We start from the raw sequence: 286,438 nt of genomic DNA on the forward strand, positions 1-286,438 counted from the left end.
CTATGTTCTATTAAAACTTGTTGGTTGAAATCAATGATTTTAGATTTATTGGTAGTATTATGTATCTTTTCTGTTATTAATATATATATTTGCTTTATGATTGCATATAATGATTTTTCTCCATGAAAACAGTTTGTAGTGAATGTGATAACTAGTACTTGAAATATTTAACAGATGATGTGGGCTCTAGAATATGATCCGGACTTGTTCAATATATATGAAGATTCTGAGGGTGAAAAATCTGAGGAATCTAAAGGAAGATTAAAATCAATACGTCATTACGGGATGTTCGAGAGAGAAAACATGAAAAATGGAGCAAAGAATGGTGAAGAAGCTCCTCTTCCCATATTTGTTTTCCTTGTTGCTAGTGTGTTGAAAGAAAAAAGTGCAATACTGCTTCAGCAAGCGCGAGGCCTAGATGACGTTGTCAAGGTTAGTCATGTGACCTTTCAAGTTTAAGTAACTTATTGCTTGCTTTCATATTTCTTTTCATTTTCCCCTTCTCTTTCATATGTAGTTTTATATTTTGTTTATAAATGTAATTTGTAAATGATGCAGGCCAAGAAACCCTAGCACCAAGTATAGCCCATGATCTATTTTTTATCCCTGGAACAAGAAATGTGTTACTTCCTGCATGGTGGTCCTATGTTTGGACACAGTACTGGAGTTCAACATAAAATTTGAATTAGATGTTACAAAAATTGAAAATGGCTCTAAGTTCATACAATCTCTAAGGCTAGTTTCTTCTGTTAAAAGAAAAATGGATTGGCTATAATATGTCACTACATACTTGATATATAAAAAAATCATGGCAATTACATCCAATAGGATTTAAATGAACTAGCGAGTATTGCCATTGCAACTTATCTTTTGCATCACGTAGAAATATAACTTGCTCTGTTAACATGAGTGGTGTGAAGAGAAAATAGGGAATATTGATGAATATTGAAATACAATGGAAATATGAAAGAAAACAATATGAGCACGAAGGCTTACTCGAGTCTTGATTATCATCTCCCGATTCATCAAGTCTTCGCATGAGCTCTACAAAATCTGGTTGTTTCATATACTTATATGCAGAAATTCATGTGAGTTATTCATGAAGTCAAGCTCAAAATCATATGTAAACGTGATACAACATAGATTATTAGATTATTTTTACTAATCTATTATGATACAGACTTGTTCAATTGCATTAGATTATGAATTATCAGAACTTTGCTCACTCTCGTCACTGTCTCAATAATGTCATTTTTGTCCTAAATTCATTAACAAATAATCAATTATGTTGGTTGGTAATGTTTTTTTGTTTGGTTTAATCCTAATTTATATATATTTTTTTTTGTTTTTGTCTTCATCATCTTGCTATAATAAATAGCAAGTTTTTAGAGGCTAAAAAATAAATAATATTTATAGAGATACTAAAATTTATTTCTTTCATAACTTCATGTATTAAATTATTTTATTTGGGTTCTGAAGAAACTTTATGATGGGGTTCCTTATATGTTGTATGACTTTATGAAAATTTATAATTTAATCCATGTATATATTTTTCTTATTTTACTAATCTATCTTTTTCACACGAAAAAGGTATAACTGTATTATACGATCCTCTTTACTCTATGTTGCATAAACATCCACATATAATCTTGTGACATTTCTTTCTTCAAACTGTTTAGGCTCGTCAAAGCAGTGGTGAAATCAAAGCGTATGTTTCCTCCTATGTTGTTGTACACTTATTATGGATGAGTTTGATGTTATATATAATACTTTCTACTTGATTGAAGATTTGGGGAAGGGTAGGATTCTGTTTGATATTAAGTTATTAACACACAATTTGAAGGGAAGCTTCAAGTTGGCATGTTTTTCTCTAATGTTCCTTTGAAGGTACTTCACTTTTATTTTGTTTTAAAATTCAATTTATTTTATATATAAGGTTTCATCAGATATTAATATTTTTATTTATTTATGGAAATGTCTAATAGTTTCTGAGGCATGAAACTCTGAGAAAAGGGTCAGAGATGTTTAATTTTATGGTTGATGATTCACATTTTATTACCTCATTATTCACAAACAACAAAACACTATCATTTAAAACATTTTCATTTCATATATCCTCTCCATTTTATTCATCTAAATTTAAACCCACGTGTTAAATATATTGTTCCTGTTATTTCTTGTAGTGAACAAAATCATCTTTATCATGGTATGTAAAACTTAAATGACTTAATTTTACATTTTTTGACATACTTAATTGCAAGTAAAATGTATCTTAATAAAATGTAGAACATCAAAGTAAAATAACAAACTTGATTTGAAATACAAAAATATAATATTTAAAATTAAGATTGTTTTAACGCTTCTACATCACCAAGCTAAAGGGAGCTACAACTTTAATTTAATTATATATATAAATGTAATATCATATCACTTTTATTGTTTTGATAGGATTTGGTATTGGATTAACAAAAAAATAAAATAACAATAGAGTAAATTATACTGACACCCCATGATTTTTAGTGAAATTACACAAACCACCCATCACTTTTCTACATATACACAAACTCTTTAATTTTATACTTTTATTACACTGACCATCTGCATGAGAAATAAGTGTAATTTTGTGAGCAAAAAATGTGATAAATGCAATCAAGTTAAACAAAACATATGATATATTGTGAGACAAATCCAAATAATATAAAAATATAATATTTTATATTTTTCCCTGTGCCATATTTTGTTTAATTTAATTGCATTTATCACATTTTTTGTTTAAAATATTACACTTATTTCTCATGCAGTGATCAGTATAATGAAAGTAAAGTATAAAAACTAGAATAGGTTTGGGTAGGTATAGAAAAGTGAGAGATAATTTATATAGTTTCACTAAAACTCAGGGTATCAGTGTAATCAACTCTTAACAGGTAAAAACTGGAATGATTCTTCCTTCTTTTGTGTATTTTTCTTGTTGTTGTTTTGCTATGGTTGAAAATCTAGATAGTGAGAAAGAAGAAAGAAATTGATTTCTTTACGTCTTTTCCGACTCTTTATCACTCACATATCTTTCTTCCTTATCTGGATTTCCAATCTTTGTATCTCTTTATGAAACAATGGTTGAACATAAATTTGACTGATCCTTTATCATTCTTGATTTTCAATCTTGGAATCTCTTTTATCAATGGAATATCTCTATCGAGAAACTATTGCTTCAGCTTTGGACAGTAGCCACCAATCTACCACCATTATCCAACCAAACTCCATAGTTCCCAAACACACAATCTCAGTTCCCAAAGTTACAAGGAAAGTGCAACAAACCAGACACTCAATTTGATGGATTCACAGCAGGAGAATGAGGAGATATTATGAGGTTTATTGGGAAAACATGAACTAGTTGAAAGCAAAATTGAACAAAACCATATATGGAATTATTGGGGAAAATGATTAAAAAATCCGACCTACCGGATTCGAACCAGTGACCTAAGGATATCTGTTTTATTCCAAACTACAGTCCTCCGCTCTACCAACTGAGCTAAGGTCGGTTGTTTTTATTTTTGGCATTCAAAATTTCAAGTCATAAAGTCCATAACATATTCTTTAACAGTAATTAATGGAGAATGAAAGAAAATGTTCGTTATGTTCCGATGCAATACAAGTTGAAAGTTGATACTCACAGTTCGATTCGTTCCAAGTTCCAACCAACCAAAGTAAGAAATATCTTATTCTATACTATTCACAATAGTATCTAACTTTATATCCTAGAATCGGTGATTCATTCCTTTTCATTTTGTATTCACTTTCTTATTGTTAATTAATCTTTGAACCAGTGTTTGATTCTGTTTATTTTTTGCATGTTATCACTTGTATTACTAGATAATAACTGACCCAATGGTGTGACAGCTACTGACCCAATGTTGAAATGATGAAACTTTAAGTTAGTACTTGCATCGTGCTATTTTGTGTTGTCTACATGTGCTTATAATTATTTCTTGCAGGTTTCTATGATAGAATTCTATTTACGGGCTAATAATAAGATGCTTGTAGACTATAGTGAGGTATATGTAGGCCTTGTCTTGGGATAGTGATATCAGAAATGTCTGAACAAAACTGGTTAGACTAAGATTTTGCTTTTGTGTAGCTCCAAGTGGAGTGAATGTACTCATCATATTTGGAGCTATATCTTGAGAATGTAGATCTTGTATCTCTGGCCCAATGAGGTAGTAATAGTCATAATGTTTTCCATTTATGGAAGGGAGGGATCTATCTTAGTCATTTATTTTATAAAAATCTAATATTCACATTTATTCACTAATTCGAATCATTAGATTTTTCTAGAATAAATAACTAAACATGTAGATTATTTGTTTCTAACTTACTTTAGGAGTAAGGAGATCTCCTCCATTTTTTTAATATGTATCTAGGGATATAGGCTTAATATTTTATAAGAAGTGACATTTTTAATATTTTTGAGAGTTCTCACAAAATATTTTTTAAAATCTTAAATATATGCTGATAAACACATGTTAAAAATATTCTTGTTTGTATCAATCATTTGTTAAAGACATGCTAGAATTTTAGAAACCAACCAAACTCCCAAAAGGATGGGCAAAGGTCGGAGAGTGCATCCAGTTATTCTTGTCATTGACACTTCAACCTAGTTATGAATAAGGATCATGTGTCCTAAAATGAATATATCTCCATATCCCTAACCAATTAGCTTTATTCAAGAAAACAATCCCAAAACTTGTACTATAAGGAATCTTAAATTTAGTCTATATCTTGACCTATGTTTTGTGTTGTATCTTTAACTGAAAAATCTTCTGTACTAGAAGAGCATAGCACCCCGTGTATCACTGCTTATGATTGGTTAGAAAAATAAATAATTATTAAATATTCAACTTAAATACATTTTTTAATTTTTCATAAACAATAATATATAAAGTGATATGTTGTATGGGACAACATATATGCTCCCTAATATAACATACCTCTCACCTATGAAGCACGGATACTGATATGTGTGTCGGATACGATATGTTAACACGTATTTTTTCCAAAATACATGATACAATACATTCAAGGATATGCATATAAAATAATAAAAAAACATAAAATATGATAAAATTATAAGTGTAAATCAAAATATTCAAAGTAAAAAATATAGAAATTTAAAATCACTGTCCTCCATAACAAATCTATCTTATTTTATTTTAATAAAAACGAATCTATCATAAAATCATTGTCCTCTATAACAAATATATTTTATCCTATTTTAATGAAAACGAATCTATGTTATCATGTTTTATTAGAAACGAATCTATATATCCTATACTTTGCTGAAAACGAATCCATTTATCCTATATTTTATTAAAAACGAATCGAATACGTGTCTTAATATTTATTTATTTTATTTTATTTTTTTAATTTTTGGATACTTTATGGATACGTATCTTTCGCGAATCCGAGCGTATCCGTGTTGGATACGTGTCGGACGCCGACACGTAGGGGTGTTTGACGAATCCGTACTTCATAGTCTCTCACTATTTCTTTACGAGTATAAAATCTATATACTAGTAATATATTGATTTATATACAATCGACATATAATATACTATACACTTGGATTTTGTTGTTGTTGAGGAACACTAATAATAAAACATAAATGTATAAAACCCATATATTGTCTATCCAAATTTCCCATAAAAATGTATCCATTCTTAGATCTATGCATGTATCTAGTTCCTCATAACTATTACTATTTTGCTGTCTATAATTGCCATTTTCACTAATTTTCCATTTGAAATGGAGATACAAATTCCTTTAAATACTCCTTCCCTATTTTATCCTTCATCACTAGAAATATTTTATTCATTTGAACACTAGCCTTAAGATTACACTTAATTATTTTATTTTCTTATAAAAATAAAAACAATTGTAATAATCAACCCAAAATCACTTACAAACTTCTAAACCCCAGTTAAACAAATTTTTTAACATTTATAAAATAGAAAATATGAGGTTGATAAGATGATGCAAGATTAATTTTAAAGAGAAGTTTAAAAAGCTAGATGAGTCAAAGTACAAACCAAATGTGTTGGACGATCTATTTTAACATTATTATATACTTTTTATTATTTTTAGTTTTTTGAGTAAACGCCTAGTAACATAAATTGGCATCTAATATAATATCCAATATTGACATAAAATCTAATAATTCACTTGTAATTGTCATAAAAACTTAAGTTTAATATTGTGGTATCTTGAATGAGTTAATTATAATATTACATGTAATTAATTAATTAAGGATATTGATCTGACATATAAGTTGAAAACTCACATAAACTAATAATAGAATAAAAAATTAGAAATTAAATATAGTCATAATTTATATTTTAAAATAAATAATATAATCATAAATATGTTATCATGGTATGTAAAAATTAAATGACTTAAATTTATATATTTTTGACATACTTAATGGTAAGTAAAATGTACTTGAACAAAATGTAGCTCATTACAACAAAATAACAAACTTGAGTTGAAATTAGAAAAAGGCATAATATTTAAAATTAAGATTAGTTAAACCCTTTGACATCACCTAGGTAATGGGAGCTACAACTTTAATTTCAATATCTATACTATTAATAAAAGGAAAACACAAAATAACCATCCATCATGGTGTAATTTGTGTTTTCCTATTTTGCCATCAATATCTTTTTATCTATACTTCTATACTATTAATAAATGGAAAACACAAAATAACCACCCATCATGGTGTAATTTGTGTTTTCCTATTTTGCCCTCAATATCTTTTTACTTCTACCAAAAAACCATATAATATTATTTTCNATTTTATTCTTATTATCTTCTTATTTTAAAAGTGTATTTAAAAAATTGAATATTAGACCAATTGAATAAATTCAACCGTAAATTTAGCGCAAAAAATTATATTTGAATTTATAAAATACAAACTATACATTTCAAACGATAGGGAAGCGGGTTGATAGGCACGACAATTAAAACCCATGGCATAATTATCACAATTCATTTTTGTATTTTTATCAAAAAATTATAATATCATGTACGAAAAAAGTTATATAATTCTCTAAAATGAAATATATACAAATTAAATATTCAATACTAAAAAGTAAAAATGCGGGTCGGCAGACACGGAGTGACTGCCGACACGCTAGTATATATAATATTATTTCTAAGAGTAAATTATACTGACATCCACTGAATTTTAGTACAATTACATAAAACACTCGTTACTTTTGTACACCTACACAAATCTCTTATTTTTTATACTTTTATTACGTTACTCAAATGCATAAGAAATAAGTGTAATATTTTAAACAAAAAATATAATAAATATAATTAAGTTATACAAAACATCTTATATTGTGGAGACAAATCCAAACAATATACAAATAAATGTATATTTATTATTTTTTATTACAAAATGCATCAACAATTTTAAAGAGATATTGTTCAAATCGCTCTTATACTATATCGTAATGAGCAAAAAATAATAGTAAACTATTGACTCATATATTATTTAGATTTGTCTCCACAATATATCATGTTTTGTTTAACTAAAGTGTATTTACTATATTTTTTTATTTGAAATATTAGACTTATTTCATGTGCAAGGTTGTCAGTGTAATGAAAATAAAAAAATTAGGGGAGTACATCCGCTATCTCACATTTTGTGCCAATTCATGTTTCATAAGCTTGTGATTGTTCAGAAAAATACTTACTAATTAAATTTATCTTAAATATATTTTTTCTCACGAATCACAAGTTCATGCCACACAGAGTGACACAAACTGTGGGACATCAGATATTATGGGTTTATACATGTGTAAAAAAGTGAAGGATGATTTCTGTAATTCCACTAAAACTCAAGAAGTATCAATGTAATTACTCTATTTTTTATTATTTGATAGGATTAAGCATTGGATTAGATAATAAGGATTAACAATTAATAATATGAGTAAGAATTAAAACTTAATAACATGAATTTAAAACAAGAAGTGAAAAGTAAATGGCCTAATAAACCCTTACCTGAGGCCCATTTAATAGAGGACCAATTTAATAGAGGTCCATTTAACATAGGCCCATTTAGTAGAGGCCCATTTAATATAGGCCCATTTAGTATAGGCCCAATGTTATGTTGCGTGACCTTTACGTCTGAACGTTGCCCTTTTCCCTCTATAAATACAACACTCCGGTTTTCTGTAAACAAACATCGTCATTACACTTTGCAATGATTCGTAGATTTCGATCTTTCTTAAGGTGGTTCCAAAACTGTTGTATTTTCTTGAGACAAATTCTTTCATTTGTGGTGGTAATGACATTTTGATCAAACTACGATGATATTGGAAAGTTGTTTCTTTTGTGTTTCTTTTCCTCTTGTTATTTTGGCGATAGTGAGAAAGAAGAAACAAATTGATTTTTTTATGCCTTTTCCGACCCTTCAACACTCACACATCTCTCTTCCTTCTCTCGATTTCCAATCTTTGTATTTTTTAGAATGATTATTCTGCAATGCCTGAAACAATGGTTGAACATAAATTTGAACTCTTTCTTCCCTTATTGACTGACCCTTTATCAATCTTGGTATAATTTTTGCAAGGTCTGAATCGCTGGTTGAATACAGAGATAGAACTTGATTTCGTTGTGCCCTTTCCGACCTTTTATCAATGACATGTCTCTATTGAGAAACTCTTGCTTCAGCTTTGGACGGTACCCACCAATCCACCACAACCACCCAACTAAACTCCCTAGTTCCTGAACCCACAATCTCAGTTCCAAAGTTACAAGGAAAGTGCAACAAACCAGACACTCAAATCAAATTAAAAGATAGTAACTCAACACACAAACTCACACCACATAAACCAGACATAAACACACTCTGTTCTGTTTGCAGCCACTCCCACAATGGATTGTTGGTGCTTTTCTTTTATTAAAATGAGTCCTCCATGGTAACTATTCTAAAACATTATTTTCGATCTTCGAATCACTGTATATTTGATTTAAGGAAAATGTGTATTTCTTGATCTTACAAACGCTGTTCCAAAACCCTAAAAGTATTCAAGAATCCAAGAGTGTTTTCAATCTGAATCTTGATTATTCAAGAATCCAAGAGTGTTTTCAATCTGAATCTTGATTATTCAAGAATCCAAGAGTGTTTTCAATCTGAATCTTGATTATTCAAGAATGTTTGATTTTGATGAACCAAAATTTTAATTGGCTTTACAAACCCAAGAGTTTGGTTTGGGCTATGAAAACTGCATAATGCTTGCAAGATGAAGTATAGTTGGCTATATTTTGAAAATCTGAATGAGACCTTAATTTGTTGGATGGCTATATATGAAATTGCAATATGAATTATGAAATATTTTTTCATATTGTAATATCATGATGCTGGAAAGATAAAATTGCGCCTTTGGGTTCTTAAATTCAATTGTGATTTGAATTTTTTATTCATATTGTAAATTGGGATGGTATGCTTCAGCCATGATATCCCTAAATAGGTCATGATGATATTCAAAGTGTGAAAGCAGATAATTTGGATTTTTCGTGGATGTCCCTAATGCTTCGTTATTCGTTTATAATACGTAAGCATGTATAGTTGAAAAAGGTTTCTTTCTTTCTGTTTCCCACATTTGGCTGTATTATCAACTTCAGGGTTTTTAGCGAAAGTGATGAAACATTGGTATGACAATAAGTAGTCACACAATAAGTATTACCGGTGTCTGGTGTTACAGATTTACACAATTAAATCAATTGTAAGATTAGTTTGTGCGACTTGCTCATCTTCAAATATGATCTAATCTTGATTTACATATTTGGTATTTATGTTTTGATTCAAGTGTTGGTAAGAACAGTTGCTAAAAATTGAATTTCAATACATTTATTTTTAGTGATAAACACATCAAGTTTTCCTCTCCGAAGCTATTTACTTGTACTGTGAGGTGGAATTCCTGTATCTAATAGAGTCGTATAGTTGAGCCACTGTCTCCCAAGGCATGTCTGAAGTTCTATTTTTAACTAATTTTGTTGCTAATTTTTTCCTACTTATTTATTATCACCATGGTTGTTCAATCTACAATAATTTTGATATGGACTTATTGATATTGCAGTGACCAACTATATCAGTGCAACTGCACGGAGCATTTACACATGTAACGATCAAGGAGGAAGAGCACTCATTTCTATCATCAATGGTGTTGATTTCCGAGCTATTGGCTAACATAATACTCTTGGTAACAAGGCTTTTCTCTCTACTTAAACTGGCATACTTGATTGGGATCAGAACTGCATTAATTGTCACTTATACTTGGACTGAGTTGATCAGGGCTACAATTATCTTCCATTTAAACATAATATTGGGAACTATATCATGGACATTTGGGCTTATCTCCCTACCTGCAAAAGTTGTGAATACCTTTCAAAGGGATTGGTAGGCTGGTTTCCATTCTATAGCTCTACTTGTTTTAATTTGTGGCATATGCCCTTTCCATAATACAATTCATATTCCCTAAATTATAAGATTGATTTGCATTACAGGTTTTTTTCTGCATAATACAGTTCATTTCCCCCTAAGTTGTATATGGCGATAATTGTAAGGGTTGATTTGCGCCATAGCTAGAAAATGGATCATAACAGGTAGAACTTTGGTGCTATGGAAGCCAGCTTAACCATATTTTGCTGCATTTATTTGCAGATTATGTTACAGGCATCAATGCATTTTACATTATGTCTTATTTTTCCGATGAATTCTGTTAACTCAACCCTAAGGATAAGGAACCATGAATTTGTATTGGAAATGATGTATTTAATATATTGAGAAGTAGTGGACTTAGTTTCCCTCTAAATGCTTTTCCCTTTTAACTCATCTCATCCTCAGCGATTTAACAAATCCGTTTTAGATTTATAATATTGCAGGTCTATCACACAGAAACAATAACATGATTAGATGAACTAGGATCTGCCTTTGTGTGCTAGTTGACCCTTATTACTTTGGTAAATAAAGTAACCTTTGCCCATCATGGGATCCATTTCATGTTGACTGCCATGGTTTTAGTAGTTAAGCATACAATCCCTCTGGTTTAATTGACAAGTTGAAGTACATGTTTGACGGTGGCTATCACATACTCTGTACCATTAAACATTGCATCCAAAATATCGATGACAAGTTTATGCTGCAAATCCAGTAGGTATTGTCACTCAGTTTCTTGTCTGATTTGTCACTGTTTTTCAGCCGTCTGTTGACATCAAGACTGTGCTGTCTTAGTTAATGCAAAGGCTTTCGAATTATGCTCTGCTTCAAGTGCAGAGGTGCTGCCAGAGTTTTTGCAAGTGGAAGCATTTTCCAAATTATGCAAGGCCATTGGCTAGGTAAACTTTGGACTTTTTTCCCACCATTCAGTAAATCCTTGGTATTTAGTCATGTAGTGCAAAATATGTAGTTCTATAATGCAGGCAAGAAGGTTGTCATGGTTTACCTAATTTTGCAACAGACACATTTAACCAAAGACTGACTAGGACTAATTGATTGACTCTTCCTAGAAACTAAGCTTGTTTATATCCCTCTGGAAGAATTTTTTAGGATGAATTATGAAGTTTTTATTGTGGTGTCACTGAAAGGCAAAATAATCTTTGAAGAAAATAATACAATAATATCACATGTTCACCGTATTGAGATCTATGCCTATGTGCCATCTCTCTCTATGCACTTGTGGGTTGTTTTCCATTTTATAGTAAGTGAAATACTCTTGTTAATCTTGATGCTTCCTCTTTCTTTTTAAAATATGTGTATCTTCAAATACGTGTTTTCTAAGTAGTTTGCTTCATTGGATTATAAACCATGATTTTTGTCATTCTCGTTTTGAAATCGGATGGTATGCCTGACTCTAGTTGCCTATAAATTCAAATGGGAATAAGATCCTAGTTTTCCTGGCTGGCCCATAATCCCATATATTTGCAATTGAATTCCCTGTGTAAAATCAGGATGATATGCTTGAGGTTGTATAAGCATAAATGCGGAGTGGATGGTATGTATGTATGTAAGTGGTGTCCCTTAATCTCTTAACTGTGTTTGAAACTTCGCATAACTGTGGATGGTATGTATGTATGTAAGTTACCATCTGCTAAGGAGTTCAAAAGTTGTTTTACTTGTTTAGGTTCATGAGAATGAGTTATGAAAATAAGTTACTATGTAAGAGAAGATTATGTAAGTAAAATTCTTTTAGCTTATATTAAAATAGTATATTGAATAAGCATGGTTTACTTACATTTACATATATATTAAAATATTTATATGTGGTTCATCGCTTGTTATATTATTATTGTAAAAGTTTTTTAATAAGGAATCCTATATGTTGTGGTATGTCGAATTTAGTATGTAGTACACGAGTGAAATATTTAACTAGGTTTACTCAAAAACATAGAATAGAAAGTTTGTTATGATACCTTAGACTGGCGTAGATCAACCAATGCTTTATAACGACCTACTGAAGCCGTGCTCCCAAGATGCTTGTATACAAAAGGGTCTCCAAATGGGATGTCGTCCGCAGAAAAAGCCTTGGCTCCATTCTGTTTCCCAATTGTGTTGAACAACTCCACAAGATATTTTCCCTCCTTTCAGCAACCTGTAAGTCATCAATGCATAGATATGGAGAAGTATTCTAATCCTCAGTGCATGGGACATAGGCAACTATTTATGCTTCTTTTTTCGATAGCAGAATATAAACTTACTACTTTTTATATATTTAGAATGTATAGTTACAATCAACTGTTATTTTGATCAACACAATGCCATTACTCATTACTAATTCGTTGAATTTTCTTGTTACTAGGAATGACTAAGCATAGATCAACCGCAAAACAATCTCCTGCTTCAGCATAATGTGAAAAAATGACAGTTTACATGAACAATAAAAAAGGGTGGCCCAGTGCGTGCATGATGCTCCCACTGTCCCACATGATGGGCTTTGGGGACGATACATGTACTGAGATTTACTCTGGTCAGTAGAAAGACGGTTTCTTTGATTTGAATCTACATTCTCCAATGTGCTAAGGCTCACCCTTAGACATTAGTATTCTATTTCTAAACCTGTTACACCATGCTCAGAAGCAAGCACAGATAGAGGTCATTGCAATTATCAAGTATATGAATTTTCTCCATCTAGTGGATGGCCTGTATGTATGTAAGTAGTGTCCCTTAATCCCCTAACTGTGATGGTATGTTTGAAGCTTGAAAAGCCAAATTGCAATGACAATATGACTATTCATATTTCGTAATGTTTATGTTGGATGGTGTGCTTATGTTTGATAATAAACTAATTGCAATGAAAATATGAAGTTTTTATTCATAAACTGAATTTTGTATGGCATGTTTCATCCTTGATGCCTTTATCACGTCATACTATTTGGATGTGTCTCTTCATATTTCTTAAGGTCGGCCAAGTGGCTTTTCAATGCCCTGCCTTGACAAATGGGTCAATAGTTTGCCACATGAGGGTCGAGGCATAGTGTGCCACAAGTTCGTCCTGTGTCATGTGAGTAAATGAAGAGACAATTCCAATGACATTCTCTGAGGTTAAACCTGTTTCTTTTTGTATCCTGACACCTACTGCCATTTTTGGGTTTCATTTAGAAATACAAATTTGTAAATTGAGCTTGTAGTTTTATTAAGTTATTTATAAATGTAAGCTTCATGAACATGATTTTGAAGACACTATATTTGTAGGAGATGACTTTAACAAATGATCATACATGTGACAGAGTAATAGTAGTTATTATTGTATATATGCCTTCACATATTTTTGGAGTTGTGTAACCAGCTTCTATCTAACTCTGTCTAGCCACTAGGTCAATTAAGTTCAGCTTATGAATTAGGATTTGTGTAGTCTAGTTTGATTATGTGGAGAGTGAAATGGAATATCCCTATGAAACTCAAGGAAGAGAAGTTAGATATTGTTGTTGATGTTACTTCTCTTCATATATGCGGACTATGCTAATAATAATATGTTTGGTTGGAGTTTCAGGCATATAATCTCATTGTTCTATGTAATAATAGAGTATTTTTGGCTTTGAGAGTGCACATCTTAATAATTTTATGAAGGATAACTGAAATTTGTGTAACTATTGAGGTTGTTTACTTGTAAAGTTGGAAGATTATATTCCCCACTATTTCTCTTTATAATTCTGCATGGCATATCGCCCTTTTAAAAATAGAATATTGAAACTCATGGAAGATGTTGATGATTCTGAAACTTCATCCTTGAGAATATGAAGGGGGAGTATAATTCCTGTCGAGTATGTTGAGCTTGGTGTTGAGACCTCTTTGCCTGGTTTGGTTGCCACTAAACTTGGTGCCTGTGTCACTCTTACTGATGACTCCAAAACGTAAGAGGTATTAGATACCGACCATCTTATTTTTATTTGATTATAAAGGCTTTTAATCAACCAATTTCTATGAAACCTAATGCTTTTTGGGTTTATTGATATGTATATTGGTTTTCATTAGAATTATCATAACTTTGATTGGATATGTAAATAGTAATGGATAGGTCCGGAAAGCTATAGTTTTGATGAATGGTGGGTTATTGTTTTGGACCTGACAATGCTTCACAACATGAGATGAGTGTGTTGTATGAATAAACTTGACTGCGATGTAAGTTTATATCACTACAAAAACTGATTCAACTATTTCTAGATTTCACCAAGCATGTGGAAAAAATGAGCCTTCTCATTTTACAATTGACTGTGTTCATGAAATTATAGTATTGTCATGGATTTTGTTGAAGGTAATGATTAAGCACAAATGCATAACAACCTCTGCTTATATGCATATGTGACCTTGAGATTCTATGTGGCTTCTATTTTCCGGTGCTAGGTTTGACATGGGAGTTGGGGTTCATCCATATTCACTTTACAGCCAACAATTATTCCAGGGGCTGATGTATTGTGTGACTCCAATATGCATTGAACTTCCTCGGATCTTGAGATTCTATGTTGTTAGTTATTTGTCACCTTTGACCTTCCTCTATGGATTGAACTAATTAATTGGTTCTTTTTATATTAGTTCTTTGATGATAACCTCTTTTCCACTGGCATTCTTCTCCGAAATTCTCCTGGGTTGGTTTTTATAACTTCATACCATAATCGGAGGTACTTTTTGTTCTTTGTCTTAGCTATACAACCTGCATCTAATAAATTTTGCCCTTAATTTTCTGTAGTCAATTTAGCAATCTGATCATTTGAAGTGAGCATCACCTTGTTGAGTTTTTGATGCCATAGAAGTTGAAACTCACAGTTCGAGTCGTTCCAAGTTCCAAACAAACAAAGTAAGCCAACATCCTTGACAATTTTATGCTTCAAATCAAGAGAGTGCTGTCTCAGTTAATGCAAAGGCTTTCAAATTATGCTGCTTCAAGTGCAGAGGTGCTGCCAGAATTTTTGCAAGTGGAAGCATTTTCCAAATTAAGCAACCCCATTGGCAAGGTAAAATTTGGACTTTTTTCCCACCATTCACTAAATCCTTGGTATTTAGTCATTTAGTGCAAAATATGTAGCTCTATAATGCAGGCAAGAAGGTTGTCATGGTTTACCTAATTTTGCAACAGACACATTTAACCAAAGACTGACTAGGACTAATTGATTGACTCTTCCTAGAAACTAAGCTTGTTTATATCCCTCTGGAAGAATTTCTTAGGATGAATTATGAAGTTTTTATTGTGGTGTCACTGAAAGGAAAAATAATCTTTGAAGAAAATGATACAATAATATCACATGTCACTGTATTGAGATCTATGCCTATGTGCCATCTCTCTCTATGCATGTTTGTGTTATTTTCCATTTTATGGTAAGTGAAATACTCTTGTTAATCTTGATGCTTCCTCTTTCTTTTTAAAATATGTGTATCTTCAAATATGTGTATATTCAAATACGTGTTTCTTAAGTAGTTTGCTTCATTGGATTATAAACCATGATTTTTGTGATCCTCGTTATGCATTTGAACATCTAGGGTTGTCTTCTCTTTCATACATCTGATTTGGGCATTCTAGGATAGTTGTTTTGTGTTTGTGCTGAATTTCAATTCAATGATGTCATTGAATTTGACCTACAATCAATGAAACCTCAATTGCAGACAAGAATTCACTGCATAGAAATTGCCAATGCTGCATATCAGCTGGTTATTAATTGAATTGATTGATTGCTTTGGTGGATAGGTTTATGACTTATTAGAGAAGTAAATCTAAATGAAGAAATAGATAAATTGCACATGGTGGTTTATTGCAGATCATGACAAATATCTAACTCTTAATTTTCCTAGTTGGATATTTATGTCAAGAAATAGTGAAAACTAAATCACATATATTAGTTAACTAGATAGTTTGTGCCATAAATATGACAATCATACGCTTTTGGATGATAACTTTAAAAGTTATTTTGATTCTCAATCTTGTAATACTAATATAATGTTCTTTAAATTCAATATGAACTTCAGGCGGGTAAGACACTAAGTGCAAGAAAGTGGCATGCTGCTTTTTCTCCAGAAGGGTATCTGGATATAGGCAAGACTCTAAGCCGAATTCACCGAGGGGTAATCACATTTTTATAATAAAAATGCTTCTTCAATATGTTTGAGGATATTAAATTTTACTTTCATACTTCATTTACATAGTAATCAGGTGCATTTGGAAATTGTATCTTGTCATGAACCATCTCTCTGAAAAGCATAAGCTATAAGGTGAATGACACAAGAACGATTTTTGTATGTCTAAAAGTGGGAAATAGAGTATACCGAATAATGATATCAGTAGCCATAAGGACACTACTACAGAACCTTCCTTTTTGTTGTTAGAATGAGAGGGGGGAAAGAAAAAAGTTAATGTGTAGCAAGGAATCCCAAGAACAATTTGTTTCACTGTCTTCATTGATTTTTTTTAAAACCAGGGAATCCATCCATCATTTAGAGGAGAAGTTTGGGAATTCCTACTTGGTTGCTTTGCTCCCAAGAGTATGTTTGAGGAAAGATAAGAGATAAGGCAACAATGAAGGTAATCCATCTTCGATGTCATGATAGTTTTACAATAAGACTTCTTGTTCTGAATTCTAAATCTGATAGATCTCTTTTGTTTTATCACTTATATGTTTATATTGGTAGGTTGAAATATGCTGCATTGAAGGAAGAATGCTGTCATTCGTTTCCTCTTGTGGGAAGTGGTAAATTTATCACAGCACCTGTAATTACTGAAGATGGTATACCAATTCAATATCCGTTGGTTCTGTTAGAAACAGATGCAGACAATGGAGTGGTTGCACCAGCTCAAGATAATAATGCAGGTAGTACCATGGGGCCTTCAAGCACTGGTGCTAACGTTGAAAGGGTGACATACAAAAAAATAATCCAGTGGATGTTAACTCTTCATCTAATAGGTTTGTAAATATCTAGGTTCTCAGTGCACTGTAATATATTTCTCCTATTAAATGTTGTTTAGTAATTTTACGCCATGCATAATCTCAAAAATTTAGGTAGAACATTTGTATGGCGAGACTAAGTCGTTTTTTATTTTGATTTCTCAACCTGCAATAGGAAAATTCTGACTGTGTTCTCTTTGAAATTTAGCTCATGTATTAAGGTATAATCCCACCACCATTATATAATTTACATGGTGAATGACTCTTTTTTGGCAAACACAGTTCAGGTCTTGACGTGAATCGCACTGATGGGGACACTGGTTTTCTATGAGAAGAAAGAGAACTTGTCAAAACTCTGGGATATTCTTGCTGTATATGCTCGGAAAGATACAGATGTTGGTTACGGTCAAGGTGGGTCCTTAACTGAGTAATTCATTTGAATCTTAAGTATTTTTCTCTTTGGACATTGACCTGGCCAGTACTATGTTAGATGATCCTTGTGATTTTAGTCATGAGATCTTACTCTAGTGCATGGGATAATTGCTTGTAACAAGTTTCTATTGGTTATGATAATGAACTGGCCTCCAAAAGAGGAGAGGCAATATTCGTAGATCATTTTATTAGTAGATTATGTGTGGTACTGGTATCTTGTTTTGGTCAAGTACATCGAGTTTTTGAAGTTACATAACTGTTCCTACATTTCTATCAGTTATTTGGTCACTTCTTTTAAGAGGCCAGTCAATGCTTGATTATTAAACCATGTAAATTATTTTCCATTGAAAGTATTAGAGATATAAGACCATTACTGAGCATGCAACTAATGGCTTAAGCTTTTAGGAGTTGGTCTTGTGATAGTACCAAGGTCTTCATGATCAAGAAAACAAAAGTTTGATCCTTGCCATTCATATTCTTCATTATTAAATTAAGTTTCAGCTCAAGTTAAAGTGAGTATGTGCATTGTCTATAATTCAATCCCAAAGGATTCTTGCTTGAGGGGGCATTTTAGAGATATAAAATTATTCATTGGCCTGCACCGGATCAAGTTTTTGGTATAGTTGGTCTTTGACTGGAGCAAAAAATACATAAATAAAATAAGCTGACAAATCTGGGCCAAAAGAGGAAAAGAGAACCAACTACGTGATGGGTTTGTTTATGGAGAAAAGAGATTATATAGGGCATACTCATTTACATATTGTTTCACTTCTGCTTTACGTGCAATATTCTAAGAAATTAAATGTAATTATCATTTGCAACTAATGTAAGCTTCTGGTTTAAACATGATACTATTTTCAGGAATGAGTGACCTATACTCCCCTATGATAATACTTCTTAATGATGAAGCTGATGCATTTTGGTGTTTTGAGCGTCTAATGCGTAGGCTGGTAAATTTTGATCTTATGATTTACTTTTTTATCAAATTATTTTTAATCATGTGTGGTATGAAATTGCTTAACAAAAACACAAAGGGCTCTTTTGTTCTGTTATTGGAATTTCCCTCTTGCATGTGATTGGTTTCAAGGGATTTTGTACTGTAATTTGGACTTTAGGGGTTCCAAGATAAAGTTCTATCCCTAGATGCCTTAGGAATCATTGTTCACTCATTAAATATTCTAAGCATGTTTAAGTTGCATAGTGTACATCCCTGTCAAAATCAGGCCTAAGTTGTGATGACACTAATTTTTTATTTCTACTGTTTTAGAGAATCCCTTCATTTGACCAGAGATGTATTCTCCTTTCTAGTGTCCAAGTTTGATCTTATGCTTGTGTTTTTTCTGCTGTTTCCTTTTTTTAAGAACACCTAGTTAGATAATCCTATTACAAAACTAAATCAATCAGCCCAAATTTCTTTGAAATGTATCCAAATAAAGAAATTGTAGAAATTCTATAATGTATTTGAGTATATAATAATGAAGGGGCTTATAAGTGTAATGTATTTAAAGAGTGGCTGCACTAGCATTCCATATAATCAGTTAAATATTCTTCTTTATAGCTACAAATTGTACTACATTTTGCTTTATCTCAACTATAACTAATTTGGCATTGATTACTCAAGTAATTGATCCAAAACTTTATGAACATTTAGGTACTTCCTTGCATCCGTCCTTCTGTATTTTTATTTATGGTCATTGGTAAAGTGAGGCATAGAATTTTTTTCCACTGTATGTAGTTCTTGGTGATTATTTTAAGAAATAATAATGAAAGAAATCATTAGGAGGGGAGTTTTCTTAGTCCTGTACTTAGGCCTTGGCTATTCACTTATACTTAAACCAGTTCATAGTTTATCACTTCAGTTCATCTAGTTTACAGTCCTATATATGATGGCCAAAGTTTTGTAATGGTCACTGTTATATTGTCATTTGACAAGTCCTAATACTTTCCTTCTATTTATTATGTTTTTGTTGCCACTATTCTTACTTGATTTGTGAGAATTGGAAAGTAACAAGTAACTGTCTTAATCTTGGGGTGCAGAGCATATTGGTGGAGGTGACTATGTGTTCACTTTTCGGATGCTAATGTTTCTTTTTCGTCGAGAATTCTCCTTTTGATGTCCAATACTTATGTCATAACTCATGTTATTCTTTCAACTTTACACTATGTTCTATTAAAACTTGTTGGTTGAAATCATTGATGATAGATTTATTGGTTGTATTCTGTATCTTTTCTGTTATTAATATATATATATATATATATATATATATATATATATATATATGCTTTATGATTGCATATAATGATTTTTCTCTATGGAAACAGTTTGTAGTGAATGTGATAACTAGTACTTGAAATATTTAACATATGATGTGGGCTCTAGAATATGATCCGGACTTGTTCAATATATATGAAGATTCTGAGGAAGAAAAATCCGAGGAATCTAAAGGAAGATTAAAATCAATACGTCATTCCGGGATGTTCGAGAGAGAAAACATGGAAAATGGAGCAAAGAATGGTGAAGAAGCTCCTCTTCCCATATCTGTTTTCCTTGTTGCTAGTGTGTTGAAAGAAAAAAGTGCAATACTGCTTCAGCAAGCGCGAGGCCTAGATGATGTTTGTCAAGGTTAGTCATGTGACCTTTCAAGTTTAAGTCTGCACTAAATTGTAAGGAGCAATCACTCTGATTCTAAGGGTTAATTCATTTTATTTCATGATAAAAGTTGTCCTTATACTTGTTACATTTTTTTTTTTGATAAGGAAAATTGCATTAAAATGAGCACAAGGGGTGCACACCCAATACAAGAGAAAGATCAAAGAGAGATCTTTTTACTAGCTAAACTGGTTACATTGCATAAAATTTTGGCTTTCTTTTTTCATATTCATTAACTTCCTTCTTTGCTCCTCTCTTTTAATTCTTAGATATTGAATGATGTAAATGGAAATCTAGATGCCAAAAAAGCTTGCATTGCGGCACTGAAACTTCACAAGAAATATTTGAAAAAGGTACTAGAACTTCTTTTTTATTTATTATTATTTCCATATGTTCATGTTTGTATATAATGAGAAGGTAACCAAAACTGCATCTTAGGAAGCAGTTGATCATAGTGATTGATCCCACAAATAGTATACAAGTTTCCATGTTTAGTGCATGGGTCCTCCTCTGGACTTCAATTAGTTTCCAAGACATCACCTTAATCTCCAAAACTTTAAATGGGCAGAAAAATGTACACTATAGTGGTCAGACACATTATGCATCAATCTTTTTATATGGCATGATATTGTCTTTTGATATGTTCTTCACAAAATATAAAATAAGTAATAAAAGCCTACTAGTATTGAAAGAAATCTAGCTAACTCTTAGATCATAAATAATTATTTTTTGTGACATCTTCCAGCATTATTTATGGCTAAGCAATGCTTGTGTCTGCCTTTTCATGTAACTTCTTGCTTGCTTTCATATTTCTTTTCATTTTCCCCTTCTCTTTCATATATAGTTTTATATTTTGTTTATACAAGTAATTTGTAAATGATGCAGGCCAAGAAACCCTAGCACCAAGTATAGCCCATGATCTATTTTTTATCCCTGGAACAAGAAATGTGTTACTTCCTGCATGGTGGTCCTATGTTTGGACACAGTACTGGAGTTCAACATAAAATTTGAATTAGATGTTACAAAAATTGAAAATGGCTCTAAGTTCATACAATCTCTAAGGCTAGTTTCTTCTGTTAAAAGAAAAATGGATTGGCTATAATATGTCACTACATGCGTGATATATAAAAAAATCATGCCAAGTACATCCTATAGTATTTAAAAGTCATTTTTTATGCTTGACATATGCCTTGTAAAATATAGCAAAAATTTCTTCCACCTCGAACACGCAGGAATAATAATACATGATAGTTTTACAACTTAAGACTTCTTGTTCTGAATTCTAAATCTGATAGATCTCATTAGTTGTATCACTTATATGTTTATATTGGTAGGTTGAAATATGCTGCATTAAAGGAAGAATGCTGCCATTTGTTTCCTCTTGTGGGAAGTGGTAAATTTATCACAGCACCTGCAATTACTGAAGATGGTATACCAAGGTAATAATGCAGTGGATAACAATGGAGTGGTTGCACCAACTCAAGATAATTATGCAGGTAGTACCATGGGGCCTTCAAGCACTGGTGCTAATGTAGAAAGGGTGACAGACAAGAAAATAATCCAGTGGATGTTAACTCTTCATCAAATAGGTTTGTGAATATCTAGGTTCTCAGTGCACTGTGATATATTTCTCTTATTAAATGTTGTTTAGTAATTTGAGGCCATGCATAATATCAAAAATTTAGGTAGAACATTTGTATGGCAAGACTAAGTTGTTTTTTATTTGGATTTCTCAAACTGCAATAGGAAAATTCTGACTGTGTTCTCTTTGAAATTTAGCTCATGTATTAAGGTATAATCCCACCACCATTATATAATTTACATGGTGAATGACTCTTTTTTGGCAAACACATTTCAGGTCTTGACATGGATTGCACTGATAGGACACTGGTTTTCTATGAGAAGAAAGAGAACTTGTCAAAACTCTGGGATATTCTTGCTGTATATGCTCGGATAGATACAGATGTTGGTTACGGTCAAGGTGGGTCCTTAATATCATTGAATCTTAAGTATTTTTCTCTTTGGACATTGACCTGGCCAGTACTATGTTAGATGCTCCTTGTGATTTTAGTCATGAGATCTTACTCTAGTGCATGGGATAATTGCTTGTAACAAGTTTCTATTGGTTATGATAATGAACTGGCCTCCAAAAGAGGAGAGGCAATATCCGTAGATCATTTTATTAGTAGATTATGTGTGGTACTCGTATCTTGTTTTGGTCAAGCACATGAGTTTTTGAAATAACATTTATGTTCCTACATTTCTGTCAAATGCCAAATGCAGAAATAGATGTTGTGTTGTGATGACCCCCTAACTACAAATGCCAAATGCATTGTTAATTCTTTTATTCAGAATGGTATACTTGAGCTTTGATACTCTAAATGCAATGACAGTTTGAACTCTACATTCCCGATTTAGATTTTGGATTGCTCATGTTTGAGCTTTGATGATATTATTATGATCCTAATTGTACTGTCATTATAAATTCTTTGTTTATAATGTAAGTTTCGAATGGTATATTTGAGCTTTTGATGCACCTAATTGCAATGACAGTACATTCATAATCTAAATTCTGAACGGTATGAAAGCCTTTATCAGGTAGTACATTTAGGATATGTTTCTCCAATGTTATATCATTTCGGTTAAGTAGTTTTTCAATGCCATGCCTTAGCAAAATTGTGACTATTTCCAAGTCATTAAAGATGTTCATAAGGACTGACAAAAGGCTTGCACAAAGCAAATTGAGATTCCTTTCAAGCCTGTTTGTGTTCTCTCTTGTAGGTACCTCGCTATATTTGGGCACATCTCTATCTTTTCTCTTAATTGTATTTCTTTATAATTGATTTAAGTAAAGTGACATCTTTCATGAGCCCAATTTCGGTCCCAAAACCCTGAAAGTATGTTGAGGCAATTTCTTTATTTGTGGGAATAATGAGATTTTCCTTAAACTACGATGTTGGTGTAAAGTTCTTTTTTTTCATGTAGTTGATGTTGGTTTAGTTAACAAATGTTGCTTCACTTGATTTTTGCAATGGTTCTGTTGAGTTTGTCTTTTGCATTAGGATTTCTTGTGTAGTCTAGTTTGATTATATGGAGAGTGAGATGAAATGTCCTTTATGAAGTTAGGGAAGAGAAGGTAGTTATTTTTGTTGATGTTACTTCTCTTTATCTTTGCAGACTATGCTAATAATAATATGTTATACATGTATGGTTGGATATACAGGCATAATATCTTTTGTTCTTTGTAATATGAGAGAAGAACTATCTAGTGCAGTAGTTTGAGTTATCTAATTGCATTGCCTTTGTGTAAATTTGTAATATCTAGTGCTAAATTTTATGTTGGGAAGTCTCCCCAAGCCCGTGGTCGTGATTTTGGGAGATCCTATTACTGTCTTCCCCAAGGGACTACGCAATCCTTCAGAATATGCACCCTTCTTTGAGCTAGTTCAATTGTTTATACAAACCCGATTCCAAAACCCTGTAAGTTTACTGACTCAATGTCTTTATTTATTGCAGTAATGACATTTTCCGTAAACTATGATGTTGTTGGAAAGTTCTGTTGTGTTTTATTCTGGTAAACAATGTTGTTGGTTTAGTTAACAACATTTGCGTCATTTGATTTTTGCAATGGTTCAAAATCTAGTAAAATGATAGAGAAAGGGAGACAGTGCACACTGACATGTATGAGACCGTGGAGGTTTCTAACTGTAATTGTAGTAGTGTAAAATCAGGATGGTAAATGCGAAATAGATAATGTGTTGTGATCACCCCTTAGTAACAAATGCCAAATGCATTCTCAATTCTATTATTCATAATGTAAATTCAGAATGGTATGTTTGCCTTGATAACCCTAGAAATGCGATGACAGTTTGAACTCTATATTCAGGTTCTAGATTTTGGATTGCATATGTTTGAGCTTTGATGATAAATCCTAATTGTAATGGCATTATGAATACTTTATATTTTGAGCTTTTGATGCCCCTAATTGCATTGGTAGTACAGATTAATTCCAAATATAGACCCTGATGGAAAATCTGCTCTACTTATTGATTTTGTCTTCACTATTACAAAGAGTTGGGCTATAAGGTGTACACAAATAATAATAATAATAAGCCTCATGGTGGTTGAGGATAATGAAAACGTTTATGTAATTGGTTAGTCTTTTGTGGTATGAGGCTACATATTGCTTTTGGTTTTATTTACAGCTAAAAAATGCAAGTTAGTTATCTTCGTTGTAAAGTTGAAGGCTATATATGGCAGAAGAAGAAAAATAGTCAAAAGAGGTTGAGTTTCCTTTGAAACCGGCTCAAGATGTGAGATATCTATAACCACTTTTATTAATGTTATTTTTGAAATGCATGGAACACTGGTTGGATAGAGAGATAGAATTTGATTTCATTGTACGGTTTCCGACCCTTTATCAATGACACAACTCTTGATTTTCAATCTTTGAATTTCTTTATAATTGATGCAAGGAAAATTGTGTACTTCTTGAGATTTTATTTGTGGCGGTACTGATATTTTTCTGATCTTGATTATTCAAGAGGATTTGATCTTGTTGAATGAACTTTTAATTGGCTTTACAAACCCAAGAGTTTGAATTTGTCAGCAAATATTGTACGGTGCTTGGAATATGAATTCAAGATGCCCCTAGATATGTCACAATGGTATTCACAGTGTGAAAGCAGGTGGTACAGATTTGGCATGTCCTTAAATGCTTCATTATTCATCTAAAATATATATCGTATATTTGAGACTGTGATTGCTAAATGCAATTAAAATAATTTGTCCAACACTAGTTACTTATAAATTCAAATGCAAATAAGCCCATTGTTTGCTTGGCTGTCCCATATACTTGCAATTGTAGTATTAGTTATGAATTCTATATGTAAAATCTGGATGATATGTAAAGTGGATGGTATGTATGTGTTGTCCCTTAATCCCCTAACTGTAATGGTATATTTGAGACTTTATGAGCCTAATTGCAATGACAATATGACTTCTATATTTGTATTTCATAATCTTTATATTGGATAATGTGTTTGATGAAACTAATTGCAATGGCAGTATGGTGTTTTTATTCATAAACAGAAATTTGTATTATATGTTTGAGCCTGGGTGCTTTTATCACGTCATACTATTTGGATGTGTCTCATCAGTATGCTAGGTAAAGAACAATAGGAAATATCAGAAACTTCTATTTAGCTTCTGTTATGGTTAAGGCAAAGATGAAAGTTGAAGGAAGGGAAAAAGGTATCATGCCATTTGTGTTAACAAATTTCCGGTTGTTATGACAGTTGCATCAGCCAAAGCATCTTGCATAACCAGTTTATGAGATCGAGTCCTGTCGTTACGAGTATATAATAAGGTATAGTGATTTATGCCAATAAAATCAAATGACCCCACCAAGTGTTTTCATTGAGATGGGATACTTTCCATAGAAAAGCGGGTCACTTGCAATTGAATTTCTTTGTAATCAATTTTAGGATTGTGCCTTCTTTCCTAAGCTGCTCATTTGTGCCTTCTTTCTCGATTGGCGGTAATTGTATTTTCCTCAAACTATGATTTTGTTCCAAGGTTTTTCTTCTGTTTTTTTGGGGTTGTTGGTTTAATTATTGACGTTGTTTCACTTGATTTATGCAAAGGTTCAAATTCTAGAGAGACAGAAAGAAATTGAGACCCTTTGTTAGTGGCATCTCTCTTTTCTTTGTCTGAGTTTTTCACTCTCTGATCTTCTGTACAAGTGGTGTCTTCATGGAACTAACAAACTGTCCCAAAGCCCTAAACATCACTAGGTTGCTTTTGTTAACTATGTTGCTTCACTTAGTTTTCACAATGGTTGAAATTACGCCGTGACTATTTATCATTTTGATCTAAGCCTATAGATGAATTGGTATTATAGTTAATTGAGCTTGAAGCAGCAGCCATGGTTGAGGTATTCAATCTCCGTTTTCTGTTAGTCATCATTTCCAATTGTTCTATATTGTGTTATCTTCAAACTAGTTTGAGCTTGATAATTGATATAATTTTTTATTGTGTGTCATGTTTGTTGAAATTTACCATATCGCTTTGCAATTGATAACTTAATTCTATGCTATGGTCCTGATTTGTTATACTTCATGAGAATGAAGTTGTTATGTTATTCTCATTTCATGTCGTTAAAAATCTCCTTCATAGAGTTTGTACATGTTTCATTTTATGTGAATTAAATTATTATTGTTTGTTATTGTTGTTGGTTGTATTCATAATTTCATTTTTTTTAAATTTATAAGGTGATGGTGTTGAACATGTCTGAATATTCATTATAGAATAAGTCATTTCTACTTCAAAAGTTTGAGAAGCATCACTTGCATTTGAGAAATCTGTGTTTTTCTTAGGTGTGTTGAGAAATTTATGAAACGTAGTATTTATGATTGTGATAAGTTGAAATTGTTGAGTTTAATTTATCATAAACCAAACAGTGTCCTTGAGAGTTAGATTGTTGTAGTTTCAATAATTGTAATTCGTAATAAGTGGTATTTGATATTTTCATGTCAGGTCTGAACTTTGCCGATACAGTGGTGCCAAGATCTACCCAGGGAGAGGCATTCAATTTATTCGTGATTCAATAGCTCTTCCTGTTTGTGAACTCAAAATGCAAGAGGTACTTCCACAACAACCATTTGAAGTAAATTTGATTTCTATATGCCTTTTCCGACCTTTTATCACAGACACATTTCATTTCCTTTTCTTGATCTTCAATCTTTCAATTTTTTATAATAGATTATTTTCCCGATGCATGGAACACTGGTTGGATAGAGAGATAGAATTTGATTTCATTGTGCCATTTCCGACCCTTTATCAATGGCACAACTCTCTTGATTTTCAATCTTTGAATTTCTTTATATATAATTGATGCAAGGAAAATGGTGTATTTCTTGAGATTTCAAATGTGGCAGTACTAAGAATTTTCTAATCTTCATCTTGATTATTCAAGAGTATTTGATCTTTCGATGAACTGAACTTTTAATTGGCTTTACAAATCCAAGAGTTTTATTTGGTCTTATGAAACTGTATAATGCTTGGAAGATGAATTCAAGTTGCATATAGTTTATAAATTTGAATGGGATCTTAATTTGTTGGATGGCTCTATATGAAATTTCAATCTGAATTATGAAATCTTTATTCATAAGTAATATGAGGATGCTAGAAAAATAAAATTGAGCCTCTGGTTTCCTAAGTTCAATTGCAGTATGAATTTTTTATCCATTTGTAATTTGGGATGGTATGCTTGGTGCCACAATGCCCCTAAATAGGTCATGGGATATTCCCATGTGAAAGCTGATGGTATGGATTTGGCCTATATGTCCATAAATGCATCAGTATTCATTTAGACTGTGATTGCTAAATGAGATTAATAAAATTTTAAATTGGATGATATGTCGAACACTCGTTGCCTATAAATTCAAAGGTGAACAAGACCCTTTTTTGATTGGATGGCCCATATACTTGCAATTGCATCGCTATGTAAAATCTGGATGATTTGCAAAGTGGATGGTATGTGTGTGTTGTCCCTTAATCCCCTAACTGTAATGGTATATTTGAGACTTGATAAGCCTAATTGCAATGACAATATGACTTTTATATCCATATTTCGTAATCTTTATATTGGATGATGTGTGTGTTTGATGAACCTAATTGTAATGGTGGTATAAACTTCTTCTACATAAACAGAAGTTTGTATAGTATGTTTGAGCCTTGCCTTTACCACGTCATACTATTTGGATATGTCTCTTCATAGTTTTTCAGATCGCCTAAGTGGCTTTCAAATGCTTTTCCGTGGCAAATGGGTTGATAAATTTGCCATACGAGGGATAGTGTGTCATCCGTTCTTCCCATGTCATGTTAGTAAAAGAAGTTAGCATTATATTAGCATTCTCTTGGAGTTAAACTTCTTTCTTTTTTGTATCTTGAAATTTGCTGCCCTTCTTGGGTTTCATTTAGAAATAGAGCTTGTTGTTTGATTCAATTATTCTTAAATAAAAGCTTCATCAACATGTCTGAAGATTATTTATAGGAGATGACTTTAACAAATGGTGATACATATGACCAAGTAACAGGAATCGTCTTAATAAGTTTGTGAAGGATAATTGAAATCTGTCAATTATCGAGGTTGTTTATTTCTAGTGAGGAATCCCCGCCATGTGTACTATTTTACCCTTCCCTTCACATTGACAATTTCAGAATGTTTATGTGGTTCTATAATCCATTGCTCTTCTCTGTTCAATTCTAATTAATGTTTCAGTTTTGCGACCTGTGGGCAAAACCTCAACTACAGATAGAGAATAAGTAGTATCTTATGTGTAGAAGTTTTCACCTTCCTATTCTTTTCTTACATTTGATTAGCTTTTGAAAAAATGAGCATCCATTGAGTGTTGGCACTTCTGAATCAGTGTTTTTTTGTTGTTCCTGGAAGTATCCGTTTCTAGTTGTTTGTTTAAGGAGGAGGCCTATTTGTGCCTATTTATCTAAGTCTCTAATACTTTTTATGAACTAAGGAGGCCCATTTCTTTTATGAACTTATTTTTTTAAATATAAAAACATCTATGCTCTTAACTATACTAAAACATATAATTACATAGAAGAAAAATAATATTGAAACTAGTGAAACTTTTCAAAATCTTAATATCTAGTAGTATATATATATATATGTATGAATTTTTGTACATGTATATTAATAAGTAGGATCTTACGAGTCGTGTTACGATCCCACGTTTACGATCTTTGACTCCCCTCCCGATAGTAAAATCTCGATTTTAACTACCTTGGTAGTAATGAGATTTTCCTTAACCTGTGATGTTGGTGGAAAGTTCTTCTTTTGTTTTTTTCCTTCCTGTGGATGATGTTGGTTTAGTTAACAAATGTTGCTTCACTTGATTTTTGAAATGGTTCAATTGAGTTTGTCTTATGCATTAGGATTTCTTGTGTAGTCTAGTTTGATTATATGGAGAGTGAGATGAAATATCCTTGATGAAGTTAAGGAAGAGAAGGTAGTTGTTGTTGTGTATGTTACTTCTCTTCATCTATGTAGACTATTCTAATAACAATGATATATGTGGCATATTATCTTACCGTTCTTTGTAATATTAGAGATGAACTATTTTTGGCTTTGAGGGTGCACATCTTAATGTTTATGAATGATAATTGAAACTTATGTCAATTATAGGGGCTGTTTACTTGGAAGAATATCTTCCCCCATTATTTCTTGTTTTTACTCTTCCAACTTATTATATATATGTTTAGTGAGGAATCATCACCATGGATACTATTTTACCTTTCCCTTCACTCCAACAATTTCAAATGGTTTATTCGGTTCTGTAATCCATTGCTTTTCTATTTGGTTGAGCTAAGATTTGTTCATTTCCACTATGATTTCCCATTTCCTCTGTTCAATTCTAGTTTCAGTTTTGCAAAATTTTATGTTGGGAAGTCTCGTCAAGCCTAGTGGTGGTGATTTTGGGAGATCCTACTACTGTCCTCCCCAAGGGATCACTCCATCCTTTTTTCAGAATAATGCTATCTTCTTTGAGCTAGTTCAATTGATGATACAAACTCGGCCCCAAAACCTTGAAAGTTTGTTGACTCAATTTCTTTATTTATGATAGTAATGAGATTTTCCTTAAATTACGATGTTGTTTGAAAGTTCTTTTGTGTTTTCTTCCTGTAAATGATATTGATTTAGTTAACAATATTACTTCACCTGATTTTTGCAATGGTTCAAACTCTAGTGGAATTATAGAGAAAGGGAGACTCTGCATACTGACATGTATAAGACTTTGGAGGTTGCTAACTGCAATTGTAGGAATGTCAAATTAGGATGCTAAATGTGAAATAGATAGATGTCTTGTTGTGATGGCCCCCTAATTACAAATGCCAAATGTATTGTTAATTCTTTTATTCATAATGGAAATTCAGAATGGTAGGTTTGCCTTGATAACCCTCTAAATGCAAAATGACAGTTTGAGCTCTATATTTTGTTTTGCATATGTTTGAGCTTTGATGGAAATCTTAATTGTAATGGGATTATGAATTCTTTATTTATAATCTAAGTTCCGAATGGTATGTTTGAGCTTATGATGGCCCTAATTGCAATGACAGTACATTCATAATCTAAATTCGGAATTGTGTGTAAGCAGACTTTATCAAGTAGTAGTAGTACTCTTTGGATGTTTCTCCAAATATTCATGAACATGGTTTTGAAGATTGTGTAAGAAACTAGTTATTGTTGGTATATGCCTGTTTATTATTAATAATTCATCCTTTTAATATATATATGAGCAAAATATTAATATGAATGGTGCTAATCTTAACAAGTTTATGCATGACTTTTATGTGAAAGATGGAGTTTGTTTACTTTGAAGGATATCTACCCCATTATTCTCCCTTTTAACACTTGCAGCAAATTTTATCTCTGTTTCTAATGAGGATCGGTACTCAGTGAGGTTGACAATGTAAAAAGGTATTCATTTTTTATTGCGAAAAAATATTTGCCTAGAGACTTAGTACACATCTTGCAACATGTGATTTATTTCCTATCTCATGAAAGGACCAAAGTTGAGCTTCTCCATGTGGATTATTTTCATCGAAGTAGGACACAGAAAGTCAAACTCCAGCACTGTTATGTTACACTGTTATTTTATAATGTGTAAAGGTAAGAACCCAGATTAATGGATCATTTAGTTACCACTCACTTATTGTCTGCTGTAACTAGTTGGAATAAAAAATATCAGTGTTAGTCAGTTTGTAAAAAATTAGATACCATGAGTACTAATATGTTACTTCATAATCATTGGGCAAGAGTGTACTTGACATAAAAACTAAACTTGCACTAAGTCTTCCCATGACCTCCACAAAATTTGTTTTTCATATACTTAGTCGAAACTTTCATTTTAATAGTTAAGGGTTGGAAGGGTCGCACAAATTTTTTGCAGTTTAGCATATGTGATATTTCTTCAATTAATGACTTGAATATGTGGAAGAAGACAATTCACTATGGACAATCACCAACATCCTCCACCAAGTTCCTCACCTTAATGTTGGCACAAGTGGGGCTCTAAATAAAAGATTCATGTCAATTGAGTTATGAACATATTATGTAAAGGTATGAGTCTGTTTACTTCTAACATAATATATAATATAGCATGGTATTAAAGTGTTTATTAAATAATGAGTTCATTATAATGTCATTGACATAATTGGTGGTGAAGGAAGCCTCTTGTTATGTGTGTTGGGTTCTAATATTTCATGTGGTCCTCTCTCTACTCGTAGGTGATTCTAAATTAATATCACAGGTTGATATAACATGTAAGATCAAAAGTTACACATAACTAATAGAAAAAAGTAATTTCTATCAGTGTTGTTAAAACTGTACCGGTTATTAGAGTACTGGTATAGTGGTACAGTGGTTCAACCAGTGGTTTAGTAATTAAACCGCATGCCGGTTAAACCGGATATAATATTTATATATAGATAAACCTATAACAAAAAAATTACAAATAGGTAGATACTCAAATTTATGATCCATATTTATAATCTACTCAAAATTCACATAAATAAACAACTTTAAGTCTTTAACAAATTCAAAGTCTAAATTAAAAAACATATATCAATCCAAAAGTATCACTTAACAACCACAAAATATAAATAGATAACATAACTCACAACTCACTCTATAAAACAAATAAATTTAGAGTTTTAACACTTAATATCAAGGAGTCAAAGTTATCTTATATGAATATTATATTTTTCTACCAAATCCTATCTTCAAACAGTACTCCAAGATTACACAAATGTCACTGACATTACACACGAATGTTATGAACCAAAATATGTAATCTAAATATGCTTTGGAAGCATGTGCCTTGAAGTGTTAAGAAGAGTTGGAAATATGGGTCTCCTTGTAATAGATTTTTAAGTTTTTAAGTTTTTTTAAAAAAATATATATATATATATGTGTATAAGCCAACCGGTTTAGTAAAATACCAGCCAGTTCACCAATTTTGACCGGTTTTAACCGGTTTTAATACTTGGCCGGTTCAACACCTGTACCGTACCGGTTAGGGGGCCGGTTCACCGGTTTTCCGGTTGAACCGGCCGGTACGGTACGGTTTTTATAACTATGATTTCTATGCAATGATATTGTAAATATTTATATGAAGTTATTATATCATCTATCATTCATTTGAATTACTTTTTCAAAGAGTCTATCATGATTAGTTAAAAATGTGGAAACTAAAATTTAAATATATCTTAAGTCTATTTTAAAATTAATAATATCATTATAAATAATTCAAATGGTATGTAAAACTTTAAGCTAATACTTTCTCTCATACATAATTATAAGGAAAAAAAATATGTTAAAATAATGTGGAACATTAAAATGTATTGAGGTAACATAACATATAATTATACTTGATTAGAAATCCCAAAAGATTTGATTTTTAAAAAAATTGAGATCACTTGGATTAGATATTTAGATGTATGTTGAGTAAACTACACGTCATCAATTTAAATCGAGGTATACCTTTTATTTCATTGTGTTGTATATAGTATAATATTAGATCATTTTTATTGTTTGATAGGATGTAGAATTATATTAGATAATAGACAACAAATAATAATTAGAAATTCATAATGTTGATAGGTGTTAATTGTAAACAGGGCCATATGACATTTTAACTTAGGCCCATTTGTATAGAGGTATGAGTTGCGTAACATTGACGTTAGGATGTTGGTCATTTAGCATCAAAACCTCAACACAGACGCATTAATAATTTATTTTGTTTTGCGAACCTCATCAAGATGGTGATGCGAGAAGAAACACCTCTAGCATTTTATTGAAAAATGTGATAGATTCCTTAACAAGATTGGGATCCTGAATATAAAATCGGAGCGCATTAATTTTCGCAATCTTTGTAGGATTATATTCATGAAAGATTGTCGGATTCTTGATTATTTCATCCATATTTTCTAAACGCTATATTATTTCCCATATTACAAATACAGGTATCAGCTACAATGATGCATAAATAATTAAGATAATTGAAATTTTTTATTATACTACGGTGGGGTGATTTTGTGTTTATTGGTTCATCTTTTCTTACCTCATAGGAACTTGGTCTCTCTAATACATCAATATGGTATATAGATCAGGTAGAAGATCAGCCGCTAATTTGCTACTCTCGGTTCGATTGACTTCAAAGCTTTTTCACTTTTTTCGCTTAGAGCTTCCACCGATGTCTGAATGCTACTTTCGTCTACGTATGGGTTATCTATATATATATATATATATATATATATATTAATATATAATAGATAGACCTGATTCTAAGATAAAATAAAATATCTTCCTTGAAGATAGGAACGAGGCTATTCGACTACCAAGATTTTGGGTTGAACCAATAGCAGGAGTTGACCCCTAAGCTATGGGAGTTTCAAGAGCCTTTGGTTAACTAGCAAACTTATTGTACTTGCCAAGCGGAGCACGCTCGTTATCCTTACTTTTATCTATGTCGAACCCCCCCTCCCATTGCTCTGGCCATAAGCTATGCCAGCTCCAGCTCGAAACCACATGATCCATTTTCTTATTGAGCGAAAGGTAGGAAATAAATCAGATTGATTTTTCGATCAAAAGTACTATGTGAAATCTTCAGTTTTTTCCTTGGGAGGTAAGGTATTGGAAAGGAATTGGAATGTAACAATATCGATTCATAAATATACAGAAGAAATGGTTCTCTATTGATTCAAACGCTATACCTACGAGATAGGGATAGAGAAATAGGAAAACACCGAATTGGATCACAAATTGACGAGTTAGTGTGAGCTTATCCATGCGGTTATGTACCCTTCGAATAGGAATTCATTTTCTAAAAGATCTCGGTTTTCGTGCTTCGGTGGGTCTTCGAGATCCTTTCGATGGCGCCCCCTATTATAGTAAGGCATGCTCACGAAACAAGATTCAATTGACACGTTCTTGTCTCCGACGATTAACCTATTCCAGAGCAGTCTGGTGGTTAGCCTATCTCGCACTACTCGAAGCCTTCGTAAACTAATTGTCGGTTCTATCGTAGTGAAGGTTGTTGTGAGGATATCCTTGTACTAGTATGTATTATTCACTAAAAATACTATAGTAATGTTAGTGAAATCGCCGGTACAAAGTCAAAAAATGGAATTACATTATGATTCTCTATCTGACCTATCCCTATGCAATGTAATTCAAGAATCAATCACTAGACGGACACTACTACAATAGTAGTGGAGTAAAAGAACTATCATTTACGGAATAAACTATTTAAATTCTCTTGTTGATCAGGCTACACCCAGATTTGAACAATTCATCCTTCGGAACTAGATCACATCCAGGATATGATGAAATAGGATGAATTGAGACGGTATTTTGTAAATACATAATTATCTTGAATACATTAACTATTTCTTTATTTTTCAATCGCGTGGAAAGAACAAAAGAACATCTTGTTCTTTCTTCAACAATTTCTAATCTCTAGTGGACATCTCAATAGGATTCGAACTCATATGAAGTTCTGACCATCTGTCAGAGAAAAAAGAACGATTTACTCTTGTAGGATTCCCAAGAAATTCTTCGATTTCTTCCATAAGCAGATGATTATTCATCCACTTCTCATGTTCCATGAATAGTCGGCACATTGAGGAAAATCCATAAATGAATTTAGGGAATTGCTCTGATTCGATCTTTGTTCGTTCTGTTTGAAGAAGGGAAGAATCCCAACAAAGAATGAATATTGAAGTATCAAATTAAAACTAGTAACTAACCCTAACATTGAAGTATTAAAAAGACTCAGATAAGCAAAAAATCTCAAATATCCTTAATCATGAGACATATAATTATCACTATAAATAAGAACCAGAATACCAACAATAGTAATTAATATTGACATAATAGAGGTAGGTGAATCAATCAAGTAGCCAAATTCTAAAGAAAAATCATTATTTATAGTCCAAGACCATACATATTGATAAATAAAACTTTTATTGATTTAATGAATAGACATATCAACCAAAAAAATCATAACTATACTTGGAAAAAAATACCAGAAAAAACCCACATACAACAAAGATTTTTTTGCTGGGAAAAAGTAGGAGCCTCACTCTTATTAATATAGGAACGGAAGAGGAATGAAAGGTATGATCCATGAGTATGGATGTATATATTCCATAAAAAAAATAGAATAAAAAATATGTTTATTCTTAATAAGTTTTGTTTCTTATTCCTGGTTCGGTTAATAAACAAGGAACATATAAATAAAATTATCTATTATTAATTTTTCTAAATCTTTGCGCAATTATTACTCCTTTAACGAATCTAAATCCTTGAATGGATGTAATTTTTGTAAAGCTTGAATTATATGCCTATTTTATTTGAAACATCGTATAGGCTAAATTTGGCCTTGAAATTAATAATGGTATTCACAGAATAAAGGTTATAATAATGATCTAAATATCCTATTTTCAACGGAAACATGAGTATATACATATAAATAGAACTGGTTATTTACTTTATAATATCATTATTACAATATCAGAGGATAGAATTTGTTGTAACGGTTTTCGTCAATTTCATCATTACACTAACACTAATACATTACATTACATGGACTAATATTTGAAGCATGCAGAGGTTTAGTGCAGAGCTAGAGCCGAATTATGGTATGGTCTCAAAATGGGCCTATATGAAAATAGCTAGCGTATAGAAAAAGGGAGCTTGATAAAATGCAACATTCATGGACTAAAGATAGATATTTTAACTCTTATAATAAATAAATGAATATTGGGCCCAATATTTTCAAATGTTTCAAAGAAAGACTCATGTCCCATGAGCCCACGACGAGAAAAAGGTTTTACTTTTTGATGGGTTTTAAAACTTGCCTGATGAGAGACTAATTTATTTTTGGTGAATGATTCATAATTTTGATTGAAAAAATACCCTTTCAAATAAAAAAATTACAGATACTCTTTATTTATTTTTGGGTAAAGCACTCTTTATCAAACTAGTTTTAAAAAACTTATTTGACGTATCCATTTAATTTGGAGACATTTTTTATTTATTAATTGTTAAAGTTGTTAGTTGATTTCAGTTTATTAATTGTAATATTGTTTTCGTTAATCGATTAAGAGTTTAATTAGTTAGTTATTAGTTATACATTGTAGTATATAAAAGGTAATTCCCTTATTCTTTGTAACTCAATTCTATATAGAAAGTTTTCATTTTCTCATTAATGATTTTCTCTCATACTTCTTGATTCATCAAGAAGCTTTATTTTCATGAATTTTCTCAATTTTTATCAAGATTCATGCATGACTTTATCATTTTAACATTAATAATAAAATAATATTTTTATCATTAAAAATAAAATGGGAAACAAATACTCCTCTTCAACACTGAAAGAATCCTTCTTCTAGGTGTATGGTGCTCTATGTGACACATGCAAAAAGAAAGAGGTATGAGACTGAAAATAATAGTGACTCGTGAGTTGTGAATCAAAGGAAAAGGCCTAGGCACGGAAAAAGAATGAAGACGATACAAATGAGCCCCCACATTGAAAGACGTAGACATGGCCCAATTCCACGGGGCTAGTAGAATGGTCGTTTCCATTTATAATAACATCCACAACCGACAAATTTTCGTGTATGTTGTTATTTGTTTGGACTGGGATCACCTGTTTCAAACAGTGTTATATTATATATTCCAAACTAATCAAAATATAATTATTTCTTTATTTTTAAAAATTTTCTATTATTTATATGACAAAATATAATAGGTTTAAGATATAAAATGAGACATAATCAGGGACAAATAATTTTTTCCCGTTTGTTCTTGCACGACCTTAGAAAATCAGAATGTGTTGGCATATATATACAATGGTTGTTGAGTTTTTTTCTTGCCAATGTTTTAAAATTTTAAATTATAATATATGCTCCTTATTTATTGGTCTAGTGGATAGTGTTTTAATTAAAATTTAGTCTTAAATGATAGTAAAAACATAAATATATTTATTTTCAAATATATTGAATGCACTTTCACAAAAGTTTTTCTTTTTGAACCATTAAAATAACCACGTATGCCCAAAAATAACAATTGAAACTAGAGATTCTCCCTCTTTAAGAGAGGCGAAATATTTCTTATTAATGTCGGGTGCTACTGTTAATAATTGTCTTTTTCGTAATTCAAAATATAGAGGTTGCATTCAAATCTTATTAGTATTTGTACCAAATAAAATCTTATTAGTCTATTATTTTGGTTAGTGTAGATCTTTATCACTACGGTAGATTTTTTGAAATATATAATTTTTGTTCATTTGTAAATTATGAGTTTTTTCAATCTCAGCTGAAGATAAGAGTAAAAAAATATAAATGGAAAATTAAACATATAAAGTAATAAACATTCCATTCTTTTAATAATGCTTTTAGTTTAAGAAAACCCTTAAATTATTTATATATATATATGTAGAGAATGCATGAGGAGTTCCAAGCAATTACTTGGCAGAATAAAAGATAAAGGGCAAAGTGGCAGTGATTCCAAAATAGAATTTGTGCCTTACCCTCCCATGATGAAGGGCATGAACGTACTCAACCTTTTAATATCACCACTATCTAACCATCACATTCCTTATTTATTTTTCTATTAATACAATGAAGCATCCACCTTCATTGCACACTGTCATGTTTTCTTCTCATTTTCACACCTTGAATTAAGATTAACAAATAAGACTATTGCATTTGACTAACAATGACACCACAAAAGATATAAAAAAGAATTAAAATTTTCACAATTTATATAACAAATTAAAATATTTATTATCCAACTTATTTTTTTCATTTTAGATATCTACAAACACTTCCAGAAATCACCTGAAGATAAAAAAATAATTAAAAACTACCATCTATATAATTTATCAAAATAACATTTTTGATATTTATATACGCAAGTTACAAAACTAATTAATGACTGTATAATCAGTGACTAACAGAAGACTCTTCCAAATATTTTTTATCTACAAATAAAAAACCTGATTATAGAAAGGACTCAAGTCCCTATATGTCGTAAGCAACAATAGATAATTAATCTCATAATAGTTTTGAGACACTAATGATGAGCGCTCACGCTAGTAATGGAGTATTATACTACTTAATACAGATACACAAACGTTGTTAATGTTATTGAACAAAAGAAAATAAAAGTGGGGCTAGTTTGTGGTGACAGAATCCAGATCTTACAGTCTAAACAAGTTTTCTTTCTGTCTTTTCTTCTTTCTTTCTTTCTTTCTTTCTTTCTTTGCAGCTCAGCAATTTGCTTTGCAACCCAGAGAGACATGAATTGGTTGAAAGAGAAAAGAATAAGCAAAACCCACAATTCTTCACTATGAAAGCCTTCACCTTCTTTATTATCATCCTTATCACTATTACCACATCGTCTCTATCATTCGCAAAAGGAGTCAACACTATTCAATTCCAATTCCACTCCTTAAATTCAAATAACTCAAGCAATGAATCTCACTCTAGAAGAATTCTCCACCAACCATTGTTCCCTGAGAGTTCTGTTCCACCACCATCAACCACCGAGTCACCGCCGACGGAAACAGAGACTCCTCCTTCTCCTGACGGTAACATTCCATTCTTCTACGAGAATCCACCGGGACCACCGCCACCTCAATTAGAACCAATAACTTCTAACGCTACACTCTCGAATTCGAACCCAACGCAACCTAACAAGGGAACGAAGAAAGTTGCGATTGCGATCTCGGTTGGAATTGTGACTCTTGGAATGTTAACTGCACTGGCGTTCTTCTTGTACAAGCACAAAGCTAAACACCAAGGGGAAACTCAGAAGCTCGTGGCTCGGGACCCGAACCCGAACCTGGAGGATACGAGGGCCCCACCATCGTCTAGTATTCTCTACATTGGAACAGTTGAGCCAACGAGAACGGAGTCGAATAGGTCGCCGTATCAGAAGCTCAATTCTGTTAAGCGATCGGAACGGTACCGTCCAAGTCCTGAATTGCATCCACTGCCGCCGTTGAGAAAGCCTCATTCCGATGGGAATTACCCGCCTGCGGCGTCTCCGTCATCTTCTGATGAGGAAAGTCACGCCACGACGGCGTTTCATTCGCCGCAAAACTCGTCGGTGAGTTACGATGAAGGGTATTACACGCCGGTTTCACGTCAGAGTTCTCTCGTTAAAAGTAGCCCCACCGCTGCCGCTGCCGCACCACCACCACCTCCTCCGGTTCCGTTCTCGAAGAGAACTTCCCCGAAGTCTCGAGTTTCGGTTTCCTCGCCGGATATTAGGCATATCATAATTCCATCTATAAAGCAGGCTCCGCTGCCGCCGTCTCCGGCACCAGCACCACCTGATAAACAAGTGAATTCAGGAAGTTCTAGAAGACCAAAGTTTTCAGCACCTCCCCCAGCTCCGAATTTAACGCATCTTCGATCACCAATCAACAAAGCCACGAAGGTTTCTAGGACTGTACTCAATGCTCCTCCTCCTCCTCCACCTCCTCCACCTCCTCCGCCTCCTCCGCCTCCTCCGCCACCGAGAAAAAAAGAGTCTCCAATAGTTAGTGTTTCATCGACACGTGAATCAAGAAATGAGAAATCTTTCAGTCCAAGTGAAGGAGGTGATAGCAGTGTAAAAAAAGGCCCACCTTCAGAGAATGTTGATAATAAAAGTGTGAATGGTGGTGTAAGGTTTTCTGAGGAGAGGGTAGAAGAGAATGAGAAACCAAAGTTGAAAGCTTTACATTGGGACAAAGTTCGAGCAACCTCTGACCGTGATACTGTGTGGGACCACCTCAAATCTAGCACATTTCCGTAAGTTAACTAAAATTCTAACTTCCTTCTATTTTGGGCTTTTACTATCTTTCAATTTATATTCATTTCTAAGGTATGGTACATTTTTTTGGGGTAGATTAAATGAGGGCATGATGGAGTCCTTATTTGGCTGCAATGCCACAACTTCTGTACCTAAAGAACCTCCAAGAAAGTCAGTTATCCCTTCCATTGATAAGGAGAAGAGGGTTTTAGACCCCAAGAAGTCTCAAAACATAGCTATACTAATAAGGGCACTCAATGTCACAAGAGATGAGGTGTCAGAAGCTCTTTTAGATGGTATGTCGTTTTATTCATTGTTTCTCATTTCTGGATAGTAATAAGACTTTAAAATTGCATTTGTCAACTTTCTAGTACCCAGATCTGAAGTGCTTGATTCACGGTTTCATGTGCACACTCATTAAGACATGCATATTCCTTTGGTTAGATTATTTATTATCACCTTCACCTGCAAAAATATTACTTCTTAAATATGTTGACAATGTCTGTATATATCATGGAAGGAATTGGAGTTCGGGGCATATAGTTACCCATAACTGTTTATGGCAACACTGTGTAGAGTAGGAATCATATAGTAACAGAGTGCATAGCTCAAGAACTTAAAGAAAAAGTCATCATGATTGCATCTTCAATCAAGTATGAAAAATGTCTAAAAATCATCATGTCATGTGAGTTATTATGTTTTTTCAATGGAGATGGAAAATTAAGTAGTCTGGAATAGTGAATTTGAAAATGCGGTAAAGACCAATTCCAGCTCATAAATTAAGAGAGTTCTGGTGACTAAAACTTCCATAACAAGTGTAAAACAATGATCAAACTTCCACCATGGTGTGTTCACACTGGTTTTTCCACTACTGCCAGCTGAGAAAGATCTTGATTTTACTCTTTTTTATTTTCATTTCCTTTTCCTGAGCAATTATTATTGTTATCAAACTTTAGATTGTCATTGCCGCTATAATCAACCAGCCTATCACTGTAACAATTCCTTAACTAAATAGATTGGCCTTGTCTGTGTGTAACTGTCAAGCTTTCTCTAAAAGCAATAGCACCCTTGTTTCTTAGAACAGTGAATTTCTGTGTGGTTATTCTATCCTCTATGTCACTCCGTCTTTATCTTTACTTCTTTTCCTAATAGACATTATAATCTCTATTTCCTTCATGCTTGATATCGACTAAGGATAAACCAATAACTCTTGGTTATTGCTTTCCTACAGTCCACTGATAGTCAGCCATTATTCCTATAAACACTTGAACTTGTGTCAAATTCTAAATGAAATGCATGTCAAACACTTCTATTGTGCCTCAAACCTCAGATCACACAGGTAAGTGTGAGGCTGTAAGATATGAAAGAGTTTAGTCCATTCTAAATTTTTTCCTCCATGAAGCAATTTTAATTTAGTTAACGATACTGTTTGAAATTAGTACACACTAGTTGTTTCCAGCTTAGGTCGTTTCCCTGACACAGCTATCGTTTGTTTTTACTTTGCAAACATCATGGTTGATTTTGTTTTTGGGTGAAACAGGGAATCCGGAAGGTTTGGGTGCTGAACTATTGGAAACCCTAGTAAAGATGGCTCCTACAAAAGAGGAAGAGATAAAACTTAAAAACTATGATGGTGACCTATCAAAACTTGGATCTGCAGAAAGATTTCTTAAAGCAGTGCTTGATATCCCTTTTGCATTTAAAAGAGTTGAAGCTATGCTGTATAGGGCCAACTTTGATGCAGAAGTTAACTACCTTAGAAAGTCTTTTCAAACCTTAGAGGTCTGGATAGCTTATATTCACCCCCTTGTTATCTTTGATCCCATGCTGTCTTCTTAGAAACTAATCAAACAGTTTGTTAAATATTTGTCAGGCAGCAAGTGAGGAATTAAGGAACAGCCGATTATTCTTCAAACTCCTTGAAGCTGTTCTAATGACAGGAAACAGAATGAACATTGGCACCAATCGAGGTGATGCTAAAGCATTCAAACTGGACACACTCTTAAAACTCGTAGATATAAAAGGAGCAGATGGAAAGACTACATTGCTCCACTTTGTGGTCCAAGAGATTATTAGATCTGAAGGTGCAGGTGGTGAATCTGAAAATGGGAATGTCAAGGGCCAAATGAGTTCCAATTTTAACGAGGATGAGTTTAAGAAGCAAGGATTGCAGGTTGTGGCTGGACTCGGTAGAGACCTTAGTAATGTAAAAAAAGCAGCAGCAATGGACTCAGATGTCTTGAGCAGTTACCTTTCAAAGCTTGAAACGGGGCTCGATAAAGTACGATTGGTTCTGCAATACGAGAAGCCAGATGTGCAAGGGAATTTCTTCAAATCCACAAAGCTATTCCTGAGAGATGCCGAAGATGAAATTGTTAGGATTAAGGCTGATGAGAGAAATACCTTATTTCTTGTGAAAGAAGTTACACAATACTTTCACGGTGATACAACAAAGGAAGAAGCTCACCCTTTCAGAATTTTTATGATTGTAAGAGACTTTCTAAATATTCTGGATCAGGTGTGCAAAGAAGTGGGAAAGATGCAGATGCATGATAGAATTGTTGGTGGTTCTTCCCGATCCTTCCGCATAGCTGCAAGTGCATCATTGCCTGTTCTCAACAGGTACAATCCAAGACAGGATAGAAGCTCTGATGAGGAAAGCTCATCTCCTTAGTACTGTGAATATGGAAGAAATTACAAGTTTCTCAGAATAAAAGTGAAAGTTAATGAATGATTTTTTGCAGAACTTCCCTGATTAAGTTCATTGGGTTTAAACTTGAAAAAGGATTTCAACAACGCACAATCCACTAGAGGGAGGTGCAGGGGATGGCATCATTTTCTTTCATCAACTTCAACACACGCTACAATCAAAATAGAAGTTACTAGAATAGATCAGTTCCACACATTTTCATATAAGAATGTATTGAATTACCTAAGAGGCTCCTACATGTATTTTTTGAATCAATTACTAATAATAAATAGCAGTTTTGCACCAATTCCTTTATGCATGCAGCATGCTTATCATTTAACAATCAAACCACACACTAGGGACGAGGCATTATGAGGACTAACAAATTCAAAAGTTTTAGAACTTCACGTGATAACAATGGTTGAACAAATTATGAGGTGACTAGTTTAACATTTCAACCATGCATATGTTTCAGCAAATAGCATGATGTTAGGGGTTTAAATCCTACAATGTGTATGGGGAAAAAATACGGTAAAGGCAAAACTCACTAATCTCTATGCCTTGAAATGAACTAATTTGTAACTGTTGATTGAAGAACACCCTTAATCTTATTAGTAACAAAAATAATTTTGTCCCAAGAAAGAATAAACAGGTCGTTGAAGATTTGAGCCAACTAAGCATGACAACCTTCGAAGCAACATTTACAAGTCCTATCAGACCTAGAATGAGGCCCAATGAACAAACTCTTGGTAGCTTTGGGCCGACCAAGTTTAGGCCCTCCTTCTAACTAAATTTGTTTCGAAAAAACTTTTTATATATATAAGTGTTGTCTGCATAGTTCGCAACAATTCAGAATAGCACGATATAATCTTTAACAAATTCCAACAATAAGTATAAAACATTATATTTGAAGATAAATGTATTTATCTTTTTTACATTGTGGCTAATGAGGAGAGCTTTAATATGTAAAAACATGATAAACAATATAAGAGGGTACCATCTAAAAAATAAATCATCATTTCATCAATTGTCAATATAAGCCGATAAAGGCTGACACCCTTTCATTATCCTGATTGATTTTTTTTAGCAACATGCCTGAGACTAGCGAAGAGAGATTAAATTGAAATCAATCATGGAGTAGAAACTCCAATTAAATCAATAAGCAGAGCAGTTTAAAGATTAGACTGTGGTCCCTCAAAAATCACATAAGCAGAATAAGAGTGGTTAAAGGATAAAACTTAACTTTGGTTAGAGTATGTATTTCCCCTATTACATAGCATAGGGTGCATCATATTTGTTTTATTTATATAGACAAATATTAATCTTTATCAAAACATTTTCTTTCTATTTTCAAGGGGTTAAAAAAGAGCGAATTATTTTAGATTTTGAACGTGGTATCTTACACTTCGTACTCCATGGCTCACATTTTTATCAACTGGGTTGATTCTTAGGAACACTCCATTATTAACGATTATGCCACCATCATAGATCAATCAAGATAGTAATTTGCATATTTATATATAGGCTAATAAATGTGCATACATTCTTGTCAATATTGCTTGTGATCTTGATGTGTTCCCCTATGTATTACTAGTTACTAGTAAGATTAAAATATCAACTAGTTATTTGTAAATTGTAATAGAGATGGAAGTGTTTGTTTTTATTTTTGCTTTTAAGTTAAAATGTCATCTTATTATACTTAAATGTTAAAAATGTCATGTTGTTTTAGCTTTTACTTTTGGAAGGATTCCTCTCTATGTCGGACAGTACCCTCATGTTCTTGCAACTATATTTTTGATTCTACGAATTTGTGTCTCAAATTAATGGGGTCACAGTAACTATCCATCATCCAACGCCATGAAATCTGATAAAGCAGCAATAGCAATATATAAAAAAGGAAAAAGAATAACTGTGGTAGTTGCGAAATGATGAAATTCAGCACTGAATAGCTTGACAAATGAGGGAATTGATGAATGGTGGCCAAACAACATTCAATTTGCTACTATGCTAGCAATATTATACATATGACATAGTATCAGTAATTCTGAAGCTCAGCAATTCCAACCACATTTTTTATTTATTTTCCATATAAGTCCATTCAGGAACTGTACATGTTTCATATAATGCTATCTCTCTTTGTGAAAAATCTCACACACTCATGATATGAGACATAGTAGTGATTGAGTTAAAGCCGTATTCTTGGAACCATGATTGTTTTTCCCAACCCCATTCTGCATCTGTAAGCAAGACTCATAAACGGTCAAACTTGTTGACCATCTTGGGCTTCATGATGTTTTACAGTCAAAGGTACTAGGAAGTTTGTCTTCCCATCACCATTACCTAAGCCCAATGTATCATGAATCATCTACTACTACTAGTATTTTCTAATATTTTTATTTGAACTTAATAATAATTAATATACAAATAAGTAAATAATATTATTCACTATATAAAAAACTTTTATATATTATCAATATGATTCACTTTTTTCGTTTATATCATTTATAGATACTCTTAAAATTTACTATGTAGATACTGCTGAAATTAGTATGATGATTTGATACTTCAACAATGTCTTTTCCCACATAAGCATAAGATCATTCAAAATTATCTCTATATGCATGTTAATTTTCTAAAACCTTTGATGTTATACATCCAATCCCACTTTGTAACATGATAATAAATCATATTGGGATTATAAGAGAGTGTTATAATATAGAGTGTAATATCTATATACAATGAACTGATATTGTATAAAATTATTACATTATTATTACATACATTTTCTATATAATATATATTATGAGTGGGTTACAACTTCGGATAAAATAGGAGCGTCTTCTTCCTCACTCTGCCTTCTCTTTTATAAAATCTTTGATGCTACTCCAAACTGAATGTGGTTCAGCCTTTCACACGTGACGACCCTCATTTATTCACGTGTGCTATCATACTTCCATCAATTCTTTTCTCTCCTTCTAATTCTGGCCCCTCTAAAATCCCCAATTCCCTTTCCATTCCAAAGGAATTATATTAAATCTGAAACACTTGTATATATTGGATGTTAAATTTCTAGGTACAACTTTATCTATCATCAACATAAAATTCTCTAATAACCAATTTGCAAAATCTTTGTTCAACGTAAACCAGCTTTAATGTTTTAGCTTTTCCCCCTTGTTAAAGGGAAACAATTCCTTTTGCAGATCGATCAACCTTTTCAATTAACTGGAATATTAAGAAGGAGTTCATACTTAAGTTGTTTAATGGATTTGACTATTTATTATGGGTGACTCCACTTTAGAGTATCATATCCAAAAGTAACTTTTTTGAAGGGAAAAAAAAGAGATGATTAGATTATGATAATAACTGCAAATTTGATTGATACTCAACAATCACATGAACAACTACAACAACCAAATATTTATTTCACTAGTAAATCTAGAAAAGCATTAGAGGTGTTAGTATGGAAAAGTATAAGACAATACTACATGAAGTTCTCTTCCTTAGGAGCACATCTGTTGTCTTATATTTTGTACCACTCCATATACCATAAGCTGGTGATTGGTTAAAAAACTATTTAATAATTAAATTTTAATTTAAATATATTTTTTCTGACCAATGATATGCCTATATAATATGGAGTGAGATAAAGTGTGAGACAGCATATAATTGTATCCTCTTCTATGATGTGAACTATCTAAGCACTATGTTTTCTCGGGTGTAACTATTCTTCCCATGATCAGCATACATTTTCTTCATTCTATTTTCCGTTGAATAAATATTTGAACGTATATTACATTCGGGCTTACGTTTAGATGCAATCCAATGATATCAGGCTCAATAACATCACAAAATGTGCTAAATTTAAATGGTTTGAGACTTCTCAACCCAACCAATAATGACAGACATATAGTCAAACTTTCTCAACTTAATTATTTTGACTCACTTCATGTCTTCGCTTAAGACATATTATCAATTATTATTTTGCTCATCTGAAACCATAGTAGTATACCCTCACATGCAATAATATTGTTCGAATAACATTTTGTTGATTACATGTTTATGGATTTCAAATTTATAAATAAATCATTATGATAATGATAATGATAATTCACTATTTATTTCGGTGAATGAGTATCTGGCAGTCAATGACTACTGTAATTTAAAAGTCGGTATTCCACAAAATATAGTGGCATCTCAGGTTTTGGATCTTGTGTCCTTTAATTTAATTTAATTCTAACATTATCAAGTTAGTTATTCAAACTGAAATGTGGATTAAGAAATATATTAGGCCATGACCTCAAGTCTTTGTTTGGTAAAAATATTCACTCTGCTCAGATCCTTCTTTTATTAGTGTATACAAATTTTTCAAACAGTCACGGTTTTCCGATTATCAGATTAAGAAAATGCTTTCATTGACTGTAGCTTATAAACAAAAGCGTGAAGACTCATGGTAGGTCTAGTCCACATTGTTTAATTCTTTACCAATAGGTTATTACGGAGTGCCATAAAGTGTAAATTTAAATTATCTTTTATGCAAAGAATAACTTGACCAATAGTTAAAATTCAATGGTTGATTTGTGAGTTAGGTTTTGGATGAGAATAAATGAAAAAATAAGGTTTTTAGACTCATTCTACACAAGTGTATTTCATGATTCTAAAACCTTCCATTTCATTCATCTCCAAAACATAAAACAGATTCTAAAACATGCAAAATGGGCAAGAGCTTTTCTCACTTTTCTCTAAATTTTAATGTACAACTTTTGCATAAAAAAGGTTTTGGTTGTTGTTACATTATTTATTTATAGATAATTGATAGGGCATAGGATTTAGTTCGTTTAAACTTATTTTATCTTGTTATACATCTTTGAAACTTTGAATCGATCACTATCTTTTCTATGTTAACAACTTTATTTTGGTAAGCAATTTTCTGATCTATTTACACTTAATTTCAACGATTTTTTCATTCAAAATGTATTCAACATGACAACAACAAACTCAAAACTAGGATTAACAAGGATGGAAAAATATCATCATAAAAGGGAGCAAGCGGAAACAAGGTGGAGTTTATAATGAACACTATGACCAAATGAAACCTTTGCCATAGATGCACAAAAGTGACCATCCAACAGCTCTTAAAGTAAGAAACACTCATGACAATAGTTAAGTAATATATGTTTGATTCCTCTTAAGTTTGAGTATTATGAATGGAAAAAATACTTATTTGAAGCTTCACATATATGTGAATGTTTTCAGCTATGATTAGTGTGATGATACATGTGGGAAAACAAAAAATACAGAGAAACGCACAAGTGAAATATCACTTACCATATATATATATAATGAATACCCCTTGGCCAATCCACCACATTCAAATCTCTCTCTTTACTAGTGTATGTGTAGAGTATAGACATCTATGATATAACCTCCTCAAAACCCTGTAACTCATAATTAACCTCCTTTCCTTCTTTTTTTTGGCACCCTTCCAACTCATTACTCCACTCTTCCCCTCTCTCCATTCAACCTCAAAATCCACCTACCCATGTCTAATATCTCTCCCGTGATTGAGTAATTAGATTCTACCTACGAATTAAGTGTTGAAGTTTGAGAGATTTTTTTGATCATAACATTACGTAATTGAAACAAAAGAAATAATATGGGGAGCTCTGGCATCTCCATTTCTTTGTCCAGTCTTATGTGTGAAGAAGGTGGAGCTAGCTTCCTTGTTGAATATGATGAAAATACTAGCATTGATTCACTTTATAACCCATGTTTCATTTTGGATGATGAAGAGAAATACATTGAATATTTGTTCACACAAGAAATGGGGTTCTTATCCCCTAGTTGTCCTGGTTTGTCATCAAATCATGATTGCTCAAACAGATTCTGGTTGAGAAGTGCTCGTCTTGATGCTATTGATTGGATTTTCATTGTTAGATTTCATCACCCAAGCTTAAGAATTTTTGCTTGTGTTTTGTTATTAATATTTCTCTTGCTGATTTGTGAAGCTTTTATTGTTTTATTCAGACACAGGCAAAATTTGGATTCAAAGTTCACACAGCTTATTTATCAATCACATACTTGGACCAATTCCTTTCAAAGCGATCCATCGATGTAAGCCTTTAATTTAATCATAGTTTCAACATAGTATCAATTTTTTGCTGATTATAACTTTTCCATTATGATATAGGAATCCAAACCTTGGGCTATTAAGTTATTATCAGTGGCATGTTTATCCCTAGCAGCAAAGATGGAAGAGCAAAATGTGCCCTCTCTATCTGAGTATCCATCAGAAGAGTATAGGTTTCAGAACAGAGTGATTAAGAACATGGAGATAATGATTTTGAGTACATTGGAATGGAAAATGGGATCAGTAACGCCTTTTCCTTATCTGCATTACTTTGTCACCAAGTTCTGCCCTGGATCCAGACCAGAAACTATAATCACAAAAGCCATTGATTATATTGTGGCACTGGTCAAAGGTGATTTAAAGTAAAGCAATTTTCTAATTAAATAGTAATAGTACTATAATGATTATATAATTATTTGAAAGTTTATTTTTTTATGTGCAGATATTAATCTGATGGATCAACGGCCATCTATTATTGCTTCAGCTGCTGTATTGGCCGCTTTTGATGCTACATTAACAAGAAATGCTATAGACCTTATGATAAGTGCAATCTCATCATGGGGAAATATAGAAAGTGTAAGATTATTTTTTTAGTAGAGCATTCACATTCTTGAAATTTTCTTGATTGGATAAAGAAAATTAAAGAGATGAATAAATAAAAGAACACAATTTGATGATGTTTCTTAATTATATGCAACAGGGGCATGTATTTTCATGTTACAATCTGATACAGGAGAAGAAGAGAAACAAAGTTAAGACCCCTTCCTCGAATCTATTTTCCACCCATTCAACATCCACGTGTGTTGTTGAGAACCCATTTGACACTTCTTCAGGAACCAAGAGAAAACATCCTTTTGAGAACAGTAAAAGTTGTCCTGGACAAAAGCTACATCGGCCATAGTTTGCACCTGATAGAGTTTATTATGTTCCAAAGGAAAATATGGTTGGTATTTATTGATTGGATTAGGATCTTTTTTCAACTGAAAATTGATTATTGTCAGTTTTATAGGTTTAGTTGGAGTCATCCACTATTTCGTGGAATGATTTAGCATTGACGATTGGGGTTTTTATTTTTCAATACCCAACAAAAAGTGTTAGGGAGTAACAACCAAGAAAACATAGAAAAAGGAACGAGTAAATAAATAAATAAAAGTTGTTAGCTATAGCCTACAGCGAGAAGAATGAAGATGACTCAAAGTGCACAAGTCATTCATTAAGGAGGTGAAATGAAATGTCAGAAAGCTAGATATTGAAGCCTATTTCTTGATAGTGATTTCTGGCAGTGTTTGCTTTCTTGAAATGCCCCTACTACATTTTTTTACTTTTTCAGTTGCATTTCTTTCTTTCCCTTATTTTTGTTAGAATGATATTTTTATGTTTGTAACTTTGGACACAATAATTATAGTTATAGCAACCCTACTACCCTATGATGGGGAGCTTGGGATGCTTTCTATGTCTTTCAAAAGGCTGAAAGCCATAGAGAATGGAGAATTGATTTTGGTTGATTTAATGTATCTATGTTGCATTTTTTTTGGCCTTTGATAATGCTTGGAAAGTTGAACGTGATTATATGTTTGCTTGGGACAAGGCTCCTTTTTCAGGAGGACTAGGAAACTTTATGTAACTCTTAGTTGTACTGTAAATTAGTGATGTTATTAGAGCCCTATGAATGGTATAGCATTTGGGGTGTAGGTTTAGTACGGTTCTTAGCATGGCCTGTGCTAATAAGTTACTAAAATATTAATCAAACGGATGAAAGGTTAAAAATCTGAGTGGTTACACTGCGTGGGCTTTAATTTGGTTGCTACCCAATTGAGAAAAAAGGTGAGGGCATTATGGCCTAGCACAGAACATTGTAGATCATGAGAGTCCTCTACTGGGTCATGAAAACTCATAAACTTAAGCACATTTTCTCATGAAAAACAGAATTTCAGATGCCAAATTAAATAAATACATGCAACATGCATCCCTGTATTACTATTAAGTGCTTTAAATATGATGAGTTGCAAGGTAAAAGCACAACATGTATTTGTATTCATTCCCACATCCACGTACCGTTGCAAATCACGTATCAGTAAAAAGTTTTCCTTGTTCTCGAACCTACTAATACCTGAAACTAATTACCAACAATGCGTTGATCTACTGATATAAGACCCTATTATTGTGATGCGTTTAGCTAGTAAGATAGGGCTAGGGGAGAGGTAGGAGATAAGGAAGATGAGATTCAAGGGAAATTGGTGTCAGAATCTTTATCATCCACAAGTTCTTGATGGTTGCATACATATTGAGACTGGCACCAATCTTGTATTTTGCCCAAACAGATTACCGTGAGTACCCTATTGTTGTTCCTTGCTTCACATGGAGACTAAACCAAGTGAAGGAGATTCTTTTAGACCCTGTGTAGCACATTCTTGGTAAAAATCTAACAGTTAATATTGCATGTATGGTTGGATTGACCTTGAATGCTGATACACATTATGAGTGAAAAGGTTCACCCACTGATAAATCTTCCCATGTTGAAAATATATATTTGACAAACGAGTACATTTACTCTTGTTGAAGTGTTCACATTTTTTCAATAGATTAATTACTACGGAATCGTTTATTAGAATTGGGCAGTAACTTTTTCTAGTGAGCTAGTTTCTGAAGTGAAATGATATGCAAATGTTTACCATGATATTAATCATTAGAACTTATGGTGGCGTTTGAACCGTATACTCACGTATTTTTAAACCGTATACTCACTTATGGTTTAACGTTGTAATTGTTGTGAGTTTAACATTCTGAATAATAAATCCTATCGACCACATTTGATGTCATACGGTTTGAATGCCCAAATGTTTGTCCATATACATAATTGTCAAGGAATGGGTTGCAGAGATATGTTCCTAATGTTCGTTGTAGTTGGACCACAAACATTTACGTCATCATAGGGTTAAAACACTTATGCTCTTATGTATGTCATAAGAAAAACGTTATTGTCTTATTTTCGTTTCTTATTTTGGATTGGACATTAATTACTTGTCTCATTTGCGTGACATATGAATTGTGGACAAAACTAGCTTTAGGGAAGGGACATTAATTACTTGTCTCAATTTGCATCCTTGTTCAGTTGCTGCTCGATAATTTAATCATGTTTGAATCGGATTCAGTTTTTCTTCTTCGATTGACTCTGTGTGAAGAATGTGGAAGTTGAATTTGTAGAATCTGCCTTTTCTGCTATCAAGATTGCTGACGCACCAAAGAAGAATGTAGTTTTGGTTTGGATTTCTTTATATCATTGATTGGTATTAATCAATCATCTATAAGATCATTAACAACATCAATTACATAAAATTATGTAATTATAATATCACTTCGCCATTCAGTAGATATTGTATTATGCATTTTTTCATAGGTAGACGAGGCATTCACTCAGTTTGGTTTCGAAGACGAGAGCATCAAAGATTTGAAGCTCTTGATGCATAGCAGAATTCGGTAACCATTTTTCTGCTAAATTGAAATAAGGTAGAATGTTTGGCAGCACTGATGTACAACCATTTTCAATCCAATGACACTAAAAGAGTCAACATTGTCTACAGCAACCAAATCAGGTTTCTACTTCATCCATCATTCTACAGGCCTTGAAAATAAACTAATAAATAAATTGGTTAAATAGTGATTTGCCAGTTGCTTGTTGATAACTGCTTCGAGACTCCAAATGATCAGTTAGCTGCGCCATTTCTGGTTATAACCCAAAAAAGCCTCGAGCAATACCAGAATTAGTGAAACTATAGAAATAAAGGACCTCAAAGCACCGTAACAGCTAAGTTAACAAACCCTAACAAATCAATTGTTTTTCGAGAGAAAAGATGCGCATTAAAGTGCTTCAAACTGGGATCTTCTTTAGTTGTGCAGCAATAGGCATGCCTAGAAATCCAACCAATAAGCTAAAGAACCACTGTGCCAGAGTGAGAGGTGTTGTGTTTGCGAAGGTTCCCAAATACTCAACTATTATGATTTGAAATAAAACAGTGACACTGAGGACAGCAGCGAAAACATAATTATCGAATATGCCTTTGAAAACGTCTATTTTCTCCATCTCACGTGAGTTTATCTCATTGAAAACCTGCATAACCAAATCAACCAACATTTAGTCAGGCACATTTATCCAACAGGTAAATCTGAATTATCATTTACTTAGAATTAATCTTCCCTCATTTGTCAATTCAAGTTTTGGAGTCATAAATTTTCCTAAGCAAATTGGTTATGTTAACCTTGGGCTGTCAAACATGCCTGCTTCTACAATCTAACAAACATTGTTTAGTTTTTCAGAAAATTTACCTGACAGAAGACAAATGTGTTGAAAATAAGTGTGTTTAAGACCACATCCGAATCAGTGCCATTAAGGGAAAATATGGATTTTCCTTTTGCCTGCAGAAACCATATCACCATAAACTGATACAATGATTGTCCCAAGATATTCCTCCACATGACATTGCTGATGAAATTCCCCTTCCTTCCAACAGGCAAGCGCTTCATTAAATCATCATTTGGAGGTTCGGTTGCAAGTGCAAGTGCTCCGAGTGTGTCCATTATCATGTTCACCCACAAAAGTTGAACAGCTGTTAGTGGTGCAGTTCCTGTACAAAAGAATGCATTGCATTTAATGTCACAAGAAAAATCTGAGTACAAAAAGCTTTTATAAGCTATCATACAGGTTGATGTGAATTTCACAATCAAATGAGGCTAATTATCTCACTAACCAGTCACACAGGCTGATACGAAGTTCACTATTAATGCTACCACGTTAACAGTCAGCTGGAACTGTACGAATTTTTGAATATTTATGTAAACTGATCGTCCCCATTTGGCCACAGTCACTATTGTGGAGAAGTTGTCATCAAGAATTATGACATCTGCGCTTTCTTTTGCGACCTGTACAAATACAAGATTAAGAGTTAAATGACTAAAATACTGCATAATATCTCCCTTTCTTTGTTTCATATATCTGACCATGCTTTAAAATTACATGACCCTCTTTAACATAGGGAAGCATTGCATTTGCATTGCACTTACCTCAGTTCCAGCAATGCCCATTGCAAGCCCAATGTCAGCTTCATGAAGGGCTGGGGCATCATTTGTTCCATCGCCAGTTACAGCTACAACTTCCCCAAAAGTAGTACGCAGGTGTTTCACTAATGTATGTTTGTCCAAAGGTGAAGATCGAGCCATAACCTACAAGAAATTCATTAAACATCATGTTACTGAAAGGATCAACGATAATTCATTGGCACGATTGAGTAGAGTATTAAAGGAATCAAGATGTTGCATATAGAAAGTAAAAAGCACCTGAATTTTGGGAATGAGTTCCAACAATTCCTCTAGACTTTTCTCTCTAAATTCTGGACCTTCAATGGCTATGCCATCATCTGTCAAAATCCCACATTCTCTGGCTATAGCCTTAGCAGTGTTAATATTGTCTCCTGTAACCATCCTTACTGTTATTCCAGCAGAACGGCATTGGGCTACAGATTCCTTAACACCAGGACGAACAGGATCTTTGATGCCAACAACTCCTATACAAGTATAACCAGAAACAGGAATAGGATCTTCAGCAGAGAACCCGTTTTCCAATTCCATATAAGCAAGGCACAGAGTTCTTAGTGCCTCATTAGCAAACTGGTTTATTGTAGTCTTAAGACGATTACACAATTCTTCATCAAGAGGGACAACCTCGCCATTTGAGTTAAGAACCTTGTCACAAGCAGCCAGAATTATTTCAGAAGCACCTTTACAGTGTGCTCGTAATCCTCCCCCTGGGAGCTCCACCACTACACTCATTCTTTTCTTAGTAGAGTTGAATGGCTCAACTTTAACAAGTTTACATGCTTGTCGCTCTGCTTGAAAGTCGGAACCTAGTGACAATCCAAACTCCAATATTGCAGTCTCGGTCGGAGTCCCTAAAATCTCATGTTTTCCTTCTTTATTAATCACCACTTCTCCTCCTGTGTTATTGAATATTGACTGTTGCAGCAGTTTCACAACAGAAGGTGGGAGTTCAGAGTTCAAGCTAGAAGCCTTGTTGCTCACCTCTTTGTCATTCATACAAATGCATGTTTTCACAACAGTCATGTGGTTGGTTGTTAGTGTCCCAGTCTTGTCACTGCATATAGTTGTGGCTGATCCCATAGTCTCACACGCTGCCAAATGTCGGACAAGGGCTTTGTCATTCATCATTTTCTTCATAGCAAATGCAAGGCTCAATGTCACAGCTAATGGAAGCCCCTCCGGAACAGCAACAACAACTATTGTAACTGCAATGGCAAAGAATTCCAACATCTCCAATGCATCATCCCCATCCCAGCTCCATAACTTTCCTTGTTGGAGTTTATGGCTCACTAGTCCTTGCACTAGAACTGCAAAAGTAATCACTGCAAAGAATAGACCTATCTTCCCAATGATGGTTGCCACTCCATTCAATTTCACTTGCAACGGAGTTTCATCTTCTCCACCTTCACTGAGAGTAGCCATCAGCTTACCCCATTGAGTCCTCATCCCAACAGTGGTAATCAACATCTTGCATGATCCATCTTGGACCTTGGTTCCAGAAAGGAGAAACGGATTTTCAGAACTCACCATCACTGGCTCACTCTCTCCTGTTAAACTTGACTCATCAATCAACACAGAAAATCCCGAAACAAATAGTCCATCAGCAGGGACTTGGTCACCAATGCCAAGATGTACAACATCACCAGGGAGTAATTCATATATTGACATTTTCTGCCGATAACTATCTCTTGTGACCTGAATGGATATCTTCTTCTTCTCCTTGTCTAAATCCTTGAATTGCAATGATTGGCGATAATCACTTGTTGCTGTTACAAAGACAACCAGTAAGATACTTGCAACAATTCCAAGACCATCATGGGCCCCCTTGGGCCATCCTTCAGTTGCAATACCAACTATCAGAGACACAAAAGCACACACTGCAAGTATCATGAGAGTCATGTCTTGAAGGGCTTCCCAAACAAAAACCCAGAAACTCTTAGCTGCACTTTCAGTAAATTTGTTGATTCCATATATTTGTTGTCTCTTGTTCAGTAAATCAGGTTCACTTCTAATCCCCTCAGTGGTGGATGTAGAAAGTTTTTCCGCAATACCACTAGCCCCACCATGAACTTTGAGTTTTTTCACATCATGGCCTTCAACAATGGACCCCAATTCATCACCACAGATTTGGAAACCAGCAGCTTCCACTTCATCAGGCACAATGTAATTGCTTGGTTGCACGCCTGTGGGTATGATAACAATTCACAACTAAACATATTGATTCTTTACTTAGTATTAGAATAATGCTGAAGAAACTTACCTTGCAAAAATTGAAATGCAGCTTGAGAAACCAAAACTGCTACCCTTAGCTTCTCCTGCAGTAAGGAGAGAATGAGTCTTCCAGAATTAAAACATGAAAATGCACATTCTATGCGTTGTTACTTTGAGCAAATAAAAGATGAATCATGTTTATTTCTCAGTACCTTACTAAGAAAAACAGTCCATTTATAGAATAAGAAAAGAAAATGATCATATAACATCTGAGTATGGGTGAAAGGAGAATTATAAGCAACCACTCAAAAAAAACTACAGACAACACCAAGAACATAAAAAGAAATTGTAGAATGCAACAATAAAGGGAAATAATAAGTAACCTTAAAGAGGTCAAGAAAAATTATGAACTTTTTGAAATTACATAGATAAGCTGTGATGTAATCAAATGTTGTTCATAACCAACTTGCTCCTGATGCTTTGATAATTATTTTGAGATGTCCAAGTGTTGTTATCTATTTGTATTATAGTGCATATATATGTTAAATCTATATTGCCAAGATCTCATTAGCAATATCGAATATAAAACTCCAGAGTTGTTAATCAATGCACTTCTATTCATTTTGTCCTTCTATAAGGAATGTAGCAACATTCAAGTTGTTTATCTGCCACTCTGATTAAGATAAGCTCAAGACTAATAACATGTAAAAAACTTAAGTGTAAAGTACATAATTGTGTCTTTATGAATTCTGGGTCAGAATTAGTAAGAATGAGATATAAGCAGCAATTTGGGACTTAGCTTTGAAATTCATGTCCTAATCTTGAATTGGAAGGAACAAGGGTCAAAGGAGATGATGCCTTTACTCCTTCCTCTATTCAATTTTTAGAATTTTAAACGTACAAGGTATATCAATATGAACATAAAAACAGGTTACATTATTATTGTACAGAGGGGGGAACCAGAGGATAATTAAAGGCACAAAATGTCTCCAAAACATTGTGAAACAAATATAAATAGAAATATTTCATGTCACATTCATCATCCATTTACTTATTTGGTTTTTGTGTTAAAAACAAAATTAAGGGCGGTATAGAAAAACAAGAATTCAGCATCAAGAAAATTTAAGGATTCCTTAACCAAGATACCCTTATTGCAAGAACCGTTCTTTAATTACTGTTTAGAGACATGAGATACAAACAACATGGTTAATCTGTTAAATCTGTGTCTCTCGTTAGTCTCATAGTGTTTCTAACATATGAGTATGAAGAAAAGCTCTTACCTTTTTTGTGTGTCAAGTGTACCCATTATCTAAAATTTCATTGAAGCATACAAGAATGTTGAAATTAAAGGGAAAAAGCTTAGAACAGGTACCTGATTGGTTCGACGCATAGCAGCAGCTTCTTCCCTCTTGGAAAGATTGGCAGTGAAACGAAAGCGTCTTTTGGGATTCTTGACAAGTCCACATAGTTTCCTCCATCTTTGAAGAGCCTCTTCAGATGAGTTCTTAGCCTTAACTCCTCCAAAATTCTCATTTAGATAACTCTCCATAACCACCCCCAACAATACAATACCACTATCCTTTGCTTTGTTTTGTTTTCAAGTATATACTTTGATGTTTGCTTTTGATTCTTTCCCTTTTCTTTCTGAGTTATGTTATGAAATATCAATTGGAAATAATCTTAGTCAGACACTTGTGGATATAAAAAGGCATAATATTATGACTAAAAAGCAAGTAGAAAGTAATAGTTAGCAGCCTTATTATAAGTTAGGTATATGTATATATATATATACACACTTTGAATGTCATTTCGTGGAGAGAGAGAGAGAGAGAGAGAGAGAGAGAGAGAGAGAGAGAGAAATGAGGGAGAGGAACTAACCTTGTAAAAAAGACAAAGTGGTTGTTTCTTAGAACCTCATATCATGTTTTGTGTGTGTTGGGAAAAAACTTGTAGATGAGTTGAAGAAGCAGAGAAATGGGAAAAGGGGATCCTAAGAGAAGTAATAATAATAATAATAATAATGGTCTCTAAAAGTGTGTGTTGTTTTGGATGGATCGATAATTTGGGTTAGTTAACCACTACGCGTAAGTATTAAATTGGTTATTAATTATACTTGTAACTCTACTAGTCTTGCATGGGTTACAACTTTGGGAAAATTATGACAATGCCATTTTAAAATAAACAACCACACCTAATTTTAATTCTGGTAGTAGTAGTCTCCTGCATTCTCTTCTTGGTCTTCCTTATTTAGCCAACAGAATTCTCAACGTCCATTTATTTTTTTGATTTATTTTTGCCGCTTTGTATTTTTAAATTAAAAAATTATTTATGATTATTTAGTGGTTGGTTTTTTTTTATACATTGTGGTTTTCGGGTTTTGTTAGTGATTTAGGGCTTTCCGGTTATATTATATTAAACAGTTGAGTTTATTTTAGGAGGGTTTCGTTTACAAATTGTATGTCATAAATATATCAAATATTGGGGCAAAAAAATCATAAATTTGGTACCTTACATTAAAAAAATTCCATTTTTTTCGTTATTATTTTATTAATTTTAGTCATTTAACTTTTTTCCTATATCACGTTAGTGTGTAAGCTGAAACTTTTAGTAAAGCTGCTAGTTTTACATACAAAAGTAAATAGTTTTATCATTACCCCACTCAACCCTTTTCTTACCATCATTGAAACAATATCTTTTTTTGTGGGTGAAACTCATAAGTTACAAAATCGAACCAGAATGATAAAAGTGACTAGAAGTATAACTTTACCATATAAACGAGCACCACTTACAATTACAAAAAAAACTGTATTCTGAAGCATACGCGCTGGTTTTCTTAGTAAATCTCTTACTAATTTTTATACCCACAAAAATATATGGCGCAAAATAACATATTATTAATTAACGATTGATTTATAAGTAACATATACCACATTGATATAGATTATATATATCACTATCCGTGCAACAAACATCCATTCCATGTCCCCTTCGTACATTTTCTATTATTCCGGATGTGTCATTAATAATTCATGGCATTCAACGCGTAACAATGAAGTAAAAAGTACGTTGATATAAAAACAAAACAAAAAAGCCAAACGCGTGAAGAACGATGGGGAAGGCCAAGTAGTGCTGTAGGACCTTTTGCCCCAAAATGACGGGAAAAATATTACTCGGACTGTCTCACCAACCACGTCAACGAATCAGGCCTTTTCTTTATTTCTTTATTAGATTAATTAAACAAACACGAGCTATGCTTCGACCATAATCTATAGTAAAATGTCCAAATGTCTGTTTGGTTAATCTTTTATTTGTTTGTTAATTATGAGGTTGTTTTGACAATTCTCTAAAATTTTAGTTATTATTGGCATAAGATGTCCAAACGCTAGTTATACTAGCACTACATATACAGAAGGGCTTCTTTTAGTTGATATTAAATTGGCCAAATTGAAAAGGTGATTTTTTTGCCTTTCTAAACGTGGAATACTATACTTTGCATTGTAAACAAGTATTTTATTTTTATTCTTATTTTCGATAAAAAAACCCTCCCACCCACTCCACAACCCCACTATGAATCATGAGTGCCCTTCACGAGACACGTGAGTAACTCTCTTTTTTAACAGATGGGCCAAAAGCCCATGAAAAACAAGAAGCTCCCACTTCCAATCTTTGTTTCTGAGAGTCCAATGAGTAGTTTTTCCAAACTCAATGAGAATCAATTCTGCCAGTGGGGCTTGGATTGCTTTTTGATGCATCGTCTGGGTTAAGCTTTAGCCAGTCAAAAGTAGAGGAATCCATTTAATCCACATCTTAGTCATTTATTTAAAAAAAATTAATAGTTCAAATCTACTCATTTATTTAAATCATTAGATTTTTTTAGAATAAACGACTAAGATATAAAATAAATTATTTTATTTTACTATTGAAATAAGTGGATTGTCTACCTTATTCAAAATTATGAAATTCTAAATCCAACCTCTTCATATAGTCTTAACTTTGGAGTCATAAGACTCTCTTATCTTTTTTCAAATGCAATGGAAAGTCTAAACTTTGAGTCTTAGTTAAAAACTTCAGATAAAAACTGTGGAACTCGGTTCGAAATTTACACTGTTTTTTTAAATTACAGAATACAAGTAATATTATCAAAATGGATTTGAGTGGAGAATGATAATGGTCATGTTTATAAGTTTGATGAGTTACAAAAGTTTACCAACTTTAGGGTAAAAATTCATTCACCTTTTTTAATTTATATTGTATTTATTCATTTATATTACTTATATTTATTCATTTATATTATTTATATTTATTTCTTTGACTATTCCAGGATATATATATATTAGGGTATTAGTAGCAGAATGACAATAAAATGTGGATATTAGAATTCATAGAGGAGAGAATGGAGGGAGAGGGCTTCAAAGTCATCTAAATGTAATTCATATCTTTGAAACCTGTCACTTGTATACAATCTGTCCTCCCAATTAAGCAATAAGAATGCTCCATACTACACCCGTTATTGCATCAGAATGCACACCAAGGGAAGAGTAACACTAAAACAACGATTTTTTCACACATCTCATCCAAAGGAGATTCAATATTGTTAATGATTAACAGATTCTTCAATACATTAAACTGCAAATAATGCATCGTGACATAAAAATCATTAACCTTTCATCACCGCCTTCTCAATTCTTAACACCACCCTCATGTCCCTTCGCCTACCCACACACCACTTCCACGGCCCCAGCTACTATCACCCGGACACACCTCCACCAAACCTACCCAACCATCACCACTCTCACCAAACCATCTATAACCCAGCACTTCCATTAGAAGTGTGCAAAACATTCAGTAAACCACATCCTAAACCACACTACTAAAATCCAACCTATTCAAACTATTTCTTTTAGTCAGTACATTGTTGAACTATTTGTAAAATATAATTTAGTAACAAGGATTATCTGAACCAAACCATTTAAATTAGAAAGATAAACTTGAAGTTCTACTGAAATATATGTAAAATTAAAATAGAAGAACCTAGAACCTGTGATATTGGAATCAGCAATGAAAACGTGAGGCAGTGGACATTCAAAGCCTGTCACCACCATTTCTTATGTGTTCTGTTGGTTCAGTTCTTCCCCTTTTGTAAAACCTGACCACGCAGTGGTAGAATTCCCCCAAGAATGGCTATATCCATCCTTGTCAAACTCCACAAGTGTATCCATGGCAACACTTATTTAGGACAGTTGTTATTTGTTAATCCAGCAGTACAAGGTTTGGCTACTTAAGAGTATATGGATTTGGCTATGTTAGACAATCCAAATCCGTAATTCGCCAAACTCTACAGCAGACCAGAAACTCCACTACTCCAGTAACAAATCAGAACTACTAAATTAAAACAAGTATAAGAACACTGGAGTCCCTATTGCTTAGTAGCCAGTTAGTCACTACAACGACTAATTATTGTTTTGCTAAAACTACAAATGACAAAAATTAGCAGTGCGAATATCAAAACAAAAACTAAACGCACAATAAAATATTATCAGTGATAATGTCAAACATTTCATTAATTAAACAAAACATAGAGGCCTCAAGATAAATAGTCCTGAGTGCAGAACCAAACCACGAGACCCAAACAAGTAATAACCAATTCAAAGTTCTCAAGCGTCAACAAAAGTAGTAATAAATAAATAAAACACGAGAAAGCAGAGAATTTCAAATTAAAGATACTAATCGACAGTTTGCATAACATCCTCTGGAGCAAACTTAGTACCCTTTTCCTTATCAGCAGCGGCACGACCCTTCGCCTTACGATCCAACAACGATTTTCGGTCCTTATCCAAACGGAGCTTTGTGATCACAACTTTCGAAGGGTGAACCCCAACGTTAACGGTTGAACCGTTAACCTTCTCTCGGGTTATACGTTCAATGTGGATAACCCATTTACGGCGATAAACTTGTACAACCTTTCCTTCTCTACCCTTGTAGGTTCCCCTTACGACTTGTACCTCATCTTCCTTACGCACTGGAACAGAGCGCACATTGTACTTGGATCTAAGGTCGCCGGAGAGAGGAGCGCTCAGAAGAACACGGCGCACGCTAGACGGCGCGGTGAAATGAGCCTTACGGCTCTTGCGGCGGCTGCTTGAAACCCTTGGGTTAAACTTCATTTTCGGTTGCTCTGTTCTCTAACCCTGACGGCAATGAGAGTGGGTATACGAAATTAGGGTTATCGGTGTGATTTTATATTTATTGAAATCTTAATTTTTCGATATATTTTGTGATCTTGGATTGGGTCTTAGCCCAATTGAACCCACTTTCTCCCAACAGGCCTTCGTTTACGTCTTGTAATTCGCTGAGACATGGAAACTCCTCTTTTGTGATTAAAATTTAAATTTTTGTATTATATAGGTTGGTTCATATTTTTATTTTAAAACTTGTTATTGTGACTTTTTTTATGCATTCTATGTTGTCATGTTATTGTGTTACTGCGTTAAGCAATTCTTGATTCTGCATTTATCAAATTCCTTCAACTACTATCTCAATCCTTCAGAGTAAAGTTCCTCATCTTCATACTTTATCTTGAAAAGATTAATGGTTAATAGATAAAAGGGTTGAATTTATCTTGAAAATATATCCATGGTAATTAAGGAAATTAATTTCTGCATTGTTTTTTTTCTTCTACCCCTACGTACCTATTTATAATTTGCATATTAGAAGGAAAAAATGTAATATAAGTTATTTTTAATATATAAATATATATGTATGTGACACTTAATATTATGTACAAGATATACGTATTCACAATTACACTATGTTTATCATTTAAAAAAATTAATTCCCCATAAAGAGAGCGCTTATTTTGAAATTATATCATTTAATAATTGTGATAGTTGTAATTAATTTTAACTACTTTTTTAATATGAGTGAATTAGTTATAGGTAATTAGATACATATATAATAACATATGCATCTATTTATAGGCACATGTTCATATAACTAGTATTAATGAATTTTTATGCTTATTACTTATATATTTATATATATTTTTATAGAGAATGAATTCACTTATTCTAAGAACATGTTTAAAAACTTACTCTACATCTTATTTATCAATTCTAGGGAAATCCAAAGATTTGAATTAGTAAGTTGATTTAAACAATTGAATTTTTTTAGAATTGATAGCTAGGATGTCAAATAAGTGAATTCGCTCTTTTTTATAAGATAATCAGTACATGTATAAATAATTATTATAAGAATAATAAAATATGTATACCATAATTTTGTCAATGTAATTTAATTACTAAAATTTATTATAAAATAAATAATAAAATATATTATATATAATGTCATGGTAATAACAAATTATAACATACATAAAAAAAATAAGTTTATAAATATGTGAGTATGCATTGAGCAAATATTATAATATATGTTCTCATTGTTAAGTTATTAATGTTATTGTCTAAAAGATTGGGTGTAAATGATCTCATCTAAATCTTAATCATCAATGATATATCAATGACTTAAAATCAAATGATATTATGTCATCTTTATTGGTAATATGTGACATGAGATATGACTATTAACCATAAAGCATTGTAAGAATTAAGGATTTCTCATGATTCATTGATCGTAATACACACCTAGTGTGTAGCATAACGCAAATTTTAGAATCATTGTTGTGAACAAGAAAACAACAAAAGAAGAAGAGGGTTAGTGGGAGAAGTGTACTTTCTAGTATGAATATTCATCAACCAAGGACATTTTGATTTAAGATTCAACCTAGGTTTTTTTTGTTTCTAGTCTTAACTCTATCATTCGTAATTATCATTGACTCTTTAAAAAATTAATACAAATAAATGATGAATATTGTATTAAATGTGTATAATTACACCGTCATATAAAAATATTGAATAAATAGGAAGGTTGAAAAGTAGGTTGGATTGGTCTTGAAATTAAGTTTAAAGAAATAGCCTAGAGCATTGGTGCTAGGCTAGTAGAGTGCAGATAAACTGATAAAGCAAGAAGGCATGCCCTAGAAGTTGGAGAAGAAGTGCATTTTGGTATTAAAACACAACATTATTATATGACATAGTGATGAGTGGGTTTATGTAAATAGCATTTTGGCAGGGTTTGGAGAGGGATTAGGAGGCAAGGAACTTGAGTGGGTTATGGTGTGAGAGAGTGAGTGATGATTATTCATATTGGCAGCTTTACTCTCTTTCTCTCTTTCTCTCTCATCCCAATTGGCACTTTGGCACGCCTGCTCCCACCACTTGTAAAAAATATTACTTCTCTCTCTAAGAGACTTGAAAAAATGAAAAGGATCTCTTCTTCTTCACTTTTTCTTATGAGGAAGATTTGTATCGAGACATTATTTATGTGAAGAAAATAATAAAATCTTGTTAATACATTCAAAATAAAATTTAGTCATAAATGATAGTATCAAATAACTTAAAATACATTTGTCTCTAAATGTGATATGTTATATGAGTTTTCATGAATGTTTTTCTCTTTTCTTATATTTCATCTTTTTTTTCCACACATGATTCTATTCTAAGCATCAGCTATGTCATGAGCCCCTCTCCCTATCATGTTGTTAAGTTATATTCACTCGGAAGATATATATATAATATTCTCATTCAACTCAATCCCCTCTTGCTCCACATAGATTTTAAACTCGTACAAATTTATAGAAATATTTTTGTATAAAAAAACATATAAGTTACTAATATAAGTTAACAGATTTTTTTTATTTATAAAACATAAATATTTGAAAAAAATATAATAGCATTGCAACAATTGAAATTTAAAAATAAAAAAAACATAAACACAACATTTTATGATTATTCTCTATATTTTTTCTTATTTTAAATATTGATAATCTTCCATCATTTTCAATACTATAAAAAAATAGAATGTATTACACTGACACTCCTAAGTTTTAGTGAAATTATACAAATCACCCACTCTGACTTTTTTAAAACATACACAAACCTCCCCTATGTTTTTAAAACATACACAAACATAAAAATGTCTAGGTGATTTATGCAATTTCATTAAAATGTACATGATGTCATTGTAATTCACTCTAAAAAAAATATTATCCATATATAACTAATAACCAAATAGTAATTCAATCGTTCATTCCTCACACAATTTAACATTCATCTCTTTGAGTAATTTTTGCTAAGATTATGATGTATGAGAATTACTCCGATGCAAACAGAGTATATGACACACAAAAAATATACTACCTTTACTCTCACAATACTTCTACATAACCTACCCAACAGTTATAAATTAAGCACAAACTGCAGGTCCTAATACACTCACAGCAACTAACAAAGGCAACAAGACCCATTTTTTACTAAAGAGCTATTTAGCGTGCATATAATTTATTTTTTAGTTTTACTTTATAAATTGCTGGATTAAAACTTGTGTATGTTTAAGTATTTTAACTAAAATTTGAGTATAAGCTAATCTATTTCGATCGATTAAGGTATAATTTTTTTTCACAAACTAAATTACAAAAAATGATGTGAGATTATTTATTTATATTATGTTTATTTTAATTATTTTTTTATCATATATATATATTTAAAAATTTATTACTTCATGACAAAAGACTAAAAAATTAAAATGAAAGACAATATAAAATCCATATTAATATTTAGACACATTTAAATTTTAATTTGAAGCGCAGTAGAAGAATAAATGAGAAGAAGGACCCAGGTAGATCTTCTGTCCTGGTTCCTATATGTAAATCATGTTCGGATATCTACTTTAACCTAATAATTTAGAAATGTAATATTTTGTTTTATAAATATTCTTTTTTGTTTTTGTATTATTTTTTAATTGGTAGGGATAGAAAATTGGTACAAGTGATTTCCAAGAAAAACTGACGAGGATCACCTGTCCTATTTTGTGTTCCATTTAGTGTCTCCGTCTAATTAGAAAATCTTATTTCATAAAAAGTAAAAATTATAATAATATAAATTAATATTTCTACCATATTTTATGAAATTTGTTTGACTTGATATATGGGGACATGATTTTCTTAGGAGAAAAGATGTTTCTCCAAAAAAACACCCCACTAGAGCCTTCCTAGGGGATGAAGATCACATGTCCCCAACCATGCCCATTTTATGTACCAAACCAATTACACATTGACATGTGAATAAAAAAATATTTTTAAAAATAAAAAATGACAAAAATAATACTTCAATTGACTTGCTGCATGAAATGAGACTGGAATATGTGATCCATATCCCTTCATGTTTTTTTTAAAAAGCAACCCCAATAAAGAATAATCCTAGAAAAGAAACCCTACCTTACCTCACTTCTATTCCCCCTCACATCGATTGCACAAAAAGGAAACTAAAGCACAAACAAACTCAACCATTTCACCTTCTATCTATGCATCTATCTTTTTCTCACTTAAAGAAAACTAACCTTATATTAATTCTAGTAAGGTAACACTAGAATCCAAATTGACGAAGTTCCACTAATCAATCTCCACCACCCTTATTAAAAACACGTTACGCCCATTTCCTTGTGCTGGGACGCAACCAACAACAAAAACACTCCTCAAAGTTTAGTTTTATTGATGTGGGGTTAAATGGATACCTTGTTTAGGCTTGTCAGTTTTCAATATCAACATCAACAACAAACCGATAATCAATCTCTGAACTCCACCACAAGCAGAACCACAACATCTAGTAGTTCTAGATCCTCTAGACAACAACAACACCACCAAAACTATCACTTCCAACAAGATCAAGACGAAGAATGCTTCAACTTTTTCATGGATGATGAAGACCTTTCCTCGTCTTCTTCTAAGCACTACTATCCTTACCAACCCCACCACCACCCTCCTTCTACCACCACCACACTCACCCCAACCCCTGATAACTTCTCCTTCTCACCCTCCCGCACTGACTTCAATTTCGAATTCTCGGGAAAGTGGGCCAACGACATTCTCCTTGAAACGGCACGTGCCATTGCTGAGAATAACAGCGCACGTGTCCAACAACTCATGTGGATGCTCAATGAACTAAGCTCCCCTTATGGTGATACAGATCAGAAACTTGCTTCCTATTTCCTACAAGCTTTGTTCAGTCGCATGACCGAAGCGGGAGACAGAACCTACCGCACTTTAACATCTGCATCGGAGAGAACATGTTCATTTGAATCAACAAGAAAAACCGTTTTGAAGTTCCAAGAAGTTAGTCCTTGGACAACCTTTGGACACGTTGCGTGCAATGGCGCAATCTTAGAAGCCTTAGAAGGAGAGCCAAAGTTGCACATAATTGATATTAGTAACACCTATTGCACCCAATGGCCTACTCTCTTTGAAGCATTGGCCACTCGAAATGATGATACTCCGTACCTTCGTTTAACAACGGTTGTTACTACCAGGCTCGGTGGCTCCATCGCGGCTGTGCAAAGGGTCATGAAGGAAATAGGCACTAGGATGGAGAAATTCGCGAGACTCATGGGTGTTCCTTTTAAATTCAACGTGATTCATCATGCTGGTGATCTTTCTACTTTGGATTTGAGTGATTTGAATATTAAGGATGATGAAGCGTTGGCGATTAACTGCGTTAACGCTTTGCATTCGATCACAGGCGTTGGTGACGCACGTGACGTGTTGATATCTTCGTTGAGGAGGTTACAACCGAGGATAATCACGGTAGTGGAAGAGGAAGCTGATTTGGACGTTGGATTCGATGGATTTGAATTTGTGAAGGGTTTTCAAGAATGCCTGAGATGGTTTAGGGTTTACTTTGAAGCTTTAGATGAGAGCTTTCCGAGGACGAGCAACGAGCGTTTGATGCTCGAACGTGAGGCAGGGAGAGCGGTGTTTGACTTGGTGGCTTGTTCTCCGTCGGAGTCGGTGGAACGTCGTGAGACGGCGGCGCGGTGGTCGCAGCGTCTGCATGGGGGCGCATTAAATACGGTGCCGTTTAGTGATGAGGTTTGCGATGACGTGAGAGCGTTGTTGAGGAGGTATAAGGAAGGATGGTCAATGACACAGTGCTCCGACGCCGGAATATTCTTGTCTTGGAAGGAGCAGGTGGTGGTGTGGGCCAGTACATGGAGGCCTTGACCGAAAGGGCGAGTGGTGATGACTCTTTTAGCACGTGCGTGTGGGTAGATTGGGGTTTTTCTTGAATAATTAATTGATGGGTTAAAATTTTCATTTTTGAAATTTCTTTAAGACAATAGGATATCCTTATTGGAGGTTATGAGGGTGGTGATGATTGTATTGAAAAGGAATGAAGTGAATTGTTTTTCATTGATAACTTTTTTGGGCACAAATGTTCATTATCAACATTGGTAACATTCTGGGACTCAATTATGGCTTTGGATACATATGTGTATGATGAATTAATTAAAAGGAATTTGACTTCAATCTTTTAATTGTTATGAAAATTCAGCATTCATAGTCTAGGAAGTAGGAGCACCAAACTTATCTACTTTCTTTTATCTTGTAGTCTAAAGACCCCTTAATGTCGGATGAAAATCTTCTGTATTTTTATTGGTGCCTCCAGTGATGTTTTTGACCAATCAAACTATGTTATTTTATTTAAAAAAGTATTATGAAAATATAAATGAATATTTTTATATTATTTAGTAATACTCTATTAGACAAGGACATAGAAACAATATCATTTTAAGACAGAGAATCTTGTTTCTTGATGTAGAGATGCTAAGGGATTAGGTGAGACCATTTAGAGACTGAAGCCACAAGAGGGAGGCCATTATCATCCCAGCTAGTCTCCTCTAGGGCAAGGAAAAGGACAATGAGATAAAAATAAAGATAAATACATTTTTATTCATTTAACTTAAAATAAATTATATTTTTATCCTTAAATATACATTAAACCATTGTTATTTTCTCTTGTCTATAACTTTTAGGATTGAGATATGTCTATGATATTTTGATGAATAATTAGTTATTTTCCATTTTTATTGAGTTTAAATGTCATTGATCCAGAGAGAGAGAATGACATCGATTTTTAGGAAGTTCACATCAAATAACTTCAAATTTATTTAAAGGTGTTTTGAATTAGTATTCATTTATCTTATTATGATATCCTCAATCACAATGACATTCTTAATCTCATCTAATCATACCCTATCTCATATTATCATGTTTTATTTATCAAAAGTTTATATAATTTGTACATGTAATTAATTGCTACTCATCAACATAGTCCATATAAACTGGATACTGTGTTTGTTAATTGACTATTAAATCGTACGCTTATGAATTTGTATGTGAGAAATAATATAAAGATAAAAAATAAAAAAATAAGACGAAAAATGATTTGTTATAAAAGAAATTATTAAATTTAGATTGTTGAATTTACAATCCAATCATGATCACGTTTTAATTTATTTTATTCCCCTCTTTAAATATTTGGTCCATTTAAAACAAAAAAATAATAATGAATTGCCAATGATTGTAGGAATATTCATTCAAGTAAATAATAATTATTTTATACTTATAAATAAATTAGCTTAATTTCTTTGGATAAAATATTTAATTGTCGCAATCCAAATTCTTAAGTTGAAGCATGGTATTGACTAATAATATTAAGTTCAAGTAGGTAGTTATCCATCTTAGATGTGTGTGTATATATAGTACCTTATATATTATTATTATCTAAGCTTGGTTCTTGTACAAGTTTGACTAAAGATGAGATGCACAATTGTTTATGTCCTTAACTAACCATCAGTGCAAAACATAATTGAGATGGACCGTGCCATATAATCTTATATTTTACTAATTTAGGATCATTAATAGTAGTTAGCCTTGTCCTACCAAAACATTTTAATTTCACAAATAGGGCAAGATTGACTCTTTAAGGATATTAATAAAAACTACTTTTTTTCTTGTTTTTGGTATTATATATCTTCATTTCATAGATAAAAGAATGATACAATCAAAACTACATATTTAACAAACTTGAACCCTTTTTCACTCAGGTCAACACAAATTGTTAGGATGTAAGCAGTTTAACTTAATAATGATCTTGAGATTTAGTGAGCTAAGTAAAATTGCTATATACATAAACCTGCATCAAATTTTGGGCAATAAAATCTTAGGACGGCCACCAAGTTGGGTTAATGCTTTGAGGAATCTCATTAAAAGGTGTACATGTCATTAGTGGGTTAAGGGTTTTAATGGACAGCACGCTATCTTTGAAATAGTCTTGCTCTTTATTTTAATTTCTCTATTGTCCTTGTATGACACTTATTTTTGCTTTATCATCTCCATGACCCCACAAAACTAGCTAGCCTCAAATCAGATTTTTATATTTTATTATGTTTTGTTTTTAAAAAGTTTCTTTTATTCACGTATCAATATGTGATTGACTTTAAGACATGAAATTAAATATCATTTGAGATATATGATTCTCATCCCACGAAACTCTGAAGCCTTTCATGGGTGTAAGATAAGGAAGGGCTTATAACTCATTAGAGGTTACTTTTTCCCATTAAAACCAAAGAATTGTAAGTACATAAACAATGAAAAAGGAAATAATATGAATAGTGGGTTCATCTTTTAAGGGAAGATGAGGCTTGCCCCCTACACGTTAATATACATACCAATTCACCACACTTTTGCATCTTTTCCTATCCTGAATTAAAAACATATTTAGTTGCTTTCTTTTGGTGTTTTTTAAAAGGGAGTTTGATACTGACCCATGCCTTCTTCTGCAAGTTTAAAACTTTAGTATCCTTCTTTATAGCATTGACAACGACCACCTTATGTCTTTATGTTTTTAGGGGACCAGGTTCATGTACAAAGCTAACTCCAATGCATAATTTCCAACTCCTAGTACTTCAGGATCTTTGTCTCTCTGTCTGTTTTAATCTGTTTCGAAAAGAAATATAATTCCTTTTATAATTAAATAATAGAAAAAGCAAAGCTAACCAATAATGATTAAGAAAGAAAATGAGGTCCAAACTTGCATGAAGAATATTTAAATGGATTTGTGATATCTTCAGTTTCATTAAAAATAGCAGGATATGTACTGAGATGAAGATCATATGTCCTCATTCATGTCTCACTTGTTATACCAAGCCAATAAGAAGGCTTCATTCATTTAAAAATAAAAATTATAAAAAAAGAAATTAATATTTTAATATTATTTTGTGAACATTGGGTTTACCCATCCTTAATTACAATAGGTTCATACAAATTGCACACTCCTTGTAGGTGTGTAGCTATATTTTAGACTTCACTTTTTTTTTTTGGTTTCCCACAGGTATCCTCGCACTGGAGGCAATCCTGTCCGAGCCGGGCACATCCACAAATAAGTGGGGCTAACTCTCCCAACGGGCATTTTTTCCATCCACAAGACTCGAACCCGGATTCTTGCTTAAGAGGAATCAAGCATGTACCACTTGAACCAACGTCCGTTGGTTTTTAGACTTCACTTTGAATGTAGCTTTTGTCAAACTAAAAGCATATTTAAAGATTATAAAAAATAAAAACATATTTGGAGTGAATCTTTTTCTTTTTTAAGTGGAGAGAACATATTTAATCATGATACTCGAGTGATTTTCCACTTCAATCATGCAATAAACAAGTCTCACATGGTAGCCACTTTTAACACATCTAGAAGTTGCATAGTTAAGAAGCTGTTGCATAAACCCCATCTAACATTTTGACTCAATCAAACAATTCATGCATCCATGTACAGTTGCACAATATTCCATTCTATGCAACCTTATGCAACTCTCATTGAAGATGTTATCATACACAAACTGTTTAGGCTCCATAGTTACCCAAAAACCTATCCTTTCTATGCCAGAAAAATAGCTGAGCCAGGACCCATAATGCCATTAAATGACCAATATATAACTGCTGCCTATATGCATCTGAAGCAATTCCAATGGTGAAGCTTAAAAGTGGTAACCAAGGAAAGAAAAAAAGAGTCTAAGGTATTAAAGAACAAAAGAGTCTAAGTATTAGATCAGTCTGAAGGGTTATGTAACGGTACAAGGTTGGTGGTTACTAAGATGGCTAATCATGTACATGAGGCAAAGATAATGTGTGGGAAAAACATTGGAAATATCACTTACATTCCTAGGTTATCAATGTCACAATCCCAATCTCCATGGCCTTTCATACTTATTAGAAGACAGTTCCCTATAATTGTGTCATACACTATGACAATTAACAAATCACAAGGTTAGTCACTAGAGAGTGTGGGGTTGTATTTACCTAGACCAGTATTCAGTCATGGTCAGTTGTATGTAGCTGTTTCAAGAGTACAGAGCAAAAATGGATTGAAGATATTGATACATGACAAGGATGGTAAACCATTGAAGAAAACGACAAATGTCGTTTACAAAGAAGTTTTCCAAAATCTTTAACAGGTATTCTACAACTTATTTTACATTATGTTTGAAATATTATTTCTAACTATTACATTTCTTTAAAATAACATATTCAATATCATACTGTACAACAACTTTACATCAACAATCAGATATATACAAAGCAAGGTTTATGAGTTAATCTTTACTTATATTCTCCTTTTTAAAAAAAATCATCTAAATTCATTCAACTTTTTCTAACATGTTTATTTTCTTTAACATTACAGGTCCAATACATTGTACCACAATCTTTACATTAGTATTGCTTTACTATAAAACATGTTTTACTAAGTATTTCTCAATGACAGTTCATTTAGCAAGTTATGTAATCACTATTTAATTAAATTCAAGTAATACATATTATTAACCGTGCAAACGCACGGGTCTCCTACTAGTTAAAGAACAAAAGTGAAAGAATCACTTACATTATCACACATCATATCATAAGTCATAACACAACAGATCATCAATGCTGGATTATTATAAAAAATCAAATCAAGTTCATAATCTTTCCGGATATACACACACTCCCTCAAATTAATCTCAGCTTACACTAATATTAAGAGGTATGAGTCCACTGCGTGTTCTTGAGACTGAAGTTTCGATATCCATGTCCTCAAGCAGTAAGTGAACCTTCCAACAATTGCTTGACATGCAACTTGGTAAGATGTATACTTAGTCTTAATATATATGTATGACCATAGATGTACAAAGGGAACCTGTATTATTTGAATCTGCTCCACCCTTGAGGCAGTCTCCATTTTCTATGCCAATAGATAGACACTCTTGACCACAATGGGAATTCAAAACTGTACTCCAGAGGCTGATCAACAGGTCCTGCCACTACCAAAGGCAACCATACATATCTTGAGTCCCTTAAGTCGGCTGGATTCCACCGATCGGCCATGAACATAAACCAACCTGGGAGCCCAGGTAGAGGAAGCACAAAAGTGCTCTGAGAAAAGAAGGTTGTAACTCGAAACATTTTGTTTCCTCCAATACATGGATTCCCTATTGTTTCCCAGGGGCCCAAGATTGACTCTGCTGCATGAGCCAATGCCTCATTTGGAGCCCATCCTGTGCAGCCCGATGTGATCATGTAATATATGCCCTGATGCTTGAAAAGAGCTGGTGCTTCTCTGCGTTGTCCTACAAGAATCCTTCTCATCACAGACGTCACATTAAGATAATCTTCGGTCAGGGGTCCAATGTGCAGTTCACTATTGTCTTCAGAAGAGTAGATAAGATATGCCACACCATCATCATCTTTGAAAACTGTCATATCCCTGCTTTCATATCCATGGGGCCTTTGGCTACCGAGGTAATCAAAAGGACCATCCGGTGTATCACTGACTGCTATGCCAACAGCTGCTTTGGTATAGTTGACATCATCAATATGCATCCACATCACATACTTTCCACTCTTGTCATTGTAAATAACTTTTGGCCTTTCGAGCACATTATACTTGTGCAGATCATGGGTTTCATTTCTTTCATCTGCTGCCAATACTATTCCCTCATGTTTCCATGTCCAAAAATCCTTTGACGAATAGCAACCAACTCCAATAATGTCCACCTGATAAAGAAAGAGATAAAGACGAGCTCTGTAAAAATGTTATGCACCTGAGTAGTAAATATGCAAAGTTGGTTGAAAGGTATACATGAATAAATAAAAGTATATGGTCATACATGGTACACAAGCACTACAACAAGCACAAAAGTATTGAAATCAGTTGCCTTGAAACATAACAATAATTGGGAGAGCATAACCGTTTAAGCAGACCTCGCATTCATAAAGTAGAGGGAGATAAAGGAAAAGCACATTAAAATATACAAATTAAAAATAAACAAATTAAAAACTTCTACTGGGCTAAGGATATCATTGCTATTGACATGTACTTGGGGATGGAATCAAATACATTCTACACACAAATTAGTTTTACTCTCATTACTCAAGCTAATAGAAAGATATCAAACAAGGAAATGTTGTCCAAGTTATTTGGATACAAACAGAAGTGTTCCAAGCCCACTGTACTTGTGAAATTACTATTCGTCAATTGGCTGGGCGAATTTTGAGTATCATAAAAGAAACTTCACTGACTTACGCCACCATTTAAACTCTTAGGAATCAGGTGAGGGAAGGGAACACAACATAGAAGGTAAAAAGATATGTAAATTCTTCAACTCATGTAATAACTTCAAGGAATCAGATAATTTCGGAGAAGCATTTTTCTAGGATTGTTAACGTTGCAGAGAAACTAAGATCTCCTGGAAGTTAATACTTCATGTTCAGTAATAAGAATATGTGGTGCATTTCTGAGCCTTAGATGGGAGATAAAGGCTTTCAATAAATAACCAATTGAATTCTGAGCCTTAGACCAGTGAAAAAGCTGTACGTAGAAACTATGCAATTTCAATTGCCAAAGCAGATCTATCTCATCTTCTTGGAAAGGTACCGCCAGCAATTCTATCCTCGCACTTTATCTTGTAAAATGCACCTTGCACTTTAAGGGATCAATTCCATAAGGTTTATATCTCTTAGGATGGCTCATTTTTATTCTCTCGATAAAAGCTTTATGTTGTTAGTTTGGTCCAAATTGAAAAGACTCTTACATTTGCTAATACCTCCATGACTCCACTACTCAAATCGAAAGGTCATCACATATCCCTTTTTCTTCGACTAGCAAGAATATGGAAATCTTGTGCCAACAACAACAAAATCTAGAACCAAATAAGACTTTGAAACAAATACTATTACTCAGCCAAAGACTTCAATTATTATGGATGGTACTAAGTGTTTAGAAGTTGAGATATGGGAGTTACTTAAATGGGTTTGAAGACCACCTTTAAATGAGAATCCAACAAGAGTTAACTGTGTGTCGAAGTAAGCAACTTAGGGAAAACATGCACCAATACAGATTTGAGCATCAAAGAAGTATCTCTAAATAACCAAAATATGCAACCACGTAATGACAAAATATTGATTTTACATAAAAAGATAATAGCCACTTCAAGAACCATCAAATCTTTTTAATAAAAAAAAAGTAAGGTACCTAAATTCTGATAGCCATGAGGGTGGTTACTAACTTTCAATCAAAACAAGAGTACTCACAAATAAAATAAATTACCCGAGCAGCTCCTTTCTTGTGAGCATGGTAAGTTGGCCCATCTTTGTATTCACCGTACCAATAGTACGTCCTTGAACTTTTATCATATAGAATGCCTCCTCCATGAGCTTGAATAGGATTTCCATCAGTATCTAACCAAATTCTCCCCGGGTAGTAGTAATAACTATCATTTCCAGCAGCCTGAATTGGATCTATAGCTCTTTTATGACCAGGAAAAAACACATGCCTCATTTGAGAATTTTCGTCCAAGAATTCATCTATTAGTGTGGTTGGCCGTTTAGGTTTAGGTCTGCGTTTTTCTGCTCGAGGGGACCTCTTTCCCTTTGGAGGGGGGACTTGAAGGTGCTCCTCTTCCACTTCTTGAAGTTCACGAAATTGGGGATGATGACTCACAGGCAATAGAGACTCTCCACTCTCTCTATCTTTGTGATGAATATAGGAATATAAATGAAGGAAAAGAAGGAATCCTAGCAAGCTCCAAACTATAACAGATGTAGAACACCTAATCCCTGCATTGCAAGGTAAAGTTGCTGATTTTTTGTATCTGTTCTTCATCCTCATTTTCTCTTCCTTTTTATCTTCAAGATGATGCTGCAGTTAACAAAATGCAACCTATGGAAACCTGATAACGAGACAAATATTAAAAAACTGCAAATGAGAAACTGAAGTATTGTGTAATTGGAGTACTCTCCTTTTCAATTTCATGAACTTTACATATAATTTTAATCGCAAAATTAAAGAGCAAGTCCCAAGGGACAAAATCTTGGGCCTCAGTTTTTGTGTCACTGCGTGTGACACTCCTCTGATTGGGCAAGACAACAACAACAACCAAACATTTATCCCATTAGGTAGGATCGCCTACATGGGTCGAACGACACCACAATGTTCTATCATAAATCAGGTTCATTGACAAAACATTGATATCTAAGTCTTACTTAATCATTTCGCTTATGGTTTTTCTTGGTTTCCCTCTTCCTATAGGAATTGGACTAGCCTCCATTGATCTACTCTCCTTACAGGGGCTTCTACCAGTCTCCCCCCACATGTCCAAACCACCTAAGGTGTCATTCTACCATCTTTTCTACAATGGGAGTTACTCTAATTTTCTCCTTAATTCATTCATTCCTAGTCCTGTCTAGTGTGTCCACTCATTTCTAAGTTATTAGATATTGAAATCACTAAAGTATTTCCGAATAAAGGAAGTGGCATAAGGGTGGGACAAGAGATGTTATTACCATAGTTATTCAGTGGATTGGTATAAGTCACCCTCTCTTCCTCTCTGGTCAGAAGTATTTCAAAGCACTATCTACCTACTGGATTACCTTATACTTCATACCTAAATATCAATAACCATCATTCTTCTATCATTTTAAACTTCGGTGCTACAAAATCACGATTACTGCAGTAACATGTCAAAAGTCACAGACCCCAGGAAAAAGGAAAACAAAAAACCGATTTTTTCAATTAAATCAAAGGATTTAGATTTCAGAATTCAAGCCCATATATCAGATCCAAAGTCACAGACAATAGAGGAATTTCTTTGCAGACTATAACCATAAAAAAAAAGATGCATGATAAGAGGAAAGTGATGAAGAAAAAGTGAAAGAGACTCACCTGTTAGCACCAGAAGTATGGAATGGGAAAAACTCCCCGACATGCGGCTTTGTTGATTGTTTTTCAATGTCACAGATAACACAGTGAAAAGAGACCAAGTACAATATCAGAGATAAAATGAAGAAGAAGATGATGATGATGTTGGGTAGGTATAATTAACTTGGTTTGGATCTGAGTCTTAGTTTCATGACATTGATTTGCAACCAAAGCTGTTTTTTTTTCTTCCTTCTTTTTTAACTACTAAAATTGCCACTGCCTTTTGGACTCTATACCCCAAACATAATTCTAGAACTTTTTGCCATTAATAAATAACAATGCCCATTCAGCTCTTCTTAATTATTACTAATGATTCTTGAGATACTGTATTATCGGTAGTTGAGATCTTCCTTCACTGCTGCATCAACTGAATGGAAATGTTAACCCATGACATAAATACTAATCTTTTTAAAAAGAATTTACATTAATTTGAATAAAACAATTTTAGAAAATATGAAACTTTGTATACAATTTCAACTCATTTTAGGGTTAGAATGAGATGAGATATAATATGATGGTAGTTGATTAATTTTGGTCTTCGATGCTCAGTGACCAGTAAGGTTAAGACAGTTAACGACATCTCAGCATTTATTATACATAAATAGTTCAGACGGGGATCACGATTGTTCATCTAAACATTACTGTTATTTTAATTTCTCTCTCTGTCATGTGAACGGGACAAAGCAATTTTTGATTTTTTTTCTTTCCCTCTCTTGGTTTGGCAAATATTAATACAATTATGTACCCATAAATGAATATTTCAAACAAAGAAGAATTGATCAGACACTAGGTTGAAATAACATTTTGAAAATAGTTCAAACAAAAGAAAAATACAAAATTTTTAAGTGGTTGTTACAACTTGCATTAAAGAAACTGATCATTTTTTTTAAAAATTATAAATAATATTGCTTTTTGACTACGCTTAATCTTCGTGGTATCAAACTTTGCTTAGAATAAAGTTTAAGTTTTTACCTTATAGAATAAGTTCTTTTTTTCTTCAAAGGTGAAAGCACGAATATTTGATTTATCTTTTTTGGAGTGATTATTCTCTTTTTTAACGGTTAATGGGATAATGTGTTAATGTTGCTCCGTTCAAAATCTCGTTTGTGCATTATGGTTATTCAGTAACTCTTGAATAATACTTCTTTAATGTAGTCTCATTCGATTAAGAGTATACGACATAAGACAATTTATAGAAAGTTTAAAGCTAAACTGTTTATATCTATCTTTAAAAAACTTGAAAAGGGAGCAAAACAAGGTGACAAAGGTTGTTGATAAAGGACCCCAGCAACAACCACGTGAACAAACATCCAAAAGAGAAACAAAGCGTGAGAAATTAACGCAAATAATGAAAGAGATAAATGAGAAAAAAGAATTATTATTTGATAAAATAAAAATTCAATCTATAAAAGTCTCCATACCAAATATTCAACATAGTTATATGGTCATGAACTCGAAATCAATACTAATTCCCATGAATAGGGGTGTCAAAACGGGCTATGCCCGCGGGCCAGCCCGCATTGCCCGCAAAAAAATGCGGGCAGGGCATGATATTTTTGCCTGTTAGCCCATATTGCCCGGCCCGTTTGCCCGCTTTATTAGTGGGCATTTTAAACGGGCTTCGCGGGCGGCCCGCGGGCATTACATTCTACACTTTTAAAATTTTAATCCAAGACTTTATTATTGTTTGGTTATTTTATAATTATTATTGCATACTTGTTAGAGAAAATTATTATCTAATATGGTTAGAGAGACATGTTTTGAATTATTATTATAGAAACTTTGAATTATTATGTAATGTGGTTATGTAAAATGTATTGATTTACTGTATAATGTACTTGATAACTTAGTATTCACAATTGTTGCTTTTTTAATGTAAACAGGAAAATGCCCGCACAAACATAATTCTAGAACTTTTTGCCATTAATAAATAACAATGCCCATTCAGCTCTTCTTAATTATTACTAATGATTCTTGAGATACTGTATTATCGGTAGTTGAGATCTTCCTTCACTGCTGCATCAACTGAATGGAAATGTTAACCCATGACATAAATACTAATCTTTTTAAAAAGAATTTACATTAATTTGAATAAAACAATTTTAGAAAATATGAAACTTTGTATACAATTTCAACTCATTTTAGGGTTAGAATGAGATGAGATATAATATGATGGTAGTTGATTAATTTTGGTCTTCGATGCTCAGTGACCAGTAAGGTTAAGACAGTTAACGACATCTCAGCATTTATTATACATAAATAGTTCAGACGGGGATCACGATTGTTCATCTAAACATTACTGTTATTTTAATTTCTCTCTCTGTCATGTGAACGGGACAAAGCAATTTTTGATTTTTTTTCTTTCCCTCTCTTGGTTTGGCAAATATTAATACAATTATGTACCCATAAATGAATATTTCAAACAAAGAAGAATTGATCAGACACTAGGTTGAAATAACATTTTGAAAATAGTTCAAACAAAAGAAAAATACAAAATTTTTAAGTGGTTGTTACAACTTGCATTAAAGAAACTGATCATTTTTTTTAAAAATTATAAATAATATTGCTTTTTGACTACGCTTAATCTTCGTGGTATCAAACTTTGCTTAGAATAAAGTTTAAGTTTTTACCTTATAGAATAAGTTCTTTTTTTCTTCAAAGGTGAAAGCACGAATATTTGATTTATCTTTTTTGGAGTGATTATTCTCTTTTTTAACGGTTAATGGGATAATGTGTTAATGTTGCTCCGTTCAAAATCTCGTTTGTGCATTATGGTTATTCAGTAACTCTTGAATAATACTTCTTTAATGTAGTCTCATTCGATTAAGAGTATACGACATAAGACAATTTATAGAAAGTTTAAAGCTAAACTGTTTATATCTATCTTTAAAAAACTTGAAAAGGGAGCAAAACAAGGTGACAAAGGTTGTTGATAAAGGACCCCAGCAACAACCACGTGAACAAACATCCAAAAGAGAAACAAAGCGTGAGAAATTAACGCAAATAATGAAAGAGATAAATGAGAAAAAAGAATTATTATTTGATAAAATAAAAATTCAATCTATAAAAGTCTCCATACCAAATATTCAACATAGTTATATGGTCATGAACTCGAAATCAATACTAATTCCCATGAATAGGGGTGTCAAAACGGGCTATGCCCGCGGGCCAGCCCGCATTGCCCGCAAAAAAATGCGGGCAGGGCATGATATTTTTGCCTGTTAGCCCATATTGCCCGGCCCGTTTGCCCGCTTTATTAGTGGGCATTTTAAACGGGCTTCGCGGGCGGCCCGCGGGCATTACATTCTACACTTTTAAAATTTTAATCCAAGACTTTATTATTGTTTGGTTATTTTATAATTATTATTGCATACTTGTTAGAGAAAATTATTATCTAATATGGTTAGAGAGACATGTTTTGAATTATTATTATAGAAACTTTGAATTATTATGTAATGTGGTTATGTAAAATGTATTGATTTACTGTATAATGTACTTGATAACTTAGTATTCACAATTGTTGCTTTTTTAATGTAAACAGGAAAATGCCCGCAGGCCGCCCGTTAGCCCGTTAGCCCGTTTTAAAACGGGCAGGGCATGACTTTTTGTCCGTTAACCAATTGCGAGCATGCCCGGCCCGCTTAAATTATTGCGGGCATTTGCGGGCACGGGCTAAACGGGCCAGGCGGCCCGTTTTGACACCCCTACCCATGAATACTATTACTCTTCTTATTTGTGAAAGTTTCACATGTGAATGCTAATTCCCATGAATATCTTGTCAAATACATGGTGATCAAGATGTTCTAAAACATTCTCACCTTAAAATATAAAGGTATTACATGTAACCTTCAATACATACTTGAACTCTCGTTATACCTATAGTTCTCATGAATATTTAACACTTTCTTAGTTTTGTTCTACATGGTTTCAAGACCTTCCTTTCAATGCTTAATAAAATGTTTTTGTAAAGTTTTTAAACATATTATTTATTTATTTTTTGTTTCTCAAATGCTTTACAACGTTACATATATTGTATGTTGCAAGAAGTTTAAAACCGGACACTAATTCTTATATATTGTAGTTTAATCAATTGAGTTAATTGTGCAAGACTGTTTTAAAATATATTTTCTGGAATCGGGATTCTTCATCCATGTTTCAAAATTTTAAAGCAATAAACCATTGTGCGAAAGTTAATTTCCACGGAGAATTCAAGAATCATCGTTTTTTATCTTTATGGAATGGTAAAATCATAATTAAATATTGATCAAAGATCCTATCCATTACCTTTTAACTGCAATTACTAATGTTTTATTTGCTTACTTCTTCAATTCCTAAAGGGTAAGTTTCATGTTAAGTTGTTAACCTCACGTATGAGTTCTATGGGTGAACTATTTTTATTTTATGATAAAGTTTTATTAAAAAAGAAGAAAGGGAGGGTGAAGTATAAGTACTGCTTGATACATCTTAGTGGTTATATGTTCCAAATAATCAATCAAACTTTATAAAATAATATTAAAAAATAGTTTCAGTTTTTTTTTATTTTTCTTTTAATCGAATGAAACTTTTTAATTGGCTTAAGACACAAAGTAAGACATGAATGATGACATATGATCCTCATACCATTTTCACACTTACCTATGTGTGAACTATCAATTACCAAATTCAAAATACATAGCTCTTTTTATTTGAGATACTATTGTACACATGATGATTTCAAAAGCTTTCAGTGCGATATATTGCATGTGTTTGGCAAGACTCAGTAGGGAGTTATAAGTTAACCTTATTTGATCAAAATTAAGGATGTGGGTACATTTGGTTAGATGAGATTTTTAGGAAATGGCCACAACTTGTCTTTGTCTCTGATTTTTTCAGTAACACGCATCGACTTAAAATTATAATCCATGATCTGATAATAAGTCTCATAAAAGTTACTTATGTATGATACTCTTTTGACTTGCTCTCCTCACTATATACCAAATCTAATTTTTTACCATAAAAAATTGAAAGTAAATAAAATTTCCTAAAATTGGGAGTTCGGAATCAGAAAGACATAGATATTTTTGCCAAGAAAAGCCCATGCGGCCCAGGTCAATACCAAGAATAGCGTGACACTAGCGAGAAAAAATCATAGATTGCCACAACAAATGTAGTTGAAAACACAGACAATTCTACGTTAAAATGATATATTTACTATGATAATTTGGAACTAGGAATCAAGAACTAGCGTTCAAAGTCGTCTAGCAGAAGAGCCTAGTGACGTTGTCATTGTATATATGTCATGTAGTTATATATTAGTACATAATATTAATATGAGTCTATTCTATAGTTACATATTATTTACTACCAGTACCTGTGCATGTACACAGAGGATGATGGATCGTACTATACGTATGTAATTTGTTTTCTAAGTCCAATTTAAATTTACAATCAAATAATTAAAGAGAAGAAGAAAAAAAGATTCAGCTACATACTGCTTGTTTCGAACACATGGAAACCTCCATTGCAGTCTTTGAAATGATGCAAAGGATCATGTCTCTCGAAACTCCTTTCAAGAACAGGGAACCTAACACTAAACCATTGTTGAAACAAAGGAGCAGGAATCAATGTTATAAAAAATAACAGACGAGTTTTCTGGGATTTTTTGTTGAGCAAAAACAGATTTGCTGTCTCAAAATAGTGGGAACTTTTTGAGTGACTTGTTCAATGGGGACCAGCTATCCCACTTTTTTGTATCTCATTGTGTCCCAATCTAATGAAAAATTGACACATATTTGAAAACAAAAATAAAAAAAACAAAAATAACATTCTTATATGATTTGGTGAAATATGATTGACTTGGGACACAAAAACATTAAGTTTTGGGATGATGTGGCAAACATTTTCTCAAACCATGTATACTAGTAATGAAAACATATTTTTGTTAATTAAAATATTAAATATTAAATATCTATTATTATTATTTTAATATCATTTGTCTAACTGACACATAATTTGAGACTCTGGACTCCAGTAACTTAATTAATAATATCTTGTTGCAGGGTTTTGAGAAAAAACATTGGGTTATGTTGAAGGGAGTGCAAATGGTAATGTTAGAGATATGGATAACGAATCAGGACCCGAAATTGTTGGTTACAAGAGTGAAGGAAATGATCACTTTTTATTTGTTTTCGTCATGCTCTATGTATTACACACTACGTGTCTTTCTCCCTAAGCTTTGCTTCATATTGATTCTAAGACTAAGATTCCTTGTTTTAAATGGTGTTTAATTACATGTCTTAAACTAATTAAAATGTGACTTTTATTTTTAAAACTTTTATTTTATTCATGTTTCAAAATATAATAGACTTAGGACTGAGAATAAAACACGATTGGAGAAAAGTAATCTTGTCTGTTAATTCTCCCCCTTTTGTTTTATATCGTCTGCTTATGTTCTCATTGCCTTTCCAAGTTCCAACATGTACACAAGATTAATAAAGAAAACTGGTTTTGTTTCATATGCATCTACCACCATCCGTGACTCATGTTAGAAGTTAAAGAAATTATAAAATAAGTAACAAACGATGTATTGAGAACATTGGACTAGGGCCCCAATAATTTCTCTCAAAGATGTAACAAACGTTTTACCACACAATAAATTGTGTGTAGCTTATGTGATGCAATATTTATATTGTTAGTGTATAGATTTATGTATAGTTATTATGTCATTTATTATTTATCTGAATTACTTTTTTGAATAATCAATACTTATTAAATATGAATGATAGATAATATAGTAACAATGTATAAAAATCATATATTGTTAGTGAATACGTTTTTTTAATTGTCTATATTATTACATACTTTTTTAATTATCTATTAATACTACTCCATTGGGTGCCAATTTAGAAATTCAAAAATATTAATAGGTACTTTTTTAATTATCTTATTAGCACTAATGTATAATTTGATGAGAGATTGTTAGTAGAGTGATATTAATGAAAAAATAAATTTTAAATTTCAAAAATAGAAATATCTATCAAATTAGCTATAGTGGTACAAGCATGGTTCAATTTACAATTAACTGATTGCAATTCTTATATTGCTAGTAATTTTTATATAAAATAAATTAATCAAATCAATTATTAGATTGTACATTCATATCCTATGGATCTCCAATATTAAATTTCATAGAAATCTAACATTATTTACTAATATACATACAATAAGGTTTATAATATATATATATATATATGTTTAAGTGTTTTGTTAACCGGACCAGACCAGATGGTCTGATCAATTTAACCACTGATCAGACTTGAAAATGACTTTGGTTTGTAGCCTTAACCGAGTGAGGGGTTGGACAGCTTTGAACCGGAGAAATTTCAGTCAAACCATGTTAAACCTGATTGAACTACAATAACCTGGGAAGTGAACCAGACCATTTACTTAAATTTTAAAAAAATGGAACATTACTATAATATTTTTGTTTTACTTCTATAGGGAAAAATATTATTTAAATATAATTATATAAAATTTTGTATCTATATATAACTACATATTTATAGATAAAATGATAAATTATATATGAAATCATCCAGTCTTACTAGACAGTTTAACCTTTTTAACTAGATAAACCTAATATGAGATATCTTTCGGTTTGATTTCTGACTAGGTGTCACAACATTTTTAAATATATAAAAATTATGATATTTGATTATATATATTAATTAATTAAATCTAATATATTATTCATTATTATTTATTAGCAATGATAAGTGAATTGAGCCATTATCCAGCTCACATATGGCATCCTGACAAGATGGCTTTGATTGGTTATCATCACTTTAGATATTCAATCTTATTTCATTGTCATACACGCTCCATAATAGAGTACCCTTCTATTCCCAAACATTGGTGCCAAGCGTAACTGGGACCCGCCGTAATTAACGAATATGATTGAATATATTATCCAGGACCGTTCGATCTGAATATTATAATAATTAATAAATAAATAAAAACCTGTGGGTAAGATATGAGATGAGAATGAAAGGTTAAAGTTTATGTGAGAAGGTAGAAGAAGGAAATTGAGGTAATTGGATTTTCGAAACAACTAGATCCTCTCTCTCTCTCTATCTCTTTGAAAGAGGGGATTCCTGGATCTGATTTCTATTTCTTTTCTTTTTTGTAATAATTTGGTGATCAAGATTCATAACAAGGTTAAACAATGGGGCTCTGGGAAGCTTTTCTTAATTGGCTACGCAGGTTACTTTTCTTTCTTTCATCATCTTGCCACACGAAATTTTTACTTTTTGTTTCTTTTAACGAACAAGTTCTTGTTATTGTATGCTATTTTAATTATTTTAATTCTTGCATGGTTTGTTTGATATGTCTATTATGTTTTATAATTTGTAATGTGTTGCGGAAAACGATTAATTTGTGTTTTAATGTTTTCTTGCTTTCGTTTCTGATACCCTTTTTATGATGTTCAGTGCAAAGTTTGTATCTGTATTAGTTTGACAATTCTGTTTATGCACACGTTATTTTCTGAGTAAGATTATTTTTGATAGGCTTTTGATTCGACTCTATCTGCTTCTTTTTTCATATCAAGATTTGAAATCATAGGTTGCAGCCCTGAAATGAGATAATTTTATATATGTTTTATTGTTTTATGTGGATGCGTGTATCTGAGTTCAGAATGGTTAATATTATGTTGTGAATTTGTATTGCAGCCTTTTCTTTAAGCAGGAAATGGAGTTATCTCTGATAGGACTTCAGAATGCTGGAAAGACTTCACTTGTAAATGTTGTTGCTGTAAGTATCATAATCTTGTTCACTTTCTCTAACCAACTTGTTTTCATAGTTTATACTATAGGGTTGATTAACTGATAGTTTGATATATATTTTCTTGACATTGTTCCTGCTTTCTAGACTGGTGGGTATAGCGAGGACATGATTCCCACTGTAAGTTTTGTTCACTTTATACTTTAAATTATTGCTTTCTCATCTACATATTAGTATTTATGAAGTTATGTATATATTATGAAAGTACTATTCTGATTCCAGGTGGGATTCAATATGAGGAAAGTAACTAAAGGCAATGTTACAATAAAATTATGGGATCTTGGAGGCCAGCCTAGGTTTCGCAGCATGTGGGAACGCTACTGTCGTGCCGTTTCTGCCATTGTGTAGGGAACAAACTTCTTACGCCCTTCTGACTTTGAAATTATTATTATTCTATAACTGATAAACGTTACACTTCTCTTGGGAATCAACTATTGTGTCTACAATGTAGAAATGTTTGATATGATACCTTTTCTTGTGATATAGTTGTGGTCAATCAAGTCAAAGCCCTGGTTTTGTTATTGTTCCTCAAAAGTGCATTGTTGTTTTTTCAGTTTTCTTGGTAGTTCCATTACCACCAGTTTATATCCTGTCTAATTGTTACTATTGGACTAATGGTCGAGTTATCTTTTCTTCCTTGAACCTAAACAAAGTTCCTTCTGATCAGTGGCAATTATGCAAAACCACTTCTCATTTAGATGCCCTATTAAGATGTGCTTCCCTTGTGTACTTATATATTATTTAAATTGACAAACATACTTTCCTGTCCCATAAAAAGCATATTGAAATTTGCCTGTGCAAGTTTATTTAATTTATGCCTTCTAAAAGCGATATGTCTCTGGCAGTGAGTCCTATTTTATATTGGTTGTCTTTATCATGATTAAAACAGTTTGTGCAGCAAGGAAGTGAGTATATTTTAGCTTCTTGAAACTTTGCACAGACTTGATTATCCTTCAATCAGTTGTGGTTCCACATGTTAAAAAGTTAAAACTTTCACTTTGCATGCTTTGCTGCTGCGTATTCTAAAAAGACTTGGTTATATATAGATGCATCTTTCACGTTTTCTGTTTAATCTGTGATTGAGTTGCGTATTTCCTACATTTATTTAACTGCATCATATTGTTCAAGTTTTCCTAATTGTTCTCTCCTTTTGCATTTACACCTTGAGCTGGTAATCTTTGTGATACTTAACAACCTCATGCTATCTGATTTTTTTTTTGCTGCAGCTATGTTGTTGATGCTGCTGATCCAGACAACCTTAGCATATCAAGAAGTGAACTTCATGATTTGCTGAGTAAACCATCATTGAATGGTATCCCTTTGTTGGTGTTGGGGAACAAGATTGACAAACCCGGGGCTCTGTCTAAACAAGCTTTGACAGACCAAATGTAAGATACCTGTCACTTTGATTTTTGTAGTCTTGGAAAAATAATGGATTAACTAATCTTAGAACGTTACAGAAATAAATTACTTGAATACTACATTTTCCTTCTAACTTTAAAATCTTTTACTTATTATTTTAGTGCTCAAAATTACTCTTTGTTGTGCAGGGATCTGAAGTCAATTACTGACAGAGAAGTTTGCTGTTTCATGATCTCCTGCAAAAACTCAACCAACATCGACTCTGTTATCGATTGGCTTGTAAAGCATTCCAAATCAAAGAGCTAAAACCTACTTTCTGCTTTGAACTCTAATGTAATTTCTCGGTGAGACGTTTCGGGATTTAGTGGAGGCATCTGCATGTCTAATTTGGTTGTTGATTAATTTTGCTTCCCTTTTTCCGATGCTTTATAATGTGACGCCATTATTGTAATATAGGGAATTTATCGGGATGGCATACATGTTTACTTCAAGAGTAAAACATATGGGCATTGTTTGTGTAGCTATTTCTTTACAAATTCATAGCACTGCATTTGCTGAGGGAATTGATGCCTTTGTTTTTGTAAATTGGATTAGACTTGTTCCATTGGTCAGCAATGTGTGATTTCTTGTTAAGTCCATTGGTCTGTCAAAATATGCATATAAAAGGCTTCTTTCTATCTGCTGTGTTTGGATATAATAACATGAGCCAAATGGAATTGTTCCTGATGGAATGTGATGAAAATAACGTTGGGTTGTGTGTGGATATTTTGGGATGGAATAGAATAAAGTTTATGTTACATTGTTTGGAAAATGATTGTAATGGTAAACCTGATAATTTTAATTTTAAGGGGAAAATAATAATAAACAATAAGTTCTTTCTCTCCTGACAAAATGTTTCATTGTTCATTCCCCACATGTTCCAGATTTAAAAGCCTAAATAATGTACATATTGAATGCACGGAGGAAGCATAGCAGCAGAACTATGACCTCAAGCCAATATACTGTTTCACCTCAGCATGCAGAAGCTGACACCATCTGCACAAATTTGTCAAAATAAAAGAAGGTAAGCTAAAATACTATGGAGGCACCAAAGTAAGGTGGCACTAATTAAAGCTTACTTAAAACACCCACAACATTCACAATGTACTGAACTGTGTTGGGGTCTCAAAAGTAAGAAAGGTGGCACTAGTGTTAACTTTCACCAGAAATTTTGTTCTAAGATGATATTTAGCTGAGATCTTGAGACACATTATTCAGGAATAATTGATTAGGCAGCAGGAAATGATGGAATACAACAGCAGAGTGTTTGTTGTCGGAAAAATAAAAGATAAGCTTGGTAAAAATTGCACAAAGATATTGGGAAAACTAACTACTTGCCGAAAGCATTCATAACAGAGAAAGAAAGGAACTATGAATATCACAGTTATAGGCATTGATTAAAATTACTAGTTAAGGAAGCTTACCAAGGAAAACTTTTTTTTGCATTTAAAGGCCTTTAATGCCTTTGCAAAAACTTGTGCAGCCTCTGCTTCAGCTTCTGCCTCCCTAGCTGCTGCAGCCTCAGCCATAGCAATGGCAGCTTCTGCCACTGAAACTGCTATTGCAGCCGCGGCTGCCACTTCTTGAGCTGTAATGCCCTTAATTTTTTATGGCTCTACGTCAATTTGGGATTTTGAAAGGTCATTGACACCAGTCTTCTCTGCTTTTGGAGAATCTTTAGACCTCTCTTCAAGGAGTAAGGTGGAAGAGCGTCTTCTTTTCTCAGAGCTTGATGGATTTGATGAAATCATGTACTTACGCTTTACCTGTCATTAGATAATATCTATCATTGTCACAAATGATCCAAAAATTATCTCTGATTCATTTTCCTTCATACACAGGTTTTTGCAGGTGGGGATGCTGCTTCTTTGGTAAATTAAGTTTTTTATAAGCCAAACTCAATATGAGCTTCTATAGTATTAACTAACAATAAACTTACCTTCATTAATTTTCCACTTGCCACCATATGCTTCAGTTTTGTTGATAGTAACTTTTCGAGGTTCGGTGGAGAGCAATATTGATCCTAATGACGTGAAAAGCTTCAGAATTACTTTGGATGCAATGGTGCAGGTAATCACATAAAGAAAAATTATATTTCTAGTATTGTGTCTGTATTCACCAATGTGGTAAGTTAATCAGATTATCTGACAAGACAAACAATATATAGCATATTATGATTGGTTGAATTATGGTAACCTTTACTGAAGCATAGGATGGCAAAAAATTAACAGCTACTTACCTGTCAGGCGAGAAGACCTGTTAGGTTGACAAGATGAAATATTCAAATAAAAATAACGTGAAATTTTGGCACTCAATAGAAAAGAATTATGTCGGTTTATGTAATAGTTAGTGGAAATCACTGGTGATTGATAAACAATATAACTCTATGGAACTAAGAGAGGAATACTTCCAAACAATGTATAAGCTTTAAATGTCATAAACTTGGAAATGATAAAGAAAAACTTATAGTTGAATGCTTTGTCAATGAACATGATTTATGATAGAGCATTATGACGTCATTTGATTTATGTAGCCAACCCCACCTAGTGAGATAAAGGATTGGTTGTTGTTGTAAATGTCATAAACTTGATCACAAAGCAGACTGGCAAGTTGGCACATATATTTTGTCAAGATAGGTAATATATCAATCAATATAAGATATATATATCTAAAAGGAAACCGTCTGATAATGGAGTAAATGAATATACTTATAGTCTAATTTTAGATGTAAAACAATTCATGAAAAAGAAGAGGCTTGCAATAGCAGAAATTAAGTAATATATGTAGCATTGGTTTTACATGCACCAACATTTTGATAGTCCTTTGTTTCTTAAGATGTTCAGGTTCTTGAACCATAGGGGGAGAAATTGAAAGGCTCATACCTCTATATAAGCAGCAATGCCAACCCTGTCAGAACCCTTTGGCTCCTTCAACTTGATAATAGACTCTAATATTAGAGTGTCCAACCTGCCATTATTAAAAATCGTGTTCCAGCCATCAATGAAAAACATGCCAAAAAATTTATAGAGTTGATGGAATGTGGTCATCAGAAGCAACACAAAAGAAGATAACTAGTTAAGAACTGTTTTTAAATACAATCGGAGCCAATATATAGTAAACTGAATTATACTTTTAGTGTATTTTTACCATGCTTGGAGAAGAGACGTCATGAAGATCAATAAATAATGAAGAATCAAGATACCATGTACTCCAAAGTTCACCAAAAAATAGCAAAAATGGCTAGAAATTTAATTTAATTATTTATTCATTTAAGATATTTAAGAGATTGGTAACCAGCACCTTGATTTATGCAATGTTAACTAGTTACTTGCAAGGAAAGTAATATATATAATATACAATGTTTGTCCATGTGCTACTCATCAACAAGACTAAACCAACCAAACACCACAGACCATTTATTTTCTCTAAAGAGTAAATGAAAGATATGCTTAAGTGGAAATTCTGTAACCTTGATATTTGTTCTTTTGAATTAGATGTTCCACCAGAAACTGACCGAGGCTTAGTAATAGCAACTTCTCTATCACAGTGAGCTACAGTACTCGAGGCCATAAGGTTACATTCCGTGTGGTGATTCACGAGTAAAGCACGGTACTGTGACTCCGTGACGGTAGCATGTTTTTGGCGATACATTCCATGAGCTTGTGACTCCATCAACTATCAGATTTTATGCACCAATTCTTATCATTTCAAACACAACTTGTATCATTTCAAACACAACTTGTATCATTTCATACTATTCAAATTGTAAATCGAAGCATATATACGAATACACTTTGTACACCGTATACCATAAATTTCACAATTTTCTCAAAGCAAATAACAGCATATATGCTATTATTGATCTACAAACACCATCAGAATGCTAAAAATAAAGCAACTTGTAAAACACATTTGATCATTCAAAGATTATAGTCAAATAATAAAAAGAAAGCTTAAATTCCCAATCATCAATCATTGACCTTTAATTCCCAAAATGAACTTTAATTTCATATATTAAACATCCAAAAATGTCAAATTCCCACTACTAGTACCTACTTTAGTTACAGTTACACGTAAATGGAATCTTGGTGTGAGAGAATCAAATAGAAATCATAACGACAATATGTAATCATCTTAGAATTATTAAATCATCTCAAATTGAAAACCTAGATGGTGTTATAGGCACAAATCGTTTTGACCCAGAACATTTTTCGATTAACTGGGGAAGAACATGAGTACGATAAAAAAACGTATTTTATTTTATTTTCTGTGTTTGTAAACTCTTGAAAAAAAACGTAATTTTCTCAAATCACTGGTTTCTCACCTTGAAATTCACCCTTATTTTCTCAAATCACTGGTTTCTCACAATTGCTAAGTGATCCCTCATCACGATATCCCAAAAAGTTCGATTCAAGATGACAACACTATTTGAGGAGAGACAACTATGTACATTAGTCATTAATTCTTTACCCTGAAAGAATACTCTTGATAGGAAATAGAGTAAGGTATGCTGTCAATTCGCAAAACCTACTTCATATAAAGTATTTCAATTTTAATAACTTTATTTAACATAAAAATATATGTGACTATCATTTCATTTATCTTTAGAAAGATATATACACTGTCACTGCATCATTTGACATTTATTTCTAATAGTTGACTTTTAAATAAATAAATAAATTACAAATGAAAAATGAATATAAATGAATGGTAGATGATATATTAACTGTATATAAATATTTATACTTAACAAGAATATTTTAAGGTGTTCGTCGCGGTCACATTCCTTACCAGAATCAAATATTTAGCCCCCAAAGAACCAATTTATCTTTAAGATTTCATGTTTCGATAAAATATAAAAAATTCTAATTTATAATTTTTTATTAAAAAAAATCCGAAATTTTTATAAGATTGAATAAATTCGATTAATCATTTTATTTTGATATTGATAGAATTGCTATGCTTAGTGTGCGACTCGTTGATTTTTTTTTAGGGTGGTTAGAATTCAAGAAAAAAAGAAACACCGACTCGTAGTATGAATTAATTAATAACGAAATAACAACTAACTCATCGCTTTGTATTATCTGGATCTAACGAACTAGTCAAAATAAATATAAAAAAAAAGATAGAATATATTGGAAATAGAATTTATAACAATTGAAATATTGCATTGCATAAAAAAAGGAAAAAAAGCGAATCTGATTATGAGTTTTAAAGCAATAAGAATATACAGATAAATGAAGGGTTGAAAGAAAGAGAGAAAAATAATATCAATGATATAGAATTCTAATATGTCAAGGTCGACGGGTCATCTCATAACTCTCATAAAAAGTAGTGTAATAGCGCATGAACATTAATTAATCCATATATCCATATTATAGATGAATATATTGCTAGAACAAACAAATCAATCAAGAGCCAAGAATCAATAAAAACTGAGAAGGTTGATTCAAGAAAAAAGAGAATCTCATTTTAAATCTTATTACCTCTTAGGGAGGCTCCGTTGTAGAATTCAGACCTAACCATTAAGGTAGAAGCGATGGGAACGACGAAACCTATGAATACCTAAGATTTTATTAAAAACAAATCTTAATGATTCATTTGGTGGGATGGCGAAACGAACCAAGAACCAATCCGTTTTTTTTTGAAGAGTGATGACTGATAACCCTATATTTCATCTTAAATTGATAATGAAAGAGTCAATTTTCGCCCGCGAAAATTTTTACTTTTTTATTATCCTATTTATAATAATATTTATAAATTAAATAAAAAAAGATTCGTTATAATCTTATAACATAACAACATTATTTGGATCTAGTTATATATATAGATAGCAGCAATTGTCTAATTGTCTATAAAAATACATGTTTAGTTATATATCAAAACAAGATATACAAATTGTCAATAGACCAATGGGTTCTATAAAATCTCAAAAAATTCCGCGATTCTATCATATTCTTCATTAAAGATATGTATGTATTTTCTATTATTTTATCAGTTAAATCTAAATCTATTTATTTTTGAACCATTTTATTCGTGAGGAGCCGTATGAGGTGAAAATCTCATGTACGGTTCTGTAATAGCGATGGAATTGAAAAACAACCAACCATCAACTATAACCCCCAAAGAACCAGATTCCGTAAACAACATAGAGGAAGGATGAAAGGAATATCCTATCGAGGTAATCATATTTGCTTTGGACGATATGCTCTTCAGGCACTTGAGCCCGCGTGGATCACATCTAGACAAATAGAAGCGGGTCGTCGAGCAATGTCACGAAATGTCCACCGGGATGGACAAATATGGGCATTTTCATCCTATTCTAAAATCTTACATGGTCTTCTACAAGACAACAACTTGTTGATATTCTACTATTCAAAAATGAAACACACTCATATACTTAAGAGTTATTTAATTTCTTACTTTATTTTATTTTATGGTGTAAAAATAAAAATAAAAAACTTAATAACTGAATGGCATATTGGCATTCTCATTCCGGTGATTCCACTAATATTAAAACTTCGAAGGGGTGAATTCATAAATTAGCAGGAATAGTAAAATAAATAAAAATGCAAGAGCATATCTGATTAATTGATTTCGTGGTTTCATTTGGCACTTGGCAGTGAGCATCGACGATGGCGAACATTATGCAACGAGCGGCGAGCCATGGTGTTGCGATACGCGCCGCCGTGTTGCGAGGAGGAAGGTCATTCTCTTCCGATGCGTTGGTGGAGGCTAAACCAGGCGAGATCGGAATGGTTTCTGGAATTCCCGAGGAACATCTTCGTAGAAGGGTATATATTCTACTATCTATTTCAAATCCTAATTTTCTTTCAATTCTTTCAAAGAATCAATCATGTACATGGTGTTATCATAGTATAATTTTTTCGCTGTGATTTGATTTGTGGCTGTTTTGCACGTGGCTGCTCAATGTGAACATGCATGTATTATTTCATTCGGCTATGTATTAAATTGAAGATGGTGCGTTCTGGCATATCATATTATGTCCCTTTGTTTAGACTTCAAAAAAAAGTGATTTAGGCAAAGCTTTCTTTGGGAACCAAAAATTTACAGCTTCTCATAGAGGCTGAATTTCAGGATTTTTGGTACTTCAGCTTACATATAAAAGTCCAACCAAACAAATGTACAAAAGTGGCATTAGTGATTTTTTTTATTATTTATCAAAGTAGTTGCTTGTTTATTTGTGTGAAAAAAGCTTAAACAAACGAACCCTGGTATAGTATTTGTGTATTGGTGAGGGTCATCTTGTTTCTTGAAGGGAGAGTGGATTTTATCTTGTATATATCTGGATATTTTAATTGAACAAAATTAACATACTAGTATTAGCTCTGGTTAACTTGATTACATCCATATCAACGGGGTGATTATCAATTTACTGACTTTTAAGTTTACAAATACTTACTCATCACTATGTCCCCCTCTCCCAATTACCCATTTATCTTATACTTGCAATGTGGTGCAGGTTGTGATTTACTCTCCTGCTAGAACGGCGACTCAGCAAGGAACTGGGAAGCTTGGAAGGTGGAAGATCAACTTTGTCTCAACCCAAAAGTATATTCTTTTTTTCTCATGTCTCTCACTATTTAGTTGAAAACATCATCACTGAAGTTATAGAATTTGTGGCTTCTATGTTTTCTTCTGAAATTTCCTGTCAAGATATAGTCTTTAATGAGTTTGATAGCAGGCTTGGACTCTGATTCTAAATTATCCTTACGAATTTCGGGTTGAAATTTATGCTCTCATTGACATTTCATAACATGTGGCAATTTGCAAAGGTGTTGATATGAAACTTATTACACGTCACTGATGGTTCTGACATCCATCCCTGAATGCTTATAGTTATTGATTAGTTTGAATGTTGAAGAGTTACTACCAATTTCAGTAAACTAGTTTGCTGATCTTACCGACAAATGTGCTTACAGGTGGGAAAATCCACTTATGGGATGGACATCCACCGGGGATCCATATGCTCATGTTGGTGATTCTGCCTTGAATTTTGATAGTGAAGAAGCAGCAAGAGCATTTGCTGAGAGACATGGCTGGGATTATGTGGTATTTCTTATTATTCAAATATTGAGACATGGGTGATTTTGTCTTCTAATTTTAAGTTTGGATTCAAGATGTTGCTTGTTATGCTTTATACGGTTTGTCTATTATTGCTAACATTTATATGGTGAGTGGACACACTATATAGATAGGATTAAGAATGAATGCATCATGAGAGAAAGTTAGGGTAACTTCTATTATAGAAAAGATGGTAGAATTATGTCTTAGGTGGTTTGGACATGTGTGAAGGAGACAGTTAGAAGCTTCAATAAGGAGAGTAGATCCAACAGAGGTTAGCCCAATTTCTAGAGACAGAGGGAGGCCAAGAAAAACCACATGCAAAACGATAAGGGTAGATTTAGAGAGCAATACTTTATCAATGAATATGATTTTTGATAGAAAATTATGGCGTTCAATCCATGTAGCCAACCCACATAGTGGAACCAAGGGTTGCTTGTTGCTGTCATATAACCTTGCTAATCGAATCTAAATTAGAAGAACTAGTGCCTCTTGTTTTTCAGATGAATGTAAATCAGCTGTATTAGAATAGAGGATTGCTTGTTATTGGGGGTCATTCAAGCATCAGGTCTCTAATCAGACAAATCCAAGCCTATTTTGATATTATTTGATTTCATGTGTTGTTGCTATTTTTTAATTAAAACATTAATAAGAAAAGCTCTGAACTTGTTGCAGGTCAAGACACGGCAAACACCATTGTTGAAGGTTTGAGTTTCTTTAACCATTTGTATTTATTATGGAATTATGTTTTTTTCTCTTCAATTTTCATGGATGACACTTTATCCCTGTTTGTAGTAACATTTCATCCTAGTTCCTTCCATTTTTTAACATTAGCAAGCTAATATCTTAGCTTCCTTTGCAAAATCCTTTAAGATTGCACTTTCAAATCATCAATAGATTATTGATGTTTTTATACTACAAAGGAAATCATTTTTGGTTGAGGAATAGGAAGGATAAAATGTCTCCCAAGGGAATTGAGTTAATCGTGCTTATAAAGGAATCTGTTACAACAAAATTGCAAAAAAAAAGTGCTGCTCTTCTAATACTCTCCATAAAGCCAATTTTGTTAAGGTCTGTTTGCGAGTTTAGTTTTGGAGGGGAAGAAAGAAAAAGGAAGGCTTGAGAGCCATCTCACAAGTGTATTTTCATGGCTCTCAAGCCTTCCTCTTCCCTCTCTTGCCCTCCAAAAACCAACTGCAAACAAACCCTTAGAAAATGCATATGCATTACTGTCTATAGCAGCTCTGTTAATGGTCACTGTTGGTTTCAGGTTAAATCATATGCAGACAACTTTAAGTGGAAGGGCCCAGCCAAATTGGGCGAGGCATGAGAAGTTGCTAAGTGAAGCAGTTTTCTCTTTTGAATATTTTCTTGCGAGAGATATTTTAAACATGAAATCTTTATAAAAACAAAATGAGATTGATCTCACATTGTATGTAACAGTTAACTAGCATCTTTCTTTGACGTGAGAGTTGCATCACACTGTAGTGAATAACTGCCCACGGGCACTGGCATGAATAACTTGGTTCATGTTTTGATTATCGTATTTTTTTACTTGTAAATAAAACCTCAAAACGGTCTGAAACTAATGGTGGCCACTGGAGCTAGTGCACACCTTTGTTTTATAAGATATCAGCTACGATTTAATAGTGAAATATGTGATACCACTAGCTCCATTGCTAGGATGCACTCTCAATAATTTTCACTGGACAAGTACTTTTTTCTGAACTATGTGGAGGACATATATCCATCGAAGGAAATCAATTTTTTAAACAAAATGTTAATTTTGGACACTAAGTTTGACAACATTTTTGGAGGAAATAAAACGGAGAAAACAATTGTAGGGCTCTCACTGTAACCAAAAAAAGTGTGGGGCTCTCATAACACCCATAGTTAATTGTACACATGATTTATCACCCATGTTTCTTCGTTGATCTGTTGCCACAATCTTTTTATTGGTCTACGGTCAAATATAAGCTGTATAGGTCGTATCTTTGTAGATTTATTGCAGCATTTTATTGATCTAGTGGCCAAACATCTGTTCCTGTGTATGTTGATGTCTTTGTCTGGAAAATGGTAGAACAAACAATGATCATAACTCAACCATCTTCCAAACTGGCATATACTGATATACAATCATAGAAGATATGTTGTTCAAACTATGTAGCCGAACATATCTAATTGAATTGAGGCTTGATTAATGTTGAAAAAATTGTGATTGATTGATGTAGGATAGAGAAATTAGAGTGCCAATATCCTCGTCCTAACTGTACTGTGGGGAAGGGGGGAATATTCAAATATTCAATAGGATATTTAATGTACGTGCGAAGTAACTGTGAGGTACTGATTCCATCTCCCACATCATTGATGTAATAAACCTCTAGTATACAGAAAGGCATGATATGCTGCAACCTCCTATGATCATGCAGAAGTGCATCCAGTGATGAGGGGAAACAGAAAACAAAAATGGCTAATTTGAAATAATTTTTCTACCAACAGTAATTCCACTTCTATTTGGTAGAAGCCTCTTCATATAATATTTAGAATTGCGGGACAGATTGATCATTCTCCTCCTCTTTTCAGGAATACAGTCAATTGAGCATTCTGAAAATCCACGCCTCACAAACCTGTCAAAGAGAAAGATTGACCCTTGAAGATGGTATTATTGGTATATAGGGTACACTCAAATCTAGTCCTTAATTTTTAGAAATCACAAGTAATTCTTGTAGGAAACTCATAGTACATGAAAGCATCAAATTCGTAAATCGTAATCCACTGCACCCAAATCTACATTCCCCCGATATAAACTGATTTTTTACACTTTAGAGAAAAATATTCCTGAATTTTTAGTGAAAAATGGCATTGATTGCAGACGAGGCTTAAATGACATGCAATAGGAGGGTAGTAAGCAGTTACATACCAATCTGCTGTGCGAGTAGTAAGCAGGAAAAGCATATTTAATCCAAGAGATGATGCTTTATTCTCTATATAATCTGCATATATTTCATCATATAATTGAATGAATATTGTGAAAACATGTAGAATGCAGGATTATAAAGAAACAGTTGGTCAATATCATCCAAAGCTGAAGCTATACCATATCTTGAACACTACTTTTTAGTTGAAAATTTGATTTTTTTTATTTTATTGACTTAATTACATATAAGTGTTATCATTGAAGATCATAATAATGAAATAACCATGAATTCCAATACATTCCAGTATTCCACAATAATCATCAACCACATAAAAAAAAAGCATACCAAGCAACTTGTCTCCCTGTCCTTGACCACGACAATCAGGAGATACTGCAATAGCAGCAACCTCTCCGCACTTCTCCTCAAAAAAAGGAAAAAGAGCAGCACAAGCAATTACTTGGCCTTCTCTTTCCACAACAAGGAAGTTATCCAATGATTTTAGTAGCTGTAAACAGAAAACGGCAAAATGAGAGACATCCAAAAAAATAACCAGTAATGGTCATGTACAGTATGTTCTCTACCCTCTACATCTAGAGAAGATATAGGTAAGCATACCTCTTCATCAGTCCGCTTAACCAATATGCCATATGCCTCCAAAGGCTGCATAAGTTGTTTTATTCCAGAAATATCTTTTACCTGTGCTGTCCGAGTGCCTTCATAAAGGTCACTGCAATGTTTAAATAAAAGATAAGGAAAGCAACAAAGGCTTTGAGTGATAAGAATTGCTAACAAGCAGGGATGTTAATCATGAATAACACCAAGACCAATTTTGGTATCGACTGAATTGGATTTTGAAAAAAATCAAAGGAAAAATATCTTCTGGGGTGTAACATGTTTGTACTGGTATGGTGCGTCTACTTAAAAAATATAAGAAGCATGATCATTTAAAATTACGATGGTCATTTATTTCAAATTTTCTGCTAAAGCTTCAATCTGTGACGGATAGTTTAATAAATGGAAAAAAGGGTGAATGCCCACAAATGGATTTCAGAGGGTGCCAACTACACTATGGTTAAAAAAGTTGACCAGAGGTTTAATTTCTTTCAAATCACCTCAGCTTGCCACCTATATCTCTTATCAAATATCCACAGGCAGCAAAGAGTGCTTACCTAGCCACCATTGTTCCCATTCCATCTCTTTTAAACAATTCCAACAACAAAACTCCACTAATAGTGCCGTCCAACAAGTGAACTCTTTGAACACCACCCTGAAAATGTTAAACGGTATTATTGAAAACATACTTTGCATCAACTCAAATTTCAAGCATAATCTTTACTTCAACCAGCAATTTCTCAAAGATAAATGTTAATCCAAACCAACCACTAGAGTAGCAATATTAGAAGTCAGACATAGAATCCTTAACTACTTATAGTGTAACAGAAACAGGTGTAGAACATCTTTATATTCTTGGTCTGGTCATGATCTCGAAAATGCTTTTGCTCAAACAAATGGTCATAATTAGCAATCATCAAATCAAATCTCTCATAAAGATGATATCAATATTTCCAGTATTTTTTATAAAAATCATGGTACGACATGAAGCATACCATTAAAGATACCATTTGTCGAGCATGTCAGCTATCTCATATCCTAATTTCGCAATACAATCAAATTACAATTAAAACAACCATCTAACCTTGAGATGCAACAGAGGGTTAAGTTGTGAAAAAATGATAGGGAAAAGTTTAGGAAGTTCACCAGTCTACCGACCTTAGGCAGTAGTCTCATGGTCAATATGCAGACATCACATACTTGATTTTCAGACATGAGCCATTTTTCAAAATATTCATGTCGACCGGGGCCTTTATATTTATAAAAAGTAGCCATGTGTTAATATATATGGGCTATAGGGGTTTTTTAGAAAAAAGAGAGATGAGCATGTCTATCATATTAAATGAAAATTTTCAGGCCCCTTTTAGTGACTCGGGCTGCAAAGGCAACATAGAGTTAAATAAGCACAACTTGTTTCCTTGACATGAGGAAAAAAAGGTGAATCATAAACTTACTCTACAAACAAAGGCTGCAGCTGCCAATTCTGACAGATAACCATTCATTCTACTTAGCCTCTCTTGACCTCCAATAGCGAATCCTTGCTCACCAGACCCTAGGCCATTTCCATTGTCAAAACCAATGCCATTATGAAAGGTTACATTATTCCATTCTGAAGAAGGTTTTCCATTGGATGGAGATTGGACTGTCCCATTAAAATGGTTATGCTCATGAGAGTTGAGAACTTCTTCATCAACGGCTTTCACATAGTTAGCAGCTATTTCACTTTGTGCAGCTCGTTTACGGATTAACGTGTCTGCTTCTTGAAGAGGCAAGAAACGAATTAGGCGTCCACTCTCATCAAGTATTGGGCCATCTATAATACATATTAACTTGTCGGCTCCTATAGCCAAGGCACAAGCTGTTGCAACTTCATATGTGCTGGAGAAAAAAATTCATCAGTATCAAGAATTGAAGGATTTGTCAGACTCATCAATTGGGTGAAAAGGGGCGCCAAATTTAAGTCCAGAAATTCCTAACAGTATGAATTCATATAATCAAGACAAGCAGGTAATGTGACTAATACATTGTTTCTATGCCCATTTCTTCTCTTTATTTTTTAATTGTCTTTTCTGTTGGATTTGGATCATATACAAGTAGTATATAGTAGCATCCATCAGAAATAGAAACTAAACACATTGGCACAGATGGAATTCTGATCCACGTAGCTGAGAATGAGTAAATGACATCACTGGAAAATATATACCACTAATTTCATAATTGCTCTTTCACATTTTATAAGAAAAAAGTCCTAGCTAAATATTTTGCCAACTGATGCCCAACATGATAAAACCTTATAGTAATCTCTAGATGTTTCTTTCCCTGGGAAGCCAACTTATTTTTGTCCATTTAATTCAATCATACTCCCATATGGTTGTTCGTTCAGCCCGCTATTACTGATACCTACGTCTACTTTAAAACAACTGATAAAATTTTAGACATTCTCCAAGATAGTGATTTAAGATACAAGCTTAAAGATATTAAGTGCAGAAATTACAGAAATGAGTCATGAATATATCATGAATTAGTGCAACAAAAACAAATACTGTAGCATGAAGTTTATACTTAATATCAGGTATGAGTCATATGAATTGTCAGAAGTTATAGAAATGTATTAACAGCAGTGTATCTCTTCGCCAGCAATCAGTTATAACTTATAAGTAATCATCAGAAGCTGTAAAGCATACTTGCAATTTAATACTTCTCCAGAGCTGGAGTAGCCCAAGTTGCTTAAAATAACTACACAACCACCATCAAGCCTCTCACGCATTCGAGATGCATCTACTTTTTTAACCTCCCCGGTTGAACCAAAATCAATTCCATTGACAACCCCTCTTCTCTGCCAAAAAAATTAAAAATGAATATGATTGAACACCATGATTGAAAAAACAGCAAGAGAGGTACAATTTCAGAAGATCTTTATTAACGTTATAGTGAATGAATTACAAAGTTCAAACCTTGGCAGCAAGAAAGTTACCACTGGCAACACTGACACCGACTTCGTGCCAACGGCTATTGTCACCATGTCGACGCATATTGCATGTGGAGGGTCCAGGAGAAAGCTTTGCTTCAATCATCAATCTTATCCCCCCAGCAGCTTCCATTGCAGCAGCTAGAGATTCATCATCGGTTATTCTATATCTACCAACATACTTAGGCTGGCTCCCTACAAATCCAATAGCGAAGGTCAAAATTGCCATGGAACCATAATGTAGCTAACAAATTTCCATATAAGGCGCATTTTGCAAGTAACAATGTCAACAACAAAGCAAAAACACTCATTTTCAGCAGAGGAAGAAAATTAGGCCGTGAGGATCAATTCTTCATTTATTTGTCCCATTTAAATAGAAAACAAACGGAAAAATTAGCAAGAAAATCATGAAAAATAAACAAGCAATTAATTTATTTTTACTAACCTCTCTCATTCACAAGCTTGTCTATTTGCACATGGGTCCCCGGAACAAGAACAAACCGGATTCCCAGGTGATGAAGGAAAGCTATATCCTGCAAAAGCAAGATATATGTTTAAGGGCACATTTCGATAAAAAAAAAACAGAACCAAGTTCTTACTCAATAAACTTCTTTGCTACAAACCAAAAAAAAAACTTTATTTTCACAAGTTTCTCCTGTAAACTAATTTAAATAAGCTAAAAAGAGCAGACCATGAACTATTCTAAAAAGTGATTCTCATAAGCTATCTACAAACTCTTCTAAATGCCTAACTAATGGGGATGCAAAGAAACTAAGAATAATTACAAAAAAAGTTAAACTTTTTTAGGACATGCCTTGAGAATGGGATCTAATGAAGGACTAGCAACAACTTCACCGGAAATAATGACAACAAAAGTGCCACCACGATATGCCCATAAGTAAGGCCACGCTTCACGAAACCAACGCACAAATTGCTTATCCTCCACCGAATTATAGCTCTCCTCATCCACGCTCCCTTCGCTGAATACATTGCACTTAGTTGAAAATCCCTTCTTTCGATCAATTGCCAGAGACAATGGATTTGGGGAAAGGGATTTTAGTTTGAGAGTGGATTGTGATTGTGAGTGGAAATAGAAACGGTGACAAGAATGGCAACGTAGGTTATTGGGAGGGTTTGGAAGGGATATGAGAGAATTCGATAATGAAGCCGCCATTGGAACAGACATGTGATGATGAAGAACTTGTGTTTTACTAATACTCACTCCTTAAAACTTTCTTAATAGTGAATACACGATTTTCTTAACATTAATATACAAAATCCTTTTCTCCTACCCAATAACAAAAGGCTAACATGTGTTTTATTTATTAATGTTTGTTTACAACTGATATTATGTTAACACTATCTTTACTGCAACCATAATCATTGAGAATAAAAATAATTCTGTGGAAACAAATAACTTTATTACTTTAAATAAAGAGAGTAAGAGTTATTCCAAGTCTTAACCATTCATTTTATAAAATTTTAAAGCCAAAAGCCAAAAATCACTTGTAGTTTCGGTTGAGCTTGAGAGTGAAATGCAAGCTATGATGATATCTTGAAGTGAATTTTTTAACTGTTCATTTATTTAAGAATTTTTAAAATAAATTAAATGAAGTGATTTCTTGTAATTAATTATTTATTTTTATAAACATTATATATCTCCTTTAATTTAAAAATAAAAAATTTGTTTTTCGCTACAAACTACATGGAAAACGCAGCCTTCAAAATATATTATTTATTTAAGATGTGTTGATTATGAAAAGGAAAGAAAAAAATACGTTGTGGAGGACCATTTGCAAGGAAATGTAAGAGATCAAACACGTTTCAGATCTAACAACTGAACCAATTTTTTTTAAAATCAATAAAATATAGTTTCTGAAATTAAAAAGTCTTCTATAAATACTTAACAAAACAAACAAAACGAACAAAAAAGGAAACACGTTTTACACGATCTCTCATTTTAACGTATTAAATTAATACTGAAAGAAACATAGTCCAATCGATTGTCTCTAATTTCCTATTTTACTCCTAATATTTTTTATTTTTTATAAAATAATCATGTAATCCAATAATATTTGAAAGCAGATTTATAGGTGTTGAGAGGAAGTTAGACAAAGTTAACTCCATTCAATACTATTGAATGAGTGGTTCATTCTTTTAATGACGATTTTTTATATTATAATATTTCATTTTTATATTTTGTATCACAAAATTATAATATTAGGTATACCCAATATAGAATATTTGATTACTGAAAAATTAATTAAAAGTTAAACTTTTCAATATTTAAATATATTTTATCTTCATGCTGATGTCACAAAGATGTGATCCTACGTAGATGTCACCACTCCTCATTTTTTCTGCATTAAAATTGTATACTTCCATTTTTTGGGAAACGTTATTGTTGTTATATTTGCCACATAAACATTCACGTGTTTGGTGAATGGAAGAACGGATGACGCAACTTTCGATTAAAATAACTTGTTGAAATTAAGAGAAAAAATTCAATCTCACGAAAAAATTACTGTCACACAAGCTGACTTGAACCTTTTGATTTTATCATATAGATACAAAAAATTCTCTATCTCGCAAAAAAAGTTATCTTCAGCCACTTTGATAATTAAATCATATCTATACACAATCTGAAAGTTGTAATATTTTGTCAAACTAATTATTTGACTAATAGATAAAGATGAATCAAGTTCTAAACATATATTTTAAATTTTCAAGTTTAAAATCTACCAGAATTTGTCTGTGTTTTCTCACACTCTCCAACTCAGAGGGCAAAGACAGTATCTGCACCAGGCCTACGATTAATAGAGAATACTTTTGGTTTCAACTTTTTCAATAGAGAATAATAATTGAACAGTAAGAGAAAATCTATATAGCCAATGTTTTTTAGATGAGCGGTGATATTTGTAGCATGGGAATCAAACAAGAAATATCAATGATGTTGGGAACTTCGGAATGTCTATTCAACTTTCTTAAAGTTAACGGGGAAATGATAGCAATCCCAAAGGCCTCAAACTCAAACCAATGGCACAGATACGTATGGGCTAAGTAACGCTTTTAACGTCACCATTCAGAAATTAAATGTGCCAAATTGATGCAAATGGTTTATGCACGTAGGTTGAATAGCAAAAATGCATGCAAGCAAAGAAAGCAAACATTACACCCAAAAAAAAGTTGAACTCAAATAACCAAAAGGCCAAGAAGCAAGATAATAAGCTATATAGCCAATGTTTTAGCAAAAGCCTACATACACCTCTTCATCGATTTCCAAACTAAGACATCAATAATCAATCCTAATTAACAAGAAACGCAACAACATGGGCTCCTTAAGCCACCGTCGAGATAGCTACAATAGTATAATGAAAGGATTACACAGCCATGCAATGGATGGTCAATTACAAATTAAAACATTTCCCTGAACCTTCCTAGTGATAATACACCCCAGAAAACACTATTTGTCACACAAATTTTACACGATTTAAGTTTCTCTAATCTACAATGTTATGTGGGAAAATGCTTGGTTATTGTTCATCTACAACATTACCCTTCCAAAGTTACCTCACCTACTTCAGTCAAGCTGTAATGATTTTGTGAAGATCAATGTGAAGGTAGTCACAGTCACCACCATAACAGCCACCACCTGCGCTGCCCATCAGTTCTGGAGTTGGGTGTTACACTTACCCTATCAGCATTTGAGGACAGCCATCTACCGAAATCAGGGGATGCAGCAAGTTCCACCAAGGCTTTCTCGGTAGATTCCTTGGTGAACGCATCCCATTCTGCTGCTGAATATTTTCTTCTCTCTGGTGTGGTGTGTATGATGGATGGGTATAAATCCTCTGACAGCTTTTTAGGTGGCGTCCTACCGAAACCTAATCATGTAAAGATTTAGCATATTAAGCCCAACTTATCTCTCAATGCTATCCTTTCTCCCCGAATCAATCAGGAGAAAGTGATAAAGATGACATTTCCATCAGTAAAAGTAAGGATATGAGAAATGGAGCAAACCTCGTTCAGAAGATTTACAAGGCAATGGGGTGAAGCTTTTCGATTGTGGCCGAAGATACGAAGAATCATTTTTAATCTGCATCTTGTACATATGTTTATCAAGTGAATCATCAAAAGATGGTGAATCTGGAACCTGGGATCTCCTGTTTTTCGTCGGTGATTTGAACAAATTCCTGCAGAAAATTCAACAATAAATACATGCCATAAGTCAAAGCAAAGGATATATTGGATCAGTAGTTATAGGATAAATCGTTGAGATCACAAAGTGACATATAGTTTGACAGCTTATGTGTCAATAGTAGGTGAATGTAAATGTCAGCAACCACATATTGAGTTTACATTACCAGAATTTACAGCACTCAACCACGAACTAAAAAACAACACAAAATTGAATTTAAAATATAAAGAACCCCAGTAAAATAAGAAGGGGAAGGCAAAACCTTCATCCTTCTATTTGATTAAGAAAACGAAAAGCAGATTTTCAGTATTGAAAATTACAAAGTTCCAGAATTCAACAAAGTAGACTAACCTTCGCAGGCGACGAAGGAACCTCAATCTATGCAGCCTCTTCAACAAGGATACAAGCGATCCACATAATAATGCCAAAGTCCCCAACAGAGGATCCACAGAACTCTGGAAGCAACATATTCTTATAAAATTTGAAAGCATGTGCATATATGAAGCATGAAGCCAACATAGCATAAATGGGAAGTTTGAGAGAGAAAAAACCTGAAGAATCATAATGGCAGCAACAATCCGGATGGCCCATGCGACAAATTGAGCAGTGCTTATGTCCACTGATCCCTCTTCTGTCAAGATAAGCTTGTGGACCACCCAGAATCCCATCCAGGCTCCGGCTATTGCAACAAAAGCGAGCAGAAATATTGCCAACTGCGGTTGACATTTCACGAGTTATGCATTCAAAAACCTTCTTGAAGATTGTACATGGACAAAAATGCACAATAGAAAAGAAAAGGCGCAAATAAAAAGCAATGCATACTGTGATTACTATCGAAATCAGGAAATTAATGTGATTGCAAGGAAAAGAAAACAACACACTGTGTACGATTGGAAAAGCTCTAAAATTGAAGAGTTTGATAGCTAAATATCCCAAATCTAGTCCATTTTAACCATTTGATGATCAAAAGTTGAAATTGATTCAAGTCAGTCCGAAACTAATCTTGCAGACAAATATATATACCCTCCTATGATCATTGTATCCAACATCCATAGCCTTCCCAAAATCCCAACATTGATCTTAAAATTCGTAGGTTCCTCACCTGCATTCAATTTTCATGCAACTTTACCTATATCAGGCCTCTAACTAGACAAACAAGCCTCTAACTAATCTCTAACTAGACTAGGCATAATTTCTCTTCCTAGGGACATCCAACACACAAAACCTAGTTTGATTTGCACTACAGCAACCTGACACAACAATTCCAAGGAAAAACCTAGTATTAGAATAAACTGTTTCCCTGATACAGTGACAAGGTCTTACAGCTGGCGTTCAACCAAATGCTGACCCTCATCCTTAACACGAGCTCAGGACCAGCTATAAAATTTAAGGCTGCCATTCAAAAGCTTTTCTTGCATTGATAAACTGACAAAAAATCAGAAACTTAGAAACCCCAAACAAGTCATTTTTAAGGAGCTTTTTCCCTTCTGCGCCAGACTTTCTTCGATAGCCAATATTCAGATTTATAGAAGACTGTGATTCAGAATACGAGTAAACTGAGAGAAAATTTGTAATATGTAACACAGATAAGATATAACTTACATACAGGATTATACATGTCTTCACCAATTCCTAGCTCTGTGAGTACTGAACGAAGTAAGTCAGGCACATATTGGAGGAGAAAAGTACCGAAACCAACCTGATTAAAATAATATTGAAATTCTATGATCCCCAATTCATCATAAAATAGGAAATGAGATGGAAGTGAATTGCATTGAGGTTACACTTACAGCAGATGCGTATAAAAATATAGCAAGGGAACTTTTCCGACCAGTTGGAAGAAGCTTCATTCCCTGACAATTAGAAGAGACAAATTCCGTGTTAAGGTCAACAGAACATTTTCCTTAGTGATCAAATATAGGACTCGGATTAAAAAATCGGAAGAATCTTATAAAAAATTGAAAGTTAGTTATCAAAGAATGAATTAGAGAAAGAAATGGAGTTTTAGCCTCGACATCAAGCAACGAAGCAATCACATTTTAATTTTGAATTTAGATAGTCATATACTTAACAGTTGTTCTAGTCCTATATCTTACTTGATGTTTAACAAAAATATTCATCTCAAACTACCTGGATCATTAAAAATTATAAAATAAAATCTAATGAATAAGGTAACACGACTTCAGCAACAAACTATGTCTATTGCCTTAAGAACTAACATCATCCAAGATAAACCTAAATCTGTACCAGAAAAGATAATTGGTAAACAAGGCATAAAAGTAATTTTCTTCAAGAGAGGAAGAATTAAAGTGAGAGATCAGGTTAACTTATCAACAAAAAGATTCATCCTATACAGCATATAAGATTATATATAAATTACATTCCACATTTCAAAAATAGAGGAGCAAAAATAATACCTGATAAAGAATCATTAGAATCACGAGAATTATCCCAATTGCCATTGCAGTGCTATAATAAAATGCTAATGATTTGCTTACAAAGGATGCTAAGCTCATCAGAGTAAGACCCAGTATTAAGAATATGATACGATACGCAAAAAATTCTGCAAAGGATGAAAAAATCATTAGCTTTACACATGTTGTTATTAGAGATGTGATGCATTAATAGAACATCATGAAATTGTAGGTCATCAATGGTAAATACAAAATAAACCGTTAGCATTTACCTTCATCAACTGACACCTCAAAATTTTCAAGTGTTGAGCCAGCAGTTCTTATGTCTAAAAGCTTGTTGTCAAATGGAGACAATGATCGAGCCCAAGAACCCTTGGAAACTTTCTCCCACTGGCCTTGTGGGCACATCCCTACTGCTAGAGATGCATTCCTGAATAGGAAACACAAAAAATATCTGAACAATTTATATTGATCATTTTTAAAATGCTAACCGATACAAGACAAGTAGCTAGAAAGAGAGAACTGATAGCCCCTTCATAACCAATTTGAGACTTTAGGTATAAAATAATGATCTTGCCTAGAATGAATGGTTGTTCATAAGGTTCAATCATTTATACAATAAGTATAAGTACAATCAATCTCATCAGTAAAATAAATACACAATAAGATGCATAGATGGCAGGTAGACCGTAGACCAGACACATCTATGATAGACGAAGCATGTGCAGGTTCAAATACCCACCTGTGAAAACAGATCTCTATATTTGGCACACGAACATTTGAATTTGCAGGCAACACCTTAACTTTCATGGAGTGTGCAAATTTCCTCAAGTTTCTAAACCTTGACAGTCCACATATACGAACTCGTTGGACAAGCAAAGTAGTACCAGACTTAGATCCAGGAGAGTTTCCCACAGGCAAGCCATGGGGTAGCTGTAATGTCGTATTTTGATCAAGGGCTGAAGAAACATAAGTGAAGTTCAACATGCATGACAACGGATTTAGTATAAAACAATAGACCAACATCCCAAGCAATATATAAACCATACTTTCATACTATCAACCACCTTAAAAACCCTTACTTGATAAAGCAATCTATATACAATATTAAAAGAAATGGTAACAAAACATGATCCCAAGGACTAAGTATATGATAATATTGCGATGGATCATAAACTGTTGCAGTATAAGTAAGCTTCATCAATTATGGAGAAAACAATATAGAATATTGGGACATGTTCTATTGAAGTTGCTTGTGGATGTTCCAACAGGGTGAAATTCTCAATAACTTAGAAGAAAAACGGGCTACTCTGCAATTATGCTCGGCAACCAGCGAATACAAATAAGGATATGATAGAAAACCCTATATTTGAAATTTAGTGGGTAAAAACAATTATAGAAATACAGAAAAAAGGGAGAAGAAGACATACATAAGGAAGGTTCATTGGCGCATACGAGAAGTGCAAAGGTACAAAGAAACGTGAGGCGAAGAATATAGACAGAAGGAGAATATTGCTGAGAATGAGAGCCCGCCATCGCTATGGCTAAGCTTCGAACTGAAACACGAAGCAAGAGGAGAGGCGCGCGTTCAAAATCCGATAGAAGTTGAGGGCCATTTTGCAATTTAATTGGGCCTTCACTGTTAAACAATAAAACACAAGCCCAGACCCAAGAATCAAGATTGATTGGTACAGATATTCAAAAACACTACTATTATAAACCTACTATTAATTATTAAATCATTGACAACATTATTATTATTTTTTTATGATAAAAAATATATTAGTAAAAAATTTATAGACATTTTCAATCCATTATTTATAATTTTTAATTATTATTAATTATTCAAAAAAATAATAAAAATTAATGTTAAATAAATAATGCACTCTTTTATAATTATCTTTCATAACGTATCGATTGTATGTAAATCTTTACGGTAACTATTTATAAATATTTCACTCTTTTTTATCGGTTATTCAATAGATATTACAAGTCCGACCCCTATTCTTGCAATATCAGATCCTTTAATAAACTGGTTACGTATATATTGTCGTACATTTTGTGTCACTCTATATCTCATAGATATATATATGATTGATTTCATGGAGTGTGCAAATTTCCTCAAGTTTCTAAACCTTGACAGTCCACATATACGAACTCGTTGGACAAGCAAAGTAGTACCAGACTTAGATCCAGGAGAGTTTCCCACAGGCAAGCCATGGGGTAGCTGTAATGTCGTATTTTGATCAAGGGCTGAAGAAACATAAGTGAAGTTCAACATGCATGACAACGGATTTAGTATAAAACAATAGACCAACATCCCAAGCAATATATAAACCATACTTTCATACTATCAACCACCTTAAAAACCCTTACTTGATAAAGCAATCTATATACAATATTAAAAGAAATGGTAACAAAACATGATCCCAAGGACTAAGTATATGATAATATTGCGATGGATCATAAACTGTTGCAGTATAAGTAAGCTTCATCAATTATGGAGAAAACAATATAGAATATTGGGACATGTTCTATTGAAGTTGCTTGTGGATGTTCCAACAGGGTGAAATTCTCAATAACTTAGAAGAAAAACGGGCTACTCTGCAATTATGCTCGGCAACCAGCGAATACAAATAAGGATATGATAGAAAACCCTATATTTGAAATTTAGTGGGTAAAAACAATTATAGAAATACAGAAAAAAGGGAGAAGAAGACATACATAAGGAAGGTTCATTGGCGCATACGAGAAGTGCAAAGGTACAAAGAAACGTGAGGCGAAGAATATAGACAGAAGGAGAATATTGCTGAGAATGAGAGCCCGCCATCGCTATGGCTAAGCTTCGAACTGAAACACGAAGCAAGAGGAGAGGCGCGCGTTCAAAATCCGATAGAAGTTGAGGGCCATTTTGCAATTTAATTGGGCCTTCACTGTTAAACAATAAAACACAAGCCCAGACCCAAGAATCAAGATTGATTGGTACAGATATTCAAAAACACTACTATTATAAACCTACTATTAATTATTAAATCATTGACAACATTATTATTATTTTTTTATGATAAAAAATATATTAGTAAAAAATTTATAGACATTTTCAATCCATTATTTATAATTTTTAATTATTATTAATTATTCAAAAAAATAATAAAAATTAATGTTAAATAAATAATGCACTCTTTTATAATTATCTTTCATAACGTATCGATTGTATGTAAATCTTTACGGTAACTATTTATAAATATTTCACTCTTTTTTATCGGTTATTCAATAGATATTACAAGTCCGACCCCTATTCTTGCAATATCAGATCCTTTAATAAACTGGTTACGTATATATTGTCGTACATTTTGTGTCACTCTATATCTCATAGATATATATATGATTGATCAAAAAAATATATTTAAATTAAAATTTAATTATTAAATATTTTTTTGACCAATCACAAATTTATGATATATGGAGTAACAAAAAATATGAGACAACATATGTACTCCCTAATCAATTTAAGCAGAGAGAACAAGGTGGTTTTGTTTTTTTGGCTTCGTAGGAGTGTAAGGGTGGTGGTGGTGAACGACGGAAAGTTGTACTAGTTAAGGAACTAAAGCTATGAACTTTGGATCTCCAAACTGGAGAAATACACAATCCCATGATATTGGTAAAAATAAAATAGCAAGGTTGAAGTTGCGGCAGCGACCCTCTCTGAACAGCTATGTGAATAACTGAAGATGAAGAAGGCGAATGAGAAAATAAAAAACCGTGATAATTATTTTATTTAGAGAAAAGTCACCTACCGGCTATCCTTAAACTTTATATTTTTATTTTGTAAGTAAAAAAGAATTATATTTTTTAATTACTCCTTAAATTTTAACTATAATAAAATTAGTCCATACATACATATAATTTTAAATTATTGTTACTACAAAATTATAATTTATGTTTTTTTAATATAGAACATTATCATTATTATTAAATTTTAGTTTTTTATATATAAATATTATTTACAATACCTTTTTAATTCTAAAATTACTTATTTTTCTTTTTCATCAATTTTATTTTGATGATGATTTTTGGTTTTTGCACTCATGAATTGTGAATAACATGTGTGCGTTGTAGTTGTGGATTCTTGGAACTATTGTGAGTCTCATGGTAATGGTTTCACTGATTGTCAATTAGTAATTTAACATTATTTTTTATGAAGAAACCAATTTTACAAACAAATAAAATTTAAAGTACAATTAGGAAAAATAATTCATAATATCAACTTGCAATATACATAAATTCATGGAGGATTCATACACTTTCCCCTTTATTTATGTAGGGCCAATTTATATATGACTGAAATAATAGCTGAAATATTTACAAGTGCTGACATGATTTAAGAGCAGGTGGGCAGTTGCCCCTAACTTTTCTTCAAATAATTTATTTATTAAAAATATGTTTTTTTTTATTTTACCCACTTAAAATATATTTGGTGTTATTCCATATGCTAGTTGATGTGATTGACAAAAAAAAACCTATTTGTTAAACTTTTTAATTATAAAATATATTTTTTTCAACCAATCATAACAACAAGTGACATATAGAATAACAAACTTTTTAGAACAATACATGTACACCTGTACCTACATCCAACCAACATCTTTAGATACTCATTGGAGCTCACATACTCTTTAATTTGTAGCGTGATAAATAAATATAGTGCAATTTATCTAGATTTTCTAAAAATTATAAATAATAGATTCAAATCTCTTACATGTATAAATGTTGACATTGCTTATAATTAGGGATAGCAACGGGCGCGAGTAGTGCTTTTCTGTGCCCAAACTCGCAATATTTGCGGGTACCAAACGACATTTTAATTTTAATTATATATTTATATAATTTGTAATAATCATTATGTAAAAATAATTGCTACATGAATAATATGATAAATTTATGATCATAGTCAAATATGTATAATTTATTATGAATTAGTAATAAAACATGTGATATATAATCTTAAAATAATAATAAATATATATAAAAGTTTAACTAAAAACTAAATATATAAATTTGCGGGTAACTGTGTGACGAATATCACAAAATTCACTCTCGCCCATAAACTATTATCGTGGTTAGCTATTGTGGATATTTATAGGATATCCACCAGTCGGGTTTTTTGTCATCCCTACTTATAATAATGACTTTATTTGAGTTCTTAATTTTTTATAATTGATAGAAAATTATACATACATTGATAATATATCCAAAGAATACTTATAAGTCATTTAATATTGATTATACATATTTGTATAAGAATTACATGTTATGATTTTAATGAGTATGAGAAAATTAGTTTGAGATGTTAATTTGACATTTTACTATTGATATTGTTAGTCATTTAAGTTTAAAAAATTCTTAAACCATATGTTGTTAGTCATGTATTGTTTTATCAAGTTATTCATGTTATGTTAACTATCGTGCTTCACCTAACATAAATATCATTTTCAACAATAAAAATAACCAAACAAAATTACGAAGGAAAATAGAAGATGAATTTATTGCCAACAGTGAAATGATTAATAATATTGAAAAAAGAAATATATGAAATTTTGCCTATAATCCAATAATTCATGATTCATTATATTTTTTATTTCTAAATTAATCTTAATTATAAATTATAAATTGTTACCTCTTCTAAAGTTTATATTAAGATCCGTGTTATCCATCACTCAATCACTATTAAGTAAAAAACCTCATGGTTATTTTAGCCGTATAAAGCCTCTTTAGATTTATAAAAAACTAAAAATCAAAATTTTAATTTGGAGAATGTTAGAATTGGTCGCCAAACACCTTAAAAATATTATTTTTTTTACTCATGATTTGGAGTATTATACCAAAAAGGTGAATAATGTGCTCATATTACTAATTGCATCAATGTATATTTAATATTTAATTGAAAAAATAATTTATATCAAGAGTTTTTATCATTAATGTTAAAAATGGAAATTACATTTAATACAGAATCTAAATTTTAGACCTGCCAGATAAACAAGAATAAAAAATTCCTCAAAATGGAAAAGTAATAAAAAACATCGACATGTATGTAGGGCTCACTCTCGCAGCTGATATTTTTCTATTCACAAGACTCGAATCTGATATCATCTTAAGAGAAATCAAACATGGATCACTTGAACCAACACCCGTGTTAAATGGAAAAGTAATTAGATACTAAGAAAAAGAGATAATAGACTTAAATAAAAATATGTGAAGATGGATGAAACGCAAGTTATCTAAGAAAACATTACAATAATATATTGAAATTTATTTAAATTATTATCAAATACAGTATTAAACAATTAATATTTTTATGCTAAATTATTTAATGACCCTTGACTTATTTTATATGTTTATTATTTTTTAAAGGAACAAAATCAACAAATGAAAAAGATAAGCATGTTCTGTTACACTGAGGCTAAATAAACGAGGGGAAAGATAATATAGTAAAGGAGATTTAGTTCATAGTTGGCATCTCCGAATCTAGGTGAAAGAATCTTGTTGAAGGGTTAACGTCGACATTTCTTGTGGTTCATTTTAACCTCAAATCCTACAGCTGCTGATTTGTCACCATTCCCTTTCACACGGTTAGATTTCCTCGCTCTTTCTTCCTCTTCTCCCCTTCTGTCCTAACCATATATACACACACATTCATTTCACTCCACGTTTTCCTTCTCACCTCTTCAATCTTTCATTTCAGGTACTTTTTCCCTCTTTCATTATATCACCTTCTTTCATTTCCTTTCTATAACTCAGTTTTTTAAATTGACCGCAATTGTGATTGTCTAATAATTTTTTGTTATTGATTCGGTAATTCTTTTTTTTTTCTTGTGGTCGAGATAGGATGGGTAGTGAGTATTCAAATCGCAAGGATCTGATTGAGAAGGAGAACCAAAGGGAATATTCTGGAAGGGAAGGAAAAGGGAAAAGACTTTGGAAGAAGGTGAAGTATCAGTTGGTTGAGTACCACGCTTTGCCTGGTTACTTGAGAGACAATGAGTACATTTTAGGTCACTATCGATCTGAATGGCCAATGAAACAAGTTTTGCTCAGTATCTTCAGAATTCATAATGAAACTCTCAATGTTTGGACGTAAGCCTTCTTATAAATTTCATCACATTGTTACATATTATTGTTTTTGAACTTTTGCCTTGTTTCATGTGCAAATTTTCATTTTTCTAGCTCAAACCAAAGTTTTTTTTGTAACTCTTATAAGAACTACTTCTAAGCATTCATCTGCTTTATAGGGATCAGTGTTACTAGATTGGAAATGGATCCTCTCCAGTACTGGAGAGGCCAGTGTGGAATAGGATGATGACACGTAGCAATTTTTTTTTTAACGACTACGATTACATGTTATTTTCTATTAAAATTAAATAAAAACTCTTTAAAAAATTCTCAACTTCATATTTCAGTCCTGATTTCTCCAGTACTGGAGAGGAGTTGAACTCTACTAGATTATACTATTGCATCTTATAACAATTTATATAACCAATGTGTTTTTTGTCCCAAACCCGATCCCCAACCAATTACAATGAAACAAAATTGATAAAGTTATAAATATTTAAGTTTTTACTAACATGTTATAATATGATTGGTTTGGGACAACAGATCTTTGTCCAATATGTTATGTTGGGGCTCAGTATCCCTAAAGAAAACTGTCTCCTTTTCATTAGTGGTGGATACCTAAGATTATAATATAGGGCAAAAATAATATTTTAATGATCTAGATTTTTGATTTTTTTAAATGAGATGTTTTAAAAAAAATAACTTCTCTCACACAAGATTGAGGTGTATGTCACAGAAGCAACAATATATTTAGGTTGTAGTTAGCGTACACGTGTTACCCACCCTTATAGGAGTGGTCAATGTATAAAGGAAGTATTAGTGTACGAGCATGTAACTTGTAACTTGTGCAACTTTGGTTGTTTTGCAAAACGATGGCCCAACACAATGAACAGATTAAGCTTCCATTATTTGGTAGCTCATGGAAAATAAATTTGTATGCACTTTAGGCACAACTGTAAGATTTTGCTTTAGCTCATCAGTTCAAATTCTGAAAACTATATCGGCTAAGATTTCTGACCAGGCTGCCTTTTTTTCATTCTGGCGTGTAGGAAAATAGAGTCTACAATTAGAACCCACGGCCACCAGTTTACAAATTATCAACCTCAATTTTGTCTGTTTTATAATTAAATAATAATTCAATTTTCTTTAATGCAAGGAGTGTATATCTTGTAAAAGGTCAGTTAAACATTCACAAATATTCTGTCCAAAAAGGTTGTGCTCTGACAAGTAAAAACAATATTGTCTATTAATGAACTCTGCCTTTTTTCTTTCTATTTTTTATAGCCAAATATTTTTTGATGGGGCGGGAGAGAGAGCAAGCTTCCAAGGGTTTAAGCTGAGCACTCACACTTCATGTCGTGTAGCTCTACCAACTACTTTTGCATGCTCTCTCATTTGGCGGGTTATATAATATGTCTATTTCCTTGTAGATATTACCTTTATAATTTTGATTTTCAGTCTTTTTTCTATTTTGAAAGAATACATGCCACAATTTTAAACTGGGTTTTTAATGCATTCTGTTCTCATGTGAGACTGTTCCTAATTTTCTCATTCTCAATCACAAAATGTTATTTCTTTCAGTCATTTGATCGGGTTCTTCCTCTTTCTCGCTTTGACCATATACACTGCCATGCAAGTTCCAAAGGTTGTAGATCTTCACTCGCTACAGCATTTATCGGGCATGCTCAAAAGCGCAGATCTGCACAAACTACAATCAGAACTTTTAACGTGCCTCCCTTCATTGCCTGATTTTCACAGACTCAAGGAGGAATTAAGGACTACATTTCCATCAATCTCAAGTTGGCATGTAAAAGAACTTCTGTATAATTGTTTGCCAGAAAGATTTTTCAATTGCAATCACACTGATGTATGTGTTCTGGTAAGCCTAGGGGAGATGCAGTAAATGTTAAACTATCTCTCATTGATATTTCCTATTTTCACTTTTTGTTAAATTACATATAAATTATTTTTTCAAAGTATCCACCATATTAACAAATAATCATTTTGGAAAATTATATAAACCACCCTGACGGAAAACAATTATATTCAGCACCCTTTTGTTTTAAAAGTTACATTGACCTCTGGGGCTCAGTGTAATTATATTCACCTTTCCTCTAGGAGAGGATGGTAATGATAATTGAATCTGAACAGTGTCGAGTGTAGCTTTTTAAAGAAACATGGGTGCCAAATGTGATTAAGTCAAACCTCAAGGGAAATTAGAGTGAGTTTCCTAATCAATTAATGAGTTCAAATTATCTGAGATGTATATCACATCTAGTATAAAGTTAATGACCAATTTATTTTTTCAGTGAAAAAATAAATCTCAGAATTAGAGTTGGTGGAGGAAAATTTTGAATCATGAATTGAAGATGATAGTTTGTCAATGACTTCCTGCCTGGAGTGTGGAGCCTTCTTTCAGCATTAATTATTTTATATAATTTCAACACAAGTTTTGCAATTTGCTGCTCTCTTTGGTTTTAAAATCTAGTCATATTGATGATTTACTAAGTTTTGGAACACATAGAACTCATACTTATTTCCTTGTTGATTATGTACAGCATACCGTAAAAGAGGACCTCGTGAACATAATAGCACCATTGATGATTAGACCAATTACAAGGTGGCCGTTTTTTGTATTTTTGGGGGGTGCGATGTTTTGCTTGCTAGCTAGCAGTGCTTGCCATCTCCTTTATTGCCACTCTGAGCGCCTATCATACATTATGTTGAGGCTTGACTATGCTGGAATTGCGGCCCTCATTTCTACCTCTTTCTATCCTCCAGTGTATTATTCTTTTATGTGTCATCCATTCTTCTGCAACCTTTACTTGGGATTCATTACTCTGCTGGGTATTGCTACCATCATTGTTTCTCTCCTTCCAGTCTTTCAGAATCCAGAATACCGCACCATGCGTGCGTCCCTTTTCTTTGGGATGGGTTTTTCTGGTGCAGCACCTATTCTGCACAAACTATTTTTATTCTGGGGCGAACCTGAGGTATTTCACACAACTGGGTATGAGATTCTGATGGGTGCTTTCTATGGCATTGGAGCACTGGTTTATGCTACTAGGATTCCGGAAAGATGGATGCCTGGGAAATTTGACATTGCTGGACACAGTCACCAACTGTTTCATGTACTGGTTGTGGCTGGGGCATACACTCATTACCAGGCGGGATTAGTTTATCTCAAGTGGCGTGACCTTCGAGGTTGTTGATTTAGTGAAGCTATATGGGCAAATCCGGTTGATTTGCTGTGTTGTATAAATGGTAAGTATGTTTCAATTTGTATCTCTTATTGATGTGAAATTGTGATTATGGTCAGGGATGTTCATGAACCTTAGACATTATGTGTACACTTAAATCCTCAAGCGCGGATAAGCAATAAAAACTTTATTTGGTCAATTGGGACTTGATAGAACCAATCTTCTCACTATTTTTGTGGGAGAATGCAGCCTTACATTCAAGTTGTTTGTGTGGTGCTCGCTTGGGAAGTTGGAATAAATATTTTTCCGCATCAAAAGCATCATGGCTTGTCTTCCCATTCTTGCAATAAAGGGAAAGATAATACTACTTAGTACCTGACAAAATAAGAATAACAACAATTATTACCAAAAACAATAGTGGACAGAAAACTGGTAATGGCATGTAGTCAAACTACGAGAGTAACTTAAGAGGATCTATTTGATTTCAGATGGATCCAAAAGTAGTTGCGCTATCAAGGAGATACCAAAACCTAAGTTCCTTTCAATTGGAATCAATTTCCTTTTTATATGGAGAGAATACCCAGTTCTAATTTTAAGACAAAAAATTATACTTGAGCTAATAGTTTCTCTTTGCAGGCTTGAAGAAGATATGTTATGTGAGAACAAGGATTCTCTCCCTTAATAGAGAGGTAAATACATGTTTTGAACTTGTTTTTAGTGGCAAAAGTGTAATTATATTATAATCAAAAGGATAAAAGTGTAATTGAAAATTGTATTTTCCTTTGTTTTTTTAACTACTTGTCTCTCCATCTCTCTATTACTAGAGGATCTTAACTCGTTATCTGAAAGGTATAAAAAGAATGAGATTTATCAAAATAGTTGGGGGAAGATTGTTCAAGATTTGACGGCCCATTGATGAAGGAATAAAAATTGGCAATTGAATACATCATATTTATTTTTGGACAAAGTTTATTTGCAAAAATATCCACTGTCAAATTATTTAGAAGGTTCTCACATATTAAAAGTTGATAATAGCTTTCCCTTGGTTTGGTTGGGAGAAGAAAATAAGAAGAAAAAAATATGTGAGAAAGAGAGTGAAAAGAGAGAAATAGATGAGAAAGATATGAGAAATAGAATGGATTTTAGTGTTGTTTGGTTGTATAAAAAAAGAAGAGAAAGAATTGATTTTTCTCCCCCACTCTTCACTGGATAAAGATTTATTGTCCCGAATTATGTTTCAAATCATGCCGAACATCAATAAAAATATTTCATGTCAATTAAAAAAAATAAATGTTCATTATTTTTTATTTTTTGTTTCAATATTATTGGTGCATGACATGGTTTGAGACACAGTTTGGGACAATAGATCGGGGTCTCTTTTCTCCTCTCATTTTCTCTTCACTTGGGAGAAGAAAAAGATTTTGTGGGGCCCTCTTCTTTTTTCTCTCCTCCCTCAAACTCTCTCCTAAACCAAATGAGAGAAATAATATATTTCTCCTCAACTTCTCTCATCTCACTCTCTTTCTCTTCTATTTCTACCCTTTCAAATGAAGGCTTAATTCTCCGACGGGGATACATAAATTTTGCACAGTGCACTTTATTCTCCCAGAGTAAACAGAGAGATGGAGTGATAATCAATACTACAAAGAAAAATGAGTTAAACTCCTCTCCATTGAAGTACTGTATAAATAAAACAAAAAACTAAATAAAAAGACAATTAACTGTAAAATGTATATAAGTAAATTCTAAACCTCCATCGAGGAAACTTGGTATACAAAAAATATAAAAACAACTTGGTGAAAATTTTCTTTGTATGCAAAAAAAATGACATGGAAGGGAAAATTGCACAAATGCTAGAATTTGAAACCAGGTATTCATGTTTCATGTCCTTTACCTATACTAACTGGGTTAGAAGAACTTTTCTTTATGTTTTGGTATACTGATTTTTACTTGTAAGGCGTAAAAAAGGTACTCCATGAATAAGTCTAATGAGAGAAACTCTTGGAAGAAAGCTTGTTACACATCAAGCTTTAACGTGTGTTGAGTTGTGCGATTAAAATAGAAAACTTCAAATTAAGAATTCTTCTCCGTGACGTTTATATTCAACCGCTAATCCTACTCTAAACTCAAACACATTTTCGTATTGTGCATGTATTGGACAATGTATTTCTTTTTAATATTTTTTGGCGTGTTAAGCTTTTGTATTATACTAAAATTTGGTGCTACATTCTACTTTCATTCTTGTATGCTTTTTGCTAAAGAAGGAATCTGATGAACAATAAGCATCAATTAGTTAATTTGTCCTTTACCCGTTTACATTATCTTTTCGTTTTATTTTAGGGTTCTTGAGAGGGCCTTTAATTAATGCATGATTAAAGGTTAGACTTGCACACAAGAGTCATTTGGTTAATTGGTTGGCTTAAAGAGCGTTACACGTCAAAAATGTTGGGTCATGGAGACCAACAAAGCTTCTTTTTCGCTTTGAAATGAATGAGAAAGAAAAGGAAAAGAAAAAAGGAGATTGAAATGTAAGAAACAATGTCCCTCAAGTTCAGGGCAACCACATCACTGTGGCATCTAGTGGTTTTGGACCATACTGAAAGAACGTAAGAGGAATTCATGCACTTTACGCTTAGTGCGGTGGATTTAATATTTCGTCGTTTCTTTTCATAATTCACATTACAACTTCACATATTTTTAATTTTCTAAAAAAAGAAGTACTACAAAGGAATCTTCAATCATCGAAATCTGAATGGCACTGGGGACACATACAATTATGATGGATTAACTTTATGGAAAGCAAGAACATAGTCCAAAATAGTTAAAATTTTATATTTTTGTACAGTAAAATGTAAAGTTTTGTATAATAATAATACATCATTTGATATTTATGTGTTTTTTTACAAAATTAATGATGATTAGTGTATAAATAATAAATAATATGTTGATTGTATAATAATTCATACACAATAAATACATACAATACATTATCAGAGTTAATACTTCTTTATTGATTTCTTTTTTTTTTAATAATGCTTTCTTACTTCACAAATTATGTAAATGATGTGAAGGCACAATATGCTATGGAAAAAATTGTGAAGCACTTATCTAGCAACTATATTATATGTAAATGGGATATATTTGTAGCTTGTAGGTAGTAATCTAGTTGAGTACGAATTGGGTTGAAAAGGTAAAGGAAGAAAGTGAAAGATGAAAGCTTGAAACGGACTTGATGGAGTTTGGTGGGGCCAACTGTCGGTCGTACAACACGTGTCCATAATAGAATGAATGGTATGTGGGAATTCCAAAACTTAAAAGGAAGTAAATGAGGGAACCAACCAAAATTACGTTCAATTTTATATGATGTACGGGACAAAAGAGAGATATGATAAGCTTATCTTCTTCTTCTACTGTAATTCAAAGTTTTATATGATGTTGTTAAGCTTATTTTTTAACTAGTGTATTTTCAGTAAATTAAAAATGAGCAATATATAAAAATACCATCATTATTTATCTGTTCTCTCAACGAATATTGTGGAACGTTATTATATTTTCATTTAATTTATTAACTTTTAACTAAACAATAATGGAGTCAACTATTCAGAATGGACTTGTTTCCAAACATTACACGTGTTCGTAAATGATAAGAACAGTTACAAACTGATTTTCCCAAAACTTGTCTGCTAATCAAAATCAATGCTTGGCTTAGTGAATAGGAAAAAAAAAACAGTAAAAAATATAATCCATTATTTAATTTGATAGCATGAGAATGAGAAAAAGGTACAAGTAACCCTATTGCACAGTTGGGCCTCTTTCTTCCCATCCCATGCCGTAGATGGCGCCTCTATTCCATATAAACGACAATAAGCATTGGGATAGCATCTCTGTCTATTAAGCTCCAAACCAAAACCAAAACCCAAACATTCCACACACACATTTACTTAATCACTTCTCTTCTCCCGAGTCCTAACCAAAATTCCAGTCTTCAAGAACTAGCAGTCATTTAACATCTCATACTAAAATCTCACCCATTTTGATCTTGAAGGTGTTAATGTTACTCTTTCTCCGCTAATTATAAAACCTAGCGTGTAACACTTTCACAATATGACGAGAATATCAAGCATATTATAGAATCCAACAACAACCACCGCTTAAGCCACCACACTCTTTCTTTTAATACTAAATGGTAACATCTGAACACTCTCACTTTCATCATACTCATAACTCTCCCATGGCTAAATCCTCTTACAGAAACAACAAACCTTCTCTATTCCTCTCCGATTGCTGTCTCTTCTTCGGAGGAGTAGTCTCAGCTCTTCTCCTCGTTTGGGGTTTCTACTCTATCCCTCCCAATTTTGACACCATACTCACCCAAAACGACGCTGTTTCGCTCAGTTGCAAAACCGAAACGCATCCCGTCCCTGATTTCCGCTCCGACCCTCCCGAAACAACCTTCTACGACGATCCTGAAATAGGTTACACAATGGACAACACGGTTCGCGACTGGGACCAGAAGCGTAAAGAATGGCTTCTCCGTCATCCTTCCTTTGCCATCGGAGCTAACGAAAGGATCGTTATGGTTACCGGATCTCAACCGTCACCTTGCCGGAACCCTATCGGAGATCACTTCTTGCTGAGATTCTTCAAGAACAAGGTGGATTATTGTCGGTTGCACGGTTATGATATTTTCTATAACGACGCTTTACTTGACCCGAAAATGTTTGGGTATTGGGCTAAATACCCGGTTGTTCGGGCCACGATGATAGCCCACCCTGAAGCCGAGTGGATCTGGTGGGTTGACTCGGACGCGTTGTTCACCGACATGGAGTTCAAGCTCCCTTTACATCGTTATAAGGACCACAATCTCATAGTTCATGGATGGGCCCACCTAATTCATGAGAAACGGAGCTGGACGGGACTCAACGCAGGAGTGTTCTTGATTAGAAACTGTCAGTGGTCGTTGGATTTCATGGATGCGTGGGCCAGCATGGGCCCACAGACTCCCAATTACGAAAAGTGGGGCCAAACGCTGCGTTCCACGTTTAAAGACAAGTACTTTCCTGAATCAGACGATCAAACGGGCCTCGCTTATTTAATTGCATTTGAGAAGGACAAATGGGCGGATAAGATTTATTTAGAAGGTGAGTATTACTTCGAAGGGTATTGGGAAGAGATAGTGGGCACTTTTGAAAACATTACTAACAAGTATAATGAGATTGAAAACAGAGTACATGGGTTGAGGAAGCGTCACGCAGAGAAAGTGAGTGAAAGTTATGGTTTAATGAGAGAAGAGTATTTGGTTGATGCTGGAAATGGAAGAGGAAGTTGGAGAAGACCGTTTGTGACGCACTTTACGGGATGCCAACCGTGTAGTGGAAAACATAATGCTATGTATTCCGGTGATGCGTGTTGGAATGGGATGCATAGGGCACTTAATTTCGCTGATAATCAGGTGTTGCGTAAATATGGTTACATGCACCCGCAGTTACTGGATAATAATGTTTCTCAGATACCTTTTGATTATCCTGTCTCTTCGCAATCATGAATGCTCAGGTATATTACTTAAATCCCTATTTAATTATTGTTCACTCATACCAACTCCAAATCTATATTTTGTATCTTGCTATTGCTTTGTCTGATTAGTTAATCCACTTAAAATAGTATTTTTACCTTTTAAGGTATCTTTTGTGTCACCTTGTTATTACTTAAGGGTTTTGTATAAAGGGAATCTGTCAGCTTCGGTAGGAGCATTTAATATTATAAGTTGCATAATTGGAGGAGATATTATATTTTATTGAATCCCTATAAGCATAATGTTGTTGGGGATTTGTCGCACTTATTCTTTGCTAATTTGTCCTTTTCACTTGATTCTGATAAAATAATACTTTTTTAATCCTAGAGTGTTGATAACGACTCGATGCCCGCGACACATTTTTTAATCCTTATAATAAGTCACTACCATCTCATATTCTCATACCTCTACTGCATAATAACAACCCTTTAACCTCCAATAAGAACATTGTGACACGTTTAATTTTGACTTATTCAAGTCTTGACAATATCTTGTACCATTAACAATAGAGGAAAAAAAAAAAAAAGGATGAAATGACAATGTGACTTTTATATATTGTCATTGCGTCATTCACCATTAATATTTAATTATTGATGATTTTTCAAAAAAAAAAACTATATGCATTTATATAGATTTTATACTCTTAATAATATACTTAACATCTCATCTTTAATTAGTACTTCAAGGTTTATGTATGAATACTTTATACCTTCATATATAAGCAATCTAGTGATACTTAGCTAAAGCACAGATTTAAGGCTTATTAAGTCATGTAAGGTCAAGTTAATAGTTGGCGCGTTGTTCATCTCCAGCTGTATTTTATCCCTTAACTTCCCTATATGACACTCCTATTTTAAAATGTTTACATACATATATGTAGTATGTATTTTTTAAAGGTTAAAGTATCTTAGTTGTATTTTTTAAAGGTTAAAGTATCGTAGTTGTATTTTTTAAAGGTTAAAGTATCTTAGTTGTATTTTTTAAAGGTTAAAGTATCTTAGTTGTATTTTTTCACGTCTGTTTATATATTAATATCTACTGTATATTTGATTAGTTTATATAAAACTAAATTATGTTAATTACTATCAAGTTTATTTAATATAATATATGTACTGATTAAATTTTGGTTCCTTATAAATCCTGAGGTCTTTTGTCTTTTGAACCCTTGTACTTATATTTTGGTTGCTAACCGGATTCTCGTACAAGTTTGATTTATGGGACAATACTAATTAGAATGGGCAATCATACACAATAAAAAGTCATGCACCATAACATATTCTTTTCAAGAATACATATAGTTGATGATAAATCTAACAACACTAACGATTTCAATTATATTCCTTAATTTATGTGAAATTAGATATATTAATATTATGGATAACACCCTAGGAAATATTTTAAATGTCAGTAAAAAAAAGACAATAATGAACACCTTGATACAGAATTATAGAGCAGTAGCAGTCGGTGAGGAAGAGGAATGAAAGAGACGTGGTTTGTGTTCACCCACAAGTCACAAGACTTCCTATGCTTTGTAGCGATTGGATTACGTCTCATTCATTACCATTGCACAAGAGAACAAAGATCTTCCTCGTTAATGAAAAGACAAATAATTTTTTTCTTCCATATTTTCAACAATAAAAATATAATTTTATAGTAAATACAAGAAGAAAAATTGCATTATATATTAGTTTTTGTGTGGTATAATGTGACACTTGCTGATCCTCCATCTACGTAGGGAGGAGTATAATTTCAAATCCATTGTCCCTCAACCACTATGTTCTTCAAATCATTGGATTCCACCACTCTATCTCCTAACCATGCGTATTTATTTAATTTATATCATTTCCTGCACTATGTGAACTAACTGTAGGTTAACCAATCGAAAACGATTTGTAGCAAGTAATTTTGGTTTTGCTGAAATTGCATGATACATAGCTGGCTACCTTTTATAAACGTCAAATCTGTCTCTCAGCATTCAAGTTCGGTAAAAAAAATGTCTACCAACTAAATCTTTTTTTATAGATTAATTTGACGAGTATGTAATTTTTAATGGACATATTTGACAAACAAGCATTTAAAATTAGAGAGCATTTTAAAATTGTCCAAGCCACTGAAGAAGTTAAAAAAAAAAGTACATACACCCTAGGATCCCTAACCATGCCTGCTTTGTTGTTTATTTGGGAAGCATTTTCTTGTGGATCTCATAAATGTCTTATTTGGATCTGCAGATGAAGGACCCACCTAGTTTCAAGAAAGTTTATTGCGGCCCACCAATTAAGATGAGAATGATACCAAAATATTTTAATGGACCTATATTATAGTCGACGTTGTGAGTCATATCATTTGTGAATAGTAGAGACCAGTGTGGCTTACCTCACTCAGATAGGCCTTTTCAATTCCTCTGCCCTCTGTTTGTTATTTCCCTTTCATACCCAGGCTGGAAATGTTGTGTGTACAAGTCTTAAAGCTGATATTGTTGTGTCAAAGCTGAAGATGGCTAATAAACTTGTGGAAGTGACGTGTAGTCCTATACAAGTATTACTTATGAGTGTGATTTGTAAAATCACAAAAAGCTCTTATGATAGCCCACTAGTTTATTTAATCTAAATGAGCTAGCTAGTAATGTTTGGTAAGAGGTTTATAAGCTGATAGTTAACATAGGTTTATACACCAATAAACTTGCCATCTAATTTTATTAAACGGGATTGAGTTCAATCATAATTTTCAACTTCCGGCTCCTATCTTATAGGCATTGAATTGCATTATAAGCTTTCAAGCTTATAAGCTAGTCATACCAAGTATAGCCAAAGTCTCTGTATATTTGGTGAGTGGTGAATTTTACTATACAAAACATTATCTTGTTGTCGAAAATATTAGAATCTCTGGTTCTTCCAATAGTAGTTACAGAAAACAAGGGGTATCATGTCAAGCTTGGTGATAATGGATATGGGGCCAAGCACACTGATATGAAGAAAGTGGTAGAGAATGCATACGTTTAGTGCATCCAGATGATAAGCAAAGAGCAGGAACAGCGTATAGGAGGTCAAAGAAACAGGTTATCATAAATTTATGAAAATGTTCCAAAGTAAGTTTCACTCAGAAACTTGCATCTAGGACCATTCACAATCACAATGATTCATACAGAAAATCTAAAGAGGTAAATAAACTCAGGGAACCCATCTAATGAAGTGCAAGTATGCTATTATCGTCCTCTCCTGGCCTAAACGATGAACAGAACCATAGCTAGAAGAATAATAGTATGAAGTATAGACAAATTGGAATTTGCAGCAAGGTCCAAATTTCAATCAACCAAGTTTCTAGTTTCTAGCTAACAAGAGGGACTATGACTTGAAAATTTGGTCACCAGCTGCATTGCTAACTAGTAGTCAAAATAATTATTTTCCTTTTACCTTTTTCTAGATCTTAGGCCATTAGAATTTTTTGAGGACACATGTCATAATCTCCATCTAGTACCGAAGAGGATCTGGATTCCAAAACTATACCCATGCTACTCCATGCACCTTCCACTACTGTGATGAAAGAGCTATATGAAGTTGATTAGCCAAGTAAGTAGGAGCACTCAGATGTGGGAGGTGGCCCTCTGTGTCCAGCCACAAGACGGTACCCTGGCCCTCGAGTTGCTCCTCCATGTACTTTGCCACTGCCGTGGGAGCCGAATAATCCCTCGTTGTCTGCATAATAACACATGACACCTTAACCAAACCCAAAATTCCCCTTAAATCGCTATTGCACACAGTCCGCAATACGAATAGTGATATGTCTGGCCTCATGTTGAACAAAGTTCTAGAGAATTCTCTAACAGCTTCCGGAACATCCGCACCAATTGCCAATGGTGCAAAACCTTTGACCCAAGCTTCATAATTTGCTTCCATTGCTGAAAATACCTGCTCAAAATCCTGCTGCTCGAATCCTCCGTGGTAATCCTTATCGTTCAAGAATCTAAAACTTCAAATAATTAGTTAATCATTCCTCTACTACGCTGACATATAATACAAATAAGCCCCGTCTTTGTCATTATAAGAACACACCTTCCTTAAGAAAGAAATTCAGTGATTGTGTTCATTTATACCAAGAATTTATAACTTAACAAATGAAGATAGTTTTACTCCCTATTAGCCTAACTCATAAAAAGTATAGTGTAATATCTATGTCCTCTCAGTATAAAAATTTATACACATTATAGTGACAATGTATACAACTCTTACTTATACTATTGTCAATTGACAACAATTATGGCCAGAAAATTTCAAAACCATAATATCATGGCTCAAATTTGCGATTTAAAAACAGCTTATCCTATTTGGATCAACATAGTTCGCAATTTAATTTTCTAATAACAAAAATGAATGTTTTGATGATTAGGAAAAATATTACCTAGGAGAGGCACCGATGAGGATGAGTTTGGTGAAGAGGTTAGGGCGGCGAATTGAGGCAAGCATTCCTATCATCGCGGACATGGAGTGTCCTACATAAGCGCAGCAAGTGACACTAAGAGCATCAAGGATGCTGAGGAGGTCATCAACGTAGGCGTCCAATGTGGTGTAGTGGTGGCAATCGAAATAATCTGGGTTGACACTCCCAGCACAGACAAGGTCATAGAGAATGACACGGTAGTGATGTGTAAAGTAAGGAAGTATGCGTTGCCACGCAGATTGGTCTGTACCGAGACCGTGAGCAAAGACGAGGTACTGGTTGCCGGAGCCTTGGACATGGACATTGAGTGCGTCCAAAATTGAGGTGAACATGTTGTCGTGTGTATCTAAGGAAAGTGAAGTGAAGGTGGGGTTTTGGTTGTGGAATTGAAAGGGGTTGTATGATACGAACAGTTTTTTTTACCCCTGATTTTTTCTCCTCGGGTTCAGTCTTCGTCTCTTTCATGGGTATCTATAACTGAAGACCTTTATGAATTCCACCAATTGTGTTACCATCTTATCTAAGAGCTGTCAAAACAGTGGAGTCCAGCAGAAGGAAAGAGTGAACCAAAATAAAAGTAAAAAAATGGAATTTCCTTCAGTGCCTGTCTTTGTCTCTTTTGCTACTTCAGGGTTTTTATAAGCTTCAGGTTTGTGATGTTTTAATGGTATCATCTAACTTATTAGCTAATCTTATCATAATCAAATAATTTCAATTTAATATTAGTTATCTTATCCTTTCCACCTTTTAGCTAACTTGGGATCTTTCTATTACCATATAAGTTTTTAACTGGCTGTACCAAATAGGAGTTAAACTCCTCTCGAGTATGAGAGAAACCAGTACTGGAATACGAGGATAAGATTTTTTTGAATAATTTTTATTTATTTTTTAATTGAAAATAACATATAATCATAACCATTAAAAAAAAATTTGCTACATGTCTTAATCCTATCCAGTACTTGACTGGAGATGATCCCACATATCTTAATCTTATTCAGTACTTGACTCTCCGGTACTGAAATATGAGGATGAGATTTGGAACATGTAGAATGTGCATGATTAACACGTGGGAGTGGTTATTTAGAGAAATTCTTAGATGCTCTCCAATTAAGAAAGTTTTTCTTTTTCACAATGTAACACATCATCTGTATCACTATCGTATGACCAAAAAAGTACTACTTCTAAAAATGTTCTTAAAGTGAGAAACAGTAGTGATCGATACAAGTGAGTGTGATGAATTTGCACAAGTTGATCTTGCTTTCGAAACGTAAGAATTTCTGGTTCTTTCTGTATAATTTGAATATAATAATGTCAAGTTTGGTGAAGTAACATGATAGTGGATGGTGCCACGCAAATGGATATGAAGAAAGTGATATGAATGCAGACGGATACAGCGTATAGGAACGTCAAAAAATAGGATCATACTTTTTTATGAAAGGGTTCCAAAGAAAGTTTCATTAAGGAACCAACGTCTAGGACCTTTCATTATCATTCATACAGAACAACTAAACAAGTGAAGAAAAACAGTGAACCCTAAGGCAGAGCAAGTATGTAAGAATTTCTCTGAACCTTAATAATAAGCGCACAATCATAGGTATAATATCAATATTATAGAGTATAAATCAATTTGTAGCACGACCCAAATTTCAATCAACCAAGTTTCTAGTTTCTAGAGTTAACAAGAGGCACAATCACTTGAAAGGTGGCATCTAAGATTAGTAGTGCAGCCATCAAACATACTTGAATTTTGATCACTCGCTGCATCGCTACTCAGCAGTCAAAATTACATACCCGACTTGGTGGTTGTTACTTCCAATGAGTATCTAGTCAAATTCCGGACCCAACAGCAGTGACAGACTTAGTTACATATGTGTTTCTTTCTGGACAACAACAGAACTTACAGAGGAACTTTGATTGCAGTTCTCCGGAGTAGATGCTATTTGCTTTTGTTTGGCTAGCCTTTTTGCCAACCTCCGGCGCTTCATTTTGTTGGAGCTAGCACTAGCCGTCTCATCACCTAACCCAATATGTGAAGCACAAACGTCAAAAACAGCATAGCAGGGTCAATTAGTAGTTGAACATTAACAAAAGATAACCATTAGGGTTTTAAAACGTGACGAAGGTTGTAAATATCTGGGTTCGTTGTCGCAGTTACCACCACAATCACATTATACAATAATTGTAGATCACATTGGTCATGTCAAGTCGCAATGCAACTGCAACAAAAAACAATCACATCTGAGATTTAAAACCCACGTAAAGTTTGACACTTCAATAACCTTTCTCTGAAGCATTTGATCGAACAGGTGGAGCACGCTCTGCAACCTGATCCCTGGTAGTTGCATGTGGAAGAGGCAACATGGGCCCAATTAATCTCCCGCGGTGTATGGCTTCTTCCTTTAGCTTCTTCTTACGGATCTTCTTTCGTTGAGCCCTCGTCAGCTTCTCAGTCTCACAACTCTGTTCTTCTTCACCACTTGTTGAGGCATTGTCATTGTCATCCAAAGTGCCTGCATTAGATTTTCAATATGGATATGAAAAAATTTCAAACTTTTTATTTAGTGATTGGTAAAGAATGAATTTTGGTATTAAAAATAGAACCTGAAATAATATCAGAAGTAGACCCTTTGATGAAAGGTTCCAGTTCAAGCTGCATATGGTTGAGACTCGTATATTAAGCATGATATAGAATTGATAGTGTGGAAGAAAGAGTGAGTGGAATGGCAGAGAATAGAAGTACTGACTTGTGGAGGAGATGGAGGTGGAGAGGGATAGAGCATGTTAACGACGGCTTCATTGAACTTGCGTTTTCTTTCATCCTGCTTCATCAAACCACGTCTAAAAATATTACAATTTGACAGATACTGATTACTGAAATGTGGGTTCCTTGGATTGGCAAATATATATTAAGACTACAAGAGTTAAGATGGTAGTTGAGGAAGATCACCTCTCTCACAATGTGTTTTATTTGATGCCTAACCGAATTAGAATATTCTATTTTATCACTTTTTTATTTTATCCCACATGTTAATATATTATTAGCGTGTGACAAGAAATGTGACATTGTTAGGAACATATGATCCACATCCAATCAATTATGGCATTTAGAGCATTGGCACAACATTCGTATTGTTAAGAATACGCATGTCACATGTGCATTCACATGATTAAAAACAAACATGTTACTCATCATTTGCATTGCTAAAAAACATATGTTACATGTGCATTTGCATAGTTAAAACACACATGTTACTTATACATTCATGTTGTTAAGAACACATGTGTTAGTTTGTATTTGCTTGTTCAAACACATAAGAAAAATCAATAACAATTTCGAATAATATTTCAAATAGAAATTTCACTTACTCCTTATTATATTTCAAATAATAAGCAATGATTTTCCATAACTCTACTCATTGATTTTTAACCCTGCAGTTTTATATGAAATTAAGCATAATTATGTTTCTAATTTAATCATGATGATGTTGTTCAAAAGAGAATTAAGAATGCATTTCATTTTTCATACAATTAATATTTTTTTTTTATTTGATCGTGTCTTGAAATAATATTAATTAATAGATTGGAGATACGAGATTGAAGATATTCAAATAATAAGAAATGATTTTCAAGAACTCCACTCATTAATTTTAATCTTCTAATTTTATATCTAAATAGAAATTAAGCATAATTATGTTTCTAAATTTAATATGTTGTTCAAAAGAGATTTAAGAATGTCTTCCATTTTTTCTTACAATTAATGTGTTTCTTTCTTTAATTGTGTGTGTTATAATAATATTAGTTAATAAATTAGAAAGAGAATAATGGAATATAAAGAGATGAACTTGAAAATTATCCAACTACACTTTAATGTGTTTTGGCATTGTTATTTGAATTTAAACATTTATTATAATAATAATGGAAAAGTATAGAACCTCTTATCTTGTGTGAGGCTTCACCATAGCAAAATGAGTTGTTTTAGAGGGGGAAATATTAAAAGAGAAGTTGACATGTGTCCATGATGATGTGGTAAGAACCTTTTTTTTATTATGTAGGTAATAGGTAATAGATGTTATAGTGGAGAATAGAGTAAGTTATTATTTTCATAAGAATGAACTAAAAACAACTCATTGGAGATGCTCTTATCAACTTTGATAAACTGGCGAGGAATCAAAATAGAATACAAGACACATTTATGAGTGTGTGTAAGGAATTAATCTCTTTTTCTGAGTGTGACTAACTCTTCTAACAATTTTCGCTCCTGAGAAACAAACGTTTAACATTTTAATCAATTTGGGGATCCGATAAAACATTACAATATTAGATCAACCTCTTATTAGCCATATCCTACATTATTTATACCTATGGATTAATTTGAAGATTTATTTGTAGGACAACTTTTTAAAAAAAAAAAATCTGACTAATGCAATTTTTTTTGTCATCCTTAGATACAACATGTCTTATGTTATTTTTCAAAAATATATTTAAAAGACTAACTAGGGTAAATCATATTTTTCAAATACAATTTATGTCTTCATTTTCCCCCTCTATAACTTGAATGGCTAACTTGTGCTTTGAGATAACAAATTATCCAATGTGTTTTTTTCTTCTTCAAATTAAGCATTTGTTTGTTTAAAACAGGGGCATATATTCATCCCTCTAGCAGCAAATTTAAATAGTTAGGACTAAAATTTATATTATATAATAATATAATATTGAAAAATTATGAGAAAAGGGTGTATATATTGAAAATATAAACATTTTATACATTCTCAGACCATTATTTAACAAATTATGAATGATGTAATGACTGCATATCATATTTATACTCACAATGCATAGGTATTATCCTCAAAATTTATTTTGTAACAATAAACGGTTGGATCTTATTTGATGCTTGGACTAAAAGAAATTCAAAGTATATTCAATAGATGATGATATGATATTATAGTGTAAGTCTCAATATGTGGGGAAGTTAAATCCCCATAATATAAGGAGTCCATTTCTACAACTTTAGCTACACAAATTTGATTATATATATATATATATATATATATATATAGTTATATGTTTTGACGAGTTTTCATTAGGTTCATAGACGGTAGTTTTTTGTATTTCTTGTTTAATTTGGATTTGGGTTTTGGATTTCGAAGTTGATTAAGCATAAACTCAATCATAATCTACCTTGTTGCCATTCTTAAATGAAAACATGGCTCAATTTACTATATACAATAAAGCTTAATTTATCAATACATCATTTACTTCCATCGCAAAAGTTTGGATTCATGTTACATTTAAAATTAATAATTAATAGGTAAGCTATACTATGAATATGAACATGATGTACTTACTTAATAGTACTCTATCTTGAAGAAATGTTTAAGAGGGGCAAGAAAATAAAATTAATGGAGTAACAAAAAAATATAGATAATTGCTTAAAATTTTTAAAATAATATTTCAATTCTAAATAATAATAATTGACAATTAAATATGTTGAAGAAAAATATACATTAATTTAAAGTGTCGCTATTCGTTAATGACTTTGACTCATCAATAATTAAATTAAAGATAAAATTTTCAACTATTTATTTTATAATATAAATCATCATGTTGTCTACAATAAATTCACCTTATATTTTACTACATATTTTTTTTTTAATTTGTTGTTTTCGTTGCTGAAAATGATATTCCTCTAGTGGCTAAACCACAATAATTAAGATTAGAGAATAACTTGATCAAACAAATAATATATATTTACTTTTCCCGAATCGCCAATGTTCAAATTAATTTAGAGATGGTTGAGAATTTTTATTTTTTCAAAAATAAATGGCTAACAACATCAACAATAAAACGTTGAAATAAACATATCAAGTAATTCGCTTCTTACTCGCATTGAAATTCATATGGTAGAATTTTTGCACAAAAAATACATATGTTTTCAATGTTAAATGTTTTATAAAAATCCATAGAATCTTATGACTTTTGCTGCAAATTTGACAAAGATAATATTTATTCTATAATATATTTTATAAGCATAAAATCATTATGAAATTAAACAAAGTAATAATATTATAAACAATATCAACATCTACATATATAAAACATTTTATCTATTATCTATAATTTTTAGAATAATTATACAATTTGCAGTTTAAAAAAGTATAAAAAACATTTAAAAAAATTTGAAGTAAAAATTGAGGAACAATTGCCCCCACCTGTCTCCAAGAAGATCTGTTTCTGTTTATACTATTATATAAAGACAAAATATAACTAAATGACAAATATATATAATTAAACATGTATAGTCTGTATATTTCAATTTTGTCCATTCCCGTATGAATAAACATTAGTTGGTATTTTCAAAATTGTAGATGAAATATTATCATTTCAGTGTTGCTATCCAATTGCTTTACGTTATAGTTTCAATCATGCAGATCAATTGTTTTTATATGTTTGTCACTCTTTTGTCCTTGTCGATAAAGATGTTTAAAAAATTTAGTATGGATTGAATATGCACTTCTCGTATATTTAACTCTAACCACCACATTATCAAATCAGTTATTCATTTTTATTTTTATCATGAGAGTAAATTTGAGATGTTTTTATATCTAAAATTTTCAAAACAGAATAAGTTAGATTGTGATGAATCCCCTTGCATGTGGGTTATTTGAAACTAAAGAGTTAAATTGTGATGAATCCCCTTTTATTTTTAGTGTACGAGTTTTATATATTATTGTTATATTATCTATCATTTATGTTTTATCATCATTAATTATTAAAAAATTAATACAAATAAATGATCGTTTATAAATTTTTACACTAAATATATATATATATTAAACTTTTATTTATTAGTAGAGCTTTAAGTATGTATGTTATTATACATTAGTTTCTTAGACACAAAAAAGAAGGTCTTATCTGTTATTGAGTTATATATAAAGCACCAAACATGCATGTGTAGTTATGGTAGTCAATAAATAATGATTTTTAAAATACCATAATATGTTTCATGTCTTAATTTCATTTTTGTACTACTATTATAATAATCATACAATTTTTCATTTTGGTTGTTACTCAATGGATTAGTATGAAGTAAAGTTAAGTTTGTCTATTTTTTGTATTTTTTAATATATGGAATACTTATTAAAGCGCAATGTTCGCTCAAGACATTTATTGTGTTACCCATGACAATCTTATTATGATATCTTCAAGAGCTTGAACGAACCTACTATTTTTTTATGATATTCTCTTTTTTTTATTTTACTTTTCTTCTTTTCAAGGTATGTAAACATCTCTTTAATTAAATTCTTTAACATTTCAAACAATACAGGTATATTTGATTGCGAAAAATAATTCGACATTTAGAAGATCTAAATTATATAATTAATTCGAAACAATAAGAATAAAGATTGAGCTAGTAATAACAAACTATTAAATAATTGAAATAAATAACATAATTTATAAAGGTCTGTTCCTCTGAATCCCAACATCAACTATAGAATACAGTAAAGAATTGAACCTAGCCTATAGAGATCCATCCAGCCTGGACAAATAACACTCCCAACTGTGCCATCTATACTATACCCATATTCAATTTCATTTAAGAATTGGATTCAATCTGTAAAGTAATATTAATGCAGCAGCTTTACCCATCAAACCAAACGTAAAGGAAGGTGATTATCGTTCTATGTTTCAAATCAAACATATCTTAAATGTGGATAAAATAAAAAAATTAAAAGTAAAAAGTAATAAAATGAAATACTTTGATTGAATTGAAACAGTTTAAGACATGTAATCTCCATCGGACCTAAACTACCCAAACCCAACTTACCCCCCCCCCAATATCTAATTTCCTCACCCACTACATAATCAATACATGAAAACCAAAAACAAAAAAATATTAAAAAGGAAAAAGTACTGTGGGTCAAACTCTGGTCTTTCTGCTTAAACCGATGAGTGATCAATGGTAGTAAGTATAACAATATAATGAGAAAGAAATAGAATTAGGGGAATATTGAAGAGTGGGATACATAGATAGGGGTGTGGAAAGAGACAGAGATAGTAGAGTCACGTGTCAGTGTCCAATATTGTGTGAAGTGTAATGGGAAAAGCAGTCAAAGCAAAGACTGAAGAATGGATAAGCAAAACGATGCGTACAGTCAAAGCAAAAACTGTCACGTTTCAAGGCTTTGCTGTCATTTTTACCTAAAATAAAAAAGGAAACCCCTTTATGTGGCCCCTCACTCCCTTCGCTTTTGCAATTACGCATTTCCTTTTAGTTTTTTTTGGAGACTGGGGTTTGTCGGTTTTCTATTTTCTAACTTATAAATTGTACCCTAGTAGCAATTTTTTCTTTATTATTTTCTTAAGAAAAGCATCTAAATATATTCGATTTGGTAAAACGAGATGTGCCATTGAACAACAGAAGCTACTTTTTCCTGTTGTCTCTTGAGCCTACTGTTTTTGAGTTTTTATAATATTATTATTTTTCTTTTTACATTGGAGCCATCGTAAGCCGCACCGGTTATTCATTCGTCCTCGTGGGGTTTTCATGGAACTTTGTGAAACTCCTGTATTTCTTGCTTCGTGCGAGATAATTTGCTTCTTTATTTACACCCGAAAATACCACTTTATCCTTGATATACATAAATGTAAAATTAATCCCCATAATTTCTGAAGTAATTACAGGAGTGTTACCAAGATTAATAATTTTTACAAGACATTAAAATATTGATAATATCAGTGTAAAACATTAGCCACCACATATTTATATCATGTTTTGTTAAAGAGAATAATTATTAAGATATGAATAATATATGATATAACAATAGTATAAAATTATTAAACTTTCAATTCATTAATATACTTTTAATAATATATTAACACACATGACGGATAACATAGATTTTTCTTAAATCCAACTTCTATTCAAATTAAATCCACGAATATATGATATCGAATTCCATAACAAAGTTTCTTTATAGCTTACACTTAGTATTAACAACCACTACCCAACAATTAACATTTAAGAGGGAGTACTCCATGTTGGATAGCAATAAAAGGAGACCTAATACTGGAGAATTCAATGTTGAATAAAAATGGTGATATATAATGAAAAACTTTAACAGTTATAATTTGAAGTTATTTTTCAATTAGAAAAATATTAAAATTAAACAAATTCATTTTCTGAGAATTCAGTAAGTTGAAGTCTGGAATGAATAGTTGGGAATTAATAATAATGTCACTTTCCGCGAAAGAGGAAGGCAAGTGTGTGGCAAAAAGGAAGGGGTGAATAAATTAATCAATTATTCATTAGGCCATTATTGTGATTTTAGTTTTGGTACATAGGATATTAGGGTAATTTTAAATTTAAAAGAGCTTCGTAAGTCGTATATACTGATTATTATCATAAAGTAGCAGTTGATTAGTAAAATAACAAAAAGGGGAGCTCACGGCGTAAGAGTGACTGCACGTGTGGTGCGCGGGTCGAAAGCCTCTTTAATTAACCTGGAAAAATTATTAGAATTAAATAATCTATTTATTTGTTGTTAATTACTCCTATTTTGCTTCTCATGAGAAGTATATTGAAGTTTGTTAGTTAAGGGAGCGTTTGGCAGCGCGAACGCGAGGGATAGGTTATTGCGTGCTTCTTCTTTCTTCTTTCTTCTTCTCACCGTGGTTTGGTACGGTACTCTCGAATTATCATCTCAACCTCTTCTTTTAATTGTTCTATCAATTATTTCTTTTCTCTCCCAACCCACTCAAGCTTTTTAATGTTTGTCAGATTTCACTTTACTTGTTCTTAGTTCTAGTGGTGGTCTTAGTAGGGGACTATTCTCCTGCACTTCACTGTTTCTTTGGTCTCTGATCTAGATTCTCTTTTGCGGTTAACCCACCCAACGCTTTTCATTTAACTCAAACAAGATTGAGATACGATGCCTCATTTTTTTACCATACAAAATAGATCAGATGAAGGGTATTATTATTTGTACAATAATAAAACAACTACCCTGTGGCTTGTAAATTTTTTCACTCACTCTTTTTCTCACTTTTTTCACACACCTCATTTGTAATGTTCTTTGAAGAGTGTTTGTCACTGCTGTGAGTTTTGGGGTTTTTAGCTTTCCGTCTTATAGCCCTTTTCACTCTCTCTTCTTTGCATTTTCCCAAGTTGGTATCTTTCTTGTTTTTCTTTCAAAAGGGTTTTCCAAAATGCCGATGTATCAGCCTTGTAAGAGGAACATGGTTGTTTTTGGGTTTGAGGGTGGTGGTGAAGGCCAGATTCTAGATCTGGATACTGCAGTCAAAGGTGGTATTTTGGGTGGTGGTGTTGTTGGAACTGGGGTTTGTGATAAATTGGATCTTAGAAAAATGATTGAAGAGCTTGACTTGTCTGATGTTCCTACAGTGTTCATTTGCCCAATCTCCCTTGAACCAATGCAAGACCCTGTGACCCTTTGCACTGGCCAAACCTATGAGAGGTCTAACATTCTCAAATGGTTCAATCTGGGGCACTTTACATGCCCCACTACGATGCAAGAGCTTTGGGATGATTCCATTACTCCAAACACCACCCTTCACCGCTTGATTTACACTTGGTTCTCTCAGAAGTACATGCTCATGAAGAAGAGATCGGAGGATGTGCAGGGAAGGACTTCGGAGCTTCTGGAAACGCTGAAGAAGGTTAAGGGTCAGGCTAGAGTTCAAGCACTCAAGGAGCTTCACGAAGTTGTCTCTGCTCATTCCACTGCCCGAAAGTCCGTGATTGATCAAGGTGGAGTATCTATTATGTCCTCATTACTTGGCCCTTTTACTTCACATGCTGTTGGTTCCGAAGTCATTGGCATTCTTGTAAGTTTGACACTTGATTCAGAATCCAAAAAGAATCTAATGCAGCCTGCTAAAATTTCATTGATGGTGGATATCTTAAATGAGGGTTCAATTGAGACTAAAATCAATTGCACACGACTATTGGAATCGTTGATTGACGATAAGGATTTTCAGGGTGAGATTATCTCAAGCCATAGCCTCTTGGTTGGGTTGATGAGGCTTGTGAAGGACAAGAGAAGAAGAAATGGAATCTGTTCAGGACTAAGTCTTCTCAAAACTATATCATTGCATAAAGAAGTTAGGAACTTGCTAGTGAGTATTGGGGCTGTTTCTCAATTGGTTGAATCGTTATCTGGTTTGGACCCTAATTGTTTGGAATTAGCACTTTGTGTTTTAGATGCATTGGCATCTATACCTGAAGGCAGAGTAGCTTTGAAGGATTGTTCTAATGCCATAACCATCATGGTGAAACTGTTGATGAGGATCTCAGAGAATTGCACCCAATATGCATTGTCAATCCTGTGGTCTGTGTGCAAGCTTTCACCTGAGGAGTGCTCATCTATTGCTGTGGATGCAGGGCTTGCCGCAAAACTTCTCCTTGTTATTCAAAGCGGTTGCAATCCTGTTTTAAAACAACAGTCTGCTGAGCTTTTGAAGCTGTGTAGTTTAAATTATTCCGATACCATCTTCATTTCCAAGTGCAAGCTCACCAGAACCATTCAATGATTGTCGACTTCAATCTGGCGGTGGTATTAACAATATGTAAATTTGCGGGGCTAGAATGGTCAAGATCAGCCACTACTCAGACCACTGAGCTCAAATAAACCCCACGGTGTGACACAGGGTTAATGTGCAAGTCTCTCCTGTATATACGACCTTCAGTATTTTCATTCCAACAATTGATTTAAACCGCAAGAAGTATCATAATGTGGAGATTGACATGCACACTTGCGTAACCGTGTTTACTTATGTGGGTTACTTTTTGTTCAATGGTTTTTCAATAAGCCCCATCAAGAAGATACTAAACCTTTTTTACACTACTTTGGGTGTATATGGATGTTGAAGTCATGCTATTGTTGGATAAAGATACTTCTTAGGAAAGCGATCACCCAGCTAAGTTGGAGCTTACATCTTCAATTGTAATTGTTCAGGAGTTGCTTTGCTCCAAAGTTCACTTTTATTGTATTTTCTTCCTCCTTGAATCTTAATAGGCCCCCAATTTTCCATTAAAAATGCGGAGAATTATGCTTTTGATCTCAAACATGTAGAGCCCCAAGGCATGTGTGATCTTCGTTTTTTATTTGTACAATGGAAATAAGTACTTAATTTTTATTTATTATTCTGCACTGACCCTGCATATATTCTTCAAATTGTGACAATCGATCTTATTTATTCTTTGACATCAATTATTAGTCTTCGTAGTGCCCTTTTGCTGTTACCGAAATGACTATGAGAACGGAGTGAGGAAAATGTTGAAAAATGGCAGATGAACCTGTCTCCACACGTGCTCACTGAATCATTGGCTGATTGGAAAAGAAAGGTTAGAGCTTTCACTGAATAGGAACGTTGAATTGCACTTTGGCTTCAGGAATCCATACAAATCAGAGGTCACCTGTGCTCATTGCCTAACTTTATGCAAATGGTGCTACTATGCAGGCGCATGTGTGAATTTATGTGGGGGGAAAATATCTCTTATAAAATAAAATGCTATCCCTCACCTAAAAAAGAAAGAAAGAAGAGGCTACATAGTATTTGACAGTAGAGTTGCTCAAAAGATGTGACTTTAAATATAAACAAGGAGCCTTTTTTTGTTGCATCTCTCTCGTGTATGTATAAAAAGATAGTGTGACTCATTTGTTAGATAATAAAATTGTATAAATTAAAAATGACAGGTAAGGAGTATGTAGTATTTTCCTTCTACTTGAATGCCCCTCCCCCGGTTTATATTGGCAAATGAATACGTAACACTTTCTTATTGTAAGTTATTTAACCGTACTATGTAAGCTAGTTTACGGTAAGAGATGTTTAAGATATTTATTACAAATAATTATAAATAGATTGTAATATTTATGCACTGTCTTTATAAAAATTTATATACAATCACTATATCATATACTATTAATTTAAATTATCATGTTTGAGAAAATTAATAAATTTATATACAATCACTATATCATATACTATTAATTTAAATTATCATGTTTGAGAAAATTAATAATGATTAAATATAAATGATAAATGATACGATAATAATATATAAATCTTAGATCATATGTTTTTCTTCTTCTTTTCTTAATACATTTATGTGGAACCTAACTCTTAACATCCTTCTTTTTTTTCTGCACTGGTATTTTTTTTTGTTGGGTGGATGGTGAAAGCCGGTAGAAGCTTCCACATTTTAAAGGATGGACGCATGGCCCAATATTTAGAGAAGTGTCTAAAACTAACAGTGTGTTGTTATTTGTGAGAATAAAGAGTTAAAACCATTTTGAAGTTTTATTATCGGTTAGGTGAAACTAAAACGGCGTCGTAGCTGAAGCTATAACCTGGTTAAAGAACAGTTCTGGAGTATTATTATTGTGGAAGTGACGATTGAAATGTGATAAGAGCTTCAAAATCAATCAACGATGTCTTGGTTAGCAAGGACAATCGCAAACTCACTGAGACTCGACGAAGACGAACAAGAACTTCATAACATTGGCGATAACCTAAAATCTCCTCAAAATAAATCCGAATCAGAACCCGTTCAATCCGATCCACAATCACCGTCATCATTTGCCTCTACTCCCACCGCGCGTGGCGTCAAAGAGGATCTCTCTGAAATCACCAAATCCATTTCTCGCCAATTATGGGGCGTCGCTTCTTTTCTTGCCCCTCCGCCCGATTCGGATCCCGTTCCACTCAAACCTTCTGCTTCGGATCGCAATCCTACTTCCGAACCTTCTGATTCGAACGCAATTGATGAAGACATAATTTCTGGAATACGAAGCGATTTTGAGGAGATTAGTGGGAGATTTAGGAGCGGGATATCCAAGCTTTCTGGTAATAAGACTGTATCGGATTTCACGAAATTCGCATCTAGTTTCCTTCAAATTGGATCCGATGAGGCACACGGTCTTGACGGTGTGGTTGGATTGACGGAGGAGGTGCTTGCCTTTGCTGGAAACATTGCGATGCATCCGGAGATTTGGTTGGATTTTCCTCACTTTGTTGATCCGGATTCTGATGGTATATTCCTTTTTGTCATTCTCAATTCCTTTCATATAATTTCTTTTGTGCATTGTTATCCAATCTGTGTAAATTCTATTTTTCCGTTTTGATCAAAATTTTGGCACGACCAAATATACCTTCGTTTGAAGCTGCACTATCTCATGTGATTCTGATTTCAAAATCCTAGTAAATGTTATCTCTTCCAAATCAGTGGTTGGCCCCAGAGGTCAGAGGGAGCATAGTATTGTAGATTATAGATATTGATTACTAAAAGGCATACAATGAGAACATCAACAGATTTTTAAATATCAATTTGGCAATAGTTGTGTTAAATAAATGTTACTCATACTCTCATAGTGGTAGAAAACAATACTAAATCAAGAAGGTCCAACTCTTTCTTATTCTTGAAGTAAAAATTGAAGCTCCATACAAATTTCAAACAAGTTTTTTTAGAAATTGACAAATAACTATGGTCAAGAACAATTGATGGTCAATTTGGAAATGAGACAAAAATGGAACTCTTGTGTAATTCCATGACATTGCTGACTTGCAGTTGTCGCTGCTTCACGAACCCACTTATGACTGGCAGAGGACCAAGAGAACATGAACTGTTGAGTTTGAACTTAGAGGGATCTGTGATTCGCAGATTAGAAAAGTGGGAAAAGATTGTATTAGGTTAACAGGCGTATTTGTTTGAATCATATAAATGGGATATTGTAATTCTTTCAGTGGCGCATCAGTCTTAAACATTTTTGTCAAGTATTAGTTATTGTTTTTATTACTAGTTTTAAATAATTTCTAGGGCACATATGCTCCCTCTTCGTTATCAACTTACCATCTGGCTCCACCTCTGTCAGAGGTTCACCTGATTTCCCTAGGCATAGTCAAAACCCTTTTCTGCATCAACAATTATGAAGTTGCTGAATCCATATCTCATTTGCATTGCATGTATACTTTTTCCTTATATTTCCCTTATCTAGTATTCATTACTCCATGATACTTGGCAATCTGATGTGGACTGATTACTTTTTTATCATTCCTGGCATTCCATTATAATTGAATTTTATTACAATGTCCTCTTGAAGTTTTATCTAAATGATAATCATTAAAGTTCAAGTCATTTACAAAATTATGGTCCACAGATCCGGCCATCTCGCATTCTCCATGACAGGCACTATTTAGAAGTCTTCAGATGTTTACCCATGTATTCTATATGATTTATTTATGCTGATATATCACCATCTCTTAAAATTTTCCTTCTACAGACTTTGATCTGTCTGATCCACAACAAGAACATGCCCTAGCTGTTGAACGTCTAGTTCCAAGTTTAGCTGCTCTTAGGATGGAACTTTGCCCTGGGTATATCAGCGATGGTTGCTTTTGGAAGATTTACTTTGTACTCTTGCACCCTAGACTTAACAAAAGTGATGCTGATATTTTATCAACCCCACAAGTGAGTTTAATTTTAATTGAAATTTGTTTTTCTTTCTTTAATCGAATTCTGATGCCTTCTGTGTAACCAAGGTTATGTTATTTACTTGTTTCTAATTGTTTTGATATAAACCATGTGGAATTAATGATTGAAATAGAGACAGTTAAGAATTTTATTGTTTATCGTCGTGGCATTTGAATCTTACAATTTGATATTTGTAACTTATAAGAGGCACTTTATAACTTTGCTTAGATGACTAATAAACATTCTTATGCTCGTTACATTTGATTTTTGACTACCCATTACATTTTATTATCCACGGTTAATGTTATGTGTACAGATAGTTGAAGCGAGAGCAATATCGTCTCAGGCATTAGATAAAAGAAGTGAGGAAAATAAAATATCAGACTTTTTTCCGGGAGCCAATGTTCCTTCAAATGAAGAGGAGGAGCGTCTCTCTGTGCCAAGCAGTGCTCAATTTGAATCAGCACCTCTTCAGACCTCTGCCGTTGAAGCAGCCCCATCTATGGTTGTATCTAATGTTGAAATGAAGAAACATCCCGTCCAATGTACTGGAACCCACATTATTGATACGTCTGTGGTGAAAGCTGCACCAGTAAATCCAACGGTTGAACAATCATCATCTGGTTCAGCAAATAGATTTTTGGATGGAAGTCATGAAACATATGAGGATGATGCTGATGATTGGTTGAAAGAGGATACTTCTGAAATGGTTGGTTCAGGTGGAACTTCGGTTCCTATCTGTAATGATGAGGATGTATCATTCAGTGATCTTGAGGAGGATGACAATGATGTGCCGGCAGTTCATAAAAAAACTACATCAGGTTCTGATTCTTCAACGAAAGACTCTCGTGATTGGGTTCAGTTAAGTAGAAGTACATCTAAGGATGTAAACTCTGTTGAAAGCAGACATGCTGATTCTGAGCATTCAAGTGCTCGTAATTCTTACACCAAGGATTCTAATGACTGGCTTAATGTTGACGACATTGATGCAATGTGATAATTCCACAGAAACCGTTCTGTATGTGAGTGTGTTTTTACCACTTTTCTCTTTTATTTTGTGAATATATGAATATGAATATTATTTCTGTAGTCCGATTAATCTCCCGAAACTTTATTTATGTACATAAAGCCTGTCTAGTGTTTGTACTGGGCATTGTGCTGTGTTGGTTATTACTGCCCCATACACACACAAAATCTTTTATTTGATTTCGGAATTCCAAGTTACTTGAGATTGTTAATACTTTTAATTAAGTGAACTTATGTTTTAACGATCTTGAATGAAGTCTGGCAATAAATTACAGTAGTGTAGCGTCTGTGATAATATTTTTTTTTTTAATTTAACAAACTATGAAAACAACTATACAAATATACGGAATATATCAATTGAAGTATATAAAGCAAGGCAGAAAGATCAATTGAAGTATATAAGCAAGGGCAGAAAGATCATAAATCATGGGAGACTCCTATGAGGCCATTGTTTCTCCTAAAATTTAGCGTCTAAAAGATCAAAACTATGTGTGGCTAAAAAATGTTTTTATCTGGTTTCCAAAATTTATGCGTGCAAAATCGACAATATAATTTCATCATGTTTTTATCTCGATTGTCCTTATATGTTCCATACAAATTCTTGAATATTGGGCGTAAGGATATCAAGTTTGAAATGCTAAAATATTTCATATACTGCTGGCTGCTCATTTCCCACACTACTCAAGTAGTTGATTTGTATGAAACTAGTCTCATATCTTGATTCTTATCGTGTAGTGACCTGTGATTTTCATGTGAGGAAAATATGTACAGTGATCATCTAGACACATGTCATAGCACTCGAGTACCCTTCTCCGTGGAGAAGGAAAAGAAATGAGATGAAGAAAAACAAATTTAAATTTCTTATATACACTTCTATTTCCTAGAGTATTGCTGAAGTGAAGTGGAGCTCCTCAGGATTTAATGGGGCCAAAGTTGCTCGAAAGACGCTCTAACTGAGACCATAACATGCTTCCCAGAGAAAATCTTGGCTCAGCCTCTATTTTGCTTTCTTTATCAACTTTAGTTGATAATGGAGCAACCCTATGGGGTGACTTGTGATCAATAACTACGGTTCCGCCACACACTTGTCTGACCAACTCTGCTATACTCGGGTTCACTTCCTCACCGGAGGAATCTGTAACAAAGAATGTTCCAACTGCTTTCTCCCCATCTGTTCCAAACTCAACTCTTGATATGGATAATCCATTTTCACGAAACACACGTGTGATGTTCGACAGTAATCCCATTCTATTGTCAGTGCGAATATCTACCCTTGATCCCTGTTCCAATGCACAAATATATGAAGAGTAACCATTAGAAAAAACAACAAATGATGCATTTCAGGTATAGTAAAATAATAACAACAATAAAAGAAACCTTGATGGTGGGTGTTACGTGACGTACATGCGAGACTCTGCGCTCAATAGCAGAGATTAAGCATAAGATGAGCTTGTCTCTCTCGCTTTTGTTGTCTAGAGTTGAGTTACTGCCCTTGTGCCGTATAAAGTACTCCTGTTGTAATTAAGAAATTAACACCTGGATTAATACAATAGCTCTACAAGAGATTTTATTATATAACAACCATGCCTTTATCCTACTATGTTAGATGACTAGAAGAGATTTTATTGTACATGTCATATATCTATTGTGAACAATCATACCTGGTCAGCTATGGAGTTCTTTGAACTAATTGCTGCATGAAACACAATATACTGCATGTCTGTTAGCACGCACACTGTATCGAAAAGCAGCTTAGGGCGGTCCCTGCTCCTCACCTGCACCGCCCAATACCCTTTGTCTTCACATTTGGTAACGGACACGTGGGTTCCATCACACCCTTTCTTGTGTTCCCCGCTACTGTCCCCGTGACATGCGCGACAACTCTCATAGTCCCTGTCTGCATACATCAACTGGTGGAGTCGCCGCTCTGGGTGTGTGCGCCCAGCGGCGAAGGTTGTCAACCTCACACTCTTCCTCTCTCCCTTGCCTCTGTGGGCCTCCACGACAGTCTCAAGCTGCTCTTCCACTCGGGCTAGACGTGTTGGGTCATTGATCGGTCCAGGTTTAATTGCGTCTTCCACGTAGATAATGCAAGCCGCTCTGTCATTGTGTGTCCACGCCATTGCAGAGGTGACATGGCAGCCCAAATCCACTAATACAGCTGATATCTCTGATAGAAGGCCTGGTCTGTCCATCCCAGTTATCTCTAAGGCTGTGTTCTCTTTTGGCACGTTTTGTTGTGACTTTGGTTCCTTACACACTTCTGGATTTCCTTGCCCTCTACTTCTAGGGGCGCACAATGCCTGGAATATGAATAAACTTTTTTGTTTAGTTTGTTTATTCAGATAATGTTCTATGTGCATTTGATTTTTGAGATTATTTCTTAGATGCATTTTTTTATGTGTATACTAAAAGATCAAAAACAAGTGTGTGAGATAGGGAGATGACTTTATTTTATGAATGTTGAATTTTATGTTTTACATTGATGAGAGATGATCACAGGATGAGGTGAAGAAAGAGAAAGACCTTCTGAATATGGAGCATGAGATTTTGGTCTGTGAGCTTCTTGCCAGCTTGATCAGTCACATGAAACACTGCATTGTGTAATATAAAAAAAACACCACATGGATCAGAACAGAACCATAACAGTTTGCAGATGTTAATCTCGTAGTTTTGGAGCTAGGAGGTATATGACTCACGCATAGCTCATATATTGGGATTTAGAAGTAAGTCTTTTAGTAATTATTAATTCATTTGCACAAAAATGTTATCTGTACAGCCACACAACAACTTTTGGTTTTAGCGAAAATTGTGTTTGTATAAATAACACTGACGTTAAGTCGTATATACTGATTATTATCATAAAGTAGCAGTTGATTAGTAAAATAACAAAAAGGGGAGCTCACGGCGTAAGAGTGACTGCACGTGTGGTGCGCGGGTCGAAAGCCTCTTTAATTAACCTGGAAAAATTATTAGAATTAAATAATCTATTTATTTGTTGTTAATTACTCCTATTTTGCTTCTCATGAGAAGTATATTGAAGTTTGTTAGTTAAGGGAGCGTTTGGCAGCGCGAACGCGAGGGATAGGTTATTGCGTGCTTCTTCTTTCTTCTTTCTTCTTCTCACCGTGGTTTGGTACGGTACTCTCGAATTATCATCTCAACCTCTTCTTTTAATTGTTCTATCAATTATTTCTTTTCTCTCCCAACCCACTCAAGCTTTTTAATGTTTGTCAGATTTCACTTTACTTGTTCTTAGTTCTAGTGGTGGTCTTAGTAGGGGACTATTCTCCTGCACTTCACTGTTTCTTTGGTCTCTGATCTAGATTCTCTTTTGCGGTTAACCCACCCAACGCTTTTCATTTAACTCAAACAAGATTGAGATACGATGCCTCATTTTTTTACCATACAAAATAGATCAGATGAAGGGTATTATTATTTGTACAATAATAAAACAACTACCCTGTGGCTTGTAAATTTTTTCACTCACTCTTTTTCTCACTTTTTTCACACACCTCATTTGTAATGTTCTTTGAAGAGTGTTTGTCACTGCTGTGAGTTTTGGGGTTTTTAGCTTTCCGTCTTATAGCCCTTTTCACTCTCTCTTCTTTGCATTTTCCCAAGTTGGTATCTTTCTTGTTTTTCTTTCAAAAGGGTTTTCCAAAATGCCGATGTATCAGCCTTGTAAGAGGAACATGGTTGTTTTTGGGTTTGAGGGTGGTGGTGAAGGCCAGATTCTAGATCTGGATACTGCAGTCAAAGGTGGTATTTTGGGTGGTGGTGTTGTTGGAACTGGGGTTTGTGATAAATTGGATCTTAGAAAAATGATTGAAGAGCTTGACTTGTCTGATGTTCCTACAGTGTTCATTTGCCCAATCTCCCTTGAACCAATGCAAGACCCTGTGACCCTTTGCACTGGCCAAACCTATGAGAGGTCTAACATTCTCAAATGGTTCAATCTGGGGCACTTTACATGCCCCACTACGATGCAAGAGCTTTGGGATGATTCCATTACTCCAAACACCACCCTTCACCGCTTGATTTACACTTGGTTCTCTCAGAAGTACATGCTCATGAAGAAGAGATCGGAGGATGTGCAGGGAAGGACTTCGGAGCTTCTGGAAACGCTGAAGAAGGTTAAGGGTCAGGCTAGAGTTCAAGCACTCAAGGAGCTTCACGAAGTTGTCTCTGCTCATTCCACTGCCCGAAAGTCCGTGATTGATCAAGGTGGAGTATCTATTATGTCCTCATTACTTGGCCCTTTTACTTCACATGCTGTTGGTTCCGAAGTCATTGGCATTCTTGTAAGTTTGACACTTGATTCAGAATCCAAAAAGAATCTAATGCAGCCTGCTAAAATTTCATTGATGGTGGATATCTTAAATGAGGGTTCAATTGAGACTAAAATCAATTGCACACGACTATTGGAATCGTTGATTGACGATAAGGATTTTCAGGGTGAGATTATCTCAAGCCATAGCCTCTTGGTTGGGTTGATGAGGCTTGTGAAGGACAAGAGAAGAAGAAATGGAATCTGTTCAGGACTAAGTCTTCTCAAAACTATATCATTGCATAAAGAAGTTAGGAACTTGCTAGTGAGTATTGGGGCTGTTTCTCAATTGGTTGAATCGTTATCTGGTTTGGACCCTAATTGTTTGGAATTAGCACTTTGTGTTTTAGATGCATTGGCATCTATACCTGAAGGCAGAGTAGCTTTGAAGGATTGTTCTAATGCCATAACCATCATGGTGAAACTGTTGATGAGGATCTCAGAGAATTGCACCCAATATGCATTGTCAATCCTGTGGTCTGTGTGCAAGCTTTCACCTGAGGAGTGCTCATCTATTGCTGTGGATGCAGGGCTTGCCGCAAAACTTCTCCTTGTTATTCAAAGCGGTTGCAATCCTGTTTTAAAACAACAGTCTGCTGAGCTTTTGAAGCTGTGTAGTTTAAATTATTCCGATACCATCTTCATTTCCAAGTGCAAGCTCACCAGAACCATTCAATGATTGTCGACTTCAATCTGGCGGTGGTATTAACAATATGTAAATTTGCGGGGCTAGAATGGTCAAGATCAGCCACTACTCAGACCACTGAGCTCAAATAAACCCCACGGTGTGACACAGGGTTAATGTGCAAGTCTCTCCTGTATATACGACCTTCAGTATTTTCATTCCAACAATTGATTTAAACCGCAAGAAGTATCATAATGTGGAGATTGACATGCACACTTGCGTAACCGTGTTTACTTATGTGGGTTACTTTTTGTTCAATGGTTTTTCAATAAGCCCCATCAAGAAGATACTAAACCTTTTTTACACTACTTTGGGTGTATATGGATGTTGAAGTCATGCTATTGTTGGATAAAGATACTTCTTAGGAAAGCGATCACCCAGCTAAGTTGGAGCTTACATCTTCAATTGTAATTGTTCAGGAGTTGCTTTGCTCCAAAGTTCACTTTTATTGTATTTTCTTCCTCCTTGAATCTTAATAGGCCCCCAATTTTCCATTAAAAATGCGGAGAATTATGCTTTTGATCTCAAACATGTAGAGCCCCAAGGCATGTGTGATCTTCGTTTTTTATTTGTACAATGGAAATAAGTACTTAATTTTTATTTATTATTCTGCACTGACCCTGCATATATTCTTCAAATTGTGACAATCGATCTTATTTATTCTTTGACATCAATTATTAGTCTTCGTAGTGCCCTTTTGCTGTTACCGAAATGACTATGAGAACGGAGTGAGGAAAATGTTGAAAAATGGCAGATGAACCTGTCTCCACACGTGCTCACTGAATCATTGGCTGATTGGAAAAGAAAGGTTAGAGCTTTCACTGAATAGGAACGTTGAATTGCACTTTGGCTTCAGGAATCCATACAAATCAGAGGTCACCTGTGCTCATTGCCTAACTTTATGCAAATGGTGCTACTATGCAGGCGCATGTGTGAATTTATGTGGGGGGAAAATATCTCTTATAAAATAAAATGCTATCCCTCACCTAAAAAAGAAAGAAAGAAGAGGCTACATAGTATTTGACAGTAGAGTTGCTCAAAAGATGTGACTTTAAATATAAACAAGGAGCCTTTTTTTGTTGCATCTCTCTCGTGTATGTATAAAAAGATAGTGTGACTCATTTGTTAGATAATAAAATTGTATAAATTAAAAATGACAGGTAAGGAGTATGTAGTATTTTCCTTCTACTTGAATGCCCCTCCCCCGGTTTATATTGGCAAATGAATACGTAACACTTTCTTATTGTAAGTTATTTAACCGTACTATGTAAGCTAGTTTACGGTAAGAGATGTTTAAGATATTTATTACAAATAATTATAAATAGATTGTAATATTTATGCACTGTCTTTATAAAAATTTATATACAATCACTATATCATATACTATTAATTTAAATTATCATGTTTGAGAAAATTAATAAATTTATATACAATCACTATATCATATACTATTAATTTAAATTATCATGTTTGAGAAAATTAATAAATTTATATACAATCACTATATCATATACTATTAATTTAAATTATCATGTTTGAGAAAATTAATAAATTTATATACAATCACTATATCATATACTATTAATTTAAATTATCATGTTTGAGAAAATTAATAATGATTAAATATAAATGATAAATGATACGATAATAATATATAAATCTTAGATCATATGTTTTTCTTCTTCTTTTCTTAATACATTTATGTGGAACCTAACTCTTAACATCCTTCTTTTTTTTCTGCACTGGTATTTTTTTTTGTTGGGTGGATGGTGAAAGCCGGTAGAAGCTTCCACATTTTAAAGGATGGACGCATGGCCCAATATTTAGAGAAGTGTCTAAAACTAACAGTGTGTTGTTATTTGTGAGAATAAAGAGTTAAAACCATTTTGAAGTTTTATTATCGGTTAGGTGAAACTAAAACGGCGTCGTAGCTGAAGCTATAACCTGGTTAAAGAACAGTTCTGGAGTATTATTATTGTGGAAGTGACGATTGAAATGTGATAAGAGCTTCAAAATCAATCAACGATGTCTTGGTTAGCAAGGACAATCGCAAACTCACTGAGACTCGACGAAGACGAACAAGAACTTCATAACATTGGCGATAACCTAAAATCTCCTCAAAATAAATCCGAATCAGAACCCGTTCAATCCGATCCACAATCACCGTCATCATTTGCCTCTACTCCCACCGCGCGTGGCGTCAAAGAGGATCTCTCTGAAATCACCAAATCCATTTCTCGCCAATTATGGGGCGTCGCTTCTTTTCTTGCCCCTCCGCCCGATTCGGATCCCGTTCCACTCAAACCTTCTGCTTCGGATCGCAATCCTACTTCCGAACCTTCTGATTCGAACGCAATTGATGAAGACATAATTTCTGGAATACGAAGCGATTTTGAGGAGATTAGTGGGAGATTTAGGAGCGGGATATCCAAGCTTTCTGGTAATAAGACTGTATCGGATTTCACGAAATTCGCATCTAGTTTCCTTCAAATTGGATCCGATGAGGCACACGGTCTTGACGGTGTGGTTGGATTGACGGAGGAGGTGCTTGCCTTTGCTGGAAACATTGCGATGCATCCGGAGATTTGGTTGGATTTTCCTCACTTTGTTGATCCGGATTCTGATGGTATATTCCTTTTTGTCATTCTCAATTCCTTTCATATAATTTCTTTTGTGCATTGTTATCCAATCTGTGTAAATTCTATTTTTCCGTTTTGATCAAAATTTTGGCACGACCAAATATACCTTCGTTTGAAGCTGCACTATCTCATGTGATTCTGATTTCAAAATCCTAGTAAATGTTATCTCTTCCAAATCAGTGGTTGGCCCCAGAGGTCAGAGGGAGCATAGTATTGTAGATTATAGATATTGATTACTAAAAGGCATACAATGAGAACATCAACAGATTTTTAAATATCAATTTGGCAATAGTTGTGTTAAATAAATGTTACTCATACTCTCATAGTGGTAGAAAACAATACTAAATCAAGAAGGTCCAACTCTTTCTTATTCTTGAAGTAAAAATTGAAGCTCCATACAAATTTCAAACAAGTTTTTTTAGAAATTGACAAATAACTATGGTCAAGAACAATTGATGGTCAATTTGGAAATGAGACAAAAATGGAACTCTTGTGTAATTCCATGACATTGCTGACTTGCAGTTGTCGCTGCTTCACGAACCCACTTATGACTGGCAGAGGACCAAGAGAACATGAACTGTTGAGTTTGAACTTAGAGGGATCTGTGATTCGCAGATTAGAAAAGTGGGAAAAGATTGTATTAGGTTAACAGGCGTATTTGTTTGAATCATATAAATGGGATATTGTAATTCTTTCAGTGGCGCATCAGTCTTAAACATTTTTGTCAAGTATTAGTTATTGTTTTTATTACTAGTTTTAAATAATTTCTAGGGCACATATGCTCCCTCTTCGTTATCAACTTACCATCTGGCTCCACCTCTGTCAGAGGTTCACCTGATTTCCCTAGGCATAGTCAAAACCCTTTTCTGCATCAACAATTATGAAGTTGCTGAATCCATATCTCATTTGCATTGCATGTATACTTTTTCCTTATATTTCCCTTATCTAGTATTCATTACTCCATGATACTTGGCAATCTGATGTGGACTGATTACTTTTTTATCATTCCTGGCATTCCATTATAATTGAATTTTATTACAATGTCCTCTTGAAGTTTTATCTAAATGATAATCATTAAAGTTCAAGTCATTTACAAAATTATGGTCCACAGATCCGGCCATCTCGCATTCTCCATGACAGGCACTATTTAGAAGTCTTCAGATGTTTACCCATGTATTCTATATGATTTATTTATGCTGATATATCACCATCTCTTAAAATTTTCCTTCTACAGACTTTGATCTGTCTGATCCACAACAAGAACATGCCCTAGCTGTTGAACGTCTAGTTCCAAGTTTAGCTGCTCTTAGGATGGAACTTTGCCCTGGGTATATCAGCGATGGTTGCTTTTGGAAGATTTACTTTGTACTCTTGCACCCTAGACTTAACAAAAGTGATGCTGATATTTTATCAACCCCACAAGTGAGTTTAATTTTAATTGAAATTTGTTTTTCTTTCTTTAATCGAATTCTGATGCCTTCTGTGTAACCAAGGTTATGTTATTTACTTGTTTCTAATTGTTTTGATATAAACCATGTGGAATTAATGATTGAAATAGAGACAGTTAAGAATTTTATTGTTTATCGTCGTGGCATTTGAATCTTACAATTTGATATTTGTAACTTATAAGAGGCACTTTATAACTTTGCTTAGATGACTAATAAACATTCTTATGCTCGTTACATTTGATTTTTGACTACCCATTACATTTTATTATCCACGGTTAATGTTATGTGTACAGATAGTTGAAGCGAGAGCAATATCGTCTCAGGCATTAGATAAAAGAAGTGAGGAAAATAAAATATCAGACTTTTTTCCGGGAGCCAATGTTCCTTCAAATGAAGAGGAGGAGCGTCTCTCTGTGCCAAGCAGTGCTCAATTTGAATCAGCACCTCTTCAGACCTCTGCCGTTGAAGCAGCCCCATCTATGGTTGTATCTAATGTTGAAATGAAGAAACATCCCGTCCAATGTACTGGAACCCACATTATTGATACGTCTGTGGTGAAAGCTGCACCAGTAAATCCAACGGTTGAACAATCATCATCTGGTTCAGCAAATAGATTTTTGGATGGAAGTCATGAAACATATGAGGATGATGCTGATGATTGGTTGAAAGAGGATACTTCTGAAATGGTTGGTTCAGGTGGAACTTCGGTTCCTATCTGTAATGATGAGGATGTATCATTCAGTGATCTTGAGGAGGATGACAATGATGTGCCGGCAGTTCATAAAAAAACTACATCAGGTTCTGATTCTTCAACGAAAGACTCTCGTGATTGGGTTCAGTTAAGTAGAAGTACATCTAAGGATGTAAACTCTGTTGAAAGCAGACATGCTGATTCTGAGCATTCAAGTGCTCGTAATTCTTACACCAAGGATTCTAATGACTGGCTTAATGTTGACGACATTGATGCAATGTGATAATTCCACAGAAACCGTTCTGTATGTGAGTGTGTTTTTACCACTTTTCTCTTTTATTTTGTGAATATATGAATATGAATATTATTTCTGTAGTCCGATTAATCTCCCGAAACTTTATTTATGTACATAAAGCCTGTCTAGTGTTTGTACTGGGCATTGTGCTGTGTTGGTTATTACTGCCCCATACACACACAAAATCTTTTATTTGATTTCGGAATTCCAAGTTACTTGAGATTGTTAATACTTTTAATTAAGTGAACTTATGTTTTAACGATCTTGAATGAAGTCTGGCAATAAATTACAGTAGTGTAGCGTCTGTGATAATATTTTTTTTTTTAATTTAACAAACTATGAAAACAACTATACAAATATACGGAATATATCAATTGAAGTATATAAAGCAAGGCAGAAAGATCAATTGAAGTATATAAGCAAGGGCAGAAAGATCATAAATCATGGGAGACTCCTATGAGGCCATTGTTTCTCCTAAAATTTAGCGTCTAAAAGATCAAAACTATGTGTGGCTAAAAAATGTTTTTATCTGGTTTCCAAAATTTATGCGTGCAAAATCGACAATATAATTTCATCATGTTTTTATCTCGATTGTCCTTATATGTTCCATACAAATTCTTGAATATTGGGCGTAAGGATATCAAGTTTGAAATGCTAAAATATTTCATATACTGCTGGCTGCTCATTTCCCACACTACTCAAGTAGTTGATTTGTATGAAACTAGTCTCATATCTTGATTCTTATCGTGTAGTGACCTGTGATTTTCATGTGAGGAAAATATGTACAGTGATCATCTAGACACATGTCATAGCACTCGAGTACCCTTCTCCGTGGAGAAGGAAAAGAAATGAGATGAAGAAAAACAAATTTAAATTTCTTATATACACTTCTATTTCCTAGAGTATTGCTGAAGTGAAGTGGAGCTCCTCAGGATTTAATGGGGCCAAAGTTGCTCGAAAGACGCTCTAACTGAGACCATAACATGCTTCCCAGAGAAAATCTTGGCTCAGCCTCTATTTTGCTTTCTTTATCAACTTTAGTTGATAATGGAGCAACCCTATGGGGTGACTTGTGATCAATAACTACGGTTCCGCCACACACTTGTCTGACCAACTCTGCTATACTCGGGTTCACTTCCTCACCGGAGGAATCTGTAACAAAGAATGTTCCAACTGCTTTCTCCCCATCTGTTCCAAACTCAACTCTTGATATGGATAATCCATTTTCACGAAACACACGTGTGATGTTCGACAGTAATCCCATTCTATTGTCAGTGCGAATATCTACCCTTGATCCCTGTTCCAATGCACAAATATATGAAGAGTAACCATTAGAAAAAACAACAAATGATGCATTTCAGGTATAGTAAAATAATAACAACAATAAAAGAAACCTTGATGGTGGGTGTTACGTGACGTACATGCGAGACTCTGCGCTCAATAGCAGAGATTAAGCATAAGATGAGCTTGTCTCTCTCGCTTTTGTTGTCTAGAGTTGAGTTACTGCCCTTGTGCCGTATAAAGTACTCCTGTTGTAATTAAGAAATTAACACCTGGATTAATACAATAGCTCTACAAGAGATTTTATTATATAACAACCATGCCTTTATCCTACTATGTTAGATGACTAGAAGAGATTTTATTGTACATGTCATATATCTATTGTGAACAATCATACCTGGTCAGCTATGGAGTTCTTTGAACTAATTGCTGCATGAAACACAATATACTGCATGTCTGTTAGCACGCACACTGTATCGAAAAGCAGCTTAGGGCGGTCCCTGCTCCTCACCTGCACCGCCCAATACCCTTTGTCTTCACATTTGGTAACGGACACGTGGGTTCCATCACACCCTTTCTTGTGTTCCCCGCTACTGTCCCCGTGACATGCGCGACAACTCTCATAGTCCCTGTCTGCATACATCAACTGGTGGAGTCGCCGCTCTGGGTGTGTGCGCCCAGCGGCGAAGGTTGTCAACCTCACACTCTTCCTCTCTCCCTTGCCTCTGTGGGCCTCCACGACAGTCTCAAGCTGCTCTTCCACTCGGGCTAGACGTGTTGGGTCATTGATCGGTCCAGGTTTAATTGCGTCTTCCACGTAGATAATGCAAGCCGCTCTGTCATTGTGTGTCCACGCCATTGCAGAGGTGACATGGCAGCCCAAATCCACTAATACAGCTGATATCTCTGATAGAAGGCCTGGTCTGTCCATCCCAGTTATCTCTAAGGCTGTGTTCTCTTTTGGCACGTTTTGTTGTGACTTTGGTTCCTTACACACTTCTGGATTTCCTTGCCCTCTACTTCTAGGGGCGCACAATGCCTGGAATATGAATAAACTTTTTTGTTTAGTTTGTTTATTCAGATAATGTTCTATGTGCATTTGATTTTTGAGATTATTTCTTAGATGCATTTTTTTATGTGTATACTAAAAGATCAAAAACAAGTGTGTGAGATAGGGAGATGACTTTATTTTATGAATGTTGAATTTTATGTTTTACATTGATGAGAGATGATCACAGGATGAGGTGAAGAAAGAGAAAGACCTTCTGAATATGGAGCATGAGATTTTGGTCTGTGAGCTTCTTGCCAGCTTGATCAGTCACATGAAACACTGCATTGTGTAATATAAAAAAAACACCACATGGATCAGAACAGAACCATAACAGTTTGCAGATGTTAATCTCGTAGTTTTGGAGCTAGGAGGTATATGACTCACGCATAGCTCATATATTGGGATTTAGAAGTAAGTCTTTTAGTAATTATTAATTCATTTGCACAAAAATGTTATCTGTACAGCCACACAACAACTTTTGGTTTTAGCGAAAATTGTGTTTGTATAAATAACACTGACGTAGTACTGAAGAAATTAAAGAGCAATTGAGTACTGAAGAAATTAAAGAGCAATTGAGTACTGAAGAAATTAAAGAGCAATTGAGTACTGAAGAAATTAAAGAGCAATTGAGTACTGAAGAAATTAAAGAGCAATTGAGTACTGAAGAAATTAAAGAGCAATTGAGTACTGAAGAAATTAAAGAGCAATTGAGTACTGAAGAAATTAAAGAGCAATTGAGTACTGAAGAAATTAAAGAGCAATTGAGTACTGAAGAAATTAAAGAGCAGTTGAGTACTGAAGAAATTAAAGATGAGTAGAGTACTGAAGAAATTAAAGGGGAATATTGAGGGTGACACACTTACCATCCATAAACCATCCACCATCAGAAGAAATGTACGATCTTGAAATGTTGAGGTCAAGATCTGTCAACACCTGGACCATATCCAATAATATACCATTCTTGTTTGCGCTATCAACCTGTTTTGGGGCACCAAATTATTTGTTTAATTCAATGTTTAACTGTTAAAATAAATATCAGGTCAAAGGCTTTTAATTCCCACACATTTAGTAAGTCGTTATTTAAAGACTTCTTTAGCTAAAAGCATAAACCAACATAAGATTATTTTTGCCTACCAAAGCAAGTAGCAACAATAACTATTGCTGCCTGCAGGTTTGATTCTTTTTCCTCTGAATCTGTGACTTTATACTACCGGATTAAGTCAATTTCATAGAAACACAGACCAATCTACAGATTACAACACAACAGAAAAAAATGGACAAACTTATTCGGCAATCAGGTGCAGAACCATTTAGAATTCTTCCGTCCTTAACCTTCATATAATATATCCTAACTGGTATAGTTGTCATTGCTGAATAGATAAACATAATAAATAAAGTACAATAATTAGAATTGGCTTTTGGTTCAAGCGTAAGACTGACAACTCAAGCTCTAGCAATTTGTCATATAATATGATTATATTATATGAATAGAGGACACATTAATACACTAGCTTAAGGCAGGATGGGAATCTGCACAATTTATATCTATTTAATTACTGTTTAATGTGACTTAGATCCTTCCTTCATTGTTGGTATACATACTTGATGATTTATCTAAGGAAAATGACATTTCAACATTTTTCTCTTCTACCTCTCTTTATACTTCATATTTTTTCTTCTCCTTTCTTCTTTTTTTCTCTTCATTCCCTATCACATCATCAATCACGTCCCTTCCATCTATTTCTACCTTTCTCTCCTAAAAAATTGGTGTGAGAGAATCATTTTCCTTTATCTGTTAGTTCTGCTCTAGAATCTATGGATCATTGAAAGCTATAAGCATCTAATCTAATGGTGGATTATGCACATGGAAGCTTAACCTAAAAGGCCAAGTCTTATCTATAATAAACAGTGACCTACTCGTCCAAAAAAATAAATATAGAGAGAATTGTTTATCTAACCTTCACTACACTACAATTTCTGCAAGAATCATTCTCTATGCAAACCCTGAGAACAGAGAATAATATTCATTGATTAATAATGATGTGATGTAGAAGAAGACGATGAGAAAAATTCACACAAAGAAAAAGAGACGGTGTAGTATACCTTGGAGGATGTATTCTTTCAATGAGCGATTCAATCTCCGGATCGATGTGTGGCTGGTAGAATATCTCCATTGATTCTCCCTCTTCTCTTGGAAAATATTAGCTTCAATTATTCTAGTTCTTTCGCTGCGGGGTCATAATAACCCGTGAAATTGTTGCAACTTCTATCTATAGAATAGACTGAGATTCAGAGGCACAGGCTGTATAGTTTAGAAGCGTTCAAAGGTTAATGTGTAAAACAAATACACGTATATATGTATGTATAAAAACAGCATAATAATACATGATTGCGTGGCAATAATGGAGACGCCCTTCTATCTTGTTTTCTAAGTCCTCATCATTTGCCAATCCATTCACATTTTGGAACTTAATCTGTTGTCTTACCAGTTTCTTATCAATGAATTCACCAAACACTTTTTTATGTAATAAAAAAAAAAAGAAAAATTTCTCCTAATCAAAAAATAAGAGATTAGGTTGGATGAGTTCATGAGATAAGATAGGCGGTTACCTGTGGATAAAGGCACCGAGTTGAAAGGTAGCCGATATGAAATTCAGCGAGCGGTTTCAAAATTTCAATTCACACTCAAGAATACAAGTCTTCATTGTTATTATTATACTTAAGAGTAATAAAATATATATAATGTCGTTAAGGTGGTGCACACAACACAAAATACCTTCCAGTATTAGTAACCCAAAAATGCAGTGTCTGGGTTTTGTTCGTGGCTTTCGGTGATAGGATTGTGACAGTGGATTTGGCACACGTCATCAAACTTCGAGAGACTAAAAATAGAAAGGAGATAAAAGACGTGTAATCACGGGAGTTAGTTATAGTTGTGCCATGTGGGCTATTCTGGTAAGTTGCACGTGCAGTCAAATACTAGCTCATATGGCGGTGGCTTGGTCTATCCCTCAAACTGATCGCCACGTGTTTTTGAATGATTAATCAGTTCTCCGAGTACATCACGCCCAATTTGTAGCTCTTAGTTTCTTTTAACAATAGGAGAGATTATATTAGAAAAGATCCTGTATTCAAATAATTTCATATATATAATTATATATAAATATAATATTTTATATAAATAATAATTATGTATAATTATATGAAATAATATTTCTTAATATTTTTTGGATCGAAGTAAAATAAAATATTAGAGTAGTGTTTATTTTTTAATTTTAAGTAAATTATTCATTTAACTTTTTGAGTTATTCCGGTTTAACATAGTTGAATTGGAATTTTTTCCAGTTCAAAACGATTCAGCTAACATTCAATTTAACTTTTCGAGTTATTCCAGTTTAACATAGTTGGATTGAAATTTTTCCAATTCAAAACGATTCAACTAACATTCAATTAAGAGTGTAAACTAGAGTCATTTTCGAATCCGATCAGTGGTTAATCGATCGAACCATCTAGTACGATCTGATTCTCCTGCTCCATACAACCTTATGTTATTCAAAATCATTTTTTACATAAATGAAAATATATTATATTAATTAAAAAATTAATAAAATATATTTTTTACATTTTTCATTTATTATCATTAGTTTTGTACCTGACAAGTACTTTGTGGTAACAAATTTTTGTCCCTCCATTCCACCAAAAAATACATTGAGCCCCCACCCCATTCTTTGAATTGTTACTAAACATGTTAATGCTTTCTTTATAATATATTTATTATTTATTCATTTTGTTGAATCGCCTCAAATATTTTTCATATTCAATGCATATTATTAAAATATACATTAAATAACAACCTAAAAATAATATACTTTTAATGAAGTGTGATTCGAGAATGTGATTGACTCATCCCCTGAATTCAGGAACTCTATAAGAATAATCCAACGACTGAGTTTTAATTTTTAAAATCTTTTTGAAAAATTCAAACATGTCAGCTACAAATTAAACCATATTACTACGGTGTATGGGTTAGAGATGACAATAAAAACTGAACTTGTAGATATTCGTCTGAACTCAACCTGGATTTAACGGGAAAAATCCATTATGATTAAATTTGAAGCTCAGATTTTATCCGATTTCAATTTTTAGGTTTAGATTCGGGTTTGGTATTGCTGATACCCACTCCAAATCTGCCCAAACTCAGTGATTTAAATGTATCTGTACTCAGTGATTTATAAATATATCTGTAGGTCTTTTGTTAGCTATTGAGGAAAGATCACATGTCATGAGTTCTTACATTGAAACAACTCATTTGTTAAAACAACCTACATGTTATATTGAATTTCTTATATTGAGTGTCTCAAGCACCGACTCTAACACCTTATAATGGGGCTGAATTATTTTTTACATATTCTATTTATTTGATCATTTTTTCCATTTCTCTAGTTGTATCTATGTTCCATTAAATTTTAGTATCGTGTTTCTTTTTAAGATTATATTATCCTATTTGTTTATTGTAAATGGTGGAGGTGATGATTGGTAAGTTCATTTGAAGTTGATGGCTTTAATTCTCTTGTTCTTTCGTTTTTCTTCTTTCCTTTCAAAACCAGATTCTGGTTAAAATAATCATGTTATGAAATTAATTTTCGAGTTTCACCGACTTCTGGTTACCCGAAATATGATAGGGTCGGGATGATCGCATTCTTTTTAACCTCGTTGAAATTGAATTTGAGTTTGGGTAAACACAAATTTAATCCTAATTCGCTTCGTTGTCATTTCTATATGAGTGATATATATATGAAGGTTGTGTCTCCATATTAAATTTGGGGTGTGGCCCCTCTAATATATATATTTGGGGTGTGACCCCTCTCATATATATTTTTGGGACATGTAACACGTCATCCCATTTAGCGTTGGCCTTCCATGTCCTAATCTTCAACTTTTGGATAGATTTCATAGTGATTTTTTACATAATACTTAAATCAACTGAAGATGCTTGGCTATAAATCACTTGCATATTAGAATATAAAAACCGGTTAGTTGGATATTTTAGTGCTAACGGAGATTGATGACTCTACTCTCTAGCCTAGTAATTAATTGAAAACTGTCTACAACACTTGTCATTATGAAACCCACGTCAGCATCCCTCTCAATCTCAATCATCGAACACTGATACGCTAGCGGGTGAGATTGAGGAAAATAACTCAAAAATAAAAGAAATAAATAATATAATGTATCACTTCTACATTTTATATACAAATCAAAAGTAAACTTCAGTGCGAGAGGAGTATGATTCCAAAATTTATGGATAAATATTATTTGTCTCTAATAGTGTCTCATTTCTTATTTGAAGTCAATTATATTTTAATGTATGAATAAAATAAAAATTTAAAGGCAAAAATAACAAAATGAAATACTCTAGTTAACTTCAGATAAGAAACCGTTTGCAGAATAGTGCCACAAGCTTATGGTTCTCCAAAACAAAATACGTTATCTGACCAAAATACCCCTCCTAATTATCCATAATTGCAGAAGAGTGCCACACGCTCATGTCCATAAATATTAAGCCGAGAAGCTTCCTTTCTTCCCTTTCTCCCTCTTTCTTTTCACTCCTCTTTAGTTAGAAGCAACCATGCCGTCAGCTCTTTCAGCAAATGATCCTTTGCTTGCAAACCCTTTCTCTGATGGATTCAACGGCAGTTTCAAGCCATGGGACTGCCCTGATATTTTTCTAGCCAAATCCACAAGTCCCAAACCGGTTACTTCAGGCACCGGCTCTGATATCCTTGAACAAACCCATAGCAAAGAAAAACAGGGATCAGAAGACTCGAACCGTGGCGTGACCATTGTGGAGGAGCGTCAGCGGAGGCGAATTATATCGAACCGGGAATCGGCCCGGAGGTCACGCATGCGTAAACAGAGGCATCTAGAGAACTTTCGTAACCAGTTGAACTTGTTTAGGGTCCAAAACCGGGAATTGAAAACCCGGTTGCAGTTCCTGATGAACCACTATATCCGCGTCCGAACCGAAAACGATCGGCTCCGGTCCGAACGAACCCTGCTCGGTCAAAAACTGTCAAACGTAAACCAATTTATGGTTTTCCAACAAGTTCAACCCTTGTCCTCTGCGTGGTAATGTTGTAATCTCACTTATTCTCACAGCAGAATAAACCTTAAATAATAACTACTTAAATTGTTAATCATAAATAGTACAGGCTACGGTTAAATACTCTGAAGACAATAACGTCGTCTTGATTTTGTTTATGTAAATTATCAAATGTAGCAAAAAGGTGATGTCGGGTGGTGTTTCCGGTTCTTTTTTGGGGAAACGGGAAAGAGATTTTGGAAAATGTCGTAGTTTCTTTTCTATTTTCAAAACCAGAAGGGTTATTATCGGTTTTAATTATTGCTATTAATATGTAGAATATTACTTGGTGTTTCATCAATTATTTATTAGTTAAGCTACTTAAATATTATATTAATCGCTTCCTTGAGCTACAACTTCTTTATTCATCTTTCAAGGTTTACTGCAGAGACCAAATCATGGGTGTATAATGAATCAAACTGATGCCTACCTCGAAAAAAGGGTGGAAATTTAAGAGAAGAAAGAAAGTTGCGATGGCATAATAATATGTAAATGGCGGAGTAAATCTCGTATAATACTTACTCTGATTCATGGAGAGCTAGAGTCAAATCACAAATGTGCACCACATACACGAGGACTTCATTATAATCAAATGTAATATAATTCAATTCTTTTTGGGCAATACCGTCTTTGGTCATCCTTTATAGCGCGAACATACATATATATTGTGTCGTTATTAGTTGCCAATGTTCGATGCCAAACTACTAGTCAAGCAATGGTCAATTAATGTTTTGTTAATGTCCGAAATTCCGAATGAGCTATCTCTTCTTAACTTTTCTTGTAAAGCAAACGTATAAATGAATGCTTTTGACATAATAGAAACCATGAGTATTTTTTTATATCTATTCTTAGCAGGATTGTAGCAAAAGAAAAGAAATGTGAGATTTCTAAATTCTTCATTTAAGATTTAATTTTCTGAAATATGAATGCAGGACTTTATGGGTTAAAATTAATTACCTCATCATCTCATCCTTTATAAATATTCTTATAGATCATAGCTATATTTTATAAGAGGAAATACTAATAATGAATATCTTCAATTTGAAAAAGAAATTATGATTAGATAATATAAAATAATTTAAAATTTTCTACGCTAATCCCGGAAATTCAATACGTCACTTTTTTTTATCAAATAAAGTACGAATTTAATCCATTCTAATACTTTTAAATGAATGTGATTGATTTTAGATTTAAGTGCAATCAAGATAGGTACTTTGATATATACTAATAAAAACCCTAATACTTAAAATATATTCAATTAGAATTGGGTCAGACACAATCAGTGGGATTAGGTATAGGTTACACCCATTTCAATTTTCAATTTGTCAAATCGTGAGTTTAGCAAATAATATTTTAAGAGTATGGGTGTCTGCTTTACCTTGGCTACGTACGTTTTATGTTCTCTTTCTTCATCTACAAATTACACTGTGTCCACGAAAATTGTCATTCGATCAACAAAGCAAATGGGAGGGGGGCAGTTAGAACTTTAATAAATTTGGGATGACCAATAATAAAATGTGTAATATTTCACAGAGATGTGAAATTTTTATTAAAGAAAAATATATTAACAATCTTCTTATTTATAAAAAAGGATTAAGCCAAAAATCTATACAGAAGACCTTGCCCATTAGACCGGTATGTATAAAAAAATTCATTATTTGTAAACTAAGACAATAGCCTAGAAACACAGTTTCGTGGCCAATATCACCCACGTCCCCATCTTCCAGCCAAGTTCTTTTTTGCTTGACATGCTTATTGGTTTTTCGCTTTAAAATAGTCCAAAGTAGGTACTTCACTTTGTTATTACATAGAGAACTGCTTTGAGCACAATGATAGTGTTGATTAATAAATCCTAATACATCACTTTCTACGTTTATCGTGGAATGGAGTGCCTGTGGGATCATGAAGTGTGAATGGAATTATAGAGGAACGTGCATCCAATACTGTATTGGGCCATTGTAATATTATTACTATTAAAAGAATTTGGCATCAAATAAGAATGCAGTGGAAAAAGCATTACGATCGCGATAGAAATGGTCACAGCAAATTATATTGAGCCAAAGTTCATCCGCATTCTTATTCTTAAGAAACTTTTGAGTAAAGTTTTAGCTTAAAGTTTGAGTCATTTTTTTTAAGTTGCTTAAGGTTTGAATTTCAAGTATTATTGTTAAGTGAAATTTTAAACTTGAATTATTCTCAACGTTTAAGCTACCTTTCATCAATGAAATCTTTTATTTTAAAAAACAAGTTTTATGTAATAGTTTATATTTTCCTCTATAACATGACAGTAATATATTCAAAATTCCGAAGCAAATATTATCTCACTATAACAAATATTATTTTAACTATCATCATAAAGTGGTACACTCAATAATTAATTTATTTCCGGACATAGATTATGGAAATGAGTTTAACCTTAATAAATATAGACATTTTCTTATTTATGATAAAGCTGAATCCCAAATATCATATTTAAGAAAGTAATCATTTATCAATTCTATTGAGTCTTGTTACCATATAAAATAAAATTCTAAGTATATGTAACAATGATGTTAAGTTTTTACACATTAAAGCATCATTCATCTTTAGTATATATGACTATTACTTACAAAATATATATATTTAGCAGATCAATGGTTCACTATATTGCCCAATCTCTATTTTTAAACTAAAAAGATTGCAGGTGCATGCGTGATAATAACATCATTTTTCCATCTTAGTTGTCCTTGAACAAATAATCTTATCTATAATTGTGTTTTTCTTTGAAAAATTACACACGTGAACAATGTTACGATAAAACTTGTGATTTAAATATACTTGAATGAGGAAGGATTTTAGGGTGCTTTGGGTGGATAAGGGTAATTTGGAGATAAAAATGATGAAGGTGGGGTGTGTTTAATCAATTGTGGGCTGTATAAAATTCCAATCAAAATCAAAACTCCCTTCCCTTCTAATTCTCTGGTTTAAGGCCCCCAACACTATTCTTTGGGCCAAAACCACTCCAACATCCAGAGGCTAAAATCCATTGGAAATAGGGTTTTTTATCATCTCCAATCTCCCCCTTGTATATTTTGTCCAAAGTTTATTCTTTCTGCAATTCTCTCTATTTACATGTACTTGGTGTTTTCATTTTAAACTTTGAATGGTTATTTAATTTATGAATATATTCTTCAACCATGGCTAAATCCTCTTACAGAAACAACAAATCCTCTCTATCCCTCTCCGATGTGTGTCTCTTCCTCGGAGGAGCAGTCTCAGCTCTTCTCCTCGTTTGGGGTTTCTACTCTATCCCTCCCAATTTTGACACCACACTCACCCAAAACGACGCTGTTTCGCTCAGTAGCAAAACCGGATCGCTTCCCGTCCCTGATTTCCGCTCCGACCCTCCCAAAACCACCTTCTACGACGATCCTGAAATAGGTTACACAATGGACAACACGGTTCGCGACTGGGACCAGAAGCGTAAAGAATGGCTTCTTCATCATCCTTCCTTTGCCGCTGGAGCTGACGAAAGGATTGTCATGGTTACCGGATCTCAACCATCACCGTGCCAGAACCCTATCGGTGATCACTTCCTATTGAGATTTTTCAAGAACAAGGTGGATTATTGTCGGTTGCATGGTTATGATATTTTCTACAACGACGCTTTACTTGACCCGAAAATGTTTGGGTATTGGGCCAAATACCCGGTAGTTCGGGCCACGATGATAGCCCACCCCGAAGCCGAGTGGATATGGTGGGTTGACTCGGACGCGTTGTTCACCGACATGGAGTTCAAGCTCCCTTTACATCGTTATAAGAACCACAACCTCATAGTTCATGGATGGGCCCACCTAATTCATGAGAAACGGAGCTGGACGGGACTCAACGCAGGAGTGTTCTTGATTAGAAACTGTCAGTGGTCGTTGGATTTCATGGATACGTGGGCCAGCATGGGCCCACAGACTCCAAATTACGAGAAGTGGGGCCAAACGTTGCGTTCCACGTTTAAAGACAAGTTCTTTCCTGAATCAGACGATCAAACTGGCCTCGCTTATTTAATTGCATTCGAGAAGGACAAATGGGCGGATAAGATTTATTTAGAAGGTGAGTATTACTTCGAAGGGTATTGGCAGGAGATAGTGGGAACTTTTGAAAACATTAGTAATAAATATAATGAGATTGAAAACAGAGTACCTAGGTTGAGGAAGCGTCAGGCAGAGAAAGTGAGTGAAAGTTATGGTTTAATGAGAGAAGAGTATTTGGTTGATGCTGGAAATGGAAGAGGAAGTTGGAGAAGACCGTTTGTGACGCACTTTACGGGGTGCCAACCGTGTAGTGGAAAACACAATGCTATGTATTCTGGTGATGCGTGTTGGAATGGGATGCATATGGCACTTAATTTCGCTGATAATCAGGTGTTGCGTAAATATGGTTACATGCACCCGCAGTTACTGTATAATAATGTTTCTCAGATACCTTTTGATTATCCTGTCTCTTCGCAATCATGAATACTCGGGTATATTACTTAAATCCTATTTAATTATTGTTCACTCATACCAACTCCAAATCTATATTTTGTATCTTGCTATTGCTTTGTATGATTAGTTAATCCACTTAAAGTAGTATTTTTACCTTTTAAGGTATCTTTTGTGGCAGCTTGCTATTACTTAAGGGTTTTGAACAAGGGAATCTGTCAGTTTTGATAAAAGTATTTAATATTATAAGTTGCATAATTGGAGGATATATTATATTATATCGAATCCCTATAAGCTTAATGTTGTTGGGGGATTTGTCTCATTTATTCTTTGCTAATTTGTCCTTTTCTCTTGATTCTGACAAAATAAGGCTTTTTTAATCCTAGAGTGTTGATAACGACTCAATGCCTGCGACACGTTTTCTAATCCTTACAATAACACTACCATCTCATACCTCTACTGCATAATAACAACCTTTTAGCCTCCAATAAGAACATTGTTACACGTTTAATTTTGACTTAATCAAGTCCTGAGAATATCTTGTACTATTAATAATATACTTAACATATAACCTTTTATTAATACTTCAAGGTTTATGTATGAAAACTTTATACCTTCATATATAAGCAATCTAGGGATACTTAGCAAAAGCACAGATTGACTGCTTATTAAATGATGTAACGTCCAGCTAATAGTAGACGCCTTGGCCATCTCCTTCTCCGGCTATATTTTATCCCTTAACTTCCCTATATGACACTCCCATTTTAAAATGTTTATATATATATGGCAGTGTATTTTTCAAAGGTTAAGGTATCGTAGTTATATTAAATTATGTTAATTACTATCAAGTTTATTTATTATGTACTGATTAATTTTTGGTTACTTATTGGCTTGAGTACAAGTTTGATTTATGGGGTAATAGGATGAACAACCTTACACGATAAAAATTACACACCATTTTGAAGAATATATATAGTTAATGATCAATCTAATAACACTAATTATTTCAGTTATATTCCTTAATTTATGTGAAATTAGTTGTATTAAGATCATGAATAACACTTGAGGAAGTATTTTAAGAGTGTAACATCTATACACTGTCACTTTAAGGATTTATACACATTTAGTCTATTATTTGCCATTTATTTATATTATTTTTTTTTGAAGAGTCAATAATAATTAAAAATGAATACTGAATAATATAGTGATAATATATAAAACTCCTACATTAACTATAATATAGGTTTTTTTTCCCTCATTTTAAATGTTAAAGATTATAGTTTGCCATTTCAGTGAAAAAACAGATAATAATGAAGACGTTGATATAGAATTACAGAGCAGTAGCAGTCGTTGAGGAAGAGGAATGAAAGAGACGTGGTTTGTGTTCACTCACAAGACTTCCTATGCGTTCTTGCGAACCCACTCCAACATCCAGAGCTTATAGTCCATTGGAATTAGGGTTTTTATCATCTCCTATCTCCCATGTATATTTTCTCCAAAGTTCATTCTTCCTGCAATTCTCTCTATATCTTTTTTGGGGTTTTCATTTTAAACTTTGACTGGCTATTTAATTTATGAATATATTTTTTATACTAGTCATAAAGAGAAGGCTGTCATGATAGACAACATTTCTCGATTCTGATCAGGACCAAAGAAAATTTATTGTTCCTTGATGACAGTGTTTGTGCGTGTCTGAGCCTTTTATTTCTTCCTTGTATTTATTTTGTAAAAATAATCATCAGAAAAATAATACACGTAGTGTATTTCTCTTCCAATGAACGACTCAGCCGTGTACAATGAATTGATCTGATTTAAGCTAGCTGAGCTTAAAACTGTTGAAGCTCATCGTGATAAAAGTAGACGTAGAGTGTCATGCATTTAGAATTACACTATCGCTTGTTTTAGGATTTTGAAATCAAATTTGGGAAGTCGAAAATAATCAATAGTTTATCTGTTTAAAGCATGCCCTACTATTCATGTTTGTATTAACATAGGGCCAGTGACATCTCTTACTAGTTTAGTATATCATTGGATCTGAAAGAGTTGATCTCAATGACGTTTTGTAAAAACGGTTGCAAATTGTGTAAGGGATCATGGATCATGGTTATGTTGTCATTTTTTGTCTCAATTCTTTTTTTTTTTTTGATAAGCAAGAGAAATGGATTAAGAGCACAAGGGGTGCTAACCCTAAGAGAAAACAAAGAACAAAGATGAACAAAATCACAAAGAAGCTAAAATACAAGACCAAGGGTCCATACACCAATTAGCAAAAGTCAACGGATAACATTCCGTCTTAGCACAAAACCAAACTCAAGAACGAATCTTAATAGAATTCAAAACATTCAAGACACTAAACTTTATATCCCGAAACACAACCTCATTCCTCAATAACCAAATAGACCAGACCACCGCGAACCATAACATCCTCCACCAATTAGAGTAATTAGCATTGCTACATAAGTTCATGTGATACCTCAGCACGTCTGTGATCCAGAAACTCCCTGCTGGAACTGCATCAGTGTTCCCTGCTGTTGCTGCATCAATGTTCCATGCTTTTTTGTCTCAATTCTGAAATATATTTTGGTTAAATGGGCTGGTTACATCAATTCATTGAATCCCTCGTCATTTATGATATAAACAAAGTTATAGCAAAATGGATTACCTTTTCTATCCTGACCAGGCATAGAATTTGGATCTTCTACTATTATATGTATATTAAGAAATGAATGCTTCTTTCTTTTAGGCATATACTGTTTTGTATCTGTTTTTCTTTTTTCAACAGACATTCTAAGCTTAAACCACGGAGTTTGAGAAGTATATAGTTTTAAGACATTATTCAAGTGCTGGTTATAGTTTGGTTTTTATGTTTGAAGTAAGGTGTTTCCAACATTTTGGACTTCAGGTATCTTGAAGTTCACTTATTGTTTTTTTTAGAAAGATGAAGATTCAGAGAGATTGGGAGGTAGATGATAACGCCGAAGGTTAAAATAGGGGCTGGGCTCCTCTCGGGGGTGAATGAGGAGTGAATTAAATTACTAGGGTGAATGGAGGTAGCAGAGATATGGTTGTTTTGTGTGAGTGAGAGTGATAGGCGAAAATTTTTAAACTCACTTCTCCTCCTAACTATCATTTTTAGGGAAATTCAATAGTTTCAATTAGTGACTAGATCTAAATCATTAGATGTTCACAGAATTAATTGTTAGGATGAGGAGTAAGTGGATCCTACTCTTTTAAGAATGATGCTTGTCTACTTACTTTACAGTTTACACTGTAAAATAACCAACAAAACTTTAATCTAGTGAGGTAAAACTTTGTTAGATCTCGAAAAACTAAAAAGTTAAAGAGTTTAATTTTTGTGAATAACACTTATCGGAGGGGATAAATATTGGGCAGCAGCCACACAATCTGAGAATGTTAGTTCTTATCTATAGTGTGAGAGAGTATTACTGGTAGTAACATTAACTCAGACAATGATAATAGTGAATATGATAGTGGGAATCTGAAAATTAACTCGTACATAATGATAAATATGAGAGTGGGCCTGATGCGTTCGCTTTCAAGTTGGGCTGTACGAGGCCCTATGAGGATGGAGGATAGTAGTGAAGGTTAACTGGGGTTTGTCTTATTTAATTTGGACAGACATTGCAAATAATTATCTGAAAGAGGTTGGTTTGAATGTGAGACCTTTCGAAATTCGATATATATAGACCACGCTGACTTCGTGTTTATATGTTGATAGTTTCTCACTGTGAGTCTGTGACCTACATATGACTGTGGTAGGACAATATTACAATTAGATTGAGGGTACTATGTCGGACTAGGACCCTTATTCGTGGCCCTCATGTTCACTTCACAAATATTTGCTTCTAACTTTTATATATCAACCTGGCTTCTCATCGCTAGGCTTATTAAAAATTTAGTTTCTTATTTTCGTTTTAATATTTTTTCTGACTGAATTAAGCCTAAGTCTTCATATGGAAATCTCATTTCTCAATGAGAAATTGATAACTAATGTAATAGATTATCATCCGACGCTTTCAAGTTGATGACTGTTTAAGATATAAATGACTGTTTTTAGCAAAAACAAATGTAGAATAGTGTATTATACAAAACTCGCCAGGTGAAGCACCACCGAATTTAATCACCAATAAGTTAAGTGACTAAAATTCAACAACATAATACCCAAACCCAATTTATAATTAGCCAACACGCCTAATAGACAGAAATTAGAGCAAATTCAGCTAAGCTAATACAAGAATGCAGCAGCTGCTCCAACGCAGAAAACGTCAAGGCGATACTTCAAAGTAGTTATTAAATCAAAAGTTGTCTCTCAATTTTGTATTATAATTATTACTTATTGTGATGTATCATGCATGTTTAAATAATGAATAAAGAAATATATAAGAGAATAAAATAATTTAATTCATTGTACTTTTCATCATATAAATTCAAAAAACAAATTATATCCGAATCACTTGTTGATTTTCCCGACCCTGATAATGGAGAAAGAGAGGAACATCGAGAATGGGTGGGTCACAGTCATGGGCCCTACAACATTGAATAAATGGAGCAAATATGACCCACGGGCTATGGCAGTGTGAGTGAAGAATGGACTAACGTGAGCATCATGTTAGTTGTCAACTTGTCATGGTGGACTCGATAATTTTCTAATGGTCCCTGTGGCCATTTCCCTCTATGTTTTGGAGGCATTTAAACGAGGGTTTCACATGTCCTAATAACCCTCCCTTAACTACAAACCACGTGACCTCTTGTATCATTTGCCCCTCTTTCTTTAAAAACTTCCCCGTTCAACCAACTCATTCATACGTAACTTTAGTCACACAAGAGAATAGAGACATTGTCCTCATTCAATTTGGTTAACTTGGTTAAAACAAGCCTTCATTTAATAGTGACATTCAAATTTATAGGGGGAAAATGGAACCAATCGATTAGTGAAGACCAACGAGGGCTACCGCTTTTATTATTTCCATTCTAAAGAAGAAGAAAAAAGAAACACTACTATGCTTTGGCATGTTTACTAATAATGATATAGGGGGTGTTATCACATTTCCAGATACCAAACACGAGGGCTTTCATTTCATGTCTTTAGATTTGTGCTACCATAATAGTGCTTCAGTGAATTGTGTCCTCTATAGCTAAATGCCATTAATCAGATTGTTCTACACAAATGAGAGACCATATTCCTTGTTGTTTGCTAGCATAGGATTTAATGGGGTACCTCTCCCTAGGTTTGTCTGTGATTTTGGACAATGTTATTAATTTGCATTAATCAAATACCGCTAATGTAAAATTAAGGGAAAAGATGCTTCTAAGACACCTTTTGTCTTTAGCAGCCCGTTCAAATCATCAAATTGTTGGATTGAGGCTACTTGTCACGGAATAGATATCACTTGTAACAAGAATGTCTCAAACTCTATTCTTATCCAATAAAATTGTGACATTTATAAAAAATTTAATTAGTTGAAAACAAAATTAAAATTATGTGCAGTTTTTTAACACGTCTTATAATTTTATTGGACGTGATATGATTGGTAAGTATGTTGTTTAAGAGAAGTATTTACAACACAAAAGTTTAGAATCAAATTTAGGAATACTTAAATTACTCAAGCTCATTCCACTTGGATGCATACATTTTGGTTCTAAAAAGATGAAATTGATTATATGTAAATGTTAAAAACATAATAAAATTATCCCGTGCATTAAACGAATTTTTTAAAGTTGAAATAAAATTGTTCAAAAAAAAAACTTATGACCAGCTTAAAATATTACTAAACAAAATTTTGAATTAATTAATATTTTTATTTTTGAACTTTATCTATCTCATATCCTCAGGTGACTTGATTTTAGAATGAATTTTATCTTTCAATATGTAAATTAATTGGATTGGGTCCTCTCATATTTTCAATTTAACTTTTTATAATTAAAACTAACTGTTTTTGTTCAAGTTTGTTCACCAACTAAGTAAATTTGGAATAAGTGAAGTGTTATTATTAAATAATTGAAAATGGAACTAAGTATAAGATAACCAACACATTTCAATTTAAGTCTTATCAAAAAAGAAAATAATATAATAATTTGACATACTTAAATTTTAATAGAGAAACGTAAAATCCTTTCTTGTTGGAATAAATTTAATTAAACAATTGCTTGAATTTTTGTGTGTGCACGAAGAGTATTTCTTAGCTGATACCCAAAGTATTAAATTAAGCTATTTTTCGGAGCTATTTGAGTAAAGTAATAAATTTTGAAACACCTTAGTTCAGACTCATTTGCTAGCATAATTATCTAGTAATAACTTGACACTATATTTGAGTAATCTAATCTGGTCATTTACTAATTGTATAGGGACGACAATAAAAATGGCTTCTAGCTTTATAAGTTCTTGTACTTTTTTAACTGCTCAAATGAGAGCCAGCAACAGCTTCCTTTTGTATTATAAAATAGACATAATTAGTGGGACTCATTCTCAATTCAAAATGTCAAATATAAACATTTTGATTAGTTGAATGCACAAATTGAATGATAGCACTGTATGTATACTGAAATAAATAACTGCTGTCCTATCATCACTGTTAATCAAATTATCCGACGTAGTCAATTACGTTTACCGTTCTTTTCAAATCAAAGTAATTACTGGATTGTATAAAAAAAAGTAATTACTTGTTAAAAAGACTTAGCTAATCCTAAAAAAGGTCCTTTCTAATTTGATAACCAAATTAGTATTTCAATTATTCACCCCTCTAAAAAAAAGCCCAAATCGCTTTCTAATTAATCATATATAAAATAATAAATTTTGAAATAGGGGAATATTTATCTATTATCGGTATAAAGATTTATACACAACATATTATTCTTTATTCATTTATATTATTTTTTAAGAATCAATAATTATTAATTATGAATGATAAATGATACGTTAATAATATAGAAAACTCTACACTTTGAGTGAATAGATATTTCTTTTATTTTAAAACACCTTATCAAGATTCATTTGCTAACACAATTATCTATATATTGATATGGTGAGAGATACATTTGCTTATAAAAAAGCAATTATATAGGTTGATATTCTGATATAATTTTTGGCTAATTATATCTTGACTTTTTTATGAAATTATACAGATCTATATTTCAAAGCATAGTTTAGTAAATTGGACTATTTTCATATAAAATTTTCATACCAAATTCCAATTTTAATCATGAATAAGTTTTGCGGCAGGAAAAGAAAGCATGAAAGGAAGAGCTTAACTAGCAAGACGTCCCACGTAATATTAAAAAATTACATCAGAAACCAACACCTTATGCTCTAAATAACATCATACATTTATTTTCTAATAATATATGCTTTTAGGTTCTCCCTAGGGTTACTTCACAGTGATTTATTCCAGACGACCCACCTCAACCTCGAAACGCCATAAAGCTATATGCTTCATTAGCTGTCTTTCACATTCACAGCAACGTTGAACTTAAAAACAAAGTGAAAATAATTAGAAAACGAGAAAAGAGAGAATAAAATGGGCTATGCAAATCAGTGAGCGCGGTAAATCTTGGATCTGCAGTTACCAGTTCCCATCTTACCAACCCAGTTAGCTTTGTTTGCACCAAACTCTTTTTTAACCATTAAAAAGTAAAGCTAATTAACCATCACTTTAATAACTTTATTAATTACCTAAAATTGATCAAACGCTTTCACTAATGTCTACCTATATATAGTGTTAAAAGGGGTCATCGACTTATGGTTCGAATGATTATTTTTTCTCTCACTATGATACTTTCAATTCCGGAATCCATGTGAATATGACTTATGGAAATGAATACTAGGAAATCAGGTGGCTTGAAACTAAGGGCGGAGAACGGGATACATTTCGCAATTGATTAGAATTATTGATTTTGTAGGATTATATTAAAGTCTAGCTACCAACCTCTAAAAAATTACGACCATAATTTGATTCCCTTTAATTTTAATTAAAATAAACTATTCCCCTTTTAATGAAGAATTATTATGAAGGTCAAACACACCAAATCTTCAACTTGCATGTGGTAGCAATGTTTGACCAACCAATATGATATTCTGTAAAGTACATGCTTACGTGACTCAATCTCAAGATGCAAGAGTATAATTAGAGTATAATTAACAGATATAAGAGACACCAGCAACATTAACTTGGTGTGCCTACTATAGATCCAAAGATAGACTAGGAATCAATAAGTTTATTAGCTTGCAACTACTCATTAAATTGTGACTAGCCGGTTAATAACAAGGATTAAAGAGTTGAGAAACATGGTTAAAATGACGATTGAGGTAAATTGCCGACAAAATAGGATGGAGGTTAGTGCAACCAGGGAACATTGTGGTCCCTGTTGCCTAGGGTCCAAATTAAGCCTTCATGGACCTTGTGGGTCACTACTGACCCATTTTACATGAGATTTTCTGTCGGTATGGTGTTTCGGCGCCACTTAAATATCCCCTTCCTTCTTCTCCCTTCAAAGTTATATTTGACTTTTGTTTCCTTGTGTTTTTTTTTACTTGAGCATCACTCCATTCTAACCAACCTATAAGAAAAAAACTACAAATAAAAAACAAAGCTGACTCGTAATTTCTTATGTTGTTTAGATAAAATAGAAATCCCACACGAGAGTGTAGCCGGTGGAAGACACATTCCATAGCAAGTGATAATAATATATTAGGAGCTGACCAACATTGAGTGAGTGATACTCGGGAGCGTGGAATTCGCGTGAGGTGGATGGGGCGGTGGACATTGTATAATTAACACATTCTTTCAGAGGTTTTGCCTACTCTCTCATTACCATATTTGGTCAAAAGTGTTGAATGCAATACCACGTGGCCCTCTTTGCCAATAGGATTTTTGCATATATAAATACAGCCTCACTACTTCACCCAAAAATTCATCTTCAACATTTCAATCCAAATATCAATCCTTCACTACTTTATTCAGATTTTCCTTATCGTCCTTCCTCACTCACTCTTATCAGCTATATAGTCCTTCACAAACAATCTAAAAGAGACCACATCTTCATTCATTTCCCAACCTTAACCAAAACCCAAAATGAAACTGTTGTCTAGTAAAGCCTCTTGCAACACTCATGGCCAAGATTCTTCATACTTCCTTGGATGGGAGGAATACGAAAAGAACCCTTATGATGAGGCTTTGAATACTAAAGGAATCATTCAAATGGGTCTTGCAGAGAATCAGGTTAGATATTAAATCTCAGAAGAAAAATATTATTTATCATATAATGTCGTAATAGTAATAAGTTTTTTAGAAGGTGGTAGGCTAATGAAGAATTTTTGTATTTGGCAGCTTTCTTTTGATATCTTGGAGTCTTGGCTCGCTAAGAATCAAGACGTAGCTGGATTCAAACGTGATGGAAAATCCATATTCCGAGAACTCGCTCTCTTCCAAGACTACCATGGCCTCCCTTCATTCAAGAAGGCATTGGTAGATTTCATGGCAGAGATTAGAGGAAACAAGGTGACCTTTGACCCCAACCACATCGTTCTCACAGCAGGTTCCACCTCAGCAAATGAGACCCTCATGTTCTGTCTGGCTGAACAAGGAGACGCTTTTCTCCTTCCTACTCCTTACTACCCAGGGTGAGTTATTTAATTAACTTTACTTGTAGTCTACACTACACTGCATTCTACTTTTCTAATAGCACTTATCTGTCGTCATCATTGGTTAATTATTTAATTATTAATTATTATTCTTTCATTTTGCTTATCTTGCTTGCACTTTTGTTGCGCAGATTTGATAGAGATCTTAAATGGCGAACGGGTGTTGAGATTGTTCCAATACAATGCACAAGTGCAAATAACTTCCAAATCACTGAATCCGCTTTACAGCAAGCTCGTGAAGAAGCAAAGAAGCGTAACCTTAGAGTCAAAGGCGTGCTGGTGACAAACCCATCCAACCCACTAGGCACTACAATGTCTCGGAATGAATTGAACCTTCTCATTGACTTCATCAAAGTCAACAAAGACATGCATTTGATAAGTGACGAGATTTATTCCGGGACAGTTTTTAGCTCTGCGAGCTTTATCAGTGTCATGGAAATCTTAAAGGAAAGAAATTATCTTAAAGATTCTTACTCCGACGCTGCTCAAGTTTGGAACAGAGTTCATGTTGTCTATAGTCTTTCTAAAGACTTGGGTTTACCGGGTTTTCGTGTAGGCGCTATCTACTCTAATAATGACGAAGTTATTGCGGCAGCAACAAAAATGTCAAGCTTTGGTTTAGTTTCTTCACAAACTCAATACCTCCTCTCAGCCATGCTTGGAGATAAGAAATTCACCAAATACTACTTATCTGAGAATCTAAAGAGACTCAAACGACGCCAGAGAATGCTCATTTCTGGATTACAGAAAGCCGGTATTAGCTGTCTTAAGAGCAATGCAGGTTTGTTTTGTTGGGTTGACATGAGACACCTTCTCAGTTCAAACACATTTGAAGCTGAGATGGAGTTATGGAAGAAGATTGTATACCAAGTTAAGTTAAACATATCACCTGGTTCCTCTTGCCATTGCAGTGAGCCAGGTTGGTTCCGTGTATGTTTTGCTAACATGACAGAAGAAACTCTAAACCTTGCCATGACACGATTAACCACCTTTGTTGCAGACATCAATGTCGCCAATGAAAGCAAAATGAGTTCAAGAAGAACAAGGTCACTCCCAAGTTGGGTTTTTCGGCTATCGTCTCGTAATCATCGTGAACAAGAAGAACGATAGTCTCATGAGAACGATATAGCGTGGTCATATATGGTTGGTGTGTGAAGTATATGAAACCATGCACAATTCACTTTTAATTATTTTTTATCTCCCCGAATATTTTTGGTGGAGTTAGTATAATTTTTATTTATTTTTTCATGATGAAGTTGTAGCGAAAGAGAGAGCACTCTGTCCTCGTGGACGTGAAGTGTGGGCTTTAATTAGCCTTGTTAATGTGTATGAGTTCAATCTCAATCATCTATAAAAAATCATCTTGTTGTGATTGATTAAAATTTCAAAATGTATAATTATCAACTGATTTGTTTATGGTCTATGAATTATTGTCCCATATATAGTTGCAAATAAATCATGTTATAGTTTATACCTTAGTTGTAGATAGTTTTTAATAAGAAAAATAATGTATGTGTGAACACACCCATTGCTAACATTTACGGAAAATATGGCACGGCGAGATAAGCGGCCACACACGGTGGATTGGGCTTGCCGACGTTCATAACAAACCGACCTTCGTACACATTTTTCAAGGCGTATGAGTAGGATAGTGGGTCAGATCTACCAAAAGTCAATACTTAGTGTTTTTCATGTTATTTCTTGTTTTTTGGGTGCATATTTGTCATATCTTCTGAATTGAAATTTTGTATAACATGTAAATATAATTCTTTTCAATTCGTTTTTAAGTGTTACGAAATTAACACCCTGTCCAAGGGAGCTCCAACTTTCTCTCTCTTCAGCTGTAAGAAAGGGCAATGTGGTGGAAACCAAGTAAAAAAACTGTGGTCGGGGAGATGTTGAAATTGAACTTATAGAAAGCCTTTTTAAAATATTCAGTTCATCATTAACTAGACAAGCAAAAGAGCGTGCAAAAGGGGTTGTTGCAAAAAGAAAAATAAAAGTTAATCACTTTGCTGTGTTTAACTCTGTTCTCTTATAAAAAAAATATAGGAGATCTAAAAATATAATAATTTTTTAACACTTTACTTTATTTTTTTAGAGTAATTAACCCTATTTAAAAAGTTCTTTTGTATCAAAAAGATTAAGCTGAATGTAGTACGTGGCTTTGTGATGTGCTGTAACTCTTAGGTTTGAGCTACTTTTTAAGAAATTACTAAGGGGAGAAAAAAATTGAATTGTAAGTTTGGTGAAGAAAAATCAGGAAAATACTAAGATTGGCACCAGCATTCTTATCAGTTATTATAATTAACACAATTTGACACATTCACTAAATTGGCACACGCAGTTCAGTCACATGTGCCATTTCAGCAGACTAGCTCAAGTTCAGAATTCCCTAGTTTATACTAATAAAGTAAGATAAATAAATGTGTTTGTCCATGTTTGCATCCCTTAAGGCTTAACTAACTCTGTGTGTAAATTATTTTATATTTTTTTTATCTAAATCGTAATAATTCTAATCAATCTTAAATTATAAAACAAAATTACTTTATAAAAAATTAAACCATTTAACTAAAAAAATTAAAATTAGAAATTCAAAGTCACTGTAATTGTTCATACTCAAGCTACCATTTAAATTCAAATGTTTAAGATTTTAATATATTTTCGAATTTTTTATCAGCAATTCATTTAATAAATAAGAAAATAGTGAGTGTTAGAAAAACAACTGGTACTCATGTCTACAAGGACATTAAACAATACAACTCAGATAGCTAGAAGGTCTTCAAACTCATTCCATAAAGGAGAAAGTAAAACCAGAAATATGAGCATTAAGAAGGTTCCAAGAATGAAGATAAATTGAGAATATTACATCATCTAGATTAAAAGTAGAATGCTAAAAAATGACATTGTTTTTAACCAATCAAAGGGACCAAATAGACATCCATTGTTGATGAAGCTTTTTTTTCAACCGAAGCAAATTCCAATGAGCAAGAAAGTTGCTCTTAACACCATTGGGCATAACCGAACAGAGCCCGAACCAAGAGTAGAGTTTTTGCCAAACACCATAAGACGAAGGGCAAGTGAAAACATTCTCTGCACTAAGCATTTCAATTTTGAAGGAACATTGCAAGCCCACAACCTTTTATAGAAACCATTATTAATATTTGTAACATCATTTTAAAGCACCTTGTAAGCATTTCGAACTGAATATAAACCACCTTTATCATGAACCCATAGCCACCCATCATTAAGGTCTTGGACAAGTCTCACATCCTCCAAGAATTTAAGAAGGTTTTCGACTTCTCCTTATTCCCATAAAAGCAAGTTCCTTCGCCAATTCAAAGACCAACACCAAACATCATTCCTTCACTCTCTCAAGGAGCTAATACTTGCATCTTTATCCATGGCCACCTGAAATAATCTTTCAAACCAATTTTTAAGGCAATTTCCACCCACTCAAAGATCTCTCCAAAACATAATGAACTGACCACAACCAACTCTCCTACGAACACCCTCGTTAAACCACCCATTGTGTATCCATTCTCTCTATTGCTAAGACTACATAGGTCTCTCGACCACGACGACCCCGTTTTAAAACACTCGACATCATTAACCCTCCCATAGCCATTGCCCCTACGCCATATCTAGATCTCAAAACTTTTACCCAAAGGGATTCTCGTTGAAAAAGAAGTCTCCACATCCACTTACTTAATAAGGACAAATTAAACAAGCAATTTTTTTAATCCCAAGACCCCCTTCCTTTTTTGACCTACACACCATTTTCCAACTCACCCAATGAATACCTTTACTCAAATTTATAGTCTTTAAAAAATTAAAAAATATATTAATAAGGAATTTCCAATGCAGTAAAGATATTATTCACATCTAAAGCTTTAAGTTTTTAATTTATCTTAAATATTGAAGATATTAATTTTATTCTGAAATTTATTTCAATCTTACTTTACAAGTCACCAATAGTTTCTGGAAAAAGATTTGAATTAGAAGTCTTGAAATTATTTTTAAAAATTAACAATGGAAGGAATGAAGATTTCATTTGAATTTAAATGATTAAGCTTTTAACTTATGCTCAAATATTAATATCTTAAATTAAATTTAAAATATAGTTCTGAAAATATTACAAAAAATAAATTAAAGTAGAAATTAATAATTATGTTTAAATCATAGAAATCTTACATTCACCATAATATTAAATATTGAAATCATTAGTTTATATAAAAATGATAACTTATTTTAATCATAATTTAATTGTTGTTCAGATATATAAAAAAAATTTAATTGCTAGATATAGAAACTTACAGGAATTATAAAAGAAATAGTTACTACCTTAACCGAGATTTTCCTTAAATATATTATATTTTCATTGGTAAACTTTATCACGTGCTTCAGTGTGCTTGCTGAATTGGGTTCTAATACAGTTGCTGCTGATATGGGGTGGCTATCGCCGCCTGCTGGTGCTCAAATTCAGCTTTCGGTTATGTCCATGTTCGTTAGTTTCTTGTTTTTCTATTTCCTCTGTGGCCGGAAAAATAGTATATTATTATATACAGTATGATAGACGTTAGTTTTAAAATATGTATTCCTATTATTAATCTATATTATACACGTCCTAGGATGGATAAAAATGAAATTATTACTTTATATACATGTGAAAATCATCCGCGAATCAAATAATTGAAAAGCAAAACCATAGCTAGGATTTTATCCCGAATTTTTAATTTAAACTTTTCCGAAGGATGTGACAATTTTGATTACGTGGTATGGGTGACATGTGGGTTTCACATGATGTTGCACATGCTAGGGAACATAGAACACCTGCAATAGGATTTCCTCTCCAAATTGAGATATGTTGCATCACAAATTGTGTGTTGCGTGTTTTACTTGATACGATTATGATATGATTAATAAAAAATAATTAATTGTTAAACTATTCATTTAAATTAGTTTTCTTTAATAAACAACAGTAAATAATACATAGAATAAAGTCAATAAACACTTTTTACTGATGGAAGGAGCTAGCCCTTAATTTGCTGATGGGGACAAGAAGGGTCAAATGAACATGGCTCTTTGCTTCTCATAATTATGCCTTCCGCCCATAATGAATACAATAAATTTTAGTACCCAGATTTCGGGTCCCATAGGTCTGCTAGGATAGACCATTTCGATGTGGATTTCTCGGTGAATAACTGATCAATTATAGATTTGTCTTTATTTTGGTCACAATCAAAATATATGGAGTTTGTCGTTTTTTATTTGTTTAATGCGATGCCATTGCAAGGCACCCCATCCATTATTGTGAACTCATTAAATTAACCACCCTGTATGATAATTGCCCATTCTTGGTGCGGTTTATTATTTCAGTTTTCTCACTCTCTCGAAAATATAAGATAATTTTACCATTGAGTTAAAAAAAAATGATAGCAACCCTCTTGAAGTGCGTAAACAAATAACAAATATCTTGATATTGAATCTAGATTATTCTACTATTGATTTTAAGTTGTTTTTTAATAATAAAATCGAAAATAAAAAATTTCTTTTTCTCCTCATTTTTCTAGTGGACAAATGATCTACAAATAAGCTAGACAACATAAACAACTCTCCAAGTAAGTAACGTTATCATGATAAAATCACAATCTTTATGACCTTGTCGAACTCCTCTAAAGCTATTTTTTTTCTTCGAAAGTGAGAAAATGACGAGATATTTACTTTTAATATAAATACTAAATGAGGACTATCACATTATTTTAGGAACAAACTCCAGTTACAACAATCATCATTTCAACTCAGCGTCATCACTCTAATATAATATGTCATCAATGGAGGAAAAAAGCTTGAAAATTCTTGGTAAAAAAGGCTGACACATTATTTCTTCTTTTTTCTTAGTTCACAAACAGAGTTAAAATTAAGAAGCAATAGATTGACTATATACTTATAACAGTTCCCATAAGGTACAAGCTAAGTGATATCAACTTATTATTAAAAGAAATTTGTCATGTAAACTTATACCATACAAAAGTGTGACTTTAAACATCATTACCGATATAAGAATTTCATTGGTGATAATGTACAAATAACTCAATAATTAATCTTAAAGTTGTAAGACATGCCTTAATCCTACTAAGTTTCTCCTACATAAAAGATAAGGATATCATTAGTAGATTAAGCTGAAAATAGAGATCATAAAATGATATTAGCTATGCATCAATTTCTTTATCATTCAAAATTAACATGAAATTCGTCCTCTAAAAAGTTCATACTAATACCAAGTTTACAGTAATATAATATGATATGAATTGTATTCTTTTACAATAAATCATTCTTGGTGATGTGACAAAAACATAGGGTATGGTAGAGTAATCCCAAAGCAAGAGGTTAATTTGAAAAACTCCAAAATTTTAGTCCACGATAATGCATATTTTGCATAAGACAAAGTCTGATTTATTGGTTGCGCTTCTGCGCACTCCAACTCAGGAAAGTACACTGCTTAATTTAACTTCAGCACATACGCATGTAATTATCCATGATCATGCATGAACTTGATTTTCCAGGTTATACATCATTCGGCAGAATTTGTCCCTTGAACAGCATGATCTATCTATCCCCTTCACTTAATTCAACAAAGAGTTAGTATCGGTCTCATCAGCTGATAATTCATTTAAATTGAATGCCAAGGAGTCAAGCACGAAGACGTTGATTATGGATCAAGCTTTCTAGTTGCGGAAAGCGTTATATATTGGACTCATCTACTCTTTGGATTATCTCTCTATTTGCACCAGCACTACTAGCTATACAAGTACAATTTGATTTTCTCATTTATGTTGATACTTTCCTAGGGTGATGTATAGTCAAGACATAGGGCTATATATTTCAACATTTGTACTATTATATAGTGCATTGTCTTTTCCAAATACAAGTAAAGGGGGGAGAAAACGTGGGTCACTTTGTAAAGGGTGGGTTTTTTCCCTTTCTAGTATTGATTAGTGTGGTTAATTCAATTGATTTTAAATATACGGTTGGGACTGGTACTTATTGATATAATAATTTCACAGAAACTTCAGTGGTAGGAGAAAGTTGGCAGGATTCCACTGCATCACATGAGCTGTTTCTCTTGTCTATACTACGATTATGGACAATCTTTTAGGATATGTTTTGCCTTTTGTACAACAAACTTTCTTTAAAGTCCCAGAAAGGGTAGAGATATCCCTAATATCCCGGTCTGAAAAGTGATTGTAGTCACCTATGGCGGTGCCCCAAAACCGAAAGCTAATGAAGCAGTGAAAACATATGCGTTTCATGAAAGATTATTGTCGGAGTTAATGTTATATTTAATAGGTTGATGTTGGTTATAATAATCGTACGGCAAACTCTCTGTGTATACCAGAGAAATGGAATCCACCTACAGCAATAGCATATAGTGTGAATACGAATATGATCTTGGAAGTGTAGCTTAAAATTGAATCACATGAGAGAGAATTGATAAAAACAACATATAAAATGTGGAGTTAATTATACATAAAAACAACATATAAAAATGTGTAGTTAATTATATTTAGATATTTATGTTTTTATTTTATGATAAGACATATTTACACTTAAAACTGATGGAAAAATTGTACTCTAGAGGAGTCCGACCCCTTAAAATTGGAGTATTATTATTAGAGTTTAAAATTCATGTATTATCAGTGTAAATTTTTTTACACAGTCTATACATCATTCACTATTAATTTGTATTAGTTTTAGTTAAGAGTCAATAATCATTAAGATTGATTTGTTAACACATTAATGATAGTATAAGAAACACTTAATTGTTAATATATAAATATTAAATCTTTATTAAAATTGTATCATCACTGTAGGGCACTAATATAGTAATATAAGGTTTCATCAATAGTTGTCTAATTAAATTGCATATCGATAAAATTAGATATACATATACATATATTTTATATTAATATTAATTTAAAAAAATAATAACTCTTTTATTTACACCATATGTTAAAACAAAATATATGAGTTAGTGGTAGAGCATGTTTTAAATATATAAACAAAGTTAGCATATATGTGTTTGAAATTCAATAACAAAATTACGTAAATGTTAAGTCACTTTTATTCCAAAAAAAACTATTTCTAGATATAAACCGACTTACATGAGTAGAAAACCAATCAATATAATCAGTTTTAATTGATATGATTATACGACTGATATAATTATTATATCTTTAATATAAAAAATCGATTTAATGGTTAAATCGTTCGAAAAACTGTCCGATTTTCACATGACTGGAAAATTCATCAGTATGATTTTGCTTGTTGTGGTAGAAATCAAAGAGAGGATCCACCTAGAAAAAGAAATCAAAGAGACCAGAGGTTATACTATTCCTTAGTCAAAGAGACCAGAGGTTATATTATTTTGTTTTGAATGAGATAATATTACTACATTCATTCGATAGTTTTTATAATTAATATATTATTAAAAAATACCATATTCTGACTAAAATGCCTCTTACAGTCTTGCTTATTTTTCACGAGAGAACAAAAAATAATAATTAATGGAATGTACCATTAGATGGTGAAAGAATTGGAAAAATAAATTTTATTAAGCCTTAAAATCATTAAAACGACAAAAGTTGAAAAAAAACAGCAGAAGATAAGGATGTAATAATTGATAACTTGTTGCAATGGTTATGGGTTCAAGCACCCTTGTGTTTATTAATAATTTTTCTTATTAAAAATCGTTTTGAGAACAAAATACAAAGAGATCCCAAAGAATTTGATCCGTGTACCCTGAGCCCCTGACACTATAGTTATGTTGAGCGTCATCAGCGGAATTAAATTACAAGATGTAATTAAGACCTTAACCTATTTTTGACACAAAGTCCCTTGCATAGTTGCATATCATTTCTTAGGAACCGGTATCTGCGGTTGACATTTTTTCTTCAAATTATGGAATATGGATATGTATATACACACATTTTTATTTGTTCGCCTTAGTGATATATAATTTCAAACTTAGTTTTGAAAATCCTTAATTCTATTATTAAAAAGGACTGCTCATTAGACCAGTATTTCACTTAATAAGGATAAGGGAGGGATGTATATAAAATTTTACCCTCAGAAGAGAGTAATATTTTCAGAAACTAATAGAAATTAAAAAAATTCCTTATTACAATTGTTGCTTTATATAATTTAAAAATCTCTTTATGGACAAGTATCTATCTTTCAATGTGTGACTCGCCCCACATGGTACACATTGGCTCATTAGTTTTTTTTATATTAAACAACCTTCTTCCTCACCTTTCTCACTTATTAATTTAAGTTTGCTAGATGATGAATATAGGATAAGGATAAGAAAAATAGTGTGTAAAATGAGAGCAACTTCATTAGTTACGACAGTACAATAGTGGGATAGGGATAAACTGACCTATTGTCTTACTTGATATCTCCCTCTAATTAAAAAATTTAACTTAATTTAAAAAATATTATAATAATATAAATTAACATTTTCACATTATTTATATATTTCAATTGTCCAGATATATGAGGGTAGAATTATTTTGGGATAGATGATTATACTGTAATACTGATAATGTCGTGTAGACCATAGTTTCTGGAAAATGATAGGAGGGAATAACGGCACTATCTCACCCTACTCATTTCTAAATCACCTCATCATAGGATAGAAAATATATTAGACCAGTAGCATAGTAAAATTTTGTTGGTCCACTTAACTATAAATTATAACTTATTGATAGTGGAAGTCGGAGGATATGCATGTAATGATAAACTTAAATAAAACCGATCTATAATTTATCTTACTTAAGTCCAAATTCAAAAAATATCTACTACTTGTCTCAAAAGGAATTTATTTGTATTATTGTTCTAACTCAATTGAATCTATCCAATCACATGTGAACTTAACTAAACATAATAAATAAGACTCGTCGACCTCTAAATTAAGCGCATAAGCTACACTAGATTCAACCATAAATCATGGCTCAACCTTATTCGACCACCTCCCCCAATGAACAATTTAGACTCGTTTAGCCTATTCTAAACTTGTCCAAGTATGATAATTTTTCCAAAAGAAATATTGTTTAAATTGTTCTTATACTATATCGTGAAGAACCAAAAATAATAAAAATGTATCGACTCATATATTATTTGGACTTGTCTCCACGATATACCATGTTTTGTTTAACTTAATTATATTTATCACATTTTTTGTTTGAAAGATTGCAATTATTTTTCATGCAGAGGTAATCCGTATAATGAAAGTATAAAAATTAGGGGTTTATGTAGGTGTAAAAAATTGATGGATGATTTATATAATTTCGCTAAAAATCAAGGGATGTCAGTATAATTTACTCTTTTTATTGCTTTTCACTATGAGGAGGTGTTTATTATTGTACAGACATTAATTAATTTGTTTCGAGCATCTTACAGGCGTAACAAGATGGGCCCAAATTTATTAAAAGTCGGTGAGGCTTGTAAGGCGTTGTGGTATTGCTGTGATCAAACGGGCTGACAAAACTATGAACGAACAGTTGAGCAAATCCTTCAAAATAAATAGTTAAGTCCTTAATGTCCCAAACGCTATCCAAATTAGTAGCCCAAGAAGTCTGTTATTTCATGTATCATACGGTCAATTGTTATTGTCCATATAAATCTAGATAGTAATATGGTGGGCAATACATTACGCAGCAGTGTTTTTTTTTAATTTTATTAATATATGTATAAGAGGCTGTTAATTCATACAGAACATAAGGCAAATTCCTTTTGTAAATTTGTAATAAAAAACTTTCTTACCTTTTTTATGTAAAATATAAATATATGTCTACAAGCACAGGGTACCCAAACCCATATAAATGGTTTTTACCTTGAAAAAAGTATTGCCTCCATGTGGAATATGAATAGGGTATCTTTGTATATATTTTTTTCATTTTATTTGCAATATTTTGGAGGTTTTAATAATGTCATCATTATTTTATAATCCTTCTTCTGCATGCCATGGTCAAAATTGAGAGAGAAATTTTCAATATTGTGCTTGGTGGAAACAAATTGTATAATCAACACACACATCCGGGGTACATGTAATGACTATTTTATTATAATAAATACAAATTTGGTAACTTTAATGATGAAATGAATAATACTAAACTAAACAAGTGTGCAATAATAAGTACTAAACAAATATAGGTAAAGCCTCAGACGCATTGTTTATTTCATGAAATTGACACTCACTATCATAAGAAATATTTGCAAGGTCGTCAAGGGTCTTTTGTCGTGGCCTAAGCAGACTTGAAGGCTTCAATCAAGGCACGTCAATCTTGTGCTTGTTTAATCCTTTATTATCGCCCATAATATTTCTCTATATATAATATGTATTTAACAATATATCTTAATTCCATATGAAGAAAAAACAGAAAATCTTTGTTGGTTTGCGTTGAATCTGTTTCTGAAATGGTTGCTATTGTAAAGGAAATATACTCCGAGTTCCAAGTCACTTTATTTGCAAAAACAATTGTAGATGATTAAGTCTGGAGGCCATTAATGTTCCAGGCTGCTTATACTCTCAAGTATTTCTTTCAATTCATTCACTCCAAATTCCAACTCGCAAACAGTTTCTCTAGCCATAGAACATTGACCTTATTTCCTCGTTAAATCAAAATAATTGGCATAACAAATTTTACAATAACAGCGGAAGTCGTTAAGCATGGACGGACAAGTTTTTATGTGTATTTTCAAAACTTTATAATTAGTCACAGCACAATAAATTTAAATCAAGATAATTTGGTTTTAATCTTATCAGGCGTAAATAAAGCTATGTTTTGCCTTGTGTGTGGACTGAACTCCCGAAATTCATACAAACAAATTACTTCTCGGTGGAAACTTGAAAGTATTTACTTTTTCATTTATTTTCTTTTGACATAAATTTAATATGGATGATAGCAATTTATTAATTAAGAGTTAAAAATATTAGGAGAACAAGTGGTACTCATATCTATTGAATCTCTGAATTAACAAAGAGAAAGACAAGTTGATAGATCTCTCACCCAATCAACATTAGAGTTAGAGAAAAAAGGAAAACGAACAATAATAAGGTTACACGATGCAGAAAAGTAAACTCTATCATCTTCTCTATTTGGAACCTCAAGTTCTCAAAGATAACTTTGTTCCTAATATGTCAAATAATTCTAATTGTGATAAACCAAAGAGCCACCCGAACCTGTTTTTTCTTGTTCTCCAACCATATCAAGTTTTCATGAGATGCAAATAAAGTTATTACATCATTATGAATGATAGATATAAGACCAAAGCAAGAATAAAGTTTTTTTCTCTTTATAGTGAGTTGGAGAAAACTACTAATCACTTATTTTTTTCTTGTTCAATATCATATCTTGTTTGGGAAAAGCAATCTTATTTCTTAATTCACTTTTGTCATCTTGCTGTTTGTTAGGAATGTTTAATATAGGAATGAATTTGTTTATATGGGCCGAGAAAGAAACGCCACGGAGTAAAATAAACAACACACTCTATTATTATTTTCTAAAACAAGTCACTTTGATTGAAAACTTGTTAAATTTAATTATGGAAATTTTATGCTGGTCCTGTATGAATTTAACAAGAATTTAATATGCTTGATAGCCATCGCATATTCGTATATCTTAACTCATTTTTGTCTTCTTGCTGTTTGTTCGGAGCGTTTAAAAGAAACGACAAAGTCACTTGATCTTCATTAATTCATTTGCGTAGACCGAGAAAGAAACGCCATAGAATACCATATTTGGATATATAATTGGTTTGAGAAATAGATGAGATGGGTTGGGACAAGTGATGTGTGATTTGTATTATTATATCTGATATTTAGATCCTCAATAGTTAATTTTTTTTAGTATATAATTATATTTTTCATACTATCAATAATATCTTAACCTTATATCTAAGGGGGAAAATAGAAAGTTGATATAATTTAATTTTTAAAAATAAAATTATTATTCAGAATTAAATAGTATTGCTTTTCGTACTTTGCAGCATTTTCCTCCAAATATAAATTGACGCATTTTCTTCAACAACAAATAATTAAGAACATAAACGTTATGAAATTTTTTCTTCTCAGTTTCTATATAAACAGCAAAGAGAAAAATAGGAATGTGCACGATTTATTCAAGTTGCAAGCATGGATCTGTGGACTGTGGTTATCAACTCGATTCTAAACAAGGCATTCAAATTGATTGACAACGAGACTTAATGCTCAATTGTTTCTAGTTGTACTGACGTGAATATACGCCTACTAAAAATATCAGACATAAAGAAAATATAAAAGAATGCTGCCACATTTTGATGCTTTCCTTGCTAGAGCTTAGCAAGTCAAGCCAAAACGTTACACATCTTTCAAAGTTCCTTGGAGTTTCAGAAGAATTTTGGGAAATATATAATTCAACATAATAAAACTTCTCTTCGATATTGGATCATTGAGTATTGAAATATAAAGGAAAGAAAATATTTTTAACTTTTCATACTAATGGAGTTGAACTCTTTAATAATGAAGAGGAGTTGTACTCAATTCGACCATATATATTTCAGGGATAAACCGATTTTGAACAACTATATTTTTAGATGACATAAATTCCATAATAATTAAACTCTTCGGTGGGATAACATACATGTTACATAAAAGGTGCTATATATCAAAAACAAAATATCTAAGTGAAAGTGAACTAAACGTTAGGGTTTTGTCCAATACCAAATCTTTTCATCTGCGTTACAAATTTACACCACCCTATATACATGTGTAGGCATATAGTTATCATCGCATTTGAATTCCGAAGTACCTGGACTCCTCAAAAGTGATATCTTGAGGAATTCCTTGTGGACAACCTTCATAGTCAGAAACCAAATTAGGAGAGTAAACGAAAGAGCTAATATCTCCCCAACTAGTGCTTTCTGTAGGAGTGGTGTTGTTGCTACCATTATTATTTGCAATGTCCATCATTTCCATTCCATAAAAACCTTGCATTGATCCATCTATCTGTTGCGGGTCAACACAGACCAACTCCCTCAAATCATTTGGGAAGTTTTCAAACCCTTGAAATATATTTGATGTTAGACTAGTCCTACTGCCACTATTGATTGGGTTTACAATGTTCATTGTAAGTGGAAAAACCTGTTGCTCTTGTTGGAAGGAAATGTCACATGCAACTTGTGAATTGAAGGTGGCAGTGACTGCTTTGTTGTTAAGTAGCAAGTTCTTGAAGGATGTTTGATTATTGAGATCATTGTATTGGATGGAAACATTGTTATCATTTGCCGCTTGCACATGCACCGAAGAATTATGCTCTGAAGGCCAATATGAAGTTTGAGGGAGAGATCCAGAAGCCACCGCAGAATAAGGTTCTCTTTTCATATCTTGCCTGAGGCTGCTGACTATGCAAGCTTGAGTTTGTTGATCCTTCCTTTGCTTCCCAATGAGCTTCTTCTTCAACTTAGTATTCCAGTAGTTCTTTATATCATTATCTGTACGCCCTGGTAATTGTGTTGCTATAATTGACCACCTGCACATGTAGGAGTTAGAGTTATCACTTAGGAGTTAGGAGTATAGAGGCTACTTACTGTCAATATAACATTGTACATGACTTCACAGAGTGAGTTTTGGGAAGACTTGCAAAAGGTCTTAGTCCCGTAAATAGAGAAACCATATATTTTGATGATTTGATTTGAAAGTTATAAGGCCAATGTAATGAATTTAATCTTATTTTTGGGATCAGTGAGGAATTTAATTACCTGCTTCCAATACTAACATAGAGGCTGCAAATCACGTCTTCTTCTTCTTCTGAGAAACCCCCATGTACAATGTTTGGGCGAAGATAATTTAGCCATCTAAGGCGACAGCTTTTCCCACATCTCTTGAGGCCTATATCACACACACATGCACAGCGTATAAGAAACACACTTCAATGTATAGAATTTCGGATTCTAAGTTGAAATAGGAAAGTTTACAATTATATGCATATGCATAAGAGGAGAAACTGACTCTAGGTGTAAGACAGTAACAATAATTTTGCAGAGAAGTTTAATCTACTTGTGCAATATGAAACCATCAACATACCTATCTTCTGGGGAAGAGCGATCCAGTTGCCACCATAACCGTGTTGCTCGATATAGGCTTTGAGTTTGGCATCTTCTAGAGGTGACCATGGTCCTTTCTTGACGTTGGCTTTGTCACAACAAGGAGCCCTTCCCATGTCTGCTATTCCCCACTCTATGCTAGTTGCTTTGAGTTTCAAGTTAGCCTATATTTATCATAAGTTGATGATAATGATAATAATGGTGTTTATATATAGATTAAGAGGAGGGTAGAGGGTTAGAGAAAAGTAGCCTGGAGAAGGTGAGAGAGGGGACCTTGGGGTGGGTTTCAAAAAGGTGTGGGAAAGAAAAAGCATGAAGCTTTATGTTTAAAATACTGGATAAATAAGAAATGCCACGGAAGTAGACTAATCTTTTTCTCATTGTGGTTTTAGTGTAGAATCGAGTTCATTTGTCTTGTATATCTCAACAAGGATATTCTCCATTGTTATATAGAGATAAATATTATAAAAAAGAGATAATGATATAGTAAAACATTTTTATCATTTTATGTATAATATAATAATAATACTTTTGTTATTTAAAACACATATAAAATTAAGTACTTATATCTTTATTAATAAAGAGATATTTGTTCTATGTATCCTCATTTCCTTTTAGTCTCTCTCATATTATTATTTGTGAAATATTGGAGATATGAATTATTGTTGTGGATGATGGATAGATGAGGATCATAAACACCATGCATGGTGCAAGTAATGGGATCAAAAATGCCTGTAAGGTTAAACTAATCAAACCTTTTTTGTTGAATGAATGAAAATCACAAATTAAAGCAAAAAAAAATCAATTTTAGTGTACAACAAACACGAGATGTATTATGTGTGGTTCAGTTTGTATCTGGATCCAAAATCTGACGTGACCCGTTCCTTAAAAACTCAGTCCAAAAAAATGGTAGGTTTTTTCTTGTAAAAGGCGATGGGATGAAAATTTCACCTAAAAAATAATTGTGGATAAAGTAGGGAATCATCTACCTAGTCTGTTGTGTCTCCATTCTGATTATATTATAAAATCCCTCCATTCTGATTATATCATGTTTCATAAGTTATCATACACTAATAATAATGAATATTTAATTGTCATATTCTATTTTTATTGAGGTAGAACAAAAAAAAAAATATATATATATATATATATGAAAACAAATCATGGAGGAGTATACGAGGCAATAAAGTAATTTGAAATCCAATATAGTTTGTAAGACTTAAATTTATTTTTGGTCTGTATATATTTTATTTATCTAATCCCGCCTCCAATAAATTCAGGATATGTCCTACGTACACAAAAACGTTGTAATTGCCCTCTAATATAATGGTTTCTAGAAGAAGACCATGGCTTTACCGCTTTACACCACCTACAGAAACATGTGTCAAACGTAAATGTTATAGTTGAGTTTTCATACAATATTACACCGTGTAAACGTAGGTTAATAAATTTAAACGTAAAACTATTTTTTACATGAATAACGCATTTATTTAATCATGTAATATATATATATATATATATGCATTATTAATATAAAGATTTATATACAATTAATATATCATATACTATTCATTTGTACTATTTTTTGAAGAATAAAAAATAATAAAACATAAATAATAGATTATACAATAACAACGAACAAAACTCATGTGCATACTTTTTTCTCTTTAATTAATAGCCTAACTGCGTGTTTTTCTATAAAAAAATAAACTATTATAATTATTATAATATTAGTTAAAAATAAAAATATTATACACGTATAAATAAAATATCGTTTTTAAATGTCAAATAAGATGGTTACCCATGAGTCCGAGACCCTAAGATCATGGATATTTTAAAAATAATTAAATTAATAAAGCATGTATCTAGGAACCTGTCTTTTTTCTTAAAAATAAATAAAAAGGAAGACAATATTAATAAATTATTTTAGTGAATATGGCAGTCAACATGTAGGATTCCCACTATCACGTCTATCATGTCACCTATGAGACCAGGTAGCATATACTATTTTTTTACATTTTATTCTTAATTGGATTTTGTTTAAAATAAACTTCCTATTATTTAGAAGATAGTATAGTATTTAATATGAAAAATGATATATTATCGTATTAATCTTACCAACTAAAAGACAATAGATCTCATGAGGATGTATTTTATTTATTATTAATTAATTTATAAGTCATATATGTTACTTTCTTAGGGGGCATGAAGATTTAGAAGGAAAATATAACACTAACCATTTCATATTTCTAAAATAGCAAACCAGTTTATCAACAAATTTTGGTACAAGTGGGTACACCGACAATTACACAGAATGGCTAAATTTAAATCCCCGAGCTGCTAAAGAAAATCACAACGACATAAAAATACGTATTATTTTAAATATATGATATATTCAATTTAGTCTTGTATATAGTAAATATACAATTACATCCATATGATGATCGATGGAGAGGACCACAGAGAGAAGTCCAAGTACGATTTGCACGATCAAAATTCGGAATTCCCGAGCCATACAAAACTACAAAAAAAGAGAAGAAGCTGACCTTGACAATGAGATGAAAGGGCGAGAGTCAAACAAAGAATTTGTAAAGCAAAAGCAGTTGAATTTTCATAACATTTGTTACGAGCTTTCATGTGCTTTGAAAGTAAACAAAGGTCGTGGAAAAACAAAAACACGCAATTACTTTTCTCCGTTCTCACTCTTTTCTCTAGTCTTTCCGCTTTTATGGTCTTCGGGAAATGGAGGGGAGATGGGCCATCAATGACTAAATTAACCATTAACCAGCCAAAGTGTTGTATGTAGGAGACAAAATTATTATTTTCTTATCAAAAATCAAATTGTTTTTATCCGTTACTTTATAGAGAGATCTACTTATTGCAAGGATAAGTTTTTTAAATTTACTTTTCATCCTAGCCATAAATTCTGTAGACGTCTAATGATTTAGATTTACTCACTAATTCAAATTATTGGATTCCTCTAAAATTAATGGTTAGGATGATGAGTAAGTTTAAAAACTTACTCTTGAAGTAACTGAATACTCCTCTTATTTTATTATCATCTTTTAATTCAAATTCCTTCTCAAGAAATTCATCTTAAATTAAATACAATAACAACTAAGTTTAATTATACAAAGTGGAATCAATCGAATAATATTATATTAAAATGAAATAATAACTAAAATCTGTCAGGAAGAGTTGCCCCATTTTCTTTCAAAGTTTTGTGTGACTAAAGTTGATTCTAGCTTTTAAAGGTTAAAAGTATAAAAGGCCCTATCCTGTACCTAAATGATCCTTGACAGCTCAAGGGATCCTTCTTGACCAGGCTGTAGTAACTTCTTTGGTGATTACGATCAGGAGTATTAATTAAACAATGATGGTAAATTATCAAGTTACCCCAAATAGGGATACAAATGTTATTGTACAATTCAATTTGCTTTATAACTTTAATATTGGAAAAAGAATTGAAAGATAATATAGGTTAAAACTATATTAACTGTTTGCTAGTGGTGTAAGGTCTTACTTGACCTCAATATTTAGATTTGATTCATGCAAATGACATTTGTTGTGAGAAACTATCACGAATCTTAAAATAGATTATTTCTTTACACAAAAAATATAAAAGGATATTCTTAGTAGATAAAAAAAGTGATTGCTTAAATAGAAAATATTTTTTTCCTTTGAGTAATAATATTCTTTTACTAATTGCTACAATTCTATGATTTTGGTTTTGCATCAAGTTATGAAAGGATGACAAGGGCTATCGTCAGCAATGCCATTATGTTGTTAAAAGCACGACTCTGTGGGAATAACTTTTTGCTTCAATTGACTGCCATTTCTTTTGCCCTCGAAAAAGGTTGTTACGAGTCAAGAACGCGATTTCATCTTCACGGTTGCTTTTGCTTGTGGAGTTAAGACTCTTTCGAAGTGTAAATAGAGGTGCATAGGTCAAAAAGATAGTGGGGCATAAGAGAAAAAAGCTTCTGATATCAGAATTTGAAGAACAAATGAAAAAGCATGATTCGTGAGCTAATGAAAATTCTATCCACATTGTATGTGGCATACTCTACCGAGGGACATCAGGGTCAACAACAGTTATATGGAAACTGATTCTTAATTGTTTGAATCATTTTAATCCAAGAATATCATGAGCTTGATTAACTACATTTCCTAGCATACGAAATCAGGAAACAAACTAATGGAGTTAGACCAAAGATTTCGTTTTATGTCTTCTATCTTTCTCTACTTCAACAATTTTTGGAGTTATGCAAACATTTCATAAGAAAAAGTATATATAGCTACTGTTATTCTTTAAAAAGCAATTCTATATTCTTTAAAAGAATTATATAGAGATATTGCTAACATCTACTTACAGCTTTTCTATCTAGTACCCACATTAGATCAATTGTATTATGTAGATGTTCAATGTGTCCCAACTGTGTGTAGCAACTCAGAGATCTCAGGCCAAAATTATGTCCATGGTATATAGTCTAGCACAATTCATCAACTGTCATTTGACTCTTCTAATTTTAACCTTTGTGCTAATTAATCATTTATCAAAATTTAATAATAAAAATACTAATATTTAAGTTTTAATAGATAATATGACATTCATTTAATATATTTTATAACATGATTGATCTGAATGAGAAAAAATAATTTGAACAAATTCTTTTAATGGTAGCAACAATAACAAGTATTTTCGATTATATATAATTAATGCACCCATTTAAAAAATATTCTTCAATTGAATTAATTCTCAGGTCCATTTCTATGTACAGTAATGAAATTCTGAGGAGCATTGGATGAATTTCCAACTTTTTTTCTTTTCAGTTTTGCAAGATCAGAGTAATACTTTTTGCTTCACATCATTATGACTAAAAAACAAAAATTGAGAAGTAAGAATAAAAAAACCAAGATATGGTTGAATAATAGAATCAATGTTAAAAATCAAAAAACATAAAAAAGAAAAAGTGATGTAACATGAAAACTGGACAATAATGATAATTGAATATTTGATACTATCTACGGGAATTTTAAAAGAAAAAATATACACTAACCCAGTTGTTGGTTGTGTACTTGTGTTGCTTCTGCTGAAGGAATTGATACTCACTCACTTCACGTCTTCAACACTGGTCAATAACCACTGGATCACCATCCCTTTGCTTTGCTGGTCACGAAGAACCATTACAGGAAGTCAGGAACTAACACTGAAAGCTCTAGTTTACCCTGCTTGCCTAAAATTTTAAATTGATAAACCTCTGCGATCTCTTAGTTAACATTAGTTTAGTAATAGTAATTTTTGTACTTGTTCAAAAATAATTTCATACGAAGTTAATAATTGATAATTATGTATTGAGTTAATTATGAGTATCATATTTAGACCTATTTTATTCAAAATATCATATAAAGGTCTCACTTCCAGTAAAAAAAATGAAAGTGTTTAACAATAGCAAGAATAACCTATAAAAATATATTAGATAGAAGTTCATAATAAGATAACCGACTTTAAAATTTTGCATTCTACTATTTGTATGAAACCTATTTTATTTAAAAATATTCACGATTAAATTATTTGATATTCATGTTGAAAAAATAAAATCTATACACGAGTTTTATACAGTATTAGTGTATTATTCACCATTCATATTTAACTATTATTGACTCTTCAAAAACAAAATAAAATAAAATATAGATAATATAATAATTGTGTATAAATCTTTATACTGAAGTTGTTATAGGTTAGAGATCAATCAAGTCTCTTACTTAAATCAAGGGGCGGATTTTTTATGGCTCTGGGCCTGGCCAGTGGCTGTCTGCCTATCATCTCATCCGCTATGAGACCCATCTGCAATCTTGTAAGGGATACATGAAGTTGACGGGCTACTGCTCCTACACCGTTTCCATAGGATACCCTACAGAAAATTATAAATATCAACAATTAACTCAAATTTGCTTTCCTAGGATCAACCCAGTAACTATTCCACTCTGATAAGAGTTTCAGCCAAAATAGGGTTGGTGGGATACTTGTTTAAAGCTGTGTGGAAAGGTAAGGGCATGAACACTGAAACATTTTGACAATTTTTTTGCTTCCTCGTTACTGAAGTGAAAGATTAGTTCCCAAAAAAACAAGCTTAAAAAACTGTTATAATCTGATATGTTAGATAATCATGAAGCTAATCACATTATCCCCACATACACACCTCCAAAACTAATTACCAGACAAACATTATTAATTTAAATAAAGTAATTTACTAATATCTATCTATAGTCTATAGTTTCTATAAAAAAACAAAACAAACTACTAATATTCACTTTCCTCCTTAACATTTTTTAATTTCTTAAATAACAAGGTCATATAATCCGAAGAGTATCTACAATAAAGAACAACAATTTCATTCTTATTTAGATCACACATTATTTTATAATTTGTTACAACTTCCCATGAAATAAGAATTAATATATTTTTTTCTCACAATGGCAAACATGATTCTTATTCTTATTTGGGTCTCACAATATTACTTATCTCCTCTTTGCTAAGAACAACCAAGAATTGTTCTTATTTCAGAATAAAAGGCAAAAAATAAGAAAGTATAATGAAGAACAAAGTAAGAAAGTTATGAACAATCTTAAGAACAACCATAATGGTTGTTTTAAGTAACAACCACCAACACATTAACTAAATCTCTTACCTTAAATTCGACATTATAATACATAAATAAATAAAAATTATACTATAAAGTACATCCAATACAAAAGCTCTAATATAAAATACATCCAATATAAAAAAACAAAGATTAATATATGAAAATTAAATATTTAGTACTATAAAATATTCTACACGTTATACTATATAAAAGCAATACTTTTTACACAATCAAAAACAAAAAAACTTATCTTAAAAATGTTTTTCAACAAACATATTCAAACAAAAAATTGATTCAATTATAACAATAATCAATTATACATATAATAGATTGATTAATTTTTATAAACATCAAAAGATTCAAACAGACCCTTATCTAACCTATTTATTAATGCATCAAAAACAAATTGTGTTATGCAATGTACCTCTTGCCATGATGAATAACACTACCAACAGGTGACACAACCACAACTGTCCGAATGCAGAAGACTTCGTCAGTATCGAAAGGTCACAGTTTTAGATTCAAAACATGATTGATATGATAATATGTTTCAATTCAGTAACCTAGTACTCTTATTTATACTAATGCTTAGGTGTACAAACCTAAGTTCACTAACACATATCAATAACCCCAATATCTACTTGTTGGGAATTCCTTATGATTGGTGAAATACCAATCTTAAGATCTTGAATCTCATGATTCTCACATATATATGAAAAAATGGTGTACTCTTATAACTGAATCCATGTTCCTAGATGTGTTCCTTTGCTCTATGTTTCTGAAAGAGGTTTTGTGGTATGATAATCTTCCTCAACTAAATCCATGATTTCTCTTGGAACTTGCGTTTTCACTCTAATGGGATAGGAGAAAACTGAATTTTATTTGGTGTGTTGGGGACCATAATCTTCCTTGTGTGTTAACTTATAGGTAGGGATGGCAATATGGGCTTGGCCAGACGGGCCAGCCCGTTCGGATGGCTATTTTTAGCGGGCCGGGCTTAGGATTTTAGCCCAAAAACCCATATTCAACCCGTTTTAGTAGCCCGTTTTTTAGACGGGCCAAAACGGGTCGTGCCGGGCTGGCCCGACGGGCCATTGTTAAAAAATAAAAAAACTAAAGTGTGTGACACTGTGTTGTGCGAGGGGCGTGGCAACTGGTTTCTTCTTTAGAATTTACAAGTTTTAAGCTAAGATGTTATGTTGTTATTGTAATATTGTAGACTTATGTTTGTGATTTTTTGTTTTAAAAGACATCTATCAAGTTTGTTGATTATTTTTTGTCTAAAAGTTTTAATTATGTACATTTTGGAGGGGAAACGGGCCAGCCCGTCAGCCCTGCAAAATATGGGACGGGCTGGCATTTTGAGCCCTTTTAACAATACAGGCCGGGCCAGCCCTTATTTTGGCGGGCTGGGCCGGGCCGGGCCAGCCCACATTGCCACCCCTACTTATAGGGTTCGGATTACCCCCTATGAGTTAACCTAATGGGTATCCACCCATTCAGCACATATCCATTAGATCACTTATAATGTAACCCTAGAAATAAATAAATGATATCATTGTATCAAATATATGATGTTCACCTTAGGCGCGCATCCGTATGCTATTTATATTTAGACTTCTCCTTAATATAATATGGTTCATCTCATATATTAACTATGGAACCACTGCAACTTTCATATTAAGTGTGACTCGACCACGATGATCACCATATTAATATACTCAATGACAGAGATCAAATATGGATGAGTGACATGAAAATTTCATTCAATGTGGTCTCAAACATGTCTATTTTCAATTGGTCATTCTTTATTCTTTAGTAAGATCAATCCAAGGTCTTTAATTGCAACATAATAGTTATAATGCACAATTTCAAAATTAAAAAATAAACCATCAACTTTATTATGCATAAAATCTTTATATAATATCCAAAGCAAAACATAAAACATATAGATTCCTACTGAACTAAGATACCCTAAGGAACACCCATATGAGCAACATATTCATGGAAGATTTTAGGTATCAAACCCTTAGTCAGTGGATCAGCTAGCATAAAATTTGTCTCTATATGTTCTATGAAAACTTGTCCATTTTGAACACTTCCAAGAAATAGTTGGTCTCTAAATTCTTAGACCTCCGATAAGTGAGCATGTACTCATTTTTTCTCTTCAAGTAACGCATAACACGTTTGAGTGTCTTCCAATGATGCATTTCAGGATTATTCAAATATCTGCCCAAAACTCTCACAACAAATAACTATTTCACAACATTATGATAGTTCCTTCTTTTCTTATTCTGAGAGGTCATAGGAAAGGGGGCACTTTCAGTCTCTCTTCCTCTTGCACATAGTCCTTCTGAGTGTATAATTCACTTTGAATTGTCCAATGTGTGCAAGAAGCAAGATCAAAACCAACTGCACGAGCAAGTTATCACCAAGCTCTAACTTAAGTGACTTGAGTTTTGATACGAGATTAGATATCTCTACAATGTATCCCCTTATGTTCCATTTACCTTTATACCTCATGGAGATGAGTTTAACTCAAAAGCTACTCGTCTCCGCCTTTTCATTTTTTTGGCAAAGTGTAGTTCTATTTCTTCAAATAACTTTCTTGCACTTTGACCCTCAGAAATAGAGCTCCAAAACGCTTCTAGAATAGAGCGTTTCATGATCATTATACACATTCAATTAGAGTGTTCAAATTTCTCAATATTAACCTCATCGAGGATTTACGCACTGGAAATGGGTGTCTCCACACAAAGTGCCAGATCCAAATTCATACAGCCGAAAATAATTTATACGGCTTCCTTCCAAGATACCTAAACAAACAAGTCATGTAATATATACATGTTCACATAATAGACTCGTCACAAAATACCTAGCACAACATCAATTTCTAATATTTGGAGAGAGAAATTAATTTGTAAGTGGTACTTTCAATGTAACGATCAAATATTAACAATAAACAATAACCTTTCTTTGGAGCGATTATTATTCACATGGAAAAAAAAACTTTATAATTATTACATATTAATCATCACATGTATGTTATTATTTGGCCAAATTGTGTCTTCATTTGGGCCGAACATAATTCGAATAAATAATCTCATACTCATCTGTGTAATTTCAATTAATTTCCACAATAAGTTATTTTGACAACATATTGCATCAATTAATTCAAAATAATTACTAGACAGAAAAAAGGTAAACAATATGAGTCCATTACAAAAAATATAATCTTAGAATTAAAACATTCATATCTAATATCTTTTATGATTAACAAATCTAATTCTACAATTTTCTTCCATATAATTCCAATCAAAATAGTACAAGCTATTTAAAGAAACATGACAAAGAAAACATTTGAATATAAACACTTGCACAAATGCAATAGCAATATAAATCACTATAAGTATGTACACTTTGGTTATATATATAACATATATGTACATATTGAAATTGCAATATACATATACTATAATATAGGAAAACACTTAACATTATACAAAAGGGCAAGGCATTAAAACATTAACTCAATTGAATTCCCAATTGAATTCAAAAAATGTTTGATATCATAGCACAGTGCCTAAAAAATGCACGTTACCTATTGATTCATCCTTCAAAATCTTTAACAAACAATTTTTTTTTTACAATTCTAGATTAGGACTTTTTTTATCAGGATGATATTAGAGAGAGAGTTTGTAATAGGTTTTCTTGATTTCATAGGTATTAGCATTCTAAGTAACACCAAGAAGATCATAGTATGCACAATAATATTGAGCAGTGTTATAAAACACCTCTAGATGAGCAATGACATAATCATATTGATAAACACAATTTGCAACAATCAAAATTGCAAAAGCATAAAATAAAAGTAGTATTTCTTATATTGATAGATAATTCAAGCCCTAAATTTCCAATTTTCATAACATTACAGCGGAAACAAATTTAAATTAGGGTTCATACAAAAATTGAAAAAACACTCTTTATGGAGAATCATAAAAATAAAAATTCAGAACTTATGCTCTGATACCACTTGTTGGGAATTCCTAATGATTTATGAAATAACAATCCTAGGATTTTGAATCTCATGATTCTCACACACATATGAAATAAAGAGTGCAATGTCATACCTGAATCTCATGTTCCTCGATGTGATCCTTTGATCTACATTTCTGAAAGAAGTTTTGTGGTATGATGGCCTTCCTCAACCAAATCTCTGATTCCTCTTAGGACTTGCGTTTTTTACTGTGATGAGGAGAGGAAAAAATTGAATTTTTTTTGGGTGTGGTGGGGACTATAACATTCCTTATGTGTTAACTTATAGGTTTCCCATTATCCCTATGGGTTAATCTGAGCCCATATCCGTTATCAACTTTTAGAAATCTAATGAAAGCTAGTAATTAGATCACTTATAATATAACCCCGAAAATAAATAGTTAATATTATTATATCAAATATATGGTGTTCATCTTAATTGGAAATTATAAATTTCTAACACTACGTTATAAACTTCTTGATCAGTAAGTATTCATCATTGTCAAACTTCACACCTAGTCTTAATAAACATGTAGCTCTACATTTGCTAACCACACCTGCCATTTATTACTAGTGTCTAAGAGGTATACTGTTTTCATTACATATCTTCGTATTTAAATTGGAAAACATAGCTCAGCAAGGAAAAATTCAGAAATATTAGTTGATCTGGTTTCTATATTCATTTCCAGTTATTATTTTTCACTAATAATTACAAATAATGCGACTTTATTTTTACTTGGTTTACTGTTTTCAAAAGAGAAAGTTGTTTTTCACCATTTCCTTCATACAAAACTGAAAACTAGAAACTGGAAACTGGAAACTGGAAACAAAATGACGTGACATTTATGTAATAATGAGAGGTAACATATCAATTAAACGACAGAAAACAAACCAAAGGCCTCCTTAGATATCAAACAGATAATATTCATTATCCATCACCATACTTTATCGAGTAATGCCAGGCAGGATAGTCCCTTTAATAGCAGGAGTTGAAATAGTGTTACCCTGAAACCAAACGAAAATAGTTCTATGAAATGCCATTTCTAAAGAGACAAACTTTGACATGTGGGATCTAAGTCTCAAAATATACACAATAGCACCCCAAGAAGTCACCAGGATATAGGCTTAAAGACAACACATTAAGAACTATTTTAAAATTTATAATCACGAATCACGTGGACAAGAATTGCATGCAATTAACTATTATTTCCATTCATGTAAAGGAGCCCAAGAATAGAGCCAGCAGTAAGACAGTGGGTTATGCAACACTTAATTTATTATTAGCCCAAACTATAGATTCCAAAAGTTATTCCAAAAGTTATTCCAAATAATCACACACGTTGAATAGAAACATTAAACTAAAAGCATACATTAAATATAACAAATATTTGGTTCTTTAAGAAAATTTATTGTATTTTATATTTTTACAGAATTCTTATTTTTATTATATTAGATTTATAAATTTTAGATATTAATTAATAGTAACAAATTAGGAATACTAAAGAATCAAGTCAAACAAGGATTTTTTTTAATTTGGACTAGGTAGTTGGTTTTTTAATCTAATGTATCAAAAATAGGTCCAATAAAATGGACCAATTATAAATCTCTAAAAACCAATGGTGAAGGATCTAGTGCAGCTTGGTAGCGGGTTTGTTTTGGGTACAAAATGTGAAGGGTGTAGGACTGCTCATACTTAACTACAAATAATGTATTGCATTGTGCCTAAAATAATTCATACAACAGGTCATATTGCAATTCTCCTGAGGAAAAGCTGAAGATTTCAGTTGTTGAAAGCTTGCAATTTGCAGAGTTAACAACTATTTGAGTATAATACCTTGACAACGAAAATGTTGCAAGAAGAAACCTCCTCCAAATATTTTTTATGCACACAATCAAGGTATAAAGCATCAGAGTATCCTTTCGATTTTGCTGCAGATTGTGCCTTCAGAACCTACGAAGAATAATTGCACAAATGCCCAGAGAATCAGAAAATTGAAGAAAGAAGTAAGTTATGCCAGTGGCAGGAAATTAAAATTAAAAAACCAACAAACAGATAACTTAAGCCAACAAACAACTACTGGTTGTTATATGAAGGCCAGTCCTGTCAATAAAAAAAGGTATTGTTTGTAAAACGAAGAAAAGTGAAGGCAGCGCAAGTAAGCAATTTATTTCTATTTGGTGAACATCTACAATCAATTGTTAGATTATAAATAAATAAAGAAAAATGGAGAGCATGTAATGTGGCTTACTGCGGCATAGTTTCCAATGGTTTTCACACCTCCAGCGCCACCAGGAGTTGCACGATGTAAGTCCTTCTCAACGATCAAATTGATTGGGGCCAACCCTTCCTGTGGTGATATTTATAGTCCATAAATTTTTTCAAGGGAGATATCATAAGTATATGTTTAAAATAACAAAAGATATAGAATTTAGATAAAGCATGAGCATGATTGTTTATATTTGAAAAAATAACAATTATTGTGATACCATCATACCAACAAGTTGTAGAATTTGAAAATAAATCAGGAGTTACGAGACAACTTCATTCAGGCCATGCTAATAAATCATAGAAAGAAGAAAAAAGGGTAGCATTCTGAACCAGTGAACCCTTAAGCATACTGCTACAAGTTTCATTGATCTTTCTAAACCAAAAATTCAACCCACTCAATCACATCAACATATAATACAACTTCAAAAAAAGTCTATTAAAAGCTGATTTTGAGCAAAACTTTCAAAGTTCTCTTGATCATGAAATTTGATCATAATTTCTTATTTACATCTGAAAGAAGATAATGAACAACTTGTATAAACAAAAGTAAAGATGCCACATTTCAATATAGCAAAGTAGCAATAAATATACCTTGAAGTAATTTCCAACAGGTGAAACATATACTAAAAAGGTCTACTCTGGAGCAGGTGCAACACCAAGCACAGCTCCACTTCCTATTAGCAATGGTTTAATATACAAGGAACCTTTACCTGCAGGAGGAATCTGAAACCAAACTTCACCTAATCAGACTAATGTGTATAACAAACAATAAAAGATTTATGGCAATGATAGGGTTCTATAGTACCCAACGTTTGTTTGCTAAAACAGTGTCCTTAACAGCTTGCAGAAACGGCTCTGTGGTAGGTGATGCCATGCACATCCGCTCCGCGCCCGCTTTCATCCGCTCGGCATTTTCTTCTGGACGAAAGAGGAGTATATTCCCATCTTGTTTTCAATAGGCTTTCAAACCCTCAAATAATCCCTACAGTTGTAGAACACACAAAAATCTTTGTCTACAATACAAATATAAATATACCATGCAAATTTGACTCTAATAATGTACAGGATAATAATTAGATTTAAATTCCACGCCAAACCAGAACAATTTACATATTAGAACAAGAAGATCACTGCACCTTCATAGGCATTATATACAATTTTTGAATAAAAAGTATATTTCAAATTTCTACTGCGGATGTAATAAATCAAAACTTCACAGTCAACAACACATCACACAGACAGAGTTAGAACTCTTCAGATTGTTAGACAAAACAAAGAGTAAAAATAAACAAAATAAATCGCAATTTGATATCTACTAAGCCAAATTCAAGGATCAGTAACTCTTAAAACATATTCCTTTAGACAAAGCCCAGGGTTAATATAATGATAATAATAATAATCTAACCTGGCCATAGCTTAAAACTCCGGCAGATGGACTAAATTCAATGTTCCCATAACGCTTGATTTCACCTTTAGAGAATGTTCCACCTTGTTGGCATTTCATTATATACATATAATCAGTGGGCTGAATGTTAAATCCAAAGTTGTCCCAGTCTATGTCAGCCAATTCAGTTGTTTCACTGCACCATTGCACATGGTTACAAAAAATACGTTAAATAACAATAGGTGGATTAAATTCAAAACAAAATAATAAAATGAAAAACAAAAAAGAAGTAAATACTTGTAGGAATTAGATAGAGTGGCACAAGGCCTGAGAGGAGAAGTGACTTCCAGAACATTCTGAGAAGCGAGTGAAAACAGTTTGTGGAACTGCAAATGAAAAAAAAAAGAATTAAAATAGGAAGGAGAAAAGAAGAGGAGAGAGAATTAAATGGAAGAAAAAAACCTTAAGAGGAAGAGGGAGAGAAGGGTTGAATGGACGAGAAGGATTAGGGAGAGAAGAGTTACGGGAAGGGCATATTTGGCAACTTAGTCGAAGGCCTACAAGGACCGCACCGGTCTGCATTTTCTGCAACACTCTAACGGTAACAAAATCTCACTTCTGTTTTTCTTGTCCCAAAAGACAAAATACAAATCCGCAGATGAAAATTGTCGGTTAAGTTGCTTTAATTTATATATTTTTGGTTATAGCAATCATGAATAATAATTATAGGCAGGAAATGGGAGATTTGAATTCGAATCCCAATGGATCAAGGGGAAGTCATGATTTGTATAAATTAATTTTAATTATATTTTTATATATTGAATTTTATTCAAAAATTTAATAGATGAATTTTAATTCATTTATGACTTAATTTTTATGAATGAATGTTTAATTCATTTGATTATTTGTTTATTAGTACTAAAAGTACATTTTAAAATAATTAATTAATTATTCGTTTGTAAAACCTATTTCACTAAAACATTTCTCAAATCACCATTTAAAGAAGGAGTTTTAAAAATCATTTTTTCTAAATATTTTCAATGAATAATTAATGATGAAGTGATAATATATAAATCAATAATTATGTAAAAATATTATTCTTAAGTCATGTAGAAGTGAGAACACATCTTATATCTTATAATATGTATTACTATATGTGTTATATTGATTAATTTGTTTTTATCCTACAAACAAATATGTTTACGTATCTCATTTAGATTATTTGATTTGAGGATAATAACAACATAACAATCTAAATAAATTTGTTTATATATTACTTTGAGATTTGATTTTAGGATAATAACAATCTAATCAATCTAAACAAGTTTGTCCTAGATTTAGTTTGTTATTACTGATTACTTGTTATATTTTTGCAATCAATCACACCTCATTTCACACCAAGTTGCACTCTTTGTTATTACTGATTACCTAAGTCAATTAGGACATGTCTATATCCAAAAAAGCAATGATATATAATTTTACCAAAACTAACAATGCATTAGTTTAATGGTATAAGGTTATACTAGATCCTCAAAGTCGAATGTTTAGTTTTTGAGAGGGACAACCACGAATCATAAAAGAGATTAGTTTTTTGCACATAAAGGCAAGAAAATACCATTAGTAGTATCAAAATTATTTTTTACCAAATTCTCTCACTAATGTTATTTAATTTTGTCACTTATATTTTGATTTTTTAGGTGTATGAACTGTCAAAACCAATGTATGAACTATAAAAATGAATGTACAATCCTTATTCATTAACTCGGGGGTCATAATCCAAATCACATAAAAACGGAAAATAGTGAATAGAAGGAATTGCGTTAATTTGAAAAATATTGCTTAGTAATCCTATGGGTCCTCCATTCCTCCATAACAAGCAAATAATCATAAATTCATAAAATATTAAAACAAATGTTACCCACTTAAGTGTGTCTTTTCCTATAATCTTATATATTGTAGATGGTTAAAAAAATAAAAAAACACAATTTATGCATCATTTGCACTCGATGGGCCTTTGTGCGTTTACTTACTGGCACAATGCCACATTATAATTAACTGGCAAAGTATTCCTCCTTTCCAACTATTTTTTTTGCACCCTCTGAATATGTCGTGTTCTAAAAAAATATATTACTTCATATATTATTTTTTATGATTGATTAACAAATGTTTAATTATTAACTTTTTATTTTAAATTCATTTATTTCAACCGATCTCAAATTATTAGATATGAAATGGTAGTATTTTGTATGAATGATATATAGGATCTAAACAAAGCCAATTTCTTAATTCTCTAGTTGGACCCCATAGTGGAGGAGTGACATGGCTCCCTCTACTTAAACTAGTTTTAAACGCAACCATGATTGCTATATGTGAAATCCCCCACCCAACAATCTAGAAAAGAAAGTTGGAGGAGGCAAGGTATAATTAGTTGATAAAAACATGGACATGCAGTTTAGAATGTATGTATATTTTTCACTGTTATTGTTGCTTGTTTGCTATTATTATTTTTGGATGTTACATGTATTGCCTCACGTACAATTCCGTGTTCTATTCTTTCAATCAAACGTTGCAAATATAAGAAATTTTTTTTTGTTGATAATTTCTTACTTATTTATTATTTAAATAAAATATAGTCCTTATTTACTTCAATTATGTTTATAATATGAGATGATTGTTTTTCATGCTTAATATTGTACTACTAGAGTGGCAAAGCTAATCTAATATGTAGCTTGCACTTTAATTTAATGGGCAAGAATTTGACAAATTATAGTATTTATTTATAGAATTGAATATAATGAACTCAACAGTTCCTTGCATTCAATTATTTAGATTGATGCACACCATACAAACGATACAATAAAAGAGTTAACAGTAAGTAAAAAATAATCTTGAAGACTTTAATTTGAAAGGAATTCAATTCTTTTTGCTTACTATAAAGAGAAATGTTACCGATATGTTTTTTTGGGTGCTTTTAAAGATGATAAAATAAATTAAGGAACATATTTTAATGTTTTATTTAATAAATCAACCAATCATGGAAATAGTAATTGAATACATTCTTTTCACTCATTACTCATTCTATCACAATTTTAATTTAAGATAATATTTTACAAATTCAAACTAAATTACTAATGAAACTTGGCGAAAATTACTTTATATATATGCTATTTGGTCTCTTCTAGTGCTGAGAGAAAATAGCCACTAACCCAATGAATACCCAATTGGAGATGGGCTTCAATATTCATTGTAATTTGGGAATAACAATCTTATATCGCAATTGGGAGTCTAAGCATGTGGCTATTTTTTACTTGTCGGGACAAGGATAGGATACAAATCCCTCAATTCCGGGATCATGCTCCAGCCCCTCAGCCTATCCCTTAATATATTACATATGTGACCATAAATGCATATTATATATTTAATGTTGTATAATGAGGTTATATATTATATAAAATGCATATATTTTTTCTCATATCCAATATAATTTTTTAACAAAAATAATATTTATGTATTATTAGTGTAAAAAATTATATACATTCATATATCATTCACTATTTTTTTGTATTATTATTTTTAAAGATTGAATAGTTATTAAACATGAATAATATATTAACAATATATAAAACTTATATAATGTAAATGTAAGTGTATACGTTTATTTTTCCTTTTTAATTGAGAAGTTCATATCATTATATGGTATTCAAGAAGGGATGCATGACATCAACAAAACAAACGACGAAGTTGCTAAGAACTTCAAATCTGAAAAGTAGATCAATAGTAACAAACCGACATAAAGAATGGAGATCTTTATCTAACAAGTAACAACTATATAAATGCTCCATTTTATCGTGTAGACAAACATGTATTCGAAACCTTTTAATGGTATATCCCGGATAAATGGAAGAGTGGTTATGAGATAAGGTTAGTCTTATAGTTGAATTTTGGAGGGGAACGAATAGAAATGGAAGACTTAAGGGTCATGAAATACACTTGTGAGATGACTCTCAAGTCTTCCATTTCCATTTTTCTCTGTCCAAAATTCAACCCTCAAACTAACCCTTAGGTATGTACATATATGTCCTCTCATTTTTTGGGTACATATTACTTATATATTTAATACTTTTTAACTTTTGTTATATTTAGTTGTACTCATACTACTCATTTAGACTACTAAATGCAACTTACGAAATGGGAGATATTCACTTACTTTAAGATTAAGTTTTTTAAAGTTACTCTTCATCCTAGTTATCAATTCTAGGAAAATCTAATGGTTTGAATTAATAAGTAGATCTAAACCATTAAATATTCATATAATTGACAACTATAATAGGAAATAAGTTTAAAAAACTTATATACTTACTCTTGAAGTAAATGGATCCACACTCTAAAACAAATATAATGGAGGAATAATGCATATAATAATAAATTATATTGATTTCTTGAACAAGGACATTTGCTTCCGAGGAGGAGCTAAGACAAAACAGTAAGAGGTTAATGATGAGTTTATATTTATTGCCAAGTGTTAAAGGGAATGCCTTATGATAATATTCACCTTCCTAGATACACATAAGAAAGTAATTCTAATGAAAGGTGTACTTAATTGATTCAAGAATTTCTATGAAAAGAAGTAGGTCATATGAACTATTGTGAATGAATATATAAATATAAACTTCCTGTAAGGATTTGACTTCTGAACTTACATTCAGAAACACCAATAATATCAGCATATTGGCGATCCCAAAATATAAACCTTCCACTACCATGTTCATGAACAACCTTAATGTCAAGCTTGTACCTAACATAAAATAAAGTACATAACGATAAGATACTAGATTTGGTTGTGATTAAGGGAAAATAATATATCTCAACAATGGAGGAATATTGCATATAATAATAAACCATATTGTTTTCTTGAACAGGACATTTGCTACACACGCCAAGCTAAGACAAAATATTAAGATGTTAATGATAAGTTTATACTTATTTTTTTCCAAATAGGAAACCCAAACACTTGGACTAATCTTCTACCCATATCATCGATCAATATTTTTCTTAAGGATTTGAGGTAATCTAACAATAAAGGTCCTGAAATTTAGTTTATTTGCAACTAAATTTGATATTTTATAAATAGAAGGCAGAACTAATTGCATTATGACTACTCTTTGAATTCGAATATTTAAAAGAAAAACCCCTTTGAATTCGAATATGCTCAGCATTTTCCAAATGCTTGTTGGTAAAGCAGAAACAATATAAGCTCAATGCAAAATTTATGACGTGCTTCCAAATAATAGATGAATATGTTGAATCTTTTTAGTTTTGTGTGTTTCTATTTTGTTGCTAGCTTGAAAATATGTTTGGTATACGTATTCAACAATATTTGTTAAAAGGTATGGTGAACTTTTACGTTGATACTAATGCTAGTCCTAATCAATAAAAAAATCCTCTGGAATGATAACATTATTCAAAAATAAGAAGAAAAAAAAACTAAAAACAAAATATCAACAGTAAGTTGGCCACGATTAAAGTCAAATGATAACTGTAGCAACTGTTTATAGATGATGTTAGAGCGTGGAAATGTCTGAAAAAAATATAAAATATTCTAAAAGAAAGCAACATGGTCGGGCGACCTTAAAGACAGGAACAAATATCACCAAAATCTTATCTGAAATTCTAATACCTGATCCTTGTAGTATTGTAGCAGTCCCAAATTCTACGTTCCAAAATCAACTCCTTCACAAGGAATCGAATACCCATCATTGGTGGACCCATATGTCTCTGCCCCACACATCTCCTCATCTCTTCTTTGTTCGCCACCTGTTTTATTGTTATAGTTTTAATTATCCATTTAGCATATTATTAATTTATTATTTATCTACTACTAAGTGATAAGGTTGGAGATGACATGAGAATCACCAGTGGCTTGTGGATGTGATGTGGAATCAGATTGCTTAAATTAGTGATTTGATTATTGCCAACACCACGGCCATTGCTCACTACTCCATCACGTGAAAATTATAGTTAGGATTTAGGAATTAGGCGAATCATCTTCTACGGAGTTAGTTAAGGAATTAATAGTTTTCGGAATTCGTAATTATTATTCTTAACAAGTGTTGTTTTCAGAAATCAAACTATCAATTTTGAGGATTTAGTAGAGTTTTATATCACTAGACTAACACATTGTTAATATATCTATTAAGTTTTTGGTCTTGTTTTAAAATTATTATTGTTTATAATTTTAATTTTCCATTACATTTTTTAATTATAATATCAAAAAAAATGGTGTCATCTTTTTTATTTTCCTTCTATGTCATATCTTTTAATATTCAAAAGTTTTAAAAATTAATATTTTAAAAATTTAGTACAATATATACTCTACTTTTCAGCGACAGCATTATTCATTACTCTTCTTTTACCCGTTGTTTCTTTATTTTATTGATTAATGTTAATGAAAAATATTAAGAAATCATCAAGCAATATAGTATTTTGACTAAAGCATTAATATTGGTAATAAAAAGAAGAAGAAAATTATAAGAAGTTAATGGGAACTGGGAAGCATAATTATTGAATGATTATGAAATTTATTAAAGGTTGAGCAAGCCTTGAAATTATAAAAAATAATAATTTCGGAAAAATATAGACTTAAAACTAGAATCGATATTAAATGGGCGAAGTTTACTAATAATATTAGAGAAAAAAAGTATAGCAATATAAATTTTTTTACATTATTAATGTATCATGTATAATTTGTTAATTTTATAAATAAATAATATATTGACGATGTATAAATTGTTGTACACACAATATATAAATATTATATTCATCATAATACTAATGATCCTAGCTTAGCTTGTATAGGGAATTCCTATGCTCTTATACAAAATTTCTTTAATTGCCTTTCTTAAAATTCAAGAAAGTATCTATTCCTTCTTTATAAATTATATACTATTATTCTTTATTATTATATATTTTTGAGAAATAAAAAATAATACATATATAGTACAGTAAAGTGAGAAATGAATTAAAAATGATATAATAGAAAAAGAATTTCAATTTTGTAAAAAATAAAAAAATTCTACTTTTTGTGTAAAATAAATTCGGATAACACTTAAAGAAGCAAGGAGGAATAAAAAAAGTTATAGGAAGATCTTCCGGCAGGTTCCAGCATAAAACCATTCTCTTCTCCATATACTTTAGTAATTTCTTACAATTAAAAAGTCAAATTCCATCTACTAGGGTTGGGTCCTAATTCGAAAAAGCAGGTTCCAGCATGAAGCCATTTCTCTTTTTCATATGATTTAATGATTTCTTACTGTTTCAAAGTCAAATTCCATTTACGTGTGTTGGATCCTAATCCGCATAAGCAACCACTAGACTTTTCATTTTGGTCTTCAGCCACTTGCTTACAAAACCTCACCAACTGCATATATAGAATATAGTCCTCTTCTGAAATGTTTGGTACAATGACGCCTGATTATTTATTCGTTCAATGATTAACAAATTGTTTTGTGTTTCCTTTGTTAAGCAGACCAATTAAAGCTGGTGTAAAGCCATTTTCTATAAGCTTTTAGTCTGTTTTTTCCAAAAAAATTATTGAGCGTTTAAGAGGGGAAATTATTCATGTTAGTTATAGGTAGTCCTCCGGACCAACCATGTTAGTTATAGGTATTCTCATTTATATATTTTGATTCCATCATCTCCTAGAGTTTCTTAGTAATGTTTTAGATTTGGTCTGTGAAATATTTTGTTATTTTGAATCCTTATAATATATTTGTTTCAAATATGATATCTTTGTTCGGAAATTCAGAAGTAATTTTTCTCCGCTGTGTAATGGAAAATGAGCACTTGCAGGAACGAAAATGTATAAAGAAAATAAAGAAAATGATAATACTCAATCTCTCCCAAAAAGGATAAAAATACAAACTCTTTCTAGTATCACACTAGAAATACTAATTTTATACTATGTGAATATAAACTCTCTCACTTTCTCGCTATGTTCTTCTTTCTCACTTGTTTGTTGTATCTCTTTCTCACAAGTCTTTATATATAGTGAATGGAAGGAAGACTCATCATAAAGACATAATAGATGATTAATTGTTGTCATAATTTTCAAGGCACTTTGAAAAGTGCTACTCAAACTTTTTAAATTAGATTTCATAATTCTCAAGAGTGAAGGAATAATTCCAAGACTTTGGAATAATCATCATTGAATATACTTAATGGTTCATCTACTAAAATTCATTGGTCTTGTTTCCACATCTATTATTATGAATGATTCTCATAACACTACTCAAGACTTTGGTTAATGACAAAGATTTAAAAAATAGACTTTAATCAATTTTTTAAATGAAAGAATCTACTCATTAGAAAGACTAGAAAATATTTAATTCTGATTTTACATACTATCAACTCATTTAAGTGTCTGCGAAATTTATCTCAGAATCAACATAAGGAGAATATATTCATGTTTGTTTTAATGAAAAGTGTGATATATATAGAGAAAAAGATGTATACACTATCGCTGTATTATCTACTATTCATTTTCAATTATGTTTGACTTTTCAAAAAAAGTAATACAAGTGAAGGATGAATGATGCATTGATGATGTATAATTTTTTACACTGTCAATGCATCAATATTATATTCATCTATGTATTATCAATATAAAAATTTGTATACATCCAATATTTCATTTGTCATTCATTTTAAACAGAGGGATATCAAAATTTAAAAAAAAAGTTTTATCAATAAAATTATTTTACGGTATAATATATAATATATTATTCATATTTATTATAAAATCTAATAATTACTAATACAGAAAATAATGAATGGTAGGCTAATAATAAAATACACTTACAATGGTGGTTGCAGACTATTTTGTCAATAACATAATAAAAAACTTTACTAGAAATATTAAACTTAAACAAAAAGATAACTCGCAGGATACTAGTTAACGTCGTAAGCGCCACCAATAATGTAATAAGTAAATTCTTATTAAAAAGCACAAAATTAAAAGAAAAAATAATAAGGTCTTTCAAATTTTCTAAAATAAAAAACACATTATTATTTATTTATATTATGGAGAGAACGCGATTATTATTATTTGTTACTCCCTCTTATTATCCTGTATTAGAAGATTATTGTTGGTAATATGTACAATAAGTAAACTTATTATAAAAAATATCTTTATTTATTTAAATAATTTAAGTAGAAGTAAAACAATATTTAACTTTATTAATGGATCACAATTTTAAGAAATATATACGATTATTAATAAACTTAATGATATTTCCACATTTTTAACCTACCTATAAGTCAACAAAAATATTATAAAAAGGACTAGAAAAAGTAGGATGAGATCACATGTTTCCATTTATGTCTCACTACTTAACCAATCACAAAATTTTTATTTAAAAATAAAAATTATAAAAATAAAAATTAATAATTTAATAATATTTTGTGAAATTTGATTAGTCGAGCCAGATAACAAGAAAATTATAGGACATGAATCTTTGTTAAGCTCGTGGGTCAGTCTTCATTTTGACCTTGTTGTGATGGAAGAGTAGATTGGAATTAGATTTAGGTACCGGAAAGAAAACATTTTGTATTCTTAATTCAAAATAATCATTGGCCCCATCCCACTTTTTTTGTGTACACACAAGGCCACATTATATTGTGGCATCCCATTAAAGATAAACCAAATATGCGTGGGTTTATTCCCATCGTACATACTACTAATTAATTCATTGGTTCTCGATTCCCGTTGGTTTCTTTAAAAAAAAACCTTGTCCATTTAAAAAGTAAGTGAGTAAAAAAAAATGAAACAGATCTTTATTTTTATTATAACTTTTATATATACATAATACGTATTGACTCTAATATCAAAACATACACCCTACACGAATTATATCCAAAAGTATAAGATATGATCATGCTATATATATCCATATAGTAATTCAAGCGAAAATTGTTTCAAATAAAAATATGAGCTATACAATATTAATACAAAATAATTGAAATTAAAAATTAATGATCACATTATCATTAAAACTATTATATACATTTATCTTTTACTCTTATTTCAGCCACTTCCTATAATATATATATATATATATATATAAATTGGCACAATTATTGATGTGAAGGGAACAATAAAATTAATAACTGAATTTTATTTAAATGATTAAGATTAAAGTTAGATTCAAACCCTTTTAAGCCCATATACTAATGTTTTAAACAGAAAATTAATATTCCTTGTAAAAATGGCAAACTAATATCATTCTGTAAATAACCAGCAACAATTATTCTTAAAAATATATACTACATTTGCATATATAATGTGATATCTAATTAGGCACAAATTACATGAGGCACAAATTTTGTGATTACATATCCAAAATAATGCCATGAAGCTAGCATAATAATAGGAAAATTTTGAAAAGAAAATAGAGAAGTGTCCAGGTATTGTGCTGAACCAATCTAATGTATCGATTAAATAATGGATGTGTTAGAGACGTATGAATTAAGTGTCATTCATAATACAAAAATATTTTTAAATTGGTGTGAGTGAGTGATAATATTGTGAGTAACACATAAAAACACATTTATTACAAAGAAATACTGGCATGAAGGGGAATCCTCTTCATGTTAGAGAGTCCAAAGAATTGCGACACTTGGACCCATCATAAAAAAAATCTTTTAACGGCCATAATATATTTGTGTGCACATTGTAAAAAAAGTCACATAATAATAAAAGGGATTCCAAATAGGTTGTAAGTACATGTAACATTATTGCAATGTAAAGGGTGTTGTGAACGCAGTTATTTTGTTACTGATTAACTATTATTTTAGGTCTATCATCATCAATTATGGGTGACCTAACTTCTACTCAGCATCGCCGACGATGCATTATTAGAAATGCTTATAGTAGTAATACATAAGTAGGTCCCAAACACTCCACATCAAGTTTCTAGTTAAGCAAAGATCCGGATTCTCGTTGACGAATCATATTCTGGCACTATTATAACTCTTTTGAAACTCCAATTGTGTTTTATACCTACTTTTCTTTTATCCTTTTTTCTATTTGAAACAAACAAATAGTGCACATCCCTTTCTAATCTACGCATTCATAATAAGCTAGATTAAACCGTCCAACCATCCTTCAATTTCCTCATTCATTAAAAAGTATGCAATATTGGTAAGCAAAGTGACATGGTACCCATCTCTAACTAGTTCAACCAAGTATGTAGTGGGAGACAGTTCATGTGGGTCTCTTACATAGTCATACAGCTTTGTCACCTACACATAATGTATCACCTGTTTCCAATCATGCTATTAATTTTTCGTTTTTCTTATAATATTCATTTTCGGAAATAACGTTTCAGAGTAATCTTTTTTATGAGTGCTAGTGTGTTTGCATGGTTTATCATTTATGGTTAATATATACTAGCATGTCAATTCATGACGAGAACAAGGTGAGAATAATGAATAAGCGCAAGAAAATAAAAAGAGATCAGAATAAATAATAAAGACTGTTGGGACAAGAGTAAAGCAGGACTAAAGGGGCCAATAATTGGTACAATGTAGAGTGAAGCTACTACACACGCAAGGAAGCATAAATATATGAGTAAGAAATTATTGTAATAATAATGAGAAAAATGGGATGCACTTACAAAATTCTTCATATTAAATTTATTTTTTAAATAAATCAAAGATAAAAGGGATATTAAAAAGTGAAAGATAATAATAATAATAATAATAATAATAATAATAATAATAATAATAATAATAATAATAATAATAATAATAATAATAATAATAATAATAATAATAATAATAATAATAATAATAATAATAATAATAATAATAATAATAATAATAATAATAATAATAATAATAATAATAATAATAAGAGTAATATATAATTATGTGGTACATGATGTTGGTGGCGATATATCTGTAAAAATTACTTAGATTAGAGATGATATCTTATTCATATATAAGTATAGATTTTTTCTTCAAAATTTATATATGATGATATTTGGTCATATTGATGTAGGACATGGTTTAACATTAATTTCGTATTTGACATGTAAAAAAGTGAACTACTACTATATATGTAGTGTGAACTGTGGATACTCTAGCATTAGGGAGAGAAGGGATTTTTCCTAGTTCCTCTATTTCTATTTTTATAGTAGTAGTAATATAGATTATTAAAATGGTCAACCTATGTCAGAGGTATGCAAGGGACTATCATTATTTCAATATCAAGATTCGTTTCTTTATTCATTCCCCCTTTGATTAATAATCATAGCCAACCACCCACCCAATTAACGCCCCCACAAAAAATGTCTCATTCGTTCTCCCCCCTTCTCTTCTTAAGACCCTTGTAATCCCATGAACCCTTTAAACCATACCATCTAATTTCCTAACTCAAACACACACTACATCTCTCCCAACCCCTTATATTTTCATCTCTCAAATGGGTCATGATCAAAATCCCAGTAGCTCAGGCCTTCATCTTGTTCTAGGGCTATCTTTAACTACAGAAGAAACCACCACCACTCCACCTCCACCCACCATGGTTGATGATCATCTTTATCTTCTTAAGCCCACGCCAATGAAGCCCTATTTCTCCAGTTTTACCACTGAGACCGAGCCATCTTTAACGTTGGGCCTTTCAAGTACTGAGAGTTACCTGAACCAACAACATGTGGCTAAGAATAAGATGGATGGGAATCACAAACCACACGGTGAGGATCCTGTTGATTTATCTAGTCATGAAGCTTCACCTCACAGCGTTGCTTCGTCTTTCTCCACCGGGAGGGTGGTGAAGAGAGAAAGGGATCCTAGCTGTGAAGATGTAGAAGCAGAGGCAACAGAAAGGTTTTCTTCAAGAGTGAGTGATGAAGATGAAGACGGCACTAATGCCAGAAAGAAGCTCAGGCTTACTAAAGAACAATCTGCGTTACTCGAAGAGAGCTTCAAACAACACAACACTCTCAATCCTGTAATAATCAAGCTGTATAATTATACATAATAATCTGATGAATCTCTGATCTCTTAGCTATAAATATATCTATATAGAATCTGTGAAAACTTACGAATTTTAACAACCTTATTAATATTGTTGTCTTTATCTGGATTTTCAGAAACAGAAGCAAGCTTTAGCCAGACAGCTACATCTAAGGCCTCGACAGGTTGAAGTGTGGTTTCAAAATCGTAGAGCTAGGTACGTGATCTTAAAATATCAGCACCTCTATACCAAATAGGTTGATTAAGGGAATAATATGTTCTGCTGGCTCCAACATATATCATATATAATATGAGTTTGATGTCGTCTGAATGTTCTAATCCGGATATTCAAATAACAAAACTATAATTCAGATTGTTGGCCCCAAAAAAAAGATGTATTATGCAAGTGTTTACATATATTTTATGTAATTATTAAAGACAAATTAATTCACAATATACTTAATTATATGTATATGGCATGATATAGTTTTAGTTTTAGAAAAATATTATTTGTTGGCCATGTCCTTAACGTCTAAGTAATTAAAAAAAGGCTTTCCTTATCCAATCTGAAATTATTGAACATGGAAACTAGTTTTAAGATTTTGGTTGTTGCAGAACAAAACTGAAGCAAACAGAAGTGGACTGCGAGTTCTTGAAGAAATGCTGTGAAACATTGACAGACGAGAACAAGCGTCTGAAGAAGGAGCTTCAGGAGCTGAAGACACTGAAACTGGCTCAGCCCATGTACATGCCTATGCCTGCAGCCACCCTCTCCATGTGCCCTTCTTGCGACAGAATCGGCCGCGGCGTTAGCAATGGCGGTTCCAATAAAAGCCCCTTCTCCATGGCTCCCAAGCCTCACTTCTACAACCCCTTCACTAATTACTCTGCAGCATGTTGATTATTATGCTTGGGCGAAAAGAAATGAAACTTAAAACAATAGTATTTCCATCAACCATTGTATTTTTTATGGTTGAAGGATTATAGCTAGGGGAAAACGGTATAATTACTAATACTGTAGAAAAAATATATATATATATATAGTAACTGCTGATTAAAATAACTTTTTGCTTTACTTTCCTTTTATTGTATATGTTTACAAATCATTAATTTTAGAAGATATCGTTATATGAAGGATTGGTATTTTTTGCTGTTGTTCATTTCTTAATTTTTGAGTTCTTACGGTAAGCTCATAGGAGATATATATTGTAAGTAGCTATTTCTAGCTACTTTCAATGATACAACTATCTTTTTAATTATAATAAAATTATATTTTTACCATGGAGAGAACTTCTTAAAAAGAAAGGTCCTTCACAGATTAAGAGGGTTAATCTGTTGCATTTCTTTTCCCTAATTGTGTAACAAGTCCTTAAATTTGATTGAATAGTTCTTAAAAGACATTAACATAATTTTTTTACATGGACTCAAATAAGGTTAGTCACAACAGCTGCTTTTACTTCTTACAAGTTACAACAATTTTATTTTTAACAAATTGGACTTTAATCAAGTAAAATGAGAAAGTATGTATCATGCATAATTTGAGAAATCAAAGTTAATTAATTGGGTTTTCTCACAATGATTAATTTCTTCTAAATTTCTTGAATCTCCTTTTCATGCAGTGGGTTCAATAATATAATACTGCCCAATAGTTTGATGAAATCGGAAAACTAACATTATTCTACCGACGTCACGAGAAAAATAATGAAGAAAACAAGGGCTTAATGAATGGCAGTTGAATAATGTTATTAATAGATATTTGATATAGAAATCGATGACTGTTGATGATAAATATATGAGGTAGATGGGAAGTTAAGACTAAGTTAGGAAAGGTCCAAGAGTGTGGATAGGGAAGTTAGCTCACGTGTTTCTGTATGCAAATCAGTTGTTTTAAAGGAGAGATTGAATGAGAGAGATACGGGTGGTGGGAGAGAGGGAAGAAGAAGAGACTTGTCTACAAAGAAGGAACGGATGGTTCACCTTTGAAAACACAACCTTTGAAACAAAGATAAAGTTGATTATGGTGTATCTATATAGAAAAAATTTTATGTTTGAAATTATATCTTAAATGATGTTTTTAATCAATAATAATAAAGTAGAAATAGAATGATAATAAATATTTAATTTTTAGTTGATATCACATGTTTTTATAAGTATAGATATAATTTGAGAGATGAGATTTTGGTGATATGTATAGGTATCTTTTCCTGAGATGCTTTGCCTTTAAAGGGGACCTGTGGGTCATACCCCACGTGATGGCCCAATAGGAATGTGTCCCTCTCAAAAATCTAAACATAGGATTTTACTTAAGCTCTTCCCTCCAATAAATTATTACATACACTCCATCAAATCTTCACCATTGAAAATATAATAATGAGTCAAAATATCAGCTATCGTATATCATGCAACAATTTCTCCTTTTCCACCCTTGGTTAATTTAGCACGAACCTGGACCTAAAAAAGCCATCATTTTCTGCCTCGGAAGTCATCTCAGGGATTGGAGATCTACCGTTCCTTTTGGTATCCATAATGGTATCCTGGACCAACCAAAATATGTCATTTAATTGAGAAATAAAAATTTTAAAAACAGAAAATAATATTTTATATTATTTGGTGCAATCTTATTGGATGAGGACATGAAGACAAAGTCTCCTTGGGACATAGGATTCTGGTTCCCTCATGCTCACAATCAACGGTGAAGATCTTTTGACCAGGCTCTTATAATGTTCTATACACCAAATATATTCTACCCACGCTATCATGCTTTAGAATGTACACAAGAGTATTCAATAATGAGTGCCAGACGTTCCCAACTATATTAATACATATAGTTAAAAAAGGTTAAGAAATAGAGATAGATTTCATTAAGGTATTGAATTCTACCATATCACTCATAATGTTGTGGACCAATAAGTATTACGATAATTGATGAGAGGGACTTTCCGGAAAACGAGGACACCTGCACTCTCCTGGAAACTGCTAACCTGCCTCCTCATTATCACTTTCATCACTCTTTTAACCCATCGCCATGACCATCGCATGACCCCCAAATTCAAACCCAGTATATGAAGTATAAACATATAACTTTAAATTTTTATATAAGTTTTTTTCAGAACTACCAGAAAAATACTCTCATATTGTGGATAACAAAATAATTTTCTTGGGATAAGTAACTGTCATTTCCAATAAATATTGATCAAAAGAATCATATAATCGACCTTTTGATATTTCTAACCCTCTAAAAATACCTTACACTGTCATAATATGTACGTTCCTCCCTACATAAAACAATGAAAGTTTCATAAAAAGTTTAAATTTAAGATAAAAAGATGACATTTACATTGTATTATTCACCTTTATATTTAATTGTTATTAACTTTTGAATATAAGTAAGACAAATAAATGGTAAATGTTGTATTGAATATATGTAAATTTTTATACTTATATAATGCATTAATATTATACTCTAAATTTAGATATTCTTCTTATGAGAGAAAGTCGTTTTTTTATCAACAATGAAAATATTATTAACCAAGAGATAAAAAATTAGGAGAACAAGAAGTATTCTTATCCACATAATCTCTAAATTAATAAAATAAAAGACAATTTGATGGGTATCTCACCCAATTAACAAGTGAATAAGAAAAAAGAGGAAAACGAGCATTAAGAATACTCCAATAGTGCATAAAAATAATTTCGATCATTTCATCCAAGAGTGCATAAAATGAGAGAACGTCATTGATACATAATATGCTAGTATTTTTTATAAATGCTTTCTGAATCATGATGTTTTCTCCAGCGGTCCAACCCATATAAACTTTTAAAACTCATAGAGTCATATCCCATAATCTTCATTCTTTCAAAGATAATGTTATATATAAGCATAATCTTAATTATAAATTTGTAGAATGTTGATGGGAGTTATTAAAAATATAGAAACTTCAAGTTTAGTACTATCTATACTATATATATTTGCTGATTCTCCTTGTCCTTGTACATATCTGACCATCATCTAGTTGTAGGTCTTTTCTCTTGGTTGAACCTAGCGTGGTGAAGGGGTCATTTTTGTTTGGGAAGGAAAATGAAAACGAAAACGAAACATGCATTGCAAATATATGTATTTTGGAACTTCAAAAAGCTACAAAAAGGGAAATATAGTTCATGCGTGGGCACAGAATCAAAGCAGCTTTGTGAAAAGTCTTGGATGTTTAGTTCACCTCTTTTGATGGAATGATTTTATGCAGATTTTGTATGTTTACTACGTATGCACACACGTAATGACTTTACTAATTGTCCACAATAGTCTAAAGACATATATGTCTTCAGTTTGATACTTTGTCTGCCTTTCAACGGAATTCAATTGTACAATTATTCGATGGATCAATACTGCCCATCCATTATTATATGTTTTTATTATTAAATTTCATTTTGTCAATGATGGATTGCAACTGTTTGTGGTCTCGTGTTCCCCTCATCTTTAGTATCTTTATCTATATTCATATCAATCATCAGCTTAATTAAGGGCCTAGAATATAATGTTTTTCAAATGCAAATCCCATCATATAATTGATTTTATAAACATTTATAGTAGTTTAAATTTATGAGGAATGTTAGAGTATTTTCAATATCAAACAATATATTCATTCTTATTTAGTTATATATTATTTTATAATTTAATTCAACTCCCTATAAAATAAGAATAATATATACGTTTTTACATAAAAATATTACCGTGGATAACAAATTAAAAATATTCTTATTTTCATAAGAATGAGCTAAATATTATATTTCAATGTGACTAAATAATATATTCTCTTCCCAATCTCTAAATTTTACCCAGTCAAACAGATTTTCAATAAACTCTCAAGACTCTTATAATTTATTTAAATTATTTTTAATAATTTACTATTTCAAATAATTATTAGTATTATAAATTTTATTATTTTTTAATTATTACTTTTATATTATATTACGTTTTTAGTAACTACATCAGCATATAAATAAAAAATTTGATTAAAATTTCATGTAAATCAATGTTTGCCTACGTTGTTGGGTGGAAGAATTGATAGATTTGTCAACTATGATGGTGAATGTTAGATTTTTCTCTGAATGAGAAAAACATTTTGTTGTTGATAAATGAAAAACAAATTTCAATAATCTCTACATCAGCGTCTGCGTCTGTTGGAGTAATCCTCGATTCACACAAAAAAATGATACAGCGAGTTTTGGATAATTGAAATTTTCAAATTTGAGTAATAACATATTTTAATTGAAGATTTCAAGTACGGCATTAAAATGTTTCACCACAATGTATTTCATCCAGATTCACACGAGTACACGACAGACCATATGCCATGTTGTAATTTTTATGACGGCGACTGCCAACAGCCCAAACGGTCACATAAGTTGGCCCAAAACTATTAAATATAATTGGACAGATCCTACCCGCAATGATGGAACAACTTATGGCCCGTTTTAAGCTACGCACACCCAAATGTTAGGACTTAAGATCATTGTTTACTTTATATATTTTTTTTTTATCAGCAATAAGAGAATTAGTATAGAGATAAGAAAAATTAAGAGAATTACTTTATATATCTTTAATACTTAGATTAAATTACATTGACACCCTATGAGTTTTATTGAAATTATACAATCATCCACTTTTCTACACCTGTACAAAGCCCCTCAACTTTTATTACACTGATCACCCCTGCATGAGAAATAAGTGTAATTTTGTGAACAAAAAATGTGATAAATGCAATTAAGTTAAATAAAATATGATATATTATGAAGACAGATCCAACTAATATATGAGTGGATATCTCTTTATTATTTTTGGTTCGTTACGATATAGTATAAGAGCAATTTAAACAATATCTTTTTAGAATTGTTAATGCATTTTGTAACCAAAAATAATAAAGATACATTAATTTGTATATTATTTGGATTTTTCCTCACAATATACCATGTTTTGTTTAACTTAATTGCATTTATCACATTTTTTGTTTAAAAGATTACACTTATTTCTCATGTAAAAGTAGTCAGTATAATGAAAGTATAAAAATTAGGGGATTTGTGTAGGTGTAGAAAAGTGATGAGTGATTTATATAATTTTACTAAAACTCAGGAGGTGTGAGTATAATTAACTCTAATACTTAAAACAAATTTCAGGATATTAGTAATTGACATTTTTTATTTAGTGCTTCTTCTTTCTCCAAAGCTTGACCACCTCAGAAGCTTTATGTTCTTCAATGATTAAGCAATACTGGAAACTCAAGAAACAATAACCCTAACTTAAAACCAAATTTAATGTATCAAATCACACAATTAGCATAACTCGTTTGATTATTTCTTGATTTTCTTTTAAAAGAATTGAGAACTTCAGTTTCGGGGTTAGGGCTACAACGATTTTAAAGTCATATTATTATAGATGATAATGGATGCTTGGACTTTCAAGTACCCCAATAATACCATAGTAGATTAGATAAAGGTTTGTATTTATGGATCCATATGTACTTGAATGAGTTTAGGTAGTGAGATACCCACCCTTACAACTACTATATAATATAATTAAATATATTTTTCGCCACAATTGTTATATTGTTTTTTTGAACAGTAGATGTTATGTTCATCGAGTAATATTAAATGATTGATATGTTTTATTGTCTTGTTTTAAATTATGTATTTTTAGTAAAAATATTAATATTTAAGTGAAAATTTATAGTTTTTAATTGTTATTATCATTTTTTATCTTCTTTTTTATTGTCTAGAATATTAGATATTATTATAGAAAAATATTTCTAAATTTATTTAAATATTTTCTTAATTTCCTAATACCAATAAATTGGCTAGGTATCCAAGGATTTATGGAGCAATATTCAGACATATCCATACCCATTGACGTCCACATGTTAGCCAATCCGATTTAGGAGGTGCCCATTTTTTCATAAATTCTAACTAAGAGGTTTTGTTGGTGACCCTATTTTATTTTTAAAACTCAAAGAGTTGTGTTGCCCAATATAACTTATTATGTTATGAAGATCATGATGTAAAAATGTTATTTTCTGAAATTTTTGAAATAGAGAGGTTCTGTTCCAAGTCGAATTTCCATAACGAGTGCCCAGGGCTTTTCAAAGTTGGTTTGAACATGATCTGACATAACATTATCATGATGTAAATTTCTAGAGAGACAAAAAGTCCTCTAACAAGCATGTGTCATTGCACAAACATTAAAAAAACAATAATTTCCTTGCATTCAATAACTAATGATTATTGTTTAATAATTTAAGAATAGCATTGGTAACGAATACACTGTTTTTCGGGGACATATTCAACAAACTTTGTTAGTATGCTACTTTCTTTTGGTAGGTACTGTTTGTATGTTAGTATTAAACAAGTATAAAAATTATAGAGTGCACAGAAAAGCAGGTGAGAGTGATCATATTATATGAGATCATCTTGTTCTCCCATCAAAAGGAAGAAGAAAACAAATAAAAAGCATCAAAACTCTTTGTAATGCTGGACAAAAGCTCTCTCTGGCGTGTGCATGATTCAGTTGCTTTCTTGTAAAGGGTTGCTTGCGAACTTCAAAGATGCCCATCACTACATTATAGATATAAAGCATTAAGGAGATTGGCATTTGGAGCTGTCTTTACTTGAGTACCATTTGACTCGAATGATAAGGTAGTAGGCACAATTATAAAAACACTTCTACTGTTTTGGCCATTCTTGTTCATAACTCAGGCAATTTAGTTTCCAAATTACTTTCCTTCTAGAGGCAAATTTCAATACATCCTTTCATTCTTCTGAGTTTTTATTTTCCCTCACCGAGGATGTTTTTGAGTCTTGAATGAATTTATTTTGTCTCAAAAAAAAATTATGCTCAAGGAATCAAGTTATCGATCTAACAACTGTATTGGGCCTTGCTGGTATTCTTCTCAATATAATCTAGAGCCTTCTTTCTGACCACGTTAATTCATGTTGGCCATCTTTATTTTAGCATATAATAAAAGTTTATATGCCAAGAGTTTGATCTGATTCTTAGTAATTGGTGGGTTCATACTCTATTATGGCAACAAGTGATATGGGAGGTCTATATGTGCTGCTAGTTCTGCTGATGTTTTGCAATTCTGGCTTTCTTGGTCTTGCTGGTGGTTTGTTCAATTTCACAAGTTCTGCTTCACCCGGTAACATCTCTATCAATGATAAACCGGAGATGGAAGACAAAAGAGGCGTGCCATCGGGTGCTAATCCCCTGCATAATCGGTAGCATAAAATAATGGGTATGTGATATGAATACCTAGTTCATTTGGATACATATATGGTCAATTTTTATATTGTTATTAAGACTGTCTTTTAGATAAATGTAATAAGTGCTACCACAAATTTGGAGCACGATATGGTAATTAATTCGGTATGTGATATGGAGAATTTAGGACACTGGATTAGTGGAGTATCGAATAAGTATGACCCATAGAGACAAGGTTAAGAGATTATCAGAAACTATTAGCATCAGAACCTCTCAACGGTTAAAGGAATCTGCCATACCTTTTGTTCTTCTTTGATTGTTATTGTATCTGAAACATGGAAAAGGTATCCAGCTTATAAAAATTGCATATAGTAATATCACTAATATGGGTTCTTTTTTGGGATGATCTGACATGTTTGTGAGTTTGTGCATGAGCTGCGTCTTGGTTTGGTAGCAGCTAATGGATGTCTTGCATGCCTATCATAAATTGTTCTTTACTAGCTGTTTTATCTCTTTTATGTACTTCTACTAACTACTTTTTTTAGTTATACTTCTACTTAGTATTGATTAGCATTTTCTTTCAAAAGGGTTAAATCTATATGCATTTTCAATGTTATATAATTTAAGGTGCTATAAATCCGAAATTTAACTATGCATTTTATTACTTATATATATCCTTATTTATTATATTCTATTTTTCAATTCCTATTTCTGTATATCCTTATATATTATATTTAATATCAAGTAAATTAAAGAACTCATTCAAATAAAAATAAAATTATAAAAATAGAAAATATTATTTTAATATTATTTTGAAAAGTTGAATTAAATATGAACCTAAGGATAACAAATTTGTATAGGGATCATCTATCTCGAACAGTGTCACATTCTATGTACCAAGCCAATCAGAGTGCTACTTTTTATTACCTTTTGTTTTTAAAAATATTTTTTTATTCACATGTCAACATGTGATTGGTTTAGGATAAGAAATGAGACATAGTTGGGACAAGTGATCCCCATCTAAACAAATGATCTTTGTTATGCACCGGGAGAAGATCATTTGTCTTAAGTGTTTCCACCCCACCAATAGTATAGTGCCACATGTCCCATTAAAAATATTAATTTTTATTTGTCCTTTCATTCTCTTGAAATAAAATATAACTTTACTTAGGGATGACAGAAAACCCGTACTCATGGGTAAAAACCGTACGGGCACGGATACGGGTCACAAACGTGTACCTGTGAGTATTATAAACGAGTTTTTAAAAATATCTGTAGTACATACGGGCGAGTACGGATATTATAGTATCCGTGCCTGCGGGTACCCATTATTTATATGATTAATATATTATATTTAATAAAATAAAAAGAATATTATTCTAAAATTCATTACACTATGTACATTTTTTCCTTTTACTTTGCTTACATATTTTATTGAGTTCAATGGTGAAACATCCTACAAATATTATTACATGTTAGAAACACACATGTTTTACAAAGAAAAAATATATATTTTGTAAAGGAAATGAGAACAAAAAAATCACACAAATAGAAAACACCAATAAATTTAACATTTTTGTCAAATATTCAATCAAAAGGTACAAGAATAATTAAGTTTCATCTCATTTTAAACATAATATAGGAAACTTGCGAGTATCCGTTGTACCTGCGGGTACCCAGAAATACCTGCGAATACTCACACACGGGTACCCATACGGGTACGGGCAAGTATATGTAATGCTCTCCTATTTTGAAACGGGTAGCAGGTAACTACTACCCATGCCCGTTGCCATCTCTAACATTACTTGATACATACTATTGGGTAGAATAAGATTGGAGACAGAACTTATGACAAGAGATTTACACTTAGGGTCCATGGTATTTTGGGAAATGGAAATTGATTATTCTAATGTGAAATAGATTAGAGAGATAAAAATGAGAGTCACTAATTGTAAGAGTGATGAGAGATGTGGAAGTGAATATTACTAGGCAGCATTTAAACTAAAATGTTATGGTATATTAAATTTAAAAAAAAAAACGAAAGAATGAATGAGATTGAGTGTAGTATGTATAATCTAATCTTAATATAAATTGATCTTCTTCATATATATATATATATAAGATTATTCTATTATAACATTTATAAATAGGTTAAAAACATGACTTAATCGATTAGACATATTTTTAGATAGATTTATTTTTATACTACTAAAAATATATTCTCGCCCGTTTGGTCAATCAACTAATCTCATTTCCAAATAGATTATCTACCACGAATAAATTTTTTATATTTAAATTTCACTTTATAATAATATTAGAAAATTAAAATAGCAATACTACATGTAGCAAAAAATAGGATAACTATATACCAATAAGATGTTATGGTGAGAGGATCAGAATACAACACCAGCGTGATTCAACCTCTAGTTAATAATGAATGTGAGAAGTTTAGCATGTGAATATATATTTTTAAAAGAAAATAATTAGTTTAAATTAAAGAGAATCGTGCACCCTGCACTTAATTCGAGTGCTGCGCTTGTTCTGTAGCAGAGAGGATGCTTCTGTGCCTTCCTTTTCCTGCTTGGATCGTCTACATGTTCTCTGTTTTTGTCTCATTTTCTTGTCCTCCAGCCATTACCAACCTCATCAAGAACCACTTCTTTTACTTATGAGTGTAATATATATGAATAATGTGATGATTAAATATGAATTATGATGATTGCTGAACTTTTACACTCTGAGTACATAAATTATTTTCTCTTTGTTTATTTCTAATGTTTGCTTTATTCAGTAAAAAAATCTTGATTAAAAATGTAAAGATATGATTGTATTTCTTGAACTTGTTTTTAAAGTATGTTTAACCATGCAACTATTTCGCTTTTCCAATGATGTAACATTTATCTACATTTGCACAAAGTTCTTACAACTCTATACTACTGTCATTCCAGAAGTTCTTACAAGACAATTTTAATTTGATCAAATAATTGAACATATTGAATAATACTCGATCTAATTAACAAATTCATGTGATCACTAACCGGCATAGCATTGATAAGTGCCTTTTCAAGTGGAATTCTCTCCTAAACTGTACCGACCGCTAGCCTTATCCATTGCCGTTGATATTATTATTAACCTGATTAGTTTTAAGCACTTTACTGAGAGATCTTTCATACAATTATTATCAGTTATAAAATTTGATTAGTCAGTTATCATTAAAACTGAAACTGAAAGTTTCATTCACAGCAATTTCAGTGGACCGACATAATCATAAAGTATTTTACTGCAATCTTATAGACCAACCATACAATGTCCTTGGTTAGACAGAAACAGAGGAAGTCTTTATTGCACAAATTTTCATCAATCATCATCACAATAATTCAGAAGCTTTATTATGCGGCAAATAATTCACACTACAATACAAATTACAAAGGCATACAATACTGGCCTTTTGATATATACCCCTATTGATTTGAACTTTGCCTTAGTCCCACGGACATGAGAATCATTTATCTACAGCTTGGTAGTATATTATATCTCACCCCCATAAAAATGAAATAAAAATAAACTATATATACACAATTTCCTTAACACATGACAATATAAAATTAAAGGACTAATGATTTTGCCGACGTTTGCAATTGAAATTGAAATTTTATGAATTTTTGGTTTAAATACCGGCAAGGCACTCTGGTGGGGTAACTAGGAACCGAGACTTATCTTGACAATAGTCATAGATCAAGTGGTTGATACGAACCCACTTGTACCTTCGGTTTTGAATGGCATTAAGAGCTTGGTAGGTAGGCCCTTCCCACCAATTACTAAGATTTGAGGAACAGTTAGCAGCTCCTGGTACTGCACAACCTTCAATGTCAAAGTCCTTGTAATAAGCATAAAAAGGTGCATTACTCCAATTAATTTTCTCAAGCCCACCCCTTGTTGCCCAATTATCTGCTTCCCATAACGTTGAATAAACTCCCATGGGTTGCATCATTGGGTATGGGACTCCCTTGTCTTCATTGTTCTTGAACACTCTTATGGGAAAATCGTCAACAGAAAAGCTACATGCACAAACATAATTAAAATACATTATTATCAAATTCGACGCTTAATTATTCTAAAGTGTTTCTTTTACACCAAAACGTGACACTTTTGGCTCATTTTCCAAGTTGACAAAACAAAGTTTCTCTACTAACTTTATATCTTGTAAACCTGAAAAGTGTGGGAAAATTGTCACATAAAAGTGCTCTTAATTATTATTGGTTGTTAGATAGTGGCTACTATGTATCTTACACAATATGGTGATGATTCCACATAATAGTGTAATCGTGGTAGTCCAAAGCAGGATCAAACCAGAGGTTGACTCTCTGTTCTCTACCTCCTTTTCCATGAGCATAGATGTTTGTCTGAACTGTGTAAGGCCGGCCACTACGGTTTCCCAAGAACTCGAAATCCAGCTCGTCCCGAATAGTGTCAGTGTCTGAGTTCAACTACCACAAAACAAGTAACTTTTTTTAATTCATGTCCATGTGCACAAGATAAAGTTGTCAAGAAAAGCATGTATTTTTACGGGGAAATGATGAATTAAATAACTTGGGAGATAGATGATATATTTAGTTTTTTAAGCTGAAAACTTGCAAAAAAAAAAAAAATCAAAAATAAAAAAAAAATGTTATTATACCGTACATATATATAGATATTTAGAGCTTACATAAAATGCGGTAACAGTTCCAGCAGAGTCTCCAGGGATGAGCTTGATTTTCATGCTAACACGACCAAACAAGTATTTTCTCCTAGAAGCAAACCCACATCCTGTAAAAGAAGCATAATAGTATGTGGTAGATAGTTAAGATATAACAGGATATAACTCAAATCAATTGCTTAATTGTTAATCTTTTTAGCATAGTAGTCAATGTGATTAATCAAGCAACATAAATAAAGAGAAGGTTTTGGACAAGCTGCTAGTTAGCACACTGACCAGAATTTTGGTCTAGAATGAGTTGAATGGCCCTGCCTTGATCAATTTGCTTGATATGGGACTCAGACCATGTGGATCGAAAGTCTTGAACAAAAGTGGCGGGTCGTCCCCAAGCACAAATAGCAGATACGAGAACCCATAATGATAATGTAATAAAGACACCTACATTTCTAAAAGGGTAAAAGATGGCCATAGACTTATTTAATTAAGAAAATTATAGTGGTTAATTTGGAATGAAAGTAGGGGAAGGAAAGTGTCTTATTTATATAGGAGCTTTTGGTAAAGGACCAACAAATCACTATAATGTAATGCACTGTAGGCTGCAGCATTGAAATTGAAAGTGTCACAACAACACCTTAGCTTTCAATCCAGCTAATGGCAAGCAGTAATTAGGTCCTACACTACTATTTTTGCTTGATGCTGCTTTCATCCCCTGCTGTCTAATGATTTTCTGAGCGTGTGCATTGTACTATATGAATAAAAAAATGAACAGTAATGGGATATGGTGCCAAGTACCAATATTCAGTTTTTTCTTATATAACTTTCAGACTATCTTTTTTAATCTGGCTTGTTAGCAAGACAGAGAAAAAAATGAGGTTTTATCAAGTTGTTATTACATGGAAAAAAAATAGTGTTATGGAATTAGTCCTCAGAAGAGATATTTGGTCCAATTCCTCGAAAGTTTAAAAAAATTGGCTTCTTAACCTTAACTGGAGTTGTTGTATCATAACAGGCAAGTCCTGTCAATTTCAAAAAGAAAATCCCATACAACAAACAACCTTCCCTTCATCACACACATTCTTCATAAGAATTGATTTACGGTATAACCTAGATCATAAGTCATAACCATGGGTTGCTTGATTATGTCATGGTAATCGTGATGTCCCAACCCCACGACATCAACACGAATATTAAGGATTTACTTAAACTTATGATTCATTAGCTTCTCCCAAAACATGTTCACGACACTTCAGCTTATGCTTTTTTTTGTCCAGGAAGAGATTCACAAAAGACTTTACGAGTAAAAGGAGAAAGAGACGAAGTACATCATGCATTAGAGTTTGAGCCCACACGGGCATAATTTATGTCAAACATAACTGGCAAATATTTAATAGATTATCTTGCTTCTCCTAAATTAATTATTAAACACCAGAGATGCAATGATTTAAGCTTTTTGCTAGATTTTCATAATGACTATAAGGTTAAGAATTAAATTACTGGGATCAACAATTATTGGGAGAAACAAATATACAATTCAAAAAACATAAGCTAAAGTTAAGGATGAAAATACTCTTAATAGTACAAAAAAATTAATTATTAAGCCCATCGCTTGCTACCTTACCCTGGTTTGGCCTCAAATTTCCTGGAAACAAGGTTTGGTATAAATTAATTGCACATTACTAATGACAGGCCTAACGATGTTACTTGCAGTTGCAGGTGAATTTCTTCTGACCCCCGAAGACTAATGTTGATGTTAATTAGGGCGTACGTACTCTTTTTTTTTTCTTTTCATATATATATATATAAACCTATCCAAGTGAGAACTTGTTATATAATTAGAATTAAAAGTTAGTTATTGATTACATAATAGTTATGTGTATTTATCTTTTAATCTTAAACATTCAATCAAGATAAGTGGTTCAAACTAAATATTCTCATTTCTCATAATAACGAATTGTTCTCACGTGAGTAGTCCCTATATATAATGAGGATATGTTTACACTCAACTCAATTTAAGTTACATTAATTATACTCAATCTCAGTCATTCATTTTCTTAAATCCAATGGAGCAAATGAGTGAGTGAAATAAATTATGAGAGAAAAATGGAAATTTTAAATAACTTTTAAGTTTCACTCATTATATGATTTAAGCAAACGAACGACTGAGATTTAGTGTAATTAGTGTAACTTAAATTGGATGTAAACGGATTTCTCCTATATATTATATAATGAAACTTATTGTAAGAGTAAGTATAAAAAACTTATCCTAAATTATAAACTTGTAATTATTATTTCTAATAAAATTTAATGCTAACATATCACCTAATTTAACGAGGGACTATGTTAACCTCATGTACCAAAAAAAGTTATGGACCAAAAACCCACCCTAAAAAAACTTAATAAATAAGGTTATTTTAGTAAATCTATTTATTTTAAAATTATATTTTTCTCTCTCTTCTCTCCTCTCTTCTCTTTCCAGTCTCCTCTCCTCATTACTGACAATCTAATTCCAGCACAAGGTTATAGCAGATTTATGTTTAATTTCGGAGTAATTTGTTCTAAAACCTTTGCTGCTTGAGTTATTTGGATCCACATTAAACTTTTCAAACGTGTGGCTGTGGTAAAGGAAGAGTCCATCACTATTCATGGAAGAAGTTATCAGCATTGGCAAGAAAAAGTGTCTCAGCCTTCTTAGAGCTTCTTTATTCTCATCGTCAGCTCTAATTATACAAAAACCAATTATTCAAACTAATTAACTCATAATAACTTCATTTATTATGATTATGTTGCAAAAATATATTTCAATTAAATATCGATATAATCAATGTGTGATGCTTTTATATCAGTGTGATACACTTATAAATGGACACCGGATTCAATTCATATGAGCTCACTCAGAATTGTAGCATAGGACAACCTCATTTCCTAAGCTCCAATAACTATTTTTAGATTAAACGATGGACAATGGCATCTAGGCAAGAAAACAAAAAAATACAATTTGGACAATCGCCATCCATAAGCACCTTAATGTATAGCTCGACAGACAATGACCCAGAAACTGGAAACATGGATTACTGGGGTAACATTAACAAAACTGTATCATTGTATCAATATGTTTGTTAGCCATTATTTACTCCAGCTGTCAACAGATAATTAAGTCATTCTCACACATATCCCATCTTTTATATATAGGTTTAGAAATGAAATAAAAAATTTCAAGTTTGAGTTCACGTGAGTACATTTGTGTTCAATGAGAAGAGATTTGTCACCCAGTAGTCATACTAATTTAAATAGAATAACTAATACATGATAATGCATGTGTGGTTTAGAACTTTAGATAAAAAATATTACATCATTTTTTTTCTTTTAAATAGTTTTTAGCTATTGGTGCCTGTATGTGTGGCTAGGTTTGAGCATATGTCACTTAACCGAATTTTTTACCTATAAATATTTTCCTTAAAATAAAAATAAGAGAAAAAAATGTATGACCTATGAATTTTATATACTATCAAAGTATCATATACCATCATTTTTAATCATAATCGACTTTTCAAAAAAAAATAATACACATGAGTAAGTGATAATATACTGATTGTATATAACTTTTTACGATAACTATTGATAGATTTCTCTCTAAAAATAAAAATAAACTTATAAATACTTGACTTTCCAAAAATTATTGCTATTCAAAAAGTTATTGCAATCCCAAAAATTAGAAGTAATACACCATCTTAATTAAAGTACGAATGAATTATCTCATTGTTTTTATGCTTCAGAACTAGAATATTTTCTGAATACTGAAGTGTTGTTTTCCAATAATATATTCATGCTCAAGTAAAAATAATTGTTATTATTATGATAAATAAGTGATTTATTATAGATTGGTTTCTTAGGGGGAAACCAACAGGTCCAACACAATTGTTTAGATTAGTGATTTATTAAACATGATCTTAAAGGATAATTTATTAAACATGATCTAGGAGGTTTGATCATAGTTAAGGGCATTTACCAAATTTACACATGCGGGTTAGAGAAATTTAAGACCTTGTTCTGTGTCGATATCAAATAATGTAATTGAAAATTGTTGCAGGCTTGAAACACATGGTTCACTTTTAGTATACAGAGGCAGTGCTAGTCAGCATCGTTGAAATTTAAAAGGCATTGAGTTTTTCTCCTTTCTTTTTCACAGCACAGCACAGAGAGACCCCACTTAATAGAATCATTTCATTGGCATGGCTGGCTCTTGAAGATGCAGTAATATATATAAAATAATAATTGAAGATCCTAAATTGTCATATTTTATTTTAGCATGAAGAAGCAAAATCAGTTACAGCACTCTGACCGACAGTGTAGCTGGCAAAATCATCCAATTTGCTTTCTAATCATACGTTGACGTATGGACATTAAATCGCCTCATATATATTTGTGGTGGATAAGAAAGTTCTTCAACCCTTTTGTACATCCAAAATTATAAAAATAGCAGCTTAATTAATGTGCTTAGACTAATTGTTGTTATGATAAAATGGCAAGATTAGAAAGCTTGTTGATCACAATTGCAGAATAGGAACACAATTGCTTTCTCTTAAATTGATGCTCATGTGGTAACCACCACATGTTTGGATCCAATAAACTCGATTATTGGAATCGCTTGATGTTGTAGATGCGTCAAAATCACAACTCTATCATAAATCATAAACCACATCCAACAAGTCCACTAGCCCAATAACTCTTGCGGCAGGACAGTACCAAAACATATGCTAAGATTTATTGGAAAATGAGAAGAGTGTATATGGGTTGTAGAGCTGCAAGTGTGAGACGTAACTTAAACCAACCTGACTCGATAAGGTTGTGTATTTTATATTCAAATCCCTCACCTTGACCCATTTATTTCTCTCTAATTACAATAGACTAATTCTTTGAATGACAACACATCTTCTTTTGTCCTATACTTTTTGTCAAAGTGTCATAAACTATAATTGATAAGAAAAATATTTAATGATTAAATTTTAATTTAATTATATTTGTTTCAACTAATTACAAATTCACAGTAAATGAAGTTATACTCGTTATTGGACAACAAATATACACTCAGATAACCTACCATTTCTTTGCAACTCCATCATTTCTAGTTTTCAACACCATTTTTTGACATTTCATATTGCTGTTGTTTACCGTACCATGCATGAGTATGTAATAGAAATTTAATTTTAAATATTAATTAAATAAATTGTATAAAAATATTAATTAAGATTATATATGTTAAGTAAAATATGCATATTTATGTTTTTTAGCCCGACATTTATCTATCACTCTGATTTTAGTACATGTGATATTTTTTAAGTTAGCCCATCCATTTTAGTGGATATTGATTTTAGTTATTGTTTTTAATTTTAGATGAAAAATGTGAACATGAAGTCGCTGAATAATTAAAAAAGATAAGCATATGTATTAAATTAATCATGAATTGATAACCCATAAATCAATGTTGTGAAACTCGAGCCGAACATTAAACTGGAAGAGATTTCATATAGGTTTAATTGGTTAAATCGTTTGATCTTACTTCCCGAGTTAATATGATTTTACCGAGTTTAACAGGGTCAGACTGAAATTTCTCCGATTCAAAGCGGTCTAACCCTCCAGTTAAGATGGTAAACCATAGCCGTTTTCAAGTCTGGTTAACAATCAAACTGATCGAACCGTCTAGTACATCCCGATTCTCACAATACTGTCATAAATGTAAGGACAAAAAATTAATCATTTGTATTTTTCTTAAGTATTTAGTTATCCAACTTAGCATTTTTATTTAAGTTAAAGATAATGACCAGAATCAACATTGATTCAAAAAAACTTGGGTACTAAAAATTAGCACCCACCATATCTATATGGACCAAAATCACATTTAGTAAATAAAATATTATTTGGATTTAAATTAAAGAACTGCTCTTTTTCTATATCTTAGAAGGAGCAAATCATAATAATTTTTTTATTTAATTATTTCAACAAATAATGAAGTAAATATTTAAAAATAGCTTATTTAACAAGGAGTAATAAAATGTAATATTAATGTTATTATTCACGTTTTACGTCATTAATCTGCACATCATTGAAATGGCAAAAAAAAAAAAAAAACAAATATAAATGTCATAAAGTTAAGTTTATAATTTATGGATACTTCTATATCTATATTATCCATAAAGTCAACATAAAAAGAATAACAACAATGTTCTCCTAAATATCTTTTCTTGAGCTTACCTTGCCCGCTTATTTATTTCTTTCCTTCTATATTTCTAAATATATTATTTCTTTCCCTAATTAACTCCTCTCGGAGACCCCAACAGCGACATCGCCGCTGTCGCTTCCCACAGCCAACATCGCCGCCATCCTGTCCCCCTCTCGCGTCTGCCGTTTCCTTCCTCCCTGTTTCGTCTCTCTCTCTCTCTCTCAGACTTTGACCCACCTTGCTCTCAGATTCTCACCCACCATTGTAGGTTAGATTCTCTCTATGCCATTCTTTAAAATTTTCATCCTTCACAAAAATGGCAAAAAAAAAAAAAAACAAATATAAATGTCATAAAGTTAAGTTTATAATTTATGGATACTTCTATATCTATATTATCCATAAAGTCAACATAAAAAGAATAACAACAATGTTCTCCTAAATATCTTTTCTTGAGCTTACCTTGCCCGCTTATTTATTTCTTTCCTTCTATATTTCTAAATATATTATTTCTTTCCCTAATTAACTCCTCTCGGAGACCCCAACAGCGACATCGCCGCTGTCGCTTCCCACAGCCAACATCGCCGCCATCCTGTCCCCCTCTCGCGTCTGCCGTTTCCTTCCTCCCTGTTTCGTCTCTCTCTCTCTCTCTCAGACTTTGACCCACCTTGCTCTCAGATTCTCACCCACCATTGTAGGTTAGATTCTCTCTATGCCATTCTTTAAAATTTTCATCCTTCACAAACTTTTTATTGGGATATAGTTATTAATGAGTGTGTTCAAAAGAGTTTTTGTAGTATTATTGGAAAATATGACAGTAGTATAATTGGAGGTTGTCCTTTTGTTTTTTCCGAGGTAGATTTGTTTAATGCTTTAAGAAGAACTCAAGAACCCTCCCAAGAAGGTGGCTACATAAAGCATTGACTAATTTATGCTCTTAATTGTGATGATTGGTTGTGCAGGTAATAAAGCTAGCAGCCGCATTTTTCTATTGCTAAGGTTATTTGTTTCAAATTGTAATCTGTTTTGATAAATGTGGCAATTACAAAGATTACACCTTTTAATGACTATAGCAACAAATATTAGTTCTTTGAGATTGCAATGATGAATGCACCACTATACTACTTTTGTGAGTATTGCAGCAATTACAAAGATTACTGTTTTTGATGATATAGCAACAAAGATTAGTTCTTTGAGAGTGCAACTATGCATGAAGCAGGATATTACTTTCGTGGGTATTGCAGCAATTACAAAGATTACTACTTATGATGAATATAGCAACAAAGGTTATTCTTTTAGATTGTAACGATGAATGTAGTTGGATACTACTTTCTTGAGTTTGCAACAATTACAAAGATTACTACTTTTGATGAATATAGCAACCAAGATTAGTTCTTTGAGATTGTAACGATTAATGTAGCAGCATGCTACTTTCGTGCGTATTGCAGCAATGACACATATTACTACTTTTGATGGATATAGCAACAAAGATTAGTTCTTTCAGATTGTAACGATGAATGTATCAGGGCACTATTTTCATGAGTATTGCAGTGATTGCAGTGATTACAAAGATTACTACTTTTGATAAGTATAGCAACAAAGATCAGTTCTTTGAGAATGCAACCATGAATGTAGCAGGATACTACTTTTGTGAGTATTGCAGCTATTACAAAGATTACTACTTATGATCAATATAGCAACAAAGCTTAGTTCTTTGAGATTGTAACGATGAATGTAGCTGGAGACTACTTTCGTGAATTTGCAGCAATTACAAAGATTACTACTTTTGATGAATATAGCAACAAAGATTAGTTCTTTGAGATTGTAACGATGAATGTAGCAGCATGCTACTTTTTGAGTATTGCGGCAATTACAAAGATTACTACTTATGATGGATATAGCAAGAAAGATTAGTTCTTTCAGATTCTAAGGATGAATGTAGCAGGATACTACTTTTGTGAGTATTGCACAATTACAAAGATTACTACTTTTGATGAATAGCAACAAAGGTTAGTTCTTTGAGATTGTAACTTGAATGTAGCATGATACTACTTTTGTGGGTATTGCAGCAATTACAAAGACGCGCGTTAAAAATAATACCCATGTAGTTTTGTTCTTATATAGTACTATGAGTTCTGGCTTTTGATGATTGAGGCAGGCTCAGAGGTATTTGATGGAACAGTGGTGCGAATTTTACTCATTTCAGTAAGGCAGGTTCTGATAAATTGTCGGAACATTATATACCCAAACATTAATTAGAAATTATGAATTTCTAACACAATAAAAAGCTTCTGGGTCCTCGTAGGGATTTTGATAGACACTGCTACATGGTTCTTGAAAATGAAAGGGAGATGTGTACTGAGGTATGTATTGTTTCTTTGGATTTGATTTCCTTGTGCTTAGTATGTGTTTGGGTAAACAATTAAATGAATTGTTTATTCATTACGCTTTTTGTGAAATGAGCTAAAAAGAGTTTTTTATTTCTCAAGCTTCTTTGACAAGTTTATTGATATAACCTAAAAAGAGCTTCTGGAAAGGTCATATGAGGTTCTCACGAGACCAAGTAACTTCTCTATATGCTCTTCCTAATACCCTCATAAGCTAATGAGCCTAGTGTTTGTGTGTACAATCTGGTGCCAAAGACTGGTAAGCGAAAAAAAGAGGCCCAGCCAGTTAATAAAGACAGATTCATCAGCAAAATGTTCCTCTGTGATGATTCTGTCATCATTGTTCTTAGGAACTCCAAATGTTCTACCTATGCAAGTAATTGGTTTGGTAGTTTTGCCTTTATGATATTTTCATGGTTTAGAGTCTAATGCAATTCGAAGTTGTTGCCGTGTTGAGATAGATATGAGCAAAGGATATAGATGGTATTTTCATGTGGACAACCATGAACTATTAACGAATTAACGGTATTTTTCTTTCATTATCGGTCAGAAAGTGGGTCTGTTAAGCCCTGAAGATATATTGGACCACGTATCACGGGGTGACATTTTCTTTAGCTCATACTATGTATTAAGGCCATACCAACTTGTATGAAAAAGTTCATAACTCTATCAAGCCCCAAATAATCCATATTCACTACCAATGTTCCATGAATAAATGACAACGTTATGGGCCTTCCCTTCCATGAAGAGAAGAAGCCAGGTTGAAAAAAATTCTTTACAAAACAATACAGGAGTAATAGATGAAAGTGACGTGTTACTTTCACATGTGTTAGTTTAATGGAATGTTATTTGTTATATTAGGAGGATTTTTAGGCTGATTTATGTGAATTTAACATTTTTAGCAATAAATTACTTAACCATGGATATGTGATAAGCTAAATTGGAGGTGCTTGTGATTCAATTGATTTTGAGAGAGAAAATTGATCCAATATAATTATAATATGGTTAAAGTATTAAATAAGAGAGCCTGTATTGTTTTTGTTCTTGAGACCAAGAACATAAAAGAATAAATATACATTACATTCTTTGGTATAACCAAGTGTATTTATAGGATGACCTTTCAATAACTGTTGCCACCAGGAATCGAACATTTGACAATTTGCTCAGCCTGATTATCTTGTCGGTAATTTACGTTACTTGTGTATAATGTGAATCGTCAATAAGTTAATATATTACAATGTTTACTTTACAGAATCTGAAACCAGCTATGATATGGCGTGAGGTTTGGCGTTTTGATTTAACACAACATTGAGTGTGGGAAATGGAGAAAACGACAAGATGAATGTTGTAAAGGTGTTAGGTGTGCATCATCATGCCTCTGCCTTGTTATGTAGTCGTTACCTAGCAGCATAACTATGAAACACAACGTGAGGGATGCATGTTCTGAAATCTGAAGCTGATCTTGCCATCAGATTTACCAAACTCAAACCAGTAAAGTAAGAAAAAAGTGATTGCCAATCAAGATTTTCTGATTTCATAATCATAGATTTGAAAGAAAACAATTATACCATAATGTTGTACGAGAAATTATGTTCTTTCTCTTTCTCTCGTAAAGAAAAATGTGGCCTAGTATAGTACGACTGATGAAATATTGCTTCCTATATTATATTAAAAACCAGAGTTACACTTTAAGTATCATAAATTATAATTAATAGAAAACTGTTACTTTTTATAGGATGTTCATGGAGATACCTTCTTTTGTTATGAGAGGAAGTTGTTACATTAAGATGTTTAAATAATGAAACTCTAAACACGTAAGCCTAAAATTGATGAATGAAAAACAAGTTTATATCTACATGACATTAACAGATGCATGTCCTGAAGTGGTAGCTTCTCTATCACAAGATTCACAACTAGTGAAACTTGTGGCATTTTGTTGTTACTAAGGTTCTAGTTGTCTTATATGTCATCTATTATGCCGTTCTCAGGGTTGTAAATTATTATATAAGGGTTCCACATTTTGTTACCCTTGTGCATTTTTTCACTAGTCTTATAGCAAGACATTGTTTGTTACTTCCTTTGGTCTCATTCAGTTAGTGCAATTTGCTACATCCAATATTTTCTGTCACTTAAGTTACTAAACCCTTCTTTTCTGTCTTATATCTTGTCTCCATTTTCCCTCAAATTGGAGGCAACTTCCAAAAAAAAAACATTTACTTTCTCTTTCTTGATCCTTTCACTCCAGTTTTTACAGCAGATAACCTGAAATGGGGTGTGATCATCATATCTGTGCTAAAAGACTCAGCTTCATCAGCGTTTCTCTTTTCTTTCTGATAATTTCAAGCTGGACCCTGCAGGGATTTGTTACTGAAGAAGGTACTAGAACAACTCCCAAACAGAATGGTTTTCAAAAGGTATAAATCGAACTTTGCTTTTAAAACTTTGTTCTGCCTTTGCAAAAAAACATGAGTGATAAATGTATAAAACACTTGAGCTTTCTGAATTCTGATGAATTATGGTGATTTACACAGATAGTACATGATGATAAGGTGATGGTGAGGGCTAGGATAGGGTCAAGGCCACCTAAATGTGAGAAAAGGTGTAGGTCATGTGGACCTTGTGAGGCTATTCAGGTGCCTACAAATCCCCAAACACAGAATGGGAAGATCAATGTCAATCCTTCAACAGTGTCTATAGCTGCTTATGAAAGGGGTGACAATGTAAACTACAAGCCCATGAGTTGGAAGTGTAAATGTGGGAACCTTCTTTTCAACCCTTAATAAATTCCAATTGTACCATGATTTAGTTATTTCAGATGATCGATGATACTACTCATTTTGTCAAATAATTATATTATTATTATTGTTATACACTTCTAAGGTAGTCTTTCTATCTTACTTTTCTAAGCCTTTTCTGTTCTTACCTCTCAGTGTCCTCACTTTGTGTAAAAGGTTCTGTCTTATGTATGCCTCTACTTCATAGCTCACAGATACTATCCTCCAATGGTTTCTTTGTTGGCAATAGTTAGTTGTTAACTTGTTATCACTTGTGGTTACTAATCATTGTTAATATTTTTGCTTATGTAACTTGCAGGTCTTGCTTTTTGTTCTTTGATTGCTCTAATTAAACAGATTCTGCCAGCTTAAAATACAACATAAGTGTTACATTATTGTCATTAAAATCTCAAGTCTCAACCTGCCCAGAGCAGCATAGTTGATTTCTTCTGTTCATCGTTTCTAACATTTTGGTAGTGCTTTTGAAATTCACATTGATGTTGGGGTGACACTTTCTCTCTATCTTTTACTTCTATCATTTTGTTTGAAAGAAAAAATACGCATGGAAATGACCACACACTGACACAAGTAACGTTTTAAGAAACGACTTAGTACACAATTACTATTTGGAGAATGCCTGGAATTGGTAAAGGAAAATTTTCCTTTGAGAAATGGGAAATGATGGAGGAGTACAGTGACCTTATGATTTAATGGTCTAAGACACTAATTAATCGTTTAATGGTCTAAGACACTAGTTAATAAGACCTTATGATTTTCCTGAGATAAAGTGAACACATTAATATACAACATTTGGACATTTTAGTTAGAAGTTGGAAAGGATCTCTCCTATCCTTCACATACACCCGAGATTTAAGAATATAAGTAATATTTCTAAGTGGTTCTCAAATTTGTCAAAATCTCTTATCATAAACTAAATCATCTTCATCTCTCACTTGCTTTTTATCTTTTATATCTAATAAAACAAATTACACTTAAAGTTTTTAGAACTTGGTTATCAAAATAACAGTGTTGTTTTACATTCACTCTTTGTAATAACACCTGTTTTTACTTCTGTGATTTTGTTGAGACATTTTGAAGTCAGTACTCAGGATAAAGCCAAGTCCTGCAAAATGCAATCAAAGGAAGCTATAATAATGTGTAAGAGATTGATTGCATGGTATTTGTCCTGAGCGAGCATCATGTTGCTTTCTTTTAGATTATTCATCTGCTCTGTCTCATGCCCCTCAATTGAAGTGAACAATCTATATTAGTGACTAATAAAAGAATTATGACTCAAACCGCTTCCACTTGAATCAAATACATGTTAGTGTCACACCTCTTTAGTTTATCATATACTAATATGGTTTGTTTTTGTATTAGAGTCTAATATTGTGTGAAAATATAAGAAAACTGTAATTCTGTCAATTATTACTCATATCTGTTTCTAAAACTACTGCAATAGTGCAATACAATTATTATATTTGCTCCTTAACCTTACAAGTCGTATATCAAATTTTAGCATTTTGTCAAATACTCAAATGGCAATTGGCACTGAAAGTATTCTAATATCAAATTATAATAGCCTGAAGCCTTTTCCATTAATGTGTGTTTATGAATCAGTATAGAGAGAGAGATGGTTAATTGGAACGAAAGCCATGTTCGTGATCTCTATTCCAAATGACAAGGCAATATAGGGAGCTGAAACTATTGAAGAGAACAAACTTTATTTGCTCAATGATGATTGATCCAATTGATAAGGATTCAACTCATTCAGACAATAACGGGAGCTTAGATCACATGCAGACATGAGGTGAGTATCGAAGACCTAACTCACCTAAACTTTTGTATATAAAAGGTAACAAGCTTCTTTTGTGAGCATATCCTAGTGCCACTTTCTTTGATAGATCAAAAAAGTTACAAATTATTAAATATTTAGAAAATGATATATCATTATACGAAATACTCCTACAAATTCTCATATTTACGAGAAAGTCACGAGAAATTGACATAGTGGCACATAGAATGAGAGTGTGGATATTATCCCCTTCATTCAGACAACTAAGTTTAATTGGGGAAAAGAAACTATCTTTTTGGATTTTCATTTGAACATTTTATATTACACAGTGTGATATTACCCACAGGGATGGAATGAAGTGAGAAAGGGGAGAATATGACTTAATAAGCTAAAATGTGGTACCTTCAGACATCACAGCCTTGAATTGTTTCTCACATATTGAAAGAGAGAGAGAAAAAAGCAAATGATTTGAACCATTTAGTGTTTGGACATGGAATCATACTAAAAAGGTATATCATGTCACATCTCTAAAACTTTTTCTGCATAACTAAACTCATTTTAATAATCTACCTGGTCACACCCACATGTGAATGAAGTATTTCACTTAGACCAAGTTGATCTTATTTTGAGTATTAGTTGCAAATTTACAATAATGGGTTTGATACTGTGAACTGAATTCAAGATTGATTGATTTGTGCAAACATATTTTTGCATAAATATAAGGTGCACCAGTGTTGCCCTTCAATAATCCATTTATCGTGAAGCAAATTACAGCCTCATGTGCATAGCTTATTTTCACCAGCATAACCTGTTGAAAGTGAATAACAAGCATTGAGCTCTTGCAAATTTAAATGTTTCTGCTTCTTTCCAAAATGTATAAAATATAATCTTTAACATTTTTTTCATCACACCACACCACAACACTTCTACACTTAAATGCAAATAATCTATCTACTCATTACTGTTGTAAAGAAAATGACTTCTAAATTCTGATCAATGGTTATAAAATGAGTGTGAATACATGCAAAGAAAAGTTTGGTATTAGAAATCATTATTCTTCCAAAATTATGTAAAGTATGACCATAAATGGGTCTGGTTTGAGACAGAAGAGATGAAAGCAGCTAATTTTGTTACCACCACTGCTGGCAATGCAATTCAGTGTTTAGTTAACAAAGTAAAGGACCACTTGAAATACCAATAATGATAAAATTAGTACAAACTTCATGCAGAATGAATAAAAAATAATTATGAACACCTTATAAAATATTCTGATGCAGAACAAAAATGACTAGAGAAAAAACATTAAGCGTACGTCAAAAGTGAATGCAGAGAAGCAACCTTTTCTGTCATTTTTTAGTTTAACACTTTAACCAATAAGCAGAATTTATGGTCAGTAAATTTAGATCAACCTTTGGCCCAAGTGAGGAAGTAAGAATATAAGAGTAGAGTGGGGTTGCAGCAGTCACGTGAGAAGGTGAAAGAAGTGGGGGCCTACCATGAACATAGACATCATATCCTAAACTAAACATGATAAAAGAGAATGTTGGTACAAAGATCAAGACAGAATACACAACTGAAAAGCTTTAGGGACCACCGAAAGAAAAGAAGGATTTCGATTCCAATCCCAATACACTAACTTTTCCTCAAGTTTTTTTGTGCTGTAAATATCAGTTACACGGTTTTGAAGTTGCCCCATCCCTGTGGTCTGGCAAAACTGTACTGCCCTGAACTACTCACCAGTCATATTCTAGTTACCATATGACGCTGATGGCTCTGCAGGTGATAAAGCCAGATGATTGTATAATGCCTTTGTCATGACATTTTCACCACTTTATTGCATTAGCAATCACCTTCCATTTTGAACAAATCAGGGCTTGTTGCATCTAGAGACTAGAATGCCCCATCAACCTTTTGGGTTCACAAGCGATAAGAGTTCAGGCCCAAATGGGGGATTGGACTCTCAGCCCCAAAGAACAGGATAAGGGACTTCAAGCCTAAAACCTAGAAACCATTTTCCTCAAGATGGCAGGGGATTCATCTAAAAAGAACATAAAAAGACTACAATAACTAGTTAGTCATAACTCACAAGTAAAACTGTAGATTTGGACTTGCTGTAGTATTTTTTTGGAACCTTGTATTCCTTTAATTTTTAAACTATGAAAATAGTATTTTGAAAGGTTGAGATTTCATGTTGTCATCATTAACTGTAACAAATCCAAAGTTCCATACCATAAAACTACATGTCGCCCAAAGAAAGCAGGCAGCAGCTGCAGCCTGCAGGCCGTAATAATAAACCTCTTAACAAAGGGTGCTTGTATTTTGATTAAACCATAGCCTCAAGATACAAGATAACTAAAAGCTCATCCCCAATAGTCACCTTAGTTTGTAGAGTTATGAAGTCTGAGCATTCGGGTTAGGAAAGTGATGGCCTGATGGGGCTATTACGATATGGCTACAGTTTTGAGCACAAAGAAACTGTAATATGGGATACAATCAGCTTGAAACTCAAATCCTAGAAAAGAAAACACTGCTCCTTATGTTGGGGAGAGGGAAAGTTGAGGGAGGGAATTGCATCTAAAATAAGAATCAGGCCTAAATTGATTGTTATACATATCTAAAAAACATGACAGGCCAAATCAACAACTAAAAGGGTCATGACAAAATAAGAAATGCTGTTCCAAACATCCTAGTATCTCTACCAGGTCAAAAATTTCAATATAATCTGAAGATACAAAATGACTACAATCTCAGCTTCCAAACTCTATTCAACATCACTGTTCAGTAAGCTGCTTTTGTTTGCAAATATTGTCCCAGTTAAAATAACCAAGCTTTGAAAGCTGTGCTAGCCCAGCAAATTATGCCGTGGCCTAAAATCTCGATATGTGTGAAGTGTAAATCAAGGACCAACCTACATTTTGACACCTTTAGTTGTAATTCCAATTTTCAACAGAGTCCTCATATCATGGTATTGGGATTCTGCAGCCACTTCCGCCGCCGCAGCAATTGAGAATGGAAAGAGATGGGTTGACTGTGTGAGATGGTGACGGAAAGTGGAAGCAACTAGCTTTGAAGTCATTGAGTGGTTGAGGTTTGAGAGATTAGTCCCACCTCAAATTGTAAGCAAAGTAACACCACTTTGCTTATTTCTCTCGTAATGGAGATAACTGACACTGACGGTGCTAATGTCTGAATCTGGGTTTATAAGATGCCACGTGCTAAGTTTTAATTCACTCAATCATGTTTTTCAAATGTACCCCTGCTTACTTTACCCATGCATGGTGGTGATGGTGCACCAAACTTTTCAAGAGGCTATTTTGTTTTTTGGTTTTATTACCCTTTTGCTCTGTTCGACTAATTTCTAAGCAATTGAGGAAAAGTGGCCACGTCAAAAAAGTACATGACAACAACAACAAAATTACATCAATAACCAAATAATCCATTAATTGAAGTCCGCTATGCATCCAATTACGTCATAATTCTCAATCAAATTATTCATTTCTACGTCTTTCTTTGTTATTTTGGTTTTTTAGTCTATCTCTTACTTATTACAATTGTACTAGCTTACATTTTATAAAAATATTAAAATAAAGTAAATAGATTCGGCTTTTGAATTCCGTCAACTTGCTATAAATGCCTCTGAGATGCCATTGCCGATAGGCATCCACAATTTCAGCACTTGTAATTCTCATTTACGTTTATAAACTCTATTTGCTTGTTTGTTCCTACATAGCTTCGAAGATCCAAAATCATTTAAGTGACAGCAACTCCAGAGCCCAGTTTCCTGTGGTATGTATATATGTATGCGTTATGTGTGCTATATTTGCCATTTCTATTCTTCTTAGTAAACTTAAATTTCAATGTAGTCCGTATTTCATAATTCATTATTTGGAATCACAAGCTCTATTATTAATGTTGTAACTTGTAATGTTATTTTCCAAAATACCCATTCCTTCATTTTTCAAACCTTAACGCCATTCGTCTCTTCTCCTCTTTTCCACTTCCCTTTGGATTTCGCAAATGCCTTTTGATCTGAGATTGTAACGGCGGAAGAATGTTCTTGCTTTTATCCACCTTCTCTGTAAATCAAAGGATTAATAGTATTAATACTTTTTTCATTTAAATAAAAATATAATTTGCAACTGATATAAATATAACTCAATCAACAAAAGGCAAATATTTTGATGTGGGTTAGTTGGAAAAAAAATGGATAATAGTTAGTGCCTTATCACTTAACCGGTTTATATTGTCAACTATTGATGTTTTATTCCTGCTTATCAACCGTTGAAAAAACGAGTGGAGTGGTCCACTAAAAATAAAATAGTGCACCATAAATAAAACTCAACTATAATCGTGTCTCCAATTGTTAGCATACACCTCAAATATTGAAAATAATTTTTTCTTGTCAAACTAACTCTCTTAGCCAATTCAAGATTCCAATTCCAATAATTATAATTAGCATATACCTCATGTTTTGAGAGGTGTTGACATTTCAATCACAATATTTTATTTATTCACATTCTTTTTTTTCCTATTCCTTAGCATATATGTGCTAAGTGGACTATACCTTTTTTTGTAATAGTATTTGTTAAGTTACCATATGCTAAGCAAGTAGCAAACCTTTCTTATTATATCATTGGTGAAGCTCTGATCTTTTCTCCAATTGGGTTCTGTCTAGAACTGTGAATTTGTTGCTTCTTCTATTGTTGAATGCAATTGATCTGAAATTACAAGTTAGAACATGAATAGATATAATCAATTCTGACACTTAAAAATGCATGGTGTTCTTATTGTTCTCAATTCTCATAGATGTGGTCTTCAACTTCTTGATGATTGTAAACCTCTTTGTCCAAGGATAATAACATCATTCTTGCAGGTCATTATTTTATTTCTCTTACATGCTCTATATGTGAATCTTGAATTTGCATTTTCTTTAGGAAATCCGGGGACCTTTTAAAATAAATAAAGAATCTCGTTGTTGTTAATAACTTGTGTTGTGTAGCCTCTAGCTGTTAGTAAAGATGTTGAGTACCTGATATAATTAGACTTCATCAGCAGGTTTTTGGACAAAAGAAGGTAAAATTTTGAGGCTCGGGAATTCAAGAATATTCATCATGTTCACATCATCTCACCAGAGAATACCTAGATCCAATGGTTTCAAGGTGAAGCATGCTCTTCAAATATGTATTGTGCTTGGTGTTTGTATCTGGCTGATTTATCAAGTAGGACACTCTGGCGAGGATACGAAAACTGTGGGTGAAGCTGTGAAGTTAAGCAGGAAGGACCTTCATTCTCATGTGGGTGAATCTTCTGTCATAGATACAAGGCACAGGGAGGAAGAGAGTGAAGAAGAAAGCAGGCATGAAGAGCAAAATAAGTTGGATGATGCTAATGGTGTGGAAGATGAGATCCTGACGCAAAAGCGTGAGGAAAATAACAATGAAGAGAACTATGAGCATAGACAGGACTCGGTAGATCGAGAGACTGAAGAAAGTTCTGAAAATTCTACTAGAGACAATGAAAGTGAGGAGCATAACCAATACTCTAGTGAAGAGAATGACAATATGGCCAACAAGGAGAATGAACAGAACATAAATGATGTGGAGGACAAAGAAAGTAGCCAGATCAGTGAGGAAAAAAGTCAGCAAGAAAATGAAGAGACGAGAGATACAAGTATGGAAAATAAGGGGAAAGAAGATATCAATCAAGATAGAGATGAAATGAAAAAACATGGGGTGGTAAATCATGAGCAAGAAAGTGAAGATGAAAAGGAGGAGAGGAATGCAACAGAAACTGAGAGAGAAGAGAATGATAAGATTCGAGAAGTGGCTTCATCTGAAGATCGAGCTCAGGATGGTGAAATGAACAATGAAGTGCCTAGAGATGAACATTATACAAGTGCTAATGCCCCTAATGCTTTAGACAATAAATCTCAAGACACTTTGGATGGAGGTTTTAACAAGACAGGACAATCTGACAAAAAAGAGAAGAATGAGTTTGAGCTGGAGTCTCAGACAAATGTTACTGAAGCAGCTCATGTTGATCAGAAAGAATCAATCTCAAATGTGACAGACTCAGAAACTACTGAAGTGACTAATTCTAATGTTGTAACTACCAATCGAGGAAATAGTAGTGAGGATCATGCTGAGACACAAAATGATTCACATGAGAGTTCCATTGCAGATTCAAATCAGCAGCAACAAGAGCAGAATGTTCTCTCAGGAGATGGTGTAGAAACTCTTCACTTGCAGAATGGGACTAACACAACTTCTAATACAACTGAGAAACAGATTGAAACATCAGAAAAATCAGGCTCCAAGGTAGGTGACTCTACCTCCAGCTTGAATAATACAATGCTAAAAGCCGAAGATTCTAACTCAGATGCAGCAAGGGAGCAAGCTAGTCCCACTTTAACAGATTCCTCAGGAGTTCATGAAAGCAATGTGACTAATGTAGAATATAGGGACACCTCTGATAATTCTGCTCAGAGTGAAATCCCCAACAATTATTCCATCCAAGAAGCAATACCTGAACAAGTTTTATCACCCGATACTAATAGCAACAAAGATGCTAGCCAAGAGGTGCAATTTGCGTCCTCCAATACTTCATCAGAATTGAAGAATGATGAATCCTCCAAGTTTGAAAATAGTACTAGTTCTTGGCAGAGTGAAACTGTAAACAATGTTCAGAACAATACAAATAGTGGTGGAAGTGCTAACAACAACACAGAGAATAATGGCAATGAAAATGCTAATGGCAGTGGAAATGACAGTGGAAATGACAGTAATGATGTGCCACTCAATGCTACTGATTCTTCTATTTCTGAAGAGAAAGATGCATCCTTGAAGAATAATGTTGATGTGGGGCAGGTTGAGAATGAGAAAACTGTTCAGAACAAGACAAATGAAAATGAAGAAGGGGCGCAAAATGAATCAGTGGAATCACAGAAGGAGAAAGAGGAATCAACACACTTAGATGGCCATAGCAAGTCTAAATTGAATGATCAAAGCAGTTCTGAGCCTTCAAACCTTCAAAATTTCACATAGCTTTGGGAAAACAATACATAAATCACAATGAAGTTATGCTACTTAGCTACAGAGTAATAATTCAAATAAATTAACTGTATCCTAGCATCTTTTCGTTTTCTGTTGAGAGGTGTAATGTTCTTTCGTGAGCAATATGTATAAGTTTTTTGCTTTCTCTATAATCTACTGGTACCGCTTAAATGGTTGGATTTGATGAAATTTTAAGCAAAGGTCTTATTCTTAAATTATACTACTTATGATTCTTTTTTGTACTGAAAAAATATAATAAATGATAACTATTGCGAAATCAATTCAATCATAAACTAAATCGAAGCTTAAAATGACATAAAATAATAATAAAATAATGTAACTTAAAATCATAAATTAACTGTCAGTCTGTCACTGCCCCATAATCTTCTTCACAAAAAATGTATATATTTCTGTATTGTTCTAGTGTCTAAAAAGACAATTATTAAAAGAGAATGTAAAAATATATCCTAGTCTAAGTAATATAGAACTATGAAGACAAATAATGGTGAAGGATTCGAATTCAAAATCTACATCACATCAACATCGTTGACATTGATGGTAATGGTGGTTTGTTGTTGCTCATGGAAATCCAACCATGACTTTCCTTCGTCCCCTAGAACATCCAGTGAGTACACCACATCTTCCCTACTCCACCCCGCACGCAATAACATCAACGACAAAACACTCACGTGCCACGCAATGTCCTCTTTATCCTTCATCAAACAACTATTATTCTCTTTCTCATCACCACCGTCCATCGTCATCATCATTTCTCTTATCTCTTCTTCTTTCCAACCTCCTTCCCTTAAACTCCTCAACACACCTTCCAAACACCCACCCAGTTCTCCTTTGATTTCACTCCACCACCACCCCTCTCCGCCGCCACCATCCCCCACCTCCGACCAGAAATCAATCCTCCTCGCCCTCGTCGCCGCCCACACCGGCTCCCTATCAACCGCCTCATAAATAAACTCCGCTTCCCGGAAAAAACCAATTAAATCAAAGCTTACCATGCTGACGTGGCCATCATGATCAACATAAAAAACAGGGTTCCCTGCGATGTTAGGGGTAGACGGAATATAACAATGCTGATAAATAGGAACGAGAGGAGGCGCTTCACGTAAGATGCGTCGCACGGTGTCGAAGGCATGGGCTGGGTCCTTGGGCTTGGGCCCCCACGATGGGTGCCAGAAACGGGTTTTTGAAACCCGACGGAGAATTGATAAAGTTGGGAGGTTGAGGAGAATTTGAAGCTGTTGGGCTGAAGAGGAACGCCAGTTAGGGAAGCCCGGTGAGATTGGAAGACCCTGTTGAAGGATATCGCGTAGGTCAGGTGGGAATGAGAAGTTGAAATTAGATTCGAGGTAGGAGAATTCAGTGTCAGAGAGTCCTTCTGAAACGACGACGTTGGAGGATTTGAGACAGTCAATGAGGTTGTTGGCATATGCGGCGAATGAGAAGCATAATCGTTTGGGTCGTGGTGGTTTTGATGTGTTCGTCACCTTGGTGTCGTGGTTGGTAATGGTGGACATTGGTAAGAGTGAAACAACAGAATCAGAAAATTGAGAAATGAATAATATATGAAGAGAGATTGGAAATTGAGGAAAGTGACACCCGAGAGAGAAGGGTTCAATTCAAGGAAGAGATGAAAACAGTGATTCCGATACGGACGTAGTCATCACTGTTAGTTCTGTTTTGGAGATAGCGAATAAGGCGTTGCGTTTGACTCCCATGACACCATATTATATCTGGAAAGCAAGAATATAAAATATAATATCATACTTCTGTATAATTATAAGAAACTTATCTTTAAAAAATTAAGAATAAAAACAATAATCTCCTGTGATTCATATTATATATTCAATAAATGTGAAAACTACATTGTTTAATTTGAAGTAAAAGTAAATGTTTATTGTGTTCTTTCTGAATTTTAATGTTTATTAGTTTGGTCCTTTAAAACTTTCCCAAAAATATTAAATTAATTTTTTAGTATAATTTATAATATCGATTAGAGATAAATTTGATCATAAAATAACTAATTTGACCAATTGTCAATATTTTTGGTATCGTTTTTTGTTTTTTAAAGATCAAACTAGTACACGTGAAAATTTTGGTGGAATAAAATAGATATTTACTGTTAAATGTTTATATAACTTATTATGAAATTCGAGTTGGACTTCAAACCGAAAGAAGTTTCGTATCAGGTTTAACCGATTTAAACATTTCTCAATAATATTATAATTATATTCAAATAATATTTCTCCATATTTTTTGGAATAGAGTAAAATAAAATATCAGAGTAGTGCTATATTTTTTAAAAGTAAATCGTCCGAGTTATTACAGTTTAACCAAATTTAATACGTCGGATTGGAATTTTTCTAGTTCAAAGCAGTCAGACTCTCATTCAGTTAAGACTAGAAATCATAGTCGTTTTCAAGTCCAATAAGTAGTTAAACTAGTCGAACCGTCTAGTACAGTTTGATTGTCACAATACTGAATTAAAACTATCATTTATTAGTAAAGTTAAATTACTTTTGTTTTCATTCAGAGTTTCAAACTATCTTAGCAAATAAATATATTGTTATAAGAAATAGGTAAAATTTTGAAAATGGTTAACTAAACAAAAACTCAATTTTTTTTATAAAAAGACCAAAAATAAATATGGGAGATAGGTAGAGTAATTCTTTAGTTCTTCTCATATGATTCATTTAAGAAATTTGATGAAACAGTTGTTCTAAGGGCATTACTTATACACCTAAAGGAAACGGTGTCTTAATTTATGAATTAAATCTCATAAAAAAACTAATGAACATAGATTTTCATTACAAGTTTTTTCTCCACTGGCTTCCTTATCAAAGCCATTGATGGTGATAATTTTTATATGATGTTTTATGCCATTTGCTTCTGTTTATTTGTCCATTTAGAATTTTAAAAAGGCATTTTCAAATTATGTCCTTAAATATCAATAAAAAGTTCGTTTAGTTGTATAAGGTTCACTAGATATTTATGATGACCAAGAAATAAAGGATTCAATTTCTATAATGATATTCATTAAGAAAGACAATCATACACCCAAAATGAATTAGTTTTTTATTCAAAAAAGATAAAAAAAAATATTTAATAGTATAAAATAATGTATGCCCTTAACTATACGGTATAATTTTATAGTAAGAGAAATAGTTACCAAAAAATATTAATGATAGTTAATGAAAATATGACAAACTAAATATGCAAAGGAGAAGATATTTTATTAGAAATAACTAAATTAGTTATAATCATCTATGTGGTTATAGTTTAAGAGACAAATGATATGGAAATAAGTAATGAAGGAAAAATTAAGATTGAATATATACTTTCATTCTATTGAAACTTTTGATGTTTAAAGTTATTGGGTAATATTTATATATTGTTCATATAATATTTATATGTAGTCACTATATTATTTATCATTTATTTGTATTGCCTTTTTTGTTGTTGAAAAAAGCCAATGATAATTGATGTATTAACTTAATATAAAACTCTTACTTATCATTTCTTACATATTTAAAGTCTATAAAAATTAAATACAATTTGATTAAAATAACTCCATTTTATACACATTGAAAATTGAATTAAAAAATAACAAAATATGAACTAAAATGGTGTATAAATAAATATATATATATATATATATATATTATTAATAAAGAGAAAACACAAAATAACCACTCATCATGGTGTAATTTGTGTTTTCCTATTTTGCCTTCAATATCTTTTTATTTCTACCAAAAAACTATATAATATTATTTTCTTATTTTATTCTTATTATCTTCTTATTTTAAAAGTGTATTTAAAAAATTGAATAATAGACCAATTGAATAAATTCAACCGTAAATTTAACGCAAAAAATTATATTCGAATTTATAAAATACAAACTATATAATACAAAAGATAAGAAAGCGGGTTTACAGGTACGACAGTGCATGTCAACACGCTAGTAATTATAAAGTAAAATATAAATGTTATTGAGTTTCTAAAAATAATTTTTTTTGAAATAACAAAAACAACTTAACAAATCATAAAAATATATACTGATAAGATGTTGATTTAATGGTGTAAAATCCTACTGGATCTCAATATCAAAAGTTCAATTACTAACATCAATACGTGTATTGAGATGAAGAAACACAAATTCAAAAATAATTAATTAATGATAAATGTCTCAATCAGTTGAGGGATGTATGGCAGATAGACAGTACATTGTTAGTGGCTGTCTCACTGATGTGGTAATCTTTGGTTGGCATTTATCCATTTTCTTAATGTTTTACTCAACAGATTCCTTCATGTACTCTGAATATGAACCGTGCAATGTAAATGTGGTTTATTCCTCTGTGCAGGAATCTACCCATGGCCAATGCCTAGGATGGAATTTTTGTCCCACACTTTCCCGTCTAAAACAATTACTATAAACACAATCCAATACAACGACTCACCACGTATCACTCAAAACTAATTACAGGATGATGATCATTTTATTTATGTCTCATTTTGTATCACAAGTCAATTAAAAAGTCATTCTTTATTAAAAATTTAAAATTAATTTTTTAATATTATTTTATAAAATTTACTTAGTATGAACATAACTACAAAAAAAATTATGAGACATGTATTCATTTTCCTCATTATTGATAATAGAGTTAATTACCCCATGAGTTTTAATGAAATTACACAAACTTCACATAGTTTTTATATTTTCACAAACTTCACATAGTTTTTATATTTTCATTACACTGATCACCCATGCATGAGAAATGAGTATAATTTTGTAAATAAAAAATATGATAAATGCAATTAAGTTAAACAAAACATCATATATTATGAGGAAAAATTCAAATAATATACAAATCAATGTATCTTTATTATTTTTTATTACAAAATGCATCAATATTTTTAAAGAGATATTGTTTAAATTGTTCTTATACTATATCGTAAAGAACCAAATATCGTAAATAACCAAAAATAATAAAGAGATATCGACTCATATATTATTTGGATTTGTCTCCACAATATACCATGTTTTGTTTAATTTAATTATATTTATCACATTTTTGTTTAAAATATTGCATTTATTTCTCATGCAAAGATGATGCGTGTAATAAATATATAAAATTTAGAAGATTTTTATAGGTATAGAAAATTGAGGAATAATTTATATAATTAACTCACATTAAATAATACTCTTATCAGTATCCCAATCCAATTAGGATTACAGTTTACAACATAACTTCTCCTCATTATGTTAGTTGTAATTGTTTCCCGTACTATAAAATCCAGAACTGAAACCCAATTTCTCACATATATATACAAAACTAACTAAAAAGTATCAAAGGGTTTAAAGTTGAATTTAAACTTAAGAATTGAGTCTTTTAAATAAAATTTTGAACTTAATTCACTAATTTTCAAGATTTTTAATTATATATTAATGAGAAATACCAATTTTATTTTGCCATGTATTAGAAATTAAAGAGTAAGAGAATAATTGTATATCATTGATTGAATAAATAAAATAAAATAATATTAAATCAAGAACAAAATTACAATGAATACCTGATATATAATAAAAACTAATTAACCTAATAATTAAAATTAACTAATTAACTAAAAGTTTGATAAATTTAAACTAATTACTAACTCAACCTCTAATGTTAAGCCCAAAATTCAGCCTTCCTAATTACTCATGAAAATTATTTGGTTTCCCCTCTTCCATTGAAATATACCTGTACTTTATACGGTTATATAGAAATTCCAGCATGCTTCTTTCATCATAACAACAATTAGACCTATATGTTTTTCCTCGTTGTATGGGTCCCATGCAATTATGCATCACCCAAGTTCCAGCCATGGTTATGCTCATAGAGAGGAAGTTTTTCAAGTAGGAGAAAACTAAGTTTTAGTTTTTTAAGAGTTTAGATTTTGAACTCAAAATATTTGATTCAAACTCCAATTTTTATATAGTTTTTATTATTTATCATTCTCCACAATTATTTTTTCTCCAATATGTATGCATCGTAAGTATAATGATTTATAAGGTTAGTGCATATATATATATATATATATATATATATATTTATTTATTTATTTATTGTAAGTATAATGATTTATTATTTTAGTTAAAACCTGAACTCTTTTCAGTTACTTAGAAATAGAATCGAACAATTTGAAGTCTTGTATGTTTGCTTAGTTCTAGGTCCGAAATTACTAAGACAGGTCCAAGCCGACCCTAAAAGTCTTGCTACTTATTTGGTACTTAGTAATTTGTTTTTATTTCAGCCATACTTATTCTGAAAATAAGAAAAGATACAGAAATAATTTGTTTTATTAATAATTGGTTTAATAGTTTATATATCACTTTCTTTTCCGTACAAAGATTTGTAGAAATATATGTCATTACTTATAATTTTATATATGATCACTGGACTGTGTTATTTGCACATATTTGTGCAGTGTATCTCAAAAAAATGTATGAATAAATACAACCAATTAAACACTTCCCATAGTGTGAACTAAATGTATCTCTCACCCAAAAATCAGATATTAATCTCTTTGTGATATAAATAATAGAGGAGGTTTAAACCAAGTCTCAACAACTGTAGCTTTCTGCTGCTGGAATCGCCCCTTCCTTCCAACCCACGCATTCATTCAGAAGCAAAATGATAAAAAACAAAGGTTTCTCCTCACGTAAACAATCACTCTAGTATCATATCAAGTTATCAACACTTCTTGCAACTCTCCAGTAGTTATATTGCATTAGCCTTCACCTATATGTTTAAGTATGATGATATCAGCTAAACTTGATTTTATAAATATCGTTATATATATAAATGTGTGTGTATTTATGGAGATGTCAAGTTCAGTTTCATGATTAAAATCATAAACATATGAGTGAACCAGTGTCATAGACATGCAATTTGCATAAATAAGATCAAGACAAGATTCAAGGTCCATCATCATATACACAATGGAGAACTACATTCAATGAGTACCCACATAATAGCTATTTACTCTCTAATAATTAATATGTTCATAAGTTTCTATGTATATGAGTCTCACAGCTTACAGAGCCATCAATCACTTTGATGTGGTGCACTGGTGCCTATCACTATGGCCCTTGAGCAATTCAACCACCTTTTTCATTGAGGGTCTCTTAAGGGGAAACACTGAGGTGCAAAGTAGAGCCCCAGTTAGAACTTTCTCAACCTCATCATAATCACTGGTTTCCAGGTTCAATCTTGGGTCTACTATGTTGGACAAATTAAAACGGTGACCTCCAATATTGCCACTTTCTTCTTCAGAACAAGATATAGCTGTCTCAGTAACCCACTTCACTATATCCTTGTTCTCACCAAAGGAAGGGTCACTTGGCCTCTTGCCTGTGATCAATTCCATCAGCACTACACCAAAACTATAAACATCACCTTTCTCAGTCACTTTCAATGTATAAGCATACTCTGCAATTGAATCCATTAGGTAGGTATTAGCAATCAAATTAATCAGTCATCACAGTTAGTTAAACTTCAGGCACTATACCTCGCAAAGCATTACTGTAAATTTTCGGTCCGGGACTGCAATTCCTCATTTTCCTAGTGCTTATTTTTTAGGTAAGGTTACAAAGCTAATGATGTGATATACCTCCAAATCATCTTCATAAGTAAGAAAGGAAGAAAGAAAAACAGACCTGGAGCAATGTAACCATATGATCCAGCAACCCTGGACATGGCACATACTCTTTCACTATGCTCATGCTGCAATATCTTAGCCAACCCAAAGTCTGCTAGACGAGGCTTAAATTCAAGATCCAGCAATATGTTATTACTTTTCACATCCCTATGAATAATAGCAGGCACACAATCATGGTGTAGGTAAGCCAACCCCTGTGCTGCACCTACAGCAATGTTGAACCTCTTAGACCAATCCAAAAACTGGCCATATTTTTGTTCATGCAAAACATCACCTAAGCTTCCATTATCTATGTACTCATATACCAAAATCCTGAAGTCATCAGCACTGCAACTAAACAACAGTTTCACAATATTAGCATGCCGAATTCTACCCAATGTCTCAGTCTCCGACCTGAACACCGATTCCATGTCTGGTCCTTGTGTTCCTCCCCAGAGTTTCTTAACGGCCACTGTCTGCCCCACTTTTAGATCCACCCGGTATACCCGACCTGAATTCCCTGTGCCAATTATGTTCTCGCTGGTTAAGAATGGGACTAGGTCTTCTTCATTGAACCCAACCATTTGGAAAGTTGTTACCTTAAATGACTGCTTAGGAAGTGACCTTTTCTTCAGGAACCATAACAGGGACACTAGGAGGAGGAGAACAACACAAGCAGCCAAAAGGATTATAGCAATGAGAGAAAAGGGTCTGTGTTTGGAACAAGAAGGGAGGGTTTTGATAACTGGGCTACACAGACCCGGGTTACCCGTTAAACCTGATAAGTACACTTCATGGTTGAAACCTGAAGGAACCTCCCCTTTCAACTTGTTACCAGAGACATTGAACTGGTTCAGCGTCAGACTCGTCAACTCTACCGGAATCTCCCTCGTGAGAGAATTCATGGCGAGGTCAAGGTACATTAGCTGTGGCAAATCACCAAGTTCTGGTGGGATCGAACCGTGGAATTGGTTATATGACAAGTTCAACTCTGTTAACTCAGTCCATGAACTCACATTGCTAGGAATCTCACCAGTGAACATGTTTTCTTGCATACGAAGGTTCTGTAACTTTTTCAACCGAGTTAGGCACGAGGGAGCTTCACGATTGAACATGTTCTTGCTTATGTCAATTTTCAATAGCTGATCAAGCTCACAAATTCCCGTTGGGAATTGACCAGAAAAGCTGTTACCGTATAAAGTAAGTGTTGAAAGTCCCTTGGAATTAGATATGGATTCAGAAATGGAACCTTGGAACCTGTTGTTATCCATTTCAAGAAAACCAAGTTTTGGAAGGCTCCAAAACTTTGGTGGCACGTGCCCAGAAAGTTGGTTGTTCTTGATTCTAACATATCCAAGGGAATCACAATGTCCATATTGATCAGGCAGAGTTCCAGAGAATCGATTATCGAATATGATTAGACGCTGAAGCTTGTTCCTTTGACAAAGATACTTAGGCAATTCACCACTCAAATGATTAGTTGATACATCAAAATCCTCTAAATCAGAGTTTTCCCCCAGAATCTGAGGTAACTTCCCATCAAAGCTGTTGTTGAAGAGTTTCAGATGCTGTAAATTCGGGTTCGAAGCTAAACTTTCAGGGATTTCTCCTTCGAGAAGATTGTCGTTTAAACTAAGAGAAAAAAGATGCAATGAAGCGACTGTGTCTGGTAATTTTCCGGTTAAAAAGTTCTGAGAGATGTCTAAGTCAATTAAATTGCTGAGGTTTCCTAAACCTTGTGGCAATTCACCAGAAAGTTGATTTTCAAATAGATAAAGTTGCTTCAACTTTATCAAACCAGAAATGTTGTTTGGGATTTTACCTGACAAAGAGTTTTGAGACAAATCCAAGTGCTTGAGCGAAACAAGGTTCCCAATGGAGTCTGGTATGTCCCCTATGAAGTTCAATTTGGCGAGATAAAGAACTTCAAGATTTGAAAGATTTCCAAGTTGGGAAGGTAAAGGTCCTGGCTTTAATGGATTAAAAGCTAGTTCCAATTGAGTTAATGCATTGAGTTTGCCTAAGAATGAAGGAATCGTTCCAGTGATTAAGTTACCAGATAAAATGAGAACCTCTAGTTGTGGAAGGTTACCATAATTTCCCGGAATGTCACCGGTGAAGTTATTATTTGAGAGGTCAAGTACTCTCAGCTGATCAAATTCCGGTGAAAATTCCGGCAAGGAACCGACGAAGTAGTTATTAGAGAGGTTCAAGAGATGAAGGTGGGAACAGAGAAGCAGTGAGTGTGGGTAGATAGCATTGCCAAGAAAATTTGATGCAAGAGAAAGGTTTTGGAGGGTATGGATGTGACAGAACCCAAAGGGGAAATTACCATAAACACCGATCTCAGAGAGGTTAATGGAGATAACTGATTTGTTTCGTGCATCACAGGTAATGCCAGTGAAGTTGCAAGGATTGTGGTCTCTGTTTGGGACCCAATCTTTGAGGCTGTTGTTTTTATCATCAAGCTGTGTGGTCTTGACTTGCAGCAGAATTTGGAAGTCTCTAGCGAGAGACACCGACACCACTTGAAGTAAAGGATTTGAGCACAGTAGTAAAAACATGAGTAACAGGTGTAATAGATTGAAAATGAACCGAGACATCTTCTACTACTACAAGGCTTTGGTGTTGTGTAGTGAGAAGTGAGAAAAGAGAAAAAAATCAAATTTGGAATGTGTTTGAAATTGTAGTGGACATTGTAGTTCATATGAGTATGACTAGTGATGGTGAAATAGGAAAGCATGCATTAAGATGGTGACATGGGTAATGTGGAATTCACATGATTCTCCAGTTTATTATGGCTAAATTTGGAACAAGATATAACTACTGCAGGGGAAACGTGATTCGTGTTGATGTTTTCTTCAAAGTGGTGGTAAAAAGCAGCAAAGTTTATAAGCATATAAGCATTCTTCACGCCAAAAACCATAAGCTGCAAAGGACAGAGCCAAAGGATATAATGCAAGAGCCATATTTCCAAAAGAAGAATCATTCTTGGTATTATTGCATGTGACGAAAGCCAGCTGTACAAAGATTTAGAGATGATTAGGTGAACATATTGACAAAAGTTTGGTGTTGTGTCATGTTGAAAGGAATTAGGAACCAATGCTTTTTCGTCTTGCTTAGTCTTTATTCTGTGGAAGAGAAACTAAAACAAGAAAGTTGGAATTTTATGATTTTGAGAAATTGAGAATGGGAAAGAAGTGTGAACATTAAGATCATTTTAAACTATTCCTTAGTTCCAAAATTAAACTTAATATTCCACCTAACATTTATCTCCTAAGTCCTAAGTCCTAACAATTAAAGGAAGATCGTGTGAATATAAGAAATAAAATTACATTATTAATGAATTACATTGTCATCCCTACATGTAATAACCATAAATAAATCCAAAACACATTTTTTAATTATAAATTATGTAAAAACAACATGGCGGTAGAGTTTGGTGGACTGTTTACCTTACTCTAAATTTAAAATCTTGTACATGAACATGTAGGAAGGTTAAAAATATAGACTACCATCTCCTGATCATGTTTTAGGTAATCCAAACATTCAACGATACAATTTTCTAATCATATCATGTCATATAGTCGTATCACAATGATACAGTCGTCGAGTGTAGCACAATCGTATTAGATTAAATAGGCTATATTGAATTCAAAAAATCACAAAAAAATCAAACTTTAACCATTATAATCTGCATAATTGCAACCATAACTATATTTTAAAATACAGTGAACTTGTATGAAACTCATGTGAAACATATCCTCATCATATTTTCACATTGGAGAAAACCTGAAATCATTCGAAATGAATTTTCCCTAAAGTCGAGTGAAGAAAAAATCAAAACCTAGGGTAAATCGAAATAAAAAGAAAAAATCAAGTCCAAATTCCAAGCGGTGAAGCTTGTTATAGCTCCACATTCATCGAGGTCAGAAGGAAAGATACGGTGCAATTTGCAGGGTTCCCAATCCCAAACCATACACGAGATCACGCCTTCTCTACGTAATCAACCTCCTTTCTTACACTTAAATTGTAGCAACACCAATCTTTCTTAAATTTGATTTAATTGATGTGCAGGGAAAATAATGAGTATGCAACCAAATTCAGATGCGAGTGAGCGAATTGCAAGAATCGCCGCCCATCTCAACCCTCACAATCTCAATGTATATTTCTTATAATACTCTTCATCTTTCTCTTTGATATGATATGATATGATTATTAACAATGTTCGATTTTTTAAAATTAAAAACAGATGGAAGAGAATGACTCATGTTCATTGATGGGTTCCAATTGTCGATCGAAAGGTGGGGCCCCAGGATTCAAGGTTGCAATTCTTGGTGCTGCAGGTGGAATAGGACAACCTCTCTCTATGTTGATGAAGATCAACCCACTTGTTTCCGTTCTTCATCTATACGACGTCGTTAACACCCCTGGCGTCACCGCTGATATCAGTCACATGGATACCGGTGCCGTCGTAAGTCCCCTTTTTTTCTCTTCTCTGAAACAATTAACCATAAGATTTATATTGGGACATAATTTATGATTTTTCTGCATAAATTTACCTTTCAGACTAGATAGGAGGTTATGCACAAGCCCACATTCTTTTTTTTTGGTGAATTTTAGAAATGAAAAGTTTTTGCTTGCCTTTATAAATCAACAGGGTCCACATAAACCTTATTTTAAAGTCCCAAACGATTATTCCATCTCTCGAATCCCTTGTTTTCGACCCCAAAGGTCTGGTTGCAAGTTGAGTTTTAGGGAGAATGTGAAGACTTTAGAGCTATGAAATATATTGGTCAGATGATTATGAGGTCTTCATTTCTCTTCTTTCTTCTCCAAAATTCAACTCGTAAATGGACCCTAAAGGAATTGAAAATGAAACATGAATATGTTTTTACTTATTTTATTAGTATTGTCCGCCTATGCTGAAGAAAATCTGAGCACAATAGATTAATTTTGATTCCATGTGTACACACATATATGTTCAGTTTGTGTAATTTCATAAACAGATAAATTGTTAACTTTTTTGGAATTTAGGTTCGAGGATTTTTGGGACAGAAGCAGCTTGAGGATGCCCTTATAGGCATGGACTTGGTAATCATCCCAGCTGGTGTTCCCCGCAAACCTGGGATGACAAGAGATGATCTCTTCAATATAAATGCTGGAATTGTTAAAACTTTGTGTGAAGCAATTGCTAAGAGTTGTCCGAAAGCCATTGTCAACTTGATAAGCAATCCTGTTAATTCCACTGTTCCAATTGCAGCTGAGGTTTTCAAAAGAGCCGGTACTTATGATCCCAGCAGACTTTTGGGAGTCACAATGCTTGATGTTGTAAGAGCCAATACATTTGTGGTATGTGCTATGCCTGCTGCTCTTGCATTTAATAGTGCTGCTCTTGCAATTAATAGTTAATTAGCTGCAATTGAAACAAAAACTCCAATTCAAACTTTCTGTTGTCATAATCTTTATATATGCATGGAGAGACAAGTATGTCTCTGGACTCTGGAGTTTTGTGTATAGTGGTCTAGTGTTATCACATTCAAACTAAATGTGCAAAAGGCAATATTTTTTCTTTACCTGCAGTAATTAATGTTGTGGTGTGTTGGCTTAAAGGAAAATAATCAGCATCCAGAGAAATACTTACAGTGGCATTGTCGTCCATTTAATCATCTAAATTATGTTGGTTATGTGACCTTGCTTCTTGAAGTCTGGATACCATGCCAAGTCTTTCTGTGCTTGTAGCTCTGACCCATTGTTTCATAATGTAGTATGCTATTATACATTCTAATTTATTGAGTTGCATTAAATTCATTTGTTCCTTTTGTGATAAATTGCAGGCTGAAGTTCTGGGTCTTGATCCGAGGGAGGTGAATGTCCCTGTTGTTGGGGGACATGCTGGAATCACAATTTTACCTCTTCTTTCTCAGGTCTGGCACTATTACTACTTTAACTCATAATTCTTAATATGTTTGGTTTTAAATACTTGAAAATGTATTACTTTAATATTCTAACCTAACAAACTAATCCAAATTTCAGGTGAAACCTCCATCCTCTTTCACCCCTAAAGAAATTGAGTACCTGACAGATCGCATACAAAATGGTGGAACGGAAGTTGTTGAGGTGAAAATTGTATACATATTTACTTTTTTTAAAAGTTTCTGTCTAAATCCCAATTGCTAATCCACACTTCAATCATTGCTCATCTTCCATTTCCCCTTAAACCATGGAGATCTTAACTTCTTGATGACGAATTGCTTAACTAGTCTTAAGTGTGTACTACGTACACTTCAATACTATAGTCAGAGATTGCTGACAGACTGGTACAATTAGAAACTCATCACTTCCACCTATGTGGGATATGCTAATTGGATGTGGGTTGGTTAAACTTAAGAACACTTAAGTTAAGGTGGGAGCTAATCTTAAAGCATAATATGCCCCATCAAAACCTTTATTTTTCTTGGTAATTGGCAATTTCACTCTGCTGCTGGTCCATAATATGAGGAAAGCTTTCCTATATGCATGGAATCTTCCACTTGGGTAATTCGTTTAAGTTTGAATGTTGAAATGTCAGTTACTGTATTTTGGCAGTTTCGTGCTATATATAATTCATCCATTACTATGGATTATTTAAGCATGGCACATCCCAACTTTTGATATACGCAATATTTTACTTTTCTCTAGGCCAAAGCTGGAGCTGGCTCTGCAACTCTATCAATGGTTAGTGTTTTATTTTTACTTTTTTTGTTTTCTTTTTAAAGATAAACTTGCTATTGTTTCATTATTTAGAATTATATGTCTGTTTTATAGTGTTTGCATATTTTTCATGTCATCTTCGAATCTATTGCTTCCTTCTAGTAATTGTAACGCCAAACATGCAATGAAATGCAGGCATATGCTGCTGTTAAATTTGCAGATGCATGCCTTCGTGCTCTAAGAGGAGATGCTGGCATCATTGAATGTGCATATGTTGATTCAAAGGTGTGTAAATGCTTCTTTTGCTTGAAGAGCATTTTATAGGGCCATTCTTTTTTCACCCTGTAAAATTTTACCTGATTGCTATATTGTATTGTTGATTTTGCTCAAGTATTGAATAAGTATTCTTTTTATAAAAAACTAACGAAGTCTGTCACAGGTGACTGAACTCCCATTCTTTGCATCAAAAGTGCGACTTGGCCGTGGTGGGGTTGAGGAAATTCTTCCTCTCGGACCCTTGAATGATTATGAGAGGTAAAGTTACCACAGACATTTTTCCTTGTATTCATGTTGATCAAACTGAAACATTAGAGTTTCTCTTATTTTACTTCAGTTTTTAAACCTTTACTCTTTTATTTAAACAGAGAGGGTTTGGAAAAGGCCAAGAAAGAATTAGTAGTAAGCGTGGAGAAGGGTGTTTCTTTCGCCAGAAAATGAAAGATTGATGACAATGCGTCTTCTACAAGTAATCCAAGTAACCTGAAGTCCCGATTATATGTGTGGTGGTGTTGGTGGATTATAGAAGCAAAATCACATTTTTTTGAATTAGTTAAGTGATGTGTTTGGAGATCTCTTTAGAATTAAGTAATAAATAGATAATATTATATGTATTATCAAACAGAAAAAGGCCAAAAAGGTGTAAAAGAAACGTGTAATAATTGGAATACGTATTTAAATTATTAGTTCGCATTACAATAGAAGTTTGTTACTCCAATGCCTCTTCTCGAGATTTAAAGGGTCACTAGAGTCTATTTAGGAAATCCAAGTATATACCTATCAACAGTATAATAGAATTAGGGTTAGTTTGATAGTTGAATTTTGGAGGGGACAAATGGAAATGAAAGGCTTGAGAGTAATTTTACGAGTGTTATTTCATGGCTTTCAAATTTATTTTCTTCATTTCTTCCCCTCCAAAATTCAATTCACAGATCAACCCCTTATCTTTTTTTCGATTGGGTGTGGGTCGGATGCCAATGAAATTGGGCAAAAAATGATGTTTTTTGGGATATGTTTGTTTGTTTGGTCTAAGTTTTTGCCTTAATCGAGGCAACTTTTGTGTGGCTTTGGCTTTAAAAATGTGAGCTTTTGATAAAGGGGAACAATTGTTTGGAGTCCTATAAAAATAATCGATAAAAATTTTATAATACATTAAAATTTTAGTAAAAAATAGATAAAGTTTTTTTAAAATTTTATATCTTTTATAAGTAGTTAGTAGAACTTTTTTCTTCATAATTACTCCTAAACTTTATCTTGTAGGTAAAATTGGTTACTCTATAAATATTTTATATTATTAAATTACAAATGATAATAAGGGAATTACAATAATTCATAGTTATTACTGGTAAAATGCATATAATTTAAACTATTTTTATAGAATTTTTTCAAAAAAAATTAATTCTAATTAAAATTTAGAACTAATAATAGAACAAAAACATAAATGTAGTTGTATAAATATAATAGGTTAGATATGTTTTACATAATTTTTTTTTCTTTCTAATGCCTCCTAAGAATCTAAGCCACAATTTATTGGGTGAGCTTGACCTGATCAAATCAATCATTTTATACGTTGTGATCAAATCAATCATTATTATTATTTTAATAGATAAAAATTATAACATTACGTGTCACATAACATGTATATCAGACTTTCATTTTGAATTTTTAATAACGTGAGATAAGCTTAGAATGTAAAAAAGAATTCTAAGGAAAAAATCATAAGAAAACTGTGAGTAAAAAAGCTTCATTGATGATTAGTTAGTTCGTGATTTTTCTGTCTGGTGAAAGAATGATCTAATTTGGATTACATCTACTTTGGTTTAGCCAAGGATATATCCTCCATACGTGTTGAAATTAATTAAATAAATGAAATACTCTCATACTCAAAATAACAGAAGTCATACATAAAAAGTTATCGTTTTCGAACTGGTAAGTTTAAAACTCAACAAAATAGCTTTGAGAAATTTCATAGCCATCATCATGTTCCTTTGTAAAGTGAAAATCGGTCTGTGAAGAACAGTCCAAGTAAATGAAATCTTTGGAGATATCTCATGATCTCAAAAATAGAAAATACTATTCTGACAATATTCTTTGATGTAAAGTTAGGTATTATTAAAAAATGGAAAATATGTTTTGTAATTGATAAACAGTCCTTGGATGCTTCACGTTTTCAATAATGAATTTAAAGCTCCTCAGTTCAATGATCCTTTACATTGTAACGAATAATGATAAAATTTGTAAGGGCCGTTGGAATATGTGTAGATGACTAAGGTGAGAATGAAACCCACCCTTTGGCAATAGCCTAAGGGCTAAAGCCTCAAAGCTTGATTTATATCTACAATATGAGCTTAAAATCTGTGAAGTAAAAACTGTTTTTTACACTATCAACATATTATCCAATATTGATTTGTATTACTTTTGTCTAAGAGTCATTGATTTGCATATTATCCAACATTGATTGACAGTGTAAAAAACATTTACACTGTCAGTATATACCTATTAAATCCCTACGGTATAACATAGTGAAAACAAGGAAATAGAGCTACAGTTTGATAATCAAGTGTGGTCGTTTTCATGAAATGAACTTAGAGGACTTATTCATGTGTGGTATCAACATTCCATAAGGACACTCCAACAGCCAACATAGACAACAGCGAGAGAGACCCGTGAACAAGCGGTTCCCTGTTTCAGTGACCATTGTTTTGTTTTTTTCTTTCTTCTTTTTATTCTCATGAGAAAATAGATATCATCACCAAAATTTGTTCTGCCGATTTGATTAGATTCTGGTCATTTTCCACGGCTAAAGCAAGCAACACTAGTTACAAATGAATCAAAGAGGAAAATATGTAAATAGTAATAATTTTGTTGGGTCTCTGCCCTCTATCACAACAAAATCTTACATTTAAATTTTAGGACTTCTCTTGCAACAAATTAACTTGTTTATATCTCTTACTTATTTTTATCAATATATGCATGTCAAAAATAATATTTTTGCTACCATTATTACAAGAGGCCCTTCACTGGGCTTGCCGATTCAACATCACTTTTACCCTTTTTTCACGGAATAAAGCTTTGCTTAGCTAGAAGGGTGGGTCAATGTCATGGTCTTTTGATCCGGTGTTTCCATCAGTGTAATAATTGTAAGACTATGCGGTTAAGTTAAATTTTTCTTAATTCCTGTAGTGTTGACAATGAGATGTCACAAGTAAAATTCATCTGGATGACAGTTCATTACTACAACGACGTCTTAATAAACATTTACTTAACACCCATGTAAGTTTTAAATATGTCAAATAATGTAATTTACCTAGGTTTTTAATGTGATGTATCTTGATTCAGAAATTTGTTTTGCAGGGAGAATTATGGTCTTGAACTGTAGATTCATTTATAGTAGACTAAAACCATGCCAGGTTGCCAACTTATATATATATATATATGTATAATACACGGTAATACACACCACTACTCTATACTAACTGTTTAGACATAGTGGAAACATTAGAGGCCAAATAAAAGAGAAAGCTAATTAATCTTCTTAGTGGATTGTTTATTCCTGCATCTAATGTAATCTTTCGTCCATATAATATGGTTATACTTGAAAACATATGAGAGGCGTTTTTTTCTTCGTGATCACATCAGACTTTAATTTCAAAAGTCGTGCAAGGAAAACCTTTTATTGAGTATTTTTTTTGTCTGTACTTAACAGCAAATAGTTCATTAGATTTTGTTACAATTATTAAATCTTTGGAGGAAGAAGGGAATTAGCCAACTGAAATGCTGCTAGGATTGGATTTTAACAATGCCGCGGCAACTTACAGAACCACATGTTCATAGAAAATCAATTAATATAGTACTTGAAATTATTTCATCTTGGTCTTGTTGAAATTTGTTTTTATTTAAGCGAAGTTCAAAAGGGGAAAAAATCTAAAATTTGATTTTAAGATTGATTGTCTTGTGACTTGAAACTCCTGAGTTCAAATTGTGAAAGCTAATAAGGTTTTGTTCATCCAGTGTTACTAAATCTTAATAATTGTGAGTCTTATACAATATGTCTTCCACTTTTTATTTTAGTTGATTTATCTACCATAGTGTTCCTGATTTCTATACCAACTTGTTCATATTGGAGAGCCCAAAAGTGAGGAAAATTTAAAAATAATGAGATAAAAAACAAATAAAAATTACAATAAAACAATGTCTTAATCTAAAATCGTAAAAATTAGGATAATATCAAATTCCTGATAAACAAATTACAGTTGACTCTAATAATCCATCTCAAATGTCAATATCAAAATCAATTAGTATTATTTTAATATTATGTATATGACATGATTAAACAGAGAATCTAATTATGGATAATGCATAAGGTCTTTAAACGAAAAAAACTATTTTAAACAATAAAGATAATATTATGTAATAAGATAGACAACGAATTACTTACATGTTGATTTATATTGAAATATAAATACTTGAAATTTTTACCTCCTATTACACCCCAAAGCTTTGAGATATGATTCACCACTAACCACTTGGATGCGTTGAGATGCACCCATTACCCAAAAGTCAACTTCCACTACAATATGCTTAAACCCTCTTTCTAAGCGCAAGCTTAAACCCGTGACAGAGTGCCAACAGCTCTGCAACAGTTATAGATCATGTTCCCAACTTAACTCAAAACGCAAAAATAAATTCGCCATCGTGGCCAATTTTCTTTAATCAAATAAACACTATCCATCGGTATTTGTTGAAACATTATTATTTATTTTGGTTCATCATCCTATCCCTTTGACTACATTAATCTTAGTAAAATGTGCCTTAGATGCTTGTGGTCCAAATTAATGTCCGACACTATTGTTTTAACTTTTAATAATGTCTTAAGAAAAAAGATAAAAAAAATGTAATATGTAAATATCAATCCATTGTCATTATAAAAATTTATCGACGTTTAATATATATTTTTATTAATTCATTTATTTACATTACCTATATTTAATAATCATTAGTGAATAATGTAGTGAAATTGTAAATAATCTCTTACATATTTTTTTTCATGAAAAACAAACCTTATCTTCAACATTACTACTACACAAACAAACAGGCTTGCCTCAATTGAATAAAAAAACTGATAACAAAGCAGGTTACACTAAGGGCAGGAGGGAAGTACAATAGTAATATTGTAAAAACATATCATACTATAAAATTAGTTTTTATATTTAAATTGATGCTCTGAACACATCATATTTATGATGATTTAAAATTATTGATGATATGTTATTTTCATAACTCATAAGACATATTTTCCATGAGGTGCCTTGATTTCCAAGGGTATGCCCATCCTGCGGTCAGTCAAATCCACTTTCCAATAATTGATCTGAGTCTCTGACGGACCTCTCTCAATTATTATTTCTTCTTATTTGTCTAAGCATAGCATATTATTGCTGAGACCATGGACATTTATTGACACACCATTTGTATTAAAGTGAGGGCATTGAAATGATACAGCTGTTAGTTTAACTACTACTAAATTTCAAGAGTCCCATTCTGAGGCTTCTAGCTAGCTCCTTCACGCTCATGCTGAAATCACCATCCATCTGCGTTTCCAACCAAATATAATGTTTTGTCAAAATGCGTCCTAAATTAGAGATCACTGTGACATTAATGCAACCGAAACACTCAAGTCCCGTTTCCTTTACGCATGAGATCTCATCCACTCATACGATGTATAATATTTATTTGGACATTTAAACTTATAACATCAAGTTATAAAAATAAATCAAGGAAACGAAAATATATTGTAGTACTTTCAAAGTTTATATATCTCAAATATGTCATTAAAGCTTTGCTCCTAAATATGCATATAAATATATAATGGTGCCCTTATGAAAATAAGATGGAAATTCTTATATCTCGAAGTTATAAAAAAATGTTTATATGAAATTTTTATACACTCTTTCAATGTATTGCAATACTCTAATTAATTAGTATACTAGTATATAATTAATGAGTTTGCTATAAGTACCCTGAACTTTTTAATAATAAGTGTTTTAAGTTTCAACAAAGTGCATTTGCTAGAAAGTTAATATAAAATTTGTAAAAAATATATAAAATTATTAAATATCTTATTTAGGATTCGTTATATTTTTCATTTTTAAAGATCAGGCTTCTGTAAGTTGCAATGACGATAATTAATAACAGTAATTTATAGATTAATGAATTTTAAATGCTTATACTTTAAGAAGAATATGAAATTATTGCATTATCCCAAACTAATCATCAAGCCACATCACTGAGAAATTGATCGATGAATGCTAAATCCTAAATTCAAGAAGTAAAATCGTACCTCTGCTATGATTGTTATGTCCATAATGGAGGTCCCAAAAGGCAATGCACTGCTATTGATAACTGAGAGATGAAGCTTCTCTATCTCTTTGAGTATGTTTACCAGAATTCCTTTTTGTTTCTCGCAGTGGATCCGAATCAGCACGTTCTTCTCTGATACCCTTGCCTCGATTTCTGGTAATGATCGAGTTGTTTTTGATGAAGGGTCATCGGAGTTTCCATCACCGGAATTTGACGACGTGTCTGAGACATCTTCCGAGGATGAAACCTTAGATTTCTCAACATATATCACTGATTCTACTCGTTTTCTTTTGGCCTGATCTTCCAGTACTTTCACTTGTTCTTGAAGCTCTTTCACGTGTTTTATAGCATCCGCAAGCACAGTAGCCTTGTCTGTCTGCACACCCAAGAAAAAAGTGTATACCTTAATTCGTACCATGTTTTCATAGCACGTTATATTTGTTTGGTTAAGATTCATAAATTATCAGATTATCATATTATGAAATAATTTTGATGTCCAACTTCTCATCTTCACTTTTTCAATCTTTTTTTGTAGTCAAACATGCCTTCTTGACTTTAAAGAAGTTCAAAGAAAAGCAAGAAACTTTTTTCTTTTCAACAAATAATATGAACCTACGACACAAATTAACACACCCAAATGCAAAAGTAAGATATGAATTTTGTCAATGATTGAAAAAGATTGAACCTTTTTAAGGCCTGGAATAAGGGCTGAAAGAGCTATGAACTGGTGGCTAATCCTTTCTCTTCTCATTCTCTCAGCAATTATGTGATCTTGAGCATGGTGAGGAGATCTGTTCACCGAGACACACTTCTTTCTCCCCTCCTGAATAATATTGCGTTTTGGTTCATTCCTTTCATTTTCCAAAAACCCCATTGAAGGCTTATTCACAACCTTGGCTTTTGGCTTCAAGTTGGGATCAGTGCTCAGAAATATTGGTTCTGGATTCACATTGTCAAAGGAGAGAATATATGAAGAGGGAGTAGAGTCCTTCTGTGAAAAGTACCCAGTGTTTGAAGTGGTGCTAATCTTCATTACCTTGGCAGGCCTCTCAAAATTGCTGCTATTATCATCCCAATTGCTCATAGTGCTGGAGTTTTCAGTGTTGAAGGTTGCATAAGAAAGTTGGCTTTCTGAGTTCTCCTCTTGTATTGTTGGGACTACATCATTATTAGGAGATGGAAAACTTCCCTCAACCATGTTTGTGTCTGATTCATTGATGAAACTGTAGTCTTCAGCATCCTGAAAAAACATGTGAAGGGTCAGCACAAGAGTTTAATAACAATATAGTACAATTAATTAATAGCTATGTTTTTACTTACCAAATCACACAACCAACTTGTCCATGACTCCTCCTCTATTGATGTCATGTTGCTTTGCAATTTATATTTCAGTTACTTGCAATAAAGCTGAGAATCAATGATTCTGAAAGAAGGGGGAAAGGTAAAGACTAATACACTCAATTATTCATATATTCCAAGTGAAAATGACAACCATTACCTTTCCTAAACCCTATGCGACAGTGGAATTGATCAATGTTTTGAGAAAAGTTGCTTTGTTTATCCTTTATAGACAAAGTAGCTCCCCATGTGCGGGCATGGATAAGTTCATCTCTTTTTTAGGGAAAATGTTTTATTTAATGATATAAACATGGCAATTGTCCATTTATAAATAATCATTATTACATCATTTATTATTTATTTAGATTTTTTTTTTGTAGAATCAGTTATAATAAAAAGTGAATGATAATAAATATAATTACAATATATAAAATTCATACACTATCCTTTATTTCCATCAAAATAAAGAAAGATTAACTCACTAGTTCAACTTATGTTTCATTAATTAAACACAAGGAAACAAACTAATATAAATACGAATATATTTAATTTAACAAGTTCATAGCTTAAAATGTAACTATTAAAACTAAGGGTGAGTAGGACCCGACCCTACTCCCTCACCTAGCACGACCCGATTATGATCAGGACCATATATGGTCGGGTTGGATCCTATTGGGACTAGGGTCAAATTCGGGTTCCAAAAATAGACCAGACAATATTTAGGGTCGAGTAGGGACCAAGCATGACCCGACCTGTCCCGCCCGAGGCCACTCGCTCATCATGTTTGCATGTGTTTCTACTTAAATGTGTATAGAGTAATAATGTCTTTTTGATCGAAAGTATCATTTATTCTTTAATTTTTCTTTAATATATACATGATTAATAATATATATACATATATCATTTTATATATCAAACTACATATTCATAATAATAAATAATATTGAGAAGTCTTTATCTAAAATGAGTATGCATTATATTTAATTGCGTCAAGGTCGGGTCGAGTTTAGAGACTGGCTTGATCGCTATTTAGGGTCGGGTTAGCTTCGGATCTAGGGTCGAGTCCGGATTCAAAAAGTGACTCAACCAATATTTAGGGTCGGGTAAGGATAAGTTTTAAACCATCCCAACCGGTCCTTGCTCACCCCTAATTAAAACTACGAATACTTATCACACCTAAAACCAAATTTATTTGGTATTCATCAATTCACGCCAACATTGATACATCAATTCAAGCCATCAATATATGTCCTCTTCTCAGTCAAACTTTGGGCTCAGGTGCTTATTGTTTAAACGAAAAACAATAGATAAATAACACAAAGTGAATGAGGGCTACATTTCAAGGTTGCAAGTACCTCTATTTTTTTGTTCTATTTTCATTTAGTCTTGAATCGTTGGTTTACATAATTATAATCGTTAGTTAGTTAGTTAGTTACATCAAGGGTGAGTTGTATTTTAAGAGTTAGTTATATTTAACTAGTATAGTCTCCTTTTGCATTAGTTTCTGGTTGATCAAGACAACAAAACCACTTGTATATAAGCCTCCTTTTGGTTAATTAATAATAACATTCATTTCATTCAGCAAAACGTTCTATAAATATTTAATATGGTCTGGTCAATGTGATCTAAATCGTAGGCAATGGTTAGTAGCTTATTATTTTTGAGAGATCACTTAAAAACTTATACCAACCCCACTAAGCTTCTTCTTTTTTGTCCGTAAAATTTTGAGGTACTTTTAATGTGGATCGAGTTATAATTAGTTTTCCAACAACACCAATTGCAAAATAGTAATGGCAAAATGGATCATTTCTATGGGCGCAACCCACAATTTTTAGTAGATATAACATACAAATTTTATCCTTTGTCTGGAAAACGTGTACATTTTTATTAGACAATATGGACAGCTGGCATGAATAATGTAAGAAGAAAAAAAAGAAAATTTCAAATAAATTATTATATAATGCCTCAAAAATTTATGATTTAATGTAATTTGTTTAATTTCAGTTTTCATATAAAATATTAAGATTTTTAAAAAATTTACTCTTCAACTACTTAATTTAATTTCTTTTTATTTTGTCGTATATTTTTTTCTTTTTTATTTTGTCTGCATTCTCATTAGTCCGCTTTAAAACGAGTAGCACATATAATTTCGTCCATTAAAACAATATCGTTTGTGCCAATTTAAATTTTGAGGACAAAACCAAACCAGGTAGAGAGGTGCATTTTGACATCTCTAATTGTGATTTATTTTCTGCTTGAGTTTTTTATTGTCGTTTAACTTTGAATAGAGGGGAAAACATTTCTTCTATCGTGCATAAAAATAAGAGGGTACTAACATGTTTCATAATGTCATGATTAATAATATCGAGGAGGTATTATAATTGATGATCGGTTAATGCCCATGTTTTGATTGGAGAAACTGAGTCGAGACTTTTTATTAATATATTAACTATTAAGTGCACAATAATAAAGAAAATGATTTATTGTAGGACTTTTTATGATTCCTTATGTGGTGGAGATAATTAAAGAAAGATTCCCACCAGATCCCCAATGTAAGAGACAAAGAGATAATCTAATTTAACATCAGATCAATACTTAACTTAGTTAACTAATTGCTAGTGGCCTAAATGAATGGAGATTTTCTCTTGCAGGTCTTAAAAAACTCGTCCATATGAGATCATGACCCGCTTAACTTCTATATTGAAGATAACTTGGCTCGAATTTTCATGTACATTTTTAAATATTTTTATATACTTTTAAGAAAAAATCATTTGAACGAGGCTACATATTTCAAGAGCCGTACTCATAAGTTTGTATCATATGTTAACTTTAAGACATTTTGTTTTTGATGAGGAATTGAGGATGTCCAATATTCTGATTTATGCATGTGAGTTTTTAAAACAAATAGTTATTGTTTTGTTTGGTATGAGGTGTAAGAATTCCAGCCAAATATTAAATGATGATGAATCACTGTTTATATTAGATAAAAAAAAATTAAAAATGACGAGGATGGTGATATAATAACAAAGAAAAATACGTAGCTAGTTTTGTTTCATGTTATAAACTCATCAAGCGTATACAAATTTTTTTATTGAACACTTTTTATCTTTTTTCATTTCACCCTTCCAAAACGGCTAATATTGGGCTCAAATGTTTTTTGGACCTCAAACTTGATGGTCCACTTAAATAACGTCCCAATCAGTTACAAATTAATAACTTTTTTTTATCAGAAGCATTTAAATAAGGGTTCTCTTAACATAGCGTTTGAATATAAAATGGATATAATAGTAAACTATAATAAGACAATATCTTTTGAGAAAAAAAGATATGCACACAACCACCCATAATTATTGACTGTGTATAAAATATATTCTATACCCATAATAAACAGTGATATTACTATATGTTCTTTTTTTGTTCATGCAGGAAAATTGCCTACAAAGTAAGTCACGTAAAGTTTTGTACTCTTCCAATTCCACATATCTATTTGCTATAAAACAAGGCTTACATAAGCTCATATTATAGACGATCTTGATACTTCCTTACACTTACATCAATAGAGGTTCTATACCAAATATCTATCCCAATTCCCAATTATAAAAACACATTTTGCCTAGGAGCTCCATCATTCTGATAATAATATTGTGGGGACAGGAGATATCATCCATTGGAATTAAATACCAGCAATTGAATCAACTTCAGATTTTCAATTAATGTTTGGGTATAAGATGTCAGTACATCACCATTCACCAACCCAACCTAACTGTTAGGACATGGATTTCAATGTAGCCACGCGCAGTTTTGTTAAAAGATCCTTTAAGGTCAAGTTGTAACCTGTGCCCATCTGCCAGCAAATTTGTGAGAGCAATCTGGGTAAGTTTCTAGACATAACACAAGCTTTTACAAGAATTTCTCAAAATAAATACTATGGAAGAGGATAAAATATAAAAGCAAAGGGCCAAATATTCTTAAATTTGAGTGTAATTTACATGTTAGTTCCTAGCACATAAAATGATACATTCTTTTGTTTAAAAACATTAGTCAAATTAATCTCTGAATAATTAAAGCTATGATCAAATTAATACAGCATAAAAAATATTATTTTACCTTAGCAACAATGGTTATGTCAATAATAGAATTCTTCCCAAAAGGTAGGACAGTGCTATTGACAACAAAGAGATGAAGTTTTTGAATGTGGTCTAGTATTTTGACCAAAATACCCTTTTGCTTATGGCAATGGATCCGAAGGAGCACTTCCTTGTCTGAAACTCTTGCATCTACATGAGGAAGTGCTTCACTTTCATCACATGACGAGGAATCATCATCACCGCTGACCTGTGGTTTATTTACAATCACCACAGACTCTACCACTCTTTTCTTACTCTCTTCTTCCAACAATCTCAACCGTTCTTTGAGATCTTTCATGTATTTTATTGCATCCCCAAGGACTGAAGCCTTGTCCATCTGTATTTAAATGGTTTGAATAACACAAGTTATTCACCTTGTACGTACTAATAATTAATTAACTAAGGACAAAGATTAGATGTTTTAAATAATATTTTAAATTATCTTTTAGATCAATAATATTAAAATAAAAATAGAAAAAATAATAAAAAAATTTTAATTTTTTTTAACTAATATAACATGTTTTCATTACTTAAAGTTTAGAATATCATATGAGACATCACATAACATTCAATGTAATGAATTAAAGGAACAACATTTAAGCATATTTAATTAACCCAAAATCTAATACTGGTTCATATATTTTTATCACTAATATATTCATCATTTTCATTCTTGATGGTAATAAAAACTAGTTTAAGAAGGGAGAATTTTACCTTTTTCAAGCCAGGAATTAGAGCTGCAAGAGCAATTAAGCTCTGGCTCAATTTCTCTCTTCGTTTTCTCTCAGCAATGATGTGATTATGACCGTGAGAAGAGGACCTCTTAGTACCTTTGCTTTGGTTTTCAGATGTCCCTTTTCTTGTTTGTGCCATCAAGTTGGTGTTTCTCTCTTGTGGCTGTGACACTGAGACAAGGTCGTTCTGTTTTGGGTTTAAGGTGTTGACATGTGATGAGTTTGAGTTTTCAAAATACAAATTATGGGAAGTGGTGGTGGTGGGAGAAGAAGAGGAAGAAAGATCAGGTGAAAAATGTTCAGTGATATTGGATGAGTTCCAACTATTTGTTTTGAGCTGCTTGGTGGGTCTCTCTAAACTCATCTCATCTGAATGCAAAGGATGCAAGGAACTTGCTATGTCATGCGAAAGGAACTCTATATCATCAACATTAAACAAGCTCATATCGTATTCTGGAAACAAATTGTAATCATCTATTTCCTGCAACATTTCCCACATAAAATTAGAAACAAATCATCCAATGATATTGAGTTAAATTATGCATTAAAAGATATGTATAAATTTCATACCAAATCAGTTAACCAGCTAGCTGTTGATGCATCTAATGATATGTTTAATTTCTCCATCGATCACGACTTGTATGTAGTCACTGCTTGGCTTCAGAAATAGACTTCCCTTTGTGCCTTCTTTATAGCAGTCTCAACCTGCTGTTCCCGTAGCCTTAAAAAAAAGATTTATAAGAAAAAACAAAACTAAGACAAAGACAATTGCATCAAAATGCACGTTGGAAAATATTTGACGCACCGAACAAACAGAAAGTTGTGTGTTATGATCGATTACACATACGATGAATCATAAACTATTTTTTTATGAAATATTGTTCTTATTTTTAATATAGAGTAAACATGGTTTCCGGAGATATATAGATCACTAACTTAGTTCTTAATGATCTAATATAACAGATATTTATGTATCAAAAAAATATAACTGATGTTTATTAAATGGTATCTTGAAACTCGGTTGAGATCTTCTTTAAAGTATTAAAAAATTTAGTACTAAATCCAAATTCTAATATATAATACCCAAAAATTAAGAGTCTAATTTTTGTTATTATTTTTAATTATTTAAATTAAAAAAAATTAAATTTATTTCTCATTACTTCAGATTTTTTCATTTTTTTGGACCTATTAGGTATTGACATTACATTTGTGTCTTTAAGAACACAAGCTACTCCTGATAGAAGGTTGCCACTTTTCTCTCTTCTCACCGTTGAAAACAAGTTAACCTAAAAGATATGGATTATCAATGGAAATCTAACAAAATCTGCATTACATATTATTGCTGATTTCAGCCAACCTGGCCATGGGATGCACTCATGCAAGAATCACGTGATATATTAATGTCCACACTTGAGTCAATTAGTCATCCCAGTACAAGCCATTTTTTGCTTTCCCATTTCATTTTCACTACTTTAGATATTGCATCATTCATATTTATATTTAATTATTATTGATTTTTAAATAAAAGTAATATAAATAAATTGTATATAATGTATTAATAGCGTATAAAATCTTTATATATCGTTTTAGGATAGAAAGAAAATTGTAATATCTATGCATTGATAATGTAAATATTTGTACATAGTCATTTATCATCCATCATTCATTTGTATCAATTATATTTGAGAGTCAATAATGATCAGTAATGAATGATACAGTTACAGTGTAAAAAACTCTTATATTGTTACTACATCTTTTTCCTATCAATAATTGCTAACTTTTTCATTTTTGCATTTTTATCTTATATTTCATATATTAATTATTCAGTTACGATTATTGAAATTAATTTTGATAACTTCAAAAGATGATAGAAGAAATATTTTGGTTAAGATGTATTATTTTATATCGTTAATTAATATAGTCAGCATAGAAAGAAAATGATGTATCCTAATTCGTATGGCGCACATTTTTCTTATGGAGATGTGGGTATTGGACTATTGATTTTCCATTATATGCTTTTTTTGATGCTTGTCTTTTCCTTTGGACCCTTGCACCATTTAATATATTATAAAATAGCACACGAAAAAAACATCTGCAACTTGTCTTTTCATTTTTTGCCAACATTGGGCATAGACTCTGTTTGGTTTAGAAAGGAAAATGGAAGGGAAAAAAGAAGGAAAGGAAGTTTAAGGAACTAAAATGAATAGAAATTGAGCTAAAAAATTAGTTGTTTAGTTTAAAAGAAATAGAAAGGAATAAAAGTGATAACTTTTTTTCCTCTTGTTTGGTTGTACAAAGAGTGAAGGAAAAGAATAAGTATACTTATGAAATTACATAAACACCTCAAATAAGAAATGTTACTATTTTGTTTTTAGTATGTACAAAACATCGGAGATTCATATTCTCTTTACCAAACTAACTACAAGATGTATAAGTATCAAACAAACACTTTTATTGTCAAATAAGCATATGTAGAAAAAACCTAAATATAGTGATTTATGCATCACATGAATAATAAAAATAACAATTAAAGAAAAACACTTCTTAAAAATAATAATATGATATATCACCCAACAAATCATAAGTTCTTAAAAAATAATTAAAACAGAAAATAAAATAAAACGAATGCATTTTGTTATTGTAAAAAATATTCAAATTCTACCACAAAAAAGAAAGAATAAAAAATTAAATAAAATAAATGGGAATAAAGTTTTATTTATTTTTGTTGTTATAGTGAAAAACTCATATGAGAAGTAGGACAAAATATGAGAAAGTGAATTTGAGGAGAAATGATGAGAAAGTGAATTCAAGGAAAAAATATGATAAAAGTAAGAGTTTAAAAATAAAACAAGGATATTATGGTCATTTTTTCAAAAGAATGTTTTTTCATGTATTTTCCTCTATCATTTAAGAAGAAAATATTTTAGCATGGGTCTTATACCTTTTTTCTTTCCTGTCTCTTTTCCTTTGTCAATCAAACTAGGAAAAATTAATTTTCCTCTCTTTTTCTTTCCATCCATTTTCTTTCCTGACATTTTCATTAGAACCAAACAAATCCTTAATGTTTGATAATTCTACCATCATAACTCTCCTTTAATGACAATTGAGCTTTTTTCTTATAATTCTTGGAAAGATAAAGATCAAGCAACTACTTTACTAAATCTAAGGAGGTAAGGTAACATGGAGGATGTTATGGATGAAGGGATGATGGAAAATGGTCTCCAATATTATATTGAAGTCAAAATCGACATAAATTAATATTCAATTAGATTTATATAAAGATAGCATCAAGGAAAGTGGAGAGGGAAGATGAACAGTAATCATATGGGTGTGGGTATCTATGCAAACCATGAGGTGCAAACATGCAAGTAGTTCATGTGAGGTTGGAACACAAGGGGATAAAATATCACGTGTTTTTTTTCATTTTGTGATATGGAGTTAGTTCCCCTTTTGCTATGACATGAGCTGGCAAGTTGCAAGAGAATCTTCTAGCTGTTTGATTTAAATTATATTTAAACTTTGTCCTATATTTTTGTCCTCAAACTGGCGCTTGCATTTAAAAAGAATTATCTCTAGTTATAATGCTAAAAAAGTTATGACTCTCGCTTGTCGTTTCTGCTCATTATTGTACGCCTACTTTGATTGAAAATAATTAGTGGTTGTTACAATAATGTTATTTGTTATGTCATCGATTTATGATTTGTTCTATTATTTACTGAACAAAGATCATAAGAATATCTACTATAACTGACAACATAGCAATATATTATTTTCTTACGGCATATTATGATCGAGTCACACTATAAATTAGGGACAGATATGATGTCTTATAATTTAAGTCACTTCATGTAAAGAGAGTAGAATAAGAAATTAATTAGAAATTATCATAATTAATTTATTAACAGGAATCTATACATTTTATTTCGTGATGAAAACTCTTAAAATATTAACACGAATACATGATCCTGAGAATATAGTACGTGATAGTGAATTATTTCGCGTGAATAGAGAAATATTTTATCAAAATATTCAAAGAAAAAACAGAAGTACGCCACTTATTATTTTCACTTCCGTCTCATGAAGCCTTTCAAGTTTAATTTTTGGGTTGGATAACTTTGGATCATAAAACATTGATATGTTAGCCCAACTAAGTTGATTTTTGGGGTTATGGGCTAAACACAAGGACCTATTCATCTAATTTTTTTAAACGGAAGATGTAGAAAAAAATGAAGTTTAAGAAAATAGAACAAGGTGGAATACAGAAAAATTAAAATAAATTCAACATCATTTCATTTTTTGTACTACGAAAAATATTCTCTAATCTTTTTTGTATAAGAAGTTAATCCTTTTCGGAGTTCATGGTTGCCCATTCTAATAAATATTACTACTAAGAATCAAACTTTTAACTATAGGATTTAGTAAAGTCTTATACTATTAGATGAATGTGTTGTTGGTTACATCATTTCGTTTGTTATGGGATAGCATAAACTTATGTCATGGATAATTCATATAAACCTTTATATCATTTTAATGTATAAAAAAATTAGTTATGACAATATTCATGTGTTTTTACTAATAAATAATTCAAAAAAAGAATGTTATGGTACAAGGTACAGTATATCTCAAGGGTTGAGATGATATCCCCTCCATTGTTATTTGCATTTCCATACTAATTGATCATATTCTTAATTTTCAATTTTATAAAATTATAAACAACCAGTAATTATTATATATAAATATCTTGGAGTACTAGTAGTCTAATCTATACATAAAGGCAAATAGAAATGAAATTGATAAGGATTGAATCCACACCATAGCTGAGTGAATTATAAGTCAAAACACATGATTTTTTTAGTTTTTGGTTCGATTTGGTTGCTTAAAAGTAGTATCAAACTTGATTATTTACTCATCCATCTTTTTAATGTACCATT

General features: G+C 32.6%; 34 protein-coding genes, 2 long non-coding RNA genes, 1 other non-coding gene and 3 pseudogenes across 59 annotated transcripts; 21 read left to right on the forward strand and 19 right to left on the reverse strand.

Annotated features, from left to right (window-relative positions):
* Nucleotides 1-21,571, forward strand: part of LOC109348809 — a 29,149-nt pseudogene extending 7,578 nt beyond the window's left edge.
* TRNAY-GUA lies at nt 3,450-3,539 on the reverse strand. The gene is given in 2 exon segments: nt 3,450-3,485; nt 3,503-3,539. It is a non-coding gene; the product is annotated as a tRNA-Tyr (tRNA).
* Nucleotides 21,784-22,688, forward strand: LOC109350388. Its single transcript, XM_019591629.1, has 3 exons — nt 21,784-22,104; nt 22,374-22,496; nt 22,606-22,688. Exons 1-3 carry the CDS (start codon nt 21,942-21,944, stop codon nt 22,686-22,688), a joined length of 369 nt encoding a protein of 122 aa, XP_019447174.1. The 5' UTR covers nt 21,784-21,941.
* Nucleotides 38,648-43,395, forward strand: LOC109348808 (formin-like protein 6). Its single transcript, XM_019589375.1, has 4 exons — nt 38,648-40,402; nt 40,500-40,699; nt 41,944-42,185; nt 42,277-43,395. Exons 1-4 carry the CDS (start codon nt 38,952-38,954, stop codon nt 43,075-43,077), a joined length of 2,694 nt encoding a protein of 897 aa, XP_019444920.1. The 5' UTR covers nt 38,648-38,951; the 3' UTR covers nt 43,078-43,395.
* On the forward strand, nt 48,519-50,717 carry LOC109348810 (cyclin-D5-1-like). 2 transcript variants are annotated; one of them, XM_019589377.1, is made up of 6 exons: nt 48,519-48,657; nt 48,781-49,021; nt 49,117-49,203; nt 49,280-49,571; nt 49,662-49,795; nt 49,920-50,717. In XM_019589377.1, the coding sequence occupies exons 1-6, from the start codon at nt 48,632-48,634 to the stop codon at nt 50,118-50,120; spliced, it is 981 nt and encodes a 326-aa protein (XP_019444922.1). In that variant the 5' UTR covers nt 48,519-48,631; the 3' UTR covers nt 50,121-50,717. The 2 variants fall into 2 exon arrangements, with proteins under 2 accessions (XP_019444922.1, XP_019444921.1); XM_019589376.1 differs by having other exon boundaries at nt 48,519-49,021.
* On the reverse strand, nt 52,698-58,536 carry LOC109348807 (calcium-transporting ATPase 2, plasma membrane-type-like). Of its 3 annotated transcripts, none has more exons than XM_019589374.1 (8): nt 58,400-58,536; nt 57,894-58,150; nt 56,571-56,625; nt 54,551-56,493; nt 54,278-54,436; nt 53,965-54,136; nt 53,543-53,841; nt 52,698-53,327 (listed from the first exon to the last, which is right to left on the reverse strand). In XM_019589374.1, exons 2-8 carry the CDS (start codon nt 58,068-58,070, stop codon nt 53,088-53,090), a joined length of 3,045 nt encoding a protein of 1,014 aa, XP_019444919.1. In that variant the 5' UTR covers nt 58,071-58,150; nt 58,400-58,536; the 3' UTR covers nt 52,698-53,087. The 3 variants fall into 3 exon arrangements, with proteins under 3 accessions (XP_019444919.1, XP_019444918.1, XP_019444917.1); XM_019589373.1 differs by having other exon boundaries at nt 57,894-58,165; XM_019589372.1 differs by lacking the exon at nt 58,400-58,536 and having other exon boundaries at nt 57,894-58,280.
* Nucleotides 56,715-57,878, forward strand: LOC109348812. The gene is made up of 2 exons (XR_002107803.1): nt 56,715-56,913; nt 56,955-57,878. It is a non-coding gene; the product is annotated as an uncharacterized LOC109348812 (long non-coding RNA).
* On the reverse strand, nt 62,055-62,748 carry LOC109348813 (60S ribosomal protein L26-1-like). Its single transcript, XM_019589378.1, has one exon. It carries the CDS (start codon nt 62,683-62,685, stop codon nt 62,245-62,247), a length of 441 nt encoding a protein of 146 aa, XP_019444923.1. The 5' UTR covers nt 62,686-62,748; the 3' UTR covers nt 62,055-62,244.
* LOC109348815 (protein SHORT-ROOT-like) lies at nt 66,879-81,302 on the forward strand. The gene is made up of 3 exons (XM_019589380.1): nt 66,879-68,645; nt 69,076-69,079; nt 81,292-81,302. Exon 1 carries the CDS (start codon nt 67,140-67,142, stop codon nt 68,628-68,630), a length of 1,491 nt encoding a protein of 496 aa, XP_019444925.1. The 5' UTR covers nt 66,879-67,139; the 3' UTR covers nt 68,631-68,645; nt 69,076-69,079; nt 81,292-81,302.
* LOC109348816 lies at nt 73,315-79,750 on the reverse strand. 2 transcript variants are annotated; one of them, XM_019589383.1, is made up of 4 exons: nt 79,599-79,750; nt 77,662-77,925; nt 76,048-76,638; nt 73,315-74,495 (listed from the first exon to the last, which is right to left on the reverse strand). In XM_019589383.1, exons 3-4 carry the CDS (start codon nt 76,606-76,608, stop codon nt 73,644-73,646), a joined length of 1,413 nt encoding a protein of 470 aa, XP_019444928.1. In that variant the 5' UTR covers nt 76,609-76,638; nt 77,662-77,925; nt 79,599-79,750; the 3' UTR covers nt 73,315-73,643. The 2 variants fall into 2 exon arrangements, with proteins under 2 accessions (XP_019444928.1, XP_019444927.1); XM_019589382.1 differs by having other exon boundaries at nt 76,048-76,669.
* On the forward strand, nt 85,712-88,515 carry LOC109348818 (ADP-ribosylation factor-like protein 8a). The gene is made up of 6 exons (XM_019589384.1): nt 85,712-85,938; nt 86,406-86,487; nt 86,605-86,637; nt 86,740-86,861; nt 87,744-87,905; nt 88,068-88,515. The coding sequence occupies exons 1-6, from the start codon at nt 85,901-85,903 to the stop codon at nt 88,183-88,185; spliced, it is 555 nt and encodes a 184-aa protein (XP_019444929.1). The 5' UTR covers nt 85,712-85,900; the 3' UTR covers nt 88,186-88,515.
* LOC109348817 lies at nt 88,644-92,068 on the reverse strand (annotated as a pseudogene).
* LOC109348819 (NADH dehydrogenase [ubiquinone] iron-sulfur protein 4, mitochondrial-like) lies at nt 94,475-97,544 on the forward strand. Its single transcript, XM_019589385.1, has 5 exons — nt 94,475-94,712; nt 95,402-95,490; nt 95,862-95,991; nt 96,679-96,708; nt 97,274-97,544. Exons 1-5 carry the CDS (start codon nt 94,554-94,556, stop codon nt 97,331-97,333), a joined length of 468 nt encoding a protein of 155 aa, XP_019444930.1. The 5' UTR covers nt 94,475-94,553; the 3' UTR covers nt 97,334-97,544.
* LOC109348814 (probable amino-acid acetyltransferase NAGS2, chloroplastic) lies at nt 98,190-103,719 on the reverse strand. The gene is made up of 10 exons (XM_019589379.1): nt 103,316-103,719; nt 102,947-103,034; nt 102,488-102,696; nt 102,218-102,369; nt 100,988-101,411; nt 100,091-100,188; nt 99,537-99,648; nt 99,267-99,426; nt 98,924-98,996; nt 98,190-98,630 (listed from the first exon to the last, which is right to left on the reverse strand). Exons 1-10 carry the CDS (start codon nt 103,685-103,687, stop codon nt 98,474-98,476), a joined length of 1,845 nt encoding a protein of 614 aa, XP_019444924.1. The 5' UTR covers nt 103,688-103,719; the 3' UTR covers nt 98,190-98,473.
* LOC109348824 (galactomannan galactosyltransferase 1-like) lies at nt 104,002-170,812 on the forward strand. 2 transcript variants are annotated; one of them, XM_019589394.1, is made up of 4 exons: nt 104,002-104,012; nt 122,281-122,284; nt 123,406-124,976; nt 127,224-127,579. In XM_019589394.1, the coding sequence occupies exon 3, from the start codon at nt 123,607-123,609 to the stop codon at nt 124,966-124,968; it is 1,362 nt and encodes a 453-aa protein (XP_019444939.1). In that variant the 5' UTR covers nt 104,002-104,012; nt 122,281-122,284; nt 123,406-123,606; the 3' UTR covers nt 124,969-124,976; nt 127,224-127,579. The 2 variants fall into 2 exon arrangements, with proteins under 2 accessions (XP_019444939.1, XP_019444940.1); XM_019589395.1 differs by lacking the exons at nt 104,002-104,012; nt 122,281-122,284; nt 127,224-127,579 and adding an exon at nt 170,564-170,812 and having other exon boundaries at nt 123,183-124,976.
* Nucleotides 105,684-112,775, reverse strand: LOC109348820 (nuclear envelope integral membrane protein 1). Of its 3 annotated transcripts, XM_019589387.1 has the most exons (12): nt 112,732-112,775; nt 111,838-111,963; nt 111,249-111,366; nt 109,856-109,954; nt 109,386-109,543; nt 109,117-109,262; nt 108,490-108,552; nt 108,306-108,398; nt 107,251-107,412; nt 107,051-107,154; nt 106,522-106,694; nt 105,684-106,385 (listed from the first exon to the last, which is right to left on the reverse strand). In XM_019589387.1, the coding sequence occupies exons 2-12, from the start codon at nt 111,941-111,943 to the stop codon at nt 106,132-106,134; spliced, it is 1,476 nt and encodes a 491-aa protein (XP_019444932.1). In that variant the 5' UTR covers nt 111,944-111,963; nt 112,732-112,775; the 3' UTR covers nt 105,684-106,131. The 3 variants fall into 3 exon arrangements, with proteins under 3 accessions (XP_019444932.1, XP_019444934.1, XP_019444931.1); XM_019589389.1 differs by lacking the exon at nt 112,732-112,775 and having other exon boundaries at nt 106,522-106,699; nt 107,056-107,154; nt 111,838-112,094; XM_019589386.1 differs by lacking the exon at nt 112,732-112,775 and having other exon boundaries at nt 111,838-112,093.
* LOC109348829 (heptahelical transmembrane protein 4-like) lies at nt 115,616-119,639 on the forward strand. Of its 2 annotated transcripts, none has more exons than XM_019589401.1 (4): nt 115,616-115,855; nt 115,999-116,247; nt 117,805-117,868; nt 118,782-119,639. In XM_019589401.1, exons 2-4 carry the CDS (start codon nt 116,000-116,002, stop codon nt 119,433-119,435), a joined length of 966 nt encoding a protein of 321 aa, XP_019444946.1. In that variant the 5' UTR covers nt 115,616-115,855; nt 115,999; the 3' UTR covers nt 119,436-119,639. The 2 variants fall into 2 exon arrangements, with proteins under 2 accessions (XP_019444946.1, XP_019444944.1); XM_019589399.1 differs by having other exon boundaries at nt 115,619-115,855; nt 117,805-118,102.
* On the reverse strand, nt 128,076-130,046 carry LOC109348831 (strigolactone esterase RMS3-like). 2 transcript variants are annotated; one of them, XM_019589404.1, is made up of 2 exons: nt 129,391-130,046; nt 128,076-128,961 (listed from the first exon to the last, which is right to left on the reverse strand). In XM_019589404.1, exons 1-2 carry the CDS (start codon nt 129,759-129,761, stop codon nt 128,523-128,525), a joined length of 810 nt encoding a protein of 269 aa, XP_019444949.1. In that variant the 5' UTR covers nt 129,762-130,046; the 3' UTR covers nt 128,076-128,522. The 2 variants fall into 2 exon arrangements, with proteins under 2 accessions (XP_019444949.1, XP_019444950.1); XM_019589405.1 differs by having other exon boundaries at nt 128,076-128,955; nt 129,391-130,036.
* On the reverse strand, nt 131,148-132,346 carry LOC109348832. 2 transcript variants are annotated; one of them, XM_019589407.1, is made up of 4 exons: nt 132,174-132,346; nt 132,031-132,079; nt 131,709-131,939; nt 131,148-131,446 (listed from the first exon to the last, which is right to left on the reverse strand). In XM_019589407.1, exons 1-4 carry the CDS (start codon nt 132,255-132,257, stop codon nt 131,292-131,294), a joined length of 519 nt encoding a protein of 172 aa, XP_019444952.1. In that variant the 5' UTR covers nt 132,258-132,346; the 3' UTR covers nt 131,148-131,291. The 2 variants fall into 2 exon arrangements, with proteins under 2 accessions (XP_019444952.1, XP_019444951.1); XM_019589406.1 differs by having other exon boundaries at nt 131,148-131,458.
* LOC109348827 (U-box domain-containing protein 30-like) lies at nt 139,005-141,673 on the forward strand. The gene has a single exon (XM_019589397.1). It carries the CDS (start codon nt 139,639-139,641, stop codon nt 140,980-140,982), a length of 1,344 nt encoding a protein of 447 aa, XP_019444942.1. The 5' UTR covers nt 139,005-139,638; the 3' UTR covers nt 140,983-141,673.
* On the forward strand, nt 142,733-146,162 carry LOC109348821. The gene is made up of 3 exons (XM_019589390.1): nt 142,733-143,484; nt 144,732-144,919; nt 145,239-146,162. Exons 1-3 carry the CDS (start codon nt 142,884-142,886, stop codon nt 145,917-145,919), a joined length of 1,470 nt encoding a protein of 489 aa, XP_019444935.1. The 5' UTR covers nt 142,733-142,883; the 3' UTR covers nt 145,920-146,162.
* Nucleotides 146,572-148,763, reverse strand: LOC109348830 (ACT domain-containing protein ACR1-like). 2 transcript variants are annotated; one of them, XM_019589402.1, is made up of 4 exons: nt 148,475-148,763; nt 147,610-148,251; nt 147,326-147,460; nt 146,572-147,228 (listed from the first exon to the last, which is right to left on the reverse strand). In XM_019589402.1, the coding sequence occupies exons 1-4, from the start codon at nt 148,490-148,492 to the stop codon at nt 146,860-146,862; spliced, it is 1,164 nt and encodes a 387-aa protein (XP_019444947.1). In that variant the 5' UTR covers nt 148,493-148,763; the 3' UTR covers nt 146,572-146,859. The 2 variants fall into 2 exon arrangements, with proteins under 2 accessions (XP_019444947.1, XP_019444948.1); XM_019589403.1 differs by having other exon boundaries at nt 147,353-147,460; nt 148,475-148,761.
* On the forward strand, nt 148,981-151,648 carry LOC109348825 (U-box domain-containing protein 30-like). The gene has a single exon (XM_019589396.1). It carries the CDS (start codon nt 149,614-149,616, stop codon nt 150,955-150,957), a length of 1,344 nt encoding a protein of 447 aa, XP_019444941.1. The 5' UTR covers nt 148,981-149,613; the 3' UTR covers nt 150,958-151,648.
* Nucleotides 152,838-156,267, forward strand: LOC109348822. The gene is made up of 3 exons (XM_019589391.1): nt 152,838-153,589; nt 154,837-155,024; nt 155,344-156,267. The coding sequence occupies exons 1-3, from the start codon at nt 152,989-152,991 to the stop codon at nt 156,022-156,024; spliced, it is 1,470 nt and encodes a 489-aa protein (XP_019444936.1). The 5' UTR covers nt 152,838-152,988; the 3' UTR covers nt 156,025-156,267.
* LOC109348823 (ACT domain-containing protein ACR1) lies at nt 156,677-160,828 on the reverse strand. 2 transcript variants are annotated; one of them, XM_019589392.1, is made up of 7 exons: nt 160,472-160,828; nt 160,327-160,372; nt 159,232-159,346; nt 158,580-158,647; nt 157,715-158,356; nt 157,431-157,565; nt 156,677-157,333 (listed from the first exon to the last, which is right to left on the reverse strand). In XM_019589392.1, the coding sequence occupies exons 1-7, from the start codon at nt 160,540-160,542 to the stop codon at nt 156,965-156,967; spliced, it is 1,446 nt and encodes a 481-aa protein (XP_019444937.1). In that variant the 5' UTR covers nt 160,543-160,828; the 3' UTR covers nt 156,677-156,964. The 2 variants fall into 2 exon arrangements, with proteins under 2 accessions (XP_019444937.1, XP_019444938.1); XM_019589393.1 differs by having other exon boundaries at nt 157,458-157,565; nt 160,472-160,825.
* On the forward strand, nt 163,838-164,755 carry LOC109348833 (bZIP transcription factor 11-like). Its single transcript, XM_019589408.1, has one exon. The coding sequence runs from the start codon at nt 163,998-164,000 to the stop codon at nt 164,499-164,501; it is 504 nt and encodes a 167-aa protein (XP_019444953.1). The 5' UTR covers nt 163,838-163,997; the 3' UTR covers nt 164,502-164,755.
* Nucleotides 167,610-170,498, forward strand: LOC109348828 (galactomannan galactosyltransferase 1-like). Its single transcript, XM_019589398.1, has 2 exons — nt 167,610-169,008; nt 170,261-170,498. Exon 1 carries the CDS (start codon nt 167,687-167,689, stop codon nt 168,998-169,000), a length of 1,314 nt encoding a protein of 437 aa, XP_019444943.1. The 5' UTR covers nt 167,610-167,686; the 3' UTR covers nt 169,001-169,008; nt 170,261-170,498.
* LOC109349996 (1-aminocyclopropane-1-carboxylate synthase CMA101-like) lies at nt 177,926-180,040 on the forward strand. Its single transcript, XM_019591094.1, has 3 exons — nt 177,926-178,203; nt 178,312-178,604; nt 178,757-180,040. Exons 1-3 carry the CDS (start codon nt 178,057-178,059, stop codon nt 179,733-179,735), a joined length of 1,419 nt encoding a protein of 472 aa, XP_019446639.1. The 5' UTR covers nt 177,926-178,056; the 3' UTR covers nt 179,736-180,040.
* LOC109350832 (transcription factor RAX3-like) lies at nt 192,283-194,187 on the reverse strand. The gene is made up of 3 exons (XM_019592141.1): nt 193,750-194,187; nt 193,425-193,554; nt 192,283-193,195 (listed from the first exon to the last, which is right to left on the reverse strand). Exons 1-3 carry the CDS (start codon nt 193,883-193,885, stop codon nt 192,451-192,453), a joined length of 1,011 nt encoding a protein of 336 aa, XP_019447686.1. The 5' UTR covers nt 193,886-194,187; the 3' UTR covers nt 192,283-192,450.
* LOC109350857 lies at nt 205,373-208,724 on the reverse strand (annotated as a pseudogene).
* On the forward strand, nt 220,342-222,111 carry LOC109348835 (homeobox-leucine zipper protein HAT22-like). The gene is made up of 3 exons (XM_019589409.1): nt 220,342-221,113; nt 221,256-221,335; nt 221,734-222,111. Exons 1-3 carry the CDS (start codon nt 220,586-220,588, stop codon nt 222,017-222,019), a joined length of 894 nt encoding a protein of 297 aa, XP_019444954.1. The 5' UTR covers nt 220,342-220,585; the 3' UTR covers nt 222,020-222,111.
* Nucleotides 232,683-234,590, reverse strand: LOC109348836 (probable xyloglucan endotransglucosylase/hydrolase protein 6). Its single transcript, XM_019589410.1, has 4 exons — nt 234,342-234,590; nt 234,075-234,175; nt 233,657-233,853; nt 232,683-233,424 (listed from the first exon to the last, which is right to left on the reverse strand). Exons 1-4 carry the CDS (start codon nt 234,532-234,534, stop codon nt 233,034-233,036), a joined length of 882 nt encoding a protein of 293 aa, XP_019444955.1. The 5' UTR covers nt 234,535-234,590; the 3' UTR covers nt 232,683-233,033.
* Nucleotides 240,770-245,932, forward strand: LOC109348837 (EPIDERMAL PATTERNING FACTOR-like protein 2). Of its 5 annotated transcripts, none has more exons than XM_019589414.1 (4): nt 240,770-241,241; nt 243,919-244,162; nt 244,912-245,080; nt 245,198-245,932. In XM_019589414.1, the coding sequence occupies exons 3-4, from the start codon at nt 244,934-244,936 to the stop codon at nt 245,444-245,446; spliced, it is 396 nt and encodes a 131-aa protein (XP_019444959.1). In that variant the 5' UTR covers nt 240,770-241,241; nt 243,919-244,162; nt 244,912-244,933; the 3' UTR covers nt 245,447-245,932. The 5 variants fall into 5 exon arrangements, with proteins under 5 accessions (XP_019444959.1, XP_019444960.1, XP_019444956.1 ...); XM_019589415.1 differs by having other exon boundaries at nt 240,770-240,977; XM_019589411.1 differs by lacking the exon at nt 240,770-241,241 and adding an exon at nt 242,161-242,642.
* On the reverse strand, nt 240,875-242,143 carry LOC109348838. Its single transcript, XR_002107804.1, has 2 exons — nt 242,029-242,143; nt 240,875-241,709 (listed from the first exon to the last, which is right to left on the reverse strand). It is a non-coding gene; the product is annotated as an uncharacterized LOC109348838 (long non-coding RNA).
* LOC109348840 (transcription factor SPT20 homolog) lies at nt 250,892-254,472 on the forward strand. Of its 3 annotated transcripts, none has more exons than XM_019589418.1 (3): nt 250,892-251,021; nt 252,288-253,229; nt 253,272-254,472. In XM_019589418.1, the coding sequence occupies exons 2-3, from the start codon at nt 252,347-252,349 to the stop codon at nt 254,276-254,278; spliced, it is 1,890 nt and encodes a 629-aa protein (XP_019444963.1). In that variant the 5' UTR covers nt 250,892-251,021; nt 252,288-252,346; the 3' UTR covers nt 254,279-254,472. The 3 variants fall into 3 exon arrangements, with proteins under 3 accessions (XP_019444963.1, XP_019444965.1, XP_019444964.1); XM_019589420.1 differs by having other exon boundaries at nt 252,288-253,149; nt 253,255-254,472; XM_019589419.1 differs by lacking the exon at nt 250,892-251,021 and adding an exon at nt 251,915-252,108 and having other exon boundaries at nt 252,291-253,237; nt 253,280-254,472.
* On the reverse strand, nt 254,670-256,018 carry LOC109349672. The gene has a single exon (XM_019590576.1). The coding sequence runs from the start codon at nt 255,817-255,819 to the stop codon at nt 254,815-254,817; it is 1,005 nt and encodes a 334-aa protein (XP_019446121.1). The 5' UTR covers nt 255,820-256,018; the 3' UTR covers nt 254,670-254,814.
* LOC109348841 (LRR receptor-like serine/threonine-protein kinase HSL2) lies at nt 261,223-264,601 on the reverse strand. The gene is made up of 2 exons (XM_019589422.1): nt 262,002-264,601; nt 261,223-261,774 (listed from the first exon to the last, which is right to left on the reverse strand). Exons 1-2 carry the CDS (start codon nt 264,583-264,585, stop codon nt 261,395-261,397), a joined length of 2,964 nt encoding a protein of 987 aa, XP_019444967.1. The 5' UTR covers nt 264,586-264,601; the 3' UTR covers nt 261,223-261,394.
* Nucleotides 265,789-269,750, forward strand: LOC109348842 (malate dehydrogenase, glyoxysomal). Of its 3 annotated transcripts, none has more exons than XM_019589424.1 (10): nt 265,789-265,988; nt 266,061-266,145; nt 266,235-266,456; nt 267,020-267,334; nt 267,820-267,909; nt 268,019-268,102; nt 268,664-268,699; nt 268,871-268,960; nt 269,115-269,209; nt 269,320-269,750. In XM_019589424.1, exons 2-10 carry the CDS (start codon nt 266,068-266,070, stop codon nt 269,390-269,392), a joined length of 1,083 nt encoding a protein of 360 aa, XP_019444969.1. In that variant the 5' UTR covers nt 265,789-265,988; nt 266,061-266,067; the 3' UTR covers nt 269,393-269,750. The 3 variants fall into 3 exon arrangements, with proteins under 3 accessions (XP_019444969.1, XP_019444968.1, XP_019444970.1); XM_019589423.1 differs by having other exon boundaries at nt 265,789-265,984; nt 266,060-266,145; XM_019589425.1 differs by having other exon boundaries at nt 265,789-265,984; nt 266,060-266,130.
* On the reverse strand, nt 274,235-276,927 carry LOC109348843 (transcription factor bHLH18-like). Of its 3 annotated transcripts, none has more exons than XM_019589427.1 (5): nt 276,807-276,927; nt 276,629-276,731; nt 275,994-276,548; nt 275,289-275,684; nt 274,235-274,539 (listed from the first exon to the last, which is right to left on the reverse strand). In XM_019589427.1, exons 2-5 carry the CDS (start codon nt 276,674-276,676, stop codon nt 274,459-274,461), a joined length of 1,080 nt encoding a protein of 359 aa, XP_019444972.1. In that variant the 5' UTR covers nt 276,677-276,731; nt 276,807-276,927; the 3' UTR covers nt 274,235-274,458. The 3 variants fall into 3 exon arrangements, with proteins under 3 accessions (XP_019444972.1, XP_019444973.1, XP_019444971.1); XM_019589428.1 differs by having other exon boundaries at nt 275,994-276,159; nt 276,196-276,548; nt 276,629-276,927; XM_019589426.1 differs by having other exon boundaries at nt 276,629-276,927.
* LOC109348844 (transcription factor bHLH25-like) lies at nt 280,150-282,209 on the reverse strand. Its single transcript, XM_019589429.1, has 4 exons — nt 282,078-282,209; nt 281,488-281,988; nt 280,754-281,110; nt 280,150-280,490 (listed from the first exon to the last, which is right to left on the reverse strand). The coding sequence occupies exons 1-4, from the start codon at nt 282,132-282,134 to the stop codon at nt 280,413-280,415; spliced, it is 993 nt and encodes a 330-aa protein (XP_019444974.1). The 5' UTR covers nt 282,135-282,209; the 3' UTR covers nt 280,150-280,412.

Source organism: Lupinus angustifolius, chromosome LG06 (assembly GCF_001865875.1).
Source record: "Lupinus angustifolius cultivar Tanjil chromosome LG06, LupAngTanjil_v1.0, whole genome shotgun sequence".
Classification (NCBI taxonomy): Eukaryota; Viridiplantae; Streptophyta; class Magnoliopsida; order Fabales; family Fabaceae; genus Lupinus; species Lupinus angustifolius.

Excerpts from the sequence above, each read along its gene's own strand:
- LOC109350388 (XM_019591629.1), top strand. The coding sequence starts at position 21,942 with ATGGTATACCAAGGTAATAATGCAGTGGATAACAATGGAGTGGTTGCA. Across the intron at positions 22,105-22,373 it reads GTTAACTCTTCATCAAATAG|GTCTTGACATGGATTGCACT; the intron begins GTTTGTGAATAT and ends AACACATTTCAG. Across the intron at positions 22,497-22,605 it reads AGATGTTGGTTACGGTCAAG|TGCATGGGATAATTGCTTGT; the intron begins GTGGGTCCTTAA and ends ATCTTACTCTAG.
- LOC109348808 (XM_019589375.1), top strand. The coding sequence starts at position 38,952 with ATGAAAGCCTTCACCTTCTTTATTATCATCCTTATCACTATTACCACA. Across the intron at positions 40,700-41,943 it reads GTCAGAAGCTCTTTTAGATG|GGAATCCGGAAGGTTTGGGT; the intron begins GTATGTCGTTTT and ends TGGGTGAAACAG. Across the intron at positions 42,186-42,276 it reads AGTCTTTTCAAACCTTAGAG|GCAGCAAGTGAGGAATTAAG; the intron begins GTCTGGATAGCT and ends AATATTTGTCAG.
- LOC109348810 (XM_019589376.1), top strand. The coding sequence starts at position 48,746 with ATGGGGAGCTCTGGCATCTCCATTTCTTTGTCCAGTCTTATGTGTGAA. Across the intron at positions 49,022-49,116 it reads CTATTGATTGGATTTTCATT|ACACAGGCAAAATTTGGATT; the intron begins GTTAGATTTCAT and ends TGTTTTATTCAG. Across the intron at positions 49,572-49,661 it reads TATTGTGGCACTGGTCAAAG|ATATTAATCTGATGGATCAA; the intron begins GTGATTTAAAGT and ends TTTTATGTGCAG.
- LOC109348807 (XM_019589374.1), bottom strand. The coding sequence starts at position 58,070 with ATGGAGAGTTATCTAAATGAGAATTTTGGAGGAGTTAAGGCTAAGAAC. Across the intron at positions 54,437-54,550 it reads AACTCATTCCCAAAATTCAG|GTTATGGCTCGATCTTCACC; the intron begins GTGCTTTTTACT and ends AATTTCTTGTAG. Across the intron at positions 54,137-54,277 it reads TGGGCATTGCTGGAACTGAG|GTCGCAAAAGAAAGCGCAGA; the intron begins GTAAGTGCAATG and ends GTATTTGTACAG.
- LOC109348813 (XM_019589378.1), bottom strand. The coding sequence starts at position 62,685 with ATGAAGTTTAACCCAAGGGTTTCAAGCAGCCGCCGCAAGAGCCGTAAG.
- LOC109348815 (XM_019589380.1), top strand. The coding sequence starts at position 67,140 with ATGGATACCTTGTTTAGGCTTGTCAGTTTTCAATATCAACATCAACAA.
- LOC109348816 (XM_019589383.1), bottom strand. The coding sequence starts at position 76,608 with ATGAGGATGAAGAACAGATACAAAAAATCAGCAACTTTACCTTGCAAT. Across the intron at positions 74,496-76,047 it reads ACAAGAAAGGAGCTGCTCGG|GTGGACATTATTGGAGTTGG; the intron begins GTAATTTATTTT and ends TTTCTTTATCAG.
- LOC109348818 (XM_019589384.1), top strand. The coding sequence starts at position 85,901 with ATGGGGCTCTGGGAAGCTTTTCTTAATTGGCTACGCAG. Across the intron at positions 86,488-86,604 it reads CACTTGTAAATGTTGTTGCT|ACTGGTGGGTATAGCGAGGA; the intron begins GTAAGTATCATA and ends CCTGCTTTCTAG. Across the intron at positions 87,906-88,067 it reads CAAGCTTTGACAGACCAAAT|GGATCTGAAGTCAATTACTG; the intron begins GTAAGATACCTG and ends TTTGTTGTGCAG.
- LOC109348819 (XM_019589385.1), top strand. The coding sequence starts at position 94,554 with ATGGCGAACATTATGCAACGAGCGGCGAGCCATGGTGTTGCGATACGC. Across the intron at positions 94,713-95,401 it reads AGGAACATCTTCGTAGAAGG|GTTGTGATTTACTCTCCTGC; the intron begins GTATATATTCTA and ends AATGTGGTGCAG. Across the intron at positions 95,491-95,861 it reads AACTTTGTCTCAACCCAAAA|GTGGGAAAATCCACTTATGG; the intron begins GTATATTCTTTT and ends ATGTGCTTACAG.
- LOC109348814 (XM_019589379.1), bottom strand. The coding sequence starts at position 103,687 with ATGTCTGTTCCAATGGCGGCTTCATTATCGAATTCTCTCATATCCCTT. Across the intron at positions 102,370-102,487 it reads GTAACTTTCTTGCTGCCAAG|AGAAGAGGGGTTGTCAATGG; the intron begins GTTTGAACTTTG and ends TTTTTTTGGCAG. Across the intron at positions 99,427-99,536 it reads TTAAGCGGACTGATGAAGAG|CTACTAAAATCATTGGATAA; the intron begins GTATGCTTACCT and ends TTCTGTTTACAG.
- LOC109348820 (XM_019589387.1), bottom strand. The coding sequence starts at position 111,943 with ATGGCGGGCTCTCATTCTCAGCAATATTCTCCTTCTGTCTATATTCTT. Across the intron at positions 107,413-108,305 it reads GTGAAGACATGTATAATCCT|TTGGCAATATTTCTGCTCGC; the intron begins GTATGTAAGTTA and ends TGTCAACCGCAG. Across the intron at positions 107,155-107,250 it reads CTGCCATTATGATTCTTCAG|AGTTCTGTGGATCCTCTGTT; the intron begins GTTTTTTCTCTC and ends TGTTGCTTCCAG.
- LOC109348829 (XM_019589399.1), top strand. The coding sequence starts at position 116,000 with ATGGGTAGTGAGTATTCAAATCGCAAGGATCTGATTGAGAAGGAGAAC. Across the intron at positions 116,248-117,804 it reads GAAACTCTCAATGTTTGGAC|TCATTTGATCGGGTTCTTCC; the intron begins GTAAGCCTTCTT and ends TATTTCTTTCAG. Across the intron at positions 118,103-118,781 it reads ACACTGATGTATGTGTTCTG|CATACCGTAAAAGAGGACCT; the intron begins GTAAGCCTAGGG and ends GATTATGTACAG.
- LOC109348824 (XM_019589394.1), top strand. The coding sequence starts at position 123,607 with ATGGTAACATCTGAACACTCTCACTTTCATCATACTCATAACTCTCCC.
- LOC109348831 (XM_019589404.1), bottom strand. The coding sequence starts at position 129,761 with ATGTTCACCTCAATTTTGGACGCACTCAATGTCCATGTCCAAGGCTCC. Across the intron at positions 128,962-129,390 it reads CTCATCGGTGCCTCTCCTAG|TTTTAGATTCTTGAACGATA; the intron begins GTAATATTTTTC and ends AATTATTTGAAG.
- LOC109348832 (XM_019589406.1), bottom strand. The coding sequence starts at position 132,257 with ATGAAGCAGGATGAAAGAAAACGCAAGTTCAATGAAGCCGTCGTTAAC. Across the intron at positions 131,940-132,030 it reads TACTTCTGATATTATTTCAG|GCACTTTGGATGACAATGAC; the intron begins GTTCTATTTTTA and ends AATCTAATGCAG. Across the intron at positions 131,459-131,708 it reads ATCAAATGCTTCAGAGAAAG|ATATTGGGTTAGGTGATGAG; the intron begins GTTATTGAAGTG and ends TTTGTGCTTCAC.
- LOC109348827 (XM_019589397.1), top strand. The coding sequence starts at position 139,639 with ATGCCGATGTATCAGCCTTGTAAGAGGAACATGGTTGTTTTTGGGTTT.
- LOC109348821 (XM_019589390.1), top strand. The coding sequence starts at position 142,884 with ATGTCTTGGTTAGCAAGGACAATCGCAAACTCACTGAGACTCGACGAA. Across the intron at positions 143,485-144,731 it reads TGTTGATCCGGATTCTGATG|ACTTTGATCTGTCTGATCCA; the intron begins GTATATTCCTTT and ends TTCCTTCTACAG. Across the intron at positions 144,920-145,238 it reads ATATTTTATCAACCCCACAA|ATAGTTGAAGCGAGAGCAAT; the intron begins GTGAGTTTAATT and ends TTATGTGTACAG.
- LOC109348830 (XM_019589402.1), bottom strand. Across the intron at positions 147,461-147,609 it reads AGAACTCCATAGCTGACCAG|GAGTACTTTATACGGCACAA; the intron begins GTATGATTGTTC and ends TAATTACAACAG. Across the intron at positions 147,229-147,325 it reads ACGTAACACCCACCATCAAG|GGATCAAGGGTAGATATTCG; the intron begins GTTTCTTTTATT and ends GCATTGGAACAG.
- LOC109348825 (XM_019589396.1), top strand. The coding sequence starts at position 149,614 with ATGCCGATGTATCAGCCTTGTAAGAGGAACATGGTTGTTTTTGGGTTT.
- LOC109348822 (XM_019589391.1), top strand. The coding sequence starts at position 152,989 with ATGTCTTGGTTAGCAAGGACAATCGCAAACTCACTGAGACTCGACGAA. Across the intron at positions 153,590-154,836 it reads TGTTGATCCGGATTCTGATG|ACTTTGATCTGTCTGATCCA; the intron begins GTATATTCCTTT and ends TTCCTTCTACAG. Across the intron at positions 155,025-155,343 it reads ATATTTTATCAACCCCACAA|ATAGTTGAAGCGAGAGCAAT; the intron begins GTGAGTTTAATT and ends TTATGTGTACAG.
- LOC109348823 (XM_019589392.1), bottom strand. The coding sequence starts at position 160,542 with ATGGAGATATTCTACCAGCCACACATCGATCCGGAGATTGAATCGCTC. Across the intron at positions 158,357-158,579 it reads TCATGCTCCATATTCAGAAG|GCATTGTGCGCCCCTAGAAG; the intron begins GTCTTTCTCTTT and ends TTCATATTCCAG. Across the intron at positions 157,334-157,430 it reads ACGTAACACCCACCATCAAG|GGATCAAGGGTAGATATTCG; the intron begins GTTTCTTTTATT and ends GCATTGGAACAG.
- LOC109348833 (XM_019589408.1), top strand. The coding sequence starts at position 163,998 with ATGCCGTCAGCTCTTTCAGCAAATGATCCTTTGCTTGCAAACCCTTTC.
- LOC109348828 (XM_019589398.1), top strand. The coding sequence starts at position 167,687 with ATGGCTAAATCCTCTTACAGAAACAACAAATCCTCTCTATCCCTCTCC.
- LOC109349996 (XM_019591094.1), top strand. The coding sequence starts at position 178,057 with ATGAAACTGTTGTCTAGTAAAGCCTCTTGCAACACTCATGGCCAAGAT. Across the intron at positions 178,204-178,311 it reads TGGGTCTTGCAGAGAATCAG|CTTTCTTTTGATATCTTGGA; the intron begins GTTAGATATTAA and ends TGTATTTGGCAG. Across the intron at positions 178,605-178,756 it reads CCTACTCCTTACTACCCAGG|ATTTGATAGAGATCTTAAAT; the intron begins GTGAGTTATTTA and ends TTTGTTGCGCAG.
- LOC109350832 (XM_019592141.1), bottom strand. The coding sequence starts at position 193,885 with ATGGGAAGGGCTCCTTGTTGTGACAAAGCCAACGTCAAGAAAGGACCA. Across the intron at positions 193,555-193,749 it reads CGCTCTTCCCCAGAAGATAG|GCCTCAAGAGATGTGGGAAA; the intron begins GTATGTTGATGG and ends TGTGTGATATAG. Across the intron at positions 193,196-193,424 it reads TATGTTAGTATTGGAAGCAG|GTGGTCAATTATAGCAACAC; the intron begins GTAATTAAATTC and ends CTACATGTGCAG.
- LOC109348835 (XM_019589409.1), top strand. The coding sequence starts at position 220,586 with ATGGGTCATGATCAAAATCCCAGTAGCTCAGGCCTTCATCTTGTTCTA. Across the intron at positions 221,114-221,255 it reads AACACAACACTCTCAATCCT|AAACAGAAGCAAGCTTTAGC; the intron begins GTAATAATCAAG and ends CTGGATTTTCAG. Across the intron at positions 221,336-221,733 it reads TTTCAAAATCGTAGAGCTAG|AACAAAACTGAAGCAAACAG; the intron begins GTACGTGATCTT and ends TGGTTGTTGCAG.
- LOC109348836 (XM_019589410.1), bottom strand. The coding sequence starts at position 234,534 with ATGGCCATCTTTTACCCTTTTAGAAATGTAGGTGTCTTTATTACATTA. Across the intron at positions 233,854-234,074 it reads GAACTGTTACCGCATTTTAT|TTGAACTCAGACACTGACAC; the intron begins GTAAGCTCTAAA and ends GTTTTGTGGTAG. Across the intron at positions 233,425-233,656 it reads TGGAATCATCACCATATTGT|CTTTTCTGTTGACGATTTTC; the intron begins GTAAGATACATA and ends TTGTGCATGTAG.
- LOC109348837 (XM_019589414.1), top strand. The coding sequence starts at position 244,934 with ATGGGGTGTGATCATCATATCTGTGCTAAAAGACTCAGCTTCATCAGC. Across the intron at positions 245,081-245,197 it reads AACAGAATGGTTTTCAAAAG|ATAGTACATGATGATAAGGT; the intron begins GTATAAATCGAA and ends TGATTTACACAG.
- LOC109348840 (XM_019589418.1), top strand. The coding sequence starts at position 252,347 with ATGTTCACATCATCTCACCAGAGAATACCTAGATCCAATGGTTTCAAG. Across the intron at positions 253,230-253,271 it reads CAAAAAAGAGAAGAATGAGT|TTGATCAGAAAGAATCAATC; the intron begins TTGAGCTGGAGT and ends AAGCAGCTCATG.
- LOC109349672 (XM_019590576.1), bottom strand. The coding sequence starts at position 255,819 with ATGTCCACCATTACCAACCACGACACCAAGGTGACGAACACATCAAAA.
- LOC109348841 (XM_019589422.1), bottom strand. The coding sequence starts at position 264,585 with ATGTCTCGGTTCATTTTCAATCTATTACACCTGTTACTCATGTTTTTA. Across the intron at positions 261,775-262,001 it reads ATATGGTTACATTGCTCCAG|AGTATGCTTATACATTGAAA; the intron begins GTCTGTTTTTCT and ends ATTCAATTGCAG.
- LOC109348842 (XM_019589424.1), top strand. The coding sequence starts at position 266,068 with ATGAGTATGCAACCAAATTCAGATGCGAGTGAGCGAATTGCAAGAATC. Across the intron at positions 266,457-267,019 it reads ACATGGATACCGGTGCCGTC|GTTCGAGGATTTTTGGGACA; the intron begins GTAAGTCCCCTT and ends TTTGGAATTTAG. Across the intron at positions 267,335-267,819 it reads TAAGAGCCAATACATTTGTG|GCTGAAGTTCTGGGTCTTGA; the intron begins GTATGTGCTATG and ends GATAAATTGCAG.
- LOC109348843 (XM_019589427.1), bottom strand. The coding sequence starts at position 276,676 with ATGACATCAATAGAGGAGGAGTCATGGACAAGTTGGTTGTGTGATTTG. Across the intron at positions 276,549-276,628 it reads CAAGTTGGTTGTGTGATTTG|GATGCTGAAGACTACAGTTT; the intron begins GTAAGTAAAAAC and ends ATGTTTTTTCAG. Across the intron at positions 274,540-275,288 it reads ACATAACAATCATAGCAGAG|ATGGATGGTGATTTCAGCAT; the intron begins GTACGATTTTAC and ends TTGGAAACGCAG.
- LOC109348844 (XM_019589429.1), bottom strand. The coding sequence starts at position 282,134 with ATGGAGAAATTAAACATATCATTAGATGCATCAACAGCTAGCTGGTTA. Across the intron at positions 281,989-282,077 it reads CTAGCTGGTTAACTGATTTG|GAAATAGATGATTACAATTT; the intron begins GTATGAAATTTA and ends GAAATGTTGCAG. Across the intron at positions 280,491-280,753 it reads ACATAACCATTGTTGCTAAG|ATGGGCACAGGTTACAACTT; the intron begins GTAAAATAATAT and ends ATTTGCTGGCAG.